Source organism: Ranitomeya imitator, chromosome 2 (assembly GCF_032444005.1).
Source record: "Ranitomeya imitator isolate aRanImi1 chromosome 2, aRanImi1.pri, whole genome shotgun sequence".
NCBI classification, from domain to species: Eukaryota; Metazoa; Chordata; class Amphibia; order Anura; family Dendrobatidae; genus Ranitomeya; species Ranitomeya imitator.
This window is the reverse complement of record NC_091283.1, coordinates 641538544-641795460: the sequence shown is the minus strand read 5'-3', so window position 1 is coordinate 641795460 and position 256917 is coordinate 641538544. Positions and strand designations below refer to the sequence as shown.

At 45.3% G+C, this 256917-nt stretch overlaps 2 protein-coding genes and 2 long non-coding RNA genes across 4 annotated transcripts; 3 read left to right on the top strand and 1 right to left on the bottom strand.

Moving 5' to 3' along the window:
- Nucleotides 1-13627: 13627 nt before the first annotated feature.
- Nucleotides 13628-177348, bottom strand: LOC138666770 (zinc finger protein 420-like). Its single transcript, XM_069754943.1, has 15 exons — nucleotides 177294-177348; nucleotides 166423-166574; nucleotides 165415-165576; nucleotides 129218-129323; nucleotides 127334-127425; nucleotides 119745-119856; nucleotides 90916-91548; nucleotides 85890-86608; nucleotides 64365-64425; nucleotides 56727-56866; nucleotides 51347-51526; nucleotides 45668-45782; nucleotides 44853-44974; nucleotides 44628-44736; nucleotides 13628-15925 (listed from the first exon to the last, which is right to left on the bottom strand). Exons 2-15 carry the CDS (start codon nucleotides 166525-166527, stop codon nucleotides 15066-15068), a joined length of 3516 nt encoding a protein of 1171 aa, XP_069611044.1. The 5' UTR covers nucleotides 166528-166574; nucleotides 177294-177348; the 3' UTR covers nucleotides 13628-15065.
- LOC138665377 (CCAAT/enhancer-binding protein beta-like) lies at nucleotides 22763-23758 on the top strand. The gene has a single exon (XM_069752806.1). The coding sequence runs from the start codon at nucleotides 22812-22814 to the stop codon at nucleotides 23472-23474; it is 663 nt and encodes a 220-aa protein (XP_069608907.1). The 5' UTR covers nucleotides 22763-22811; the 3' UTR covers nucleotides 23475-23758.
- On the top strand, nucleotides 30724-33648 carry LOC138665383 (uncharacterized). Its single transcript, XR_011318458.1, has 3 exons — nucleotides 30724-30777; nucleotides 30878-31030; nucleotides 33264-33648. It is a non-coding gene; the product is annotated as an uncharacterized lncRNA (long non-coding RNA).
- A 4173-nt stretch (nucleotides 177349-181521) lies between the features above and the next one.
- LOC138667659 (uncharacterized) lies at nucleotides 181522-183476 on the top strand. The gene is made up of 3 exons (XR_011318874.1): nucleotides 181522-182151; nucleotides 182234-182390; nucleotides 182511-183476. It is a non-coding gene; the product is annotated as an uncharacterized lncRNA (long non-coding RNA).
- Nucleotides 183477-256917: the final 73441 nt, after the last annotated feature.

Genomic DNA, 256917 nt, shown 5'->3' with positions numbered 1-256917 from the left:
ATTTCACAAGCCATTATGCTATTCCCATTTCATGTATCGCACATTTCCTTGCTCTAGCACAGATTAATTTTGAGTGCAGCCATTAATCTATTTGATATATGACTTTTTTTTGGTTATGCACCAGTTCAGATTAGATTGCTGTTCAGTCAGTTTTTCTATATTTACTATGTACTATGTCATCCACCACCTCGTCTTCCACATCCGCACCCTGCTCCTCCTCCTGACTTTCTGACAATTGTGTCTCATCATCGTTCACCTCTTGTGACACTTTCCCACCATCGCCTTCATGTGACTGGGGCTGGTCAAAGCTTTGGGCAGCTCTACATGCGATCTCATCTTTCTCCACTTTAAGTTGACAGGCAGAGATGTCTGAATCTTGAAATGGAAAACTGATCAGCTCTTCAGAGTGTCCAAGTGTGGGATCAGATGTCTCAGGGCACTCGGCATGGTGGGAGGAAGGAGGATCAGGGTGAGGAATATCCTGGCCACACTCACTGCTACTCAGACTTGACCGTCTGGAAGATAAGGTGATGGTGTCTAAGTGACTGGAAGCATTATCCGCTATCCAACCAACAACCGTTTCACACTGCTCTGGCTTCAATAGTGATGTGCTGCAGTCCCCTAGAAACTGGGACAGGAAGGTCGAGCGAGAAGATGTGGGTCTTTGTTGTTGCCCACTTTCACCTTGCCCATGGCCTCGTTCTCTGGATGCACCATCAGTACCACGTCCACTTCCCCGTCCCTTGCCTTAACCATTTTAAATGGACTACTGTACTATTTCAAAAGCTCAACACAAATGTCTTTATTAGTAGCGAAATAATATGTGATCAGTATGCCTGCAAATTTACGGTTTTTCAAACCCAAACACCAGGCAGGCCTCAGCCTGACCTAACGGACTGTATTCAATTTTTGTTTTTTTTTTATTTAAAGTTAATTTATGCTAAATAGTGCTGTATAGAATGTGAGTATTACACAGCCAAAAAGTAAGTACACCAGCCTCTAATGCCCAAACTTAGAGCACAGAGATATATGACAGCTGTAACGGAAATACCACACTGGCAAATCTGTGGCCTTTCAATTTTTTTATGCTAAGTAGCACTGTATAGAATTTGAGTATCACACAGCCAAAAAATAAGTACACCAGCCTCCAATGCCCAAAATTGAAGCAAAGAGATATATGACGGCTGTAACGGAAATACCACACTGGCAAATCTGTGGCCTTGTAATTTTTTCTGGATGCGAAATAGTGCTGTATAGAATTTGAGTATCACAGCCAAAAAATAAGTACACCGGCCTCCAATGCCCAAAATTGAAGCAAAGAGATATATGACGGCTGTAACGGAAATACCACACTGGCAAATCTGTGGCCTTGTAATTTTTTCTGGATGCGAAATAGTGCTGTATAGAATTTGAGTATCACAGCCAAAAAATAAGTACACCGGCCTCCAATGCCCAAACTTAGAGCACAGAGATATATGACGGCTGTAACGGAAATACCACACTGGCAAATCTGTGTCTTTTCAATTTTTTTTATGCTAAATAGCGCTGTACAGAGTTTGAGTATCAGACAGCCAAAATATAAGTACACCGGCCTCCAATGCCCAAACTTGGAGCACAGAGATATATGATGCCTTTTCGGTGAATTTAAAAGACCCCCCCCCAAAAAAAAATGGGGCACAAGGGTAGCACACACAACTATGCTACGTATGCCTGACAAACTATCACTTTTCAACACGCCTCAGTCTGACAGAACAGACTGTATTTTTTTGGAGGGGGGGGATTTGTGGAATAAAAAAATTGGTATATAGACAGTAAATAAGCTACAGCAGCAACAGCAGCAAGCAGTTATGGAGCTTTGGGGGGATGCAGTGGGACCAATGGACGCACATACAGTGCCTGCAAGCCTCGCACTGATGTGGATATGCTGTTCCCTGCCTACCTAGCGCTGCAATATCGGGATACACGAATTAGCCCTAAAAAAGACTGTTGGTTTATTTTGAGTTGTGGATGTAAGAGTTGCAGACCTACACCAACTCTAAAACCACGATTGTGACCCTCTCTCGGCAGCAGCTCTCCCTACTCTCGCTGAAACATGAACAGAATGCAGCGAGCAGGGCGGAGCCAGGTCTTATACTCGGGATAATGCTGTACGGCCCAGCCAATCACTGCACAACCACAACAAAGATGGCTGTGGCGTTTCATGGCCTGGCAATCCCTGCACCGTGATTGGGTCTCTAAAGTCCACCAAAAACGCGGGGTGGAGACTGCAGTTACCGCCGAATAATCCCTGAAATGCTAGCTGCTCGCCGAGTACCCCGAAACTCGGGCGAGAAACGAGTAGTGGCAAGCACGTTCGCTCATCACTATTCAGCACCACCTTTGGAACCTGCCGTGTCCATCTGTGACATAATTGCTCTCAGCTGCTGCATCTCACATCCCTCCCTCTATGCTTCCTCTGCTAGCTTTAGCATCTCATTCAGCTTTTATAATCTCTCCCCCCATACACTGCCCCTCCCTGGGTGATCACATTAACATGTTGTGCAGGCTGCCTATCAATAGCCCGATCGAAAGCTACGACTGTCTTACACAAAGCCGCTACCCGGCTACTAGCTTTCCCTAGTGACTTTTTCTCTTGTCTAGTTCCGTTTTCTTCTGTGAACCAATGCATACAATTTAACCATGTGGTTTCAACATTAACCCCCTCTAGATGGGGTGTGCTAGCATGCTTCTCTGCCTGATTCCGTAGACACTCCATACTAGTGGCCTACAAGGAAGAGTTTTCTGTGTAGCTGGTATCAACAAGTGCAATTCAAGCAAAAGTTAGATACTCACACCTGTCTGGAGGACCCACTGGCAGCTTGAGTCGACTAAAAGAGGTGTGGTTGCGTTTCCAGCCTCTCTAGCTACGCTTGCCAAGTGTCTCCCCTTACCTTTTAAAGCCTCTTGCATGAAACTTCTCACGTCCTTGTAGATAACTCACGTAGAGGTTTCTTCTTGGTTGAACATATATTTTATAGGCCTTTTTTGTAGTTATCAAAATCAGGCAGACTTGGAGCATTTCAAGAGCGGTTCTTTTTCAGGCTGGCTTACTTTGAGCGATTAATGCATTGCCACGCATTTTTTTTTAAATATATTTTTCACCCTTCGAGCCTCAAGCCCTCATCCACAAATCCTTCCAGTGGTTCTTCTGGAGCTAGTTCTCTGGAGCCACTCCTCCTGGCTCAGGCTTCGCCACTTGTAAGAAAGTCCTTACTGATAGCTGGAAGAGCCGGGAAAAATATGTAGACAATCCTCTTATTAAACTGAGACTGAAGTTTATTCTTAGATATGCAGAACAGTACATGGAAAAGTCAGTGAGACAAAGCATGCAGGCACGAACAGGAGTGGCAGACAAAGTAACGCTGGTATATCTGGTGATGGTGTAGCCTGGCAGCAAATTGACAATGCTGTGGCCCCGAACAACAGTAACGGGCTTTTTATACATGATACAGACAAAGAAAGCACATTGCAGCAAAAGGCGTTTACATGATAACCTCATACTATGGAGAAAAAGATATATTCAAGAACAAAGCATACAATGGTTAAATGTAATGACATTAAGGCTTTTTACCCTAAACTTCATTTGCATTTGTAAATCTCCATGTTCCTCTTAGCCACTGTTATTACTCACATCACACTTCTTAACCCTGTCCCGTAATTCCCACTATACTGACAACTATATATGTCTGTTTTCCAATATCACAACAAATATACTTATTACCATACGTATGTTACCATTTTTCTATTATCTCATTGTCCTGCAGTTGATCTATTTAACCTGTGTGTATGTCCACTATACCGGCTAATGGCTATGATCTCATCTGGTGTCTCCAATCTGTCTAGGGCTTCCATAAGTACATCTTATTAACATTTTAGAAGCAGAATCAGTTGGTTTCTAACTTTGCACAAGATGGCTGCTAGAGCCAACATGACTGCTCAGGATATGAGGACTTCTCATTCTCTTAGGGTACCGTCACACAGTGCCATTTTGATCGCTACGACGGTATGATTCGTGACGTTCCAGCGATATCCATACGATATCGCTGTGTCTGAAACGCAGCAGCGATCAGGGACCCCGCTGAGAATCGTACGTCGTAGCAGATCGTTTGGAACTTTCTTTCGTCGCTGGATCTCCCGCTGTCATCGCTGGATCGGTGTGTGTGACACCGATCCAGCGATGCGTTCGCTTGTAACCAGGGTAAACATCGGGTTACTAAGCGCAGGGCCGCGCTTAGTAACCCGATGTTTATCCTGGTTACCATCGTAAATGTAAAAAAAAAAAAAAACAGTACATACTCACATTCCGGTGTCCGTCAGGTCCCTTGCCATCTGCTTCCCGCACTGTGACTGCCGGCCGTAAAGTGAAAGCAGAGCACAGCGGTGACGTCACCGCTGTGCTGTGCTTTCACTTTACGGCCGGCAGTCAGTCAGTGCGGGAAGCAGACGGCAAGGGAGAGACACCGGAATGTAAGTATGTAGTGTTTGTTTTTTTTTACGCTGGTAACCAGGGTAAACATCGGGTTACTAAGCGCGGCCCTGAGCTTAGTAACCCGATGTTTACCCGGGGACCTCGGCATCTTTGGTCGCTGGAGAGCTGTCTGTGTGACAGCTCTCCAGCGACCACACAACGACTTACCAACGATCACGGCCAGGTCGTATCGCTGGTCGTGATCGTTGGTAAATCGTATAGTGTAACGGTACCCTTACACCTACCACCTCAGTACTGCACAACCAGGGCTCACCGCAATCATGCAGTGTTAAAATTGATATGCCTTGGAGATCAGTTATACAGCTGAAGAGTTGTGGACAGCTCTCCATGCAGAGTTTGAGCAATGTCTGTCTCTGCTGAACCTGCATCCAGGGAAAGCAGTGTCCAAAAATGGTGTGAACCTGGTGGTGGCCCTTCGGCGAGACAAGCTCACACACATGCCTTGCATGGCTCCGTCCTCAACCTCGTGGTACAGCGTTTTCTCTGCCACTATCCTGGCCTGGGTGAGCTGCTGCAGAAAGCACGGAAACTGTGCTCATTTCTGCTGTTCGCACCCTTCAGGACATCAACTTGCATGAATACAGAGGTCTTTGTCCATGCCAGTTAACAGGTTGGTATGCAATGTGCTAATATGGTGGAATTCCACTCTGCACATGTTGCAGCGACTGTAGCAACAGCAACGAGACCTGACAGTGTGTCATGCCATACAGCCTGGGACAACGCGTTATGGACCTGGCGCATATCACGTTTATGCAGTGGGCACAGATTAAGAATCTTTGCACCCTTCTGCACAGTTTCAAATAGGTACGAAGATGGTTAGTGCCGACAATGCCATCATCAGCATCACTATTCTGGTCTATATGCTGGAGCAGACTTTGAACAGCCTGCGGGAGGTGGTGGTCCTAGAGGCAGAGGAGGATGCAGAAGGAGTAACAAAGTTCAAGACTGTCGTCACACAGGCAGGTGACAAGGGAGTGTGGATTACTGCAATCGACGAGGGCTGGTGATAACAGACAAACTGTTAGTGAAGGTGCAAGATCCAACGAACAAATGGAGGAGGAAGAGGTGATGGGTGACCAACTGTCAGGAGATGAAGATAATCATCCCCTATTTTTCGTGGTTGGCTGGAGGGGACGGAAGCATCAGTATTACCCAGCCACCAACACAGCATGGGCTTGGACCCCAAGAAATAGCCCGACATATAAGTTCCTTCTTGCTGCACTATCTGCAACATGATTACCATATAGTTATGATTCGAAATAGTGCTGACTACTGGGTTGTCACTCTGTTAGATCCACGCTATAAGACCACATTTTTCCAGATGCTTCCCACCCTGGGAAAGGGACCAGCAAATGCTGGAGCATCAAAACACGCTTTTACAGAACCTTAAGGTGTTCCCCAAGACAGTAGTGTGGCACACAGTGGGCATCGCAGCTCTAGACTTCCAACCTCCGGCACTTCAATCTGTCAATGCCAAAACATTAGCAGTAGAAGCAGCTGCAGTAGTGTTAGTGGAAGAATCAATTTCTGTGAGTCCTTTTACACTTTTTTTAGACCAGTTTGTGCACCAGAACAGAGACTAAGTCTGACACGTGGTGAACGAAGAGAGGATGGTGCAGTAGTATCTCCAGGGTGGGCCATTTATATGGATACACCTAAATAAAATGGGAATGGTGGATTATATTATTTATTTATATAGCACCATTAATTCCATGGTGCTGTACATGAGAAAAGGGTTACATGCAGGGTTATAGATATCATTTACAGTACACATTTATGATGACAGACTGGTAGAGAGGGGAGAGGACCCTGTCCTTACGGACTTAAATTCTCCGGGATACTGGAGAAGAGACAGAAGATCGGGGATGCGGCAGCTCTGGTAGTGGTGAGGCGGAAGCCCAGCGGTTGGTGAGGTAGCAGCTCGGGCAGATGGTGAGGCGGCAGCTCGGGCAGATGGTGAGGCGGCAGAATGGTTATTGCAGGCTGTAGGCTTTCCTGAAGAGATGGGTTTTCAGGTTCCCTCTGAAGGATCCGAGGATGGTGGATAATCGGATGTGTTGAGGCGTGGAATTCCAGATGGGGGATATTCGAGAGAAATCTTGGAGGCGGTTGTGTGAGAAACAAATAAGTGCGGAAGAGAGTAGGAGGTCTTGGAAGGATCGAAGATTGCATGAGGGAGATCGTGGGAGATTAGTTCAGAGATATAGAGAGGGGACAAGTTGTGGATGGCTTTGTAGATCAGTGTTAGCAGTTTAAACTGGATTCGTTGGGGAATTGGGAGCTAGTGGAGGGATTTGCAGGGAGAAGCAAGGAGTAGCGAGGAGAGAGGTGGATTAGCCAGGCAGCAGAGTTGAGGACAGACTGGAGTGGTGCAATGGATTTAGCAAGGAGGCCACAGAGGAGGGTGTTGCAGTAATCGAGGCGGGAGACGATGAGGGCATGCACAAGTTTTAGTAGATTGTGGAGTCAAGAAGGGATGGATTCTGGCAATATTTTTGAGTTGGAGGCGACAGGAGGTGGCAAGAGTTTGGTTGCGCAGTTTGAAGGACAGGGCAGAGTCAAGAGTTACCCCGAGGCAGCGGATTTCAGGTGCAGGAGAGAGCGTGGTGCTGTTTACCATAATAGATAAGTTAGGGGGGGATACGCAAGATGGGGATAAGGATGTCGAGTTCGGTTTTGTCTACATTGAGTTTTAGGACGCGAGAGTTGAAGGAGGATATGGCTGATCGACACTCCGGGATTCTGGACAGCAGAGAGGTGGATCTGAGTGTTGTCCGCATACAGGTGGTACTGGAAGCCATGGGACTTTATGAGTTTTCCTAGGCCAAGGGTATAGATAGAAAAAAGTAAGGGCCCTATGACAGAGCTTTGAGGGACTCCAACAGAGAGAGGGCGGGATGAAGAGGTAGTGCGGGAGTGAGAAACGCTAAATGTGCGGTCGGAAAGGTATGGGGCGATCCAGATGATGTCCATTGATATCAACTTCCTGCTTGTGGCACATTAGTATACTGGAAGCCTGTGCTAGCATTTCTTCTGCGGTGCTATCAGTGTGTCAAGAGTGGGAGAAGGGGGTTGCATTGACAATCCAACACAATGGACAGCACTTTGAACAAAGTGGTCATAAACTAGTATGTGCCACAAACAGGAAGGTGATATCACCAACCATTCACATTTTATTTAGGTGTATTCACATAAATGGCCCACCCTGTAGAACTGAATAATAATACCATAAGTGAGGGTTTGGACCTTTTCACATTGTGGTCTTCAAAAATGGATAAGTGGCCCGAGCTCACCTCTCATGCCTTGGAGATTTAATCATGCCCGGCAGCCAGCATTCTCTCAGAACATGTCTTCAGCGCTGCTGGTGGTGTCCTGATGGATAAGCGCAGGCGGCTATCCCCTAAAAGTGTAGACCGCCTTTCTTCAAGCTGAACAAGTCATGGATCTCCAAGGACTTTTGCATCCTCAATCGCAGACTGTACAGACTAGGCGATAACGCTTTTTTTTTTTTTTTTAGTATGCTGCATTAATGTTGCGTAACTGCACTGTGGTATGTTTAGTGTGACTTCTGTGCTTGCTGTTGCTGCAGATGTTAACACAAATTTATGATAATGAACAGTAATGGTTGGTCTCTATCTGCTGGGTTGGCTGTAGTGGAAGATGTGTCGGTCCCTATTATACTATTTCTACTCTCGTGAAATTTATGTCACTTCGGTGGTGTCAGACCCTCATTTTTTAAATTTGAAGACTCCTGATTAGGTCTACATCTGGGGATAGGCTGTAGTGAAAGATATCGTTCTCCATTAGGCTAGGTTCACATTGCGTTAGTGGGTGTCCGCTGATGGAATCCGTTACATAGCGCCACTAACGCAATGTAACGGATCCGTTAGCACACCCATTGACTGCAATGTATGTAACGCATCCCTAACGCATGCCATTTTTGGCATGCGTTAGCGATGTTGTTATTTTCTGACAGACCTCAAACGCTGTCTGCAGCGTTTTTGGGTCCGTTCTCGCTAGCACAGATCGGGCATCTGCGCTAAACGCGATCCCTTTTTAGACACTGTGTTAACGCAGTCCGTTAGCGTATGCGCTAGACGGACTGCACAACGCAAATGTGAACCTAGCCTTATACTATTTCTAATCTGGTGAAACTGATGCCACCTCAGTGATGTCAGGCCCTAATTTTTAGAAATGTAAACACTCCTGGTAGGGTGTCCATGTCATGGGTTGGCTTTAGTGGAAGAGATGTCGATCCCTATTGTACTATTTCTACTCTTGTGAAATTGATACAATAGCAATGTGCTTAGTACTTGAATACACAGGCGGTGCACAGGCACTTTAGCCAGTCTTAAAGGGAACCTGTCACCTGAATTTGGCTGCATGCTGGCCGCAATATTGGATTGAAGTTCATTTTCTGTCCTCCGTAGTACACGCCTGCGCAAGGCAATCTTGCCTTGCGCAGGTGTGTACTACGGAGGACATAGAATGAACTTCAATCCAATATTGCGGCCAGCATGCAGCCATTGGGTAAGGAAAGGGTGAATCAAACACCTGAAAACTCCACCCATATGACCGAAAACCGGTCCCGCCAAATTCAGGTGACAGGTTCCCTTTAAAGACTTAGGAACGTTACATCATGCGCACTAGAAAGGAGAGCTGACTGCTGGGAAAGGAAGGCACATACAATAACGCTTACAAAAACACTGTAGCAAGGACAGGTGATTAACAATAAGATGCTTTCTAGTCTTCAACCTGATTGTCCAAGTGTGGCTTCCTCTATTTGGTTTGTTGACCCTATTCTGCAGGGGTCCCCAACTCCAGTCCTCAAGGCCCACCAACAGGTCATGTTTTGAGGATCTCCTTAGTCTTGCCCAGGTAATAATTGCATCACCTGTGCAATACAAAGGAAATTCTGAAAACATGATCTGTTGGTGGGCCTTGAGGACTGGAGTTGGGGAGCACTGCACTTTGCTTTTCTTCTCTCTCGCATCTAGCACCATCCCATTTTTTCACTACTCTCTTCTAACCACTTTTTCCATCCTTTGGTGGTAGAACAAAAATTACTTTTAGAGAGGTGAAAGGCTTAGCCTTCTGTACTTTATGTTTACTCTCTGTATGTGCTGTTGAACTGCTATGGAACCTGCTTACCTTTTTCGCACCAAGCTCATGTGAAAAGGCGGAGACCATTGGCGGATTTTGAAATAAAAAAAAATCCTTGTAGTCCTTAAGCATTTTTTAGCAAATTATTTTTAAGTAAGAAAAAGCTCTCTACAGCAAATATATTTTGGTTCTCCCATAATCCCTCATTTTATTTTTCTTCTCTGAAAAATGTTGGAGCGGAACTGGAAAAAAGTTATGTAGATGCTGTAAGGAATAGCATAAACCATAGCAAGGTACAGCAAAGTAAACCTGGACTTTCTGGAATAACACCAAAAGATAATGTATAGCAAGGTGCATATATCTGAACGGTTTGCCCGCTCAGACCACCATGTGTCTTCAGCTCCACCTGGAGCCACTCCTCTCCAAATCACAACACAGAAAGAAAAAGTGGCTGTACTTTTTAACATTCCAGCCACACCCTTGAGGTGGAAATATGGTGAGTAGGACTCCCGCCCCTGTGACCTACTCACATACAACCCCTTCCCTTAACATGGCTGACTAACTCCTTCAACACATAGCATGTTGTAGAGAAACTTATGGGTTTCTAAATCACAGAAGAAATCTCTGATGAACATCTCCCCTCACATACAGTGCCAATGATCATTACAAAACCACTACTCGCTGTTGGCACGAGGATGATGGGACTCGACCATCCACTTTTTCACTCCTCTATCACACCAAGGTCTAGCATTTTCTTAACCTCCTTTGATATCTCACGGCATACTTTGAGAATCCTATAGGGCTTGCGGTTCACCCTTACATGTGGCTCTATTAACATCATGCTCCACTACCGGTGTACGCTCTGGCAACTCTGAAAACAGGTCACTGTTCTGCTGCAATAGTTTTCAACACTGTTGCTTCTGAGCTGGTGTTAATGTCTGTGGAGTTGTGACCTCCTCCATTTTGGCTTTGGGACGGGCCCCCAGGCAAGGAGCTTCCAGCGATTCCCAATCTCGCCATGGTTTGATCAAGTTCACATGGTACACTTGGTGTGGCTTCCTTCGACCAGGCTGGTGTACCTTGTAATTCACCTCAACTAGTTTTTCCACCACCTCGTATGGGCATTGACTAGGAACTTGCTCTCCACCGTGGGGATAAGCACTAACATGCGTTCTCTGGGCTGGAACTGACTCAGCCTCGCTGATCAGTTATATAGCTTTCCCTGTGCCTGAAGATGTTCCTTCATGATAGGCATCGCATGCATCATCTGCTCCTGCAACTGGGTGACATGCTCAATGATGCTCCAGTGTGGCATGACCTCGGCTTCCCAGGTTTCCTTGGCAATGTCCAGGAGCCCTCACGGATGTTGACCGTACAGGAGCTCGAACAGCAAAAAGTCAGTGAAGGCTTGAGGGACTTCTCTGATGGAAAAGACCAAAAATCAAAGCAGACAGTCCCAGTCTTGACCGTCTTTCTCAATCACCTTCTTGAGCATAGCCTTCAAGGTCTTATGGAAGCGCTCCACCAGGCCATCGCTCTGCGGCTGGTAAACTGAGGTTCACAGCTGGGCAATCTGGAGAACTCTACACAGATCCCTCATCGCTTTGCTCATGAAGGGGATTCCCTGGTCCGTCAAAATCTCCTTTAGCAGGCCCGTCCTAGCAAAGATATAGGCAAGCTCCCGGGCAATACTATTAGCCAGAGTTTCTTAGTGGCACCGCTTCAGCATACTGGGTTCACATAGTCCATGACCACAAGGCTGTACTGATGGCCCCGTGCAGATTTAACTAGGGGACCTACTATGTCCATGGCAATCCTCTCAAAGGGACCTCTATAACAGGCAATGGAACTTCAGAAATGAGAAGTAGGAGCCGTTTTCTGACAGGTGGGGCAGAATACTACAATAATTTACGATCTCCAGGTAACATACTGGCCAATAGAGCCTCCACACTACTCTCTCCTGAGTTTTCTCTACCCCAGATGTCCCCCCAAAACATGTGAATGGGCCATGTCTAAAACCCTCCGCTGGTAGGGTCCTGGAACCTACAGCTGCTCCACTATCTTGCTTTCCCTTAGGTTGGTCACCTGATACAATCAATCGCATTGACTTCAAATTGTGGGAACCTGGTGTCAGCCCATAGCTCTTGAGCAACCCCATTACATAAAGTAACATTATCAAATGCCCCCTTTAGGGTAAGATCTCTAAGTTGAGCAGTTCCAAATTTCTCTTCGGGCACTTCTGACTCAGGGAAGATGGGCTCCCCTGTCACCGTTTCATCCCCCTCTCCAGCGAGGACGCATAGGGAAAACTCCTCCATCTTTGTTTTTGATGGAGTCTCTTCCAGAGATACCTGGCTTTTGTCCTGGACACTCTGTGCAGCCCCCTTTTGCCACAAGTTACAAGATAGTGAAAAATCCCACCCCAGTATGACAGGATGTATTAAGTCCTTTACTACCCCAACCTCATTGGACTTCGTACCAGTCTGTTCCCATAGTGACTCTGGCTACAGGGTAGTCCTTAATGTCTCCGTGTATGCAGCAGACACCCACAAACTTATTAGGGATCAACTGATGGGGCAGTGTAGCACCGATTAGGGTCACATGACTTCCAGAGTCCAAGCACCAGTACCCCATTGCCGGACACAGTACACAACTGTTGGCCCCTCACTGGGTTGACAGTTCACACTGCAGGCCGAACAGGCATAGAAGCAACGCCTGCCTAGGTTGCAGTCCATTGTTTAGGGGACATATGACACTGGGCAGCTATGTGACCAGGATTGTGACATCGCTAACAGACCATGTCCTTAACAGCCTTAGGGGACCCCTCAGTGGGATTGGGATGCCCCTCATTTGTGGGTCTAGCCACTCTTCATTATGAGCTTTCCCCCTTTGGGTATCCCAGTATGGGGATGTGGTGATATCTGGTTTCCCAAGGGATTTCTCAGCAACATGGTATTTCTCCACCACGCTAACTAGGACGTCCGCATTCCGAAGGTTGCCCGGGGCAAGCCAGGTCTGTTTTGGCCTGGGAAGGGGTGGATGAACCTGTCCATCACCACATGCTCTGCCATCTGGGCTGGAGTGGAAGTTTCTGGCTGCAAACACTTTTGGACCATGTGCAACAAATCAAACATTTGTGAGTGAGGGGGTCTGTTATCAGCATACTCCCAGCAGTTGACTCGCTGAGCGCTAACAAGACAGAATTACTCCCAGACGTGCCAAGATTTCAGTCTTTAATTTGATGTATTCTTTGGCATCCTGGAGAGCTAAGTCATAATGCGCCTTTTGAGGTTCTCCCGACAAATATGGTGCCAGCACCTTCCCTCACTGTTCTGGCGGAAGTTTCTTCTGTTCAGCCACCCTTTCAAAAAGTCAGAAAAGCTTCCACATCTTCCCCCGGGGTCATTTTTTGCATGGCTCGTCTTTCCGCTTTCCGGACGCAGGAGTAATCACCTGGATTGGGGAGGAGACAGATGGCCTCCCATGAACCACCTCTGTGAAGTTCCATATGCAGCGTTAGCGCCTCCTGTTGCGGTCGTTGCTGCTGGAGCTGTTGTGCCAACAGTTTATTCGTCTAATGTTGGGCCATTTGCTGCTGTTGACTGGCCAGCTGGACCAGGTGCTTCACAAGTTTTTCCATGCTGCCGGAAGTCTCGTGCTGGATGGCGGATTTTACCCAGGACATGCAGTTGTCCACAGCATTATGAGAGTTCCTAGAATGCTGCCCTTGGCTGCTTGCAGAGGTTAATACAATAACGCTTCTTGCGGTAAATCACCTGCTGGTTTATTATGGAACATAAACCATAGCAAGATTCAGCAAAGTAAACGTGACCTTTCTGGCATAAAGGCAAAACAAAAGATAACATATAGCAAGGTCCATATATCTGAGGGGATTGCCCGCTCAGACCATCATGTGTCTTTAGCTCCACCTGGAGCCATTTCTGAAGTCTCTCCTCTCCAAACCACAACACAGAGAAAAAACAAACAGTGGCTATATATTTTATTACTATTTATTTATATAGCACCATTGATTCCATGGTGCTGTACAAGAGAAGGGGTTACATACAAATTACAGATATCACTTACAGTAAGCAAACTAACAATTACAGACTGATACAGAGGGGTGACGACCCTGCCCTTGCGGGCTTACATTCTACAGGATGGTGGGAATGGAGACAATAGGTTGAGGGTTGTAGGAGCTCCGGTGTTGATGAAGCGGTAGCTTCGGTAGTGGTGAGGAGGCAGCAGGGTCAGTGCAGGGTGTAGGCTTTCCTGTAGAGGTGGGTTTTCAGGTTCCGTCTGAAGGATCTGAATGGGGTTGATAGTCAGATGTGTTGGGGCAAAGAATTCCGGAGGATGGGGGATATGCTGGAGAAGTCTTGGAGGCGGTTGGGTGAGGAGCGGATAAGTGTGGAGAGAAGGAGGTCTTGGGAGGACTGGAGATTACGTGAGGGAAGATATCGGGAGATTAGTTCAGAGATATATGGAGGTGACAGGTAATGGTTGGCTTTGTAGGTCAGTATTAGTAATTTGAACTGGATACGCTGAAGGAATGAGAGCCAGTGAAGAGATTTGCAGAGGGGGGAAGGAAGGTGAGAGATGAATTAGTCGGGCAGCGGAGTAAAAGGATGGACTGGAGAAGTGCAAGGGTGTTAGCAGAGAGGCCACAGAAAAGGATGTTGCAGTAGTCAAGGCGGGAGATGATGAGGGCATGCACAAGCATTTTAGTAAATTGACGGTTGAGGAAAGGACGGATTCTGGAGATATTTTTGAGCTGGAGGCTCCACCTTGAGGTGGAGATACGGTGAGTAGGAGCCCCACCAATCTCTGACCTATAAATCCGTTCCTTAATATGGCTGATTAACTCCTTCAGCATAAAGCATGCTGGAAAGAAACTTATGGGTTTCTAGATCATGGAAGAAAGCAATCTCCGTGATGCATGTCTCCCCTCATATACAGTGCCAGTGACCCTGTCACAATTGCCAAAAGATTAAAAAAGTGTTGCATGTAACAACCAGATTTTTTTAAATTTTAAAAAAATACCCCTGAAAAATAACAGCTGGAAGTCTGAAGATCTCCTAATGAAGATGTGGTTTTTGACTTTGCAGGACAAACTTTGTACGGATGGCATGCATTACAAGAATAAAGCTTTTACAGTACAAATGCATATTTATAACATATTGCAATTCAATCCAAAACATGCAGGAAATTTTTTTTACGTTACTCTATAGGAGAGGGAAATTATTTCCAGTGTAAAGTCTGTCATTTGTAAGATCTGATGGTGTGGTCACATTTGTCACAATTTGAACAACAGCTTTTTATTATGGGAGTATTCTGACATACAACAAGAGGTGACCTACAGAATATGGAAATGTTGTCCCTTCAGCAGGACTTAACCAATGAAAACCGGTTTCCATCAGTCCGAACTTGAAAATTACTTCTCTGTGTGAATTCTGTAATGGTCAACAAGTTCTGAGATCTGCATAAAACATTCCCCACATTCGGAGCATGAAAATGATGCCTCCCAAGTGTGAATTCTGTTGTGGTCAACAAGATCTGATACCTGTGGGAAACACGCCCCACATACTGAGCATCCAAATGGCTTCTTAAATTTATGAGTTCTCTGATGTCTTTCAAGGTAATCTTTTCGTGCAAAACATTTCCCACAATCCAAACAGGAGTATGGCTTCTGCCCTGTATGAGTAACCTGGTGTTTAACAAGGTCTGAATTCTGTGTAAAACATTTCCCACATTCTGAACATGAGAACGGCTTCTGCCCAGTATGACTTCTTTGATGTTTTACAAGAACTGACTTCTGAATAAAACATTTCCCACATTCTAGACATGAAAATGGCTTCTGCCCTGTGTGAATTCTCTGATGTTCAACAAGGGATGATTTCTGGGTAAAACATTTCCCACACTCTGAACATGAGAACGGCTTCTCCCCTGTGTGAATTCTCTGATGTTCCACAAGAACAGATTTCTTAGTAAAGCACTTCCCACATTCTGAACAGGAAAATGGCCGCTCATCATTGTGTATTCTCTTGTGCACAGAAAGACTCAAGTTCTTTTTAAAATGTTTCCCACATTCAGAACAAGAAAATATTTTACCAGTGCTTTCATTAACAATCTGTGATGTGACAGGCAAATGTTCTTCATCATCAGATGATTGTGCTCTGCTGTTACAGGCTGGGTATATTTCGCCATAGGCAAGGTGTTCACCTTTATTTGGTGTGCTATCTTCAGCTCCATTATCTGTATATACAGGGTGTTCTGTGTTCCTGATGCAGTCACCTGGGGAAAATACTTTATTATTTCCTCAAATACTAAACTTGTGTTTTTTTCATTTATACCACAAAACATCACATAAATGTAATTCTCGAGTAGAGATGAGCAGACCCTTGGATATTAGGGTTCAGCAGGTTCGATGAATACACAGTTAAAAGTTTGGTTCAGGTCCGAACTTAACACCGATCCCAATACAAGTCACTGGAGACCCAAACTTTGGTGCTGTAAAATGGTCATAGTAAGGGCTTGGGGGATGCAAAAGGCAGCTAAATTGGTGTAAGAGCAGGACAACAGCTCTGCAAACAAATGTGGATATAAATATGACTTAAATCCATTAAATTAGTCAGTAAACATTGAGCAAATAGTTTACCCAACAGGCTGGACTGGATAGAATAAATAAAATGGTGTGAGGCTAAACAACACACAGTCCAAAATCAATGTAAGTCAATGTAGACTATTTTTTATCAATATCATGTGTAAATATTCATCTATTGAAATCCTCCCACAGCTAAATCATTAGTAATAAAAGCAGACAGCTGTGCATATTAACGCTCACAGCGGAGTCGTTTTTATTGGTTATTAAAAAAATATATACATATATATGACGTAGGGTCCCCCTATTTTTAATAACCAACTGAGGGAAAGAACACAGCTGGGGGCTATTATTCTGGGAAGGGGCCAATATGAATAAAGATTCCCAGCCTATTAATAATTAGTTCACAGCTGTTTGCATAGGCTTTATTTTTTCACCCCGTGTATTCCATACTCCTTTCCCATACTCTCCACCTTCCGCCTCCCCTAGTCCTTCCCCCATATCGCTTCCTGCATATCCAGAACTTGCAGGTTATTAACCCCTTAGTGACAGAGCCAATTTGGTACTTAATGACCGAGCAAATTTTTGCAATTCTGACCACTGTCACTTTATGAGGTTATAACTCTGGAACGCTTCAACGGATCCCGCTGATTCTGACATTGTTTTTTCGTGACATTTTGTACTTCATATTAGTGGTAACATTTCTTCGATATTACTTGCGATTATTTATGAAAAAAAAGGAAATATGGCGAAAATTTTTAGAATTTTGCAATTTTCAAACGTTGTATTTTTATGCCCTTAAATCAGAGAGATATGTCACGAAAAATAGTTAATAAATAACATTTCCCACATGTCTACTTTACATCAGCACAATTTTGGAAACAAAATTTTTTTTTGTTAGGGAGTTATAAGGGTTAAAAGTTGACCAGCAATTTCTCATTTTTACAACACCATTTTTTTTTAGGGACCACATCACATTTGAAGTCATTTTGAGGGGTCTATATGATAGAAAATAATGAAGTGTGACACCATTCTAAAAACTACACCCCTCAAGGTTCTCAAAACCACATTCAAGAAGTTTATTAACCCTTTACGTGCTTCACAGGAACTGAAACAATGTGGAAGGAAAAAATGAACATTTAACTTTTTTTTGCAAACATCTTAATTCAGAACCATTTTTTTTATTTTCACAAGTGTAAAATCCGAAATGTAACCATAAATTTTGTTATGCAATTTCTCCTGAATACGCCAATACCCCATATGTGGGGGTAAACCACTTTTTGGGCGCATCGCAGAACTTGGAAGTGAAGGAGCGCCGTTTGACTTTTTCAATGCAGAATTGGCTGGAATTGAGATCGGACGCCATGTCGCGTTTGCAGAGCCCCTGATGTGCCTAAACAGTAGAAATCCCCCACAAGTGACCCCATTTTGGAAACTAGACCCCCCATGGAACTTATCTAGATGTGTGGTGAGCACTTTGAACCCCCAAAAGCTTCACAGAAGTTTATAACGTAGAGCCGTGAAAAAAAAAAAAAAAAAAAAAAAAAAAAAAATCGCATTTTTTCTACAAAAATGATCTTTTTGCCCACAAATTTTTATTTTCACAAGGGTAACAGGAGAAATTAGACCACTAAAGTTGTTGTGCAATTTCTCCTGAGTACGTCGATACCCAATATGTGGGGGTAAACCACTGTTTGGGCGCACCGCAGAGCTTGGAGGAGAAAGAGTGCCGTTTTACTTTTTCAATGTAGAATTGGCTGGAATTGAGATCGGACGCCATGTCGCATTTGCAGAGCCCCTGATGTGCCTAAACAGTAGAAATCCCCCACAAGTGACCCCATTTTGGAAACTAGACCCCCCATGGAACTTATCTAGATGTGTGGTGAGAACTTTGAATGCCCAAGTGCTTCACAGAAGTTTATAATGCAGAGTCGTGAAAATAAAAAATATTTTTTTTTTCCACAAAAAAGATTTTTTAGCCCCCAAGTTTTTATTTTCACAAGGGTAACAAGAGAAATTGGACCCCAAAAGTTGTTGTCCAATTTGTCCTGAGTATGCTGGTACCCCATATGTGGGGGTAAACCACTGTTTGGGCGCACGGCAGAGCTCGGAAGGAAGGAGCGCCGTTTTGGAATGCAGACTTTGATAGAATGGTCTGCGGGCATCATGTTGCGTTTGCAGAGCCCCTGATGTACCTAACCAGTAGAAACCCTCCACAAGTGACCCCATTTTGGAAACTAGACCCCCCATGGAACTTATCTAGATGTGTGGTGAGAACTTTGAATGCCCAAGTGCTTCACAGAAGTTTAGAATGCAGAGTCGTGAAAATAAAAATATTTTTTTTTTTCACAAAAAAGATATTGTAGCCCCCAAGTTTTTATTTTCACAAGGGTAACAGGAGAAATTGGACCACTAAAGTTGTTGTCCAATTTATCCTGAGTATGCTGATGCCCCATATGTGGGGGTAAACCACTGTTTGGGCGCACGGCAGAGCTCAGAAAGGAGGGAGCACCATTTGACTTTTTGAGCGCAAAATTGGCTGTCGTGTTTGGAGACCCCCTGATGTACCTAAACAGTGGAAACCCCCCAATTCTAGCTCCAACCCTAACCCCAACACACCCCTAACCCTAATCCCAACCTGATCCATAATCCTAATCACTAACCCTAACCATAATCACAACCCTTACCCCAAAACAACCCTAACGTCAACCCTAACCATAACCCTAATCAAAACCCTAAATCCAACACACCGCTAATCCTAATCTCAACCCTAACCTCAAACCTAACCCTAATCCCAATACACCCCTAATCACAACCCTAACCTTAACCTAACCCTAATCCCAAGCGTAACCCTAATGCCAACCCTAACCCTAATACCAACCCTAATCCAAACCCTAACCCTAATCCCAACTCTAACCCTAACTTTAGCCCCAACCCTAAGGCTACTTTCACACTTGCGTCGTTTGGCATCCGTCGCAATCCGTCGTTTTGGACAAGAAACGGATCCTGCAAATGTGCCCGCAGGATGCGTTTTTTGCCCATAGACTTGTATTACCGACGGATCGTGACGGATGGCCACACGTCGCGTCCGTCGTGCACTGGATCAGTTGTGTTTTGGCGGAGCGTCGGCACAAAAAAACGTTCAATGAAACGTTTTTTTGTACGTCGCATCCGCCATTTCTGACCGCACATGCGTGGCCGTAACTCCGCCCCCTCCTCCCCAGGACATAGATTGGGCAGCGGATGCGTTGAAAAACTACAGCCGCGGCCCACGTTGTGCACAATTTTCACAACGTGCGTCGGTATGTCGGGCCGACGCATTGCGACGGCCCCGTACCGACGTAAGTGTGAAAGAAGCCTAACCCTAAATTTAGCCCCAACCCTAACCCTAAATTTAGCCCCAACCCTAACCCTAAATTTAGCCCCAACCCTAGCCCTAACCCTACCCCTAATTTTAGCCCCAACTGCTGTTCTCCTGCCGGCCAGCAGATGGAGACAGATGGCGGGCGCACTGCGCATGCGCCCGCCATTTTCTTTTGCCGGCGGCCAGGAGGAGCAGCAGGAGGACCCAGGGACATAGGTGAGTATGATAGGGTCCCCGAATCCCCCTATTTCTCTGTCCTCTGATGTGCGATCACATCAGAGGACAGAGAATTACACTTTACTTTTTTTTTTTTTTTTGCGGTCGCCGGTAAACAGTTAATTACCAGCGATCGCAAAACAGGGGGTCGGTAAAACCGACCCTGATCATGCTCTTTGGGGTCTCTGCTACCCCCGGCAGCCGAGACCCCAAAGATTCTCGCGGGGCCGGCCGGCGGGCGCACTGTGCATGCGCCCGCCATTTTGAAGATGGCGGCGCCCACCGGGAGACACGAGGAGCAGCGGGGGAGCTAGGTGAGTATCGGGGGGCTATCTGGGACCCCCTTTCTCTGTCCTCCGATGTGCAATCACATCGGGGGACAGAGAAATTAAAAAGAGATCGCGTTTTTTTTTTTGGCGATCGCCGGTAAACGGTTAATTATCGGCGATCGCAAATGCGGGGTGGGTACAAAACCCCCCGAATCATGTTCTCTGGGGTCTCAGCTACCCCCGGCAGCCGAGACCCCAAAGAAAATCCGACTCTGGGGGGTGCTATACACTTTTTCCACAGCGCCGTTAATTACCCTTAGGCGTATCGGCGGTCGCTAAGGGGTTAATGACAAGTCATATAAACATCCCACCCACCCCTAACTCACAACACTGATCCATGACAGGGCTTCAAAATGTTTTAATCCCCTTATCCCCATACAGAGTAGACTGCGGCACGCTCTCCAGTTAACCTGCAACAGACACCGCTATGTTATGAGTGTCTCTGGTCCTCTTAGCAACGAATCATGTGGTGCGCGATGCGTCACTACTACAACCACTGGCAAAAATTATGGAATCACCGACCTTGGAGGATGTTCATTCAGTTGTTTAATTTTGTAGGAAAAAAGTAGATCACAGACATGGCACAAAACTAAAGTCATTTGAAATGGCAACTTTCTGGCTTTAAGAAACACTAAAAGAAATCAAATCGTTACTTTTTTTTAACCAAGCATAGGGGAAAAATTATGGAATCATTCAATTATGAGGAAAAAAATTATGGAATCTCCCTGTCAATTTTCATACCCAAAAATAACACCTGCATCAAATTAGATCTGCTCGATGGTCTGCATCTAAAAAAGGAGTGATCACACCTTGGAGAGCTGTTGCACCAAGTGGACTGACCTGAATCGTGGCTCGAACACGAGAGATTTCAATTGAAACAAAGGAGAGGATTATCAAACTCTTAAAAGGAGGGTAAATCATCACGCAAAGTTGCAAAAGATGTTGGTTGTTCAGTTAGCTGTGTCTAAAATCTGGACCAAATACAAACAACATGGGAAGGTTGTTAAAGGCAAACATACTGGCAGACTAAGGAAGACATCAAAAAGTCAAGACCGGAAACTTCAAGCAATATGTCTCCAAAACAGGAAATGCACAACAAAACAAATGAGGATCGAATGGGTGGAAACTGGAGTCAACGTCTGTGACCGAACTGTAAGAAACTGCCTAAGGGTACTTTCACACTTGCGTCGGTACAGGGTCGTCACCATGCGTTGGCCTGTCGTACCGACGACATTGTGAAAAGAAATGCACAATGGGGGCAGCGGATGTAGTTTTTCAACGCATCCGCTGCCCCATTGTAATGTCTGGGGAGGAGGGGGCGGAGTTTCGGCCGCGCATGCGTGGTCGAAAATGGCGGACGCGACGCACAAAAAAACGCTACATGGAACTTTTTTGTGCCGACGGTCCGCCAAAACACGACGCATCCGTCGCACGACGGATGCGACGTGTGGCCATACATCGCAATGCGTCGCTAATGCAAGTCTATGGAGAAAAAACGCATCCTGCGAGCAAATTTGCAGGATGCGTTTTTTCTCCAAAACGACGCAATGCGACGTACGTCACACGACGCAAGTGTGAAAGTAGCCTAAAGGTACCGTCACACTAAGCGACGCTGCAGCGATACCGACAACGATCCGGATCGCTGCAGCGTCGCTGTTTGGTCGCTGGAGAGCTGTCACCGCTCTGCTTTCCGGCTGCCCGGCGCTCACAGCCAGAGCAGAGAAGCACAGCGCCGGGGACAGACAGCGGTAGGTAAGTATGTAGTGTTTGTTTTTTTTACTTTAACGATGGTAACCAGGGTAAACATCGGGTTACTAAGCGCGGCCCTGCGCTTAGTAACCCGATGTTTACCCTGGTTACCAGCGAAGACATCGCTGAATCGGCGTCACACACGCCGATTCAGCGATGTCAGCGGGAGATCCAGCGACGAAACAAAGTTCTGGACTTTCTTCCCCTACCAGCGATATCACAGCAGGATTCTGATCGCTGCTGCCTGTCACACTGGACGATATCGCTAGCCAGGACGCTGCAACGTCACGGATCGCTAGCGATATCGTCTAGTGTGACGGTACCTTTAAGGAAATGGGATTTACATACACAAAAGCTAAACGAAAGCCATCATTAACACCTAAACAGAAAAAAACAAGGTTACAATGGGCTAAGGAAAAGCAATCGTGGACTGTGGATGACTGGATGAAAGTCATATTCAGTGATGAATCGCGAATCTGCATTGGGCAAGGTGATGAGGCTGGAACTTTTGTTTGGTGCCGTTCCAATGAGATTTATAAAGATGACTGCCTGAAGAGAACATGCAAATTTCCAGAGTCATTGATGATATGGTGGGGCTGCATGTCAGGTAAAGGCACTGGGGAGCTGGCTGTCATTACATCTTCAATAAATGCTCAAGTTTATGTTGATATTTTGGCCATTTTCTTATCCCATCAATTGAAAGGATGTTTGGGGATGATGAAATCATTTTTCAAGATGATAATGCATCCTGCCATAGAGCAAAAATTGTGAAAACATTGCTTGAAAAAAAGACACATAAGGTCTATGTCATGGCTTGCAAATAGTCTGGATCTCAATCCAATTGAAAATCTTTGGTGGCCAGATCTGCTCTGACAGCCAGCGCGCACAGTCCGGGGAGAAGCGAGCAGTCCCCGCCGCCTCATGCACCGCCTGCTGTCGCCCTGGGACCCGCCGGCATGTGGGGTTATTAGACCCATGGACGCGAGCAACTATTACTACGACGAGAGCCTGGGGGCCAAAGCGCAGCGCTGGGGGCCCCTGCCCGAGCACGAGAGAGCCATAGACTTTAGCCCGTACCTGGAGGCGGAGTGCGGGGAGCTGCTGTGTGAGCTGGGGGCCTCCCATTACCGGTACCCGGGAGAGCCCAAGGCGGAGCCGGTGCTGCACTCGCTGGACACGTACCGGGACGGGCCGGGCAAGGACGAGACGCCGGCCATGCGCTCCTTCCTCGCCTTCCATGCGGTGCCGTCCGGCAGCAGCGGCAACCTGAGCAGCGCGTCCTCCTGCAGCCCCCCAGGGACCCCCGACCCCGCGCCCCGCGGACAGGGCTCCGGGGCCAAACACAAGAAGTCTCTGGACAAGCACAGCTCCGAGTACAAGCAGCGCCGGGAGCGCAACAACATCGCCGTGCGCAAAAGCCGCGACAAGGCCAAAATCCGCAACATGGAGACGCGGCACAGGGTCCTGGAGCTGACGGCGGAGAACGAGCGGCTGCAGAAGCGGGTGGAGCAGCTGAGCCGGGAGCTGGGGACCCTGCGCAGCCTCTTCAAGCAGCTGCCGCCCGAGGCCACGGGGAGGTGCTAGCGGCCCCTCCACACGGGGCCCATGCACTTTCAGGACTTCCCGGATCGCATAGGACCTGCCAGAGACCGGACAGTGTGCGGCGGGCTGTCGGGGCCGCGGTTGTCGGGCGCTTGTTTACAGCCGCTGATGTTTGCACTCTGCACCTTCACCTACTGAACACTTACTAATGTTATTACGGACTGTGGAGCCGGGGAGGCAATAGTTAATCAGCCCCGTGACCGGGGGCGGATGATGCAACCGGCGGCAACCGGAGAGTTTTATACAGAGACTTTATTATATAGATTTTTTTTCGTGGAATTTCTATTTTGAGCATTAAATGTTGGAATAAAATGTTTTCTTAAAAAAAAAAAGAAAATCTTTGGTGGAAGTTGAAGAAAATGGTCCATGACAAGGCCAACTTGCAAAGCTGATCTGGCAACAGCAATCAGAGAAAGCTGGACCCAGATTGAAGAGGAGTACTGTTTGACACTCATTAAGTCCATGCCTCAGAGACTGCAAGCTGATATCAAAGCCAGAGGTGGTGCAACAAAATACTACTGATGTTTTGGAGTGTTTTTTTTGTTTGTTTTTCATGATTCCATAATTATTTCCTCAGAATTGAGCGATTCCATAATTTTTCCCCTATGCTTGGTTAAAAAAAAAGTAATCATTATGGACTACCACATTTTTTGTTCTTGATTTCTTTTAGTGTTTCTTAAAGCTAGAAAGTTGCAATTTGAAATTACTTTAGTTTTGTGCCATGTCTGCGATCTGCTTTTTTTTTTCTACAAGATTAAACAAATGAATGAACATCTTCCATGACCGATGACTGCATAACTTTTGCCAGGGGTTGTAGGGATGATCGGATAGCTTCAGGTAAGTGCTTATCCGAATAGCTATAGCACTTCCCGAATAGCTGCCTCGGTAATCTGGAGCGCTCCCAATAATCAGCTGTTCTCGACTGTGTGACAATCACAACACATGCATGGATAGCCTTTTTCTTAGGCTCTCCATGCATGTGTTGTGACTGTCAACACAGCAGCAACACATGCAGCTGCGGCGCCGAACAGCTGATTATCAGGAGGGCTCCAGGTATCCTGGTTACAGAGGCAGCTATTCAGGAAGCGCTATAGCTATTCAGATAAGCACTAATCCGAATCTATTCAATAATCCCTAGTCGGCACATGACTGCTGATAACTAAGCTCACATACACCAGGCACCGGGACGCACGCACTGCCTCGCATCGCCCGTGTCTCCATGACCATGTATTACGTTGGGCGTGATGCATGACCACGTGACTCCTCCCAATTCTCCTCACCTCACATCTATATCACACAGCGCCGCCCAGTCACCTACAACATAGGTCACACCTCTTGTACCTTACAGATCCCTCCACCCCCACAGTACGGCTACATACCCCAAGACATACTCACAGGAGGTGCAGGAGCACCCTTACAGCCATCTCTACTAAGGTAATTCCATCACCTAAGATGTATCTTTTTGTGCCTTACCCTTCTCTCAGACCACTCATGCCATTTTCCATCTTCCAGGAATCTGCCATTTACTTGTCCCTGGTGGGATCTCCATGTGTCATTTGGACTTCTAAACTTGCAACATAACTTCATCTCATTTTCCAAACAACCACTTTCTTTCCCCCCTTTCCCACCCCCCTTCCTTCTATCCTATCCTCCCTTGTCTTGTAGGGGTCTCAGCTTTAATGTCCACACATCTACTGACCATTACAGTTTAATCATGAGCAAATGCATAACGGTATGAAGTAATGTCAATGGATTACAATTTCATTAAGGTTCCTAAATATATTAAAGAAGATGTATATATTTTTTAATAACTGACTCACATGCAGAATGCGAGTTTATGAATGACTTGAGTCAAAACGACCTTTTCCTTTTGGGAATCTTTGTTGTAAATAATGTAAATTCCTGTATATAATCTATATGTTTGTGCACTGACATACTGTTTTTGTTCCTCCTTCCCAAAGAGCGACTTTGTGGCCAAGGCCTGGTAGCGGGTCATAACGTTTGTGTCGCTTTAGTTTACATGCCTTCACTTTGTTCGTCACCTGCACTTGTGTTTAACAGTAATTAAAGAAAATTTGCATGAAAACTTTCGAGCTCTACTAGCTGATATTAATAGTATGGGAACCTTTATGGATATTGGCCCCTTCCCTGAATAATAACACCTGCTCACAGCGATCTGTTTTTCCTATGCTGGTTATAAAAAAAAAAAAAATACAGGGACAGCAGGTCGATTAGTTTTTTTTTTTCAGTTATTTAAGGCTAAGTTCACATTAGCGTATCTGTGCACAGCGAATCATCTGCAAGTGCAAACGCATGCCAAAATGCATTCAAGCGCATTGTTACACTGCGTTTTTTTTTATCCGCATCAGCTTATGCATGACCCCAAAAAAACGCTGTGTGTGCATGCGTTTTTTCCTGCGTTTGCGTTGTTTATGCACATGGGTTCGAAATTTCCAGGAGGGTGTCTCTCAATCGGTTCCTGGAAATGCGCAGTCCGAGGTACGCAAGCGCATCGAACGCATGTCCGTGCGTAACAATGCGATGTTTATAGACACTCATCCACATACATATGCCTGTGCATATTTGACTCTTCAAAAAATGCAAGATGTTGCGTTTGTCGGACACCGCAAAACGACGTATGCGTACGCATCCGCATGCGAACTAATGCAAATGCATGTCCCTGCGTACACAATGTTAAATATATGCATGTAAGACGCATGCGGATCGGTACGCAGGTATACGTTGCACACATATGCTAATGTGAACCCGGCCTTGCACAATCATGTGTCGCGCCAGCCAATCTCAGACATGACATTTCTTGACATCGCTGTGATGGAGCCGGCAGTGCCCATAGCCTTAAAGCTCGACGATTCCACATCAGGTTCGCTGATCCCCATTCTTGAAGTTTATATTACCACATAAAGAAACATTCTATCATAACACGTTCATAAAAATAATCACATTATAAAAGCAGCTTGGTGCCAATATGTAGAGTTAACCTCTTAGTGACTGAGCCAATTTTGTACTTAATGACCAAGGCAATTTTCACAATTCTGACCACTGTCACTTTATGAAGTTATAGCTCTGGAACGCTTCAACAGATCACACTGATTCTGAGAATGTTTTTTTGTGACATATTGTACTTCATGTTAGTGGTAAAATTTCTTCGAAATTACTTACGCTTACTTATGAAAAACAAAACAAAACAGAAATTTGGCAAAAATTGTGAAAATTTTCAAACTTTTAATTTTTGTGCCCTTAAATCAAAGAGTCATATTGCACAAAATAGTTAATAAATAACATTTCCCAAATGTCTACTTTACATCAGAATAATTTTGGAGACAATATTTGTTAGGACGTTATAGGGGTTAAAAATTGACAAGCGATTTCTCGTTTTTGAACGAAATTTACAAAACCATTTTTTCTTTTTTAGGAAAATAGAAAAAAAATTAAGAGTCCGGCTCAACAGGACTGGATTTCCTTTTCTTTTTAAAAATAAAATATAGTGCATACAAAAGAAAAATTTACATGGTCGACATGACCAAGTCGACACGTTTTGACTGCACTAGGCAGTCTTAGGGTACCGTCACACAGTGGCATTTTGATCGCTACGACGGCACGATCTGTGACGTTCCAGCGATATATCCGTGACGTTCCAGCGATCTCGCCGTGTCTGACACGCTCCTGTGATCAGGGACCCCGCTGAGAATCGTACGTCGTAGCAGATAGTTTGAAACTTTCTTTCGTCGTCTAGTGTCCCGCTGTGGCGGCATGATCGCATGGTGTGACAAAGGTGTGCACGATATTGTATATGATGTGCACAAAGTAACCAACGGCTTCTACTTCGCACATACGTCATGAAATTATCGCTCCAGCGTCGTACATTGCAAAGTGTGACAGCAGTCTACGACGCTGGAGCGATATTGTTACGATGCTGGAGCGTCACGGATCGTGCCGTCGTAGCGATCAAAATGCCACTGTGTGACGGTACCCTTACTCATGACTAAGAGAGTAAGACTGCCTAGTGCAGTCGAAACACATCGACTGGGTCATGTCGACCATGTAAATTTTTTCTTTTCTATGCACTATATTTTCTTTTGAAAAAGAAAAGGAAATCCAGTCCTGTTGAGCCGGACTCCAATTTTTTTCTATTTTCCTTGATGTGAGGCCAGGGTGAGGCCGGGGTCTGAGCCCCAGGTGGATGAGCATAGAGCTACTGAGCTGGAATCAAGTTTCTATATTTTTTTTTTAGGGACCACCTCCCTTTTGAAGTGAGTTTGGGAGGTTAATATAACTGAAAAAAAAAACAAAAGTGACACCATTCTAAAAACTGCACCCCTCAAGGTGCGCAAAACAACATTCAAGAAGTTTATTAACCCTTCAGGTACTTCACGAGAAATAAAGCAATGCGGAAGGAAAAAAATAACATTTTACTTTTTTCACAAAAAATGTACTTTGAAACCAAACTTGTTTATTTTCACAAGGGATCAGGAGAAAATGGTCATGATTGGGGGAGCCTGGTCTCCGGAGGCGCGTTGAGATTCTTGCCCATATGGTTGTGCTGAGGTCTGTATCCTCCATGTTCAAAGTTTGTTAATAAAGAAAAAGCTTTTTTACGGACTCGGTGAAGCTGGACATTTCTTTCTTTTTCTGGATCAGGAGAAAATGGACAACAAAATTTGTTGTGCAATTTCTCCTGAGGATGCCGATACCCCATGGGGGAAAGCCACTGTTTGGGCGCATGGCAGAGCTCAGAAGGGAGGGAGCACTGTTTGACTTTTTGAAAGCAAAATTGGCTGGAATCAATCGCGGGCGCAATGTCGCGTTTGGAGACCCCCTAATGTACCTAAACAGTGGAAACCCCCCCAATTCTAACTCCAACCCCACAACCCTAACCCCAACACAACCCTAATCCTAGCCTCAACCCTAACCCCAATTCCTATGGAAAAATGGAAATATACGTTTATTTTAATATTTTTACCTAACTAAGGGGGTGACAAAGGGGGGGTTTGATTTAATATTTTTTTATTTTGATCACTGTGGGGGTCTATCACAGTGATCAAAATGAACCAAGAGGAGAAATCTATTGTTGATGGGTGCCGGCAGGCAGATCTCGGAAGGCGCAATGCACATGTGCCCACCATTTTCTTCCGTGAAGAAGACACCGAGGGCCAGGGAACATCCGGAGACCCCTCCTCCACCAATGCTCACTGCGGGAAGCAGCGAGCGGGCACAGTGCCGCCCGTGGACCTCAGGTCTTCAGCCCCAAGGCTGTCTTGGTCCGCGGGCCGGACTGAGACAGCCAGAGGGCTGGATGTCGCCCGTGGGCTGCACTTTGCCCAGGTCTGCTCTATAGCCAGAATTGGATTATGTGTCAAGTGATTTAACCACTTGGTTAGAACCACAATTGAATTACCTTTATGCTATGACATTTGAATATTGCTTATGCATTGGCACTTTGTGAGATTAATTGTATATATATATAGGAAGAACTACTCTGCCCTTCCCAGTTTTTTGTATGTGGATCACCAGACACAAATACCTTTGTAGTCTTTTCTGTAGACTCTCTATTTTCATGTATATTTGTACACCTGTTTCTTTTGTATAAAATAAACTTTTCAATATTATATATATATATATATATATATATATGCTATATAATTGTCTAAGGGTCACTTCCGTCTTTCTGTTTGTCTGTCACAGATATTCACTGGTCGCGGCCTCTGTGACAAGGAAATCCAAGTCGCTGATTGGTCCTGGCTGTTTTGCCGCGACCAATCAGCGACCGGCACAGTCCGGCGGAAAAATGGCCGCTCCTTACTCCCCGCAGTCAGTGCCCGCTCCATACTCCCCTCCAGTCAGCGCTCACACAGGGTTAAAGGCTGCGTTACACCGCGTTATGCCGTGGTGTAACGCACTCCATTAACGCTGCTATTAACCCTGTGTGACCAACTTTTTACTATTGATGATGCGTATGCAGCATCAATAGTAAAAAGATCTAATGTTACAAATAATAATAATTAAAAAAAAAAAAGGTTATTCTCACCCTCCGCCGTCGCGTCCCCTCCTCGGGAGTGCAAGCGGCAGGTTCCGGTGGCAAAGATGCTATGCGAGAAGGACCCTCCATGACGTCACGGTCATGTGACCGCGACGTCATCACAGGTCCTGCGCTTATACCAACCCTGGGACCGGAAGCTGCCGCGTGCATCGCACACAAGCGCCAGAACTACAACGGGCTCTTCGGAGGGTGAGTATATGATTATTTTTTATTTTAAGTCTTTTAACCTGTTACATACGTGGCTGGGCAATATACTACGTGACTGCCCAATATACTACGTGACTGGGCAGTATACTACGTGGCTCAGTGCTGTATACTACATCGCTGTGCAATATACTACGTGGCTGTGCAATATACTACGTGACTCTGTGCTGTATACTAAGTTGCTGTGCAATATACTACGTGGCTGGGCAATATACTACGTGGCTGGGCAATATACTACGTGGCTGGGCAATATACTACGTGGCTGGGCAATATACTACGTGGCTGGGCAATATACTACGTGGCTGGGCAATATACTACGTGGCTGGGCAATATACTACGTGGCTGGGCAATATACTACGTGGACATGCATATTCTAGAATACCCGATGCGTTAGAATTGGGCCGACAATCTAATATATATATATTATTATATATAATATATATATTGCCCAGTCACGTAGTATATTGCCCAGCCACGTAGTATATTGCCCAGCCACGTAGTATATTGCCCAGCCACGTAGTATATTGCCCAGCCACGTTGTATATTGCCCCACCATTGGTGAGCATTGTGCTGTTCCATTTTTTCTATATATAGTCAAATACTACCTCTTTAGCGGAGATTGAAAAAGAGATTGGTGCTCTACAGACTGCGTTATGTAGTACCCTCTCGGCAATGGCCGAAAAGAAATTAAATGACGAATTAGAGGGCGATTTTCAGAGGTGGGAAAAGGATATTGTAGCATTTAAAACTAAGAAATATCAAAGAGACGTCCTTGACTATAAGAACAATCATGTATATAAATGGAAGAAGAGACAGTCTGTACAATTTAAATCCTCCCAGCGTGGTTCATTTTCATCGGCATCCTCTATGGATGAAGAGCCAGCCTGTAGCAGCCAGCCCAATAATACCTTTAATGATAGACTGGGACTTGGAAAAATGGGAAACCGTAGAGGAAAGAACAAGCGACGCTTTACTCCTCCCCAGTCCCTCGAGAAAAAGGCCAAGCCTACCAACCGTTTGGAGGTAATGAACTTGTCTGATCGTGTATTGACCAAGGACCAGTTGGGTGTCCTAGGCCTAGGATTGACCTTTGTTCCTACTAATAGTTTTAATTATTTCACAGCCATGAAGGACACACAACTGTTCCTTAGGAAAGTCATCCTTCGCAAATTGCATTTTAAATCTCGGGATGATGTGGGTCTGGATACCACCTTGGAACAGGAGGCGTTGGCCGCTCTTGAGGAACTGGCGGAGGAGGCGGACGCACCACCTACAGGTACCTTCCCTATCTCTGTCGCACGTAGATGTACCACGTTCCCCCCCTTCTCACTCTGTCCCCAAATCGATATATTTAATAGATTAGTATTGGAGGACCTGAAAAAAATCTCGAGTGATAAGAGGGGTAACAACTTAACATCCGCACAGGGTAAAGCTATTAAAGAACTTAAAGCCATGCATGATGTAGTAATTAAACCCGCGGATAAGGGGGGGAACGTGGTCATCTGGCCGACGGTGAAATATGAGAAGGAAGCCTTCCGTCAGTTAAGGGATCGGGAAGCCTACACCCCGCTGGCGTGTAATCCACTATCAAAATACTCGAGTGAGTTACTGGAAATTCTGGACCGGGCCCTGACACGGGGAATCATTACCAAAAAGGTATTTGAAGGTTTGTTTGTGGAACATCCGATTATCCCTACCTTCTACCTGCTGCCGAAGGTTCATAAAAACGCAGTTACACCCCCGGGGCGTCCGATTGTCTCGGGCATAGGGGGGCTATGTGACCCTGTGTGTAAATTTATTGAACATTATCTGCAACCTTTAGTTGAGTCGCTCCCCTCCTATGTCCGAGACACGACGGACGTCCTGGGTAAGATTGCTTGCGTCGAGAAACACGTGATGGTGTCTCCGCAGCTTCTTTACTTGCATCTGGGTAAGATTGATGGCCTTGTCTTGGAACCTGATATGGTGTTTGCCACTGTCGACACTGAATCTCTCTATACGAGCATTCAACATATGGATGGCTTGGAAGCCGTAGAACTATTCCTGGGAATGAGTAACCTGGACTCCCTGCTGCAGGCCCTGATCCTGGAGCTTCTACAGTTTGTTTTAATGCATAACTTCTTTTTATTTAAAGACCGGTTTTTTTTACAGCAACGTGGCACTGCCATGGGCGCGGCGTGTGCGCCCTCGTACGCTAACCTCTTTCTCGGTCTTTGGGAGAGGGAGGTTTTCGGCGGGGGCGTGGACGCCGCGACCCATGTGCAGTGCTGGTATCGTTACATCGACGACGTGTTGATGATTTGGCGGGGTCCCGAGGTGGCACTCGTGGATTTCATCCAGGCTTTAAATCAGAACAATCGGAATATCAGACTGACCCACAGGATAGCAGAGAATGAGATTGACTTCCTGGATATTAAAATCATGAGAAGTAAAGATGGGGAGATACAGACCGATGTTTTCCGCAAGGAGACATCGGTCAATGCTCTCCTACATTCGACTTCAGCACACACGGGGTCCACGATTCGTGCTATACCTGTGGGTCAGTTTCTTAGAATGAGGAGAATTTGCTCTGGTGATGAGATCTTCGAGAGGCAGGCTCGGGACCTTACTGAGAGGTTCCAGGATCGGGGCTATAGTAACCGTGTTATCAAAAAGGGGTACTTTAGGGCCAGAGCATCGTCCAGGAATCAGTTGCTTCGGAGACCTCCCCGGCCTACCCAATCTAAAAAAGTGCAGCCGTTGCGTTTTATCTCCACCTATAATAATAGGTGGGAGGAGATGAGAGAGATTCTGCGGAGACACTGGTCGGTACTGAGAACGGAACCAATTCTTAATAAAATCCTGCCTGATCGTCCGCTTCTTACTGCTAGAAGGGGGAAGAGTTTAAAGGACCAGTTGGTGAGGAGTCACTATGTCCCTGCCACAACTGGTATCTTCGGATCGGGACCTCAAAGATGGGGGTGTTATCCGTGCGGATCCTGTAAGGCGTGTCAGAATGTCATCAGAGCTACTAACTTTTCGGCAGCGGGGGGAGGTAGGGAGTTTCGTATTATGAGTTATATTTCCTGTAGTACTACCCATGTAGTATATTACGCTACATGTGCATGTAATTTAATTTATATAGGCTTAACATCCCGGGAACTCAGTGTCAGGGTCCGGGAACATGTCAGGGGGATTATAGCGGCTAAAGATGTGCTTGATTTGGCGGAACTGCATACCATCCCGAGACATTTTAGGTCTCATCATGCATGTAATCCGTCATCATTTAAGGTACGAGGGATTGACAAGGTACAGGCGGGTAACAGAGGAGGGGACCTTAAGCGCATCCTAGCACAAATGGAGTGCCGTTGGATAGTCGCACTGGGCACTATGGCCCCTAATGGCCTTAATGAGCAGCTTTCATTTGTTCCTTTCCTGTAGGCTTTATGGGGTTCCACTCTGTTCTCTTTGTTTTTAGCTTACTGTTATTTTATTGGTTTTTAACTGTTTTTGTTTTGTGTCTTTTGCAGTATTTTTTATTTCTGCTTTTTTCATATTTGTCACACTCAATGAACCTGGAGCAAGTGATTGCTGTCTGAGCTATTTCATCGGCTGGTATGTTTGGGAGCATTGGAGAAATCTACATCTAACTGACAAGTTTTATATGGCATGATGTGGACGGGGTTAATACAATACTCTATTGGACTAACATGCTGCAATTTACTAAATTTCCCGACATGACAGCCTGAGACAAGTCTGCGGTCTGAACTATTATACTGGCCGGCATACTTGGATGAACTGGATTTATCTAATTTACATTCTCTAATATGGCACGGTGTGGATATGGCGATTCAACATGTTACCGGAGTACTATGCTGCAACTTACTATTACTTTCGGACATGATGGGATGTGGACGAAAAATTGGATTTTCTGTATGATGATCCAGAAGAAGGGATGCGGATCGCGCCCATGTTCTTAAGTGCGATGTACTATCTGTTGATATTTGCTATTTGTTTCTGTAAGTTGGATGTATTAGGTGCCGTGTCTTTTTCCAGTACATTTGCCCTTTCTTGTTATGGCTCCCGCAGTGGTGCGCATGCGTGCTGGAGAGGCGATGAAGCCGCGCCCATTAAGGCCTCCGTACAGCGGCGCCGAGCGGTACTGACGACATGAGGGATTTCCCTCTATGCTCGGCGTCGTTGGGATGCCGGAAATGACGCGGCACTCTCTGCCTTCTCTGCCCGCATGCGCCGAATATCGCTGTGATTGCTGACCTCCAGGTGCACACACAATATAAGAACGAGGGACTTTAGAGAGACCACACAGCCCCCCGAGGAAGCATTGAATACGCGAAACGCGCGTCGGGGCTTCCAACAGGACATTCTACATTTGGTAGTGATACGACATGGGTAAGCACTGGATGTCACTTGCTTTCTTTAGGCATTTTAGGTGTGTCGCCAGCTATTGTTAGACATATGGGTGCGGTAGGACACTATATAAGTATAGGCATCAGTATGATGGTGGACACTTAGGTTATGTATATTCTGATGTTTGGTACTTGCAGTTAGCCTATTACTATATAACTCCCTCTATTTTACTGATTACAGGCAGTGCCTTTATTTATACATGGGGTTGAGTTGGTATTTTTCTACTGTGAGTTCTACATATCTTTCAGTGTATGCACACAAATGCAGACTAATTACCCGGTGCACTATGCACATGTTATGACTCGTGGTACTCTGTTTTCGAGTCTATGTATCGGTATACACTCCAATGCGAGTGTCCTGTTTGTTTATCATTCACTGTATTCTCATTCTGTGTATATGTATGTTTTACATTGTTTATTAATAAAATTTGTATATTTTTCTGGTTACTTGTTGTGTTATATTTATCTATGGGGCATTTTGCTCTTTTTGTAGAGATATATATATATATATATATATATATATATATATATATATATATATATATATATATATATATATATATATTAGATTGTCGGCCCAATTCTAACGCATCGGGTATTCTAGAATATGCATGTCCACGTAGTATATTGCCCAGTCACGTAGTATATTGCCCAGCCACGTAGTATATTGCCCAGCCACGTAGTATATTGCCCCACCATTGGTGAGCAGTGTGCTGTTCCATTATATATATATATATATATATATATATATATATACATACATACAGTGGGGCAAAAAAGTAGCCAACCAGCTTGGAGTGAAGAAATCAACAGTGGGAGCAATAATTAGAAAATGGAAGACATACAAGACCACTGATAATCTCCCTCGATCTGGGGCTCCACGCAAAATCCCACCCCGTGGGGTCAGAATGATCACAAGAACGGTGAGCAAAAATCCCAGAACCACGCGGGGGGACCTAGTGAATGAACTGCAGAGAGCTGGGACCAATGTAACAAGGCCTACCATAAGTAACACACTACGCCACCATGGACTCAGATCCTGCAGTGCCAGACGTGTCCCACTGCTTAAGCCAGTACATGTCCGGGCCCGTCTGAAGTTTGCTAGAGAGCATTTGGATGATCCAGAGGAGTTTTGGGAGAATGTCCTATGGTCTGATGAAACCAAACTGGAACTGTTTGGTAGAAACACAACTTGTCGTGTTTGGAGGAAAAAGAATACTGAGTTGCATCCATCAAACACCATACCTACTGTAAAGCATGGTGGTGGAAACATCATGCTTTGGGGCTGTTTCTCTGCAAAGGGGCCAGGACGACTGATCCGGGTACATGAAAGAATTAATGGGGCCATGTATCGTGAGATTTTGAGTGCAAACCTCCTTCCATCAGCAAGGGCATTGAAGATGAAATGTGGCTGGGTCTTTCAACATGACAATGATCCAAAGCACACCGCCAGGGCAACGAAGGAGTGGCTTCGTAAGAAGCATTTCAAGGTCCTGGAGTGGCCTAGCCAGTCTCCAGATCTCAACCCTATAGAAAACCTTTGGAGGGAGTTGAAAGTCCGTGTTGCCAAGCGAAAAGCCAAAAACATCACTGCTCTAGAGGAGATCTGCATGGAGGAATGGGCCAACATACCAACAACAGTGTGTGGCAACCTTGTGAAGACTTAAAGAAAACGTTTGACCTCTGTCATTGCCAACAAAGGATATATTACAAAGTATTGAGATGAAATTTTGTTTCTGACCAAATACTTATTTTCCACCATAATATGCAAATAAAATGTTAAAAAAACAGACAATGTGATTTTCTGGATTTTTTTTTCTCAGTTTGTCTCCCATAGTTGAGGTCTACCTATGATGTAAATTACAGACGCCTCTCATCTTTTTAAGTGGTGGAACTTGCACTATTGCTGACTGACTAAATACTTTTTTGCCCCACTGTACAGCACAATGCTCACCAATGGTGGGTGCCTAGCCCTCTGGATAAAAATGGTCCAAACATTAATCCAACATGTATACCAAGCTTGAAAAAGGCTCAGGCATCATAATCTTCGAACATATTATAAACATGCAATGCGTGACATATGGTAATGTTTTGTAGTTGATTATTTGTGTTATGTGATATGTGTATGTAAATTAACTGTTTGTTTTGCACAATTGTAAGAATATTGATGAGAACCTGATACCAATGGCAGACCTCTCGGATTTTCAAAGAGGCCAAATTGTTGGTGCTCGTATGGCAGGCGCTAGTGTAACAGAAAGTGCCCGAATGCTTGGCGTGTCAAGAGGTACTGTCTCCAAAGTAATGACTGCGTTTGAAAGAGAAGGAAAAACGTCCGCAGCAAAGCACAGGTCCGGCCGAAAGTTGAAGTTGACTGAGAGAGACCGTCGGACTCTAAAGCGAATTGTGAGAGAGGATCGCAAGACCACTGCTCCGAAAATCACTGCTGAGCTCAATGAACACCTACAGAACCCAGTTTCCATGAAAACTGTTCGTCGGGAGCTGCACAAATCTGGATTCCACGGAAGAGCTGCAATTAGAAAAGCGCTGCTCTCAATGACAAATGTTTCCAAGCGTTTAGAGTGGTGTAGAAACCTCAAGAATTGGTCCCTCGAGCAGTGGAAACGTGATATTCTCAGACGAATCATCGTTTACCCTATTTCCGACCTCCGGCCGAGTGTATGTTTGGAGACAGCCGAAAGAAGCATTCCATCCAGACTGCCTCCTCCCAACCGTAAAACATGGCGGAGGTTCTGTGATGATCTGGGGTGCTATTTCGTGGAGATACGCCGGGCCAATGATATCCCTTCATGGAAGAATTAACAGCCGAGATTATTTAGGCATTTTGGGCGACCAAACGGATCCAATGGTTCAAGCACTGTTCCCGGAGGGGAACGCCATCTTTCAGGATGATAATGCACCAATTCATACAGCTAGAATCGTTAAAGAATGGCACGAGGAACATTCTAATGAAGTTGAGCATTTCATCTGTCCCCCACAATACCCAGACCTCAACATTATTGAGCATTTATGGTCGATTTTAGAGATTCAAGTTAGACGTCGATTTCCGCCGCCATCGTCGCTCAAAGAACTGGAGGGTGTTTTAACTGCACTAGATGGTGGCCTGATTCTAATGCATCGAGTATTATAGAATATGTATGTAGTTTATTTATGAAGATTTCAGAATAATGCAATGAATACACAGGATTCGGCCGGCCAGGCGCGACCAACTAGCGAAGCGTGGTTCAAATTCCACGGCAATTCGCGGCCGGACTGCGCCTGTCGCTGATTGTTCGCGGCCAGCTGCGTAGTATAGAGCACAGCCCGCGTAGTGTAGAGCACAGCCCGCGTAGTGTAGAGCACAGCCCGCGTAGTGTAGACCACAGCCCGCGTAGTGTAGACCACAGCCCGCGTAGTGTAGACCACAGCCCGCGTAGTGTAGACCACAGCCCGCGTAGTGTAGACCACAGCCCGCGTAGTGTAGACCACAGCCCGCGTAGTGTAGACCACAGCCCACGCAGTGTAGAGCACAGCCCACGCAGTACATAACGCAGCCCACGCAGTACATAACGCAGCCCACGCAGTACATAACGCAGCCCACGCAGTACATAACGCAGCCCACGCAGTACATAACGCAGCCCACGCAGTACATAACGCAGCCCACGCAGTACATAACGCAGCCCACGCAGCACATAACGCAGCCCACGCAGCACATAACGCAGCCCACGCAGCACATAACGCAGCCCACGCAGCACATAACGCAGCCCACGCAGCACATAACGCAGCCCACGCAGCATATAACACAGCCCACGCAGCATATAACACAGCCCACGCAGTATATAACACAGCCCACGCAGTCTATAACACAGCCCACGCAGTCTATAACACAGCCCACGCAGTCTATAACACAGCCCACGCAGTATATAACACAGCCCACGTAGTATATAACAGCCCACGCAGTCTATAACACAGCCCACACAGTCTATAACACAGCCCACGCAGTATATAACAGCCCACGCAGTGTATAGCAATGTGGGCACCATATCCCTGTTAAAAAAAGAATTCAAATAAAAATTAGTTATATACTCACCTTCCGGCGGCCCCCGTATCCAGCCCAAGCCTTTAGCGATGCTCGTCGGGTTCCCAGTAATAACACGAGATGATGTAGAGAGACCGCTACGTCATCACGGGTCTTTGCGGCAATGCATTCTTGGGACCGGAGCGTCGCGAGGAGCGGGAAAGGCTGGCGCGGAAGACGGAAGGTGAGAATATAATTTTTTTTTTAATTATTATTTTTAACATTACATGTTTTTACTATTGATGCTGCATAGGCAGCATCAATAGTAAAATGTTGGTCACACTAAGGGTAAGTTCACACAGGACTTTTTTGCTGTGTATTTTTGCTACTTTTTATGCTAATTTAGGTGTGTTTTTGGTGCTTTTTTTGGTGCGTTTTTTTTTCTCTTTTTCCAGACTAAGGTCCTTGGATTTTCAGCAGCAAAAACGCAGCAAATAATGATACCTGCGTTTTTGCTGCGTTTTTTTCAACATCCATTCAAGTCAATGGGTGAAAAAACGCAGCAAAAACGCTAGAAGTAACATGTCAAAAAACGCAGCAAAGCACAAAATACTGATCAAACAAAAAACCAATGTATGTGCATGAGATTTCTGAAATCTCATAGGCTTTGCTGGTACTGTAAAAAGCAGCTGAAAATTAGCATAAACAAACGCAGCAAAAATACGCAGCAAAAAAGTCCCGTGTGAACGTACCCTTACAGTGTTAATGGCACCGTTAATGGACTGCGCTACACCGCGTTATGCCGTTGTGTAACGCAGTCCGTTTAACGGACCTCTGAAACGCTATGTGGGCGCTGACTGGAGGAGAGTATAGAGGGAGCAGTGACTGGAGGGGAGTATGGAGGGGGTACTGACTGGAGGGGAGTATGGAGGGGGCACTGACTGGAGGGGAGTAGGGAGGAGCCAATTCGCGGCCGGACTGTGCCTGTCACTGATTGGTTGCGGCCGGCTGGGCATGACAAATCAGCGACGCGGGATTTCCGTTACAGACATACAGACAGAAGTGGACCTTAGACAACTCACACTCTCTCTATATATATATAGTACTATTGACTACATTGGGGAAAATTGGTATTTGATACGCTGCTGAATTTACAAGTTTTTACACCAACAAAGAATGGATAAGTTTGTAATTTTTATCGTAGGTACATTTCAACTGTGAGAGACAGAATCTGAAAATAAAAAAAACAGACAGACAATCACATGATTTATCAATCGTATGATTTTAAAATAATTAAATAGCAGGAGCAAGACGTGCTTCCCTGGGCTCCCTAAGCTGCAAGGGTAATCCGCCCGTTTTTCTGGACATTGGAGACCCATCCAAGAAATAAAAGGGCAGGAGTATATAGCCCCAGGGCCACGGGAGCAATATCTGTCCGCGGAGGTGAAAGGAGCGGTCCGGAATTACGGTGCCAGCTTGAGGCCTACTGTCGGGCCTGAGGCCTGCGGGATGCCGATGCAGCCCATCTCCAGCTGGGAGGCCCTTGGCGCCTCCCTACTCCAGTGGGACAGTCCGGACTGTACCTTGCAGGAGAGCCAACCCACCCCTGCCATCCCGAAGCTGAGGGGCCCCTGTTGCCGAGGGGCCCCTGTTGCCGAGGTCTGGACGCCGCCGAGGGAGGGCAGAGACCGCCGCGCGGTGAGTTGCGTCGGGCACCGTGAGCCCACGTCTCATCCGGCCTCCTCCTGCACCATAGAAGCGGCAGTGTGAACCCCGGCTCGCACTGCTGGAGAGATACACCGGCGGTGCTTACCTACACGCCGGCCGTTCCGGAGCAGCTACTGCGCTGTGCCGCCCGCTCGTCCCCGGGCCCCCTTCCGACGCCTGGGCCCTGCGGTGATAGCTGCGGCTGCTAGGAGGTGTGTGGCCTGCGCTGGCAGCCGTCTGCCTGAGAGACGTGCGGAGGACGCGCCGCCATTAATCACGGTCCCACAGACGCTGCGCACCTGACTCCTGGGGCTGCTGGCCTGGGCACCATTACTCTGCTACAGGGGATCCACAGCCCCCCCGGTGGACAGAAGACTTCCCGGCACCTAACAGCAGAGGTGAGAGACCGCCTTGTGCTATATCCCCCCCAGCTGAGCTAATTGTGAGGGGACTGGGCCTTGGACGCTGGGGGGTTGCCGTTCCCCCCCGGCTGGGTCCACGCAGTCCGTGAGGGGCTGTCGCCATTGCGGTTTCCCGGCTCCCGCAATAAACTCCCCACTCCGCCAGCCTTCAGACTTGTCACTCATAATCTCAATCTTCTTCTCCACTGGCACAATCATACTTTTGACTATTTTTAACACAACACCTGCCTAACTAGACTCAGTCTACAAAATACCCTAAAAACTGTTGCAATGCTCTAACCTATCCCTCGCACATCTGCTAGGGGATACTGTTATGATCTGGTGGTTTAGGAGCAACATGGGACGAGCTCTGACGGAGGTGGTACCTGTACTGACCGCAGTCCCTAAGCTCAACACAACACTAGAAGTAGCTGTGGGATGCTCCTGTCACTCCCTAGGCACCTCGTCACAGCCTGAGAACTAACTACCCCTAAAGATAGAAACAGGAAGACTATCTTGCCTCAGAGAAAATCCCCAAAGGATAGATAGCCCCCCACAAGTAATGACTGTGAGTGGAGAGGGAAAAGACATACGTAGAATGAAACCAGGATGTAGCACAGGAGGCCAGTCTAGCTAGATAGATAGGACAGGACGGAATACTGTGCGGTCAGTATTAAAAACTACAAAAAATCCACACAGAGTTTACAAAAATCTCCACATTTGACTAAAGGTGTGGAGGGTAAATCTGCTTCCCAGAGCTTCCAGCTAAACTGAATTAATCCATACTGACAAGCAGGACAAAACATAGAATGCACAGAACGAATAAGTCCACAACGTGTGGACAGAAAAGAGCAAAGAAAGGACTTATCTTTGCTGAATAGGTCAGGATCTCAGGGAAATCCAAGAGAGATGTGAATCCAACCAGGAACCATTGACAAGTGGCACTGGCTGAAGGGAAGAGCCAGGCATAAATAGCCGAGCAGAAAGACAATCAGTGGAAGCAGCTGCAGACTGCTAAATCCAAGGAGCAGCCATACCACTTAAAACCACCGGAGGGAGCCCAAGAGCAGAACTCACAAAAGTGCCACGTACAACCGCCGGAGGGAGCCCAAGAGCGGAATTCACAACAGGATACTGCGCAATATGCCCCGTCTTAGACCTTAGTTCTTTTAATATGGCATAAATATCACGGGGATCTACTTCTATCCATATTTTAATCGCCCTCATGCCTAAAGCGCGTAGAACCAATTCAAAACAATCCAGCAACAGGTTTGTCGCATTAACAGACCTGGATGCCGACATGTCTTCCGGTCCATTTTCTCAGTCGGAGTCCTCCAACTCTTCCATACCTGACGGAGCAGACTGAGATGATCCCAGCCTCTACAACCAAAACCCAAAACACCCCTACCCTGGACAAAACGGCTCTACTGTCGCAGTTCCAATCTATCTTACATTCTGAATTACTCAAGATGTCAGACAAATTGACTAAGGACTTAACCATAGAGATCAGAGAACTTGGTTCCTGTACCTCTGACCTTGAGGACAAAATGGACTCGACCCTTGCAAACCTAGCAACTCACGAAAAAGATATTGAGATGCTACAGGACGAGATCCACACCCTGAAGCAAGCTAGAGGACTGAGCCCGTAGGAGCAATATTAGGATCAGAGATATACCAGAAACGGTCACCGACCTTCAATCCACCGCAACAGCCCTGTTTCAAAAACTCCTACCGGGGATCTCCATTGAGCACCTAGAAATGGACCGCATCCATAGAGCTTTGAGCAGACGCAAGTCAGATGGCCCACCGAGAGATATCATCCTTAAAATGCACTTTTACAAAACAAAGGAACAGCTCCTGCAAGCGGCAAGAAAATCTGCACCGCTAACATTCCAAGGCCACTCATACAAGCTGTTCTCAGACCTGGCCCCCACTACTATCGCCAAACGACGAGCTATGAAGCCATACCTGGAGATTCTGCGATTCAATAACATCAAATATCGTTGGGGATTCCCCTTTAAACTGATATTTCCCCACCTTGATATGATCCACACAGTTCTCTCCCCCGAAGGAGCGAGCCGATGCTTAGCTAAATTACAGCTTATGGATTCCTCTTCATCTCCCCCGCTTGCTTCCTCTCAGCCTTGGCGCCGCCGATCTCGTCCGCAAGCTCCGCCTGACCCCCCGTGATGAGCTGTACAACTGCTGGCTCTATTCTGGGCCTCTGATACCCTACAGGCTATCCTGTCAGACACTCAGTTTTAGGATAATATGGTTATGTGTGTTTTCTCAGTTTATTTTCATAGATGTTCCTGAACTGCGCAACTCCAACATTCCCTTACTGGAAACTACTGCGCTTTTCGTTTCAACTGAAACACTGGACTGGATCGAACTTATCTCCTGACCTGATCTTCACTACAGACAAGTGAATATATTCAATACACAAGTTAATACAGTGTTGTTTCCTTTTTCTTTACCTATCGACTGTTATGTTCTAGCGACAGGTTACATATATTCTACTCTACCGCAATGTTTTAAATGTAATATAAAGTCGCATAACGGCCTCAGTTAGTTATATTATTAGGCATAGTTGTTATTTTTTGTAATCCGATCTATGCCTTCCATTTATTAGCTGCTACAATAGGTTGATAGGATAGATCATCATTGAATACCCCCAAGATAGCCGAATCAGACCCCCAGTTCGACTTTATCATCCAATTAATTATATTCCTGTATTCCGTTACAATCGCATACATTTTTTATTTTTGCGCTGCCCCTAGCAGACCTCTACGACCCCACAGTGTCCTCGCACACTGCTGCTCAGTATGTGCTTAGCCAACATTACAGTTTCCCCTTCCCCCTTAACAAGCTTTCTCACCCCACCCAAACCACAGACACCTTCCGATCTACCCCATCCCCCAACCCAACTACCTGCCCGGGCTTATACTACCTACTTAGTCCATTCTGCAAAACGTCCTCCACTCCTACTGATAAATCGCAATTAAGAATTACCACAAGCAAACCTCACAACCTCCTAAAATGCCACTCACAATCCTATCGCACAATGTGAGGGGACTCAACTCCCCACACAAACGCACCAAGGCTTTCTGCTACTATAGATCCCAGCAGGCAGATGTGGTATGTCTCCAAGAGACGCACTTTTCAACTAAATCCTGTCCTAGATTTTTGTCCGCTTCTTACCCGCTCTTCTACTCCGCAAACGCCCCAAACAAAACTAAAGGTGTAGCTATCTGTTTTAAGAAATCTGTCCCGTTTGTTTTTAAATCTTCAGTAGTTGATAAGGAAGGTCGCTATATTATGGTGACAGGCACAATACCTGACAAATTGGTGACCTTTGTCTCCTACTATGCCCCTAATACTCATCAAGCCGCCTTTTTTTCTCAACTGCGCTTAGTAACCCGATGTTTACCCTGGTTACCAGTGAAGACATCGCTGAATCGGCGTCACACACGCCGATTCAGCGATGTCAGCGGGTGATCCAGCGACGAAATAAAGTCCTGGACTTTCCCCAGCGACCAACGATCTCCCAGCAGGGGCCTGATCGTTGGTCGCTGTCACGCATAACAATTTCGGTAACGATATCATTGCTACGTCACAAAAAGCAACGATATCGTTAACGATATCGTTATGTGTGACGGTACCTTAAGAGGCATGTCCCCGCCAACTCTGCTACACGAACGTCTCCATTTGTGTCTACAGGGACAGACCTGACTGAGCGGGCAAGGACACACCTCTTGGATTTGTCACCTTGTCCCCAGCTACATTTAAATGGTTTTACTCTACTCTAAGGCTATGTTCACAGGTTGTATTTTTGCTGCTTTTTTATGCAAACCTTTTAGCTGTGTTTTACCGTACCAGCAAATGTTATGAGATTTCAGAAATCTCATGCACTCACCGTTTTTTTTCCTGATCAAATTGGAAAACTGTGTAATGAGTAAGTGCAAAAATGCAGCAAAAAAATGCAAGATTAAGGATTTGCTAAATTTTTGGTACAGCAACCCAAGGAAGTTGCATCATATTTTTAATGAGGGCAGTAAAGTTTATCAGCATGCACAAGAGACAATAAAAATGCAGCAAATACACAGCAAAAAAACAACTGAAAAACCTGGAATTTTTGTAAACTGCTTCTTTACTGCCAAGAGAGCAGGTTTTTCCCTGCAGAAAAAAAAACCGCAACGTGTGAACATAGCCTAACAGTCTCAGAGTACAACAAGTTTGTAATGTAGGAAACTATCTCCCATTCATGTTTCCCACAGTTCGGGCAGAATGAACAACGTGACTGTTCGATTTAAGACTCTTTGGAGTTTAGTGCTCATTACTCACCTGGCCTGATGGCTACAAGAATGTGCTCATCTTTACACTGCTGATCATCCCTCATATAGGCCTCTTCAATTTGTATAGCTTCAACCTTAGGTTCAGCTATATCTTCATCCTAGATTTAGAATTGGAAAAAAACAAAAACAAAATCAGAATACAATTCGCAATGAAAAAAGAAACAAAAAAGTAAAAAACAAACAGACAAAAAAAATTCTCAAACAGGAGACCCACATATCCAGTACTTGGTAAGAGGTCAGCGCCATCCTGTGAGGTACTGCTACTTTCCTCTTCACGACAATGGGAACGTACAGGACTTGAGCGGCTCTCTGGTGTACTGTTCTCACATGGTCCATCTGTAGGAATCACAAAAACGTTAAACCTGATGAATCAAGTCGGTTAATGTGATGAAAGAAGTTATTGAGTGACGCCCAAAATTGCTCCTAACAAATTTAAGGTGTGGATTTGTTTTTAATTGTTTTATTGAATAAACCACTTGAAGCATTTTTGATTTTCATGTAAACAACACAACAGAAAAGGAAAGACGATATTTTTATTAAGATGGTGGAACCAATACGAAGGTGGAGATTCTTAACCACTGCATCTTTGTACAGCTCTAATAATGAGATTATTGTTTCTCTGGAAAGTAAATCATCTTCCGAGTCACAGGGACTGGGGTAGGATTTGTAGCGAGGTGCACATAGAGATGTGTACCATTCGTCGGTGCTCCCGATTCATGACTCTGGAGTGTCTGACTCCAGCACACCACCTTATCAAGACCAGTGTGAAGGATGCAGTCATATCTAGGCTAGGCAATGCTCTGTAAGAGTGGCAACATCACCTCCACTGCAGCAAAGTATCATCGAGAACTGTGTGCTGCTCCTGGATTTAGAATCTGTATTCACTTCTAGGATGAGAGCAGTCAGTGTCAGCCAGTTAACTGAAGCTGACCCATGCAAACATGGGTTAAATATATTGAGGAGACAAGCCCTTTAAACCTGTTAAGTGTACAGGAGATGTAAAGAACAAACTTAGTTAGACTTACCTACCTGGACCGATGGCTATAGGAATTTCCTCCTCCTTACACTGCGGAGTACTGCTTGCAGAAGTCTCATCTTCTTCTTCTGATATTACTTCAACTTTGACACTTGTCAAATCTTCACCCTACATAATTATGGCAACAAATAAGGTTGCAGAGCAGAAGCCTTATAAAGAATGCTCGTATGCCTGGATGTTCAAATGTTCACTTTTTGGCATTATATAATCTAAAGTGGCCATAGGGCAGCACGGTGGCTCAGTGGTTAGCACTGCAGCGCTGGGGACCTAGGTTCAAATCCCACCAAGGACAACACCTGCATGGAGTTTGTATGTTCTCCCCGGGTTTGTGTGGGTTTTCTCCCACACTTTAAAGGCTATGTGCCCACGTTGCATTTTTTATGTGTTTCTGTCACCTTTTTTGCCACAACGGAAACGCATAAAAACCGCATTCCCACGCAATCCTATGGGATTCCGCAGTTGCTGTGCCCATGCTGCGGATTTTCCCGCTGCGGAATCACATAGTGGTAAAATCCGCAGCATGTTCATTATTTTTGCGGAATCGCGGCGATTCCGCAGCCATAAGATAGCATTGAAACGCTCACTTTACGCATGTGGCTATGTCCACCATGCGTAAAGTGAGCGCTTCATGTGCGGATGGTACCCGGGTCTGGAGGAGAGGAGACACTCCTCCAGGCCCTGGGATCCATATTTCTATAAAAAAAAAAAAAAAGAATTAAAATAAAAAATAGGGATATACTTACCTTCTGATGGCCCCGAAGTCCTCTGGCTCTCAGCAGTCCATGCGGCGGCTTCCGTTCCCAGGGATGCCTTTCCAAATCACCTGAGATGACGTCGCGGTCACGCAACCGTGACGTCACAAAGGTCCTTCGCGCAAAGCATCCCTGGGAACGGAACATACTATATATATATATATATATATATATATATATATATATATATATATATATATACAGTGGGGCAAAAAAGTATTTAGTCAGTCAGCAATAGTGCAAGTTCCACCACTTAAAAAGATGAGAGGCGTCTGTAATTTACATCATAGGTAGACCTCAACTGTGGGAGACAAACTGAGAAAAAAAAATCCAGAAAATCACATTGTCTGTTTTTTTAACATTTTATTTGCATATTATGGTGGAAAATAAGTATTTGGTCAGAAACAAAATTTCATCTCAATACTTTGTAACATATCCTTTGTTGGCAATGACAGAGGTCAAACGTTTTCTGTAAGTCTTCACAAGGTTGCCACACACTGTTGTTGGTATGTTGGCCCATTCCTCCATGCAGATCTCCTCTAGAGCAGTGATGTTTTTGGCTTTTCGCTTGGCAACACGGACTTTCAACTCCCTCCAAAGGTTTTCTATAGGGTTGAGATCTGGAGACTGGCTAGGCCACTCCAGGACCTTGAAATGCTTCTTACGAAGCCACTCCTTCGTTGCCCTGGCGGTGTGCTTTGGATCATTGTCATGTTGAAAGACCCAGCCACGTTTCATCTTCAATGCCCTTGCTGATGGAAGGAGGTTTGCACTCAAAATCTCACGATACATGGCCCCATTCATTCTTTCATGTACCCGGATCAGTCGTCCTGGCCCCTTTGCAGAGAAACAGCCCCAAAGCATGATGTTTCCACCACCATGCTTTACAGTAGGTATGGTGTTTGATGGATGCAACTCAGTATTCTTTTTCCTCCAAACATGACAAGTTGTGTTTCTACCAAACAGTTCCAGTTTGGTTTCATCAGACCATAAGACATTCTCCCAAAACTCCTCTGGATCATCCAAATGCTCTCTAGCAAACTTCAGACGGGCCCGGACATGTACTGGCTTAAGCAGTGGGACACGTCTGGCACTGCAGGATCTGAGTCCATGGTGGCGTAGTGTGTTACTTATGGTAGGCCTTGTTACATTGGTCCCAGCTCTCTGCAGTTCATTCACTAGGTCCCCCCGCGTGGTTCTGGGATTTTTGCTCACCGTTCTTGTGATCATTCTGACCCCACGGTGTGGGATTTTGCGTGGAGCCCCAGATCGAGGGAGATTATCAGTGGTCTTGTATGTCTTCCATTTTCTAATTATTGCTCCCACTGTTGATTTCTTCACTCCAAGCTGGTTGGCTATTGCAGATTCAGTCTTCCCAGCCTGGTGCAGGGCTACAATTTTGTTTCTGGTGTCCTTTGACAGCTCTTTGGTCTTCACCATAGTGGAGTTTGGAGTCAGACTGTTTGAGGGTGTGCACAGGTGTCTTTTTATACTGATAACAAGTTTAAACAGGTGCCATTACTACAGGTAATGAGTGGAGGAAAGAGGAGACTCTTAAAGAAGAAGTTACAGGTCTGTGAGAGCCAGAAATCTTGATTGTTTGTTTCTGACCAAATACTTATTTTCCACCATAATATGCAAATAAAATGTTAAAAAAACAGACAATGTGATTTTCTGGATTTTTTTTTCTCAGTTTGTCTCCCATAGTTGAGGTCTACCTATGATGTAAATTACAGACGCCTCTTATCTTTTTAAGTGGTGGAACTTGCACTATTGCTGACTGACTAAATACTTTTTTGCCCCACTGTATGTATGTATGTATGTATGTATGTATGTATGTATGTATGTATGTATGTATATATATATATAGATAGATATAGATAGATATAGATAGATATAGATAGATATAGATAGATATAGATAGATATAGATAGATATAGATAGATATAGATAGATATAGATAGATATAGATAGATATAGATAGATATAGATAGATATAGATAGATAGATATAGATAGATAGATATAGATAGATAGATATAGATAGATAGATATAGATAGATATATATAGATAGATATATATAGATAGATATATATAGATAGATATAGATATAGATAGATATAGATAGATATAGATAGATATAGATAGATATAGATAGATATAGATAGATATAGATAGATATAGATAGATATAGATAGATATAGATAGATATAGATAGATATAGATAGATATAGATAGATATAGATAGATATAGATAGATATAGATAGATATAGATAGATATAGATAGATATAGATAGATATAGATAGATATAGATAGATATAGATAGATATAGATAGATATATATATATATATATATATATATATATAATTTTTTATTATTATTATTTTTAACATTCTATCTTTTACTATTGATGCTGCATAGGCAGCATCAATAGTAAAACGTTGGTCACACTTTTCAAGCACTATGATTGACAAGTGTGACCAACCTGTCAATCACTTTTCCAAGCGATGCTTCAAATCGGTTGGAAAAGCGCAAGCATTTTGCAAGCTAAAAACGCTTGCAGAACGCTTGTGTTTTGCGGGAAAACGCACGCGAATTCCACAGAATTTCTGCAACGTGGGTACATAGCCAAAGACATACCGATAGGGAACTTAGATTGTGAGCCCCATCGGGGACAGCATGACATCAGTTGTCCCACACTGTCAACAGGAAAAGAAACTGCTGCTCTATTGATGTGGCATCAGCAGAAGTATGTGACCGCTCTGTGTCGGCGGAGTACAGCAGATAGGTAATAACTACCCACCTATTAATGCTTAGGCACTTTTTTTTTTTTTTGAAGTCCTGGATATCTCCTTTAAAATCCAACTGCCCGACCCTCTTGCTCCCCACATTTGTCAGGGAAGAATTGGGAGGCCGCCATACATATTAGATCGTCATCCAACCGTTCCAAAACTAATGGCTTTAGCCAGCTGCAACCAGATTTGTATAGGTGGGCAATTAAAGAGAATTGTTTTGTTTGTGTAAAGCTGACAAATACTGATGTAAAATACTGACCAAACACTGAATGTGGCCTTATACTTCACGCAAAAAGAAAACGATTTGACCCTCTGGTGACATCCAAAGAATATCTATGTAGTTGTATGGAGAGAGCACAAAAAGGCGCCATGAAAGGCAGTTAGTCGCCAGCTGCGTTCTACAGCTGACACCTGCTAGAAACTGGTGCAATTTAAGCTTAGCTGACTCTCACAATTCAGCTATCACAGACAGGCTGCATAGTCCTTGTGTCACACATTATGGAAAATAGTCTGAACCAAAATTTGCTGCTTTTGTTTTTTAAATACGCAACATAGGTGGCACAAAGACTTTACAGTGAACAGGTTATGCTTTTTATTTTTTACTCGCAGATACAGGCTAAACTGCAGGTAAATGTGTTAAAATCTTGTCTGGCCACCTTACTGGAGCAGCAGCTAGAGAGAACTTTAACTTATATCCTCCCTGTAGCCATTCCCTTCAAATCATTGGGGCGGTGCTGGGAGCTGTTCGTCACTACACAGCAAGCGCGCTGTAAATCACGCCCCAACACTTTGACCGTCCATTCTGCACACACATACACACAGCCGACTGTCAAAGTGCCTAAGAGTAATTACAGCTGTGCTCAGCGTGTGTGCCTGTCTGACAGTGTGCGTCTGTGCGAGTGCGGACTGTAACCCTTTTCTGCACTGCCCCTAGGACTGGAAGCGAGCAGCTGCAGGATGCATACACATTGATTTTTTTCCCTGCAGCCGCTGCCCCAGTAAGGCAGCCAGGCAGGATATTAATGCCATTTATCTGCAGTTTACCCCTACATCTGCAAATAAATGTTTTATACACGGGTGGTTCCCATTAACCCCTTCCAAATATGGCCAATTTCCATTTTTTGGTTTTTTTTTTCCCCTTCTTCCAAGGCCTATAACTTTTGTATTTTTTCGTTCACATAGATATATGAGGTCTTGTATTTCTGTGGATTGAGCTGTACTTTTCAATGACACTATTCATTTTACCATGTAAGTGCTTTTAAAATGGGGAAAAAACAACAAGTGAAGTGAAATTGCAAAAATATGCAATCTTGACCTTAACCTTAAATTACGATTATGGCTATACTAAATTTGACCTTTTTTTTTTTTTTCATTAATATTTTAGTACTGAATTTAAAAAATAAATAAAAATAGGAGTCGTGGGGGGAAAAATTCTGATTGTGTGGCCATTATTCAAAAGCCTATTTTTTGCGAGGTGAGCCAACTAAGTTTTTGCGGTGTGGCGGTGACTTCACAAAAAAGCGCAAGTTTGTCACTTTAAAAAAAAAAAAAATTGTATTCTATTGTTTATTCATTGGGTAATTTTCTATATTTTCCGATGGAACTGACTTTACTATCTTCATTTTTAAGAAGGGGGGGGTGGAAATGTAGGGATATGATTTGTTTGTACGTTTTAGTCTATTTATTAGACCCCTTAGGGTACTTGAACCTGTGATGGTCTGATCGCTTGTTTTATATACAGCTATACCACAGGCTGGGTCTCAATGTAGCTCCGTGTTGGCAGGCTCAGAGGTATTGAACATAAACCCAGCTGTCATAAACAACCCATTGTCGCTCCAGCTGGGTGCATATTGTGATGCGCTCTCGTGCCCATTTGTTGTTAATACCACTGTCAGAGAATGACAACCACATATAACAGGTTATCAGTCATGGGCAGAGCACTACGCCACCCACAGCTGTTAAGAGGCAGCTCCTTTCTGCGACAGCCATAACCTGCCGGCTCCATACACCCACTCCCAATTAGCGCCGTTCATCTATGGTGGATCTCGGAAAGGGGTTAATAAATACCCTTATGATCCCATGCATTACCATATAATGTCTCAGTATTCCCAGCAGCACTCACCTCTTCAGTAAGCAACTCAATGATCTTGTTGGTGAGGTCCAGGATCTTCTCATCGTGTATAAGTGAAAGAGGAGGAGGTTCCAAGTTGAGTCTTTGGGATCCGTTCCATCCTCTTGACATGTGAAGATGACTGCCTGGGGTAACATTGTTACCTGCTGTCTTCTTCACTACGGTGTAATCCTGGGTATGAAGAGTGAACGTCACTGTATTTATATTGCCATTATCTATTTAGACTTGTCAGTGCATTACACTCCTTACAGGCCGCAATTCACATACCTGGAAGCCTTGTTAGAAATAATATTAAATTTAAAAATAAATATATATATATATAATATACATACACACACACACACACATAGACACACAAAAAAGTTCATTTGTTTTCTCATTAATGTACACTCTGCACCCCATATTGACTGAGGAAAGCAAATGTAGAAAGTTTTGCAAATTTAATAAAAGACAGACACTCATATTTAAGTCAAATGCTGTCCATTTCCTTGTGATCCTCTTTGAGATGGTTCTACTCCTTCATTGGAGCCCAGCTGTGTTTAACTAAACTGATAGGACTTGATTTGGAAAGGCACACACCTGTCTATATAAGACCTCACAGATCACAGTGCATGTCAGACCAAATGAGAATCATGAGGTCAAAGAAACTGGCCAAGGAGGCTCAGAGGCAGAATTGTGGCAAGGCACAGATCTGGCCAAGGTTACAACAGAATTTCTGCAGTACTCAAGGTCCCTAAGAGCACAGTGGCCTCCATAATCCTTAAATGAAAGACATTTGAGACCACCAGAAGTCTTCCTAGTTCTGGGCGTCCAGCCAAACTGAGCAATCGTGGAAGAAGAGCCTTGGTGAGAGAGGTAAAGAAGAACCCCAAGATCACTGTGGCTGAGCTCCACAGATACAGTAGGGAGATGGGAGAAAGTTCCACAAAGTCAACTATCACTGCAGCCCTTCACCAGTCTTGCCTTTATGGCAGAGTGGCCCAACGGAAGCCTCTCCTCAGTGCAAGACATATGAAAGCCCGCATAGAATTTGCTAAAAAACACATGAAGGACTCCCAGACTATGAGAAATAAGATTCTCTGGTCTGATGAGACGAAGATAGACCTTTTGGTGATAATTCTAAGCAGTATGTGTGGAGAAAACCAGGCACTGCTCATCTCCTGCCTAACACAATCCCAACAGTGAAACATGGTGGTGGCAGCATCATGCTACGGGGGTGTTTTTCACCTGCAGGGAGAGGACGACTGGTGGTCATTGAAGGAAACATGAATGCGGCCAAGTACAGATATATCCTGGATGAAAACCTCTTCCAGAGTGCTCTGGACCTAAGACTTGGCCAATGGTTCACCTTCCAACAAGACGATGACCCCAAGTACACAGCTAAAATAACAAAGGAATGGTTTCAGAACAACTCTGAGCCCATTCTTGACTGACTCAGCCAGAGCCCTGACCTAAACCCAATTGAGCATCTCTGGAGAGACCCGAAAATGGCTGTTGACCACCGTTCACCATCCAACCTGACGGAACTGGAGAGGATCTGCAAGGAAGGATCCCCAAATCCAGGTGTGAAAAACTTGTTGCATCATTTCCAAGAAGACTCATGGCTGCATTAGCTCAAAAGGAGCTTCTACTCAATACTGTGCAAAGGGTCTGAATACTTATGACCATGTGATATTTCAGTTTTTCTTTTTTAATACATTTGCAAAAATTACTACATTTCAGTTTTTTTAGTCAAGATGGCATGCAGAGTGTACAGTAATGAGAAACAAAATGAATTTCTTTGAATTTATCAAATGGCTGTAATGAAACAAAGTGAAAAATTTAAAGGGGTCTGAATACGGTACTTTCCATACCCACTGTATACAATTATGTATATTGGAGAATAATGCATTATAAACATTATACAAACTCAGACTGCACTTGGATGATATCCGAGTACGGTCTGATGTTTGCCATGTGCCCATAGACTAAAATAGGTATCATGCTAACCCCATTACCCCAAGTATTGGCACTTTAATTGGAATCTGTCAGTATGATTTCTCCCCCAAACTATTTTTTTGGCACATGTAGCTTTCAAAGCAAACCTGAAAGAAAGGAACTGGAGTATAAGTTGGTATGCATGCAATATGTAGGAGAATGTTCACACTGGCCATTAAACAGACAAAACCTAAGATATGAAAATTGTATCTGCAGAGAGGAAGAGAAATTTCACTCTAGTGTTGCCTATTGGAAGCAGCAATACTATAAGTCATTATCAACCCTTTAACAAGTCTTGAGATATAACTTCAGATTCAGACAAATCAGAATCTCAATTTGCAGACACGGTGTTTCGGGGTATTGCCCCTTGTCAGTACAGTAAAGTATGAGATCTGATTTTGCTAGGTGAGAGGCTAAAGGTACCTTCACACATAACGATATTGTTAACGATATCGTTGCTTTTTGTGACGTAGCAACGATATCGTTAATGAAATCGTTATGTGTGACAGCGACCAACGATCAGGCCCCTGCTGGGAGATCGTTGGTCGCTGAATAAAGTCCAGAACTTTATTTCGTCGCTGGACTCCTCCTGACATCGCTGGATCGGCGTGTGTGACACCGATCCAGCGATGTCTTCACTGGTAACCAGGGTAAACATCGGGTAACTAAGCGCAGGGCCGCGCTTAGTAACCCGATGTTTACCCTGGTTACCATCCTAAAAGTAAAAAAAAAAAACAGTACATACTTACCTACAGCTGTCTGTCCTCCAGCGCTGTGCTCTGCTCTCCTCCTGTACTGGCTGTGAGCGTCGGTCAGCCGGAAAGCAGAGCGGTGACGTCACCGCTGTGCTTTCCGGCCGCTGTGCTCACAGCCAGTACAGGAGGAGAGCAGAGCACAGCGCTGGAGGACAGACAGCGGTAGGTAAGTATGTAGCGTTTGTTTTTTTTTACTTTTAGGATGGTAACCAGGGTAAACATCGGGTTACTAAGCGCAGCCCTGCGCTTAGTTACCCGATGTTTACCCTGGTTACCGGCATCGTTGGTCGCTGGAGAGCGGTCTGTGTGACAGCTCTCCAGCGACCAAACAGCGACGCTACAGCGATCCGGATCGTTGTCGGTATCGCTGCAGCGTCGCTTAATGTGAAGGGGCCTTAAGACTGGGATCTAATTAGTAAGATTTCTCCTTGTGGAAAGTGACATGCCAAGGCTGGAATGCCAGTATGATGAGACTGAAAACCTAACATAGAAACAAAAAGAACATATACCCTGCTGTAAGTAAAAAGCAATAGTGCATATAAATAACATTTGATACTTGGTAAACTGTTTTTGACAAAATACTATTAAAACCATCCCACGAGTGATAAGAGGTACCGAGTCTGGACAATCCTAACTAACTTCTAGCATTAAAACATTACCATGTGTCCAAAATGGCCTCAATGTGAATAAGGACTGGGTAGGACAGGAGCCCAACTATGGACATACAGTAATGGGAAGCTATAGAAACGTAGTTAAAAAAAAGTGAAGCCACTGAGTTCAAGAACCTAAAGCAAGACCAATAGAAATACATAGTAACATAGTAACATAGTTAGTAAGGCCGAAAAAAGACATTTGTCCATCCAGTTCAGCCTATATTCCATCATAATAAATACCCAGATCTACGTCCTTCTACAGAACCTAATAATTGTATGATACAATATTGTTCTGCTCCAGGAAGACATCCAGGCCTCTCTTGAACCCCTCGACTGAGTTCGCCATCACCACCTCCTCAGGCAAGCAATTCCAGATTCTCACTGCCCTAACAGTAAAGAATCCTCTTCTATGTTGGTGGAAAAACCTTCTCTCCTCCAGACGCAAAGAATGCCCCCTTGTGCCCGTCACCTTCCTTGGTATAAACAGATCCTCAGCGAGATATTTGTATTGTCCCCTTATATACTTATACATGGTTATTAGATCGCCCCTCAGTCGTCTTTTTTCTAGACTAAATAATCCTAATTTCGCTAATCTATCTGGGTATTGTAGTTCTCCCATCCCCTTTATTAATTTTGTTGCCCTCCTTTGTACTCTCTCTAGTTCCATTATATCCTTCCTGAGCACCGGTGCCCAAAACTGGACACAGTACTCCATGTGCGGTCTAACTAGGGATTTGTACAGAGGCAGTATAATGCTCTCATCATGTGTATCCAGACCTCTTTTAATGCACCCCATGATCCTGTTTGCCTTGGCAGCTGCTGCCTGGCACTGGCTGCTCCAGGTAAGTTTATCATTAACTAGGATCCCCAAGTCCTTCTCCCTGTCAGATTTACCCAGTGGTTTCCCGTTCAGTGTGTAATGGTGATATTGATTCCCTCTTCCCATGTGTATAACCTTACATTTATCATTGTTAAACCTCATCTGCCACCTTTCAGCCCAAGTTTCCAACTTATCCAGATCCATCTGTAGCAGAATACTATCTTCTTTTGTATTAACTGCTTTACATAGTTTTGTATCATCTGCAAATATCGATATTTTACTGTGTAAAACTTCTACCAGATCATTAATGAATATGTTGAAGAGAACAGGTCCCAATACTGACCCCTGCGGTACCCCACTGGTCACAGCGACCCAGTTAGAGACTATACCATTTATAACCACCCTCTGCTTTCTATCACTAAGCCAGTTACTAACCCATTTACACACATTTTCCCCCAGACCAAGCATTCTCATTTTGTGTACCAACCTCTTGTGCGGCACGGTATCAAACGCTTTGGAAAAATCGAGATATACCACGTCCAATGACTCACCGTGGTCCAGTCTATAGCTTACCTCTTCATAAAAACTGATTAGATTGGTTTGACAGGAGCGATTTCTCATAAACCCATGCTGATATGGAGTTAAACAGTTATTCTCATTGAGATAATCCAGAATAACATCCCTCAGAAACCCTTCAAATATTTTACCAACAATAGAGGTTAGACTTACTGGCCTATAATTGAACTGTAGTTTAAGGTGGTATACATGGAATGTGTATGAGGCCACATGGTAAGTAAGGTTTTAATGCTAGAGGTTAGGACTGTCTCAAATGGGTACACCTTGGATCTGGTGGGATGGCTTTTACACTCTTTTGATCAAAAACAGTGTTTACCAAGTACCCAATGTTACTCCCATGCACTACTGCTTTTTACCTTCTTATAGCAGGGTATATGTTCATCTTGTTTCTACCTTAAGAAAGCCAAAATTCATACACAGTAAAATGAAAATCCAAAATCCCACCCACAAATACACGCCATACATTCATATTTATCGATGGGTTGACATGATGCCACTGCTTTAACTATAGCACAGTCATTACAACTGACATAGGCCCAACTATTGTAGCCAGAAAATGACAGTCAAGGTCATGTTCAAGGATACCTCACCTCTCCAGTCAGCAGGTAGATGATTTCCAGGGTGAGGTTTAAGATCCTCTCAGCTATTTCTTTTCCGTCTATGTCCATTCTAGGTGAATCAGTCAGAAAAAGTACCATTGTATTGTGCAAAAGGACTGACCAGGGAGATCCTTTAATGAAATGGAAGAAGGTGGTATGAATTTTAGGATCACAAACAGAATGGGGGCTACTTTGTAACTACTGCCCTCTAGCCAATTATCATATATCGGACACATTAATAAATAGCAATATTTGCACATTTTCATGCAGTAGTAGCAGTATCATATCGCTATATTCCGTGCTTTGAGGATGTAAGTTCTTTGGCAAAGGGAGCAGTAAAAGGCATCCAACATGTCCTGTATATAGGGGGACACTTCAGATGTCCTGCATATAGAGGGGTGGTAATTGTTGCCTGCTTATAGAGCAGGGAAGACCTCCTGCATATAGGGAGACAGAAAAGACCAGGGCTGTGTAGTAGGAGTAATAGGCAAAAGAATTGGACTCCAGCTTTCATAACAAATACCATAAATTTTGGAGTATAAGTCACACCCCAGGTTTACATAGCAGAAAATAGGAAAAACATTTCCTAATAATTAACATTTACTACACAACACTACTGAATGTACTGTACATGCACACTCGGCACTACTGTATATATACACTGCTCAAAAAAATAAAGGGAAGACTTAAACAACAGAAGATAACTCCAAGTAAATCAAACTTCTGTGAAATCAAACTGTCCACTTAGGAAGCAACACTGTTTGACAATCAATTTCACATGCTGTTGTGGAAAGGAATAGACAACAGATGGAAATTATTGGCAATTATCAAGACACACTCAAAGGAGCGGTTCTGCAGGTGGGGATCACAGACCACATCACAGTACCAATGCTTTCTGGCTGATATTTTGGTCACTTTTGAATGTTGGTTGTGCTTTCACACTCGTGGTAGCATGAGATGGACTCTACAACCCACACAAGTGGCTCAGGAAGTACAGCTCATCCAGGATGGCACATCAATGCGAGCTGTGGCAAGAAGGTTTGCTGTGTCTGTCAGCATAGTGTCCAGAGGCTGGAGGCGATACCAGGAGACAGGCCAGTAAACCAGGAGACGTGGAGGGGGCCGTAGGAGGGCAACAACCCAGCAGGACTGCTATCTCAGCCTTTGTGCAAGGAGGAACAGAAGGAGCACTGCCAGAGCCCTGCAAAATGACCTCTAGCAGGCAACAACTGTGCATGTATCTGCACAAATGGTTAGAAACAGACTCCATGAGGATGGTGAGTGCCCGACGTCCACAGATGGGGGTTGTGCTCACAGCCCAACACTGTGCAGGACGCTTGGAATTTGACACAGAACACCAGGATTGGCAAATTCGCCACTGGTGCCCTGTACTCTTCACAGATGAAAGCAGGTTCACACTGAGAACATGTGACAGACGTGACACAGTCTGGAGATGCCATGGAGAGCCATCTGCTGTCTGCAACATCCTTCAGCATGACCGATTTGGCAGTGGGTCAGTAATGGTTTGGGGTGACATTTCTTTGGAGGGACGCACAGCCCTCCATGTGTGCGCCAGAGGTAGCCTGACTGCCATTAGGTACCGAGATGAGATCCTGAGACCCTTGTGAGACCATATGCTGGTGCGGTTGGCCCTGGGTTCCTCCTAATGTAGGACAGTGCCAGACCTCATGTGGCTGGAATGTGTCAGCAGGTTCTGCAAGATGAAGGCATTAAAGCTATGGACTGGCCCGCCCATTCCCCAGACCTGAATCTGATTGAACACATCTGGGAAATCATGTCTCGCACCATCCACCAATGTCACGTTGCACCACAGACTCTCCAGGAGTTGGTGGATGCTTTAGTCCAGGTCTGGGAGGAGATCCCTCAGGAGACCATCCGCAGCCTCATCAGGAGTATGCCCAGGCGAAGTAGGGAGATCATACAGGCACGTGGAAGCCACACAGAATACTGAGCATCATTTCCTTGTCTTGAGGCATTTCCACTGGTTAGATCAGCCTGTAACTTCATTTCCCACTTTGATTTTGAGCATCATTCCAACTCCAGACCTCCGTGGGATACTAGTTGTCATTAACATTGATCATTTTTAGGTTTTATTGTTCTCAACACATTCCACTATGTAATGAATAAAGATTTACAACTGGAATATTTCATTCAGTGATATCTAGGATGTGGGATTTTAGTGTTCCCTTTATTTTTTAGCAGTTTATATATACACATACAACTCTGCTACATACACACACAGCTCAGCTAAATCATGAAAGCACACAGTGTAGGAAATAAGTATTTCATCCCTTGCTGATTTTGTAGGTTTGCCCACTGACAAAGACATGAACAGTCTATAATTTTAAGAGTAGGTTAGGTTAATTTTAACATTGAGATATAGAATATCAAAAATAAAATCACATTGTATAAATTATATAAACTTATTGTTACTGCCAATATCAACAGTAACAGTAATGAGCCAGTAGCATATGTGGCACCACAGCCGGACAGGAAACACCGTTGATATTGGCAGTAACAGGAATGTATATGAACAACATATAAGAAATAGCAGGGAAACGCGCGTAGGGGAAGTGGCACAGTTGCTGTAGCACAGGTAAATCATGATTTAGGTCTCGCAGTATTACTTTATGTGTTATGTTCTTCTGACAGCACATGTTTACATGGAGAGTACAAGTACTATGCACTTTAGCTTTTGGTTAGTAATGCTCTCCAACTGTTGGGACTAGGATTCGTTCCCTGCTGTTATTTTTGTATGTTGTTCATATACATTCCTGTTACTGCCAATATCAACAGTGTTTCCTGTCCGGCTGTGGTGTCAAAATGTTACTGGCTTATCACTGAGCAAATAGGCCCACCTGCCTTTTTTTTTAATTGTTTTTATGCACTTTATTGTTAATTTTTGTAATATATGTGTTAATAAAATTCTGTATAATTAGTTTGTGATGCGCTACACATTACCTCATATACTTAAATATATTACACTTTTCATATATTTGATTTATCATTTATTGGGTCATGTTTACCATAGTATGGGATTTATTTTTGTGTGATACCGGGATATAGTGTACAGTTCTGCATATAGGGGATCGGAAGACTCATAGGGATATAGTGTATGGTCCTGCATATAGGGGAGCAAAAGATTCATACTGGGATACAGTCCTGCATAAAGGGGAGCAGAAGATGCATAGGGATAAAGTGCACAGTCCTGCATAAAGTTGAGCAGAAGATGCATAGGGATAAAGTGCACAGGCCTGCATAAAGAGGAGCAGAAGATGCATAGGGATAAAGTGCACAGGCCTGCATACAGGGGGGCAGAAGATGCAGAGGGGTATGGTGTACAGTCCTGCATACAGGGGGGGGGACAAAGATGCATAGGGATATAGTGTACAGTCCTGCATACAGGGGGGCAGAAGATGCATAGGGATATAGTGCACAGTCCTGCATACAGGGGGGCAGAAGATGCATAGGGATATGGTGTACAGTCCTGCATACGTGGGGGGGGGCAGAAGATGCATAGGGATATGGTGTACAGTCCTGCATACGTGGGGGGGGGCAGAAGATGCATAGGGATATAGTGTACAGTCCTGCATAAAGGGGAGCAGAAGATGCATAGGGATAAAGTGCACAGTCCTGCATACAGGGGGGCAGAAGATGCATAGGGATATGGTGTACAGTCCTGCATACGTGGGGGGGGGGGGGGGGGCAGAAGATGCATAGGGTTATAGTGTACAGTCCTGCATACAGGGGGGCAGTAGGTGCATAGGGATATAGTGCACAGCTATTCATACAAGGGGGGGGGGGCAGTAGATGCGTAGGGATATAGTGCACAGTCCTGTATACAAGGTGGCAGAAGATGCGTAGGGTTATAGTGTACAGTTCTGCATACGGGGGGGGGGGGCAGAAGATGCATAGGGTTATAGTGTACAGTCCTGCATACAGGGGGGCAGTAGGTGCATAGGGATATAGTGCACAGCTATTCATACAAGGGGGGGGGGGCAGTAGATGCGTAGGGATATAGTGCACAGTCCTGTATACAAGGTGGCAGAAGATGCGTAGGGTTATAGTGTACAGTTCTGCATACGGGGGGGGGGGGGGGGGGCAGAAGATGCATAGGGATATAGTGTACAGTCCTGCATAAGGGGGGGGGGGGGCGGAAGATGCATAGGGACATAGTGCACAGTCCTGCATAAGGGGGGGGGGCGGAAGATGCATAGGGACATAGTGCACAGTCCTGCATAAGGGGGGGGGGGGGGCGGAAGATGCATAGGGACATAGTGCACAGTCCTGCATAAGGGGGGGGGGGGCGGAAGATGCATAGGGACATAGTGCACAGTCCTGCATACGGGGGGGGGGGGGCAGAAGATGCATAGGGTTATAGTGTACAGTCCTGCATAAGGGGGGGGGGGGCGGAAGATGCATAGGGATATAGTGTACAGTCCCGCATAAGGGGGGGGGGCGGAAGATGCATAGGGATATAGTGTACAGTCCTGCATAAGGGGGGGGGGGGCGGAAGATGCATAGGGACATAGTGCACAGTCCTGCATAAGGGGGGGGGCGGAAGATGCATAGGGATATAGTGTACAGTCCCGCATAAGGGGGAGGGGGGGGGCGGAAGATGCATAGGGATATAGTGCACAGTCCTGCATAAGGGGGGGGGGGGGCGGAAGATGCATAGGGACATAGTGCACAGTCCTGCATAAGGGGGGGGGCGGAAGATGCATAGGGATATAGTGTACAGTCCCGCATAAGAGGGAGGGGGGGGGCGGAAGATGCATAGGGATATAGTGCACAGTCCTGCATAAGGGGGGGGGGGCGGAAGATGCATAGGGACATAGTGCACAGTCCTGCATAAGGGGGGGGGGGGCGGAAGATGCATAGGGACATAGTGCACAGTCCTGCATACGGGGGGGGGGGGGGCAGAAGATGCATAGGGTTATAGTGTACAGTCCTGCATACAGGGGGGGGGGGGCGGAAGATGCATAGGGACATAGTGCACAGTCCTGCATAAGGGGGGGGGCGGAAGATGCATAGGGATATAGTGTACAGTCCCGCATAAGGGGGAGGGGGGGGGCGGAAGATGCATAGGGATATAGTGCACAGTCCTGCATAAGGGGGGGGGGGCGGAAGATGCATAGGGACATAGTGCACAGTCCTGCATAAGGGGGGGGGGGGGGCGGAAGATGCATAGGGACATAGTGCACAGTCCTGCATACGGGGGGGGGGGGGCAGAAGATGCATAGGGTTATAGTGTACAGTCCTGCATACAGGGGGGAGGGGGCAGAAGATGTATAGGGATATAGTGCACAGTCCTGCATACAGGGGGGGGCAGAAGATGTAATAGGGAAACAGTCGTGTGTGTATATTAGACGGAGTGCAGGAAATACATGGGGATACAGTTTGCAGTCCTTTATATGGGGACCACAGCCCTGCACACGGGAGGGGGGCGCAGTCCTACATACAGCACTGTATACAGGGGAGCAGCAGACACATCCAGCATGCAGGGCAGAGACATAGGCGTCCTGTATAAGTGACCGTTCACACTGCCAGCACATGTGTGCTTCCATACCACACTCCTGCAGCGGCCGGGGAGAGGACGCTAGGACCCAGGATGTGAGGAAGGCTTCACCCGGCTCCGCGCACAAGCGCACAGCGGCCACCTACTCGCCAATATGACTTACTTCATGCCGAGCGCTCACCGCTGAGTGTTGGACATCACGTGACTCGCTGTATGTAAATCCTGGGCCCGTGCCACTTACTTTTACCAAAAGTAATATGGCGGCGGCGACGTCCTGCTTCCATATCAACGCGCATGCGCACAATAATACCCCTAGGAGGAAGACTTTACGAAAACTGTGCGATGTGCAGCGCCATTTTGTTGTGGTTTCAATCTATTGTCAAGGAAAGGGGGTTCCCGAAATACGCTCATCTCTTTAGAGCCCAATGTGCTCTGTTATTGTTTCCTTCATAAAAAATAAGCTGCATTTATTATTAAGGGGAAGTGACCAGCATATCTGTCACTCCATGCAGAGAAAGCTCCCCCAGTGGGTTATAGTCACCAGCGGGAAATTCGTAGGTCATGGAATCTTCACACCAGCAATTACTGGTCAAGACTCCTCGGTTAGGCTACTTTCACACTAGCGTCGTGTGACGGACGTCGCAATGCGTCGTTTTGGTGAAAAAACGCATCCTGCAAAGTTGCCTGCAGGATGCGTTTTTTCTCCATACACTTGTATTACCGATGCATTGCGACGTATGGCCACACGACGCATCCGTCATGCGACGGATGAGTCGTCTTTTGGCCCAAAAAAAGTTGCATGTAACTTTTCTTGTGCGTCGAGTCCACCATTTCCGTCCTCGCATGCGCAGCTGGAACTCCGCCCCCTCCTCCCCGGACATTACAATGGGGCAGCGGATGCGTTGTAAAACTGCATCCGCTGCCAACGTTGTGCTAATCAATCACACTGTCCGTCGGTACGTCAGGCCGACGGTTTGCGACAGCCCGTACCGACGGACTAGTGTGAAAGTAGCCTTATGATTTCTTTCTTTCATACCAAATGGAGACACACCAAGCACTTGGTAACCATACCTCCCAACTTTTTAAGAAGGGAAGAGCGACAAAGGTTGTGGCGAATTTGAGGCCACGTCCCTGAACACACCCATTTCATAACTAGTCACACCCCTATCCACGCCCCAACCACACATTTAGCACTGCTGATCACATTTTCATACACAATAATTATAAACAAAAAAAATAAATTTATTTGCAAGTAATGAATTAAAGCACATGTTACGCCCCCACTACTCTGTCTCTATTCTGTGCCCACTCACTTTTCTCCCCCCATACGGTCTCCTCACACTATTCCCCTCCCTCCTCATACTCTCTTCTCTCACATCCCTCCCTGTTCACCATACTGTCTCCTCATATATTTACCCCCTAACTTTCTATACTGCCTGCTCACACATACCAGACTACCAGCACTGTGTCTGCACACATCCCATTAGTCTCACTCCCCATACTCTGTCCACATACATTTTTCACATCTCTACTCACATACTGTGTCCACATATATTCCCCCGTTCGCTCCCCATACTGTCTGCACCCATCCCCCCATACTGTTTCCTCATACATGCCCCCAATTCCCCCGTACTGTTTTTTTGTACATGCCCCCCATTCCCCCTCAGTGATGCATGATAAAACTACTACTCCCTTAGTAGTTTTACTATTAGGGCTCATTTACACTTGCGAGGCATACGTCCGTCTCCCAAGTGCCGGCGCCAGAAGAGGGTTTTAACCTGCGAGACACAGACGTATGTCTCGCAAGTGGAAATGAGCCCTTACTGGGAACCTGCTCCTCACACTCAGCAAGTATCTGCACTGCCGACTATATACCAGAAGCATCACGTCACCGCTCTGTGCGCAGCATACACCCAGTACTTCAGTTATATACAGTCTGCTCCGTACTCCTCCTACACGCGGCTCCACTCTGTACACCTCGTACACACATGGCTCTGCTCCATACACACGCAACTCTGCTCCATACACCTCGTACACACAAGGCTCTGCTCCATACACATGTGGCTCCACTCCGTACACCCCGTACACACGTGGCTCCGCTCCGTACACCCCGTACACATACGGCTCTGCTACATCCACACTGTACTCTGCCTGAAAAGAGGAGACAATTGTGTCTTCTCGTCATGGTCCTGTATGCTCCATTCTGGCTGCTGTCTAAGTCCTCGTGTGTTCCTGCTTCTTCACTGCTGTGACTGACTGTCATGATATGCATGTACACTGTGACTCAGAGAGCACACAGGAACTGCTGATTCTGGAGGTCACTGTTCTTCTTGCTTTGCCTGCAGAAATTACCTCAGTCCAGAAGTAAGTAAGCTGGACGATGAGCTGAGCTCTCTCTGAACGACAAAAAGAGGGGGAGACAGAGAGGGCGTGTCCTGATAAAAGAGGGGGCGTGTCCGCTGCTTCTCACTAGTACAGTGCGGGAAAAGATCCCGGCCGGGACAGAGGGAAAAAGTCTCAAAATAAGGACTGTCCCGCTGGATCCGGGACCGTTGAGAGGTCTGGTAAAACTGATGAAAGCAGTGCCGAGCAGGCCTAAGCGTCCAGGGCAAACATAAGCGTCCGGTGCAGGTCTAAGCATGTGGGGCAGGCCTAAGCGTCCGGGGCAAACCTAAGCTTCTGGAGCAAGCCTAAGCATCCGGCGCAGGCCAAAGCATCCTGGGCAATCCTGGGCAAGCCTAAGCATCCAGGGTAGTAGGCGTCCAAGCTGAGCCCGAGCCAGGGTTGGTCGTGGAGACATCTCAGGCGGGGCTTATTCCTCCATATCTTTATAGGGCCCTCTCTCAATACACCCATTTTCTTTTGTGGGGTGGTGTGACTGTAAATTAGGGTGCCATCTCCTGCCATTCCAACTGTACGTAAAAACAAATTACACATTTTTACAAGCTTGACCTTGAAGTCCTTACAAATGCATGAAAGACAGTGTAAGAAGAATCAGTCACCGCAGGAGGCAGGGACTTGGAAAGTTCACTTTCACACTCGGAGCACGTAAAGGGGTTGTCCGGTCTAAAATGATAATTTTGCAGGAACTCCATGTAACTGCAGACTCGTGAATCCACACAGCGTACATACTGCTTGCTGTTTGGATTCCCCAGTGTCTGTGCCGGTAACGATGGTTACATGACTGCAAGTATGCAATGTGCATACTCCCAGCCAGAATCCGAATAGATTGTTTTGAGTCTTGCTCAAATACGCTTGCATTGAGCGTACCACAATTTCATTTGAGTTCAAACACAAAGCATAAGGAAATTAGTTTTTACTAGATTCTTAGGAATACAACAACAGAAGATACAGTTAGGGCCAGAAATATTTGGACAGTGACACAATTTTCGCGAGTTGGGCTCTGCATGCCACCACATTGGATTTGAAATGAAACCTCTACAACAGAATTCAAGTGCAGATTGTAACGTTTAATTTGAAGGGTTGAACAAAAATATCTGATAGAAAATGTAGGAATTGTACACATTTCTTTACAAACACTCCACATTTTAGGAGGTCGAAAGTAATTGGACAAATAAACATAACCCAAACAAAATATTTTTATTTTCAATATTTTGTTGCAAATCCTTTGGAGGCAATCACTGCCTTAAGTCTGGAACCCATGGACATCACCAAACGCTGGGTTTCCTCCTTCTTAATGCTTTGCCAGGCCTTTACAGCCGCAGCCTTCAGGTCTTGCTTGTTTGTGGGTCTTTCCGTCTTAAGTCTGGATTTGAGCAAGTGAAATGCATGCTCAATTGGGTTTAGATCTGGAGATTGACTTGGCCATTGCAGAATGTTCCACTTTTTGGCACTCATGAACTCCTGGGTAGCTTTGGATGTATGCTTGGGGTCATTGTCCATCTGTACTATGAAGCGCCATCCAATCAACTTTGCAGCATTTGGCTGAATCTGGGCTGAAAGTATATCCCGGTACCCTTCAGAATTCATCCGGCTACTCTTGTCTGCTCTTATGTCATCAATAAACACAAGTGACCCAGTGCCATTGAAAGCCATGCATGCCCATGCCATCACGTTGCCTCCACCATGTTTTACAGAGGATGTGGTGTGCCTTGGATCATGTTCCGTTCCCTTTCTTCTCCAAACTTTTTTCTTCCCATCATTCTGGTACAGGTTGATCTTTGTCTCATCTGTCCATAGAATACTTTTCCAGAACTGACCTGGCTTCTTGAGGTGTTTTTCTGCAAATTTAACTCTGGCCTGTCTATTTTTGGTATTGATGAATGGTTTGCATCTAGATGTGAACCCTTTGTATTTACTGTCATGGAGTCTTCTCTTTACTGTTGACTTAGAGACAGATACACCTACTTCACTGAGAGTGTTCTGGACTTCAGTTGATGTTGTGAACGGGTTCTTCTTCACCAAATTAAGTATGCGGCGATCATCCACCACTGTTGTCATCCGTGGACGCCTAGGCCTTTTTGAGTTCCCAAGCTCACCAGTCAATTCCTTTTTTCTCAGAATGTACCCAACTGTTGATTTTGCTACTCCAAGCATGTCTGCTATCTCTCTGATGGATTTTTTCTTTTTTTTCAGCCTCAGGATGTTCTGCTTCACCTCAATTGAGAGTTCCTTTGACCGCATGTTGTCTGCTCACAGCAACAGCTTCCAAATGCAAAACCACACACCTGGAATCCACCCCTGACCTTTTAACTACTTCATTGATTACAGGTTAACGAGGGAGACGCCTTCAGAGTTAATTGCAGCCCTTAGAGTCCATTGTCCAATTACTTTTGGTCCCTTGAAAAAGAGGACGCTATGCATTACAGAGCTATGATTCCTAAACCCTTTCTCCGATTTGGATGTGGAAACAATCATATTGCAGCTGGGAGTGTGCACTTTCAGCCCATATTATATATATAATTGTATTTCTGAACATGTTTTTGTAAACAGCTAAAATAACAAAACTTGTGTCACTGTCCAAATATTTCTGGCCCTAACTGTATAAAGGTGTTGATGAATTTACGTGTCAAAGCCCAGGATCTACTATATAATTGTCTAAGGGTCACTTCAGTCTGTCTGTCTGTCCTTCTGTCACGGTTATTCATTCGCTGATTGGTCTCGGCAGCTGCCTGTCATGGCTGCCGGGACCAATCAGCGACGGCCACAGTCCAATTAGTCCCTCCCCTACACTCACTGCCCGGCGCCCGCTCCATAATCCCCTCCACTCACCGCTCACACAGGGTTAAGGTAACGGCCCGCGGTGTAACGCACTCCGTTACCGCCGCTATTAACTCTGTGTGTCCTCAACTATTTACTATTGATGCTGCCTATGCAGCATCAATAGTAAAAATATGTCATGTTAAAAATAATAAAACAAAAAACCTGCTATACTCACCATCCGCCGCCTTTCCCGCTCCTCGGGATGCTCCCGGGACCGTTCCATTGCAAGCGGCAGCTTCCGGTCCCAGGGCTGGTGTGCGACAAGGACCTGCCGTGACGTCACGGTCATGTGACCGCGACGTCATCACAGGTCCTGCTCATACCAGCCCTGGGACCGGAAGCTGCCGCTTGCAATGGAGCAATCCCGGGAGCGTCCCGAGGAGCGGGAAAGGCGGCGGATGGTGAGTATAGCAGGACTTCAACGGGCCTTCGGAAGGTGAGTATATGTTTTTGTTCTTTTTTAAGTCTCTATACTACGTGACTCTGTGCTGTATACTCCGTCGCTGTGCAATATACTACATAGCTGGGCAATATACTACGTGACTGGGCAATATACTACGTGACTGGGCAATATACTACGTGGCTGGACAATATACTCCGTCGCTGTGCAATATACTACGTGACTGGGCAATATACTACGTGGGCTGTGCAATATACTACGTGGGCTGTGCAATATACTACGTGGCTGGGCAATATACTACGTGGGCTGGGCAATATACTACGTGGCTGGGCAATATACTACGTGGCTGGGCAATATACTACGTGGTTGGGCAATATACTACGTGGCTGGGCAATATACTACGTGGACATGCATATTCTAGAATACCCGATGCGTTAGAATCGGGCCACCATCTAGTGTCTATATATGCAGTTTGAGCGGGTTAATGTTACTGACAGATTCCCTTTAACCCCATAAAGACAAATGATTGACATAGCACGTCATAAGCAAATGTCAGTTCTTGCCTCAGGATGTGTTATACCTGTCATGGAGTAAAACTGCCACTGTGTGGAACAAGGAGCAAAAAACAAATAATAAAAAAATATATATATAGGGTCTTATCTGAGTATGAATGAAAAGATTGAAAAAGTTTATGCTAACCTGGTAGCGTTGTGTTCACACAACTACATCAAGGCATAGAAGTACAGCTGCTGTAGGTCCACGGGTCTTCTAAATTGTAAGTTAACAAAATGGAATTAAAATGTGGATTTTTGCATGCTGCTGGAGAGTAAGTGTAAATCCAGGATACACAAAGATATTATTCTGGTTTTAATTATTGGTTTTAGTCAATGCATTTTGAAGTTCTCCAAACTTCTTCCTCAGGATTTAACCACACGTACAGGTGGCAAAATGTAGATAAATTTAAATAAGTGAAATAAAAAAAATTGGAGCCGAGAAGACACATTACATGTTAAAGTTTAATAGTTGCCATTTTTGACCATTCTATTGAAGCAAAATGTTTATGAAAAGAAAGGATTTTATCTAATATATAATTGCCTAGAATACTACTTCCTGCAATTTGTGCCAACTTCCGTGGCTTTGTCCGGAGCTAATGTGCGGAGCTAATGTCTGGAGATTAATTGCCTAGAATACTACTTCCTGCAATTTGTGGAAACAGGAACACATGGGCTACTTGCACAGTGAACAAGTCTGTATGATCATGTTCACACACCACCAAGAAACCTGAAGACACAAAAGAGAATAGTAAAACCAAAAACACTCAGTCCTAACTAATGGATTTTTCCTCTCTGAACCCTGTTCACACAGGTTATATACAGATGATCAGGTTTTTAAATACATCAGATAGGGATTGCATACATTAGTTAGGACTGCTCTGATGGGGGTATACCGTGAAGATTGGTAGAGCAGCTTAGTATACATTTTTTGCAAAAAACGTATCAACCAAATACCCTGTTTTTTACATCTTTTACTAGCACTTGCGGATTACTGCAACATTTTTTCAAACTGAGTGTTTTTGGTTTTACTATTCTCTTTTGTGTCTTCAGGTTTCTTGGTGGTGTGTGAACATGATCATACAGACTTGTTCACTGTGCAAGTAGCCCATGTGTTCCTGTTTCCATAATTGTTCTCTTGTGTCTACAAGACTGGGGAGTTCCACCACTCCTCTTGGGCTATCTGCACAAAAGCTGTTCTACCCTGTATGCACACATGGATTTTTCCTCTCTGAACCCTGTTCACACAGGTTATATACAGATGATCAGGTTTTTAAATACATCAGATAGGGATTGCATACATTAGTTAGGACTGCTCTGATAAGGGTATACCGTGAAGATTGGTAGAGCAGCTTAGTATACATTTTTTGCAAAAAACATATCAACCAAATACCCTGTTTTTTACATCTTTTACTAGCACTTGCGGATTACTGCAACATTTTTTCAAACTGAGTGTTTTTGGTTTTACTATTCTCTTTTGTGTCTTCAGGTTCCTGCAATTTGTGCCAACTTCCGTGGCTTTGTCCGGAGCTAATGTCCGGAGCTAATGTCCGGAGCTAATGTGCGGAGATAATGTCCGGAGCTAATGTCCGGAGATAAGTGACGTCAACAGTGTCCAGTGTCTGATTGGTTGCCGCCTGCTGCGAGCGACCAATCAGAAACGTGCCGTACTGTGACACACTCCGTCCGCCATTTTGGTGTGATTTTTGAATTTTTACCTCACAGCAAGTTTCTACTGCGTGGAGGCGGGCCCAGTGACGTTGCTCTTCAAGCTCCTGCCGAATTTCGTCAAAAAAATGATAATACCATTTACCAAAACTATATATATTTAGTTGTGAAGTGGTTCAGTGACATTTTCACACCAATTTTGAACTTTTGTTTGGTGTTTTCTCCATATACTGCCTATTATTTTTGTTCTTTCTTACTATTATTTATTAATTGTATTATTCTTACATTTGAATAAATAAAGTATATATGGATTCTAGACTCCCGATTCTTTAGAATCGGGCTGCCATCTAGTATAAAATAAAAACTTACTATATGTTTAAAAGTGGTGCATTCATATATGTGAGAAATATATATATATATATATATATATATATATATATAAAAAATCTTACTTTTAAAATCAAGTCTGCTGTTAATAAAATATGCTGGATTCAAACTCATGTTATCTTCTTTAGAGATGGGAGAACCGAACAGTAAAGTTCGGCGTCTGTACCGAACACCTACTGTTTGGGCATGGACACCGAACACTGACTTCACCTGTTCGGGTTCGGCTCACGGTGCTAGCGGGGATGTCATCGCAGTTCAGCCAGGATGGGAACAGAGCCTCAATGACCGTAGGTACCCTCTATGACGTCACCTCCAGTCACTGAAGCTGTGCTCGCAACAGCTTATTCACCAGTGGTTCTCAGCCTGGACCGTACAGGTTGAAAACTGTTTTTCCCCTGGACATGGATTACGGCATGGGACAGAATGACGGACAGGTATGGTATATTGTTGTTTTATTATTTTTGGTTTATTACAGGAGATCGATGGCTTCGGTGGAATTTGGCGAGGTCCTAAGTATGGTTTAATAAAGATTATTAAAGGAGTCTGTGTCATTTTTTCAATTTAAGGACATTATTCTGGCTGTGTCTTTTTTTATAATACAACTATAGGATTAGTAATGGATTGGTGTCTTATAGACGCCTCTCCATTACTAAGCCATGGGCTTGATGTCACCTGACAATACAAAGGTATCAACCCCACAAATATTAACCCTACTTGCCATCGCTACAGGGCAAGTGGGAAGAGGCGGGTGAAGCGCCAGAATTGGCGCATCTAATAGATGTGCATTTTCTGGGAAGCTGCGGGCTGCTATTTTTAGGCTTGGGGGAACAATATCCATGGCCCCTTACCAGCCTGAGAATACCAGCCCCCAGCTGTCTGCTTTACCCAGGTTGGTTGTCAAAAATGGGGGGAACCCCACGCCATTTTTTTTTTTTTTTTATTCATTTAAATAATTAAAAAATACGGCGTGGGGACCCCTCTATTCTTGATAACCAACCTTGCTGAAGCTGACAGCTGAGGGTTGCAGTCCCCAGCTCTTGAGTTTTGACTGGCTGCTTAACAAAAATACAGGGGAACCTATGCCAGGTTTTTTTTTTTTTATTATTTACAGTGCAGGAGCGGCAGATGAATACTCCCATCTTTCCCCTCCTGCTCTCGCTGTTATTAGCGACAGCAGGTTTCAGATAATGAGAGTAGTCAGTTACACCAGTGACTGGAGGTAATCTTTATACCTCCGATCACAGCTGAGCGCTCACGCTGTCTTTTGACAGCGTAGGAACCTTGGCTCTCTGACCGGTGGGGATGATTTCACCACCGATCCGAAGTGAATGGGGGACTGGGTACGGTTTTGGTACCCAAACTTTTTTAAACTGTTCAGCCGGACCTGAATATCCAGGTGTCCGCCCATCTCTAGTCTTTTCTTAATGCCAAATTGCAGGATATTTTTTCAGTGAGCCACAGCTAATAGATGTGGTTTAAATAGCTAGTTGTGAATGACTGAAGGTGATTTAGTATCTGGTAAAGGATAAAAACTATTGTAATCTAATATTTAATAAAAGTAATTAATAGCTAAAAAAAATGGTGTGGTGATATGTAATAATAATAATAATAATAATCTTATATAGCGCCAACATATTCCGCAGCGCTTTACAGTTTAACAGTTTCAAACACAACAGTCATAAGTAACAATGTTGACAATACAATAATTAAAGCAAAATAAGACGACCCTGCTTGTGAGAGGTTACAATCTACAATGAGATGGGGAGATGCAAAGTACAGGTGTGTAATTACAATGATGTATTTACAGTGATGGTCCAGCCATCTTCAGGGGGTGGGGGATAGGTGGAAATAGTGAATGGGCTACACACACAAACATAAAATGACTTTGATTAGGGAACGTGATAGGCTGCTCTAAACAAATGTGTTTTGAGGGAGAGCTTAAAAACTATGCAAATTGTGGATGGTCCTAATATTTTGGGGTAGAGCATTCCAGAGGATTGGCGCAGCACGGGAGAAGTCTTGGAGACAGAGGTGAGATGTACGGATTAGTGCAGAGGTTAGTTGAAAGTCGTTTGCAGAGCGCAGAGGTCAGTTAGGCCGATAGACATAAATAAGGGAGGATATGTAAGGGGGTGCCGCACTGTGGAGAGCTTTGTGGGTGAAATGGGCAGCCAGTGTAACGACTGGCGAAGAGCGGACGCGTCCGAGTAACGATTAGCTAGATGGACAACATTGGCTGCTGCATTAAGGATAGACTGGACAGGGGAAAGTCGAGAAAGGAGGAGGCCAATTAATAAAGCATTGCAGTAGTCCAGGCGGGATTGGATCAAGGCGACAGTGAGGGTTTTTGTTGTTTCCATGGTGAGAAAAGGGCGGATTCTAGAGATGTTCTTTAGGTGTAAGTGGCACGAGTGGGCAAGAGATTGTATTTGGGAGGTGAAGGAGAGATCGGAGTCAAACATAACACCCAGACAGCGCACCTGCTGCCGGGGCGTTATTATAGTGCCACCCACGGAGAGGGAAATGTCAGCTTAAGGCTACGTTCACATTTGCGTTGTTGTGTGCTGCGTCGGCGACGCAATGCACAACGCACGCAAAAACGCATGCAAAACGCAGCAAAACGCTGTGTTTTGTGATGCATGTGTTCATTTTTATAGAGCAAAAAAAATGCAACAAGCAGCGTCCTCTGCGCCCTGACGCTTGAGCCCAAAAAATGCATGCGTCACAAACCGCAACAAATCGCATGTCCATGAGCCCCCCATGTTAAATATAGGGGCGCATGGCGCATGCGTCGCCGCGGTTGCGCCTGACGCACCGCAAATGTGAACGTAGCCTTAGCAAGGTTAGTAGATGGCGGGAGCAGAAGTAGTTCAGTTTTGGAAAGATTGAGATTCAGATAGAGGGCGGACATGATGTTGGAGACTGCAGACAGACAGTCAGTGGCATTCTGTAGTATAGCGAGGGTAAGGTCAGGAGATGACGTGTATAGTTGTGTGTCATCGCCATAAAGATGGTACTGAAAGCCAAATCTGCTGATTGTCTGTCCAATTGGGGCCGTGACGAGGGAGAAGAGAAGGGGGCCAAGGACTGAGCCCTGTGGTACTCCGACAGTGACAGGAAGAGATGAAGTGGAGCCAGAGAACAGAACACTGAATGAGCGGTCAGAAAGATAGGAGAACCAGGAGAGAGCAATGTCCTTAATGCCTAGTGACTGGAGCCTAGAGAGTAGGAGAGGGTGGTCGATAGTGTCAAAAGCTGCAGAAAGGTCAAGAAGAATGAGCAGAGTGGTCACCGTTCAATTTTGCTGTCAGAAGGTCATTGGTCACCTTGAGGAGTGCAGTTTCTGTCGAATATAGGGGGCGGACACTGGACTGTGAAGGGTCTTGGAGGAAATGAGTGGAGAGGTAACGGGTAAGGCGGGAGTAGATCAGGCACTCCAAGAGTTTAGAGATGAAGGGGAGATTGGAAACCGGTCTGTAGTTATTTGTGCAGGATGGGTCGAGGACGGGTTTCTTTAGCAATAGAATAATGACAGTGTTTGAAGGAGGAGGGGAAAATGCCAGAGGAGAGGGAGAGATTAAAGATCGTAGCTAAGGGAGTTGTGATGACTGGAGAGAGAGACTGGAGGAGATGTGAGGGAATGGGGTCGGTTAGTGCATGTAGTCAGACGAGAAGAAGAGAGGAGCTTGGAGATTTCTTCTGTGATGGGACCGAATGTCGAGAGTGAGCCAGGGGAGATGCAGGGAGGGATGGGAGTCACTGCACTTGGTGTCTGGGAGCGGATTTTCTGACGGATATTATCTATTTTCTCTATAAAGTGGGAGGCCAGGTCATCAGCACAAATGTCTGTGATGGGGCTTGTGCTTTTGGCCTGAGGAGGGAGTGAAAGGTGTCAAAAAGTTTCTTGTGGTTGTGGGATAGTGAGGAGATCAGAGTGGTGAAGTAGGTCTGTTTAGCAAGGTGCAGGGCAGAGTTATAGGTTTTTAACATAAATTTGAAGTGTATGAAGTCTTCTGTTGTGCGAGTTTTCCTCCATAAGCGTTCAGCACACCTAGAGCATCGCTGGAGAAATCGGATTTGTGATGTGAGCCAGGGCTGTTTTACTGTGTTTGGAGGTTCTGAGGGTGAGGGGAGCTACTTGGTCAAGGGTGCTTCGAAGAGTGTCACTGAAGTGATGTACAGCCAAATCAGGACAGGAAAGAGGAGATTTGGGACAATGAGGAGTATAGGAAGTCTGAAAGTGTGTGAGGGTTAATAGCATGTAGATTTCTGAATGTGTGGTAGGTAGGAGAGTGCTGGGGTGGGCAAGGAATTGTGAGTGTGAAGGAGAGAATGTTGTGGTCAGAGAGGGGAAGCAGTGAGTTACCTAGGCAGGAGATTGAACAGAGCCGGACAAAGACCAGGTCAAGGATGTTACCGTCTTTTTGTGTTTCAGAGGTTGAGAGCTGTGAGAGGCCTACAGAGGTGGTTAGTGACAGGGCCGTATTTAGAGTTTACGCTGCCCTAGGCACTTTTAGTGCTGCCTCCCCCTTTGGCACTATCGGCAGTGACTTTTTCAAAAATCGCTGATGTGAAAGTAGCCTTTTGCAGCAGATCCGGCAGTTTTTCTGCATCTGCCGCATAACAGATCACTTACGGCAACACTGCGTTCAGCCTCATTCATTCCCTATGGGAATTGCGGACATTTGCGGCACTTGCCGCAATCTGGCAAATGCGGTATCATACCACCCACCTTTTGAAGGGAAAGAAGGACAAAGTTTGCGGCACGCTTAAGGCGCCGCGGCAAGTTTTAGGCCATGACTGACCACACCCATTTCACAACTAGTCACACCCAAATCCACACCCATTTAGTACTGCTGATCATACTGTTTCATAAACAATAATTATAAACAAAAAAATATGGCCACACAGTGCTCCATACTGTATAACGACCACACATGATGCTCAATACTGTGTAATGGCCCCACATGATGCTGCATACAGTATAATGGCCACAGTACTCTATTCTGTATAATGGCCCCACATGATGCTCAATACTGTATAATGGCAACACAGTGCTCTATACTGAATGGCCACATGATGCTCCATACTGTATAACTGCCACACAGTGCTCTATACTGTATAATGGCCACACATGATGCTCCATACTGTATAATGGCTACACAGTGCTCTATACTGTATACTGGCCACATATGATACTCAATACTGTATAATGGCCACACAATGCTCCATACTGTATAATGGCCACACAGTGCACCATACTGTATAATAGCCCATGATGCTCAATACTGTATAATGGCCACAGTGCTCCATGCTGTATAATGGCCCCACATGATGCTCAATACTGTATAATGACCCCACATGATGCTCCATACTGTATATTGGCCACACATGATGCTCCACACTGTATAATGCCCTCCTCCCATCTCTTATGCATGGCTCATCTCCCCCCTCCCATCCTGTATGCATGGCTCATCTCCCCCCTCCCATCCTGTGTGCATGGCTGATCTCACCTCCCCTCCTCCCATCCTGTATGCATGGCTCATCTCACCCCCCTCGCCTCTCATCCTGTATGCGTGGCTCATCTCACCCCCCGTCCCATCCTGTATGCGTGGCTCATCTCACCCCCCCTCCCATTCTGTATGCGTGGCTCATCTCACCCCCCTCCCATCCTGTATGCGTGGCTCATCTCCCACCCTGTATGCATGGCTCATCTCCCCCCTCCCATCCTGTATACATGGCTCATCTCATCCCCTTTCATCCTGTATGCGTGGCTCATCTCACCCCCCTCCCATCCTGTATGCGTGGCTCATCTCCCCTCACTTCCTGTATGCATGGCTCATCTCCCCCCTCCCATCCTGTATGCATGGCTCATCTCATCCCCCCTTTCATCCTGTATGCATGGCTCATATCACCCCCCCCATCCCATCCTGTATGCATGGCTCATCTCACCCCCCCTCCCATCGTGTATGCATGGCTCATCTCACCCCCCCCTCCCATCGTGTATGCATGGCTCATCTCCCCTCCCCTCCTGTATGCATAACTCGGCTCCCCACTCCCATCTTGCATGTGAGGTCTTGTTTTTTTCGGGACGAGTTGACATTTTTATTGGTACCATTTTCGGGCACGTGAAATCTTTTGATCACTTTTTATTCCAATTTTTGTGAGGCAGAATGAACAAAAACCAGCAATTCGTGAATTTCTTTTGGGGGGGTGTTTATACCGTTCCACGTTTGATAAAATTGATAAAGCAATTTTATTCTTCGGGTCAGTACGAAACACAGCGATACCTCATTTATATATTTTTTTTACGTTTTGGCGCTTTTACATAAAATAGATTTGATATAAAAAAATTATTTTTGCATCGCTCTATTCTGAAGACTAACTTTTTTATTTTTTTGCTGATAATGCTGTATAGCGGCTCATTTTTTGCGGGACAAGATGACGTTTTCAGCGGTACCATGTTTTTTTTGTATCCCTCTTTTTGATCGCGTGTTATTCCACTTTATGTTCAGCGGTACGATAAAGCATTTTTTGCCTCTCTTTTACAATGATCACTGAAGGGGTTAACTAGTGGGACAATCTTATAGGTTGGGTGGTTACGGACGCGGCAATACTAAATATATGTACTTTTATAGTGTCAGATCGCGGTTGATCGCATATGACGTACTATCCCGTCGAGGGTCAGATAGGCCCAGGTCACCTTGACGGGATAGTATGTCTAAGGTCAAAAAGGGGTTAAAGACTAACCGTTATTTTAATTATTTCATAAATCAATAGAACACATGAAAATAAGCAACTTTGTAATATATCTTTTCAGATAAATTTGCTTCTTTCTCAGCCAGAATTGATCAATTAATCATATGAGAGGATCGGAGCACAGAGCACCGACACTCGGCTCACGCTCCCAGCAGTTTTTTCTGAGGATGCCAGACGTGTGACAAGTCCACTTTTTTGATAATCTATAGTACCTTGATGTATTCCTTAGTATGCACGTGCCTTCAAGATATATCTTCATTTAGGTGTAGTTTGTAAATCTGTACAAGTCTCAGGTGGAGTATATTGATCAGTTTTGAATCGGCTTTTAACGTCTTCCTAAGTCAAGCGCAGGTGTATGCTCCACCCACGACACCTGCCTCTAACATCAGCGACTGGAGCTGGCTCCAATCACTGCTGTTTAACCACTTAAACTTGACTTTGGCATTTAAAGAAAATCTGTCAGCAGCATTTTACAAAGTAAAGTACAGACAGGGCCATACTGGCATTGTCATGCCAATTAAAATGATACCGAAGATGAAAAAATCTGTGTTGATTTTCTCTATTCTTTGAAGTTTTTCTATTCATAATTTCACGCATCTGGGCGGATTTGTGGGTAGGGTCTTCTGCATTGTTCCCTCTTCTCCACTGTGTCTGGGTGTCTTTTGTTATTCTTTATTTAAATTTTGTGCCAGCGCCATCCTAGACGCGAGGGGTTCTTGCGTAGATTGAGCTCTTGGAAGTCTACAGGAAAATTGTGGCTGCACATGCGTAGATTGCTTAGTGGCACCAGTACCATTTTACTGATGCCACCTATTAAATCAATCTGCGCAAGTGCCACCCGCGGCTAGGAATAAATTATGGGTTTCAGTAAAATGGTGCCATTTTACGGTGGACTTCCAAGAGCTCAATCTGCGCAAGCGCCCGTGGCTAGGACAGCACAGGCACAATATCTATATATATATTAAAGGCATCGTGATTACTCGCTAATCCCGCCCCCTGCACAGTAGCTCCGCCCCACCCCATTACCACACATAATCCCGCCCCCCACCCCATTACCACACATAATCCCGCCCCCCACCCCATTACCACACATAATCCCGTCCACACACATAACCACACAAGGCTCCGTCCCCACACATTACCACACGATGCTCCGTCCCCACACATTACCACACGAGGCTCCGTCCTCACACATTACCACACGATGCTCCGTCCACACACATTACCACACGATGCTCCGTCCACACACATTACCACACGAGGCTCCGTCCTCACACATTACCACACGAGGCTCCGTCCACACACATTACCACACGAGGCTCCGTCCTCACACATTACCACACGAGGCTCCGTTCTCACACATTACCACACAAGGCTCCGTTCTCACACATTACCACACAAGGCTCCGCCTCCCCACATTACCACACGCAGCAATTCAACCACTTCAGCCAAGGTAAACGTACATTTAATTGCATAATCACCAGCAGCGTTAATTAGATATCAATGAGCATCCCGAGCGTTAGCTGGCTGGAAACCGCTAGTTTTAAATAAAGAATAAGAAAAGACACCCAGATACAGTGGAGAGAACGGAACAAAGCTGAAGACCCTACCCACAGTCCCGCCCACAGGTCTGCCCTAATCCACGAAGATAGGAATACAAGGAAACTACGAAGATGAAAGAAAATCTACAAAATGGATTTCTTCACCTGAGGTATCATTTTAATCAGTATGAAAGTGCCAATATGTCGGTGTCTGTACTTTACTTAATAAAATCATGCCAACAGGTTCTCTTTAAGTGGCACCTATTCGGGTGCCCAATCAGCACACCGAGACATGATCACGGGGTGATGGGTTGCCATAGCAGCTGGCAGCATGCTGCAGACTCGTCACTACCATCTTGGTATTCCCATGTACCGGAGGCTAGGGTCCATAGGAGATCATCATTTTCAATGCATACTGTCACCTAATACTAGCTTCATAGGAGACTTTCATATTCACAATATACTATGAGGACTGAAAAATGAAGTGACTTTTTATAAAACAAAAATTACAAATAAAACAAATTCGGATAACACTTTTCTCCTTTTAAAAACTAAGGATAAAAAAACAAAACATTTGGTATTGCCATGTTTTCAAAAGTCCCACTGATCAAAATATAAAATTCAAGAAGCATTTCCATCAAAGTTTTTATCCTCTTAATATATAGCAATCATATTATATAGCAGTGTGCACATACAATTGCTCATTTTGACTCTATACCCATTAAATTCTTGTTTTCTCGGCTCTATGTAGAAAAAGGAAGTAGCATTCCCCACTTCATATTCTGACCCAACTGCTCCCCCTTCCTCTTGCCATAGACTATTGCAGTAACTCATGACTTGTGCAGACAAAATTGACCTCCTGTTTCTACATAGAGATTAGGGTATGTGGCGACGATCCGGAACGGGCAGTGCTTTGGACACAGCACATGTTCGCTGCGTCCAAAGCACTGCCGGCTATGGAACGCAAGTGAATCCGCATAGGTTCATCTCCGCAAAAGAAATTGACATAATAATCTTTTTATTTATATAGCGCTAACATATTCCGCAGCGCTTTACACTTTTTGCATACATTATCATCACTGTCCCGATGGGGCTCACAATCTAAATTCCCGATTATTATGTCTTTGGAATGTGGGAGGAAACCGGAGTGCTCGGAGGAAACCCACGCAAAAACGGGGAGAACATACAAATTCCTTGCAGATGTTGTACTTGGTGGGATTTGAACCCAGGACTCCAGCGCTGCAAGGCTGCAGTGCTAACCACTGAGCCACTGTGCTGCCCTATAGTGCAGTCTGAAAAGATGCGCTGCATGTCAGTCTCCGCAGGTGAGCCGTGGGTATAAGATTTCTTGAAATCCCATTCACTATGCTGTAACAAGTTGGACGCTGCAGGTTGGATGCTGCACAAGTACGCAGAGCTCAACATGCAATGTTTACTGATTGTGTGCACATAAGGCTATGTGCGTACGTTGAGTATTTGCTTGCAGAAATTTCTGCAAAGTTTCTGCATCTCTTGGTAGGAAAAACACTGAGGCAAAAACAAGAGTTTTTGTATGTTTTGTGATGTAATTTCTTGCATCCACACTACCTTTTTTATACTGATGAAGTGGCATCAGGGTAATGGGATTAGGGTTTGGTGTCAGCAGCTGTCATTGACACTAGAACTAGGCTTAATAATGAAACGGTGACACCCTCATTATTAAGCTGATAAGTGAACACAAACACACACACACTGTCACCAGCCTATGTAGGCGCAATAACAGAACGAAAGTACATAGGCTGTGACCAAACAGCAACGGTTTATTTGAAAGAGAAAAAAAAACTGAAAAAAAAATTGCGTAGGCTCCCGTGTAATTTTAATAACTAGCAGAGGAAAAGCCAATGGCTGATGTTAATATTCTGGGAAGGAGCCAATAGCCATAAAGGTTTGAAATGACATACTGCTTTAATGAATCTTAATTACACCATACTCACCGAAAGCATAATCCACCAACGACAACATTTTGTGCAACAAAAATAAAATAAACCACAATATTCCTCACCTGTTCGCAGAGATGATTATCCATAATGTCCCACGACGATCCTGATCACATTGAGAGCAGTCACTGATGTGCAGTGATGTGATGTGCAGCGATACATTGCAGGAACAATTACCTCCTGTCAGTGTATCACCGACGGCCGGGTAGAGTGGTCACATCTCTCAGTGTGACTGTTTTACACGCAAAATCGCCGTGGACACTCTGGATTACCTGGACTACAGCAGACAGGTGAGTATATGGTGGTTATTATTTTTACATTTTTCTAGGAGACGAGGGCATCGGGGATTGGGTGTTAGGTGCGTATAATGTTTTTTTTTTATTTGAATATGTATGTAATTATTTTACTTTTTTTTTTAAACTGTGAGCACAGGCGCCAACTGATGATACTACGTCTCCCATCAGCAGCACCTCCTGTCACTTATCAGTGACAGCAGACGTAGTCCAATGGGAGCAAAAGTCCCATCAGCTCACGCCTGCTGACCTGCAGTAAGCTCTGACAGCATGACCCCGCAGCTCTCTCACTGATGTTCTTACTGGCGGTAGCGATACCGCCGATAAGAACCTACGCGCCGGTAAAATGGAAACACAACCTAAGCAAATCTGCAAACCTTTTTACACCTGAGTTTTTTCTGCAGATTTCAATAGAAGTTATTGAGTGAAAAACACACCTGCAGACCCCCGCAGACACACACACACACAGATACACACAGACACGCATATATTCCCTGCCCACACACTCTTCCTCCTCCCTATCTGCAGCGTTTCTCAAACGCAACTCCGCAGCAAAAGTGCAGATCTTTTTACCTGCGGTGTTGCTGCGGAATTGCCTGACTCAATGGTAGTCAATGGGTGCAGAAAATGCTGCAGATCCGCAAAAAGAATTGACATGCTGCGGAAAATAAAACGCTGCAAATCCACGCTTATTTTTCCGCAACATGTGCACACCAATTCTGTAATTCCCAATGACTAACATTGGTTGTGCACTACACTGCGGATTTGATGCGATTCTGCGCATCCAAAAACGCTGCGGAAACGCATCAAAATCCACAGCGTGTGCACATAACCTACAATGCCTACAAGTAGTATTGAACCCCCTGCAGATTTAGCAGGTTTAATAAGATGCAAATAAGTTAGAGCCTTCAAACTTCAAACAAGAGCAGGATTTATTAACAGATGCATAAATCTTACAAACCAAAAAGTTTTGTTGCTCAGTTAAATTTTTATAAATTTTAAACATAAAAGTGTGGGTCAATTATTATTCAACCCCTAGGTTTAATATTTTGTGGAATAACCTTTGTTTGCAATTACAGCTAATAATCGTCTTTTATAAGACCTGATCAGGCCGGCACAGGTCTCTGGAGTTATCTTGGCCCACTCCTCTATGCAGATCTTCTCCAAGTTATCTAGGTTCTTTGGGTGTCTCATGTGGACTTTAATCTTGAGCTCCTTCCACAAGTTTTCAATTGGGTTAAAGTCAGGAGACTGACTAGGCCACTGCAACACCTTGATTTTTTGCCTCTTGAACCAGGCCTTGGTTTTCTTGGCTGTGTGCTTTGGGTCGTTGTCTTGTTAGAAGATGAAATGACGACCCATCTTAAGATCCTTGATGGAGGAGCGGAGGTTCTTGGCCAAAATCTCCAGGTAGGCCGTGCTATCCATCTTCCCATGGATGCGGACCAGATGGCCAGGCCCCTTGGCTGAGAAACAGCCCCACAACATGATGCTGCCACCACCATGCTTGACTGTAGGGATGGTATTCTTGGGGTCGTATGCAGTGCCATCCAGTCTCCAAACGTCACGTGTGTGGTTGGCACCAAAGATCTTGATCTTGGTCTCATCAGACCAGAGAACCTTGAACCAGTCAGTCTCAGAGTCCTCCAAGTGATCATGTGCAAACTGTAGACGAGCCTTGACATGACGCTTTGAAAGTAAAGGTACCTTACGGGCTCGTCTGGAACGGAGACCATTGCGGTGGAGTACGTTACTTATGGTATTGACTGAAACCAATGTCCCCACTGCCATGAGATCTTCCCGGAGCTCCTTCCTTGTTGTCCTTGGGTTAGCCTTGACTCTTCGGACAAGCCTGGCCTCGGCACGGGAGGAAACTTTCAAAGGCTGTCAAGGCCGTGGAAGGCTAACAGTTGTTCCATAAGCCTTCCACTTCCGGATGATGCTCCCAACAGTGGAGACAGGTAGGCCCAACTCCTTGGAAAGGGTTTTGTACCCCTTGCCAGCCTTGTGACCCTCCACGATCTTGTCTCTGATGGCCTTGGAATGCTCCTTTGTCTTTCCCATGTTGACCATGTATGAGTGCTGTTCACAAGTTTGGGGAGGGTCTTAAATAGTCAGAAAAGGCTGGAAAAAGAGATAATTAATCCAAACATGTGAAGCTCATTGTTCTTTGTGCCTGAACTACTTCTTAATACTTTAGGGGAACCAAACAGAATTCTGGTGGGTTGAGGGGTTGAATAATAAATGACCCTCTGAAAAAACTTTTCACAATTAAAAAAAAAAACAAAAACAAAAGAAATAACATTCTTTTTTTCCTGCAGTGCATTTCACACTTCCAGGCTGATCTACAGTCCAAATGTCACAATGCCAAGTTAATTCCAAATGTGTAAACCTGCTAAATCTGCAGGGGGTTGAATACTACTTGTAGGCACTGTATCTGGGTATAAAGACAAAATGAGCAATTGTAAGTACACAAAGGTATATAATATCATGATTGCAAAATATTAAGAGGTTAAAAATGTTGATAGGAGTGCTTTTTTAACCAACAACATAAATCAAAAACTCCGAAAATACAATGTTTTTTTTTAAAAGTATGTTTCACAAAATAGTACAAATAAAAAATGACAGCTCACCACTTACAAAACACTTACCTCTTACTGACCTAAAGAAACATGTTGCCAGGTCATTTTTACTGCCCAACGCCATAAAGATAAAACCCCAAAAAACAATATTGGATTTGCATTTCTTTTCCCCACTTCACCACACTTGGAATTTTTTTTCTCATTTTCCACCATATTGTATGATAAATTGAATGGTGTTATTCAAGACTACAACTCATCCTGCAAGAAAACAACCCCCATAAAGCTAATTTATTGGAGAAATAAACAACAAAACCACAAATGAAAGTCCTGCCACTCTGTGAAACCATTAAAGGAAATTGTCAGTAGAATCAACCCTCCAAAACCGCCTACATGGTCATGTAGGTCATAGGAAGCTGAATAAAAGGTTGTTTTTTATGTAAATGAGCTGTTAAGAGCTATGTGCAGGACACTGATCTGCATGAGAATCTGCCTCCAGAGGTTATTATAACTGAAAGGAGGTGTTACCAGTGTGAAACATGTAACTCAGAGAACAGTAGAACTAAACTTTGTCTCATGACAAACCTGTTTTCAGCAGCAGCTCTCACAGGCTCTGTTGTATTTCAACACTGACTGCCTGTGAGCTGGAAGCTAAAGCACTGAGAAGAACCTGGAGAAGTGTCAGTTATCACACACAGCTCTGCAGTGAGATCAGCAGAGTAGACAGTTAGCCATTACACATCACACTGGTAACTCCCAGTTTCATTTAAAAATAGGCTCTGGAGGCAGATTCTCATGCAGATCTGTGTCCGGCCCATAGATCTTAACAGCTCAGATACATATAAGAAAAACAAGAATTTCTCAGGGCAAAGGCATCGGGCTCAGAGATAGCAAATTATCATTTATTAAGATTTCTATGACCTGTGTGCCCATATAGACAGCTTAGGAAGGTTGATTCTACTGACAGATTCCCTTGAAGGAGTGAGCACAGAGAAAGTGTAAATTCAAGTTCATGAAACAAAATAAATTCTTAACCCCTTCCCGATGTTGGGCGCAATAGTACGCCCATGTCGGACTCCCCGTTTGGTGCGGTTTCCAGCATTGAGCGCGCACCTTTACAGGCACATGACAGCTGATCTGTACAGTTAACATGTGCCCGAAACAGTTTCGGGTGTAATCGCGATCCACCCATAGCTGTTTGACTTGCTGAACCCGTCACATGATCGCAGGTCACTGATGGGTCGGCATGACAACCAGAGGTCTGAAGCAAACCTCTATGGCTGTCATTGCAGGATTGCTATGGTCAGCGCTCATATCAAGTGAGCGTTTCTGTTACACACAGGTGATCTGATCTTCGCCTGTATATAGCAGAGTCGATCGAAGTACAAAGAAGTTCAAATCATCCCCCATTAAACCCATTCAAAATAAAACAATAAAAAAATTAAATATACACACGTTTGGTATCGCTGCGTTCAGAATCACAGAATCTATCAAATATAAAAAAAAGAATTAACCCGATCTGTAAACAGTAACGAGAAAAAAAATATCAAAACGGCAGAATTAAGTTATTTTGGTAGCCACTATATTGCAATAAAATGCAATAACGAGCAATCAAACCATAATATTTACACCAAAATGGCTCGGCGCACAAAAAATAATTCTTCAACCAGACCCAGATCACAAAAAAATGGAGACGCTACAGGTCGTGGAAAAAGGTGCGCTTTTTTTCCCCCACCATTTAAATAAAAAAAAAAAAACCTATACATGTTTGGTGTCTATGAATTCTACGACCTGGAGAATCATAATAGCAGGTCATGTTTAGCATTTAGTGAACATGGTAAAAAAGAAATAACACAACTGTGGAATTGCAAATTTTATTTTTTTTTCACCACCCTTGGAATTTTTTTCCCATTTTCCGGTACACAATATGTTAAAATCAATGGTGTAGTTCAAAAGTACAACTTGTCCCACAAAAACAAGCCTCATATTGAACAAAAAATAGAAAAAAAAGTTATGGTTCTGGGAAGAAAGGGAGCAAAAAAACGAAATTAAAAAATTAAAATACCCCTGGTCATTAAGGGGTTAATATCGGATGCCAAAGAAATAGAATTATGTTTTTTTCGCAGATGCTCTTATAAGAATTCTACAGTTCCAACATTGAAAACGGAAAAATTGCTCAACATCTCTAAATTTACTGTTTATTCACATCTTAATTTGGGTAAATATTTTTCCACATTACAAACAAGAAAATGGTTTCTCTCCTTTGTGTATCCTCTGGTTAACAAAGTCTGATTTTTGAGTAAAACATTTTCCATAATCTGGATATGAAAATGGCTTCTCTCCTGCGTGAGTTCTCTCATGTCTAATAATATCCGATTTCTGGGTAAAACATTTTCCACATTCTGAACATGAAAACGGTTTGTGTCCTGTGTGACTTCTTTGATGTTTAACCAGAGAAGATTTCTGTGTAAAACATTTCCCACATTCCAGACATGTATATGGCTTCTCTCCTGTGTGAGTTCTCTGATGTTTAACAAGAGCTGATCTTTGGGCAAAGCATCTCCCGCATTCCATACATGAAAACGGCTTCTCCCCCGTGTGAATTCTTTCATGTTCAACAAGGACTGATTTTTGGGTAAAACATTTCCCACATTCAAAACATGAATATGGCCGCTCATCGTTGTGCGTTCGCTTGTGTATAGAAAGGCTGGAGTTGTGCTTAAAAAGTTTACCACAATCAGAGCATGGAAATAATTTACCTCTGCTGAGACCTACATTTTTATCAAAGGAGGGTTTGTTGCGATCACAATGATCAGATAACGGTTCTCTACTTTGAAGTAGTAAAGTTATATTTGGATCAATGGTCAGTTTTCTAGATTTATCATAGTCCATATTGTCTTCTACTCCATAATTAGGAGGTAAAAGGAGATGCCTCTTCATGTCTATGGTGAAGTCATCTGCTGGGGAGAAAACAGTTTTATTATTTTCTGTTTTTCGAAAACATCGTCAGTCTATGATAACATTCACACTGAAAAGCTTCCCACACAAGAAATTCAAGGATGTTGTGCTAATTAATATTACCATAATGTATTAATTAAACAAATTGAAATCATCATAATCTGTCTCCAAAATAAATTCTGTAAAATCCTCACTAATTTTGTAGTAATCACTGAAAACCTTGTACATGCAATAATAAAAAGATTCTCCCTTGTCATACCATTACATAACATTACCCTTATATTAGCATATCAGCAACGTAAATAAACTCTCCCCAAAGTGTCAATCAATGGTTTAGTTAAAGTTTTTAATAGCAATTCAAGAAGTTGTTTATGGGCTTGTTCACACGCGGAAATAAAGCGCAGCGATTTACAGTACCAGCAAATTGATGGGAGATTCCTGAAATCTCATGCACACACTGCTTATTTTTTTCTTTGTAGATTTGAACCATCAAAGCATTTTATCAAATCTGCAGCATATCAATTCTCTGTGTTCTTGATCCATTCAAATAAATGGGTAGAAAAAAAAAACGCAACTATTTTATGCTGGGCCTTTACCGCCAACAGACTTTTGTTGAAGGAAAATCCACTGCAAATATTCAGTGTGCGCACATACCCTAGTGATTATTTCTGCATTTCTCAGTCCTTGTTTCAGGTCAGTAGACCCATGACCGGTCATGAAATAGCTGTCCGTACACGGCCTGTGAAAGGCGGACACATGTAACTGTCCTTATACAGTAAAGCAATGTCTGGATTACATCAGCACATGATGGTGGCACCACTATCTTACTCAGGACATGTTGTTTGGGAGTACATCAAAGATGATGTACTGCTGGCATCCCGTGTTCACCATTGGAGCATGCATCCATCCAATGCCGAGCAGTTCTACTGCAACACAAGGAAGATTATGCTTTCTTCTTGATTTCATCACCATAGTGCAGCTAGATATCAGGCCAAAAACTCTAGTTAGGCTATAGTCGAATGCAAGTGCAGTGCAAGACATGCACATGTATTCTCATTTTTCAACATTCTCCTGGGCAGCAGCAATTTGTGGAATAATAAGTTATGTCTAATGTCACCAAGCATCTTCAAGTGCTCGCCTCGCTAAATTGCAAGTGGTGTAGCTATTTCAGATGGTTGGCTATGATCCCTAGTTAAAGAAGTTGTCCAGTACTATAACTTTTTTTTCCATAAATCTTGCTATAATGTGCCACTCAAAACATCCACTGTGTTTATTTTATCAATATTACCTTTTATCATGCTGTAGCAGCACATCCTCAGTGCTGGCTCCAGCTCTCATGTGGTTAATTGACAACTTGCTTTTTCCTGACTTATTGCGCGCTTATACTACAAGTTCCATGATGCATTGCACTGGCCTGTAAGCCAGAACCTAGCACACCCACTCCAAAACACGCCCAAACCCCTCCCTCCTCTATCTTCAATCTGAAGCATCTTAACTAGTGATGAGCGAGTATACTAGTTACTCGAGATTTTCCGAGCATGCTCGGGTGTCCTCCGAGTATTTGTAAGTTCTCGGAAATTTAGTTTTTCTCACTTCAGCTGAATGATTTACATCTGTTAGCCAGCTTGATTACATGTGGGGGTTCCCTAGCAACCAGGCAACCCCCACATGAACTTATGCTGGCTAACAGATGTAAATTATTCAGCTGCGGCGCTGAAAACTAAATCTCCGAGTACTTACAAATACTCGGCGGACACCCGACCGTGCTCGGAAAATCTCGAGTAACGAGTATATTCGCTCATCACTAATGTTAACACATTGCAAGCACCTAGGCTGATGAGGAGAGGTCACATCGGCAGAAGGTAAGTATAGGTTGGTTTATTATTTTATTTTTATTAAAGGAGACGAGGGCTTCAGGGAATTAGGTGATTGGTAAGTATGTAATCTATGTTATGTGTTTTATGTTATATGTATGTTCTGTATGTTTTTTTTTTCTTTTACATTCAACACATTAGCCGGATGATGGGACTACTACTATCCCATCATTGGCTAATGTGTCATTCACTGACAGTGTAGCAGGCATAGCCCGATGGGACTTGTAGTCCCATCGGACGATGCCTGCATATGCATACACACAGCCCGCAGACCCGGCCGCACAGCCCGCAGACCCCATGCACCGCCCATAGCCCAGGCACTCTTGATGAGTGACTGCTGTCTGTGGAGGCTGGGTGCTGATGATGTCACGTTAATTTCCAGAGTCAAGAAATTGAGGAGACGTTGGCAGATATTAGCGGCAGCTGCAACCTGGGGGTCACGTGACCCAGACTCAGCTGCCGGCATAGCGCCACTAACAGGCAGTACCAGCAAAAGAGGTTATCTACAAAATTCATTAGGGCCCCCGGGGGAGGGATACATTGGGGGGTTAATTGAAAGTAGTGGACAACCCCTTTAATGTGAGTCATTGCATGTTATTTAGAAATTGGGATATAAAGATGCTAGATCCACGGTCAGTCCAGCATGTCAGCCCAATAGAATCCCCCATGATAATTTTACCAATTGCTCCCATTTTTTGTTTCAAAGATATGAGAACATTATACAGGCCGGTTAATTAGCACATGTCCAATCAGAGAAACCATTCTGTTATTGACATGTACAGAAAGCAAGTACGGTAAATTATGTAGCTAAAATTCACATGGAACACAATGTTATAAAAATATATTTTCTCTCACACAATCTAAAAAGATCTTTATTTTAGAATATTAAATTGATTTATGCAAAAGCATCAACCATACTCAAAGAAGACTTTCAGCATTATTTGCATATATAATGCTTACCATTAATATGTTGTCTAATTTATTTAATCCCACCTCCGTTACCTCTATATCCCCTCTCCCTTCATTATGGGAAGTTGGGTCATGTGACAACAGGACGATAATCAGGACTGATGTATAAACAGTAAGTTCGTCTCTGATTATTGAGAACTACAAGATGAAAATCACTCATCCTGACAGCTCAGATTCTCCCCCTCCCTGTCCGTCTGTACGCCCTCCCATGCAGCTCAAAGTATGGGTGAAGACTTATGAAACGGTCTAAAAGAAGAACTGTCTTTGGTGCCCACAGTAACCAATCATAGAGCAGCTTTCATTTTACATGCTGCTCATGAAAAAAGAAAGCTGTGCGGTGATAGCTAAGGGCAGGAAAGACAACCAGAGCGGCTTTCACTTTGTATCCTGCCATGGGAAAATGAAAGCTAAGCTGTGATTGGTTGATATGAGCAACAACGTTTTTCTGTTAGTTGAATAAACATGGTGTATTCTTTCTGCTTTATATCATACACCAAGACTGCTGTATACATCAAAAAGGATACACAGAGGCGCTGCTGTATACATCACATAGCATCGATACATTGAGGCTCTGCTGTATATATCATATAGGATACACAGACTGCTGTATACATCTCATAAAATACACTTAGAGTCAGCTGCATACATCACATAGGATACACTAAGGCTCTGCTGTATACATCACATAGGATACAAAGAGTGCTGTATACATCTCATAAAAAACAGACTGCTGTATACATCACAAAGGATGCACAGGCTTATGCATACATGAACAGTTTTATGTCACTCATCTATTAATGGTTGCCATTAGACAGGAACAAGAACAATGTGAGGATACTTTGGCATCATATGAAATGCCGTCCATATTAGGGTAACCATATCCGACGTGTAGAAAGATTCAAGATGTCAGATACCCCAGATATGACATATCAAGTAACACAAGGCATACAGAAAAAAGATATCTGCATTATTATTATTTAATAAAATCCCAAGTTGCACACGTTACATGCATTTTTTTTGAGGGAATACATCTTTAATAAATAAATGCTTTATAAGGGAATACGTTTTGTAACTGACTTTATACATAAACATTTTCAGACACTATAAATATGAAAACGAATTCTACACTTTGTGGATTTGTTGGTGTTTATTAAAAGATGATTTGTGGGTAAAACCTGACCCACATTGCAAACATGAATATGGCTTCTCCCCAGTGTGGATTCTCCGATGCTCAATTAAAACAGATTTCCGTGAAAAATGTTTCCCACATTCTGAGCATGAAAACGGCTTCTCTTTTGTGTGAATTCTCTGATGGGTAACAAGAATTGATTTGTGGGCAAACTTTTTCCCACATTCCAAACATGAAAATGGTTTCCCCAGTATATGTATTCTATGATGTTCAACAAGAGTTGCTTTCCGAGTAAACCGCTTCCCACATTCCACGCATGAAAATGGTTTCTCACCTGTGTGAGTTCTCTGATGTTCAACAAGGACAGACTTCTGAGCAAATTTTTTTCCACATTCTGAACATGAAAATGGTCTAACCCCTGTGTGAATTTTCTCGTGTTCATTAAGAACGGATTTCTGTGCAAACCTTCTACCACATTCTAAACATGAAAATGGCTTTTCCCCTGTATGAATTATCTGATGTGTCTCAAGATGATGTTTTCGAGAAAAACATTTTCCACAATGTCCACATAAAAATGGTTTCTCCCCTGTGTGAATTAACTTATGTCTCTTTAGGTGATGCTTACGTGTAAAATATTTGTCACACTCGAAACATAAAAATAGCTTCTTGTCTGTCTGATGGTCAACATCAGATTTAGGGTTTAAGCAATTCCCACATTGTGAACGTAAATACAATGGCTCATCGCTAGAAGTTCCCTTGTCCAGAGAAAGATTCAAGTTTTTTGTAAAATCTCTGCTGCACTCAGAATAGGGGACTATTTCCAACGACTCTCTGCTGTGAAGAACAGGGGGTAATTTGAGGGCAGTATGGCGTTCTCTAGATTTATCTTGATTGATATAAGGATCTTCGCTTGTATAATTTGGAAATAAAATAAAATGTCCTTCTGGGTTTCTGGCGCAGTCATCTGCTGGAAAAAAAAATACTTTTAAAATGTTATTGAGGATCTTTTTATTAACATTCTTATTGAAAGTTTTCCACACAAGATACTTGTTCTTGTTGTTGCTCAATAAAATAGGAAATTATTTCATGTTATAATCATATAAAAATATATAATTAATAATTCTGCCAGACCTGATAACTAAAAACCTTAAGAGGGATTTTTAAAACTATAGATACTATCATTAGAATACATCACGAATATCAGATCGGTGAGGATATGACATCCAGCACCCCGACCGATCATCTGCTCTCAGCTCCAGCAGGATGTAAAGGGTGTATGTAACGGCACACTATCGCCCCGTCACACTATTTTGTAACTGCTACAGGGAGCAACCACTAAACAGTGTGCCAGAGCGGTGGTGCTCTTCAAGGAGCATCTTTTCTCATAATTGTGTTGTGCCTCTTACAGCTTCTGGATATTTATGAATTGAAAATAAAGTGTCTAATCTCTTATCAATGAAAAATACAACTTGGGAGATAAGATAGAGTATAGGAGGCTCAGTGTTTAGCACTGGAGCCCTGCAGCGCTGGGGTCCTGGGTTCAAATCCCACCAAAGACAACATCTGCAAGGAGTTTGTATGTTCTCCCCATGTTTGCAGGAGTTTCCTCCCACTCTCCAAAGACATACAGATAAGAAATTAGATTGTGAGGCCCAATGTGGACAGCGATAATCATGTGACGGCAGTTCCATGTCCAACTGTGAGTTTAACTATCTTATCAAGGGATTGGCCAATACTGTTTTTTATTGATGGCCTAGCCTAAAGGTACCGTCACACTAGACGATATCGCTAGCGATCCGTGACGTTGCAGCGTCCTCGCTAGCGATATCGTCCAGTGTGACAGGCAGCAGCGATCAGGCCCCTGCTGTGCTGTCGCTGGTCGGGGAAGAAAGTCCAGAACTTTATTTGGTCGCTGGACTCCCCGTAGACATCGCTGAATCGGCGTGTGACACCGATTCAGCGATGTCTTCGCTGGTAACCAGGGTAAACATCGGGTTACTAAGCGCAGGGCCGCGCTTAGTAACCCGATGTTTACCCTGGTTACCATCGTTAAAGTAAAAAAAACAACCGCTACATACTTACCTACCACTGTCTGTCCTCGGCGCTCTGCTTCTCTGGTCTGGCTGTGAGCACAGCGGCCGGAAAGCAGAGCGGTGACGTCACCGCTCTGCTTTCCGGCTGCCCGGCGCTCACAGCCAGACCAGAGAAGCAGAGCGCCGAGGACAGACAGCAGTAGGTAAGTATGTAGCGTTTGTTTTTTTACTTTTAGGATGGTAACCAGGGTAAACATCGGGTTACTAAGCGCGGCCCTGCGCTTAGTAACCCGATGTTTACCCTGGTTACCGGGGACCTCGGGATCGTTGGTCGCTGGAGAGCTGTCTGTGTGACAGCTCTCCAGCGACCAAACAGCGACGCTGCAGCGATCCGGATTGTTGACGGTATCGCTGCAGCGTCGTTTAGTGTGACGGTACCTTTAGCATAGGTCATCAATATCAAAATCGATGGGAGTATGACACAAAACACTCTCACTGATCAGCCAGCAGCAGGAAGTTCTTGGATGCTGCCAGAACATAGCAGCTCAGCCAACCTCTTTAACCAAAAGTTTAGATGTCCATCAGACGATCTGACATCTTCACACGCATGCAAAAAAACGTGACTGCATTATGCTCGTATCACCATTTACACACACTTATCTGTTTCTTTACAAAATTCATAAAGACACTGGACAGGTATTTTACATCGGGGGTATCCTGATATATAAAATATATATAAAAACCATATGCATAAAATGTGTGTGTAAATGTGTGTGTATGTATATATTTGGCTTTCAGGTGAAATTTATGGAAAACACAAAAAGTTCACGCTACAGTGATATTTTATCATGAAACTAGAGCATTTAAGTAGAAACATGCAATGATGATTTCTCAAACAATTTACTGAAACAAAAGCCAATGACAGTGGTGGGTATACCCCAACAAAAATGTCAATGTCTCAATAACTTATGTGATATGGGACAACAATTTGACAATGGCATCTCATGCTGTTCAGAAGTCGAGTTATTGTCTGCTGAGGCATGGCATCCCACTCTTCTTGAAGTGCGGCCCGCAGGTCATTGAGGTTCTAGGGTACAGAGTTATGAGCCTCTAGACGGCGACTCAGCTGATCCCATAGGTTTTTCTTATGGGATTTAGGTCTGGTGAAAGTGCAGGCCACTCCATTTGATGTACCCACGTGTCCCAACAGCCTAATGATGCAATCTCGATGAGCTGGAGCATGGTCATCTGTGAAGATTAAATTAGGTCTGTGTTGTTCATGCAGAGGCACAATAACTGTGTTAATGAGGTTATCCCATTAGTAGGAGCTTGTCTCTGTACCATACACAAAGTGTAGGGCAGTCCTGTATGAACTAGACACAGCTGCCCACATCAACACCACCAAAGGCTCGTTCGCTGACAACAGTGGCTGATGCATGGCGCTCTCCTTGACGTCGCAAATATTGTTGGCGGCCATCATTTTTGCTCAGCGTGAAACAATTTTCTTCAGTGAATAGCACGGAGACCCACTGGTCCCTTGTTCAGCGTAGATGCTCCCTGGCCCATGCAAAATGATGACGCCTGTGCCTGATGGTGCAGTCAGGTATCCTTGCTAGTCATCTAGCACGCAGACCATGCTGATGTAAATGGTTTCAAACGGTCTGATGTGATGCTGAGGTGACTCTCACCTCCCTTAAATGTGTCTGTTGTGTAGCACGGTGGCGCAGTGGTTAGCACAGCAGCCTTGCAGCGCTGGGGTCCTGGGTTCTAATCCCACCCAGGACAACATCTGCAAAGAGTTTGTATGTTCTCTCCGTGTTTGCGTGGGTTTCCTCCGGGTACTCCGGTTTCCTCCCACATTCCAAAGACATACTGATAGGGATCCTAGATTGTGAGCCCCATCGGGGACAGTGATGATAATGTGTGCAACTTGTAAAGCGCTGCGGAATATGTTAGCGCTATATAAAAATAAAGATTATTATTATTATTTATTAGCATTCATCATCCAGTTCCGCGGTCATCAGTGTGGGATGTGGCCAAAAGACATCCACTTCTCTACTTTCTGTGACTCTGCCAGACTCTCTGCATCTCTGTTGCAACCTGCTGATGACAGTCTAAGCTCAGTGTCCACTACCATCTGATAACTTCCTGCTTGAAGCCTCACAATAGTGAGGTACTGTTGATCAATTGGTTGGTATCGTCTTGGTCTCATGATGTCAAAATGTGAACAGCATGATGAGGAGGACTGTTTAAATACCAATTCTTTTTGAACCCCAGAATGTATTGGGCGATTCATGGATCAAACACCTGGTGAGAATTTTGCCATTAATCTCCTTATTAGGCTAAGTTCACATTTGCGTTCGGGGGCTTTGCGGAGGGCTGCGTACGTCCTCCGTTAAGCCCCGCCTACTTCTGCATGCGTCCTGCATACATATCTTTAACACTGGGTATGCAGGTCATGCGGATATATGCGGATGCATGTCAAAACGACACATCTGCATGTCCTGCGTACCCAATGTTAAATAAGTATGTGGGGCTTAACGGAGGACGTACACAGCCCTCCGCAAAGCCCCCAAAAGCAAATGTGAACCAGGCCTTAGAGAACAGCAAGTTGTGCAAAAAGTACTGAAACACTGAACAGTTGGACATGTGCATTCAAAAGTTCAACTGAAAAGGTTAGAGTGCAATTTAGGATGATCCTGAAACGTCACACGAAAGGAGTGGTCAGTAAATTTTATCGTAGGTAAACTTCACCTGTGAGACTTAAAAAAAAATCCAGAAAATCACATTGTATGATTTTTACATAATTAATTTGCATTTTATTGCACAATGGAATATAATGGAAAACAGAACTTAATATTCGGTACAGAAACTAAGTTTGCCCACACTGCAGCAGGGATTTTGTCCCACTCCTCCATACAGATCTTCTAGGTTTCAGGGCTGTGGCTGGGCAACATTGAGTTTCAGCTCCCTCCAAAAAGTTTCTATTGGTGTCAGAAATATCCAAACAAAAAAAGTTGTTAAACCGCACCCTTAAGTGTCCAAGTCTTTAAAGACCAAGAGGCGCAAGTCAACCAGGGAGTCCACCCCGGAACGTGTTCCATATCCAGATAAATCAAAAAACAGTGCCTCAAACTGTAGTGAAGATAAATCTTACATTTTATTCTGCCTCCTGTGGCGACATTTCGGTCCAGAGACCTTTTTCGAGAACTATTGGTGTCAGGTCTGTAGAATGGCTAGGCCACTCCATGACCTTGAAATGCTACTTACAGAGCCACTGCTTAATTGTCCTGGCTTTGTGTTTCGGGTCATTGTCTTGCTGGAAGACCCAGCCACGACCCATCTTCAATACTCTTACTGAGGGAAGGAGGTTGTTGAGGTTGCTGGCAAAAACCTTGCAATACATGACTCCATCCATCCTCCCTTCAATATAGTGCAGTTGTCCTGTGCCCTTTGCAAAAAAGCACCCCCAAAGTATGTTTCCCCCACCATCTTTCGTGGTCGGGTTGGTGGTCTTAGGGTTGTACTCATCAATCTACTTTCTCTCAACACGGCAATTGTAGTTTATACCAAAAAGTTCTATCTTGGTTTGATCTGACCACATGACCTTCTCCCATGCCTCCTCTGGATCTTCCAGATGGTCATTGGCGAACTGGAAACAGGCCTGGACATGGGATGGCGTGATTAGGGGGATCTTGCGTGCTCTGCAGGATTTTAATCCATAACGGAATAGTCTGTTATTAACTGTAATGTTTGAGACTGTGGTCCCAGCTCTTTCCAGGTCATTGACCAGGTCATACTGTGTAGTGCTCGGCTGATTTCTGAACTTTCTCAAAATCATCCTTGCTCCACAACGTGATCTCACCAAACTACTTGCCTATTGTCCTGTAGCTCATCCCAGCCTTGTGCATATCTACAATTTTGTCACTGGTGTCCGTAGACAGCTCTTTGTCCTTGGCCATGGTGAAGAGGGTGGAGTGTGATTGTGTGGACAGGTGTCTTTTATTCAGGTAATGAGTTAAAGCAGGTGCAATTAATACAGGTAAAGACTGCAGAAGAGGATGGCTTCTTAAGGAAAAACTAACAGGTCTGTGAGAGCCAGAATTCTTGCTGGTTGGTAGGTGATCAAATACTTATTTTATGCAATCAAATGCAATTTAATTACCGTATTTTCCGGCGTATAAGACAACTGGGCGTTTAAGACGACCCCCCAAGTTTTCCAGTTAAAATATAAAATCTTCTTAAAAGTCTGGGGTCTTCTTATATGCCATGTGTCGTCTTATCGGGCGGGTGACTAATATGCCTTTTTTTTGGGGGGGTAGTGGTCCCGATGACGAAGAGAGGGGGCGTTTCACAGGAAAGTGTGAGTGGAGTGTCCCCCTATTACCTCATTGTGGCAGCGTGGGGTCTCTGTGCTGGGGAGCGGCTCCTCTTTGTGCCGCCTGGGTGCTCTGTGCAGTGGGGCGGCGGATCTTCATGCAGCGTCGGGGCACTGTGCTGTGGGGCGGCGGATCTTCGTGCAGCGTCGGGGCTCCGCCGGCATTTCCTCAAAGCCCGGAGGAACCGGCAGCTCCATTGCTGCGATACGGTGGCCTCCGGGAAAATGGCCGCTGGGGGCGGCGCATGCTCAGATTCAGATCTAGTCTCCCCCTTCATGTAAAAGAAGCTCTAGAGACAGTTATCTTCCAGGCAACGTCCTCCGCATAGCCTGGAAGAGGTAATTTATATAAAAGTGATAGAGAATGATTTCTCACCAACAAGACTTCTGATATGAGAAATACAGGCAGGTCTTTTTTCAGCAGTCTATAATCTGTATGTCTGTATTAATAGTTTAGATAGGTCAAATGTGGTAACGGATTCCCTTTAAGGTTGACTCGGGCAGCTATGTGCTGCTTGAATTTTCAGGGGAAAAAAACAAAAACAAAACACCCAGTTACCACATGCTATTCCAGAATTTAGTCCCATTTGGATGTCTAATTATCTTCCCAGCAATTCCTCACTGCAATTCTACTACCAACTACTACAGCCATGATCAATCCAGTTAAAGCTGGTGCTACTGCACTCTCAGCTCTGCTGTATCAATGGCATGGTAACAAACCAGTCAAATAGCTCAAGGCACCAAATTTATCAACTATCAGCTACTCATGACTGTAACCAACAGCTAGTATCTAGCTCAGTCTAGTTTATTGTGGTACTGTCCGCTCTGTTGTGCCGTATTACAGGTTAACAAACATGTCACTGCTATAAAAGGGAACCTATCACCCCCAAAATCGAATTTTGTAATGCTGTAGGCAAGCCCCCGATGTATCCTGAAAGATGAGAAAAAAAAGGTTAGATTATACTCACCCAGGGGCGGTCCCACTGCGGTCCGGTCCGATGGGCGTCGCGGTCCGGGGCCTCCCATCTTCTTACGATGACATCCTCTTCTTGTCTTCATGCTGTGGCTTCGACGTACTTTGTCTGCCCTGTTGAGGGCAGAGCAAAGTACTGCAGTGCGCAGGCGCTGGGCCTCTCTGACCTTTCCCGGCACCTGCGCACTGAAGTACTTTGCTCTGACCTCAACAGGGTAGACAAAGTACGCCGGAGCCGCAGCATGAAGACAAGAAGAGGACGTCATCGTAAGAAGATGGGAGGCCCCGGACTGGAACGCGACCCCCATCGGACCAGAACAGAACCGGGACCGCCCCTGGGTGAGTATAATCTAACCTCTTTCTCATCTTTCATGATACATTGGGGGTTTACCTAGATAAACCCCTGATACCGGTGGGCTTAGCTCACCTTCGATTTTGGGGGTGACAGGTTCCCTTTAAGATACCGGATAATTTTTTCTGCTATCCTGATGCTGTTGCACACTACAACTCTGCTACTCCCATGTTTAACTGCACTTCTACTATCAAGATACCAGTTGCCCACACGTCTCTGCTCTTCTGTGCCCATCTGTGTTATGAACAGGTAATTCAGAACCACAATGGGTCTAGTGGTTAAGAGCACACAAGGTGACCTGACAGTTACCAATAACAAGGACGAGCTCTGAGACGTGGGAACTCTGCTGACCGCAATCCCTAATCCTATCATACCACACTAGAGGTAGCCGTGGATTGCGCCTAACGCTCCCTATGCAACTCGGCACAGCCTGAGAAACTAACTAGCCCTGAAGATAGAAAAATAAGCCTACCTTGCCTCAGAGAAATTCCCCAAAGGAAAAGGCAGCCCCCCACATATAATGACTGTGAGTTAAGATGAAAATACAAACACAGAGATGAAATGGATTTTAGCAAAGTGAGGCCCGACTGACTGAATAGACCGAAGATAGGAAAGATTACTTTGCGGCCAACACAAAACCCTACAAACAACCACGCAGAGGGGCAAAAAGACCCTCCGCACCGACTAACGGTACGGAGGTACCCCCTCTGCGTCCCAGAGCTTCCAGCAAGCAAGAAAAACCAATAGCGCAAGCTGGACAGAAAATATAGCAACAAAAGTAACACCAGCAAAACTTAGCTATGCAGGAAAGACAGGCCACAGGAACGATCCAGGAGAGAGCAAGATCCACACTAGAACATTGACTGGAGGCCAAGAGCAAAGCACTAGGTGGAGATAACCCCTTCCTGACCTTTGACGCATACGCTGCGTCATGAAAGTCGGTGCCATTCCGACCCATGACGCAGCATATGCGTCATGGAAAGATCGCGTCCCTGCAGGCCGGGTGAAAGGGTTAACTCCCATTTCACCCGATCTGCAGGGACAGGGGGAGTGGTAGTTTAGCCCAGGGGGGGTGGCTTCACCCCCTCGTGGCTACGATCGCTCTGATTGGCTGTTGAAAGTGAAACTGCCAATCAGAGCGATTTGTAATATTTCACCTAAAAAAATGGTGAAATATTACAATCCAGCCATGGCCGATGCTGCAATATCATCGGCCATGGCTGGACACACTAATGTGCACCCACCCCACTCCTCCGATCGCCCCCCCAGCTCCCCGATCTGTGGTCCGCTCCCCTCGGTCCTGTGCTCCGCTCCCCCGTCCTCCTGCCCGCTCCCCCCGTGCTCCAATCACACCCCCCGTGCTCCAATCAAACCCCCCGCACTCCGATCCCACCCCCCGCACAGCGATCCCCCGCACAGCGATCCCCCCCCCCCCGCACAGCGATTCCCCCCCCCGTGCTCCAATCCACCCGCCCGCACAGCGATCCCCCACTCCGTGCTCCAATCCACCCCCCCCCGTGTTCCGATCCACCCCCCCCGTGCTCCGACGCCACCCCCCCCCCCCCCCGTGCCCTGATCTCCCCCCCCTTATACTTACCTGGCCTCCCGGGTCCCGTCCGTCTTCTTTCCTGGGCGCCGCCATCTTCCAAAATGGCGGGCGCATATGCAGTGCGCCCGCCGAATCTGACAGCCGGCAGATTCGTTCCAGAATGAGTTTTGATCACTGAGATATAACCTCTCAGTGATCAAAATAAAAAAAAAAAGTAAATGACCCCCCCCCCCCCCCTTTGTCACCCCCATAGGTAGGGACAATAAAAAAATAATTTTATTTTTTTTTCCCACTAAGGTTGGGGTAAGAACTAGGGTTAGGGTTAGGGTTAGGGTTAGGGCTAGGGTTAGGGTTTCGGTATGTGCACACGTATTCTGGTCCTCTGCGGATTTTTCCGCTGCGGATTTATGGCGGATTTACCATGTTTTTTCTGCGCATTTCAATGCGGTTTTACAACAGCGATTTTCTATTTGAGCAGTTGTAAAACCGCTGTGGAATCCGCAGAAAGAAGTGACATGCTGCGGAATGTAAACCGCTGCGTTTCCGTGCAGTTTTTCTGCAGCATGTGTACAGCGATTTTTGTTTTCCATAGGTTTACATTGAACTGTAAACTCATGGGAAACTGCTGCGGATCCGCAGCGTTTTCCGCAGCGTGTGCACATACCTTTAGAATTAGGCTATGTGCACATGGTGCGGATTGGCCGCTGCGGATCCGCAGCAGAGTTCCATCAGGTTTACAGTACCATGTAAACATATGGAAAGCCAAATCCGCTGTGCCCATGGTGCGGAAAATACCGCGCGGGAACGCTGCGTTGTATTTTCCGCAGCATGTCAATTCTTTGTGCGGATTCCGCAGCGTTTTACACCTGTTCCTCAATAGGAATCCGCAGGTGAAATCCGGACAAAAAACACTGGAAATCCGCGGTAAATCCGCAGGTAAAACGCAGTGCCTTTTACCCGCGGATTTTTCAAAAATGGTGCTGAAAAATCTCATACGAATCCGCAACGTGGGCACATAGCCTTAGGGTTAGGGTTGGAATTAGGGTTGTGGTTAGGGTTAGGGGTGTGTTGGGGTTACGGGTGTGTTGGGGTTAGGGTTGTGATTAGGGTTACGGCTACAGTTGGGATAAGGGTTAGGGGTGTGTTGGAGTTAGAATTGAGGGGTTTCCACTGTTTAGGCACATCAGGGGGTCTCCAAACGCAACATGGCGCCACCATTGATTCCAGCCAATCTTGTATTCAAAAAGTCAAATGGTGCTCCCTCACTTCCGAGCCCCGACGTGTGCCCAAACAGTGGTTTACCCCCACATATGGGGTATCAGTGTACTCAGGAGAAACTGGACAACAACTTTTGGGGTCCAATTTCTCCTGTAACCCTTGGGAAAATAAAAAATTCTGGGCTAAATAATTATTTTTGAGGAAAGAAAACGTATTTATTATTTTCACGGCTCTGCATTATAAACTTCTATGAAGCACTTGGGGGTTCAAAGTGCTCACCACACATCTAGATAAGTTCCTTTCGGGGTCTAGTTTCCAAAATGGGGTCACTTGTGGGGGGTTTCTACTGTTAAGCCACATCAGGGGCTCTGCAAACGCAACGTGACGCCCACAGAGCATTCCATCAAAGTCTGCATTTCAAAATGTCACTACTTCACTTCCGAGCCCCGGCATGTGCCCAAACAGTGGTTTACCCCCACATATGGGGTATCAGCGTACTCAGGACAAACTGGACAACAATATTTGGGGTCCAATTTCTCCTATTATCCTTGGCAAAATAGGAAATTCCAGGCTAAAAAATCATTTTTGAGGAAAGAAAAATTATTTTTTATTTTCATGGCTCTGCGTTATAAACTTCTGTGAAGCACCTGGGGGTTTAAAGTGCTCAATATGCATCTAGATACGTTCCTTGGGGGGGGGGTCTAGTTTCCAAAATGGGGTCACTTGTGGGGGAGCTCCAATTTTTAGGCACACGGGGGCTCTCCAAACGTGACATGGTGTCCGCTAAAGAGTGGAGCCAATTTTTGATTCAAAAAGTCAAATGGCGCTCCTTCCCTTCCAAGCCCTGCCGTGCGCCCAAACAGTGGTTTACCCCCACATATGAGGTATCAGCGTACTCAGGACAAATTGGACAACAACTTTCGTGGTTCAGTTTCTCCTTTTACCATTGGGAAAATAAAAAAATTGTTGCTAAAAGATAATTTGTGTGACTAAAAAGTTAAATGTTCATTTTTTCCTTCCATGTTGCTTCTGCTGCTGTGAAGCACCTGAAGGGTTAATAAACTTCTTGAATGTGGTTTTGAGTACCTTGAGGGGTGCAGTTTTTAGAATGGTGTCACTTTTGGGTATTTTCAGCCATATAGACCCCTCAAACTGACTTCAAATGTGAGGTGGTCCCTAAAAAAAATGGTTTTGTAAATTTCGTTGTAAAAATGACAAATCGCTGGTCAAATTTTAACCCTTATAACTTCCTAGCAAAAAAAAATTTTGTTTCCAAAATTGTGCTGATGTAAAGTAAACATGTGGGAAATGTTATTTATTAACTATTTTGTGTCACATATCTCTCTGGTTTAACAGAATAAAAATTCAAAATGTGAAAATTGCGAAATTTTCAAAATTTTCGTTTTTATCACAAATAAACGCAGAATTTATTGACCTAAATTTACCACTAACATGAAGCCCAATATTAGAAAAACACGGCACTCAATAGGTATGGAGAATGGTGGTGCTCAAGTAGGGTGTCCACCCCGTAGAATATGGATAGATAAACTTGGCACTCAAAATGCGAAGAGTAATGCTTCTAATTTTATTGATGCATCCAGACACATGCACAATGCTAAACGTTTTCGGTCCACATCGGACCTTCGTCAGAGCGTGTATTTTTGGCAATGACTACAAATATAAACGGAAAAGTAATGTCACATGATACATAGATACATGTCAAGAAATGCATATAAAAGTACAAATAGAGAAACTACAGTGTCAGTGATGTACAAAGTAACAGGGGGAACAAGTGCAGCAATGGCTAAGATCTATCCAGACAACAGGTGCTCCGTGCGTGATGGAGATGTGGTCCGTGATGAGAGGCTAGAGACAGAACACAGGCCCTAATGATAGGATACAAAAGCTCAAAACGAGCCAATAGATAACAGTAGCCAAACATAACATGAGGGGATAATATAAGTATATAGCACAAGTATAGCAAAAAAATGGGATCCTAATCCAATCAGAGGTGAAGGACAACAGGCGGGTACGGTGACAATCTAGATTGATGCTAGAAGTGGATCTACCGTGGTGACCTAAAATGATAAAGAGCACGTGAACAAGGTACAATGTACAGGACAAAATAAGAAGGACAGTGTGTTTTCTCTTATTATACGCCGCTGCTCCGTAGGCCTCCTTGTTACCTCCCCCCTCCCCCCTGACGCTTTGGGTGTTGTTACAGCCTCCAGTACACCCGCCGCAGCGTTCTCTCTCCTGGTCGCTCCTTTGTGCCTCCGGTTGGCTTCTAGTTCCAGGTAGCCTTTTGGTGACACATGTCTATTTTATGTGCCGCTTCTTCATCTCTCACCTGTATTGTTCTGGCGCTATTTAGGCTGCTTTCCCCCTTTACCTTCTTCCTCTGCCCTCCATACTTTCTCCTCTTCAGTTTGTGGTGCCTCTCCCTTCATTATATCTGTCCTTCTTATTTTGTCCTGTACATTGTACCTTGTTCACGTGCTCTTTATCATTTTAGGTCACCACGGTAGATCCACTTCTAGCATCAATCTAGATTGTCACCGTACCCGCCTGTTGTCCTTCACCTCTGATTGGATTAGGATCCCATTTTTTTGCTATACTTGTGCTATATACTTATATTATCCCCTCATGTTATGTTTGGCTACTGTTATCTATTGGCTCGTTTTGAGCTTTTGTATCCTATCATTAGGGCCTGTGTTCTGTCTCTAGCCTCTCATCACGGACCACATCTCCATCACGCACGGAGCACCTGTTGTCTGGATAGATCTTAGCCATTGCTGCACTTGTTCCCCCTGTTACTTTGTACATCACTGACACTGTAGTTTCTCTATTTGTACTTTTATATGCATTTCTTGACATGTATCTATGTATCATGTGACATTACTTTTCCGTTTATATTTGTAGTCATTGCCAAAAATACACGCTCTGACGAAGGTCCGATGTGGACCGAAAACGTTTAGCATTGTGCATGTGTCTGGATGCATCAATAAAATTAGAAGCATTACTCTTCGCATTTTGAGTGCCAAGTTTATCTATCCATGAAGCCCAATATGTCACGAAAAAACAATCTCAGAACTGCCAGGATCCATTGAAGCGTTCCTGAGTTATTACCTCATAAAGGGACACTGGTCAGAATTGCAAAAAACGGCAAGGTCTTTAAGGTCAAAATAGGCTGGGTCATGAAGGGGTTAAATAGAGCAGCACCTAACGACTTCACCACATCACCTGAGGAAGGAAACTTAGAAGCCGCAGTACCACTCACATCCACCAACGGAAGCTCATAGACAGAATCAGCCGAAGTACCACTTGTGACCACAGGAGGGAGCTCGACCACAGAATTCACAACAGTACCCCCCCCCTTGAGGAGGGGTCACCGAACCCTCACCAGAGCCCCCAGGCCAACCAGGATGAGCCATATGAAAGGCACAAACAAGATCGGCAGCATGGACATCAGAGGCAAAGACCCAGGAATTATCTTCCTGACCATAACCCTTCCACTTAACCAGATACTGGAGTTTCCGTCTCGAAACACGAGAATCCAAAATCTTCTCCACTATATACTCCAACTCCCCCTCCACCAAAAGCGGGGCAGGAGGATCAACAGATGGAACCATGGGTGCCACGTATCTCCGCAACAATGACCTATGGAATACGTTATAGATGGAAAAAGAATCTGGAAGGGTCAAACGAAAAGACACAGGATTAAGAACCTCAGAAATCCTATACGGACCAATGAAACGAGGCTTAAACTTAGGAGAGGAAACCTTCATAGGAATATGACGAGATGACAACCAAACCAAATCCCCAACACGAAGTCGGGGACCCACACAGCGTCTGCGATTAGCGAAACGTTGAGCCTTCTCCTGGGACAAGGTCAAATTGTCCACTACATGAGTCCAAATCTGCTGCAACCTGTCCACAACAGTATCCACACCAGGACAGTCCGAAGACTCAACCTGTCCTGAAGAGAAACGAGGATGGAACCCAGAATTGCAGAAAAACGGCGAAACCAAGGTAGCCGAGCTGGCCCGATTATTAAGGGCGAACTCAGCCAACGGCAAAAAGGACACCCAATCATCCTGATCAGCAGAAACAAAGCATCTCAGATATGTTTCCAAGGTCTGATTGGTTTGTTCAGTCTGGCCATTTGTCTGAGGATGGAAAGCCGAGGAAAAAGACAAATCAATGCCCATCCTAGCAAAAAAGGCTCGCCAAAACCTCGAAACAAACTGGGAACCTCTGTCAGAAACGATGTTCTCTGGAATGCCATGTAAACGAACCACATGCTGGAAGAACAATGGTACCAAATCAGAGGAGGAAGGTAATTTAGACAAGGGTACCAAATGGATCATCTTAGAGAAGCGATCACAAACCACCCAAATGACCGACATTTTTTGAGAGACGGGGAGATCCGAAATAAAATCCATAGAGATGTGTGTCCATGGCCTCTTCGGGACCGGCAAGGGCAAAAGCAACCCACTGGCACGAGAACAGCAGGGCTTAGCCCGAGCACAAATCCCACAGGACTGCACAAAAGAACGCACATCCCGCGACAGAGACGGCCACCAAAAGGATCTAGCCACTAAATCTCTGGTACCAAAGATTCCAGGATGACCAGCCAACACCGAACAATGAACCTCAGAGATAACTTTATTCGTCCACCTATCAGGGACAAACAGTTTCTCCACTGGGCAACGATCAGGTTTATTAGCCTGAAATTTTTGCAGCACCCGCCGCAAATCAGGGGAGATGGCAGACAAAATTACAGAGAGTCGGGCACAAAACTCCTAGACAGGGCATCCACCTTCACATTTTTAGAGCCCGGAAGGTACGAAACCACAAAGTCAAAACGGGAGAAAAACAGCGACCAACGAGCCTGTCTAGGATTCAACCGTTTGGCAGACTCGAGATAAGTCAAGTTCTTGTGATCAGTCAAGACCACCACACGATGCTTAGCTCCTTCAAGCCAATGACGCCACTCCTCGAATGCCCACTTCATGGCCAGCAACTCTCGATTGCCAACATCATAATTTCGCTCAGCAGGCGAAAACTTCCTGGAAAAGAAGGCGCATGGCTTCATCACCGAGCAATCAGAACCTCTTTGCGACAAAACAGCCCACGCTCCAATTTCAGAAGCATCAACCTCGACCTGGAACGGAAGCGAAACATGTGGTTGACACAACACAGGGGCAGAAGAAAAACGACGCTTTAACTCTTGAAAAGCTTCCACAGCAGCAGAAGACCAATTGACCACATCAGCACCCTTCTTGGTCAAATCGGTCAATGGTTTAGCAATACTAGAAAAATTACAGATGAAGCGACGATAAAAATTAGCAAAGCCCAGGAACTTTTGCAGACTCTTCAGAGATGTCGGCTGAGTCCAATCATAGATGGCCTGGACCTTAACAGGGTCCATCTCGATAGTAGAAGGGGAAAAAATGAACCCCAAAAATGAAACCTTCTGAACACCAAAGAGACACTTTGATCCCTTCACAAACAAAGAATTAGCACGCAGGACCTGGAACACCATTCTGACCTGCTTCACATGAGACTCCCAATCATCCGAGAAGACCAAAATATCATCCAAGTATACAATCAGGAATTTATCCAGGTACTCTCGGAAGAGGTCATGCATAAAGGACTGAAACACTGATGGAGCATTGGCAAGTCCGAATGGCATAACCAGGTACTCAAAATGGCCCTCGGGCGTATTAAATGCAGTTTTCCATTCATCGCCCCGCTTAATACGCACAAGATTATACGCACCACGAAGATCTATCTTGGTGAACCAACTAGCCCCCTTAATCCGAGCAAACAAATCAGATAGCAGCGGCAAGGGGTACTGAAATTTGAACGTGATTTTATTTAGAAGGCGGTAATCAATACAAGGTCTCAGCAAACCATCCTTCTTGGCCACAAAAAAGAACCCTGCTCCCAATGGCGACGATGACGGGCGAATATGACCCTTCTCCAAGGATTCTTTTACGCAACTCCGCATAGCGGCGTGCTCAGGCACAGATAAATTAAACAGTCGACCTTTAGGAAACTTACTACCAGGAATCAAATCGATAGCACAATCACAATCCCTATGCGGAGGTAGGGCATTGGACTTGGGCTCATCAAATACTTCCCGGTAATCTGACAAGAACTCTGGGACCTCAGAAGGGGTGGATGACGAAATAGACAGAAATGGGACATCCTGACAACCCCCCCCATGTACCCCCTGACAACCCCAGCTGGACACAGACATTGATTTCCAATCTAATACTGGGTTAGGGACTTGTAGCCATGGCAACCCCAACACGACCACATCATGCAGATTATGCAACACCAGAAAGCGAATATCCTCCTGATGTGCAGGAGCCATGCACATGGTCAGCTGGGTCCAGTACTGAGGCTTATTCTTGGCCAAAGGCGTAGCATCAATTCCTCTCAATGGAATAGGACACTGCAAGGGCTCCAAGAAAAACCCACAACGCCTAGCATACTCCAAGTCCATCAAATTCAAGGCAGCGCCTGAATCCACAAATGCCATGACAGAATAAGATGACAAAGAGCAGATCAAAGTAACGGACAAAAGAAATTTTGACTGTACCGTACCAATGGTGGCAGACCTAGCGAACCGCTTAGTGCGCTTAGGACAATCGGAGATAGCATGAGTGGAATCACCACAGTAGAAACACAGCCCATTCTGACGTCTGTGTTCTTGCCGTCTGTGTTCTTGCCGTTCAGCTCTGGTCAAAGTCCTATCGCACTGCATAGGCTCAGGTTTATGCTTGGATAATACCGCCAAATGGTGCACAGATTTACGCTCACGCAAGCGTCGACCGATCTGAATGGCCAAAGACAGACTCATTCAAACCAGCAGGCATAGGAAATCCCACCATGACATCTTTAAGGGCTTCAGAGAGACCCTTTCTGAAAATCGCTGCCAGCGCACATTCATTCCACTGAGTGAGCACGGACCACTTCCTAAACCTCTGACAATATACCTCTACCTCATCCTGATCCTGACACAGAGCCAGCAAATTTTTCTCTGCCTGATCCACTGAATTAGGTTCTTCATACAGCAATCCGAGCGCCAGAAAAAACGCATCAATATTACATAATGCAGGATCTCCTGGCGCAAGGGAAAACGCTCAGTCTTGAGGGTCGCCACGTAATAAAGAAATGATGATCCTAACTTGTTGAACTGGGTCACCAGAGGAGCGAGGTTTCAAAGCCAGAAACAGTTTACAATTATTTTTGAAACTCAGAAATTTAGCTCTATCTCCAGAAAACAAATCAGGAATAGGAATTCTTGGTTCTAACATAGAATTCTGAGCCACAAAGTCTTGAATATTTTGTACTCTTGCAGTGAGATGATCCACACAAGAAGACAGACCTTTAATGTCCATCACTACACCTGTGTCCTGAACCACCCAAATGTCTAGGGGAAAAAAAAGGCAAAACACAGTGCAAAGAAAAAAAAATGGTCTCAGAACTTCTTTTTTCCCTCTATTGAGAATCATTAGTACTTTGGGCCTCCAGTACTGTTATGAACAGGTAATTCAGAACCACAATGGGTCTAGTGGTTAAGAGCACACAAGGTGACCTGACAGTTACCAATAACAAGGACGAGCTCTGAGACGTGGGAACTCTGCTGACCGCAATCCCTAATCCTATCATACCACACTAGAGGTAGCCGTGGATTGCGCCTAACGCTCCCTATGCAACTCGGCACAGCCTGAGAAACTAACTAGCCCTGAAGATAGAAAAATAAGCCTACCTTGCCTCAGAGAAATTCCCCAAAGGAAAAGGCAGCCCCCCACATATAATGACTGTGAGTTAAGATGAAAATACAAACACAGAGATGAAATGGATTTTAGCAAAGTGAGGCCCGACTGACTGAATAGACCGAAGATAGGAAAGATTACTTTGCGGTCAACACAAAACCCTACAAACAACCACGCAGAGGGGCAAAAAGACCCTCCGCACCGACTAACGGTACGGAGGTACCCCCTCTGCGTCCCAGAGCTTCCAGCAAGCAAGAAAAACCAATAGCGCAAGCTGGACAGAAAATATAGCAACAAAAGTAACACCAGCAAAACTTAGCTATGCAGGAAAGACAGGCCACAGGAACGATCCAGGAGAGAGCAAGATCCACACTAGAACATTGACTGGAGGCCAAGAGCAAAGCACTAGGTGGAGTTAAATAGAGCAGCACCTAACGACTTCACCACATCACCTGAGGAAGGAAACTTAGAAGCCGCAGTACCACTCACATCCACCAACGGAAGCTCATAGACAGAATCAGCCGAAGTACCACTTGTGACCACAGGAGGGAGCTCGACCACAGAATTCACAACACATCTGCTGTCCTGCATACCTTGCTGTAACACTCCTCATTGGTCCACATGCCATCTCACAAGTCCATCTCCACTGCATCCTTGACTCCTGTCCATAGATGTCACCCTGATCTACGGCTTAGAGGATCCATCTCACCTGGTGAGCCAATTGCAAGCATTCTTAGGACACTTCACCTTTTACCGACCCCAGTGTTGCGATAACCGTTATTCACGGAATAACAGCGACCGCAAAAAAAAAAGAAAAGGCAGATTTCCCATTTAATTTCTTTATACTGTGATGTCATCTAGCACAACAGAGGAGTGAGAAATTGGGTCCTCTGTGCCCCTCCCCTCCGGTACCTCTAGTGTCCCTGGACCCTCCTGCATCCCGTGACATCTTCTTCAGGAAAGAAAATAGCGGGCACATGTGCAGTGCGCTGCTGAGATCTGCCGGCCAGCACCCGACAACAATAGGACATCTTTCCTATTGGTTAATTTTAATCACTGTGATAGACCCTATCACAGTGATCAAAATTTAAAAAAAAAATAGTAAATCAACCCCCCTTTTATCACCCCCTTATTTAGGTGAAAAAAACATTAAAATAAAATTTATTTCCATTTGGGTTAGGGTTGGGCTAGGGTTAGGGTTGGGGCTAGATCTAGGGTTGGGGCTAGATCTAGGGTCAGGGCTAGGGTCGGGCTGGGGTTATGGCTTGAGTTAGAATTGGGAGGTTCCACTTTTTAGGTACATCAGGGGGTCTCCAAACACAACATGGCGCCCACCATTAATTCCAGTCAAATTTGCGTTCAAAAAGTCAAAAGGCGAGCTCTGCCGTGCGCTCAAACAGTGGTTTATGCCCACATATGGGGTTTCAGCATACTCCCTTTGAAATTGCACAACAAATTTTGTGATCCATTTTCTCCTCATACCCTTGTGAAAATAAAAAAAAATGGTTCCAAGGTAATTTTTTTGTGAAAAAAGTAAAATATTCATTTTTTCCTTCCACATTACTTTAGTTCTCGAGAAGCACCTGAAGGGTTAATAAACGTCTTGAATGAGGTTTTGCGCACCTTAAGGGGTGCAGTTGTTAGTAGGGTTTCACTTTTGGGTATTTTGACTAATGATTAATGGATTGAGGGAGCTTAGTCTCCAGAAATGCGTTGAGATTCACACCCACATGGTTTGTGCTGAGGTTTGTACCCTCTATGCTACAAGTTTGTGAATAAAGAAATTTTATCATCACGGATTTGGTGGAGCTAGACATTCTTTTTTTGGACTTTACACATTTGGACACAGCTGGTCCGTGCTCCCGAAGTTCAACTAATGCATCACGGGTAAGCTGGTTTATTTTTCTTTTCTTCAAATTTTCTTTTGACCCCTCAAACTCACTTCAAATACGAGGTGGTCCCTAAAAAAATGGTTTTGTAAATTTTGTTGGCAAAATGAGAAATTGCTGGTTAACTTTTAACCCTTATAACCTCCTAACAAAAAAAATGTTTCCAAAATTGTGGTGATGTAAAGTAGACACGTGGGAAATTTTGTATAAAAATAAATATCCCTGATGAAGGTAGACACCGAAACGCGCGTCGGGGTCGGGCACATCCTAGGGACTCTGCAGTGTGCTTTAAGGTATTTATTTGGAGCTTTCATTTGGAGTTTTTGGTTTGGGCAACATATATTTATCAGTGTATTATCACAAGTCATTGGATCATACAGCGATTGTGCTGGTTGTCCTCCTTTCTTAATCTTTATTAACCCCTTCCCGACCTGTGACACAGCGTATGCGTCATGAAAGTCGGTGCCAATCCGACCTCTGACGCATATGCTGTGTCACAGAATGATCGCGTCCCTGCAGATCCGGTGAAAGGGTTAACTCCCATTTCACCCGATCTGCAGGGACAGGGGGAGTGGTAGTTTAGCCCAGGGGGGGTGGCTTCAGGGGTAGGGTTAGGGGTAGGGTTTCGGTATGTGCACACGTATTCTGGTTCTCTGCGGACTTTTCCGCTGCGGATTTGATAAATCCGCAGTGCTAAACCACTGCGGATTTATGGCAGATTTACCGCGGTTTTTCTGCGCATTTCACTGCAGTTTTACAACTGCGATTTTCTATTGGAGCAGTTGTAAAACCGCTGTGGAATCCGCAGAAAGAAGCGACATGCTGCGGAATGTAAAACCCTGCGTTCACGTGCAGTTTTTCTGCAGCATGTGCACAGCGATTTTTGTTTTCCATAGGTTTACATTGAACTGTAAACTCATGGGAAACTGCTGCGGATCTGCAGCGTTTTCCGCAGCGTGTGCACATACCTTTAGAATTAGGCTATGTGCACACGGTGCGGATTTGGCTGCGGATCCGCAGCAGTGTTCCATCAGGTTTACAGTACCATGTAAACCTAAGGAAAACCAAATCCGCTGTGCCCATGGTGCGGAAAATACCACGCGGAAACGCTGCGTTGTATTTTCCGCAGCATGTCAATTCTTTGTGCGGATTCCGCGGCGTTTTACACCTGTTCCTCAATAGGAATCCGCAGGTGAAATCCGCACAAAAAACACTGGAAATCCATGGTAAATCCGCAGGTAAAACGCAGTGCCTTTTACCCGCGGATTTTTCAAAAATGATGCTTAAAAATCTCACACGAATCAGCAACGTGGGCACATAGCCTTAGGGTTAGGGTTGGAATTAGGGTTAGGGTTAGGGGTGTGTAGGGGTTAGGGTTGTGGTTAGGGGTGTGTTGGGGTTAGGGTTGCGATTAGGGTTATGACTACAGTTGGGATTAGGGTTAGGCGTGTGCGGGGGTTAGTGTTGGAGTTAGAATTGAGGGGTTTGCACTGTTTAGGCACATCAGGGGTCTCCAAACGCAACATGGCGCCACCATTGATTCCAGCCAATCTTGTATTCAAAAAGTCAAATGGTGCTCCCTCACTTCCGAGTCACGACGTGCGCCCAAACAGTGGTTTACCCCCACATATGGGGTACCAGCATACTCAGGACAAACTGCGTAACAATTACTGGGGTCCAATTTCTCCTGTTACCCTTGTGAAAATAAAAAATTGCTTGCTAAAACATCATTTTTGAGGAAAGAAAAATGATTTTTTATTTTCACGGCTCTGCGTTGTAAACGTCTGTGAAGCACTTGGGGGTTCAAAGTGCTCACCACATATCTAGATAAGTTCCGTGGGGGGTCTAGTTTCTAAAATGGGGTCACTTGTGGGGGGTTTCTACTGTTTAGGCACACCAGGGGCTCTGCAAACGCAACGTGACACCCGCAGACCATTCCATCAAAGTCTGCATTTCAAAAGTCACTACTTCACTTCTGAGCCCCGACGTGTGCCCAAACAGTGGTTTACCCCCACATATGGGGTATCAGTGTACTCAGCAGAAACTGGACAACAACTTTTGGGGTCCAATTTCTCCTGTAACCCTTGGGAAAATAAAAAATTCTGGGCTAAATAATTATTTTTTAGGAAAGAAAACGTATTTATTATTTTCACGGCTCTGCGTTATAAACTTCTGTGAAGCACTTGGGGGTTCAAAGTCCTCACCACACATCTAGATTAGTTCCTTTGGGGGTCTAGTTTCCAAAATGGGGTCATTTGTGGGGGATCTCCAATGTTTAGGCACACAAGGGCTCTCCAAACGTGACATGGTGTCCGCTAATAATTGGAGCTAATTTTCCATTTAAAAAGCCAAATGGCGTGCCTTCCCTTCCGAGCCCTGACGTGCGCCCAAACAGTGGTTTACCCCCACATATGGGGTATCAGCGTACTCAGGACAAACTGGACAACAACATTTGGGGTCCAATTTCTCCTAATACCCTTGGCAAAATAGGAAATTCCAGGCTAAAAAATCATTTTTGAGGAAAGAAAAATTATTTTTTATTTTCATGGCTCTGCGTTATAAACTTCTGTGAAGCAGCTGGGGGTTTAAAGTGCTCAATATGCATCTAGATAAGTTCCTTGGGGGGTCTAGTTTCCAAAATGGGGTCACTTGTGGGGGAGCTCCAATGTTTAGGCACACAGGGGCTCTCCAAACGCGACATGGTGTCCGCTAACAATTGGAGCTAATTTTCCATTCAAAAAGTCAATTGGCGCGCCTTCCCTTCCGAGCCCTGCCGTGTGCCCAAACAGTGGTTTACCCCCACATATGAGGTATCGGCGTACTCGGGAGAAATTGCCCCACAAATTTTAGGATCCATTTTATCCTATTGCCCATGTGAAAATGAAAAAATTGAGGCGAAAAGAAATTTGTGAAAAAAAGTACTTTTTCATTTTTACGGATCAATTTGTGAAGCACCTGGGGGTTCAATGTGCTCAATATGCATCTAGATAAGTTCCTTGGGGGGTCTAGTTTCCAAAATGGGGTCACTTGTGGGGGAGCTCCAATTTTTAGGCACACGGGGGCTCTCCAAACGTGACATGGTGTCCGCTAAAGAGTGGAGCCAATTTTTCATTCAAAAAGTCAAATGGCGCTCCTTCCCTTCCAAGCCCTGCCGTTCGCCCAAACAGTGGTTTACCCCTACATATGAGGTATCAGCGTATTCAGGACAAATTGGACAACAACTTTCGTGGTTCAGTTTCTCCTTTTACCATTGTGAAATCAAAAAAATTGTTGCTAAAAGATCATTTTTGTGACTAAAAAGTTAAATGTTCATTTTTTCCTTCCATGTTGCTTCTGCTGCTGTGAAGTACCTGAAGGGTTAATAAACTTCTTGAATGTGGTTTTGTGCACCTTGAGGGGTGCAGTTTTTAGAATGGTGTCACTTTTGGGTATTTTCAGCCATATAGACCCCGTAAACTGACTTCAAATGTGAGGTGGTCCCTAAAAAAATGGTTTTGTAAATTTCGTTGTAAAAATGAGAAATTGCTGGTCAAATTTTAACCCTTATAACTTCCTAGCAAAAAAAAATTTTGTTCCCAAAATTGTGCTGATGTAAAGTATACATGTGGGAATTGTTATTTATTAACTATTTTGTGTCACATAACTCTCTAGTTTAACAGAATAAAAATTCAAATTGTGAAAATTACGAAATTTTCAAAATTTTCGCCAAATTTCCATTTTTATCACAAATAAACGCATAATTTATTGACCTAAATTTACCACTAACATGAAGCCCAATATGTCACGAAAAAACAATCTCGGAACCGCTAGGATCTGTTGAAGCGTTCCTGAGTTATTACCTCATAAAGGGACACTGGTCAGAACTGCAAAAAACGGCAAGGTCTTTAAGGTCAAAATAGGCTGGGTCATGAAGGGGTTAAACACTAGATGGTGGCCCGATTCTAACGCATCGGATATTCTAGAATATGCATGTCCACATAGTATATTGCCCAGCGACGTAGTATATTGCCCAGCCACATAGTATATTGCCCAGCCACGTAGTATATTGCCCAGTCACGTATTGCCCAGCCACATAGTATATAGCAGAGCCACGTAGTACAGTATATTGGCCAGTCACGTAGTATATTGCCCAGCCACATAGTATATTGCCCAGTCACGTAGTATATTGCCCAGCCAGGTAGTATATTGCCCAGCGACGAAGTATTTTGTCCAGCCACATAGTATATTGCCCAGTCACGTAGTATATAGCAGAGCCACGTAGTATATTGCCCAGTCACGTAGTATGTTGCCCAGCACAGTGCCACGTAGTATAGAGACTTAAAAAATAAAAATAAACATATTCTTCCGAAGGGCCGTTGAAGTCCTGCTATACTCACCATCCGCCGCCTTTCCCGCTCCTCGACACGCTCCCGGGAACGCTCCATTGCAAGCGGCAGCTTCCGGTCCCAGGGCTGGTGTGAGCAGGACCTATGATGACGTCGCGGTCACATGACCGTGACGTCACGGCAGGTCCTTGTCGCACACCAGCCCTGGGATGGGACCGGAAGCTGCCGCTTGCAATGGAGCGGTCCTGGGAGCGTGGCGAGGAGCGGGAAAGGCGGCGGAGGGCGATTATAGCAGGGTTTTTTTTATTATTATTTTTAACATGACATTTTTACTATTGATGCTGCATAGGCAGCATCAATAGTAAATAGTTGGGGACACACAGGGTTAATAGCAGCGGTAACGGAGTGCGTTACACCGCGGGCCGTTACCGCTGCCATTAACCCTGTGTGAGCGGTGAGTGGAGGGGATTACGGAGCGGGCGCCGGGCAGTGAGTGCAGGGGAGTAGGGGAGGGACTAATCGGCCTGTGGCCGTCGCTGATTGGTCGCGGCTGCCATGACAGGCAGCTGCCGAGACCAAATCAGCGAATGAATAACTGTGACAGAAGGACAGACAGACAGACGGAAGTGACCCTTAGACAATTATGTATATAGATATGCACTTTTGTAGTATATATTTTTTTGCACTGTATACCTTGCACATATCACTTTTTGCATGAACTTTATTGTACCTCCCCTTGGAGTGGCATCATTGCCGATTAATTTTTTAGCACATGTTCACTGCCGTTTTTTATTTAGTATTTAATATCTTTTTTTTAATATCCTGCAGCTTGTCTGTCCCCCTCAAGTTCTGGTATTGTTCCCACCCCATTATTATTATTACTTTTTGTATTGATTTTTAAATAAAATTTTGTTTTTATTTTAATCACTGGACGTACTTCGGGTGTTCTTCTTTGTTGTTGATTGTATTTTCCAATTTGTCCTCTTTTGAATGATCCATGTATGCACACACGGAGGCGTGGATATTTTTTATCCTATTACCACATTCCACGTATTGCCACGGATGTTGTGTGCATTTTGCCTTGAGTTTTTCTTAATTTACTGATCTAGGAGGATTTTTGCTTTCTTGTAGCATGATTGTGAGCTAATTTACAGAACTACAGTACAGACCAAAAGTTTGGACACACCTCATTTAAAGATTTTTTTGTATTTTGATGACTATGAAAATCGTACATTCACACTGAAGGCATTAAAACTATGAATTAACACATGTGGAATTATATACTTAACAAAAAAGTATGAAACAACTGAAATTATGCCTTATATTCTAAGTTCTTCAAAGTAGCCACCTTTTGCTTTGATGACTGCTGTGCATACTCTTGGCATTCTCTTGATGAGCTTCAAGAGGTAGTCACCGGAAATGGTCTTCCAACAATCTTGAAGGAGTTCCCAGAGATGCTTAGCACTTGTTGGCTCTTTTGCCTTCACTCTGCGGTCCAGCTCACCCCAAACCATCTCGATTGGGTTCAGGTCTGGTGACTGTGGAGGCCAGGTCATCTGGCGTAGCACAGCCTGGAGGTGTGTTTGGGGTCATTGTCCTGTTGAAAAATAAATGATGGTCCAACTAAACGCAAACCAAATGGAATAGCAGCAAGATGCTGTGGTAGCCATGCTGGTTCAGTATGCCTTCAATTTTGAATCCCCAACAGTGTCACCAGCAAAGCACCCCCACACCATCACAGCTCCTCCTCCATGCTTCACGGTGGCAACCAGGCATGTAGAGTCCATCCGTTCGCCTTTTCTGCGTCGCACAAAGACACGGTGATTGAAACCAAAGATCTCAAATTTGAACTCAACAGACCAAAGCACAGATTTCCACTGGTCTAATGTCCATTCCCTGTGCTCTTTAGCCCAAACAAGTCTCTTCTGCTTGTTGCCTGTCTTTAGCAGTGGTTTCCTAGCAGATATTTTACCATGAAGACCTGCTGCACAAAGTCTCCTCTTAACAGGTGTTGTAGAGATGTGTCTGCTGCTAGAACTCTGTGTGGCATTGACCTGGTTTCTAATCTGAGCTGCTGTTAACCTGATATTTCAGAGGCTGGTGACTCGGATAAACTTATGCTCAGAAGCAGATGTGACTCTTGGTCTTCCTTTGCTGGGGCGGTCCTCATGTGAGCCAGTTTCTTTGTAGCGCTTGATGGTTTTTGCCACTGCACTTGGGGGCACTTTCAAAGTTTTCACAATTTTTCAGACTGACTTGACCTTCGTTTCTTAAAGTAATGATGGCCACTCGTTTTTCTTTACTTAGCTGCTTTTTTCTTGACATAATACACTCCAGCGTTTTGTTTTTTTCATTTCACTGCTGAAGTGGTGTCGATAATGTATCTATCTTGTAACTGCAGCTTCTGACTGACCAGATGTCAGAGGTAATGGTCACAAACTCTCAATGTAAGTCTATGGAGGGCCTCGTTCTGGCTCTCATTGATTTACATTGAGAAGCAATCTCTGGCTTGCTCAGTACACAATAAAGCGATCCAACAGGTTACAACTTGCAAAAGACCAACCAGAGTGGCACTGATAGCAGAAGAAAACAGCGGCTGGTAAATATAACACTGAGTATATAACTTAGATTAGTGACAAATTCTAGCTGTGAGATAAAAAAAAATGGTGGTGGTGCTGTAAAAATAAAAAAAATTATATGTTTTATGTAACCCTACTAACAAATAACATTCCTATGACTACGTTGGTGGGGAAAAAAAAGTTAAATTTATAGCCTTTATAAATTGGAAATTTATTTAAAAAAAAAACTAATCACAAAGTCCTCAAAGAGAACCTGACATCTGCTGCCCAAACCATGGGCAGTATGCATCAGCCACCGGCTTAACGATGACAGCCATGCATGTCTGACTCTGAATCACTGCTGAGTTTCAGAGAAAAACCATTTTAATAGAAGTCAGGGATCGGCTATTAAATGTGAGTGTATAGGCAGAGACCCATCAGTCTGTCAGCGGGTGTGGAGAAGCCGCTGGGGGTCCACCTGTTCTGACTAGTCTGCTACACGGCTCGGTCCCCGTCGGCTATTAAAAATATGTTTTTCTCTGAAAAGCTGCAGCATTTCAGAATCAAATACATTTGGCTGAGATTGGCATCCTATGCCTGATATATGTTGTCCAGGGATTGGGCAGCATGTATCATACGTCAGGTTCTCTTTAAAAAGACATGGACACCTTCGACATGAAATAAAAAAAAATGTTGATGTAGGTTCCCATCTACAGCAAACGTGGTCTGATAAAGGTGTTTAGGTGCTAACCAAGTCAATTTGGCATGCTCAAGTAATATGTTCGAGTCCCCACGCCTGCATGTCTCGTGGCTGTTAGACAACCGTAAAACATGCAGGGATTGCTTAACAATACTCTGAAAATGAAAGAGGTGGAGGACCATAAAGCAGGTGAAGGCTATAAAAAGAAAGTGTTTTCAAGTTGCCCTTTACGAAGTTCAAAATGTAACTAAGAAATGGCAGTTAACAGGAACAGTGGAGGTCAAGATAAGGGCTGGAAGACCAAGCAAAATTTCATTGAAAACTGCTCATAGGATAGCTAGAGAGGCAAATCAGAACCCTCACTTGAGTGCAAAAGACCTTCAGAAAGATTTAGCAGACTGTGGACTGTTCTACTGTTCAGAGACACCTCCAAAATACGGCCTTCATCGAAGAGTCATCAGAAATAAGTAGCAGAATCGAGATGTGGGGGTCATATATACCAGGATGGAGATGGAGGGTGGCAATATATACCAGGATGAGGGGGATGGGGCATGTATACCAGGATGGGGGGCCATGTATACCAGGATATGGGGGCATGTATACCAGGATAGGGGGGGCAAGTATACCAGGAGGGGGGCATGTATACCAGGATGGGGATAAGGGTATCATGTATACCAGGATTGGTTGAGCATTACCTCTTATAAGTGTCAGCAGCAGATTTCCCGCCCCATAACCACATTTTTTGCTTCAAATTTTTTTTCCTCCTCCAAAACCTAGGTGCGTCTTATGGTCTTGGTGCATTTTATAGTCCGAAAAATATGGCATGTTAAGCTGAATGGGCTTTTATAGCTCAGGGGCAGGTTTCACACATCCAACATTCATTGTCTGCGCATGAACCTCAATGTATGGACTTACTGGGGTCTCCTGTCCCAAACTCAACCGCCTTGCAGGAATATATTAGGTTGACGAGATTGGTTCTGGAGACTTTTGGCTGGTCTGGACATCACTGTCCTCACACAGACTATAAAGGTCACATGTGTAAAACTTGACTTGCCCTTATACTTTAATCATTACGTATTAGATATGCCTTTGGAAGTGAAGGGGATAAGATCGTATGTATGATGCTCTGGGTTTCATTGTAGCTGAGCTGCAGTAGCTACAAAGAATACGATAGACAACCAGTAAACCTTGTGCCACCGTGTTTATAAATGCTACACATATCGTTCCTTGTCATACATGATCCTCATAAACAAAGCATGTCCAAGAAGAAGTTTTATAGAAAACATAACTGAAGTACAATTTCTTATTTCCTACAGTCAGTCAAACGCTATTCAGAAGATGTGAGACAAGGTTGTGGAGCAGCCTGGACATAGAGAATATGCAGTCGCCACTCACCTGCACTGACATCTACAGGAACATCCTCCTCTTTACACAGACAACTGCCCATCACAAACGTCTCTTCATCACTTGCTGAAGTCTCCACTTTAATATCAAACAGCTCTTCAGCCTAATGTCATGTGAACAAATAGTACAAATTTCAGAAAGTTAAGTCGTACCTGGGCAATACAGCGTCACTTACTAAGACTAAAACAAGAACATTTGGAAACCGGTACCAAACAGGACTGCACAAGTTAAATTATAGAGGACAATTCTCTAATAACTAATTTAAAGGGAATGCGGAACTTTAAAAGGGAATTTTTATCTTATAACCCATTTATATTTTTTAATTGTAGTTTTTTTTGATGTTCTGCACATGATTATGGGGAGGTGAGCTGTGTCCATCACATTTTGGATTGCCGTGGTCCGGCTTTCTTTGTAAGCATGACAGATACAAATCTGGAACTCTTGCAGTTTTACCTCTGGCCAGAGTTTCATTATAGACTGGCTTGATTCAGCAGTCATCTTGTCATAATCAAAAGGTTGCTGAAAAGTGAACTCTATAGTCCTTTTTTTTATTAACAGGGTTGAGAGTTCTCTTCTCTAGCCCCTTACCTTGCACACACCCTGAAACTTTTAGATACGGTTTCTCCTCTACTGTAGATTAAAGTATCGCTGTGGATTTTTTCTTTTTAATTTCACCAACGGATAGGTAGCAGCAATTTATGTTCCGTGTGGAGTAATAAACATACACATCGCCGCCATCTGCCGTGTTCAGCGCGGCTCCGTTTCTCTTTTGCACCACGTGATCTGACTTGTGACTGACTGGCTCGCTCTAGTGTGTGCTGGGCAAACCGGAAATCACTTCTCAATGTAAGTAACTGAGACACAGAACAACGCTCTGATAGACTTACAGAGACGGTAACCATTAGCAGCAACTTCCTGTTACAAGATGGCGGAGAGGAACTGTTGCAGGAAACAGTAGAAGGCGGCCACAGGTAAGCATTTTACTAAACACAAGGAACATACATTACTGATAACTATTCGGTAGTGAAATAAACTTAAAATACAAAAGGTTTTTGTTTTTTATCAAAAGAAACACTGAAGGCCTTGTTTCAAGAGTCTATGAAACAGGAAAAAAATTTACATTTCCCTTAGAATTCCAGGATTTTTCCCCTACTACCAGGGCTGTGGAGTCGGAGTTGTGGAGTCCGAGTCATGGAAATTGAGGAGTCGGCGGTTTGGCTTACCGACTCCACAGCCCTGCCTACCACCACCACTGCAAAGCACTATACCGAACAATTTTGTAATACGCAAAGACAATTTTTTATTGCATGCCCTTGAATTGCCCAAAGCTCTGTATGCTTACAGAGCCATCAGAGATCCACCAATTCTTAAGCCGGCCATACACATTAGATGGTTGTCAGCTGAACGATGCTTCGGCCAACAGCTATCTCAGCTGACCCTTCCATACGCAGGTGCATTCGTGCAGTTCACCATGCTTGTATTCTTTATAAGAAAGCTGTCGACTGGCAAGTCGGCTGGTGGATTATCTACGGGAGATCAATGCGATTGACACTCTGAAATCAGACATGCCCGAGTGACAATTCACCTGACCATCAGTCAGCTGGCACCCAGATACACAGTAGACAGTCAGTAAAACCTGCTGATATCAGCGGGTACGCCCAACATTAGTATAATGTGTATGGGAGCATTTAGTTCTTGCTATGTACAGACAAAAAGGCATCTCTGCCAATACAGAGACCGTTGCACATTGCCCTAGTTTTCCACCTCCTCATAATTGTTTGAATTCATTTGGGTCGTACTGTATGCAAATAGAGAAAAGAAGAATTTCATCACGAATTGCTGGACTGTAACTACTACATAAATGTATATACATTTATATGGGTGGAACCACAAAGATGCTGCCTGTCTTGCCATATATCTTACTTTTTCAATTGTATGACACCCCAAGTAGAATATTCTTAGATTTTCATGTACATGGATAAAATATATGACTTTCATGCAAACCACAGATAAAGCAATTAAAGAGGATGTTGAAGTGGACACAAGATGGAATAGTGACTGCAAAGTGGAATAAACATTTTTCTTCCTAATTTCGCCTTTGATTGCGGAGATATTAGATATCAAAGTATTTGCCACCTAATGAGTTAACTTTAGTTAAAGTGGTTTTCCCATGAACAAAGTACACTTTAATCAATAGATCTAGGAATAAAAATAAGTTCCTGTGCTGAGATAATCTTATACATGTACCCTTGCTACGTACTATGTTATGGTGGTGTCTGATCATACAGGAACATGGTCTGATTATACCACATCTCCTGGGCAGGGGAGAAAGAAAAAAAGTATAAAAACAGGACAGCATAGGATCACAGCTGATTCTTTCTGTGAGGTAAAATATTTCCCAGCCTGCTTAAAAACTTGTTTTACCTCACAGAAAGAATCAGCTGTGATCCCATGCTGTCCTGTCTGTATACTCTTTTTTGCTTTCTCCCCTGCCCAGGAGCTGTGGTATGATCAGACCATGTTCCTGCACGGTCAGACACAGACATTACAATATCTCAGCAAAGGAACATTATTGTTTTAACAAATCCAATTGTGAAACTTATTATACAGATCTAATAATTAAAATGTACTTTGTCCTTAGGAAAACCCCTTTAAGTCTAAGTGGGTGTTATAAGATACTTATAGGGAGAAGTGCATGCCCCCAGTGACATGAATTGCTGTCTAATAACTTTTGTTAAGTTCAAGTTGATGTTACCCAATTTGGTATTTTAGCTGTGTGCTTAGGGCCATTGTCTTGTTGGAAGGTGAACCTTCGGCCAAGTCTGAGGTCCAGAGCACTGTGGAAGAGGTTTTCATCCAGGGTTTCTCTGTACTTGGCCGCATTCACGTTTCTTTCAATGGCAACCAGTCTTCCCGTCCCTGCAGCTGAAAAACACCCCCATAGCATGATGCTGCCACCACGTTTCACTGTTGTGATTGTATTGGGCAGGTGATGAGCAGTGCCTGGTTTTCTTCACACATATCGCTTAGAATTATCACCAAAAAGGTCCATCTTCGTCTCATCAGACCAAAGAATCTTATTTATTCGGTCGTCCATGACAGCACTACGGAGAGAGGGGATCCGCCCTTCAGGAACAGGAAACCTACAAATACATAAGGGCGGCACCTCTCCCACGCATCAGTTGGTTTCCTGTTCCTGGAGGACAGGATTCCCTTCAGATACGACGACTTCGTTCACCTATCAACACCCAGGCTGGCTGTCCGACCCAGGTAGCGAGGGGGTCTCCTACCTCGGGCAGTGCGGGTCCCTGGAAGCGCCACGGTGGGTCCGGGTAGGACTCCACGACAGTGAGCGGTGCAGGCTGGAGTGACGTCCGGAGGAGGTCCATCCCCAGTGGCAGCAAGGTGAGTATGTCCCCCCAGAGCGGTTCACCCTCCTGGGCCTCGGTCTTCCCCGCCTCTGGCCCCCGTCAGTGCAGTGCGGTGCAAGCTTTCCGGGAGCGCCCTGTGCGCTCCTTTCGGTTCAGGGGGGCGGGACCCGAGCCGGGGTCGGGCGCTGGCTTCTGCCGCAATTGCCGCTGTGCTGCGGCCGTGAGCGGCGGTAGTGTAGCGGCGGGCGGCTGGGGGGTCCGGCGGGGCCGTCTCCGGCTTCCGGGAGCGTCCCTGAGCTCTCTGCCCGAAACCGGAAGTGACGCACAGGGGGCGGGGCCTAAACCGGAAGTGAAACACCGGCCTTTTTTTTGCTTACAGCGCCGCTGTCCTGCATGCGGCGGGGGCGGGGCAATTGGGGGTGGGGGAGCGTCCTGCACGTGGGGGGGTTGATTCGGCCACACAGCTGCACATGTTCCGGATCCGGGGGAAGGGCTATTTATAGCCGAACAGAACGCTGCAGGGCTGCTTGTGTGCCCATCTGCAGCTATGGATGAGCCGGAAGCTGCCGTCGGTCTGCTGGAGCAGGAGCAGGACAGATCCTCGGAGAAGTCCCATGCAAACCCCCAGCCGAAGACCCGCGGACACAGTAATCAGCCCAGTCGCAGATCTAGACAGAAGGATCTGGACCGACCCCCCAGTGATCCGGTACCTACCGCTACTGCTTGGGTAAGAGATCTTCGTGAATGTACCCTGATGCAGTCTTTTCCTATGTTTATTTCCGTAGGGGGAAAAAAGCGCTGGTAAATCAAAAACAAGGAGTGCGCGCTATGCGCTTGCCCTTTGCCAGACGCCAGATTCTCGGACAATCGAGTCACCGTGGCATACATAAATCACCAAGGCGGGACTCGTTCCAGATCCCTGATGTGTGTAGCAGATCGTCTGTTTCATCTAGCAGAGCAACATCTTCTCTCGTTGACGGCTCTACACATAAAAGGGGCAGAAAACACTACGGAGGATTTCTTAAGTCGCAACACATTGAGGCAGGGAGAGTGGTCCCTGAACGGCACCATCTTCGACCTTATCGTGGAAAGGTGGGGACAACCAGAGGTAGACCTGTTTGCCACAAAAGAAAACAGGAAAGTGGCACAATTCTGCTCTCTGAACCCCAGAGAAAATCCCCTGTCAGTAGACGCCCTCCTCATAAACTGGGACTTCAGGCTAGCCTACGCCTTTCCTCCCCTGTCTCTACTTCCTCTGGTGGTGAGGAAAATCAGGAAGGTCAAAGCCACAGTAATATTAATTGCCCCCTTCTGGCCCAGAAGGACGTGGTTTCCATGCCTGAGGCCTATGTCGATGTCCGATCCATGGGTCTTGCCAGACATTCCGGATCTCCTATCCCAGGGCCCAGTCTACCATCCTCGGGCGGTTGGCCTTCATCTGATGGCGTGGATTTTGAGCGGGCGCTGTTAAAAGATAGGGGGTTCTCGCCGGCCCTCATTAACACGCTGCTGAAAAGCAGAAAAATGATAACCACAAAAATCTGTCAGAATCTGGAAGAGATTTCTTCAGAACTCGGGGGCAACAGCTGGACAGTCAATACCGATTGTCCAGATCTTGGAATTCTTACAAAGGGGGTTAGATATGGGATTATCCCCAAATACTCTTAAGGTGCAGGTATCAGCCTTGGGGGCCCTCTTTGGCTGCAACATTGCTGAGAATCACTGGGTCAGCAGATTCATCAGGGCAACAAAACGGTCTAGGCCAATTGTGAAGAATAGAGTCATGCCTTGGGACCTGAACCTAGTCCTCTCAGCCATGACAGAGGCCCCATTTGAACCAGTTTCCTCAGCCTCTATTAAACATCTATCCCTTAAAGTAGCCTTCCTGGTGGCCATAACATCGGCGCGTAGGATAGGTGACATACAAGCATTATCCAGGGTTCCCCCTTACATGGAGCTTAGAGATGATAGAGTGATACTATCCCCTGATCCAGCATATCTCCCTAAAGTAGTGTCCAGTTTCCACAGAACACAGGAAATAGTTCTTCCATCTTTCCTCCCCAATCCTACTAACGATAAGGAAAGGAAGTTACACACTTTAGATGTAAGAAGATGTATCCTGGAGTATCTAGCGGTAACTGATCCCTGGAAGTTAGATAATGCCCTATTCGTGTCCTATCAGGGTAGTAGGAAAGGGCATAGAGCATCGAAATCTACTCTAGCTAGATGGATCAGGGAGGCTCTCTCGCTGGCATACATCTCAAAGGACAAGCCGGCGCCTGAAGGTCTTAAAGCACATTCCACTAGAGCTATGGCGGCTTCGTGGGCGGAAAGGTTGGAGGTGTCGATCGACCAGATTTGTAAGGCTGCTACTTGGTCTTCTCCAAACACTTTCTATAACCATTATAGATTGAACCTGGGTGCCTCCTCTGACCTCTCTTTTGGTGTAAGGGTGCTGCAAGCTGTAGTCCCTCCCTAGTTAGTTACTCTCTGTAATTCTCTCCGTAGTGCTGTCATGGACGACCGAATAAAGTCTTAGTTACTCACCGGTTAACGGTGTTTTTCGGAGTACATGACAGCACCTGTACATACCCTCCCGTCTTCTTAAGTTCTGGGTGTACACCTCTTCTTTTATTTATATATATAATTCACGGGTAGTGAATAGTTAGTTATTGTATTATTGTTTATTATGAATGCTATTAACCTTGGTGGTCCTCTTGTGCTCTGTAAACCAACTGATGCGTGGGAGAGGTGCCGCCCTTATGTATCTGTAGGTTTCCTGTTCCTGAAGGGCGGATCCCCTCTCTCCGTAGTGCTGTCATGGACTCCGAAAAACACCGTTAACCGGTGAGTAACTAAGACTTTCTCATAGTCTGGGAGCCCTTCATGTGTTTTTTTTAGCAAACTTCATGCTGGCTTTCATATGTCTTGCACTGAGGAGAGGCTTCAATCGGGCCACCACTCTGCCATAAAGGCCCGACTGGTGGAGGGCTGCAGTGATAGTTGACTTTGTGGAACTCTCTCCCATCTCCCTACTGCATCTCTGGAGCTCAGCCACAGTGATCTTGAGGTTCTTTACCTTTCTCACCAAGGCTCTTTTCCCACGATTGCTCAGGTTGGCTGGACGGACAGGACTAGGAAGACTTCTGGTGGTCCCAAACTTCTTCCATTTAAGGATTATGGAGGCCACTGTGCTCTTAAGAACCTTGAGTATTGCAGAAATTGTGTTGCAACCTTGGCCAGATCTGTGCCTTGCCACAATTCTGTCTCTGAGCTCCTTGGCCAGTTCCTTTGACCTCATGATTCTCATTTGGTCTGACATGCACTGAGGTGGGAGGTCTTATATAGACAGGTTTGTACTTTTCCAAATCAAATCCTATCAGTTTCATTAAAGGGAACCTGTCACCCCCCACACCCCCAGGCGTTTTTAACTAAAAGAGCCACCTTGTAAAGCACTAATGCTGCATTCTGTCAAGGTGGCTCTTTTAGTTGGGGTCCCTGCCAACGCTGAACTATTCGTTTTTAGAATTTTCCTTTCCTACCTGTAGTTTGTCAGGGGGCATGTCTTTTCCCCCCTGACACAAACGCCTCCCAGCCATCACTCAGGGCCTCCGTTTGCCGGCTCCACTTCTTCATTAACGTCCCTGACGCCTGCGCTGTAAGCTTATTTTTCGGACATGCGCAGTTTCTCTCATTTCCTTGTAAAATTGATTTATGCTAAGTTTGTTGAAAGTACAGTTCACATTTAAATAAGGAAATCGACATATATTTCCTACAAATTACCTGTAAGGCTACTTTCACACTTCCGTCGGCCCGACGTACCGACGGACATTGTGCTAAATTTAGCACAGCGTGGGCAGCAGATGCAGTTTTACAACGCATCCGCTGCCCATTGTGATGAGTGGGGAGGAGGAGGCGGAGTTTCGGCCACACATGCGCGGTCGAAAATGGTGGACACGTCGCACAAAAAAAAGTTACATTGAACAGTTTTTTTTTGTGCCGACGGTCCGCCAAAACACGACGCATCCGTTGCACGTGTGGCCATACGTCGCAATGCGTCGCTAATTCAAGTCTATGGAGTAAAAACACATCCGGCGGGGCAACTTTGCAGGATGCATTTTTTCTCCAAAACGACGCATTGCGACGTAGCCCAAATGACGAAGTGTGAAAGTAGCCTAAGACGTTTGGTAAAACATTGCTTCCACCTACCTCATGATCCAGTGAAACATCATGATCCTGTCCTGTCCACTCCTGAGCATACATAGAACATCTCTCTTGGGGATCCCTGGAAGTAGGATCATCTGGTGGAGATAATCACATATATAGAATACTTAGTACATTGTTAACATGAGAGGCTAGGATTTTGCATACAAGACCCTGAAAAACTGCTGCTTTCTCTCTATACCCAGCATGTGAGGTGACTTTCTGCAGCTCTCATGTATCGCTCCTGTCAAACCTATACTGTCTTCATATCCAGTGATAACAGAAAGTTAGTTTGTCCTAGTGGTATTGCTTTTCAAAAGAAACCGTGACTGGGAAAAGCCTAGCTAATAATGGTACCTTCAAACCCAGTAACAATTTCAGCTTGTAATACTTGGACTCTACTCACACAAGTGATGTTTTCCTTAGAGTTTTTGATATTTTGGTAGAAAGAATAGCCCAATGTTTTTTCCTACACCACATAGGATATTGTATCTGTATTACTAATATATACATTCTTTTTTGCAGGGGGGAGTAAAGGATATGGGCAACAACAAAAAATCAAATTCCACCTTTTTAGCCTCTCTTTTTGACATAGTCTAGGACTTTGATGTAGGCATTAGATGCACCAAAAATTAGATGCTTTATAACAATGAGCAAACGTGTTCAGATAAGGTGTTATCCGAGCGTACTCTGGTTCCATCAGAGTGTGTTCATTGTGCTCGAATACTATGTTCGAGTCCCTTCAACTGCATGTCTCGTGGCTGTACCACAGTCGTCACAAATGCAGGGATTGCCTGTTTATTATGTGCATTATCTGCATGTGTTGACTGTCGAACAGACGTGAGACATGTAGGTACGGGAACTCAAACATAGTATTCGAGCATGCCAAAGACACTCCGCACCAGCGCTGGCTTGAATAACACCTTATCAAAGCACGTTTACTCATCACTAATGCTTTACTTACTAAAAATCTGAAAACAGGTTTAATTTCACAATTTGGAAAACTGAATTTTAAATAGATTTTTCTTTCCTGCTTAACTGTAAATGCTTATCACCCCGACATCGCGATGTGGGGATATGATTGGGGAAACAAGAGAGCCCCGCCATTGTGATGTGGGGATATGATTGGGGAAGAGAGAGCCCCGCCATCGCGATGTGGAGGTAAGATTGGGGAAAAGAGAGCCCCGCAATCTCGATGTGGGGATATGAATGGGGAAGAGAGCCCCGCCATCACGATGTGGGGATATGATTGGGGAAACAAGAGTGCCCCATCATCGCGATGTGGAGGTAAGATTGGGGAAAAGAGAGCCCCGCCATCGCGATGTGGGGATATGAACGGGAAAAAGAGAGCCCCGCAATCTCGATATGGGGATATGAATGGGGAAGAGAGCCCCGCCATCACGATGTGGGGATATGATTGGGGAAACAAGAGTGCCCCATCATCGCGATGTGGAGGTAAGATTGGGGAAAAGAGAGCCCCGCCATCGCGATGTGGGGATATGAACGGGAAAAAGAGAGCCCCGCAATCTCGATATGGGGATATGAATGGGGAAGAGAGCCCCGTCATCGCGATGTGGGGATGCGAATGGGGGAGAAAAAAAAAAAAAAAAGAGAGCGCCTTCTTACATCAGCCACTACTGACCATGGCATATTGGAGGCCAAGCACCTGGAATCATTTAGTTTTAATCCTTGCGGTTGCAGCGAGACGTCAGCTGTATATTATAACCAGTACCTGCTGCTGCTGATGGCGGCCACCACTGCAACGTAGCTGTACTCTGTGGTTCAGGGAGCAGAAAACCATCTTTCCTGTCTACATTTTTTCCCAATGCAACATGCTGTGATGAATATGATGAATGTGTGATATTTCAGTGTCCAGTAGGCATTTCTTACCTGGGCAAATATTCACAGGAACTTGCTCCTCTTTACACTGGTGATCAGTCTTCACATATGTCTCCTCTGGCACTATCTCAACTTTTACATTTGTTACATCTTCACTCTAAAATCGATACGTGAAAGCCTTTAACAAGTGAATATCACCATAAGTCGGGCCATAAAACGCAGAGTTGGGTGGAATGGTAAATAACAGGGCTGTAGAGTCGGAGTCCATTTTGGTGGAGTCGGAGTTGGAATAAAATGGACCGACTCCAACTTCTAAAATATATAATAAATTGGGTCCAGTGGTTCAATGCAGTTTGTGGGGAATATTTTTTTCATAAGAATTTGGGAAAGTTATGAAATGTCCTATAAATGTCTGTCCTATTCCTGATCTAAGGTCTAGACTTTTAGCGGAGATGAATCTGTGCTGTAGTTTATGTTCATAAGTAGTGAAGCTCCTCCTCTCTAGATAAGGGGAAAAAATAAATACACAGGGAAGGAAAGCCTACATTCATCGCAGAATCTCTGGAGTGGACAGGAAAGCAGGATTAAAGACGGTAAATACTTCCTAAAGTATATCTAAACTTTCAATAAACGGTGCATAAATCAATAGTCCTGTATATGTTGTCTCTGTATGCTTGATGTTTTAGTTTGTTTTTCCTCTTAGCTCATGTTTGGAGAAACTAGCTGCCCTGATGACTTATACACACTATACATAGAATATAAAAGAAAAAAATGTTTTCTAACATCTCAAACTCGGAAATACAGTAACAGGATTGATGAGGTCATATATATTTGTGTGTGTGTGTGTGTTCTGGAATGTGATTCAGCACAAACATGCTCCCTCCTCCTCTCTTCATAGACTGTGAAAAAATATGTGAAGCATTTAGTGAGCTATACACTGTTGAGACAAGCCTTGACATTGAAAGTTCAGAGTAAAGCTATTTAACACATTTTACAAACTTTATACATATCTATCCTATTGATTTATGCAAAGATTGCTTTATTTCTATCCCAAATTATACAGTGCATGATTCCCTATTCTTGTAAGAATTACAATATACTTTTGTTTTTACATGACAAAATTATTTTCAGAGTGAATTTACATAATTACAAAATGTCTAAGAAGCATCTTATGAAGTCAGCTGTATTTGAGCATTTCACGGTGACTCAAGATAATAAACATTTTGTGTGTCAGTGTATAAGTGACCCAGATGAAAACAAATGCTGTGATACCAAAATCAGTGCATACTCAGGCAGTGATAAAAATGCTCCTTCAAGAGGTTCCAATCTAAAAACACATTTACAACGCTGCCAACCAGAAGTTTACAAAGCTGCACTGAAAAAAGATCACGGCAGCACCAATAAACCAGAGACCAGTACTTCCCGACAGGCAAAGAAGGAGGAAAGAGCGTCTCAATCGTCAGTTACAAGATATTTTGTAAGTGACAAAGTTACTATAACAATGACAGCAGATGTGTTTAAAAGACAGCTCACCGAGCTTGTTGTGAAGGACTGTGTACCATTATTATTATTTGCACAACCAGCTTTTACAGCTCTTAATGGAGTAATGGCTTGCACATTTGGTGCTTCTCTGTAAAGAGAGAGTATTAGAAAATTAGTGATTGAAGAAGCCCTTAACCAAAAGGAAGATCTTAAAAACACTCGAGACGCTTTGTATTTCTTAAAATGGATGCCTGCACACGTCACAGAGTGAACTATTTTGCTATCAAAGTTCGATATGTTTGTGACAACAAAAAAACTGTTACTAAGGCTAGTTTCACATTTGTGATAGAATCCGCAGCGTTTAATCCGCAACCGCAAATGAAGGAAAAACCTCTTTGAAACACGTACAATCGCATTTTTTATACGCATGCATTTAAAAACACGGTGTTTTCACGCTTTTCCATGTGTTTTGCATGCGTTTACGCTTTTTGTACGTATGGTGAAAAATTTAACAGAAACAAAATCTAGGTAAACAGACACCGCCAATGGGACTACAATGGGCGTGTATTATGGGATATCTATATATAGACCCTTGGACTGCTGAAATCTTCACAGTTTGCTACTGTATCCTATGTCATGTTGGATCTTTGCATGGAGAGCTTTTATTTCAACCTGGATTTAAGCATCAAGCTGTTTCTTGCCTGTGCGTTTGCTTGGGAGCAACAAAGAAATAGAGAACGACAGAGAATGACACGGCGTAGGCGTTTTTGGAGACACCCCATTATTGAACTCCGGGAGAGCCGTGGAGCCTACCACATGCTATATGGTGAGCTTAATGCCAACCCGGACAAATTCCCAGAATATACCAAGATGTCGAAAGACTCTTTCTGGAAATTGCATGGTCGTGTCCAAGGAGCCATCCGGAGACAGGACAACCAGCTCCGTAGAGCGATTCCAGCAGAGGAACGTCTCCTGGTTACATTAAGGTACGAAATAAGTCTAAACAAATGCCAGTCATAATTATTGGTCTGCCATGTATTATTTGTATATTCCTTTAAGTCTTTAGTTAAACACCACCATAAATGGAATTGATTGTAAATTTATTTTTTTATTCTTATTTCAGATTTCTGGCAACCGGAGAGAGCTTATCATCCCTCCACTTTCGGTACCGGCTTGGAATTTCCACCCTGTCTGGAATAGTTGCGGACACCTGCCAAGCTTTGTGGAACGTTCTCCGCGATAATTTTATACCCCTACCCATGGAGGACATGTGGATTGAAATTGCTGAAAAATTCTGGAGTGTGTGTGATTTCCCCAACTGTTTGGGAGCGGTGGATGAAAAGCACATACGCATTATCAAACCCGCCAGAACTGGATCGGAGTACTTCAACTACAAAAAATATTTTTCAGTTGTGCTCATGGCAATAGCAGATGCAGACTGTCGCTTCATCGCCGTGGACATTGGAGCTTTTGGCCGTGGGAATGACTCACAGACTTTCAAGAACTCGGATATGGGCCGACGTGTGTATGGAAGAAATTTTAATTTTCCACTGCCATTTGTTATGGTTGGGAGATGAGGCCTTTCAGATGTGTGAAAACCTACTGAAGCCATATTCCAGTCGGGACTCGAACCACACTAAAAGGATTTATAACTACAGACTGACCTGGGCCCAAAGAACAGTGGAGTGCACCTTTGGGATTCTTGTCTCAAAATGGCGCATTCTTGCGACAGCCATTAATCTAAAAATGGAGACAGCCAATGAGGTGGTTAAGGCCTGTGTGGTTCTCCACAATTACATAATGGCTAAGGAGAGACCCAACATTAAACTGGATGAACCTGTTGCAAACCCATTGCCAGATTACCAGCATCACCCACTGGGGTCAACAGTTGAAGTTGGCCACATGCGGGACCAAGTTGCTGCCTATTTTGATTCTGATATTGGACGTGTGGCATGGCAAGACAATATTGTGTAAAATTTCCTGTTGGATTTTGGCCTGTACCAGTTACGTTTTAAATGTTAATATTTTTTGTTAATAAAATTCGTGTTTTGCTATCTTGACCGAGTCTCCTATGTATTTCCTCTAAAAACCACTTATGTTGATAGTGTAAATGGTAGTTGACGTCATTACGTCCAGATTCTGTTCTGCAGTATCTATAGGACGCAGACTGAAGAGAAGATGGAGGTATAATAAAAAGCAGATCTACACTCATCAAGTCAGGTGTCAGAAATAATGAATTCAAGAGGCAAAAATAACAGCCTCATGAATTCACTATTTCTGACACCTTTCCAGGTGAGTATAGATCTGCCTTGTATGACCTACATCGTCTTCGTTTGTGCGAAAGAGATTACATACACTGAAGAAAAAATGGAGGTTATACAAGGCAGTTCTCTACTCACCAGGTCAGGTGTCATATATAATGAGTTCATGACGCAGAGTTTTGTGCATCATGAACTCACTATTTATGACACATGACCTGTTGAGTATAGTTCTGCTTTGTATTACCGCCATTTTCTCTTCAGTCTGTGACACAGATTAATCAGACTGAAGAGATTACGGAGAAAATACAAGTAATTTGGGGTTTTTTTGGCCACCTCATAGCTCTATACCAAACACACAAAGGTGCAGTGTTCTACTTAATAACTACTGGAGTTATGAGTGGGCCAAAAAAATAAAGCGTGTGGCGCAGTGTTTTATTCGGCGCATGGTGTGTGTTGCCTGCGGTGAAATACAGAATTAACCAAACATTATTGGGGGCAAAAAACCTTATTATTTATTTTTAACAAACAAATTAATTTAACTACGCCTGCTTGAGGTAGAGTGACAGAAATGGGGTGTGTGTAGCTGTGAGGCCTGGCTTAATGTGGCTGACGCAGGGGTGGCAGGAGAAGGGGCAATTAATGTAGTGGGGTCTGGGAGTTCGGGGATGGGGCTTGATACACGAGAGGGCAGAGACACACTGGAAGGGTGAGACAAACCTGACATTACATACACATTGGGGTGAGGGGGGAGGAATTGAGATTGTCCTTTCCTTTTTATTTTGTTTCCCTTTTTGGGAACGGCGCTGCGGTTTGGGGAGCCTCGGTGGGCTCATTTGTTGCGCCCCGGTCGTCGTGGCCGGCCTGTCATGGGCCGTGTGCCGATGCATGGTTGTGGTGGTGGGGAAGGCCATGTCAGGGTCCGGGTGCTGCTGCTGCATTCTGGTGGTGGTGAAAGCCATTCCAGGGTCCGGGTGCTGCTGCATGCTGGAGGTGAAAAGCATGCTAGGATCGGGGTGCTGCTGCATGCTGGTGTTGAAAAGCATGCCAGGACCCGGGTGCTGCTGTTGCAGCTGGGACCTGGTGATGGTGGCCGACCTGTCATGATCTGGGTGCTGCTGCTGCATGATGGTGGCAGTGGAGGAGGTCCAGGCAGGAGCAGCAGTGGTCATGGTGGTGGCGGTAGGCTGTCCAACAGCACTCGGTATGGTGGTGGTGCTGTAGTGGTGTCGGGCAGTGCCTGGAATGGAGGGGGCCGTGCAGTGGTATGCAGCAGAGCTCGGCATTGATGTCAAGCGTGATAGTGTTGGCACAGGTGTATATGCTGCCACGGTCTGCTGAAAATAATGACTCTGCTGCATAGCCTGCACGTACGCAGCATTGCAGGCCTGCATGACACTAAGCTGGAGAAGGAGTAAGGTGTTCCAACATGCCCTGTTCAATTTGATAAAAAAAAATGATGTGCTGGCCTCTGGAGGTCAGCTTTCACTTGGTCAAGGCTTTTGGTGACCTCCTGGATACGTGTATTCATATGGCTAATGGTAGTATCCAGTCTGTCACCCATCGCCTTGAGTCCATCATGAAAGACTGAGCTCAAGTGCAAAAACTCGGGCATGAGTGACCTATCCGAGGCCCTCTGCCGCTGCCGGGAGAGGTTCCCACCCCAAAAAAAGGGGCAGAGGCAGAGAACTGGGAAAGGAGAACACCTGATGGACAAGCTTCCTGGTCTCCAGTTTGTGTGGCAGGCCCACTTGCTGCAGCGCTGCTGGATGGCTGCGACGGGTCCGTGGCTGTGTGATGAAGGACCGCTTCAGAACCAGGGTCAAGAGTGCTGCTCCATGTGCTGTGAAAAAAAAAAAAGAAAAAAAACACATTACTACCAAACATTTACAAAAGTTAAGCGCCAACTCCTGTGGATTAGAAACAAATAGATTAAGGCAATACAACACAACCTAATACACCAAAAAATACTTACGTTCTCTGGGCAAGAACCGGTCTCAAAAATGCCAGAATGCGGTGGTATTTATATTTTCTGATCCTTGCTCCAGAACAACTAGGAACCCGGCTCTCTTGACGAAGGTCCTTGTTGAAGCGATCCTTCATCGAACGCCAACGTGTTTTGACTTTGAGCACTGCTGAAAAAACCAAAAATAATGGTTAGACAATGGACTTTTGGCCGTGATCACACAACTGTGTGTGATGAGAGAAAACTCCTGAGAGTTTCTCTCATCACACACAGTTGTGTGATCACGGCCAAGGTCACTGCTGCATCACACTGCATTGCAATACTTACAAAATGCATTTCGGACCCGAGTCGGGGCGTTGTCCCAGCCATCCCACATCGCTTTGGCCACCACATTCCATAGCCGCCGGATCATCACGTTGTCCAGGTGCTGCGGAACCTGGGTGTCCCACAACGGGACTCGCTCATGGACCAGGGAGATGAGGAGGTCATTTTCAATGAGGTACTCATCCCGTTCTGGAACCTAAAAAATAAATAAAGACATTAATGTTGGATACATTAACATAAGAAAAAGAAATAAAACAGAGACAGAATACTGGCATGAATATTTAAAGTCAAGAAAAAATAAAGGAGTCAAGAAGAAAAAGGGAAAGAAGGAGGAAAGTAAAGAAATGAACATCCAAGAGTAAAGTGAGGATACAATAAACAGTCAGCCACGTATACGTACACACTGCCGCCTTGCCACCCGACTGTGACCCCGCTGCTCCTGCTCAGCCTCTGCCACAGTGGAAGAAGTGCTCTAAAAAAAAGGAAAAAAAATTGTCATATGTGTAGATGTGACAGTGAATACTTACCAATCTGAGGTGGTGAGAAGTCACTTCACTGATATGTTCGGCTTGTGCAGGCCCAGGACGTTGCTCCTCCTCAGAAGATGACGACATTCTGATGCATGCAGAAAAAAAATGCCAGAAATTAGGACATATAGAGACAGAAAATAGAAAAAGACATTGGCTAGGATATACTCACATTGTTCAGAGTGTAGATCCCTTCCTGTGTCTGGTCTGCTGCGTCTGCTCTTGATCCCAGTCTGCTGAGTAGTGATCTGCAAATGCCCACTCCCTCCTTTTATCAGTTTGTACGTGGTGGTGGCTAATCAGTGTCTAGAGATGTTTTCCTGTGTTGCAACGCATGCGTTCAGAAATGCACGCAAACACATGTGCTTGCAAACACATGCGTTCACATAGACCGTAATGCGTTTTTTGCCGCATCTCTTCCACTAACAACCGCATACGTTTCTAGGCGGCAAATTGACGCCTCTAAAATTACTACATGTAGCGTTTACCGTGCCAAAACGCAGATGATGAAATGACGCATGCGTCGTCTAACGTGGCAAAACGCAACCGATGCATCCCTAATGTTAAAGATAGGAATACACGACGCATGCGGATAATTGCGGCACAATCGTTGCGGACACAAACGCAAATGTGAAACCAGCCTAAGACACTGGCAGTAAAAGATACTAAAGCTCATCACAACAGCCAGTTTCTCCAAACCTTAGTGGAAAAAGTTCTGCAAGATTATGAACTCAAAAAAAGAACATGTTCTTGCTACTGTAACTGATAATGCTTCAAACATGATAAGTACAATTAAACTGATGAATGAGAATAACGAAGTTGAACAGCTGCTAGAAGAGCACTTCTCATTCAGTATGTTGGAGATAGAAGGCCACAGTCCTGTTCCCATAACGGAGGAACAAACAGATATTACTACAGAAGAACAGCAAAATGATTCTTTACAATTAAATGATCTTGTTGAAGCTGCTTCACACCTCTTTCCTATTCATCACATGTGGTGTGTTGTGAACACGCTGCAGCTGGCAATAGGAGATAGTGTGCGAGAGTCACATGTTGGAACTCAGATTAGCAAACTGAGAAAATTGGCTATTGCTGCCAGAACCCCTAAAATTGATTCCATCTTGAAGAGACGTGCTGGAAAAGGGGCAATTGTAGATCAAGCCACTCGGTGGGGCAACACCTATTTAATGATTGAACGATTGCTTGAGCTGAAACCCTTCCTTGTAGATATGGCCAACCCTCAGATAACACTACATGAAGGTCAATGGACACATGTGGCAGAATTGCAGGAATTGCTTCATCACCCATTTACAGTGACTAAAAAGTTACACGCTGAGGATTTAACTTATGGCATTTTTATAAAAGGAGTGGAAGAACTGGTTGTTTTCCCTGTCCCAAAGAGGAGGTTTAATCACAGATGGCATTGCTGCTTTAATGAAACGGAAAGAGACACTGCTATTAGAAAATAAAATTCTTCTGGCAGCTGTTTATGTGGACCAGAGTCATATATTGCTGGATGATCAACAGCTTACTAAAGGAAAAGAAACTTTGATTGAGGTAGCAGTTAGGATGAGTGGGCTACAGGACGGCCAAGAGCAAGAGTACTTGGGTCCTGCCAGTGCTGCTGGCGTAACCTTCATCCTCATCAAATGAGGAGTTTTATTTCGACAAGTATTTTGACAACATGCAACAGGCAAAGCGTTGCTGCAGGGAAAAAGATTCCACTTCCATAGAAAACAGATCTACCATATTTCAGCAAAATCTTTCACTTACTCTCAAAGAAGTAGAAGAGTTCAATCGTTCATCAAAACTGACTGTGCAATTCCTTCATACCCTGAAATTGTTAGAGATGTTGCCCATGTGGTTACTGCTTTGCCACCAGCCCAAGTTAGTGTAGAGAGGTTGTTCTCTAGCCTTAAAATAATTAGGTCAGATTTGAGGTAATCTATGAAGGAGGATCTGATGGAGGTGATACTATTTTTCAGAACAAATTCATGGCATGCACAAATGCTATTCAGTATGTTTTTGTTGAAAACTGTATTTCCACTTACTGCGGAGTGTATAATAAATTGTGAAAAAGCAAAGTTTTTTTTCGTTCCAAAGCTGTATTCCAATAAATATATTTTACTAGATGGAGGTCTGATGCTATCGCATCGGGAGGCAGGTAATGTCACGATGGGGGCAGGTTTTGCAGCGTTGAGAATCTCTCCCCCCCATGTGGTCACCCACCTATTCACTGTCTTTCTCCATGTACTGACTTCTCCCGTCTGTGCTCTCTTCTTTGACCGGTCTCCCCATGTGCTATCCCCCTTGTCTGCTGTGTTGTGCCTTTGCCGCTTTCCTTTCATGGTTATTGGCGTACTTTTTAGGAGGAGCCATGTTGGCATTGATATTTGCTTTTTTAAGGGGTTTTCTCACGAACTAAAGTGCATTTTAAAAATTGTCTGTGTCTGACCGTGAACTGAACATACCACATCTCCTGGTCAGGGAAGGAAGCAAAAGACAATACTGACATTACAACAGGAGATCCAAGAGGATACATTTTGTGAGGTAAAATATTGTTTAAAGTCAGTCAGTGAAATATTTTACCTGACAAAAGAAATCCTCTGTGTTTCCCTGCTTTCGTTTGTGGGAAAACCCCTTTGATGTGACCGGCTTCCTCTGCCTGTAGATACATTGTGCATCTGCCGCCGGGAGCAACCGAATGATTTACTGCACCTGTGTGGAATTCACGCAGGCGCAGTAGATTAGACCGCCGCCATCTTTGTGCAGACAGATAGCGACGGTCACATTAAAACTGCGCATGCACTCCTCCTGTACAAAGATGCGCGCGTGTGTGTGCATATGGTGCGACAATGTTTCACTGGTGGTACCACGCAAGAGGCTGGTACCACCAGCAGTTTCCATATTGAGACCCCCATCACTTGGGTGTCCCAATATGGAGGTCAGTGAACTTCCGCCGCTTGGAATTTTGGGATCCGGACAGAACAGGATGTGAAGATATTACAAAGCAAGTATATATTAAGATGCTCTATATAAAATGGCTTGATTATTGTATCATAATAAAGATTAAAAGCCTGATATTACCATTTTACTACAGTAAATTTATCACTTAAACATGAGCCATGTATGAGGGAGTCGGAGTTGTGGGAATTGAGGAGTTGGAGGTTTGGCTTACCGACTCCACAGCCCTGGTACCCTGGTAAATAAGGAACTTCCTCTATTAATTTTTGTTTTAGAAGTGTTCATTGACTAAAACGACCTGACAACATGATTCTTCAGGTCAGTATAATTTTGGCGATACCAAACACGTATGTTTTATATATTTACTTTATGTACATTAGAGGTTAAAAAAATAATGGTTTAAATTGCCATTTTCTGAGACCAATAACTTTATTTATCTGCTGATAGTTTTATGATGGCTTACTTTTTGCTGAGATCTGACATTTTTAGCACTACCGTGTTGGGATACTTTTTTTTTTTTTTTTTTAAATATTCTGAAAACTTTAATTTTTTTTTAACCCAAGAGCGTTTGATCTATTGTATTATACACTACGATACATCAGGTACTAAGATAGAGAAGAAGGGGGCAACCTTTCAACACCATTAGGCTACATATATGTGTGCTATCCTATGGATGCCTTAGTTATTAAAAAAAATATATATGTTCCCCAAAGATCCTTTCTGATCTCATCCTGAACTGTCAATGGCTCCGTAGATTCCTCAACTTTCATGGTGTTCCGGACTGCCTCTATTAGAGAGTGTCCGTGTCCTCGGAAGAATACAAGTATCTCTTACGATCCCCAGAAAAGAATATTGAGGAGGTCTCGCCTTCGCCTGAGTCAGCGTAGCCAGACACTTCTCCTTTCTTGGAGCTTTGATCCATGTTCCATCTGAGTCTTTTAGGGGAGAGAGATTGGGGTGGTTCTACGGTAGCGACACTAGCCTGAACCTCCTCTCTGATATGTTAGCCAATAAGGACGTCTGTTCCTGTTTGAGCAGTTTAGCGATGCATGTCTCACACAGCTTCTTGTCGTATGCCCCAGAAAGTCTGGTAGCGCATAACAGACACTTATTAGATTTCCTCTTGACTGCTGTCGTGGATCGCTTAGTCGTCTCCTTGTCCTAGGAGGCAATCTGGAAAGGAAGGTCCTGTAGCTACCGTGTTTCCCCGAAAGTAAGACCCTGTCTTACATTAATTTTACCCCAAAAAGTCCCACCCTGTCTTACTTTCGGGGGAGGTCTTACATTAGCCGAAAAAAAAATGACAATTTCTTTTTAACCAATAAATCAACATTTATTAACATGCTGAAGAGTCGGTCATCACCAAACAGTAGAATAAAACAAATGTAGCGTATCAAGAATATCTTGTTACTACCGTACACACTACGGTACGGTACTGTACGGTAATTGCCGTATACCCTCTGCCTGCATACCATAACAGTGCCGTATCCCACTGCACACAGCCCCATACCCCATAACAGTGCCGTATCCCACTGCACACAGCCCCATACCCTATACAGTACATGTTTCCCTACTTGGTTTTTAAATGCTGGACGTTTTCCTCTGCGGTGCGGCTGTGGGTGCGGAAGGCCTGTGCTGCAGGGAACGCTGTGCCAATCAGCAGGGAAACAGCGGTGACGTGGGGCTGGGGCGGCCAATTACAGCTCGAGCTGCTGGGCCAATCAGCACTCGAGCTGATTGGCCAATCAGCGCTCGAGCCGGGGGCCGGCGGTGACGTGGGGAGCAGGGGCGGCCAATGAGCTGTTGAGCTGGGCGGATTGCGGGGTTAACACGGCGAGTTAACCCCATGAGCACTGGACCCGCCCAGCTGCACCTGAGGACACCTCTGGAGCCTGGGGACCCAATGGGGGACAGCGGCGGCCCAAAGGTAAGGGCCTTACATTTCACAGCGGCCCCCCCAACCCTGCCTTACATTCGGGGGAGGCCTTACATTGGAGGACCCCCCCGAAACCCCCACCCTGTCTTACTTTCGGGGGGGTCCTACTTTCGGGGAAACAGGGTATCTGTATGTAGCCTAGCTAAGGATCCCTTATTATACCCCACTCACGTGATCTAGGGATGATTCTAAGGATTGGACGTCAGGACGGCTAGCACTCTCTATCTTTACTAAGTCAGTGTGTGCTGTCATCTGTCTCTCTTAAGTAGTCTGTCTTACCAGGCTTCAAGACATCCGATTCGTCCTCCTTCCGATCTCAGCTGCTGCCCATCTAATTGTTGCAGGTGTTCCTCCAGAGTGCGCATGCGCCCCATGGAACGCACGCTGACTAGTCTGGAAGTGTCCTGCTCGGCCTTTCTTGAAGCCACGCCCCAGGTGACGCGGCGCGCCCCTAAGCCAGGAGCACTGAGAGTCTTGCGGTGTCTCCGGCCCCACCCCCCGGAAATCATCACCAGCACGGCTTCCAGTGACGTGGCGCGCCAGAAGTGGAGGGAGACGCCGGACCAGTCCGAGAGGCTCAGCTCTCCACAACACACTCGTGGCATGCTGTACGGCCGGAAGCTCGAGACTCGCGGCCGCCCACACAGAGGGTGCTGTGCAGTAGCTGCAGCCCAGGGCCATTCGCTAAGGGATGTGGCTGACGTCGGGAGTGCACAGCTCAACCAACTGCTGAGGGATCTCTCTCGCAGTATAAGAGGAACTGTGGGGCTCACGCCAAGCCTCCACTACCTCATTGCACCCGATGGAGGAATGGAGCTTCGCCAGGAGCCTCTGCTCAACCGGCTAAGGTATCTGATCTTAGCATGTTCAGGCTCCTCTCCTGCGTCTATCCCTGATAGGGACAGGAAAAACACTGGAGGGTGATGGTGGGAGGGGCTAGTTAACCTCTGTGTTTCCGGTCCCTATCAAGGATATGAAGGACAACCTCCTGGTGGTGCTGTCAAGAAGGACGTCCTGGAAAAATATATTTTTGCATCGCTTCATTCTGAGAGCTATAACTTATTTTTACGCTGACGTAGCTGTATGGCAGCTGTTATCTGTGGGGCAAGATGACGTTTTCAGAGCTACCATTTTTATTTACAGTCTTTTTGATTGCGTTTTCACATTTTGTTTGGCAGTATGATGACAAAGCATAGTTTTTTACCACTGATTTTTTTTATTTTTTTTTTTTAACGGTGTTCACTGAAGGAGTTAACTAGAGGGACAGTTTTATAGGTCAGGTCGCTCTGGAGGCGGTGATACCAAATGTCTGTAGTTTAAATTTTTATGTAAATAAAAATATTTATTGGAATAATAACTTTCTTTTATTTTTAGTTCCTTACTAGCTGAAGAGCCCGGCGTTGCCTGGGCATAGTAAATATCTGTGGTTAGTTATAGCACCTCACTTCTCTTATTTTCCCAATCACATCTTTCATTTTCCCCCTCACATCTCTCATTTTCCCCCTCACTCACTCCTCTCATTCCCCCCTAACACTTGTCATTTCGACCTCACATCTGTCATTTTCCGATCACTCCACTATTTTCCCTCACTCCTCTCATTTTGCAATCACACCTTTTCATTTTCACCTCACACCTCATTTTCACCTCAGTATATACATGTTTGTCATCTCCCTTATATATAGTATACACCTGTATGTCATCTCCGGTATATAGTATATACCTGTATGTCATCTCCCCTGTACATAGTATATACCTGCTGTGTGTCATCTCCCCTGTATATAGTATATACCTGTATGTCATGTCCTCCTATATATAGTATATACCTGTATGTCATCTCCTTCTATATATAGTATATACCTGTATGTCATCTCCTCCTGTATATAGTATATACCTGTGTGTCATCTCCCCTGTATATAGTATATATCTGTGTGTCATCTCCTCCTGTATATAGTATATACCTGTATGTCATCTTCTATATATAGCATATACCAGAATGTTATCTCCTCCTCTATATAGTATATACCTGTATGTCATCTCCTCCTTTATATAGTACGTACCTGTATGTCATCTCCTCCTCTATATAGTATATACCTGTGTGTCATCTCCCCTGTATATAGTATATACCTGTGTGTCATCTCCTCCTGTATTAGACCTCATTCACACGTTATTTACTCAGTATTTTTACCTCAGTATTTGTAAGCTAAATTGGCAGCCTGATAAATCCCCAGCCAACAGGAAGCCCTCCCCCTGGCAGTATGTATTAGCTCACACATACACATAATAGACAGGTCATGTGACTGACAGCTGCCGTATTTCCTATATGGTACATTTGTTGCTCTTGTAGTTTGTCTGATTATTAATCAGATTTTTATTTTTGAAGGATAATACTAGACTTGTGTGTGTTTTAGGGCGAGTTTCCTTTGTCAAGTTGTGTGTGTTGAGTTGCGTGTGGCGACATGCATGTAGCGACTTTTGTGAGAGGAGTTTTGTGTGGCAACATGCGTGTAGCAACTTTTTGTGTGTCGAGTTGCATGTGACAGGTTAGTTGTAGCAAGTTGTGTGCAGCAAGTTTTGCACATGGCGAGTTTTGCGCGTGGTGAGTTTTGTGTGGTGCCTTTTGAGTATGTGCAAGTTTTGTGTGAGGCAACTTTTGCATGTGTTGCAACTTTTGTGCATGTCGCAATTTTTCCGCGTGTGCAAGTTTTGCATGTGGCGAGTTTTCCATGAGGTGAGTTTTGCACTTGTGGCGAGTTTTGCGTGAGCCTAGTTTTTGCATGTAGCGAGTTTTGAGCGACAACTTTTGTGTTTCGACTTTTATGTGGCGAGGTTGGTGTATGTGTGGTGAAATGTGTGCTGAGGGTAATATGTGTTCAAGCACGTGGTAGTGTGTGGCGCATTTTGGGTGTGTGTTCATATCCCCGTGTGTGATGAGTATCCCATGTCGGGGCCCCACCTTAGCAACTGTACGGTATATACTCTTTGGCGCCATCGCTCTCATTCTTTAAGTGCCCCTTGTTCACATCTGGCAGCTGTCAATTTGCCTCCAACACTTTTCCCCATTATGTAGATAGGGGCAAAATTGGTGAATTGGAAAGCGCGGGGTTAAAATTTCACCTCACAACATAGCCTATGATGCTCTCAGGGTCCAGACGTGTGACTGTGCAAAATTGTGTGGCTGTCGCTGCGACGGTGCAGATGCCAATCCCGGACATACATACATACACACACATTCAGCTTTATATATTAGATTTTGCGATTTTTGAAAAATATTTACAATTTTTAAATAACTTTTCATTTCACATTGCACCAGGATGAGAAATCGACTTTACACTGACTGATCACTGATCTACTATTCAATGCTTCTGCATTACATGGCATTAGAGCTGTGCATCGCAGGCAGGGAGGAGGCATGTCAGGTCCTGCAGGAGTTTACAGGCCACAGTCCCTGGGTGACTCTGTGGCCATCTTTCTGCCCAGTGTCACCATGAAGACCATCGGCACAACGTGACCGCAATCACACTGTGCCAGTGGGAACAGAGAAGGAGCTCCCTCCCTGTGCAATGCTCCTCAATATCAGTGTCACTATCGACAGCAGCATCAGAGGGGTTAAACGGCTGCGATCGGTGCCAGCACAGATAATGGACATTGCTGCAGAGTGTCAGCTCTCATATAGAGCTGACATCCGCATTTGATAGCAGCGGCGCTCAAAGTGAGCCCGTGCAATTATCATGCCGTATATATACGCCGCTTTGCGGCGCATGTCATGAAGGGGTTAAGCTAGAGGCACTTACTAACCAAACACCACCATGAAGACCAAGGAAATCTCCAAACAAGTCAGGGACAAAGATGTTGAGAAGTACAAGCTAAGGTTGGGTTATAAAAAAAATAATCCCAATCTCTGATAATTCCCCGAAGCACCTGCAGTGTTCCCACAGACTGGAGAATCTGTCCATACGACCACAATAAGCTGTACACTCCATAGAGGTGGCCTTTATGGAAGAGTGGAAATAAAAAAAAAGATTTTACTTACACACAAATATGGTAAGGCTCATTTTGAGTTTGCCAAAAGACTTGTGGGAGACTCCCCAAATGTATGGCGAAAGGTGCTGTGGTCAAAGGAGACCAAAACCGAACCTTTTGGCCACAAAAGTAAACACTATGTCTGGCAACAAACAAACCCAGCTCATCACCCCAAGAACACCATCCCCACAGTGAAAAATGGTGGTCGCAGCATCATGCTGTAGGGATGTTTTTCTGCAGCAGGGACAGGGGAAATGGTCTGAGTCAGAGGGAAGACGGATGGTGCGAAAACGGATATTCTTGAGAAAATCCTGTTTCACTCTGTTAGTGATTTGAGATTAGGACGGAGGTTCAGCTTCCAACAAGACAATGACCTAAAGCATGCTGGTAAAGCAACACTCGAGTGGTTTAAGAGGAAATGTGCAAATGTTTTGGAGTAGCCGCCCAGACCTTTAAGGGAATCTGTCACCATCTGAACGATTTTGAGATATTTCTATCATCTTCGGCACCTGCGCAGAAGATCAATGCAGACACTTCCCATAGGAGGGATCGCATAACCGTGCTCGTGCATAGCGCATGCGCCAGGTTACAGCACCGAACAGGTCAGGGTGAGGCTGAAGAGAGTGGGGGTACCATTATAATGAAGTCAGGAGGCAGTGATTTCTTCCAGGCACCGCAAGCCCCGGAGTCTGGAAGAAATCATTAGCATACAACATTATAAATGAATTTCTAAAGATCTACACTACAGCTACAGTCATGGCCAAAAGTATTGACACCCCTGCAATTCTGTCAGATAATGCTTAGTTTCTTCCTGAAAATGATTGCAAACACAAATTGTTTGGAATTATTATCTTCATTTAATTTGTCTTAACCCCTTAGTGACAGAGCCAATTTGGTACTTAATGACAAGGCCAATTTTTGCAATTCTGACCACTGTCACTTTATGAGGTTATAACTCTGGAACGCTTCAACGGATCCCGCTGATTCTGAGATTGTTTTTTCGTGACATATTGTACTTCATGTTAGTGGTAACATTTCTTCGATATTACTTGCGACTATTTATGAAAAAAACGGAAATATGGCGAAAATTTTTAAAATTTTGCAATTTTCAAACTTTGTATTTTTATGCCCTTAAATCAGAGAGATATGTCATGAAAAATAGTTAATAAATAACATTTCCCACATGTCTACTTTACATCAGCACAATTTTGGAAACATTTTTTTTTGTTAGGGAGTTATAAGGGTTAAAAGTTGACCAGCAATTTCTCATTTTTACAACACCATTTTTTTTTAGGGACCACATCACATTTGAAGTCATTTTGAGGTGTCTATATGATAGAAAATAATGAATTGTGACATCAATCTAAAAACTACACCCCTCAAGGTTCTCAAAACCACATTCAAGAAGTTTATTAACCCTTTACGTGCTTCACAGGAACTGAAACAATGTGGAAGGAAAAAATGAACATTTAACTTTTTTTTGCAAACATCTTAATTCAGAACCATTTTTTTTATTTTCACAAGTGTAAAAACAGAAATGTAACCATAAATTTTGTTATGCAATTTCTCCTGAATACGCCAATACCCCATATGTGGGGATAAACCACTGTTAGGGCGCACCGCAGAGCTTGGAAGAGAAGGAGTGCCGTTTTACTTTTTCAATGTAGAATTGGCTGGAATTGAGATTGGACGCCATGTCGCGTTTGGAGAGCCCCTGATGTGCCTAAACAGTGGAAACCCCCCACAAGTGACACCATTTTGGAAACTAGACCCCTTAAGGAACTTATCTAGATGTGTGGCGAGCACTTTGAACCCCCATGTGCTTCACAGAAGTTTATAACGTAGAGCCAAGTAAAAAGGGCAGCACACTGCAGCGCCAAAACATGCAAACTTGAAAACACGAAATTTGAACTGCATTACTGCACTAGAAATATGAAAAATGAGAGCTTTTAGCGCATAAAAATGGCCATATTTATGTGTACCTCGTAGCCACTTTACGGCATCTCTCTTATACGAGGTCCTACGCTTGACCCACCTCACCGAGAATAAATGTCTCCATCTGAATGGGTACATGTGAAACCTCTTCTTGGACTCAAATTCTCTCTTTCTGTGGAGGGGTATTGGACCTACTATAATTAAAACACCTGTGGCTAGGAGGCGGGGAGTGCACGATCAGAAGGCTAAAGAATACATTTCAAAAACCTGACCTGCACATCCAAACATAGACTGAGTGTGAACAGGTGCTGAACCCAGAGTCGCCAACTCGTATATAGTTAAGTAAAAAGGGCAGCACACTGCAGCGCCAAAACATGCAAACTTGAAAACACGAAATTTGAACTGCATTACTGCACTAGAAATATGAAAAATGAGAGCTTTTAGCGCATAAAACGAGTTGGCGACTCTGGGTTCAGCACCTGTTCACACTCAGTCTATGTTTGGATGTGCAGGTCAGGTTTTTGAAATATAACGTAGAGCCGTGAAAATAAAAAAAATCGCTATTGTTTACACAAAAATGATCTTTTCGCCCACAAATTCTTATTTTCACAAGGGTAACAGGAGAAATTAGACCACTAAAGTTGTTGTGCAATTTCTCCTGAGTACGTCGATACCCAATATGTGGGGGTAAACCACTGTTTTGGCGCACCGCAGAGCTTGGAAGAGAAAGAGTGCCGTTTTACTTTTTCAATGTAGAATTGGCTGGAATTGAGATCGGACGCCATGTCGCATTTCGAGAGCCCCTGATGTGCCTAAACAGTAGAAATCCCCCGCAAGTGACCCCATTTTGGAAACTAGACCCCCCCATGGAACTTATCTAGATGTGTGGTGAGAACCTTGAATGCCCAAGTGCTTCACAGAAGTTTATAATGCAGAGTCGTGAAAATAAAAAATATTTTTTTTTTCCACAAAAAAGATTTTTTAGCCCCCAAGTTTTTATTTTCACAAGGGTAACAAGAGAAATTGGACCCCAAAACTTGTTGTCCAATTTGTCCTGAGTATGCTGGTACCCCATATGTGGGGGTAAACCACTGTTTGGGCGCACGGCAGAGCTCGGAAGGAAGGAGCGCCGTTTTGGAATGCAGACTTTGATAGAATGGTCTGTGGGTATTATGTTGCGTTTGCAGAGCCCCTGATGTACCTAACCAGTAGAAACCCTCCACAAGTGACCCCATTTTGGAAACTAGACCCCCCAAGGAACTTATCTAGATGTGTGGTGAGAACTTTGAATGCCCAAGTGCTTCACAGAAGTTTAGAATGCAGAGTCGTGAAAATAAAAAATATTTTTTTTTTCCACAAAAAAGATATTGTAGCCCCCAAGTTTTTATTTTCACAAGGGTAACAGGAGAAATTGGACTGCAATAGTTGTTGTCCAATTTATCCCGAGTACGCTGATGCGCCATATGTGGGGGTAAACCACTGTTTGGGCGCACGGCAGAGCTCGGAAGGGAAGGAGCGCCTTTTTGGAATGCAGACTTTGATAGAATGGTCTGCGGGTATTATGTTGCGTTTGCAGAGCCCCTGATGTACCTAAACAGTAGAAACCCCCCACAAGTGACCCCATTTTGGAAACTAGACCCCCCCAAGGAACTTATATAGATGTGTGGTGAGAACTTTGAATGCCCAAGTGCTTCACAGAAGTTTATAATGCAGAGTCATAAAAAATATATATATTTTTCCACAAAAAAGATTTTGTAGCCCCCAAGTTTTTATTTTCACAAGGGTAACAAGAGAAATTGGACCCCAGAAGTTGTTGTCCAATTTATCCCGAGTACGCTGATGCCCCATATGTGGGGGTAACCCACTGTTTGGGCGCACGGCAGAGCTCAGAAGGGAGGGAGCACCATTTGACTTTTTGAGCGCAAAATTGGCTGTCGTGTTTGGAGACCCCCTGATGTACCTAAACAGTGGAAACCCCCCAATTCTAACTCCAACTCTAACCCCAACACACCCCTATCCCTAATCCCAACCTGATCCATAATCCTAACCATAATCACAACCCTTACCCCAAAACAACCCTGTCAACCCTAACCATAACCCTAATCAAAACCCTAAATCCAACACACCCCTAATCCTAATCTCAACCCTAACCTCAAACCTAACCCTAATCCCAATACACCCCTAATCACAACCCTAACCTTAACCCTAATCCCAAACCTAACCCTAATCCCAAGCATAACCCTAATGCCAACCCTAACCCTAATACAAACCCTAATCCAAACCCTAACCCTAATCCCAACTCTAACCCTAACTTTAGCCCCAACCCTAGCCCTAACTTTAGCCCCAACCCTAACCCTAGCCCTAAGGCTACTTTCACACTTGCGTCGTTTGGCATTCCGTCGCAATCCGTCGTTTTGGACAAGAAACGGATCCTGCAAATGTGCCCGCAGGATGCGTTTTTTGCCCATAGACTTGTATTGCCGACGGATCGTGACGGATGGCCACACGTCGCGTCCGTCGTGCACTGGATCAGTTGTGTTTTGGCAGACCGTCGGCACAAAAAAACGTTCAATGAAACGTTTTTTTGTACGTCGCATCCGCCATTTCTGACCGCGCATGCGTGGCCGTCACTCCGCCCCCTCCTCCCCAGGACATAGATTGGGCAGCGGATGCGTTGAAAAACTACAGCTGCTGCCCACGTTGTGCACAATTTTCACAACGTGCGTCGGTATGTCGGGCCAACGCATTGCGGCGGCCCCGTACCGACGTAAGTGTGAAAGAAGCCTAACCCTAAATTTAGCCCCAACCCTAACCCTAAATTTAGCCCCAACCCGAACCCTAAATTTAGCCCCAACCCTAGCCCTAACCCTACCCCTAACTCTAGCCCTAACCCTACCCCTAACCTTAACCCCTAACCCTACCCCTAACCCTAGCCCCAACTGCTGTTCTCCTGCCGGCCGGCAGATGGAGACAGATGGTGGGCGCACTGCGCATGCGCCCGCCATTTTCTTCTGCCGGCGGCCAGGAGGAGCAGCAAGAGGATCCAGGGACACAGGTGAGTATGATAGGGTCCCCGAATCCCCCTATTTCTCTGTCCTCTGATGTGCGATCACATCAGAGGACAGAGAATTACACTTTACTTTTTTTTTTGCGGTCGCTGGTAAACAGTTAATTACCGGCGATCGCAAAACAGGGGTCGGTAAAACCGACCCCGATCATGCTCTTTGGGGTCTCGGCTACCCCCGGCAGCCGAGACCCCAAAGATTCTCGCGGGGCCGGCCGGCGGGCGCACTGCGCATGCGCCCGCCATTTTGAAGATGGCGGCGCCCACCGGGAGACACGAGGAGCATCGGGGGAGATAGGTAAGTATTGGGGGGCTACCTGGGACCCCTTTTCTCTGTCCTCCGATGTGCGATCACATCGGAGGACAGAGAAATTAAAAAGAGATCGCGTTTTTTTTTTTGCGATCGCCGGTAAACGGTTAATTACCGGCGATCGCAAATGCGGGGTGGGTTAAAACCCCCCCCGAATCATGTTCTCTGGGGTCTCGGCTACCCCCGGCAGCCGAGACCCCGGAGAAAATCCGACTCTGGGGGGCGCTATTCACTTTTTCCACAGCGCCGTTAATTAACGGCGCTGTGGTTTAAGTACCCTTAGCGGCCGCCGTTAAAAGGCGTATCGGCGGTCGCTAAGGGGTTAAATTAAAAAACACAAAAAGAATTGTCCTAAAGCCAAATTGGATATAATTCCACACCTAAACATAAAAAAGGGGGTGGACAAAAGCATTGGTACTGTTCGAAAAATCATGTGATGCTTCTCTAATTTGTGTAATTAACAGCACCTGTAACTTACTTGTGGCACCTAACAGGTGTTGGCAATAACTAAATCACACTTGCAGCCAGTTGACATGGATTAAAGTTGACTCAACCTCTGTCCTGTGTCCTTGTGTGTACCACATTGAGCATGGAGAAAAGAAGACCAAAGAACTGTCTGAGGACTTGAGAAACCAAATTGTGAGGAAGCATGAGCAATCTCAAGGCTACAAGTCCATCTCCAAAGACCGGAATGTTCCTGTGTCTACCGTGCGCAGTGTCATCAAGAAGTTTAAAGCCCATGGCACTGTGGCTAACCTCCCTAGATGTGGACGGAAAAGAAAAATTGACAAGAGATTTCAACGCAAGATTGTGCGGATGTTGGATAAAGAACCTCGACTAACATCTAAACAAGTTCAAGCTGAATGAAAAGGGACTGTATGGTAGGAGACCCAGGAAGACCCCACTTCTTACCCCGAGACATAAAAAAGCCAGGCTGGAGCTTGCCAAAACTTACCTGAAAAAGCCTAAAACGTTTTGGCAGAATGTTCTCTGGTCAGATGAGACAAAAGTAGAGCTTTTTGGGCAAAGGCATCAACATAGAGCTTACAGGAGAAAAAAAGAGGCATTCAAAGAAAAGAACACGGTCTCTACAGTCAAACATGGCGGAGGTTCCATGATGTTTTGGGGTTGCTTTGCTGCCTCTGGCACTGGACTGCTTGACCGTGTGCATGGCATTATGAAGTCTGAAGACTACCAACAAATTTTGCAGCATAATTTAGGGCCCAGTATGAGAAAGCAGCGTCTCCCTCAGAGGTCATTGGTCTTCCAGCAGGACAATGACCCAAAACACACTTCAAAAAGCACTAGAAAATGGTTTGAGAGAAAGCACTGGAGACTTCTAAGGTGGCCAGCAATGAGTCCAGACCTGAATCCCATAGAACACCTGTGGAGAGATCTAAAAATGGCAGTTTGGAGAGGGCACCCTTCAAATATCAGGGACCTGGAGCAGTTTGCCAAAGAAGAATGGTCTAATATTCCAGCAGAGCATTGTAAGAAAGTCATTGATGGTTACCGGAAGCGGTTGGTCGCAGTTATTTTGGCTAAAGGTTGTGCAACCAAGTATTAGGCTGAGGGTGCCAATACTTTTGTCTGGCTCATTTTTGGAGTTTTGTGTGAAATGATCAATGTTTTGCTTTTTGCTTCATTCTCTTTTGTGTTTTTTCATTTAAGACAAATTAAATGAACATAATAATACCAAAGAATTTGTGTTTGCAATCATTTTCAGGAAGAAACTGAGTATTATCTGACAGAATTGCAGGGGTGTCAATACTTTTGACCATGACTGTATGAGGTATACATGTAAGACTGGTTTAACCACTCTATTACCTGTATACCAGAGTAATAGCTCAAAATTGTCCAGGGGTGACAGATTATATCTTTAATGCAATTGAGAAACAGTGGTCAGACTTGAGCTGGAGCAATTTTGCCTTGAGGAATGGGAAAAAATAGAATTAGACTTACCGGTAATTCGGTTTCTAGGAACCTTCCACGACAGCATACGGAGGTTGCCTCTTTGCCCTAATGGGGAACAGAAAATATGGAGAGGTTAAAAGGCCCTCCCACTCACCAGTGACTTATAACTGAAAACCATAGCACCGGTTTACCTTGAATCCCAGATTTAAATCCAGGAGTATAGGGAGGGAACTAGCGCCTTTGTGCAAGGTTCCTAGAAACCGAATTACCGGTAAGTCTAATTCTATTTTCTCTAGTCACCTTCCACGATGGCATATGGAGGAATACCAACTAATTTGGCGCTAGGGAGGGACAACGGTCTGGAGAACTTTCCGGCCGAAGACTAATTCCTTGTTGGGCATTATGTCCAATCTATAATGTTTGGAGAAGGTATGTAATGAAGACCATATAGCTGCCCTGCAGATTTGTTCTGCTGATGCACCTGCTCTTTCTGCCTAGGAGACTGAAGTTGATCTGGTTGAGTGGGCCTTAATCCCCACTGGGGGAGTCTTGTTTTGAGCAAGATATGTTTCCGCTATAGCTTTCTTAATCCAGTTAGCAATAGTACGCTTTGCTACCTTTTTCCCTTTATTTTGTCCTGAGGGATGGACAAATAGATTTTGATCAAGTCTATAAGAGCTGGTTTGCTCTAGGTAGAATAATACAATGCATCGGACATCCAGAGTATGAAATCTTTCTTCTTTTGGATTTGCTGGATTTTGGCAAAAGGAAGGTAGAATAATTTCCTGGGAGCGGTGAAATTCTGACACAACCTTTGGAAGAAAAGAAGGGTCAAGACGCAGTATTATAGAGTCATCTCTAATGAACAAATAGGGCTCTCTTATTGAGAGGGCCTGTAGTTCTCCTATTCTTCTTGCCGAGGTTATGGCCACCAGAAAGATTGTTATGTAAATAAGATTTATTGGAGAACAGGAGGATAACGGCTCAAAGGGTGGACCTGTGAGCCCCTGTAATACCAGATTAAGGTCCCATAGGGGCACCGCTATTTGTGTTTTAGGATTCATCCTAGAAGCTGATGTCATGAACCTCTTAATCCAGCGATGATTTGCCAGATCCTGGTCAAAGATAGAACTGAGGGCGGAGACTTGGGACTTTTAAGGTGCTAGGCCTGAGGCCTATTTCTAAGCCTTTTTTGTAGGAAATCTAGAATTTGTGATAAATTTGGATTGAAGGGATCTGGTAATTCAGGAAGACAAAAAGATGAAAATTTCTTCCAAACTTTATTGTATATAGCATTGGTTACTGGTTTCTTTGATTTTTGAAGTGTAGAAACCACTGAATCTGATAGTCCTTTAGCTCTCAGCACCTGGTCTTCAGTAACCATGCCGCCAGATTCCATTTGTGAGAATCTAGGAGATAAATTGGTCCCTGAGAAAGAAGGTCGTCTTCTACCGGAAACTGGACCGGGCCGTCTATCTCTAAGTCCACGATCAGGTTGTACCAGCTCCTTTTTAGCCACAACGGGGATACCAATATAGTTGGTGTTTGTTCTTCTTGTATTTTCCGTAAGACCTTTGCCAATATTGGGATTGGTGGAAACGCGTAGGCCAGGCGAAAGTTCCATCTCTGGACTAGAGCATCTACCCCTCTGGAGCCGTCCCTTGGGTTTAGGGAGAAGAAGGCATCGACTTTCGTGTTTTGGCGGGATGCGAAGAAGTCGATTTCCGGAAGACCCCACCTGTTTACAAGCATCATGAAGTTTCGATTGCTCAAACACCATTCTCCCGGCTGTATATCCTGGCGACCCAGATAGTCTGCCTGGGTGTTGGATGAGCCTTTCAGGTGAATTGCCGTCAGGAATAGTAGATGTCTTTCTTTTCCAAAGATTTTATTTGGATTTTAAAATTACAGGCAAGAAAAGGGAATAAGGGCGGGATAGGACGGTGAGGAGGGGAAGGGAAGGGGGGGGGGGGAGAAAAAAGGGGGCGTAATAAGGGGGGAGGGGAAAGAAGGGAGGGGCATAGGGAAAAAAAGCAATGCAACATTATAACAGTGATATACACTTATAGGGTACATAATGTCCAGGTCATAAGGTTTAAACGAAGCAACTGCGAACCAACGCATAGACAAATAAACAAACGAGAGATTGCAAGCCAATTAAGGCCAATCATATGTGTGCAAATATTTTAACAAGGATTGTACCGTTAGATAGTGCATGGAATATACAATTAAATGGTATTGCACCTAGAATTTGGTGGTGAGGGAAATTAAGTAATGGGGGACGGAAAGGCCTTGTCCCATTTGTTCCATTTTTTGTAAAATCTTGCAAACTGATTGCTAATCAAAGCAAATTTTAGTTCATGTGATCTGTGTTGCTGGACTAGGTGTAGGATAGCCTCTGGATTTGGGAGTATTTTGTTTTTCCAGTGGAAAGTGATGAGATTTTTTGCTACAAGACAAAGATGAATAAAAATGGGTTGGAGTGCCAAGTCTAGTTCGTCCAGGTTAAGGGAAAGAAGGGCCATTTGAGGTGTGAGGGTTAAAGTTTTGTTAGAGAGTTTATTGAGAGTGGTAGAGATCCAAGACCAGACTATTTTGACTCTAGGACATTCCCAAAGCATATGTAATAGGTCTCCCTTGAAGCCGCAGTCTCTCCAGCAAAGGGGTGAGGATGAGTTTGAAGGACTGAAGTGTGCTAATTTTGCCGGGGTAAGGTACCAATTACCGTATATACTCGAGTATAAGCCGACCCGAGTATAAGCCGACCCCCCTAATTTTGCCACAAAAAACTGGGAAAACTTATTGACTCGAGTATAAGCCTAGGGTAGAAAATGCAGCAGCTACCGGTGAATTTCAAAAATAAAAATAGATGCTCCATACCGTTCATTATTGCCCCATAGATGCTCCATATACAACTGTGCTATATAGAATGCTCTGCACCGTTCATTATTGCCCCATAGATGCTCCTTATAAAGCTGTGCCATATATAATGCTCTGCACCTTTGATTATGGCCCCATAGATGCTCCTTATAATGCTGTGCCATATATAATGCTCTGCACCTTTGATTATGGCCCCATAGATGCCCCTTATAATGCTGTGCCATATATAATGCTCTGCACCTTTGATTATGGCCCCATAGATGCCCCTTATAATGCTGTGCCATATATAATGCTCTGCACCTTTGATTATGGCCCCATAGATGCTCCTTATAATGCTGTGCCATATATGCTCTGCACCTTTGATTATGGCCCCATAGATGCTCCTTATAATGTTGTGCCATATATGCTCTGCACCTTTGATTATGGTCCCATAGATGCCCCTTATAATGCTGTGCCATATATGCTCTGCACCTTTGATTATGGCCCTATAGATGCCCCTTATAATGCTGTGCCATATATGCTCTGCACCTTTGATTATGGCCCCATAGATGCTCTTTATAATGCTGTGCCATATATAATGCTCTGCACCTTTGATTATGGCCCCATAGATGCCCCTTATAATGTTGTGCCATATATAATGCTCTGCACCTTTGATTATGGCCCCATAGATGCTCCTTAGAATGCTGTGCCATATATGCTCTGCACCTTTGATTATGGCCCCATAGATGCTCCTTATAATGCTGTGTCATATATGCTCTGCACCTTTGATTATGGCCCCATAGATGCTCCTTATAATGTTGTGCCATATATGCTCTGCACCTTTGATTATGGCCCCATAGATGCTCCTTATAATGCTGTGTCATATATGCTCTGCACCTTTGATTATGGCCCCATAGGTGCTCCTTATAATGCTGTGCCATATATGCTCTGCACCTTTGATTATGGCCCCATAGATGCTCCTTATAATGCTGTGCCATATATAATGCTCTGCACCTTTGATTATGGCCCCATAGATGCCCCTTATAATGCTGTGCCATATATAATGCTCTGCACCTTTGATTATGGCCCCATAGATGCTCCTTATAATGTTGTGCCATATATAATGCTCTGCACCTTTGATTATGGCCCCATAAATGCTCCTTATAATGCTGTGCCATATAGAATGCGGCTGCAATTAAAAAAAGAAAAAACACATACTCACCTTTCTTGCTCAGGATGGCAGCGCTTTCAATAATTACCTGCTCCTCTGCGGCTCTGTCTCCAGCACTGACGCTCAGCAGAGGGCGCGCACTGACTACGTCACAGCGCCCTCTAACCTGAGCGTCACTGCTAGAGGACGCTGCAGACGGAGCCGCACCGGAGCGAGGAGCAGGTAAATATAGCGCAGCGCTGCGCTCCCCTTACCTGCTCCCAGCGCGGTCCCTGCAGTCCCTGGCTTCTCCGGCGCTGCAGCTTCTTCCTGTAATTGAGCGGTCACATGGCACCGATCATTTACAGCAATGAATATGCGGCTCCTCCCCTATGGGGGTGGAGCCGCCTATTCATTTCTGTAATGAGCGGTGCCATGTGACCGCTCAGTACAGGAAGAAGCTGCAGCGCCGGAGAAGCCAGGGACTGCAGGGACCGCGCCGCAGCAGGTAAGTATGACTACACAGCCCCCGCTCCCCCTCCCCTGCCGACACCCGGGTATATGACTCGAGTATAAGCCGAGAGGGGGACTTTCAGCCCAAAAAAATGGGCTGAAAATGTCGGCTTATACTCGAGTATATACGGTACTAATAGTTTTAAAGTATGTTTCTTGAAGTGGGAATGATATTGTGGAGTTGTACGTTTTGGAGAGAGCTTCTTCCCATTGCTCAGGAGAAAAGGTGGATTTTAGGGTTTTTTCCCAGGTGATCATATAAGGGCTTTTTGACAAACTATCGTCATTGTTGAAAGAGTCATAGAGAAAACCATGACTCCAGAAGATTTTATGGTGAGGATTGAGTAAGACTTTTATTGAGGAGTGGGTAAAGTTCATTTTTGAATTAAGAAAAGCGAGGACATTATCTTTTAAGAGGATGAATTCTAAGAAAAAGGAGTGAGGAACGTTAAAGTTTTTCCTCAGGGATGAAAAGTCTAAGAAATTGGAGCCGTTGTGGATATCTCATAGTAACATAGTTAGTAAGGCCGAAAAAAGACATTTGTCCATCCAGTTCAGCCTATATTCCATCATAATAAATCCCCAGATCTACGTCCTTCTACAGAACCTAATAATTGTATGATACAATATTGTTCTGCTCCAGGAAGACATCCAGGCCTCTCTTGAACCCCTCGACTGAGTTCGCCATCACCACCTCCTCAGGCAAGCAATTCCAGATTCTCACTGCCCTAACAGTAAAGAATCCTCTTCTATGTTGGTGGAAAAACCTTCTCTCCTCCAGACGCAAAGAATGCCCCCTTGTGCCCGTCACCTTCCTTGGTATAAACAGATCCTCAGCGAGATATTTGTATTGTCCCCTTATATACTTATACATGGTTATTAGATCGCCCCTCAGTCGTCTTTTTTCTAGACTAAATAATCCTAATTTCGCTAATCTATCTGGGTATTGTAGTTCTCCCATCCCCTTTATTAATTTTGTTGCCCTCCTTTGTACTCTCTCTAGTTCCATTATATCCTTCCTGAGCACCGGTGCCCAAAACTGGACACAGTACTCCATGTGCGGTCTAACTAGGGATTTGTACAGAGGCAGTATAATGCTCTCATCATGTGTATCCAGACCTCTTTTAATGCACCCCATGATCCTGTTTGCCTTGGCAGCTGCTGCCTGGCACTGGCTGCTCCAGGTAAGTTTATCATTAACTAGGATCCCCAAGTCCTTCTCCCTGTCAGATTTACCCAGTGGTTTCCCATTCAGTGTGTAATGGTGACATTGATTCCTTCTTCCCATGTGTATAACCTTACATTTATCATTGTTAAACCTCATCTGCCACCTTTCAGCCCAAGTTTCCAACTTATCCAGATCCATCTGTAGCAGAATACTATCTTCTCTTGTATTAACTGCTTTACATAGTTTTGTATCATCTGCAAATATCGATATTTTACTGTGTAAACCTTCTACCAGATCATTAATGAATATGTTGAAGAGAACAGGTCCCAATACTGACCCCTGCGGTACCCCACTGGTCACAGCGACCCAGTTAGAGACTATACCATTTATAACCACCCTCTGCTTTCTATCACTAAGCCAGTTACTAACCCATTTACACACAATTTCCCCCAGACCAAGCATTCTCATTTTGTGTACCAACCTCTTGTGCGGCACGGTATCAAACGCTTTGGAAAAATCGAGATATACCACGTCCAATGACTCACCGTGGTCCAGCCTATAGCTTACCTCTTCATAAAAACTGATTAGATTGGTTTGACAGGAGCGATTTCTCATAAACCCATGCTGATATGGAGTTAAACAGTTATTCTCATTGAGATAATCCAGAATAAATCTCCCAATTTAATGATTTTAAATTCTGGCCAAATTGTAGGGAGGGTTATATTAGAGAGACTAAAGATAAGAGTAAGGGATATGTTTTTAAGAATGGAGAATTTGTGTGTCCGTCTGCTTGGTTTGGAGAATTTACACCAAGCTTGGGCAATGGCCTGGAATAGAGGGTGAGCGTTGAAGTTAGGAAGATGGTTTGAGATTGCTTGAGTGATGATATTACTTAACTGTTTGCCATTATTTAAAAATAATTCCAAGTCAAACCAGGCCGGAGGTTCACGTTGGGAAATCCAATGGACACTTTGTTTAATCAGAAGGGTTTGATAATGGCCAATAATGTTAGGAAGGCCCATCCCACCATTCCCTTTCTTCCTGTATAATGATGAGGAAGAAGTCCTAGCTTTTTTTCCTCCCCACAAGAAGGTTTTGAACAAGGTTTGGATATTTGTTAGGAGTATGACCGGGATAGGCAGAGGGAGGCATCGGAGAACATATAGAATTTTTGGAAGGATATGTGTTTTAAGGATATAATTTTTTCCCCACCAAGAGAGATTTTTTTCTTTAAAGATTAAGCAGTCTTTGCTTATTGAATCTGTCAAATTTCTCAGATTTATCTTCACCATAAGGTGGAGATTGTTACAGAGAGTAATACCTAGGTAAGGAATCTCTCTGTTGCACCAGTTAAGGGATGTTGTATCCTTTATTGCATCCGTTTGTTTAGTGTCAAGATTAAGGGGAAGGATGTTCGATTTTGACTGGTTGATTTTGTAGTTGGATAAATCTGAGAACTTGAGACGGGAGAAAATTACTCAACCTGTTGGCTAATATTTTGGAGAACAGTTTTATGTCTGTGTTGATGAGGGAAATAGGGCGATAATTGGTCAATAGTTCAGGGTCACCTTTAGGTTTCGGGATCAGGACAATCGAGGCCTCAAGCATTTCCTTTGGAAATAACCCCCGGTCGGCGGCGAAGTTGAATACTTCTGCAAGGTGAGGAGATAAAAGTTTACTGAAGGTTTTGTAATATGAATTATTGAAACCGTCGGGGCCTGGGGATTTGTGGAGGGGGAGTTTGTTAATAGTATCTTCTATTTCAATAGGGGAAAAAGGGGCAGACATAAAGGCCAAGTCGTCGGTTGATAAAGAGGGAAGATTAATTGAGTTGAGGTAATCATTGATAGCTGACGAGTTGGGTTGGGAAGAGGAAAAAGTTGATTTGAGGTTATATAATTTTTGGTAGAAGTGGGCGAATTCGTTAACTATATCTTGGGGGTGGGAAAAAATGCCGTTTTTGGAGGTGGCTACTATTCTGTTGATTCTATTGTAAATTCTTTTATTCTTTACCCTATTTGACATGAACGAAGTCGGTTTATTTAGTGAGGAGTAAAATTTATATTTTGAGGATTTTACTACAGCATCATAAGGAGTGGTGATGACTGACTTGAGATTTTGTCTCAAGGTCAAGAGTTCAGTTTGGAGAGAGGAAGATTGGGAATGATGGGCTAGTATTTCGGATTCTTTATTGTGGATTTGGGTTTGGACTTCCAAGATTTTCCTTTTATTTTCTTTTTTAATTTTTGACGAAATGTCAATGAAAGTACCTCTGAGTACAGCCTTGTGAGTACACCAATTGTTGAAAGGATTGGTTGAGGAGGAATTGTTCTCTAGGAAGAATTGGGAAATGGCCTTTTCTATTTTTTGCTTGTGGAAGGTGTCGTGAAGGATGCTGGAGTTACATCTCCACGTATTGGCTTAGTAGATGTCTTTCTGCCCAGGAACATATTCAGGTAGATATGTTCTTTAGGTAGTTGTTCTTTGAACTTCCCTGGTGTCTGATGTGAGCAACCGCAGTCATATTGTTCGAATATAAGTGATGTTTCCTGATAAGCTGACCCCCTACTAGAAGGGCTTCCTCTACAGCTTTTAGTTCCCTGTAGTTGGATGTAGTTGCCTGGTTCCAGAGACCTTGGAAAGGGGTATGATTTATCATGGACCCCCAGCCTCTCTTGCTGGCATCTGTTGTAATTGTAGCCAATGGGACTTGAGTCCAATTGACCCCTTTCTGTAGGTTTTTTTGGGTTTACCCACCATGCCAGGGAGGCTTTGACACGACCCGGCGTGTACAATCTTTTGTTAAATGAACTGGGATGACCGTTCCAATTCTGCAGAATGTGCCCCTGAAGAATTCTGGAGTGGGCCTGAGCCCAGGGCACCGATTGGATGCAGGCTGTCATGGATCCTAGAAGTGACATACCTTCCCTGATTGTAGGGGGATCTGATATCTCTGAAAGTCTTGACCTTTGATATCAAGGTTAGACGATGGTCCTCTGGAAGGAAGGACATTTGTTTTGCAGAGTCTAGTAGGACTCCCAGGAATTTTCTGGATTTGGAGGGTCGTAGCTGTGATTTTTACAGATTCGGGACCCACCCAAGAGACTTCAGGATATTGAGAGTCTTTGAAACATGAGACTCCAGGATCACTTTGGTGGAAGCTATTATCAGTAGGTCGTCTAGATCAGGGGTCCCCAACTCCAGTCCTCAAGGCCCACCAACAGGTCATGTTTTCAGGATTTCCTTTGCACAGGTGATACAATTATTACCTGGGCAAGACTAAGGAAATCCTGAAAACATGACATGTTGGTGGGCCTTGAGGACTGGAGTTGGGGACCCCTGGTCTAGTTAAGGCACTATACAGATGCCTTGCTTCCGGATAAAGAAGACTACTTCCGCCATTATCTTGGAAAATACCCTTGGTGCAGAGGAGATTCCAAATGTAAGGACACTGAACTGATAATGCTCTATCAGACGTTCTCTTTGTACTGCAAATTTGAGATACTTTCGATGTTTTGGGTGAATCGGAATATGAAAGTATGCATCTTTCAGATCGATAGTCACCATGAAGGAGTGAGGGCTTATCAAGGGGATGGCAGTTTTTACTGATTCCATTTTGAATTTTTGGTATTTCACATGTTGGTTGAGACCTTTTAGATTTATGATAATATGGGACTCGCCCGAAGGTTTGGGTACCAGAAAAAGATGGGAGTAATGTCCCAGATCTCTCTCTGATTCTGGAATCTGAGATATCACATTTGATTTTTTTATATCCCTGAGGCCCCTTCTCAATATTGTCCGGTCTCTTAAGGAGGGAAGGGAGGTGATCTTTAGACCCCGTGGAGGGGAGGAGATGAATTCTATTAGAAGGCCCTCTTTGATGACATTGAGGACCCAGGGGCAATTGGTGATATTTTGCCACTGAAAGAAGAAATGTGCAGGTCCCCCCCCCACTGGGTCGAAGTCACAGCTTCTCCTGCTGGAACTGATGTTGTTGTTGAGGGATAAGGATATTTTTCCCTCCGCCCTTCGGATAACTCCACCTTCCAGACTTGCCTTTTCCTCTTTGAGAGGTTAAGGGTTGAAAGGGACGAAAAAACTTTTTCTTAGGAGTTTTTTGTTCTGGAAGAGCTTTCTTCTTATCAGTTGCCTTTTCCAAGATGTCATCTAGGGAAGGCACATAAATAGTCACCCTTAAATGGTATGGCGCATAATTTGGCCTTGGAGGTGATATCGCCAGACCACATCTTGAGCCAAAGAGCTCTTCTAGCTGAATTAGTTTGCACTAATGATCTGGCGGCAACTCTGACGGTTTCCATAGAGGCATCCGCCAAGAACCCAGTAGCTCTAAGAAGACTAGGTAGAGAATCCAGCAACTCGCCCCTAGAAGTACCTGGGATATATGGGATTCCAGTTCCCCTAACCAGCGGAAAAGGGCTCTAGCCACACAAGTTGAAGCAATATTGGCTTTAAGGGCTACCGTAGAAGTCTCCCAAGATTTCTTCAATAGACTTTCGATTTTCCTGTCCATTAGATCTTTTAATTGCGAGGAGTTTTCAAATGGAAGAGCTGTTCTTTTAGCCACTCTTGCCACTTGTGAGTCGACCTTGGGGACCTCCCATTTGGTCGAATCTCCTTCTAAGGGGAATCTGTGTTTCATCTCAGAGGGAACACTGAGGTGTTTTTCTGGCAGTTCCCACTCTTGATTAATCACATCAGTTATATTAGAGTGAACTGGAAATCCTTCACGTTTCCCCTTAAGGTACCGTCACACATAACGATATCGTTACTTTTTGTGACGTAGCAATGATATCGTTAAGGAAATCGTTATGTGTGACAGCGACCAACGATCAGGCCCCTGCTGGGAGATCGTTGGTCGCTGAGGAAAGTCCAGAACTTAATTTCGTCGCTGGATCTCCCCGCTGACATCGCTGGATCGGCGTGTGTGACGCCGATCCAGCGATGTCTTCACTGGTAACCATGGTAAACATCGGGTTACTAAGTGCAGGGCCACGCTTAGTAACCCGATGTTTACCCTGGTTACCAGTGTAAACGTTAAAAAAAACAAACACTACATACTTACCTTCAGCTGTCTGTTCCCGGCGCTGTGCTTCTCTGCACTCCTCCTGCATCCTGTGTCAGCGCCGGCCAGCCGGAAAGCACAGCGGTGACGTCACCGCTCTGCTTTCCGGCTGACCGGCGCTGACAGTGCAGAGGAAAGCACAGCGCCGGAGGACAGACAGCGGAAGGTAAGTATGTAGTGTTTGTTTTTTTAATGTTTACGCTGGTAACCATGGTAAACATCGGGTTACTAAGCGCGGCCCTGCGCTTAGTAACCCGATGTTTACCCTGGTTACCGGAGACCTCGGGATCGTTGGTCGCTGGAGAGCTGTCTGTGTGACAGCTCTCCAGCGACGCTGCAGCGATCGGCATCGTTGTCGGTATCGCTGCAGCGTCGCTGAGTGTGAAGGTACCTTTAGTAATTCCACCAACCATTTGGTCCTGTATGGACTGTGGTTCTGACTCCTCCTCCAGCCCCATAGTACTGCGTACGGCAGATACTAAATCCTCAATCCAATCTGAAGAAAATAGATATTTTCTGGTTTCAGAGGTCATAGGGGACATAGGTTCCTCCCGTCTACCTGAGGATGAAGCATAGGAGAGGTCTGATTCAGACTCAGAATCCTCATCCTGAATTTTCCTTTTCTTTGCTGGAGAAAGTGGTGGTGGGGGTGGAGGGGTAAAGGCTGCTAGGGAAGATTGCACCTCTTGCTTGACTAGCGAGCGGATTTCTTCCAATAGGGAAGGTTGCTCTGCTCGGACTATTTTGTCAGTACAGGATCTGCAGAGTTTTTCTCCCATAATGGGGGCAATTTAATATTGCAGATGGCACATTTCTTTTTAATAGAAGTTTTAGGGGTAGACTTGTCTCCCTGCAACGAGAGGGAGAGAGAGTGTCAGAAAAAAATAAGATCCCCTTAGGTCATCTATCTAAGGACCCCTGTCCTTGTAACACTTACTGTGGCAGGGCAGGGGCAGCACTGGGCTCTGCAGGCGCAGGGCAGGTATTGCCTTCCATGTCAGGACAGTCTTACCTGCGGCGTTTTCAGGCAGGTTTTATGCTATACAGCAGGCCCCTGCCCCCAGCGAAAAACGATTCCCTCCTCCCCTCCATGGTCCTAGGTGGAGGAACTGCGTCCTGCACGAGGCGCCGCCGGCGGAAGTGCTGCACTGAGCGGCAGAAGAGACCGGAAGTGACGCACGCGATCACTTCTGGGTCACCGGCAGAGCGCGCAGAGGGAGAGGAGACCGGAGAGGAGACCGGAGAGTTCAGGGAGGACTCCGGTCGGGATCACTGGCCTGCTTTACCCTTTAGGGGGTGCGGGAAGGCCAGGAAACAGTCCTGAGGACACCACAGAGCGGCGCAACGGGAGCAGCACATAAGGGGAGGGGTGACACGACCCATGCTGCCCGGCTTAGTTCGGCAAAGCCTAGTCAGGTCCTGCGGTCTCCGGCCACCACAGCACACGGAATCTCTCTGTCCCATGGGGCACAGGAAAGACACTGGTGAGTGGGAGGTGGGAGGGCCTTTTAACCTCTCCGTATTTCCTGTTCCCCAATAGGGCAAAGAGGCAACCTCCGTATGCCGTCGTGGAAGGTGACTAGAGAAAAATCCCCTGAGGGAAGATATGGAAAGCTCATATCTAATCCAAAGCAACTTTCAGCTGTAATTGCCTCTAAAGGAGGGTCTACAAAGTACTGAATTCAGGGGGTTGAATAGTTATGCTCAATGAAGTTTTCAGTTATTTTGTCCTATTTGTTGTTTGCTTCACAATAAAAGAAAAGCAAATGTTCACAATTGTAGGCATGTTCTTTACATGAACAGAGCTGTGTTGTATGTATAACACTGCAGAGAGACTAACAATAGATTTATTGCCTCTCTATTATACCCTACTGAACATTAAAATTAGTGATAATGACCCCTCTATTATTTTCTGCTGTCTATACCTGGGGTGCATCTTATAGTCTGAAAAATATGGTCGATATATTCTTCACCTATCTATGCTACATCTTAACTCCTCTCAACAGGGCCTTTCTTAAAAGGTTATTCCAGCTTCATTCAACTCCATGAGGGTTGGTCGGGACACATGTGTAACTGGAAGTGAGTGGAGCCAGAAAAACGCTATAAACCCCAGAAAGCAGGGCTAAAACAAAACAGAAAAAAAAAGAAGGGCATATTCCAACAAGCCATCTTTGTGTCCCAGTAATTAAAAAACAAAAAAGCAGATCCCCAAGACACAAAGCTGCTGAGTTCTCCTGCTTTTATTTCCCTACCTGAAGCTGAGCAACACATTAGAAGACAACAGCTGATCCTAGATACACAACCCCTATTTCTTGTTCTACTGAGGACACATGATAGGTATAGCCGAGTGTGCATGCATATGGAGGAGTTGGCATCAGGGCTGTGGAGTCGGTAAGCTAAACCTCGGACTCCTACTCCTCAATTTCCCCGATTCTTGACCCCACAGCACTGGTCACTACTGAGCATAAAAAGCAGAACTCAACTAAAAGCCGAGATCCTTAGATTAGACATTTATAGGACATTTCATAACTTTCCCAAATTCTTATGCAAAAAATTACAGCACATCCTGCATTGTACTACTGTACTTAATGGTTTATATATTTTAGGAGTTGGTCCATTTTATACCAACTGCACCAAAATGGACGCCGACTCCGCAGCCCTGGTTGGGAGACATACTGTAGCTGCTGGACAGCTGACAGATACCCAACATCTATGGTCTTACAGACCTTCCTTAGTGTTACTGTGTAATATCTCAGTATTCCCAGCAGCCCTCACCTCTCCAGTCAGCAGCTCAATGATCTTGTTGGTGAGTTCCAGGATCTTCTGCTCATTGCTCCTCGTGTGTTTCAATGGGTGAGGTGGAGGATCCTTAATAGAGCTCTGAGTCCTGCTCCATCCTCCTGACATACCAGAGGTCTTCCTCACTACTGTGTAATCCTGTGGAGAGAAAGAAACTAAAACACTTAAGGTACCGTCACACATAGCGACGCTGCAGCGATACCGACAACGATCCGGATCGCTGCAGCGTCGCTGTTTGGTCGCTGGAGAGCTGTCACACAGACAGCTCTCCAGCGACCAACGATCCCGAGGTCCCCGGTAACCAGGGTAAACATCGGGTAACTAAGCGCAGGGCCGCGCTTAGTAACCCGATGTTTACCCTGGTTACCATCCTAAAAAGTAAAAAAACAAACGCTACATACTTACCTTCTGCTGTCTGTCCTCGGCGCTCTGCTTCTCTGGTCTGGCTGTGAGCGCCGGGCAGCCAGAAAGCAGAGCGGTGACGTCACCGCTCTGCATTCCGGCTGACCGACGCTCACAGCCAGAGCAGGAGGAGAGCAGAGCACAGCGCTGGAGGACAGACGGCTGTAGGTAAGTATGTAGTGTTTGTTTTTTTACTTTTAGGATGGTAACCAGGGTAAACATCGGGTTACTAAGCGCGGCCCTGCGCTTAGTTACCCGATGTTTACCCTGGTTACCAGCAAAGACATCGCTGAATCGGTGTCACACACGCCGATTCAGCGATGTCTACGGGGAGTCCAGCGACGAAATAAAGTTCTGGACTTTCTTCCCCGACCAGCGATCTCCCAGCAGGGGCCTGATCGCTGCTGCCTGTCACACTGGACGATATCGCTAGCGAGGACGCTGCAACGTCACGGATCGCTAGCGATATCGTCTAGTGTGACAGTACCTTTACTATACATCCCCCAATTAAGTTACCTCTGCAATCAACCCCCTTTGTCATTTATACAGATGTTTGCTATCATAATCCCCAGAATTCCTCACCTCGCCAGTCAGCAGGTAGATTATTTCCAGGGAAAGTTTTAATATCCTTTCAGCCATCTCTTTGTCTTTACCCATCCTAGTTAGACCAGTCAAGAAATGGACCATTGTATACAGGTGGCAACGTCAACACAATGGATTTCTAAGTGAAGGCGCTTAAAGAGAAGCACATGATACATGAATTACAGCATGCCAAACAGTTTTAGATCTATGGACCTTTTAAATTAACATTCATTGTTATGGTCTTTACCAAAAGCGTGTGGCTCACAGGCTGCTTTGTATCCTTACCTAGTGAGCCATGCCCCGTAAATAAAGACCATAACTTGCAATATATAAAAAGACCCATACCTCTGGAGATGTATGGCAGATTTAAATATTAGCAATAATAAAAAACGAGTAAAAATTGGCCAATGGCTCCTCTTCAAATTAAGTTTTTATATTAAACGAAACCTGTTACCCCCAAAATCGAAGATGAGCTAAGCCCACCGGCATCAGGGGCTTATCTACAGCATTCTGTAATACTGTAGAAAAGCCCCCGATGTAACCTGAAAGATGAGAAAAAGAGGTTAGATTATACTCACCCAGGGGCGGTCCCACTGCGGTCCGGTCCAATGGGCGTCGCAGGTCCGGTCCGGGGCCTCCCATCTTCTTACAATGTCCTCTTCTTGTCTTCTTGCCGCGGCGCAGGTGAGGGCAGAGCAAAGTACTGCAGTGCGCAGGCACAGGGAAAGGTCATAGAGGCCCGGCGCCTGCGCACTACAGTACTTTGCTCTGCCCTCAACAGGGCAAAGTACACCTGCGCCGGAGCCGCAGCGTGAAGACAACGTCATCCTATGAAGATGGGAGGCCCTGGACCGGACCGCGACGCCCATCGGACCGGACCGCCCGCCCAGGTGAGTACAATCTAACCTCTTTTTCTCATCTTTCAGGATACATCGGGGATTATATACAGCATTACAGAAGTGGAACAATCAGAGGAAAAGTATAATAGAAGCACATCACCACTTCTGTATTTATCACCCACTCCTGGTTTTTGCTACAGATACTGATGTACAATACTGAAGCGCAGAAGTATTTTAGAGGAAACATCCTTTGAAAATCTGACTTCATTTCTCAGCAGCTTCTTCACGACTTGCACTCCTAGGTATTTCCCTATACACACACACACACACACACACACACACAAACAAACCTTTCATTCAGTCGTGATTCGGACAGCATGAATCTCATAACAGACAGGTTCCCTTTAAACATTTTAAAATAAACTGATTTAATTTACTATGTCACCATACAAAACCAAAATATCCATAAAATCTACATTTCCCTCCGGCCTCTAAGGGTCCATTTACACTAAGAGTTTTTTTTGTGACCTAGCCTTCCTAGAAATGCTTGCTTCACGATAATCTTTCAGTGTAAACAGGTTGCTGATCTACTGATGAACGAGTAAAACGCTCAAGTCCATTAAAGCTATTAACCTGCAGATATAGGGTTAAGATGCAGGTCAATAGCATTATGACGGTGTCTGTCCGCAGTATTGGAAGTGCTTCACCTGGGAAAAAATGACATGTATTCACGCCCCGGCACCCTTGCTGGCAGCTGGCGCAGCAGCGTGGAACAAGCTTTCAAGGTGCCGAGGTGGGTTACAGCCGCCGCTCTCAGTGCTGTGAGTGATAACCAGCTGTCCACAATACATCTAGCGGCATCCGATACCAGAAAAGGCAGGATGGTGTCCCCAGTCGCTTCGCATTTTTTAATTGCTCATGGTGGCTCCTCGGCTCATATCTCATTCTTTGGTTTACAGAAAATCTTTCCTAACGCCAGAGGAGGAAACTTGAAGAAGCGGCTGTTGCAAACTGAGTCCCAGTGGATCTTCAATCTACGGAGTCTTTCCCCCACTGGACGCAACGAGGAATTGCTTTTCACAAGCTTCCTGGGATGATTTTACTGGACCCAGGCACCATGAATTGGACACTAATGGATGAGGACGAGGGACTATGAGTGGCTTTGGGACCTTCATAGGAATCTTGACCTTCAATATAAGAACACCGGTTCTCTCTCCCCCTCATGGACGCTGTATTCTTTGTGGACTCACGCTTTGCCCACCCGTTTTGGCTTTCCCCATATCTTATGCAACTATTTTCATGGGTTGTGTACCATGTTTGGCAACTCATACGTATATTACCTGTGCTATAAGAGGATTGGTTACCATATTTTGTCATGTTCTTTCATCATGTACCTGCTCATGTGGGGTGGGGGTCCCTTGTTCATAGAGACTTAGCTACTCCATTGGGGGCCTCGCTGTTGTTCCCTTTATATTTGTCTGTATATATAACTTTATTATTTCTCTATTAAAATATTGTTTAAGCACTTTAGTATCACATTTTTGTATATATAGTGCATACACATACTTATATTTCTCATATATTTTTGTATGAATGTATGTGCATTTCTATGCTCGTTATGTCCATGGAATTGGATATTTATGGGTAGCTGTCATTGTAATCATTTTTACCACATTGTGGTCTCTGAAACCTCCTTTCCTTGCCCCCTTCTATTTGGGGTACTGTGTTAATTTGCTCATCTCGCATATGTGGTTTCCAATCTTATAGCATATATGTCCCACTTGGACATTGCCCTGTCCGATCAGTCCTGCTTTTCTACCTACTGTGCTGGCGCTGGATTATGGCATTGTATGCCATAATCTCGGGGCTGGGGGACGGCGCTGTGAGCCTTACTCTACGCATGCGTCTCATGTTTCAGTTTGTCATGGGCTTATTTAGCCTCTCAGCCATTGCATTAGCTCTATTTCGAGCGGTATGTTGTGCGCAGGCGCCCCTTTGACGTTCAATATCCAGTCCTGTGCGCACTTTTACTTTCACTTTAAGTGACCGCTTCGCATTGACGCCGGCGCACCTCCCCCTTCTGTCTATTAAGGTATGTGCGTGGGTTTTTTTTTTTGCCCACCTGCCAGAAATCATCTTCATCTATTCACCGCTACTTAACCCCTCTGTGACCTTAGACGTACTATCCCGTCGAGGTGCCCTGGGCTTATCTGACCCTGGACGGGATAGTACGTCATAGCCGATCGGCCGCGCTCACGGGGGGAGCGCGGCCGATCGCGGCCGGGTGTCAGCTGCTTATCGCAGCTGACATCCGGCACTATGTGCCAGGAGCGGTCACGGACCGCCCCCGGCACATTAACCCCTGGCACACCGCGATCAAAGATGATCGCGATGTGCCGGCGGTGCAGGGAAGCACCGCGCAGGGAGGGGGCTCCCTGCGGGCTTCCCTGAGCCCCCCGCAGCAACGCGATGTGATCGCGTTGCTGCGAGGGTCTCCTCACCTCCCTCCCTGCTCGAGCCCCGGATCCAAGATGGCCGCGGATCCGGGTCCTGCAGGGAGGGAGGTGGCTTCACAGAGCCTGCTCAGAGCAGGCACTGTGAAGCAGCCTGCACTCCTATCAGATCAGTGATCTGACAGAGTGCTGTGCAAACTGTCAGATCACTGATCTGTGATGTCCCCCCCTGGGACAAAGTAAAAAAGTAAAAAAAAAATTTTCCAAATGTGTAAAAAAAATAAAAAAAAATATTCCAAAATAATGAAAAAAAAAAAAAATATTATTCCCATAAATACATTTCTTCATCTAAATAAAAAAAAAAAAAACCAATAAAAGTACACATATTTAGTATCGCCGCGTCCGTAACGGCCCGACCTATAAAACTGGCCCACTAGTTAACCCCTTCAGTAAACACCGTAAGAAAAAAAAAAAAAAAACGAGGCAAAAAACAACGCTTTATTATCATACCGCCGAACAAAAAGTGGAATAACACGCGATCAAAAGGACAGATATAAATAATCATGGTACCGCTGAAAGCGTCATATTGTCCCGCAAAAAAAGAGCCGCCATACAGCATCATCAGCAAAAAAATAAAAAAGTTATAGTCCTGAGAATAAAGCGATGCAAAAATAATTATTTTTTCTGTAAAATAGTTTTTATCGTATAAAAGCACCAAACCATAAAAAAATGATATAAATGAGGTATCGCTGTAATCGTACTGACCCGAAGAATAAAACTGATTTATCAATTTTACCAAACGCGGAACGGTATAAACGCCTCCCCCAATAGAAATTCATGAATAGCTGGCTTTTGGTCATTCTTCCTCACAAAAATCGGAATAAAAAGCGATAAAAAAATGTCACGTGCCCAAAAATGTTTTCAATAAAAACGTCAACTCGTCCCGCAAAAAACAAGACCTCACATGACTCTGTGGACCAAAATATGGAAAAATTATAGCTCTCAAAATGTGGTATTGCAAAAAATATTTTTTGCAATAAAAAGGGTCTTTCAGTGTGTGACGGCTGCCAATCATAAAAATCCGCTAAAAAACTCGCTATAAAAGTAAATCAAACCCCCCTTCATCACCCCCTTAGTTAGGGAAAAATAAAAAAAAATGTATTTATTTCCATTTTCCCATTAGGGCTAGGGTTAGGGCTAGGGTTAGGGCTAGGGCTAGGGTTAGGGTTAGGGTTAGGGCTAGGGCTAGGGTTAGGGCTAGGGTTAGGGCTAGGGTTAGGGCTAGGGTTAGGGCTAGGGTTAGGGCTAGGGTTAGGGCTAGGATTAGGGCTAGGGTTGGGGCTACAGTTAGGGTTGGGGCTAAAGTTAGGGTTAGGGTTTAGATTACATTTACAGTTGGGAATAGGGTTGGGATTAGGGTTAGGGGTGTGTCAGGGTTAGAGGTGTGGTTAGGGTTACCGTTGGAATTAGGGTTAGGGGTGTGTTTAGATTAGGGTTTCAGTTATAATTGGGGGGTTTCCACTGTTTCGGCACATCAGGGGCTCTCCAAACACGACATGGCGTCCGATCTCAATTCCAGCCAATTCTGCGTTGAAAAAGTAAAACAGTGCTCCTTCCCTTCCGAGCTCTCCTGTGTGCCCAAACAGGGGTTTACCCCAACATATGGGGTATCAGCGTACTCAGGACAAATTGGACAACAACTTTTGTGGACCAATTTCTCCTGTTACCCTTGGGAAAATACAAAACTGGGGGCTAAAAAATAATTTTTGTGGGAAAACAAAAAGATTTTTTATTTTCACGGCTCTGCGTTATAAACTGTAGTGAAACACTTGGGGGTTCAAAATTCTCACAACACATCTAGATAAGTTCATTGAGGGGTCTAGTTTCCAATATGGGGTCACTTGTGGGGGGTTTCTACTGTTTAGGTACATTAGGGGCTCTGCAAACGCAATGTGACGCCTGCAGACCAATCCATCTAAGTCTGCATTCCAAATGATGCTCCTTCCCTTCCGAGCCCTCCCATGCGCCCAAACGGTGGTTCCCCCCCACATATCGGGTATCAGCGTACTCAGGACAAATTGGACAACAACATTTAGGGTCCAATTTCTCCTGCTAACCTTGGAAAAATACAAAACTGGGGGCTAAAATATAATTTTTGTGGAAAAAAAAATATTTTTTATTTGCATGGCTCTGCGTTATAAACTGTAGTGAAATACTTGGGGGTTCAAAGCTCTCACAACACATCAAGATGAGTTCCTTAGGGGGTCTACTTTCCAAAATGGTGTCACTTGTGGGGGGTTTCTACTGTTTAGGTACATTAGGGGCTCTGCAAACGCAATGTGACGCCTGCAGACCATTCCATCTAAGTCTGCATTCCAAATGGCGCTCCTTCCCTTCCGAACCCTCCCATGCGCCCAAACGGTGGTTCCCCCCCACATATGGGGTATCAGCGTACTCAGGACAAATTGGACAACAACTTTTGTGGTCCAATTTCTCCTCTTACCCTAGGGAAAATACAAAACTGGGGGCTAAAAAATAATTTTTGTGGGAAAAAAATTTTGTTTTATTTTTATGGCTCTGCATTATAAACTTCTGTGAAGCCCTTGGTGGGTCAAAGTGCTCACCACACATCCAGATAAGTTCCTTAGGGGGTCTACTTTCCAAAATGGTGTCACTTGTGGGGGGTTTCAATGTTTAGGCACATCAGTGGCTCTCCAAACGCAACATGGCGTCCCATCTCAATTCCTGTCAATTTTGCATTGAAAAGTCAAACGGCGCTCCTTCCCTTCCGAGCTCTCCCATGCGCCCAAACAGTGGTTTACTGCCACATATGGGGTATCAGCGTACTCGGGACAAATTGGACAACAACTTTTGAGGTCCAATTTCTTCTCTTACCCTTGGAAAAATAAAAAATTGGGGGCAAAAATATAATTTTTGATAGAAAAATATGATTTTTTATTTTTACGGTTCTGCATTATAAACTTCTGTGAAGCACTTGGTGGGTCAAAGTGCTCACCACACCTCTAGATAAGTTCCTTAGGGGGTCTACTTTCCAAAATGGTGTCACTTGTGGGGGGTTTCAATGTTTAGGCACATCAGTGGCTCTCCAAACGCAACATGGTGTCCCATCTCAATTTCTGTCAATTTTGCATTGAAAAGTCAAACTGCGCTCCTTCCCTTCCGAGCTCTCCCATGCGCCCAAACAGTGGTTTACTGCCACATATGGGGTATCAGCGTACTCAGGACAAATTGGACAACAACTTTTGAGGTCCAATTTCTTCTCTTACCCTTGGAAAAATAAAAAATTGGGGGCAAAAATATAATTTTTGTGAAAAAATATGATTTTTTATTTTTACGGTTCTGCATTATAAACTTCTGTGAAGCACTTGGTGGGTCAAAGTGCTCACCACACCTCTAGATAAGTTCCTTAGGGGGTCTACTTTCCAAAATGGTGTCACTTGTGGGGGGTTTCAATGTTTAGGCACATCAGTGGCTCTCCAAACGCAACATGGCGTCCCATCTCAATTTCTGTCAATTTTGCATTGAAAAGTCAAACTGCGCTCCTTCCCTTCCGAGCTCTCCCATGCGCCCAAACAGTGGTTTACTGCCACATATGGGGTATCAGCGTACTCAGGACAAATTGGACAACAACTTTTGAGGTCCAATTTCTTCTCTTACCCTTGGAAAAATAAAAAATTGGGGGCAAAAATATAATTTTTGTGAAAAAATATGATTTTTTATTTTTACGGTTCTGCATTATAAACTTCTGTGAAGCACTTGGTGGGTCAAAGTGCTCACCACACATCCAGATAAGTTCCTTAGGGGGTCTACTTTCCAAAATGGTGTCACTTGTGGGGGGTTTCAATGTTTAGGCACATCAGTGGCTCTCCAAACGCAACATGGCGTCCCATCTCAATTCCTGTCAATTTTGCATTGAAAAGTCAAATAGCGCTCCTTCCCTTCCGAGCTCTCCCATGCGCCCAAACAGTGGTTTACTGCCACATATGGGGTATCAGCGTACTCAGGACAAATTGGACAACAACTTTTTGGGTCCAATTTCTCCTGTTACCCTTGGTAAAATAAAACAAATTGGAGCTGAAGTAAATTTTTTGTGTAAAAAAGTTAAATGTTCATTTTTATTTAAACATTCCAAAAATTCCTATTAAACACCTGAAGGGTTAATAAACTTCTTGAATGTGGTTTTGAGCACCTTGAGGGGTGCAGTTTTTAGAATGGTGTCACACTTGGGTATTTTCTATCATATAGACCCCTCAAAATGACTTCAAATGAGACGTGGTCCCTAAAAAAAAATGGTGTTGTAAAAATGAGAAATTGCTGGTCAACTTTTAACCCTTATAACTCCCTAACAAAAAAAAAAATTGGTTCCAAAATTATGCTGATGTAAAGGAGACATGTGGGAAATGTTACTTATTAAGTATTTTGTGTGACATATCTATGTGATTTAATTGCATAAAAATTCAAAGTTTGAAAATTGCGAAATTTTCAAAATTTTCGCCAAATTTCCGTTTTTTTCACAAATAAACGCAGGTACTATCAAAGAAATTTTACCACTATCATGAAGTACAATATGTTACGAGAAAACAATGTCAGAATCACCAGGATCCGTTGAAGCGTTTCGGAGTTATAACCTCATAAAGGGACAGTGGTCAGAATTGTAAAAATTGGCCTGGTCATTAACGTGCAAACCACCCTTGGGGGTAAAGGGGTTAAGACTTCCCTATTTGTCTCCCAGCACTTCCCCTGACGAAGCTGCGTATAGCAGCGATACGCGTGGGGCTCCCCCCACACTCTCTGCATCCCGGGTTCGCCCTTTTCCACCTTTGACTACTGACTGCCGACGACCTATGCCACATACTGGATGACCTACTCTGGGTATTTATCTTTAACCCCTGTATCTTTTTACATCATTGTGCCACATACTTCCATTTTTACTTCCCAATCTCTATACCTGATTGGGTTTATTTCCCCACCTGGCTGCTTTGCTTTTCGCATCTCTTTACTTAGCTAATATCTCATAATATTTTTTTGGGGGGGATTTTTTTTTATATTATTCTCTTATGGGCTTATTGGGGCCCCATTGATGGTATTAGTCTCTTTCTCTATATTAGGGCACTTTATTTATTGCAAGGTTGTCTGGGGACGCCCAGACTCTTTATGCTCATATAAGTTTATATTTGTATAGATATTGTTATATTGTGGCCACTTGAAATATTGAGTCATATTTTACCTATATAAGTATCAAGGGGTTCTTATTTTTCCATATTATAGGCCTTTCCCATATATTGTTTTGGGAAAGGTATGTATATATATTCATGCATATACTTCTATGGTATAACAATCCAATTGTGGCATGTCTTTATTGCTGTCGTTTAATATCATTTATATTTGGGCTGTTTATATATGATTATCTTGGGACCAGTAGTGTGGTTGTTGTATTTTATATGTTTTTATTTTTGTGCATTTGTTTCTTTCTTTAATAAACTATTTTTGTATTTTTTGCTATTCAGTTTGTATTTTTTTGGGCGTGCGCCCTATTTGCATAGCTTTCTTTCTCTTGTTTTTCCATGATGTTTTTGCTATGCATTGAGCTGCACCCCTTTATATGTTCATCATAATTATGGTAGTCGCCCAGTTGTGGTGCTCCCTAACTCTCTAAATATAACCAGCTGTGCCGGCACATCGATGTGACTGAAAACCGGCGGCTCCCAGGAGGAATAAAGTTAGGCTTTCTCCTTGGGTTTGCACTTTCCATACAGCAGCCTGGCACCATCATAATGCCATTAACCCTGTACCTGCAGATCATTACCCGACCTGACAGGTTACCTTTAACGAGTCATCCCATTATCATCCTGGGCAGGAATACAATGACAGGTAATAAGTGTAATATGGATACCTCAAGGTCCACCATTCACATAAGATGATGATCACAGCTGACCACCTCTCCCTCGTCACCACAGTGACTTTGGCACAGATCACACCTCTAAAAAACGACAATATATTGCTATGACCCATATGGCTGCTGTAAAGCATAGCTCTAAATGGTACCAAAAGGAATCCGTCAGCAGGATTTCACCCCCCCAACTATTTATCTGTGCATGTAGCCTTTTCAAAGACAAGTCCAGCAACACCTCTACTTGGCCAATCTGCTCTTCCATAAGGCCAGTTCACACATTCGGTGTTTGATCAGTATTTTACATCAGTATTAGGCTACGTTAACATTTGCGTTGTTGGGCGCAGCGTCGGCGACGCGACCAACAACGCATGTACACAACGCAGCGTTTTGCGACGCATGCGTTGTCATAAGATCCTACAGATCAGGAATTTCGGCACAGGGAAAACGCTACAGGTAGCGTCCTCTGCGCCCTGTCTTGTCCGTCTATATGACGCATGCGTTGTAAAACGAAGTACAACGCATACCGGCGCATGTCCATGCGCCCCCCATGTTAAAGATAGGGGCGCATGACGCATGCGTCGACGACGCTGTGCCCAACAATGCAAATGTGAACGTAGCCTTAGTAAGCCAAATACAAGAGTGGGGAAAATAAATGCAGAAGTGGTGACGTGTTTCAATTATACTTTTCAATTGTTCTATTCCTGACTTTTTTACCAATGTAAAATACTAACCAAATACTGAATAGTGCCTTACTGAGAAATCAGCGTTTGAATTGATATGCAAATGAGGCGGAAAAACTTCGGTAGATCTGAAGCCTATGTCAATCCAGCACCACCTTCTTCTGCTTGACTAATGGTTTCTTTGCATGAAGTCACACATCATAGAGACCGTCAGTCAAGCAGGAGAAGACAGCACTGGGCGGGGAATAGAACTGACAGAGGCTTCAGATGTACAAATAGTTTGTCAGTCTCATTTGCATATCAAATTCAAGCTCTGATTTCCCAGCAGCAGACTGGCCTATGTAGGTATTGATGGACTTGTCTTTGAATTTGCTACAAACGCATATAAATCATTTTGGGTGTGAACTCCTTCTGACAGATCCTCTTACAGCAGCTCAAGCATGATGGCATCTTCCATCTGCCAAACCATGGGCAGCATGAACCAGACCCTGCCATCCAAGGACCATGGGCAGAGCTGAGGCTAGTTCTGTGCCCCCGGTTGGCTTGTCCCCAGGTGACTGATGGGTCTCTCCCATGTGTAGACCTGTCAACCATCTGGAGCAGTGTTAGGAGGAGATAGGGGGCCAAAATAGTTTAGTCTCCTCCTATGGTTCCAGCCTGGAGCGTCTCTTATAGACATAAATAGGTCTACAGCCAAGCGATCAGGATCTGCTCCCTGCGACCAGTGGTTTGGGCAGCAGGAATCAGCCCACAAGAATAAACTACAACCAGCTGATGTGATGGATAAAGGGGCGTCTGGTGCCTGTGTGGGGTCTGCACACTGGCACCCGGGTAACAGCTCCTCGTACAGCAGCAGAGCCCAGCTCAGAGCTGCAGAGGCCGGGCGCCCGGCATACCCCGCAGCCATGGCGGCTCCACCAGGCGGAATGTTATGGCCGCGGCTGACTTCTATGGAGTCAATCCCAGCACAAGTCACAATACTCACTGACTGAGCCGCCTCCGGAAGTCATCCGTCTGTACACAGTATTACTTCCGGTTTGTAGCTCGCCTCCGGAAGTCATCCGTCTGTACACAGTATTACTTCCGGTTTCTAGCTCGCCTCCGGAAGTCATCCGTCTGTACACAGTATTACTTCCGGTTTGTAGCTCCCTGAGTGCCCGGCGCTCACAGCCCCACGAGTGATTGGTTCGCTCCGCACAGCGCACAGCAGAGAGTCATTGCCCAAAACTAATATGGCTGCTAAGACTGAGTGCACATTAATACGCATGAGCAAAATAGTCCATTTCCTGCATCGAACTCAGTCCTTGGTAGAGGGAACTAAACCCTGGGATGTGGGTATATACTGGAGTGTATGGGCTCTCAAGAGGTCTTACTGCAGGCTATACACCTAGCCAGTACAGTAGAGCACTCCCTACAGCAGACCTGGGAAAGATGCGGCCTGCGGGCCGCATCCGGCCCGCCTGATGATTTTAAGCGGCCTGCCAGCTAGCTGTCACTTCTGACAGCCGCCCTCGGCACCGCTCGGCCAGCCGCTTCTGAGGAGGAGCAGAGCCGGGTTGATTACCTATTTATCGGTGGCGGCAGCCATCTTCCCAAGGCCGCGCGTGCGCAGATGGAGTGCTCTGCTTCACGGGGCTTCAGGAAAATGGCCGCGGGAGACCACGCGTGCGGAGATGGAGATCGCGGCGGCCATTTTCCTGAAGCCAGTTTGCAGATTTAGATCTCGGCTTCAGGAAAATGGCCGCCGCGATCTCCATCTGCGCACGTGCGGCCTCAGCAAGATGGCCACTGCCACCGATATTCAACCCGGCTCTGCTGCTAACATTGCATTCCTGGCCGCTGCGTCACCTCACCGGTGGAAGGGACCCTGCGCACGCCATACCGCACCGCCGCACCACCACTGCTGCAAGAATCTTACCGTAAGATACTGTAAATTCGGACAATAAGACGGATCCCCATCTTATAAAAAATCTTTTTTTCTGCAATTTTCATCCCAAATTTGGGGTGCGCCTTATGGTCCGGTGCGTCTTATAGTCCGAAAAATACGGTAATTATATTAGTTCGGCCCTCTAAAACCATCCCACTTTCTCATGTGGCCCCATGGCAAAATTAATTGCCCACCCCTGCCCTACAGTGTATGGGCTCCCAGGATGTCCTTACTGCTGACTATACACCTAGCCAGTAGAGGAGTGCACTCCCTACAGTGTATGGGCTCCCAGGACGTCCTCTCTGCAGGCTATACATCTAGCCAGTACAGTAGTGCACTCCCTACAGTGTATGGGCTCCCAGGATGTCCTCACTGCAGACCATACACCTAGCCAGTACAGGAGTGCACTCCCTACAATGTATGGGCTCCCAGGATGTCCTCACTGCTGACTATACACCTAGCCAGTACAGGAGTGCACTCCCTACAGTGTATGGGCTCCCAGGATGTCCTCACTGCTGACTATACACCTAGCCAGTACAGGAGTGCACTCCCTACAGTGTATGGGCTCCCAGGATGTCCTCACTGCTGACTATACACCTAGCCAGTACAGTAGTGCACTCCCTACAGTGTATGGGCTCCCAGGATGTCCTCACTGCAGACTATACACCTAGCCAGTACAGGAGTGCACTCCCTACAATGTATGGGCTCCCAGGATGTCCTCACTGTTGACTATGCACCTAGCCAGTACAGGAGTGCACTCCCTACAGTGTATGGGCTCCCAGGATGTCCTCACTGCTGACTATACACCGAGCCAGTACAGGAGTGCACTCCCTACAGTGTATGGGCTCCCAGGATGTCCTCACTGCAGACTATACACCTAGCCAGTAGAGGAGTGCACTCCCTACAGTGTATGGGCTCCCAGGATGTCCTCACTGCTGATTATACACCTAGCCAGTACAGGAGTGCACTCCCTACAGTGTATGGGCTCCCAGGATGTCCTCACTGCTGATTATACACCTAGCCAGTACAGTAGTGCAGTTCCTACAGTATATGGGCTCCCAGGATGTCCTCACTGCAGACTATACACCTAGCCAGTAGAGGAGTGCACTCCCTACAATGTATGGGCTCCCAGGATGTCCTCGCTGCAGACTATTCACCTAACCAGTACAGGAGTGCACTCCCTACAGTGTATGGGCTCCCAGGATATCCTCACTGCTGACTATACACCTAGCCAGTACAGGAGTGCACTCCCTACAATGTATGGGCTCCCAGGATGTCCTCACTGCTGACTATACACCTAGCCAGTACAGGAGTGCACTCCCTACAGTGTATGGGCTCCCAGGATGTCCTCACTGCAGACTATACACCTAGCCAGTAGAGGAGTGCACTCCCTACAGTGTATGGGCTCCCAGGATGTCCTCACTGCTGACTATGCACCTAGCCAGTACAGGAGTGCACTCCCTACAGTGTATGGGCTCCCAGGATGTCCTCACTGCTGATTATACACCTAGCCAGTACAGGAGTGCACTCCCTACAGTGTATGGGCTCCCAGGACGTCCTCACTGCAGACTATACACCTAGCCAGTACAGTAGTGCACTCCCTACAGTGTATGGGCTCCCAGGACGTCCTCACTGCAGACTATACACCTAGCCAGTACAGTAGTGCACTCCCTACAGTGTATGGGCTCCCAGGATGTCCTCGCTGCAGACTATTCACCTAACCAGTACAGGAGTGCACTCCCTACAGTGTATGGGCTCCCAGGATGTCCTCGCTGCAGACTATTCACCTAACCAGTACAGGAGTGCACTCCCTACAGTGTATGGGCTCCCAGGATGTCCTCACTGCTGACTATACACCTAGCCAGTACAGTAGTGCAGTTCCTACAGTATATGGGCTCCCAAGATGTCCTCACTGATGGTTATACACCTAGCCAGTACAGTAGTGCTGTCCCTACAGTGTATGATCTCCCAGGAGGCTATCAACTATGCACTACTGTTCTGGCTAAGTGTATAACCATCAGTGAGGACCTCCTGGGTGCACATACATTCTAGGGACTGCAGTACTGTGCTGGCTAGGTGGTCCTCACTGCAGACCATACACCTAACCAGTAGGTGGCTGTATAGCATGCAGTGAGGACCTCCTAGGAGCCCATGTGTAAAGATTTAGGGTGCTTTCACACATCAGTTTTTTGCCGTCAGGCTCAATCCGGCGAATTTTGAAAAAAACTGATCCGGCTAATGATGATGACCTGTTTTTTCCCATAGACTTGTATTAGGGACGGATTGTGCCGGATAGTCTCACGTTTCATCCGTCGTTTCCCGGATCCGGTGAAAATTGTTTATCCAGCGGCAGGAAAAAACATACAAAGTTATGTTTTTTGTCTCCAACGAAAAACCGGACAGCGCCAGATCTGGCGCCGTCTGGCGTTTGCTAGAATGGAAACCTATGGGCGCCGGAAGGTGCCAGATCCGTCACATGACGAAATCCAGCACTGGATTCCGTTTTTTTAACTGCACATGCTCAGATACAATTGGCCAGCCCCCAATTAGGAAATGTGTATATAAAGCCTGCTAATAGAGTTTTTCTCATCCATTTACCAGACAGCCAGCAAGCAAGACACAGCCAGCCTGAGACGGAGCAGCCAGTCTGAGATGAAGCAGCCAGCCTGAGCAAAAACCTGCCTGCCAGAGCAAAAACTTGCCTGCCAGAGCCTACCAAGCCAGCCAGCCACAGCCTACCAGGCCAGCAGCCAGCCGCAGCCAGCCAGAGCCTGCCAAGCCAGCAGCCAGCCACAGCCTACCAGGCCAGCAGCCAACCACAGCCTACCAGGCCAGCAGCCAGCCACAGCATACCAGGCCAGCAGCCAGCCACAGCCTACCAGACCAGCAGCCATCCGCAGCCAACCACAGCCTACCAGGCCAGCAGCCAGCTACAGCCTACCAGGCTAACAGCCAACCACAGCCTACCAGGTCAGCAGCCAGCCACAGCCTACCAGGCCAGCAGTCAGCCGCAACCAGCCACAGCCTACCAGGCCAGCAGCCAGCTGCAGCCAGCCACAGGATACAGGCCAGCAACAAGCCACAGCATGTCTTCTTCTGGGAGCCCTCCCCGCATCGTCAGTGCTGTGAGGTAAATAAATGTTTTTGTTTTCTTTTTGGTGATTACAATTATTAGGTTCTGTAGAAGGACGTAGATCTGGGTATTTATTATGATGGAATATAGGCTGAACTGGATGGACAAATGTCTTTTTTCGGCCTTACTAACTATGTTACTATGTTACTATGTATGATTAGTAATATATAATTTTTGTCTAACAGGAAGCTGCAGCATCAGAGGTGCTTCCAGAACGAGACGGACGGGGTGAAGTAATACCCGGAGCGGGCTCGCAATTGGTAAGTTTCTTGCATGCATCACAGAACCACATCATCACATACATCACAGTACACACAACACATAAAAACATATCTTTACAGACATCACATAACACACAACACAGAAGCCTACATCCAAACACATAATGTATTTTTGTTTTCTTTTTTTTAGTCTTCCGATTCTGGGGCTCTATTAAGAGGTCCTCAAAGCACCTCCCAGGGTTGTCGGCGTGAGCGTCAATGCGGTCGCCATTGAGTAAATACTTTTTTTTTTTTTTCCACTTCATGTTAAGGATTGCAGTGTTTTTTTTTCTTTTTTTTCCTTTTTAACAGGCTTCACAGTGTGCTCCTGACTCGGACGGTGAGGAGGTTGGTCTAGACATTGACCTCCTCATCGATCTAATCCAAGAGCGGGAGCCGCTGTGGAACATGGGGGACCGCCGCCATGCAGATCTGCGTGTTACTCGTCGGCTCTGGGAGGAAGTTTGCCATGAAATTGTGGACCACTGGGAGGACCTTGATGTTCGGGCCCAGAATCAAGCGTGTAAGTATTATCAGTTATGTTGCTGGATGTAATGTGTTGTATACTAACCAATTTGTGCACTAACCAATTTTTCACTTTACAGAGAAAAGAGTTATCAAGCGGTGGGGGGCACTCAGGGATCGCTTCAAGAAGGAGTTCAACAAAGAGATGCAGGCCCCGAGTGGATCGGGAGGACTCAGGAGCAAGTATAAGTATGCAAGAGTCCTGTCGTTCCTCCGGTCAACAATGCTGAGCAGAAAGTAAATATTCCCCACCCCATTTACTAAGTAAAAATGTTTACATGTGTTACCTTTTTTTTGTGTCAGCCAGGGCCAAGCAATAACAATATGTTAATTAATTTTTTTTCCTTTGTTCCACAGCACTGTCTGCAGCACTCGGGAGCCTGCAGAAATGAACCCTTCTGAAGAGATCCCATAGGAGTCCACCACCACGGGCCACTTCAACAGACCCGACCTATCTACACCTTCCCAGCCTTCTCTCACATCTGGTCCTTCGATCCCATCCACCAGCACTGGAGCATCGTGGCAGACTTCGCTACATGAAGCTGCTGGTAAGGATATAGCTTTTCCTTTACCCCCACCCCTCTGACACTGCTGCCACCTCTAGAACACCTGTGGGTTCTGGGTGGCAGTGCCAGAGGGGTCAGGAAAAGAGCTATGCGCCCGAGTTCTTGCATCTGAATGCAGCCTTCCTGAGCTGTCTCAAATTGTTGTCTGAGCAAATGACTGCAGGATTTAACCTCCTGAACAACAGTATTCTTGAGTTGCACACACGGATGCATTCAGATACAAGTAAATTGCCAAATCACTCCTTTTTCCAGGCAGTTGTCGAGCGCTTAGACAAGCTATCTCCTGACCAGCAGATGAATGTAATGCAAGCCTGCCAGTTTGCCCTAGCACATGTTAGCTCCACCCGCCATGGTAGTTCCTCCCGCTCCTGCCCCCCTCCAGCCACTGTCCCTCCTCCCCTCCTATGCAATACCAGGTTCCTGCCCCGTACCAGCATCCTGCCCCGAATCACCATTCTGCCCCATACCAGTTCCCAACCACATCATCTGTGCCTCCACTCCCTGCCCAACCTGTACTTCCTGCCCACTACCAACAGTCTCCTTCCACACCAATCATGCCCCAAACACAACCCTCCTCTCCACCCACCACCTCTTCTGCCTCCCAATCTCTCCACTCCACCCCTCAAAGTTTACAAAATCCCATCCCTAATCCCAGTTTTTATTCCTCCCATTCTCCTTCTTTCTCCACCCCTTCACCTTCTGTCTTACCTTCTGATCCGTCACCACCACAATCCTCTCTCCACGCTCCCACTGTTGAAGTGGTCCGATCTGCCAGCCCCTCCAGTACTATCTCCACCCCACACTACACGAATTTTTAAATGTTTTATAAATTAAGAAAGTTTAATAAAAATTTTAAAAAATAAATTTATTTGTTGTTTAAAAAGCTTTGTCTTTCATTTATTTAATTATAAGGTACAATACTTTGGATAAACTTTGGGTAAAAACATGCCATGACTAAGACCTGATGGTCGAAGCGCGTCGGCGTTGACCACCTGGGACCCCCATCTCTTTTTTGCAAATGTTTGCATTTTAAAGTGTTTCCAATAAATTGACTTTTTAGAAGATCCATGCTGGAGATTATTTTTTCTTTTTCATTGCTGGCTCTGGATTACGCCCTTGACCAAGGCGGCTCCGTGCATGGACATCATTGCACTGTTGAGGGATTGGTGAGCTGACTTATTTTCTTCCCATTTTTTCCTTTTTCCCTATTTTTGTATTTTGGGTAAAAACAGGTACAATACTTTGGGTAAAACCCAACCAGGTACAATACTTTGGGTGAACTTTGGGTAAAACCCAACCAGGTACAATACTTTGGGTGAAAACAGGTACAATACTTTGGGTAAAACCCAACCAGGTACAATACCTTGGGTAAACTTTGGGTAAACCACCACCAGGTACAATACTTTGGGTAAAAACAGGTACAATACTTTGGGTAAAACCCAACCAGGTACAATACTTTGGGTAAAAACAGGTACAATACTTTGGGTAAAACCCAACCAGGTACAATACTTTGGGTAAAACAAGGACCAATACTTTGGGTAACACAAGGTCCAATACTTTGGGTAACACAAGGTCCAATACTTTGGGTAAAACAAGGTACAAAGTCCGAGACAAAGCTTTCAACCTATGTCATCCTGCCAGTGTACTCTTCCTTCAGGTGAAATAAAATAATCTTCAAATTTGTCCCTCATTCTGGAAACTGACACAGAACTTCTAAAAGTAATGTTATGATAATCATGCAAGGTGGTTTCTTCAGAGTGGTCATCAATGGAAATCTGTTCCTTGCATATAACACAATTGTGCAGGACCCCACAAACTTTCACAACCTCATCCACTGTGTCAGTCTTCAGGTTTATAGCGGTCAACAGAACTCGCTATTTGGATGTTAGAATCCCAAAAGCGCACTCCACCATTCTTCATGCTCGTGTTAGGCGGTAATTAAAAACTCTTCTAGTTCGCGTCAATCCACTACTTGAGTATGGCTTCAGCAGGTGTTCCGAGAGTTGGAATGCTTCATCTCTAACAGATTCAAATGGCATTGGTGGCCCAGAGATTTCAGGCAGCGGTCTTGGGGGTGGAAACTGGAAGGTGTTTCCATAGAGATGACGCCCTATTGCAGACACTTTAAAAACTTGATAATCATCGGAGCCTCAATAGGCCCCAATATCGACTGCAATAAATTTGTATTCTGTGTCTGCGATGGCCATGATCACAATGGAGAAATATTTCTTGTAGTTAAAATATTCTGAGCCAGATGCAGCAGGTTTGACGATGCCGATATGTTTCCAGTCCACTGCACCCAAGCAATTGGGAAATTGACAAATTTGATGGAATTTTTCTGCAATTTCCAGCCAACTCTCTGTTGTGGGATGTGGGATAAATTTGTCATGCAAACAGTCACACAATGCGTGGCAGGTGTGCTTAACAATCCCTGATATGGTGGAAATCCCAAGTTAAACTGAAAATATAGTGAGAAAAGTGATTCTTCAGTTGCAAGGAATCTGTGGAAAAAAAGGCAAGGCAATAATTACGGTAGTACAAAATACCAGCAACAACATTACAGTTATAAGTGTGCTTTAACAATAGGAGATACAATAAAAATGGCTTACCGAAGTGTCACTATCAGACACTCTGCCGGTGAAATGGAGAAGCGGCAATATGTGTCACTTCTTCGAATGAGGTGTCATATCCGTTCCACCAAAATGTTGAAGTTCTCCATTTGCACACGCGCGTAGCTGAAAAACGTCTTGGGGTTTCCTTTTAACTCCATGTATAATGTTGAATACACCCCATGTGTCATTCTCTGTGCTGTGATTGGGTGGATCCAAAAATGTCATCGGTGCAGACGCATGATGCACTGTCTTTCGTGCTCCTTCTCCATAACAATTGCTTTCAACCGATTTGCCTCAAAAGTGAAATCCACAGTAATCTTCAGAATGTTTGCCATCAAGCCTTCCATCTTCACCACTTGCTCTACAACCTGTCAAAGATGGGCTGTAGGAACATTGTATATACTATAGGTTTTCAGAAGCTAATCACGTTTTGGAGCTTCCCATGGGCGTTTTTAAAAAAGGGTCCGTCTTAATCCTTGGTAAAGCGGATAAAAAACGGATGAAAAACTGATGCGACGGATCAATTTTTTTGCCAGATTCGTTAGTCGGATCTGGTGGAAAAATGGATCCATCGCATCAGTTTTTCACAATTTTCAACGGATCCGTCGATCCATCGAACCGCCGGTTTCAGACTGACTTCAAAAAACTCATGAGTGAAAGCAGCCTTAGAGAAGTCTATCAAATGTGGACTGCTATTTTACAAAAAATGCTTCATATTTTTGTAATCAGGATTTATGCGCATACATATTTTTAACGAAAATTGTTTTCTTCTATTCGGAAGATTTCTGCTTATTCAGTAATGTTGTTGCAGCGCCCCAGAGTCCTGGTCGTTGCAGTAATGTCGCTCTTCCACTAAAGGGAGTGATGTTATGTCTGATTGCACTAAAGGAGTTCACCTGACCAGGTATCACAGTCACACATTACACTTCACACTCCGGCCACCAGGGGGAGCAAAAGGCACTATGTATTAGGCCACTCCTCACACTCTGGTAAAACTGGGGGTTGGACAGGAAGTTAGAGAGAACGCAGCCTGGGAGAGCTCCAGGGAGGACCTGTCAGAAGTGGGAACCTGGCAGGTACCTAGCAGAAAGGACAGATTGTTATGGAGCCGCGCCTGCACTACCTTGCGGCGGCATCCTAAGGAAGGACACGAAGCGAAGGATATTGTGGAGAAGTGAGAAGCGGGATCATAGTACGAAGGAGATAGAATCAAAAGGTGTCGTGTCCCTAAGACTGTGGCAGCATCCTTCTGAGGTGCGTAGCCGGTGGCCGGAGCACCGAGGAAGTAACAGACTCCACACATTACTTCAAACAGCGGCAGGACAGTTAATTACAGGTTGGCTGTCTGACTTAAATCACCTAGACGGACATAGGAGGCAATCGTGGGAGAGGGGCGTCTCTAGGGTCCCAGAATAACTCCAGGTCTACCTGTCATACGAGTGCGTCCTAGCCATATTATCTGGGGGAGAGAGAGAAAGAACAGATACGACAGTTGTGAGGACTATCCCGTGGTGCTCAGCAGGGAAGGACTACAACACACAGGCGCTAGTTGGTAGACACTGATTTCCACCTGCAAAGGGAACTCTGGATGTGCCTTCGGACCGGCCGGTCTCAGCCAGCCCTGTTAGCAGTGCTCTGGATTGCGGACCCCGAAGCTTTCAGTGAAAAGGTAAAGAGACTGCAACCCCGCGTCCTCGTTATTCCTTGCATCACGCACCATCACCTTTCATTGGACGCCCCTTAGCAGGGTCACGTACCGGGTCTAGCCACCGTGACAACCCTGGACCAAGTACCCGCGGCCCTGCGTCTGGGGGCGCTCCAACTTGGCGTCACGAACAGGATGTACTTAAGCCTGAAGAATCAGGTCATGTGTGCCTTGGAACTGTGATTGAACTGTGACTTATTGCAAAGACTGTGTATCGCTATTTGCCGCCAAAAATCCGCCATTGCTGTGCCAGGTGGAGAGTGAGGGGAGGAGCCATAGCTTTGTGGGTGGAGCCGGCTGGAAAAGAGCACGGAGCGGGAAGACGCGGTGAGGTGTCGATCCCGGAAGAAGAACCCCGACCCCGGCAGGTTAGCAGGGGGGAAGAACGGCCATGTCGCGGAGGAGCGGAGGCGGCGGTCACAGCTGCAGACTCGGGAGCACTTCCAAATTCCGTAGTAGACGCAGCCACGGGTCTGGTATCACCGCCTGATGCCGCGGGGCTTACCGCTCCCATCAACCAGCCAGATATTGCCGCAGCTACAACAGCCATAATGCCCTTCTCTATGCCGTACCTACCAGGAGCCGCCTGGCTCCCGCGATACTCTGGAGAATCCCATACATTAACTGACTTTAAAGTGGGGATTTGTAGCCTGCTTGAGTTTTATCCCTTGACATAGCCTCAGAAAGTTCATATGATAACCGGCCAACTCTTTGGAGCGGCATGGAGGGAAGTGAAGTCCTGGCCCGTTGCGGATAAGAAAACCGCAACAGGTATTTGCAAAGCTTAAAACCACTTTTGACACCCGCACCGCTACGGAAATTAAATTGATGTTCTATGGGTGCAAGCAGAGGCCGCAGGATAGCTTACGGGACTATGCCCTTAATCTTCAGGAGGCGCTGCGGGCCATCAAGCAAAGTGACCCAAACAGCATGCAAGATGAAGATAAACTCCTGAAGGAGCGGTTCATCGAGGGGCTCCTGTGCAGTAACCAAAGGGCCCAGCTACACTTCCTGGCCATGCAGAATCCAGACCTGACTTTTGCGCAATTCAAAGATAAAGCCATCCAGGCACTACCAGAGCGACAGCCCAGCCGTGCCACACTTCCCAGGCGTCAAGCCTTCACGTACCACCAGGAGGTGGCGCCAGACGCACCCGTTTCTGCCAAGGCCGATGCCCAGATCCTGGAAGACGACTCCCCTGCAGGACTGCGCCTCCAGATACAGGAGCTGACCAAGTGCGTTGCTGCCCTAGCCCGGACCGTCCAATCACTACAGGAGGCCCCCAAGGAGAAGATTCAGTTGGCTTCCAGACCGGAAGACGTACCCTAGCAGCGACCAAGGAGAGTTCCGTCGACCAGAGGCAGAGACGACGATCGCTTTCATCGGGATGGACGACCTATCTGCCGCTGCTGCCACCAGGTGGGCGATCTTGCAAGGTACTGTCAGTTAAACGAGCAACCCCTGGGGCAGAGAGCCAACCCCCAGGAGTAGAACAGTCAGGCCTGCAAAATTGGAGAGCCAAATACATCGGAGGGCAACCAGTTCTCCCCATCGTGATTGACAGTATCCCCCTGAACGCTTTGCTGGACACCGGTTCCCAAGTGACAACTATGCCCTACATTCTTTATAGACGTTATTGGGAGGACACCAACATTGCCCGTGGCCCGATGATGATTTTACCATAATAGCTAGTAACGGTCAGCCGCTGCCGCAAGTGGGGTATAAAGAGGTCACTATTAAGGTGGGGCGGGTAGAATTGGAGGCCCAGGGAATTGTCATTGTTGATATTGACCGATGTGAACGTAACCCCATGATGACCATCGGTACTAATGTCATAGAAAATTGTCTTGCAGAAGTTAATGTCTTGTTGCAGCAGGTAGCAGAGACACCTGGTTACAGTGAACAACGTGCCTTGCAGAAAGAAATCGGAGCCCTAATGCGGAGACAGCAGGTGGAGCTGACTGGTGGTGAAATTGACCAGGTCATAGTGAGTGATTCGAACCCCATTGCAATACCTCCCAGGAGTGAAATGTTAATATGGTGTCGGGCAGCCATAGGCCTCGGGGGTAAAGACTATCAGGCCCTGGTAGAACCTGTGTATTTGGATAATAGGCCCACCCTCCTGACAGCCAGAGGGGTGGTTGACGTCCGCAAGGGGAGGGTGCCAGTATGTGTCCTTAACTGTGGGGAGGAAGAAGTCCACCTAACCAAATATGTCACATTTGCCAAGCTGTTTACTGTTAAAAATAGCATGATACAGGCACCCGGGCCCTTGGTTCCGTCCAATCCGGTGGAGGAAAACGGCTCTGTAGGGCAATCGAAAGATTGGTGTCAAGAATTACATGTGGGCACTGATTTTACTCCATCTCACCAGATACAGGGGGCCTACAGGGTGGTTCACGAGTATGAGCGGGTATTCAGCAAGCACCCCCTTGATTTCGGGTGGGTAAAAGGGATTCAACATCACATCCCCACAGGAGATCACCCACCCGTAAAAGAAAGATACCGTCCTGTACCCCCAGCTCATTATCAGTGTGCCAAGGACATGTTGCGAGAGATGAAGGAGGCTGGGGTAGTGAGAGACAGCTGTAGCCCCTGGGCAGCTCCATTAGTCCTCGTTAGGAAGAAAGATGGCACCATGAGGATGTGTGTGGATTATAGGCAATTAAACCGCATTACACATAAGGATGCATATCCCCTGCCTAGGATAGAGGAGTCCTTGGCTGCTTTAAAGTCTGCTAACTACTTCTCTACCTTGGATCTCACCAGTGGGTACTGGCAGGTTCCCGTGGCAGAGGCGGACAAGGAAAAGACGGCCTTCACAACGCCGATGGGTCTCTGCGAGTTTAACTACATGCCCTTTGGATTGTGTAACGCCCCGGGGACGTTCCAGAGGATGATGGAGTGCTGTTTGGGACACAAGAACTTTGAGACCGTGCTGCTATATCTGGACGATGTCATTGTCTTCTCTAAGACCTATGAAGACCATTTGAAGCACCTGGCCGAGGTGTTTGAAGCGCTGTCCAACTTTGGCTTAAAGGTGAAACCGTCCAAATGCCATCTGCTAAAACCCAAAGTGCATTACCTGGGCCATGTGGTGAGTGCCGAAGGAGTGGCCCCAGTCCCCGACAAGGTCACGGTGATCAAAGACTGGCCGCAGCCCGGTAACCTCCATCAAGTCCGGCAGTTCCTCGGGTTGGTGGGCTACTACCGGAGGTTTATCAAAGACTTCACCAAGAAGGCCGCGCCATTACAAGACCTGTTGGTGGGCCAACCCAAGGGTAAGAATACCCCGTTTGATTGGAACAATGGACTGGAAGGATCATTCACCTGTTTAAAATCGGCACTGATGGGAGAAGAAGTACTAGCCTACCCTGAATATGACCAACCATTTGTATTGTATACGGATGCCAGCAACGTGGGGCTGGGAGCTGTGCTGTCCCAGGTCCAGAAGGGCAAGGAAAGAGTAATCGCTTACACCAGCAGGAAACTTCGCCCCACTGAAAGAAACCCAGACAACTACAGTTCCTTTAAGCTGGAGTTCCTCGCCGTCATTTGGGCCGTGACGGAGAGGTTCAAGCACTACCTGGCCTCAGCAAAATTCACCGTCTTCACGGATAATAATCCACTAACGCACTTGGACACAGCAAAACTCGGTGCCTTGGAGCAGCGGTGGATGGCCCGGTTGTCCAATTACGACTTCACCATCAAGTACTGGGCGGGGCACAAGAATGCGAATGCCGATGTATTGTCCCGAATGCCTCACTTGTCCGAAACGGGGGAAGATCCAGAAGCATTTGAAGAAGTAGAGCTGCCCGCTTTCCAACGCCCCAAGGCAACCCAGTGTTCCCATCAGGTGGAGAACAGGCGCAGAAATAAACAGGGCGCCCCGTTGAATCCCCTGCCCCATCATGGGTGGACAGAGAACCAGGATGGTGACCCTGCGGTTTGTCAGGTGAAAGAGCTCCTGACGCAGGCAGGTTTGCATCCCGGCCCAGATGATCCACCAGAGGCATTACAGTTGTGGAAGGAGAGGGGCAAACTGTTTATTCACGATGGCAAGGTGTGCCGAAGGAGCATCGACCCCCGCACTCATGAATTGGTATGGCAGATCATGGTCCCAAGACAAGATGTGCCAGTGGTCCTGGGAGCGTACCACGAAGTGGTAGGACACTTCGGATGGAGGAAGCTGGAGAGGCTACTCCGTGGGAGGTTCTACTGGATCGGCATGAAGAAAGCCATCGAGAAGTGGTGTCGAAAGTGTGGCCCCTGTAGCCTACGCCGGAAGGATCGTGACAGCCAACGGGCTCCCTTGCAGCCCATCATCACCAAATGGCCACTCGAGCTGGTCGCGCTGGATCACGTAAAGCTAACACCTAGCCGGTCAGGTTATATCTACGCTCTCACCATTGTGGACCACTACTCCAGATTCCTGGTAGTCGTGCCGGTCAAAGATCTAATGGCTAGGACGGCTGCCAAAACCTTCCAGAAGTACTTCTGTAGACCCCATGGGTACCCGGAGAAGGTGTTGACCGATCAGGGACCAGCATTTGAAGCGGAGGTGTTCCAGGAGTTCTGCAATTTGTTCGGGTGTAAGAAGATCAGAACCACGCCGTACCATCCACAAACCAACGGGATGTGTGAGAAGATGAACCAAGTGGTGATCGACTTACTGAAGACCTTACCTGTAGAGGAGCGGAACTTGTGGCCCACAAAGTTACCAGACTTGGTAGATATGTACAACCACATCCCGGTGAATTCCACCAACTGCACCCCAGCGTACCTGATGTGAGGAAGGTCTAGCAAGTTACCCGTCAATCTGGACATGGGGGTCCTGACCCCCGAAGATATATCGCCAGATGCGGATTGGGATACCGAGAAGCAGCAAAGGTACCGCAAAGTATAGGAATGTGTAGAAAGAAGTCTCGCCCAAGCCAGACAAAAACAAGAAAGGGACTACAACCAGTCGGCTCCCGCGGCTCCGTTGTCACCTGGTGAGCAGGTACTCAAACGAAAGAGGAGACTACACAAGCTTGATGACCAATGGGAAGCGGAACCGTATACCATTCTACCCTTCGATTTCGACAATACGAAGGTCTGTCTCATCAGCAAAGATGGAGGCGAAACCTTAACGGCAATATCCAGAGACCACCTTAAAATATGCCCTGATAAGCTGAGAGTTTGGGAAACAGATCCCGGGACTTCTCCGCTCGTGGAAGAGGAGAAGATGATACACACTGTTCTTGGCGATTTTCCCCAGTCTTGGACTCAAATAAATCAGGCCATTGTGGTACCTGTCTTAACGTTTCGTCAACTGACACCGCCAGAACTAAATGTGGTGCCAGGGCATCCGGACCCGCAAGTGCAGCCAACCCCACCAGAAGATGCGATGCCAACAGTCGAACCAGCAAGCCCTCCCTCTGATATCGGTGAATCTGCCATGCCCACCATTAGTAGTGGCAGCTCTGAGAACTCCAGCATGCCAATGCTGCCCAGACTCACTAGAAGTGTAGCTAGAAGACAGTGCACTACACCAGCGATAGCAAGCGTAGCGGGCCCTGTCAGGCCAATAGCAACCCCTGCGCTGCGGAGGTCTACGCGTAGCAACAAGAATCAGACTCCACTTCGCTATAAAACTTGGAGATATTAACGATAGTTGCTATTTGGTTCAAAATGTTTGTGTAAATATCTGTGTTACAGGTTTAAAAATGGACAATGGTGTGATGGACAGTGAATCACTCCAAAACTTTCACAGGGACCCCTTTGTTTACCCGGGGTCCCTGCTGTTCTATGGTTGCACCTACTGAACTGGGAGTCATGAACTGTGCATGACCAATCTTTTGCAATGTTCAAGCGTCCTCACCTTCCATAACGGAAAGCACTGTTATATTTACTTGTTCATAGTATTTAAAAATTTTGTGTGTTTTCTATTAACATGTATTGTTATTCTTCTTTTCCTAGTCCGGGAGTACTGGATCTAACCGGGGGGAGTGCAGCGCCCCAGAGTCCTGGTCGTTGCAATAATGTCACTCTGCCACTAAGGGGAGTGATGTTATGTCTGATTGCACTAAAGGAGTTCACCTGACCAGGTATCACAGTCACACATTACACTTCACACTCCGGCCACCAGGGGGAGCAAAAGGCACTATGTATTAGGCCACTCCTCACACTCTGGTAAAACTGGGGGTTGGACAGGAAGTTAGAGAGAACGCAGCCTGGGAGAGCTCCAGGGAGGACCTGTCAGAACTGGGAACCTGGCAGGTACCTAGCAGAAAGGACAGATTGTTATGGAGCCGCGCCTGCACTACCTTGCGGCGGCATCCTAAGGAAGGACACGAAGCGAAGGATATTGTGGAGAAGTGAGAAGCGGGATCATAGTACGAAGGAGATAGAACCAGAAGGAGTCGTGTCCCTAAGACTTTGGCAACATCCTTCTGAGGCGCGTAGCTGGTGGCCGGAGCACCGAGGAAGTAACAGACTCCACGCATTACTTCAAACAGCGGCAGGACAGTTAATTACAGGTTGGCTGTCTGACTTAAATCACCTAGATGGACATAGGAGGCAATCGTGGGAGAGGGGCGTCTCTAGGGTCCCAGAATAACTCCAGGCCTACCTGTCATATGGGTGCGTCCTAGCCATATTATCTGGGGGACGGAGAGAGAGAAAGAACAGATACTACAGTTGTGAGGACTATCCCGTGGTGCTCAGCAAGGAAAGACTACAACACACAGGCGCTAGTTGGTAGACAGTGATTTCCACCTGCAAAGGGAACTCTGGATGTGCCTTCGGACCGGCCGGTCTCAGCCAGCCCTGTTAGCAGTGCTCTGGATTGCGGACCCCGAAGCCTTCAGTAAAAAGGTAAAGAGACTGCAACCCCGCGTCCTCGTTATTCCTCGCACCTTGCACCACGCACCATCACCTTTCATTGGACGCCCCTTAGCAGGGTCACGGACCGGGTCTAGCCACCGTGACAACCCCGGACCGAGTACCCCGCGGCCCTGCGTCTGGGGGCGCTCCATAGTCACTATTTGCTCTCACGCTGTGGATGATTGTAAATGTATACAGTTTCCTATGTAATCATTGCAGGAGCACTTCTTGGTGTTGCAATTTCAATGTGGAGGATGGTAGCTCATGCCTTCAAGAAGATCGCCACTAGAGGCGACGATTGCACAGATTGAGATCTCGTCTGGGCCGAGATTCCAGTCTGCGTAGGTGCTGCTTCTGGTGGCCCATGGCTTCGGGAAAACATCCGCCAGAAACAGAGGTGCATCTGTGGGGGGCAACCGTGCATGTGCCCCGGGCGCAACCTGCAGGAGGGCACAGTCAGGCCACCTAATGCAGCGATCCGAAGTGTCTCCCCCGGCGGCTGCATTCTGCTGCCCCCAGACTGGGAGTCGGCAATTCTCTGAGCCGGCTGTCAAGCTGACAGTCAGCACAGATAAACTCCAGCATGCTGGCTCCCTGTATTCAATAGTACTCACGTCTAACAATTGAAGCTCTGACCGCCTGGTTAGAGCGACGTCAGCAGTGTGATCATGTCATGTGATCACGCTGCTGATGCCACTCGCTGGCGCTGTAGAGGTGCAGATGGGTGGTAAGTGCTCCAGTGGAGCTAAAGACACCAAAGATAGGGAGTGGTGTATTTAGTGTGTGTGGGGAGTATTTGCTGGGGGTAATTACTGTGTGTGTGTGTGTTTGTGTGGAGGGGGGTAATTACTGTGTGTGTGAAGGGGTTATTTATTGTGTGTGTGGAGGGGGTATTTACTGTGTGTAGGGATTTATTTACTGTGTGTGGGGTGGTATTTACTGTGTATGTGTCTGTGTGTGCGGTATTTACTGTGTGTGGGGGAGTATTTACTATGTGTGTGCAAGAAGTGTGTTGGGGTATTTACTGTGTAGGGGGATTTACTGTGATGGGTTTTTTAGTGTAATGGGGCTGAATAAGATTTCGTGTAATGGGGTATGATTTGAGGACACAAATTTGGGGAGCAAGGAAGTGGCAAGTGCAAACACAATATGGGAAGAAATTTGAAGACACAATGAGAAGGAAGGTATGAGACGTGGGCATGTATGGGGAAAGGTGCAGACACAGTATGGTGAGTGGTGGTATGGGTGTAGATACAGTATGAGGAGCAAGGTGAAAATGTATGAGAACACAGTATGGGGATTGAGGGTGATGGGATGGGTGCGGACACAGTATGGGGAATCGGAAGGATGTGTGAGGAGGCAGTATGGAAAGTGAGAGGGTAAGTGTATTAGGAGGGAGGGGAAAATGTGTGAGGAGACAGTATGGGGGAAAGTGTGAGTGGGCACAGAATAGAGACTGAGTAGTGTGGGCGTGTAGCATGGGGCAACAGTGTAAGTGCAGCCAGGAGGTGACAGTATACCAAGGGGGGAGTAATGAGGGGGCACAGTTTAGAAACTGGGCCTATAGAGAGGACTCAGTGTGAGAGAACAATATGAAGAGGGGGCCCAACATATAAAGTAGGGGACTGTGGAGAGTATGTACCATAAGAAGGACAGTGTGGGGTCATATTTTGTGCAGGGAATATAGTGAGGGGCAATTATTTATTCAGGGGCTCAGCGTAGGGCAAATATTTTTATTTGGGAGCATTATAATGACACTGTTATCTTTAAGGGCGTCGTGTGGGGATGTGCAGCACAAGACCGAAGAAGATGGAAGTCTGCAGAGATGGCTGTGGATGAGAAAACTCATGGAGTCTGGACAAGATGAGAAGAAAAGAAAGAGAACGACTCCAGAGACATTGTTATCTATAAGATACCTGGATGTAAATGTTTTTTGTGATGCTGACTAATTCTCATATTGTTATTTATGTTAAGAGCATTAAAGGGGTTGTCCATGTTTGTGCTTAGTCTGCAGTCATTCTTTGTGACTGCAGAGTTCTGAATTCTCGCAGTGCACACTGCACGCTGTCAGGATTCTATGGTGTTGGTGATATGTATACTTGTGGTCACGTGCTGACTAGACATGTGTGGCCTCACTCAATGAAAATGAATTGAGCTAGGCCAGGCACGTCTAGTCGTACTGTGGCCAGAAGTATCCAAATCACATACTTGTGCAAGGGAGAATCCTAAAAGTGTGCAGTGAATGTGCTGTGAGAATTCAGAAGCCTGCAGCCACCTATAGTGACTTCAGATTTTCATCTCAAACCTGGACGCACCCTTTAATTATAAATTGAAGCATTGCAGCGAATCCTAACAGCATGTAATATCCTCACTGTCAGGATTCAGCTGCTTGCTGGTTCCATCAGTCATCAAATGGCCGCTTCACTCATTTACATACTTACACTGTTATGGGACAACGAGCTTCACTTCCTGCTTCTCTCTGTTTTTCACTATGCACCGTGTTCCAAGTTATTAAGCAAATTGGATTTTAGTGTCATAAAGATTTAACTGTTTTGTTTTTCAAATAAACTCATGGATGGTATTGTGTCTCAGGGCTCAATGGATCACTGAAATCAATCTTAAACACATGTGATAATTAGTTTTCCAGGTGATTCTAATTAAAAGGAAACTACTTAAAAATGATGTTCCACGTTATTAAGCAGGCCACAGTTTTCAAGTAACATGGGAAAGAAAAAGGATCTCTCTGCTGCCAAAAAGCATCAAATAGTGCAATGCCTTGGTCAAGGGATGAAAACATTAGATATTTCCTGAAAATTTAAGCGTGATCATCGTACTATTAAGAGATTTGTGGCTGATTCTGAGCACAGACATGTTCGTGCTGATAAAGGCATAATAAGGCCATGTTCACACGTTCCTGATTTCCCTGCTGTTTTTTCTGCACTAAAAACCGCAGCTCTTGGCAGAAAACGCAGGTGCGTTTTTTGGTGCGTTTTTGGCGCGTTTTTTGATGCGGTTTTTAGTGCGGTTTTTTATGCAGTTTTCTCTACAGAGTCTGTGTGTTTTCTAGGAAGTTTTTTTAGGGTTAAAATGGCTGAAAATACCCTAACCCTACCCCTAACCCTAACCCTACCCCTAACCCTAGTTCTAACTGTAGTGGGGAAAAAAAAAATTCTTTATTTTATTATTGTTACTACCTATGGGGGTGATAAGGGGGGGGGGGCATTTACCTTTTTTATTTTGATCACTGTGAGGTTATCACAGTGATCAAAATGTGCCTGGAACGAATCTGCCGGCCGGCAGATTCGGCGGGCGCACTGCGCATGCGCCCGCCATTTTGGAAGAAGGCGGCGCCCAGGGAGAAGACGGACGGACGGACGGACACCGGGAGGCCCGGTAAGTATAAGGGGGGGAGATGAGGGCACGGGGGGGGGGGCGTCAGAGCACGGGGGGTGGTATCGGAGCATGGGGGGTGGGATTGGGGCACGGGGGGGACAGCCACACTCCGCCCACGCACTTCCTGCTGCAGCGGTTCTGCACCACAAACCGAAGAAAACCCGCAGATATTTTTTTCGTCTGCGGGTTTTACTGCGGGTTTGACCCTCACAATGGAGGTCATTGGAGTTCCGCACAAAGAAGTGACATGGTCCTTCTTTTTTACCGCAGCTATTCAGCGCGGCTTTTTTAGTGAATTTCCGCAATGTGGGCACAGCGGTTCCTGTTTTCCATAGGGTACATTGTACTGTACCCTGCATGGAAAACAGCTGCGGACCCGCAGCCGCAAAATCGCGGCGGTTCCGCAGTAAAAAACGCATTGTGTGAACATGGCCTAAGAAAGGTTTCTGCCAGACAAATTCATTGGATTAAGGGCTCATCTCCACTTGTGAGGAAAACGGACGAGTGCAATCCGATAAAAAATCGGATTGCACTCGGAGCAATGTTAATCAATATGTGACACTCCATTTGCGATTTTTTTCCCAGCCGAAATCGGACTGAGAAAAATCTGTGTCGGCTGAGAAAAAAATCGCAGCATGCTGCGTATTGCTGAGATTCTCGGACGAGACTCGCCAATGCAAGTCAATGGGTGCGAGAAAAAAAACGCACAGCACTCGCACCATGCGAGTGCTGTCCGATTTTTACGCACCCGTGTCCTTAGAAAAGCCGGCAATTCAGTGAAGAGTACAGTAAAATCACACTGACAGGTTAGATGAGAGTAGATATATACACATAGAATAGGTACAGTTAGGTCCATATATATTTGGACAGAGACAACATTTTTCTAATTTTGGTTATAGACATCACCACAATGAATTTTAAACAAAACAATTCAGATGCAGTTGAAGTTCAGACTTTCAGCTTTCATTTGAGGGTATCCACATTAAAATTGAATGAAGGGTTTAGGAGTTTCAGCTCCTTAACATGTGCCACCCTGTTTTTAAAGGGACCAAAAGTAATTGGACAGATTCAATAATTTTAAATAAAATGTTCATTTCTAGTACTTGGTTGAAAACCCTTTGTTGGCAATAACTGCCTGAAATCTTGAACACAAGGACATCACCAGATGCTGTGTTTCCTCATTTTTGACGCTCTGCCAGGCCTTCACTGCGGTGGTTTTCAGTTGCTGTTTGTTTGTGGGCCTTTCTGTCTGAAGTTTAGTCTTTAACAAGTGAAATGCATGCTCAATTGGGTGGAGATCAGGTGACTGACTTGGCCAATCAAGAATATTGCACTTCTTTGCTTTAATAAACTCCTGGGTTGCTTTGGCTTTATGTTGTGGGTCATTGTCCATCTGTAGTATGAAATGACGACCAATCAGTTTGGCTGCATGTGGCTGGATCTGAGCACACAGTATGTCTCTGAATACCTCAGAATTCATTCGGCTGCTTCTGTCCTGTGTCACATCATCAATAAACACTAGTGACCCAGTGCCACTGGCAGCCATGCATGCCCAAGCCATCACACTGCCTCCGCCGTGTTTTACAGATGATGTGGTATGCTTTGGATCATGAGCTGTACCACGCCTTCGCCATACTTTTCTCTTTCCATCATTCTGGTAGAGGTTGATCTTGGTTTCATCTGTCCAAAGAATGTTCTTCCAGAACTGTGCTGGCTTTTTTAGATGTTTTTTAGCAAAGTCCAGTCTAGCCTTTTTATTCTTGATGCTTATGAGTGGCTTGCACCGTGCAGTCAACCCTCTGTATTTACTTTCATGCAGTCTTCTCTTTATGGTAGATTTGGATATTGATACGCCGACCCCCTGGAGAGTGTTGTTCACTTGGTTGGCTGTTGTGAAGGGGTTTCTCTTCACCATGGAGATTATTCTGCGATCATCCACCACTGTTGCCTTCCGTGGGCGCCCAGGTCTTTTTGCATTGATGAGTTCCCCAGTGCTTTCTTTCTTTCTCAGTATGTATCAAACTGTAGATTTTGCCATTGCTAATATTGTAGCAAATTCTCGGATGGGTTTTTTCTGTTTTCGCAGCTTAAGGATGGCTTGTTTCACCTGCATGGAGAGCTCCTTTGACCTCATGTTTACTTCACAGCAAAACCTTCCAAATGCAAGCACCACACCTCAAATCAACTCCAAACCTTTTATCTGCTTAATTGAGAATGAAATAACGAAGGGATTGCCCACACGTGTCCATGAAATAGCCTTGGAGTCAATTGTCCAATTACTTTTGGTCCCTTTAAAAACAGGATGGCACGTGTTAAGGAGCTGATACTCCTAAACCCTTCATCCAATTTTAATGTGGATACCCTCAAATGAAAGCTGAACGTCTGAACTTCAACTGCATCTGAATTGTTTTGTTTAAAATTCATTGTGGTAATGTCTATAACCAAAATTAGAAAAATGTTGTCTCTGTCCAAATATATATGGACCTAACTGTATATATACATATATATATGTCAGGGAGACACCTATATATATATATTTATATTTAATGCAGCGCGAGATAGCTTTAAAGCTGGTAATTCAATTACCGGCTTTTGCTTTCTCCTTCACAAACCCGACATGATATGAGACCTGGTTTACATACAGTAAACCATCTCATATCACCATTTTTTTTTGCATATTCCACACTACTAATGTTAGTAGTGTGTATATGCAAAATTTGGCCGTTCTAGCTATTATATTTAAGGGTTAGATGGCGGAAAAAATTGGCGTGGGCTCCCGCACAATTTTCTCCGCCAGAGTAGTAAAGCCAGTGACTGAGGGCAGATATTAATAGCCTGGAGAGGGTCCATGGTTATTGGCCCCCCCCTGGCTAAAAACACCTGCCCCCAGCCACCCCAGAAAAGGCACATCTGGAAGATGCGCCTATTCTGGCACTTGGCCACTCTCTTCCCATTCCCGTGTAGCGGTGGGATATGGGGTAATGAAGGGTTAATGCCACCTTGCAATTGTAAGGTGACATTAAGCCTAATTAATAATGGAGAGGCGTCAATTATGACGCCTCTGCATTATTAATCCAATTGAAAGAAAGGGTTAAAAAGCTTTCTAGGAAAGTTCCCACGATCTATGAACAGCCAGCAGAGGGCGCCTCACCGCAAATGAAGCTAAATATAGCTCATTGATCTATATTTAGACTCATTCCCCGGGGCTTTGCAGCGAGGAGTAGCATTGCATTAGCAAAGCTCCTGGCTGCAAAATGTTTTAACCCCTTCAGAAGGATTTACATCGTTGGACTTTACAGATCTGTGGAAGGTAAGTATATTGTTGGTTTATTATTTTTTTTTTGTCACAGAACGAGGGTCTTCACTGAGTGGATTGGGCGTTAAATAAAAAATTACAACAACCTTTGTTTTTATTTCATTAAAATAATTTTTAATAATGTGTGTGTGTATTTTTTTAACCCTTTCTTTCAATTGGATTAATAATGGATAGGTGTCATAATTGACGCCTCTCCATTATTAATTAGGCTTAATGTCACCTTACAATTGCAAGGTGGCATTAACCCTTCATTACCCCATATCCCACCACTACACGGGAATGGGAAGAGAGTGGCCAAGTGCCAGAATAGGTGCATCTTCCAGATGTGCCTTTTCTGGGGTGGCTGGGGGCAGGTGTTTTTAGCCAGGGGGGGGGGGGGGGGCAATAACCGTGGACCCTCTCCAGGCTATTAATATCTGCCCTCAGTCACTGGCTTTACTACTCTGGCGGAGAAAATTGTGCGGGAGCCCACGCCAATTTTTTCCGCCATCTAACCCTTAAATATAATAGCTAGAACGGCCAAATTTTGCATATACACACTACTAACATTAGTAGTGTGGAATATGCAAAAAAAATGGTGATATGAGATGGTTTACTGTATGTAAACCAGGTCTCATATCATGTCGGGTTTGTGAAGGAGAAAGCAAAAGCCGGTAATTGAATTACCAGCTTTAAAGCTATCTAGCGCTGCATTAAATATAAATATATATATATAGGTGTCTCCCTGACATATATATATGTATATATACCTATTCTATGTGTATATATCTACTCTAATCTAACCTGTCACTGTGATTTTACTGTACTCTGCGCTGAATTACCGGCTTTTCAAAGGAGACCCGTGCGTAAAAATCGGACAGCAATACGGATGTCATACGGATGTTGCGATAAAAAAATCGCATGACACTCGCATGACACTCGCATGGCACTCGCAGACGTTACATCAGTTTTTTCGGTCCATAAATCGGACCGTTTTTTTCTCACACAAGTGGAGATGAGCCCTAAGAGAGCAGCAGCCAAAATACCATTACAAAGCAGCAAACAGTGATTTGAAGCTGCTGGTGCCTCTGGAGTCCCTCAAACCTTAAGGTGTAGGATCCTTCAAAGACTTGCTGTTGTGCATAAACCTACTATTCGGCCACCCTTAAACAGTGCTCACAAGCAGAAACGGTTTCAGTGTGCCCAGACATACATGAAGACTAATTTTCAAGCAGTCTTGTTTACTGATGAATGTCGAACAACCCTGGATGGTCCAGATGGATGGAGTAGTGGATGGTTGGTGGATGGCCACCATGTCCCAACAAGGCTGTGACATCAGCAAGGAGGTGGAGGTGTCATATTTTGGGCCAGGATCATTGGGAAACAGCTGGTAGGGCCCTTTAAGGTTCCTGAAGGTGTGAAAATGACGTCTGCAAAGTATATAGAGTTTCTGACTGACAACTTTCTTCCATGGTATAAAAATCAGAAACGTGCCTTCAGGAGCAAAATCATCATCATCTCATGCTGCAAAGAATACCTCTGAGTCATTGGCTGCTATGGGCATAAAAGGAGATAAACTCATGGGGTGGCCACCATCTTCCCCTGACCTCAACCGTACAGAGAACCTTTGGAGTATCATCAAGCAAAAGTCCTGTGAGGGTGGAAGGCAGTTCACATCAACACAGCAGCTCTGGGAGGCTATTCTGATTTCATGCAAAGAAATACAGCACGGTGGCCCAGTGGATAGCACAGCAGCCTTGCAGCGCTGGAGTCCTGGGTTCAAGCCCCACTAAGGACAACATCTGCAAAGAGTTTGTATGTTTTCTCCGTGTTTGTGTGGGTTTCTTCCGGGTACTCCGGTTTCCTCCCACATTCCAAAGACATACTGACAGGTAATTTAGATTGTGAGCCCCAACAGGGACAGCGATAACAATGTGTGCAAACTGTAAAGCGCTGCGGAATATGTTAGCGCTATATAAAAATAAAGATTATTATTATAAAAATAAAGATTATTATTAAATACAAGCAGAAACTCTCCAAAAACTCACAAGTTAAATGGATGCAAGAATTGTGAAGGTGATATCAAAGAAGGGTTCCTATGTTAACATGTAACTTGGCCTACTTGTTTTTTTATTCATTTTGGAGATTATACTGTTATCATTGGGAGGTTTCTTCAATAAAATTCGATGTACAGTTGTGGCCAAAAGTATTAACACCCCTGCAATTCTGTCAGGTAATACTCAGTTTCTTCCTGATTAATTCGTCTTAAATGAAAAAATACAAAAGAGAATGAAGCAAAAAGCAAAACATTGATCATTGCACACAAAACTCCAAAAATGGGCCAGACAAAAGTATTGGCACCCTCAGCCTAATACTTGGTTGCACAACCTTTAGCCAACATAACCGCTTCCGGTAACCATCAATGAGTTTCTTACAATGCTCTGCTGGAGGTTTAGACCATTCTTCTTTGGCAAACTGCTCCAGGTCCCTGATATTTGAAGGGTGCCTTCTCCAAACTGCCATTTTTAGATCTCTGCACAGGTGTTCTATGGGATTCAGGTCTGGACTCATTGCTGGCCACATTAGTAGTCTCCAGTGCTTTCTCTCAAACCATTTTCCAGTGCTTTTTGAAGTGTGTTTTGGGTCATTGTCCTGCTGAAAGACCCATGACCTCTGAGGGAGACCCAGCTTTCTCACACTGGGTCCTAAATTATGCTGCAAAATTTGTTAGTAGTCTTCAGACTTCATAATGCCATGCACACGGTCAAGCAGCTTTTTCAGGTAAGTTTTGGCAAACTCCAGCCTGGCTTTTTTATGTCTCGGGGTAAGAAGTGGGGTCTTCCTGGGTCTCCTACCATACAGTCCCTTTATATTCAGACGCCGACGGATAGTACGGGTTGACACTGTTGTACCCTGGGACTGCAGGGCAGCTTGAACTTGTTTAGATGTTAGTCGAGGTTCTTTATCCAACATCCGCACAATCTTGCGTTGAAATCTCGTCAATTTTTCTTTTCCGTCTACATCTAGGGAGGTTAGCCACAGTGCCATGGGCTTTAAACTCCTTGATGACACTGCGCACGGTAGACACAGGAACATTCAGGTCTTTGGAGATGGACTTGTAGCCTTGAGATTGCTCATGCTTCCTCACGATTTGGTTTCTCAAGTCCTCAGACCGTTCTTTCATCTTCTTTCTTTTCTCCATGCTCAATGTGGTACACACAAGGTGTGATAGAGGTTGAATCAACTTTAATCCATGTCAACTGGCTGCAAGTGTGATTTAGTTATTGCCAACACCTGTTAATTGCCACAGGTAAGTTACAGGTGCTGTTAATTACAAAAATTAGAGAAGCATCACATGATTTTTCGTATAGTGCCAATATTTTTGTACACCCCCTTTTTTATGTTTGGTGTGGAATTATATCCAATTTAGCTTTAGGACAATTCTTTTTGTGTTTTTTTCATTTAAAACAAATTAAATGAAGATAATAATACCAAAGAATTTGTGATTGCAATCATTTTCAGGAAGAAACTGAGTATTATCCGACAGAATTGCAGGGGTGTCAATACTTTTGGCCACAACTGTATACTCTAATGGGTGATGACTTTTATTAGACTGACTGTCATTTGCATTGTCCATTTAGGAAAATCCGAGAAAAATATAATTTGCATAATAATTTGGAACATGGTGTACATTGAATTAGGGAGAGCAGCTTGTTGGCTCTTGACTAAGTGTGCAAATCGCATATGTGTGTAAGCAGGGGCTGAAATGCAGTACGCAGGGATTGGAGATCAGTATGGTATAACAATACTATTAATTCTTTTAATAGTAAAAGTTAAAGTAATCTCCTTGCAGGGAGTTAATAGGCAGTAGCAAAGAGCTATTGGTACAACAAGGGTTAAATGAAATTAGCAAAACGAGTGCGACAGTCTAAGTTTCAAACAACACTTATCGTAGCTCCTGGTGGGGTCCTTAGTCCACAGTCCGATGGGGTAGTAGTACCGGCAACGGCCGGGGTAGGGTCCACAGATGGGGTCCCAATGTTAACAATCCACCTTCTGGCGGCAGTGGGTGGTCTCCGGTTTTACCCACTGAGACCCTAGTCCATAAGCCCGCCCAAAGCGGGAAAAGCTGCAGAAGTCTCTGTACCGACCGTGGGGTGATGCGTACTGGCCAGCAAAGGAAACCGCATGTGCTGTAAGTGGCCCACGCTTCTCTGCATGCACCCGATCTTATGTTTAGCCAGGCGCACAGCACTTCCCACACTCCCTGTCCCGCTGACGTTACCCGGAGGTCTCGGCTGCCATACGTCGCAGTGCTGGGGCTCGGGGTGCGGTGCGCGCTTCTCACTCTGCTGCACTCTCCCTGACGGCGAGAAACTGACCTCTTGCTTCGCGCGCTTCTTCTCTGTTTCCGGCTTAAACACGCCCCCTCTTTACGGGTCTTGTGACCTGTCCGGTCCCCTATTCCTTCCCCCGGGCAACATGGGACACAGCCTAGACAGTTCCAAACCCAGCTCAGCACAGGAACCCCCAGTCCGTTCTTCCTCTTCACATGTGCCTTGTGAAGGGGCGCCAACTGAATTCTTGCCCAGGTGCCAGAAAACCTAGATACACCTCTGGCCAGAAAGGCAAAAGACTCCGCTCTGCCTCACCGCAAGACTTACTCGGAGTAACGCTAAGGTGATTACTCCGTAAGACTTACCCAGCCACTGGTTCCTGAGGTAAAATGGCACTGTGCATTTAATTAATATTCTATACCACTACTTGTTATCTCTGTGTTTGATCGTAAGGCTACAGTTTGGTTTATGGATATAATCTATAGGGAATATACTGATTTAGATTTCTTTTATGTGCGTACCACAGCATTATAAGTTATTTTTCTGAGGCTATGTGCACACGTTGTGGTTTTTCCCGTGGATCCGCAGCTTTTTTTGACACTGCGGATCTGCAGCAGTTTTCCATGCGTTTTACAGTAGCATGTAAACCTATGGAAAACCATATCCGCTGTGCACATGCTGCGGAAAAAAATGCGCCGAAACGCAGCTGTGTTTTTTCCGCAGCATGTCATTTCTATGTGCGGATCTGCAGCGTTTCTGCACCCATTGACTTGCATTGAGTCAGGCACATCCGCAGCAAAACCGCAGATGTAAAAAGATCTGCGGTTTAGCTGCGGAAGAAACGCTGCAGATCGGGAGGAGGGAAGTGTGTGGGCGGAGCTATGTGCATGCATGTGTGTCCCGGTGGGGTCTGCGTGTCTGTGGGTAGGGACGGTAGGGCTGTCCATGCGGGGTCTGCAGGCTATCCGTGGTTATGCGTGTGTCTGCCGGGGCTGTCCGGGGTGTCCGTGGGTGTGCGGGGGTCTGCCGTGGCTGTCCGGGGGTCTGCCGTGCTGATTGTGTGTGCAGGCATCGTCCGATGGGACTACAAGTCCCATCCGGCTATGCCTGCTACAGTGACATTGATTGACACATTAGCCAATGATGGGACAGTAGTAGTCCCATTATCCGGCTAATGTGTTGAATGTAAGAAAAAAAACACATACACACATATACAGTGCATACATATAGACATACAGTACATACAACATACAGTGCATACAGTCCATGCAACATACAGTACATACAACATACAGTACATACAACATGCAACATACAGTACATACAACATACAGTACATACAACATACAGTACATACAGTAGATACAACATACAGTACATACAGTAGATACAACATACAGTACATACAACATACAGTACATACAGCATACAGTACATACAACATACAGTACACACAGTACATACAACATACAGTATATACAATATACAGTACATACAGTACATATACACAACATACAGTACATACAACATAGAGTGCATACTCGCCAATCACCTTGATCCCGAAGCCATTGATCACCTGTAAAAAATACTAAAATAATAAACCAGCAATATACTCCCTGATCCGCAGTAATTCAATTAGTACGAGTGTCCCACGACGATCTCCCATGGAGAGCTGCTATATCAGCTGATGCGACCGTTCTCCAGGGGCTCTGGCGATACAATGACGGAAGGTATCCTTCCGCACTGTATCCCTCCGCCGCTGTGAGTATAGTTCATACTCTCACTTGCAGCACTGCTGAGTGGGAAAATTCCCATACAGCTTTGCCATAAAGTGAAAGCCTGAACTAAGGTAACCTCTTCAGTGATGCACTGCATGAGCCATTGTCTCCTGTCAGTGTGTCACTGGGAGCCCTATAGAGCAGTGACATCACCCGATGTCACTGTTCTATAGGGGAAATCTGTTGTGAATTCCGCTCTTGGGCTCCCTCCGGTGGTTGTAACTGGCACTTTTGTGAGTTCTGCTCTTGGGCTCCCTCCGGTGGTTTTAAGTGGTATGGCTGCTCCTTGGATTTAGCAGTCTGCAGCTGCTTCCACTTATTGTCTTTCTGCTCGGCTATTTATGCCTGGCTCTTCCCTTTAGCCAGTGCCACTTGTCAATGGTTCCTGGTTGGATTCACATCTCTCTTGGATTTCCCTGATATCCTGACCAGTTCAGCAAAGTTAAGTCCTTGCTTGCTCTTTTCTGTCCACAGGTTGTGGACTTATTCGTTCTGTGCTTTCTATGTTTGGTCCAGCTTGTCAGTATGGATTAATTCAGTTAAGCTGGAAGCTCTGGGAAGCAGATTTACCCTCCACACCTTTAGTCAGGTGTGGAGATTTTTGTAAACTCTGTGTGGATTTTTGTAGTTTTTAATACTGACCGCACAGTATTCCGTCCTGTCCTATCTATCTAGCTAGACTGGCCTCCTGTGCTACATCCTTGTTTCATCCTACGTATGTCTTTTCCCTCTCCACTCACAGTCATTACTTGTGGGGGGCTATCTATCCTTTGGGGATTTTCTCTGAGGCAAGATAGTTTTCCTGTTTCTATCTTTAGGGGTAGTTAGTTCTCAGGCTGTGACGAGGTGCCTAGGGAGTGACAGGAGCATCCCACGGCTGCTTCTAGTGTTGAGCTTAGGGACTGCGGTCAGTACAGGTACCATCTCTTTCAGAGCTCGTCCCATGTTGCTCCTAAACCATCAGTTCATAACAGAAATCATCGTGAGGTATTAGTCATTAATTAGACTACGGCGGAAAGGGAGTATACGGTTGGTTTATTATTTGTAATTTTTTGCAGGCGATCGAGGGCATCGCAGGAATTAGGCGTGTTTGTGAGTATGGTGAAATTAAGAATATTACAATACTTTTTTCTGGCTGTCTTTTTTAACTCTTTCACTACTATAGGATTAGTAATGGAGAGGCGTCTTATTGACACCTCTCCATTACTTAACCGGGCTTAATGTCACCTTACAATACAAAGGTGACATTAACTCCTTATTTCCCCATATCCCACCGCTACATGGGAGTGGGAAGAGAGGGGCTAAGTACCAGAATTGACGCATCTTAGAGATGCGCCATTTCAGGAGTGGCTGGGGGCTGGTATATGTAGCCGGGGGGCAAATATCCATGGCCCCTCTCTAGGCTATGAATATCAGCCCATAGCCTTTCTGGCTATACAATAATGGGGGACCCCATGTCATTTTTTTGGGGGGACCCCCTATTTTAATATCCAGTAAAGGCTTCGCAGACAGCTGCGGGCTCATATTAATAGCCTGGGAAGATCCATGGGTATTACCCATGTTGGCCCTTTTGCCTTCACTTTGCGGTCCAACTCACCCCAAAGCATCTCGATTGGGTTCAGGTCTGGTGACTGTGGAGGCCAGGTCATCTAGCGTAGCACCCCATCACTCTCCTTCTTGGTCAAATAGCCCTTACACAGCCTGGAGGTGGGTTTGGGGTCATTGTCCTGTTGAAAAATAAATGATGGTCCAACTAAACGCAAACCGGATGGAATAGCATGCCGCTGCAAGATGCTGTGGTAGCCATGCTGATTCAGTATGCCTTCAATTTTGAATAACGCCCCAACAGTGTCACCAGCAAAGCAGCCCCACACCATCACACCTCCTCCTCCATGCTTCACGGTGGGAACCAGGCATGTAGAATCCATCCGTTCACCTATTCTGCGTTGCCCAAAGACAAGGTGGTTGGAACCAAATCAAATTTGGACTCATCAGACCAAAGCACAGATTTCCACTGGTCTAATTATTATTATTATTATTTATTGTTATAGCGCCATTTATTCCATGGCGCTTTACATGTAAGGAGGGGTATACTGTTGCGAATTCTGTGGCAGAGCTCCCTCCTGTGGTCACAAGTGGTACTTCGGCTGATTCTCTCTGGGATCTTCCGTTTGTGGAGGAAAGTGGTACTGCAGCTTCTGAGTTTCCTCCCTCAGGTGATCTGGTGAGCTCGTTAGCTTCTTCTCTACTTAACTCCACCTGATGCTTTGATCCATGCTTCCTGTCAATGTTCCAGTGTTGGACTGGTTTTTTCCCTGGATCATTCCTGTGGCCTGCTGCTCTGCAAAGCTAAGTTTTGCTTTTGTTATTTTGTTGCTATTTTTCAGTCCAGCTTGCTTTATTGGTGTTTTTCTCGCCTGCTGGAAGCTCTGAGACGCAGAGGGACGACCTCCGTACCGTTAGTCGGTGCGGAGGGTCTTTTTGTCCCCTCTGCGTGGTTATTTATAGGTTTTTGTGCTGACCGCAAAGTTATCTTCCCTATCCTCGTTCTATTCAGCTAGTCGGGCCTCACTTTGCTAAATCTGTTTCATCTCTATGTTTGTGTTTTCATCTTACTCACAGTCATTATATGTGGGGGGCTGCCTTTTCCTTTGGGGAATTTCTCTGAGGCAAGGTAGGCTTATTTTTCTATCTTCAGGCCTAGCTAGTTTCTCAGGCTGTGACGAGGCGCCTAGGTTCTGGTCAGGAGCGCTCCACGGCTACCTTTAGTGTGGTTGGATAGGATCAGGGATTGCGGTCTGCAGAGTTCCCACGTCTCAGAGCTCGTTCTATTATTTTGGGTGTTTGTCAGACCACTGTATGTGTTCTGACCGCTATGTCCATTGTGGTACTGAATTGCCTTCATATCAGTTTTCATAACAGTACAGGAAGCCAACAGTGCTAATGATTCTCAATAGAGGGAAAAAAGAAGTTCTGAGACCATTTTTTTTTCTTTGCACTGTGTTTTGTCTTTTTTTTCCCCTAGACATTTGGGTGCTTCAGGACACAAGTGTAGCAATGGACATTAAAGGTCTATCTTCATGTGTGGATCAGCTCTCGGCAAGAGTACAAAAGATTCAGTACACTATTGATCAGAAATCTATGTTAGAGCCGAGAATTCCTATTCCAGATTTGTTTTTTGGAGATAGAATTAAATTTCTGAGTTTCAAAAATAATTGTAAACTATTTCTGGCTTTGAAACCTCGTTCTTCTGGTGACCCAGTTAAACAGGTTAGGATCGTCATTTCTTTTTTTGCGCGGCGATCCTCAGGACTGGGCGTTTTCTCTTGCGTCAGGAGATCCTGCATTGAGTAATATTGATGCGTTTTTCCTGGCGCTTGGGTTGCTGTACGATGAGCCTAATTCAGTGGATCAGGCAGAAAAGAATTTGCTGGCTCTTTGTCAGGCTCAGGATGAGATAGAGGTATATTGTCAGAAATTTAGAAAGTGGTCAGTGCTCACTCAATGGAATGAATCTGCGCTGGCAGCTATATTCAGAAAGGGTCTCTCTGAAGCCCTTAAGGATGTTATGGTGGGATTTCCTATGCCTGCTGGTTTGAATGAGTCTATGTCTTTGGCCATTCAGATCGGTCGACGCTTGCGTGAGCGTAAATCTGTGCACCATTTGGCGGTATTACCTGAGCTTAAACCTGAGCCTATGCAATGTGATAGGACCTTGACTAGAGTTGAACGGCAAGAGCACAGACGTCTGAATGGTCTGTGTTTCTACTGTGGTGATTCCACTCATGCTATCTCTGATTGTCCTAAGCGCACTAAGCGGTTCGCTAGGTCTGCCACCATTGGTACAGTACAGTCAAAATTTCTTCTGTCCGTTACCTTGATCTGCTCTTTGTCATCGTATTCTGTCATGGCATTTGTGGATTCAGGCGCTGCCCTGAATTTGATGGACTTGGAATATGCTAAGCATTGTGGGTTTTTCTTGGAGCCCTTGCAGTGTCCTATTCCATTGAGAGGAATTGATGCTACGCCTTTGGCCAAGAATAAGCCTCAATACTGGACCCAGCTGACCATGTGCATGGCTCCTGCACATCAGGAGGTTATTCGCTTTCTGGTGTTGCATAATCTGCATGATGTGGTTGTGTTGGGGTTGCCATGGCTACAAGCCCATAATCCAGTATTGGATTGGAAATCCATGTCGGTGTCCAGCTGGGGTTGTCAGGGGGTACATGGTGATGTTCCATTTCTGTCAATTTCGTCATCCACCCCTTCTGAGGTCCCAGAGTTCTTGTCTGATTACCGGGATGTATTTGATGAGCCCAAGTCTGATACCCTACCTCCGCATAGGGATTGTGATTGTGCTATCAATTTGATTCCTGGTAGTAAATTCCCAAAAGGTCGATTGTTTAATTTATCCGTACCTGAGCACACCGCTATGCGCAGTTATGTGAAGGAATCCCTGGAGAAGGGGCATATTCGCCCGTCATCGTCGCCATTAGGAGCTGGGTTCTTTTTTGTAGCCAAGAAGGATGGTTCGCTGAGACCTTGTATTGATTACCGTCTTCTTAATAAGATCACGGTTAAATTTCAGTACCCCTTGCCATTGTTGTCTGATCTGTTTGCTCGGATTAAGGGGGCTAGTTGGTTCACAAAGATAGATCTTCGTGGTGCGTATAATCTGGTGCGAATTAAGCAAGGCGATGAATGGAAAACTGCATTTAATACGCCCGAGGGTCATTTTGAGTATCTTGTGATGCCGTTCGGACTTGCCAATGCTCCATCAGTGTTTCAGTCCTTTATGCATGACATCTTCCGAAAGTACCTGGTTAAATTCCTGATTGTGTACTTGGATGACATTTTGATCTTCTCGGATGATTGGGAGTCTCATGTGAAGCAGGTCAGAACGGTTTTTCAGGTCCTGCGTGCTAATTCTTTGTTTGTGAAGGGATCAAAATGTCTCTTTGGTGTGCAGAAGGTTTCATTTTTGGGGTTCATCTTTTCCCCTTCTACTATCGAGATGGATCCTGTTAAGGTCCAAGCCATCCATGATTGGACTCAGCCGACATCTCTGAAAAGTCTGCAAAAGTTCCTGGGCTTTGCTAATTTTTATCGTCGCTTCATCTGCAATTTTTCTAGTATTGCTAAACCATTGACCGATTTGACCAAGAAGGGTGCTGATGTGGTCAATTGGTCTTCTGCTGCTGTGGAAGCCTTTCAAGAGTCGAAGCGTCGTTTTTCTTCTGCCCCTGTGTTGTGTCAACCAGATGTTTCTCTTCCGTTCCAGGTCGAGGTTGATGCTTCTGAGATTGGAGCAGGGGCTGTTTTGTCGCAGAGAGGTTCTGATTGCTCAGTGATGAAACCATGCGCTTTCTTTTCCAGGAAGTTTTCGCCTGCTGAGCGAAATTATGATGTGGGCAACCGAGAGTTGCTGGCCATGAAGTGGGCATTCGAGGAGTGGCGTCATTGGCTTGAAGGAGCTAAGCAACGCGTGGTGGTATTGACTGATCATAAGAACTTGACTTATCTCGAGTCTGCCAAGCGGTTGAATCCTAGACAGGCTCGTTGGTCGCTGTTTTTTGCTTGGTTTGACTTTGTGATTTCGTACCTCCCGGGCTCTAAAAATGTGAAGGCGGATGCTCTGTCTAGGAGTTTTGTGCCCGACTCTCCGGGTTTGTCTGAGCCGGCGGGTATCCTCAAGGAAGGAGTAATTGTGTCTGCCATCTCCCCTGATTTGCGGCGAGTGCTGCAAAAATTTCAGGCTAATAAACCTGATCGTTGTCCAGCGGAGAGACTGTTTGTCCCTGATAGGTGGACGAATAAGGTTATCTCTGAGGTTCATTGTTCGGTGTTGGCTGGTCATCCTGGAATCTTTGGTACCAGAGAGTTAGTGGCTAGATCCTTTTGGTGGCCATCTCTGTCGCGGGATGTGCGTACTTTTGTGCAGTCCTGTGGGATTTGTGCTCGGGCTAAGCCCTGCTGTTCTCGTGCCAGTGGGTTGCTTTTGCCCTTGCCGGTCCCGAAGAGGCCTTGGACGCATATCTCTATGGATTTTATTTCAGATCTTCCCGTTTCTCAAAAGATGTCAGTCATTTGGGTGGTCTGTGATCGCTTTTCTAAGATGGTCCATCTGGTACCCTTGTCTAAGTTGCCTTCCTCCTCTGATTTGGTGCCATTGTTCTTCCAGCATGTGGTTCGTTTGCATGGCATTCCAGAGAATATCTTTTCTGACAGAGGTTCCCAGTTTGTTTCGAGGTTTTGGCGAGCCTTTTGTGGTAGGATGGGCATTGATTTGTCTTTTTCCTCGGCTTTCCATCCTCAGACTAATGGCCAGACCGAACGAACCAATCAGACCTTGGAAACATATCTGAGATGTTTTGTTTCTGCTGATCAGGATGACTGGGTGTCCTTTTTGCCTTTGGCTGAGTTCGCCCTTAATAACCGGGCCAGCTCGGCTACCTTGGTTTCGCCATTTTTCTGCAACTCTGGGTTCCATCCTCGTTTCTCTTCAGGACAGGTTGAGTCTTCGGACTGTCCTGGTGTGGATACTGTGGTGGACAGGTTGCAGCAGATTTGGACTCATGTAGTGGACAATTTGACCTTGTCCCAGGAGAGGGCTCAACGTTTTGCTAATCGCAGATGCTGTGCGGGTCCCCAACTTCGTGTTGGGGATCTGGTTTGGTTATCTTCTCGTCATATTCCTATGAAGGTTTCCTCTCCTAAGTTTAAACCTCGTTTTATTGGTCCGTATAGGATTTCTGAGGTTCTTAATCCTGTGTCTTTTCTTCTGACCCTTCCAGATTCTTTTTCCATACATAACGTATTCCATAGGTTGTTGTTGCGGAGATACGTGGCACCTATGGTTCCATCTGTTGACCCTCCTGCCCCGGTTTTGGTGGAGGGGGAGTTGGAGTATATTGTGGAGAAGATTTTGGATTCTCGTGTTTCAAGACGGAAACTCCAGTATTTGGTTAAATGGAAGGGTTATGCTCAGGAAGATAATTCCTGGGTTTTTGCCTCTGATGTCCATGCTCCCGATCTTGTTCGTGCCTTTCATGTGGCTCATCCTTATCGGCCTGGGGGCTCTGGTGAGGGTTCGGTGACCCCTCCTCAAGGGGGGGGTACTGTTGTGAATTCTGTGGCAGAGCTCCCTCCTGTGGTCACAAGTGGTACTTCGGCTGATTCTCTCTGGGATCTTCCGTTTGTGGAGGAAAGTGGTACTGCAGCTTCTGAGTTTCCTCCCTCAGGTGATCTGGTGAGCTCGTTAGCTTCTTCTCTACTTAACTCCACCTGATGCTTTGATCCATGCTTCCTGTCAATGTTCCAGTGTTGGACTGGTTTTTTCCCTGGATCATTCCTGTGGCCTGCTGCTCTGCAAAGCTAAGTTTTGCTTTTGTTATTTTGTTGCTATTTTTCAGTCCAGCTTGCTTTATTGGTGTTTTTCTCGCCTGCTGGAAGCTCTGAGACGCAGAGGGACGACCTCCGTACCGTTAGTCAGTGCGGAGGGTCTTTTTGTCCCCTCTGCGTGGTTATTTATAGGTTTTTGTGCTGACCGCAAAGTTATCTTCCCTATCCTCGTTCTATTCAGCTAGTCGGGCCTCACTTTGCTAAATCTGTTTCATCTCTATGTTTGTGTTTTCATCTTACTCACAGTCATTATATGTGGGGGGCTGCCTTTTCCTTTGGGGAATTTCTCTGAGGCAAGGTAGGCTTATTTTTCTATCTTCAGGCCTAGCTAGTTTCTCAGGCTGTGACGAGGCGCCTAGGTTCTGGTCAGGAGCGCTCCACGGCTACCTTTAGTGTGGTTGGATAGGATCAGGGATTGCGGTCTGCAGAGTTCCCACGTCTCAGAGCTCGTTCTATTATTTTGGGTGTTTGTCAGACCACTGTATGTGTTCTGACCGCTATGTCCATTGTGGTACTGAATTGCCTTCATATCAGTTTTCACAACAGTATACATAATAAAAACAAGTACAATAATCTTAAACAATACAAGGCATAACTGGTACAGGAGGAGAGAGGACCCTGCCTGCGAAGGCTCACAATCTACAAGGGATGGGTGAGAATACAGTAGGCGAGGCTAGAGCTGGTCATGCAGCGGTTTGGTAATGTCCATTCCTTGTGTTCTTTAGCCCAAACAAGTCTCCTGCTTGTTGCCTGTCCTTAGCAGTGGTTTCCTAGCAGCTATTTTACCATGAAGGCCGGCTGCACAATGTCTCCTGTTAACAGTTGTTGTAGAGATGTGTCTGCTGCTAGAACTCTGTGTGGCATTGACCTGGTCTCTAATCTGAGCTGCTGTTAACCTGATATTTCAGAGGCTGGTGACTCGGATAAACTTATCCTCAGAAGCAGAGGTGACTCTTGGTCTTCCTTTGCTGGGGTGGTCCTCTTGTGAGCCAGTTTCTTTGTAGCGCTTGATGGTTTTTGCAAATGCACTTGGGGACACTTTCAAAGTTTTCCCAATTTTTCGGACTGACTGACCTTCGCTTCTTAAAGTAATCATGGCCACTCGTTTTTCTTTACTTAGCTGCTTTTTTCTTGCCATAATACAAATTTTAACAGTCTATTCAGTAGGACTATCGGCTGTGTATCCACTAGACTTCTGCTCAACACAACTGATGGTTCCAACCCCATTTATAAGGCAAGAAATCCCACTTATTAAATCTGATGGGACACCTGTGAAGTGAAAACCATTCCCGGTGACTACCTCTTGAAGCTCATCAAGAGAATGCCAAGAGTGTGCAAAGCACAGTATATAATTCTACATGTGTTAATTCATAGTTTTGATGCCTTCAGTGTGAATGTACAATTTTCACAGTCATGAAAATACAGAAAAATCTTTAAATGAGGTGTGTCCAAACTTTTGGTCTGTGCTGTATAGATATAAATATACCTATTCTATGTATGTAATCTATCTTTTCTATTGTAACATGTCAGTGTGATTTTACATTAGCCGTATATGAATTGCCGGCTTTTCAAAGAACAACGGTGCGTAAAAATCGCACAGCACTTGTATGGTGCAAGTGCTGTGCGATTTTTTATCGCACCCATTGACTTCTACTGCGGTATGCAATCCGTTTTCTGATTACATTCGCAGCATGCTGCAATTTTTTTCCAGCACAATCATGATCCGATCCATGCTGGAAAAAAACGCAGATGAGCACACAACCATAGATTAACATTGGTTCGAATTCAATCCAATTTTGTACTGGATTAAATTCATCCGATTTCATCGCAAGTGGGCATGATCCCCAAATTGCAGCATGCTGCAATTTTTTTTTTCAGTCCGATTTCAGCTGAGAAAAAAATCGCAGATGAGATGTAACCCATTGAATAACATTGGTCAGAGTGCAATCCGATTTTTTTTCTCGGATTGCACTCGTCCATTTTTCTCGCAATTGAGTATGAGGCCTTAGGGAGAGAAGCTCATCGGCACGTGACTAAGTGTGCAAAACACATATATGCTTGGGGGCGCCAAACTGAATTCTTGCCTCGGGTGCTGGAAAACCTAGAAAGACCTATGTGGAACTGAAATATCATTAGACGTAAACTTCAAATACTGATTAAACAAGAACCACTGAGCGGGTTGATTCACCAAAGGTAGTCAGTATAACAGTGCCATTATGGACATGTCTTTGATTAATATTCCTAAATCCTGCAGACGGGTTCTCTTTGAGGATCTGTAAATTACATTAGAAATGAAATAAACATGGCATTGATCTCTGCTCCTATAAAAAGAGCTGGGTCTCACCAAGTGGATCGGTCTGCTTCATTCTGGCCACTATGCTTAAGTGCCATAGATTTAAGTGTCTCTTTCTTTTGTGTTCGCTTGTATTTATGTTTAGCTGCCATTTTCTGACCAGGGACCCTCTCTCCTTTGTCAACATAGTGTCTTCCAGCAGCTGGCTCAGAGACACCATATCAAGGTTGAGGACTGAGAAGACCCCTGATCCACATAGTGCAGAATGGACCAGAACCGTCAAGTGCAAGTGATCCCACAGCGCAAGCCTCCCATAGTAGCTAGGATCACAGGTGTGCGCCACAGCACCCAGCAGAGATGTGAGCATTACTAACCTATAGAAGAGTCAGTGTCTGATAAGTGCAGAGCTACAAAATAGTCATCATACCTGGTCACATGTCAGACCTAAATGTTTCAACATTTTTCAGGTTTCTTTCAGTCCTACTATTTTATTTCGAGTAAATTCCCAATAAATAAATAAATAAATAAATAATTAATAAAAAAAATGCTAAAATGCATGTGAAAGTGTGCCACCTACTGGCCAAGGTCGGTTCTGCAGCTATTTTCCTTTATCCCTAATTAGGTTTGATTGTACTGCATCATGCTCCCAGGAAACTTGATTTATAAATAACGGTGATATTAAGAGTTTACTAGTTTCATGACGTCAAGTCAGGCAGAGCTCAGGTATTGGCTGCAGTACTTTATGAAGGTGATATTGGTGGAGCCTGAAAGCCCATCTCTTCAGGAAAACCTACAGCCTGCAATAATCATTCTGCCGCCTCACCAACCACCCGAGCTGCCACCTCACCAACCGCCCGAGCTGCCGCTTCACCACCCGCCCAGGCTGCCTCCTCACCACCACCAGAGCTGCCGCATCCCCGACCTTCTGTCTCTTCCCCAGTATCCCATAGAATGTAAGTCCGCAAGGACAGGGTCCTCACCCCCCTGTACCAGTCTGTCATCATAAATTTGTGTACTGTAAACGATATCTATAACCCTGTACGTAACCCCTTTCTCATGTACAGCACCATGGAATTAAGGGTGCTATATAAATAAATAATAATAATATTGAGCTGAGATCTCGATCTGTGCATGAGCCATCGCCGCCGCTGCCGCCATTTTATTGAAAACCAGAAGCAGAATCAAACTGTGCATTCTCCATCAATGATGGAGGTGGCACAAAATTTCAAAAAGGAGGCAGTTCACTGAAGAATCAATGACCTGTCATAAAAACACAGGAATCAGGTGGAGAGGCTGGAAGAGAAGGAGAGGAGAAGACCCTAGCCCCCCAGTGTCACCCTTGGGCACTGAAATATCATTAGACAAAAACTTAAAATCCTGAATAAACAAGAACCACAGAGCGAGTTGATTCAACAAATCAGTAGAATTGCGCCGTAATGGACATGTCTTTATACTGCTTATTCCTGTGGATGGGTTCTCTTTAAGGATCTGGAAATTACGTTAGAAAGAAAATAAATATGTAATTGGCCTCTGCTTCTATGGAAGGAACTGTGTCTGACTGAGTGGCTCAGTCTGCTCCATTCTGGCCATGCTTAGGTGCCTCTTTCTTAAGTGTTGGTTCATTTTTATGTTTAGTTGCCATTTTCTGACCAGGGATCATCCCTCCTTTGTCAATATAGAATCTTCAAGCAGTTGGCTCAGAGTCACCATATTGGTGCTGAGGACAGAGAAGACCCCTGATCCACATAGCCCAGGATGGACCAGAACTGACAAGCTCCAGTGATCCCACAGCCCAAGCCTCCCATAGTAGCTAGGATTACAGGTGTGCACCACAGCACCCAGCAGAGATGTGAGCATTACTAACCTATAGAAGAGTCAGTGTCTGATAAGTGCAGAGCTACAAAATAGTCATCATACCTGGGTCATGTGTCAGAGCTATAAGCTTTTCTGGATATTTTATTTAAGATTCTTTTAGGTCTTAAATGTGACTATGAAAATGCCATTCAATCTGCAGACCCCATGTTATAGAGCCAGGGGAGTTCAGCAGATTGGTATATAGTTTGTGAGAGGCTGGAGTCACACTAGCGTATTGCATCCGATGCGAGAGCATTGGGTGCGATATGCTAATGACCCTCGTCTCCGACTCTGCTGCGAGCGGGAGCTGTGTGTCATGCGTCAATGCTCTGAGCCTCTTGCACAGAGCGGATCGGAGCACAGCTGCGGAGGAGGCGGAGAAACTAATTTCTCCATCTGCTCCATTGCCAGGGTATATTGCACCGCACTCGGATGATAGTGATGTGCGCTGTGTCACTCGCACCCATAGGCTTATATGGGTGCGAGTGAGCCGAAAGTCAGCCGAGTGTCAGTGACAATCTCAGCATGCTGCAATTTCACTCGCACATTTAAAAGGGCCGAGGAAAAAAATGCTGATGTGAGCTGCCCCATAGAGGAATACTGGTCCGAGTGCTATGTGATGTTTTATCGCACAGCACTCATTTGTATTATACGGTAGTGTGACTCCGGCCTAACTTGAGTTTTCATAATTGAAGCCTCGGCTCCTTCTGGGATTTTGGGTCCAGTGGGCAGTCTTATCAGTGACTGGCTGCACTATTTGTACAAGTGTTCTCATAGAGATAACTGATAGGACCGCCCACTGGACTGAAAACCTCAGAAAGAGCAGAGGTTATGTTAAAACGCAGGTTAGGCTGGAGTCACACTACTGTATAGTACGGACGAGTGCTATGCTATAAAAAAAAATCGCATAGCACTCGGACCAGTATTAATCTATGTGGAAACTCAGATCACCGTTTTTTTTTCTCAGGCGTATTCAGCATGCGAGTGAAATTGCAGCATGCTGCGATTGTACGTGTATATCGGCTGAGTCTCGCCAATGCAAGTTTATGGGTACGAGAAAAAAAATCGCACACCACATGGACCATCAGTGTGACTTGCGAGTAATACGCACACATTTTCCTCATTTCACCCCATTAAGCCATTAAATTTAATGAGGAAAAGCTGTGAGAAATGTAAAGCCATATGCATGTTCTATGGATGCCATATGGATGTCGTACGGATACTTAGATACGAGGAAATCGCATCCTCGCATTGCAAACAGATTACTTACAGATCACCATACGGAGAACATTTGTGCCATTCTCTGCAGACAAAACCAGACCAATTTTTTATAAGTTGTGTCTGACTCCGGCCTCATACTGACAAACGCTGCCGAATTTCCAAGCATTTCCGGATGAGTGCCGTGTTTTCCGTTAGAATCCCATGGGTGATAGCTAGTCATCATCATGAAGGGCAAAAACGTCCTGGTATCACTCTAGCACTGCTTTCACTTGTTGTACCTGTTGTGGTTAGAGTTCCGTTAGTTCAGCCCACATCTGCTCCAGGATTCGGCATCCTTCCTTAAGATGATTAGGGGGCAATTCAGGGGACACCGCCATGGTCACTGTCCAGGGATCCCCTTGTTTCACCTTCAATTGAACAGCTTCTGGTGGTTTCAACTCTTTCGGCATAGCCATTATCTGTTCTACTTCACTTTTGGGAGGGAGCGTAAGACTGTCCTCTCCTACATTAACACATCGCACCGGAACATTACCATCGTGAACTATGGATAGCCCTGAAGGTAGTTGTTCCACTAAAGCGGGCTCTATCTGAACTTCTACTCCTTCAAGAGGGGTGCAGGCTCGGATGGGTAGAGTGAGTACAGTCTGACCTGCTGGTAGAATGAGGTTGGCAGCAGCTGGAACGACAACCTTCCCCAATGTCCTTCCTTCACTCGACGTCTCTTGGACCTGGGCCTCCCATATCAACTGTTGAAACACGTTTCTCTGGGGGGTTTGATGGCTCTATTGATTCAGGAACACATCTGCCGACCTGTTGAGCAGGATGCTCTCGAGTTCTTTCAACACGTTTATTCCCAGTATCACAGTGAGACCATTGCCGGGGTCCCCAGCACGTAACACAACTCCCTTCCAGCCCATATCTTCGCCATACACAGTGTGGATTTGCATCCAAACCACCCCTGCGACCGGGATGGGTAGCTGATTGGCCCCGTCAATTTTATTACTGGGCCTCATTCAGGTCTCATCACTTCATAATTATCACATAGTAGTCACTTGAGAGCCGGTATCAATTAAGCAGCGGACGGCCCGTCCATCCATTTCGGCCCATACAAGAAGACTTAGAGACACTGAATTTGTGGGACTTCCTTTTCTCCTTCTTGACTGCTCAGGCTCTGGGCAGCAGCCCCCAGCCACAGAGCCCACTAGTTTAATGGACGGCAGGTGGGAGATCTCCCCTGGCGTGCACATCCACCGGTAAAATGTCCAATGTCTCCACAGGCAAAACAGGTCAGCGGACTTTCTATGCGAGGTTGTCTCCTTTGCCGGTGACAAAACAAACCCAAATTGAAGAATACACTTCCAAAATTCTCCACCATGCTCACAACCCCAGTGGGGGAGCTTACCGAGGAGAAATATCTTTCACAATTATAGATAGGACACTCCCACAATTGGTATCATAGAGAAAAGAACGGAGTTAATGTCCATAAAAATATAACAAGTTTTATTAGTTACAAAAATTGACAACCATAAAATATCAAACAATTATAATCCAATAACAATTTATTACAATCAGAAAGAAGGTGAAGGTAGCATAGGTAGAAAAACACAGCGTGGAGGATCTTAATGCCATTTATATCATTCTAAGGTGCATAGTGCAAAGGGTAAACAGGAATAGGACCATAATATATGAGGTCTATATAAATCATAGCGAGTCCATGAGGTGAAGGTCCCTGAGCCCTGCGCACAGGCTCTAAAGCTAAAACCAAGTAGGTAGTCAAAAAGGGATAAACCCACCCCAAGTCCTTACCCAGGTAATGGCGACCAAGAAGATCCACACCGTGGCCCCAATGCGCGTTTTGCGTCAGCTTCGTCAGGGAGACAGCCCCGACACTTCTCAACCCGGCATAAAACAGGTACCTAAGGCCTGGTTCTCCTTCTTACACGTGTTCATTGGCTTTCCTTGTTTTTATTGAAATGCCCATTGGAGCACCGAAAGGGCCGTGGGGTACCCGGGCAGTGACCCGGTCCGTGGCCCTGGGCGTCCAATAAAATGGGAATGGAGGGGAAAATAAAGTTTATAGGGGATTAGTTCGTGATGACACCCGTGGTGTTCGGCAGCAAGGAAATGGCCAACGCTGCTGTTCAGGTCCACTGGGGCAGTTGGTGATGCAGCAGAGATGTTACAGTTCTCCACGGGTACAGCTAGGACCGAGGGCAGTTAAAGGGTTAAAGTCAATGATGGTAAATAATTCTGAGGACACAGCAGGGTGCAGCTTTCACACTTTACTCACAGTTCTTAGGTACAGTCCCCAGCCGGGTGCTGTGTCCTCCGGGTCTGTGATCCAGCCAGCTCTCAGGTAATTTTGGGTTCACTTTCCTGAGACTCCCTTTCTTATGTTTCTTCCCTGGCCATCTCGATGTGCTGGCTTCATCCTCCTGCCCCGCGCCTCGCACAGAGTGTCCCAAGCCAGCAGCCTCAGATCCTGTCGGGTGATGTGCTCCTGGTCCCCTTGAACCTATGTGGCTGCCTTTTCGGCGAATGTGTGTGGATGTGGCTTTGGCACATACAGATACCACAGCCTTTGGCTTGCTACCTGAATCTTGTAGTTCCTCCACTAGTCGGTTCCCCCTCTGCGACCTGGTCCTTCCACCTGACTATGGTTGGCATGGATTTGGATGCCCAAGGTAGATTCCTCACTTCCCCGGCCCCTAGGACTCCTTCCTTCCTTCTCTTGGGAGCTTTTCTCTCCATGTCTGCTCTCCTCCACTCCTCCCCACCAACTCCTTACTAAATGACTGACTAACTCTGCCTCTAAGTCTCACTATCTCCACCCACTCTACCTAGTTCCCCCTCAAGCCTGAGATGGGGCCCTCCCTCCATAGGGTCTGCAAAGATCTCCTGGCCTGGAGTGATGTGGTGTTGGATGCTAGTATGGGTCTCGGGTAGTGCCCCCTCCTTACCCGAGACGGAGTACCACACCTCTGGCTGAGGTGCAGTACCTCTGTGGTGACTGGACCCTCAGGGGTGACACAGCACATTGTAGATCCAGATTGAAGGCAGCATTGAAATATCACATATGGAAATAAAGGGTAAAAAATCCTCAAAATAACTCCCTTTTAGGACGGGGTCACACTTGCGAGTGCAATGCGAGAAACTCACGCAAGTCTTTCACATCAATACCCGCTGCTGCCGCCGGCACTCGGGACCAGAGCATGCGGCTGCATAGAAATACATGCAGCCGAACGCTCCGGTTCCGAGTGCCGGTGGCAGTGCCAGGTATTGATGCGAGAGACTCAAAAGAGTTTCTTGAATTGCACTCGCAAGTGTGATAATGGTATTACACAACCTTGGAAAGTTCTCAAGGCTCTTCATCAGGTAGCCATCAGGAATGGCTTCTTATGAACAGTATGCCTGAACAAGAGTTCATTTGTCGAAACCTTCCAAAAATGTTTACGACCATGAGGTGTGTTTTAAGTGTTGGTATCCAGTTCAATATGAGTGCTGAGACCAAATCCATACCTGTTCTAGGCCAGAATATTGTAAGAATCACTCAATTAAAATGAAGTGACAATTCATTATTACTTTAAGACATAAAGATCAGTAAATCTGGAAAATAGCTAGAAGCTTGAAGGTATTCTCAAGTGCAGGACCCCCTGACAAATGCTTGTGCACCTTGGAACTGGTGCCATTCCAGCAAGAGGAGACAATTTTGACCAATTGATTAGCACATCAATATTTCATTTTCCTTCCATCCTGTGTAGTTGGTGAAAGCTATGTATTAGGGCTCCTTCTGACTTGCGAGAAATACGTTAAAGGTTTCTATGTGATGGTGCAATATATTGGCATTTAGAAGTCATTTCTAATTTTTCCTCAGAACCACAGTAAAACCTGCCCTTTAAGGGTATGTGCACACGTCAGGATTTTTTCCTGACAAAATCCTGAGAATTCTGCCAGAAATCCGCGTGCTTTTTTCGCGCGGATTTCTCGGATTTTTTGCTGATTTTTAGTTTTTTTTTTTTTTTCCGGAATGTCCTTTTTGATAGGAAATCCGCAGAAAATCAGGAAAAAGATAGAGCATGTCCGGATTTTTTGCGGTATGCGATTTTTTTGCGGAAAAAAAAACGCTAACATATGCACAAAAAATGCGGAATGCATTCTAAAAGATAGGATGCATAATGTTAGCGTTTTTTTTACCGGATTTATAGCGTTTTTATGGCGAAATTCCGCAAAAAAAACGCTAAAAATCCGGACGTGTGCACATACCCTAAATATGTATTAATATCAAATAGAAAAATGTTGCTGTCTGTCCTACTTCTCTTAAAGAAAACCTGACAGGTCCCTTATGCCCTTCAACCCACCAGCATCTGTGTATTTGTTGTTAAATACCCTGCCTAACCAGCCGTTTATAATGATTATCACCTAAAAACATGTTTAAAAAAATAGTTGATGAGGAGTTGTTTTCCACAGTCTACGGTCATCACAGAATATTATCATTCCCCTATGTGATTTCCAACAGCCTGCATCATCACCAGCACTTTGTAAATCTTGTGAATTTGCGTGGCTTTCTTCACCCACATCATTGCGCCTCTGAAGCCGAGTGTATGCTTCCCGGCTGCAGAGGTGCACTGCGCATGTTTGTAAGTGTAAGACGAAAGACATATTCTGGACGTACAGTGCTATGTACAAATATACCTCTATGTACCAATGTCATCTGCCTGTGGAGTCAGGGGTTGCAATGAAGCTTTACACATACAAAATTTCCCAGTGACACCTCTAGTGCCTATGGCTTTAGCTCTACACTGTTGGGTTGAATCCTAGGGAGCCTCACAAAAAAGAAGAAACTGCATGGTTTTAGTAAATTTATAGGAAAAAAAACATGACTTTTTCTTCACCTCTAGAATACAGGGATATAGAGATACACTGCTTTGTAGAGATGTATCTCTATGTATCTATATCATATGATTCTGGGTTCACTGCCTGAAAAGTATATCAAGTATATGAAATTGCAACATTCCTCAATGTAGGTTGTGGCTCATAGCTAGAGCTATTTCTTTCTAAAATAGACGTTGTGGGTTCGGTTCCGAGTAGAGATAAGAGAATTGTTTATTTAATTTATGTATGTGTATGGATGTGACGGGGACCCTCACGTGCCTCCTCCCTTTTGAATACCGAGTACATGTGTCATGTTTGGCTTCCTAATGTTTTATTAACGTAATGTGTGTTTGTATGATGTTCTCAAAAATGTTCTATTAATGCAAATGTATTTGTATCTATGTGCTTTAGCTCAGGGACAGAATGGGTTACAAAAGGATTAAACAGTCAGGAGGAGTTAAAGGGGGACAGTGAAAAGCCTCTGGGATATAGGGAAAGGTTTTCCCGCTTTGACGGCAGAGACCGGACAGGTTTGCCCAGGGCAAGACATGCACCACAGCGAGAGGAGAGGGTTCCCCGGTCGTGGTGATAAAAGGCTGCTCTGGACTGACGGGCAGTGAGAACTGGCGCCAGCTCGTCATGCTCACCCCAAGGAGAAACTTGGAGTCCGAGACCAGGAAGGGAGCTGGTGACATGCAACATACTGAGGCTGCAGGGAAAGGATAGAAACATTGCCTTGTTTGTACCGTGTCACCTGTGTGACTTCAGTAAATTTTACCATTGGAAGCGAACTGTAGTGAGTCGCCCGCCAGGGCCGTGGGGTACTTGGTACTGGGCCCTGTGGTTCACAGGGGGATGTCAAGATGGTGACCCGGTCTGTGGCCCTGGGAGCCCATGTAAAAGGGAAAGGTCTTTAAAGGGAATAAAGTATATGTTCGTGACACCACCTGTGGTATTTGGTCAGTTGCGACTGACGATGCTTTAAGGGGTGATGTTATGGCGGCTAAATGGTATAACTTTCCACATGTGAAGTGTATCCCCAGAGCTCCCGGTGTGTAGATGGAATATGGTGAATGTCGCAGTAAAGAATGATGACACAGGGTTGCAGTCTCTTTACCTTGTTTACTGTCGACTTCAGGCAGCCACAGTCCAGGGCACCAGATCACAGGGCAGGCAGGGTCTGGCCGGCTTGGAAGTGAGGTAGGAGTCCCCTTATCCAGGTGGAAATCAAAGCCTTCCTCTAGCGCCGTGGTGGTGTAGTCCCTTACTGCCTATGGCTTCACATAAGGTCCTCACAGTTGTTATCTCTCTCTCTGTCCCCCGGATAGGATAGGACATAACCCGTATGACTGGTGGCTTGAGCCAGTTTATAGGGACTCTAGCACGCCCCAGGCTCTGAGAGGTGCCACCGTGCCTCCTGGGTATTAGGTCGGAGAGGTAATTTGGAGTTCAGCTGTCCTGCCGGTCTCTGATGTAAGTCACAGAGGTCCTTACAACCTCGGTGTCCCGGCTACTGGTCTCTGCACCTCATAAGGAGGGCAGCCTGCTCAGGGCTGGTCTCCTCCTGTTATCCTCTCCTGTGCTTTGCTCTCCTGCACGTTCACTGCAATGTTTTTGGCTTTCTGAATGTCTCTTTCCAGGAACTGCTGCACTGCGGCTACACAGCTCCGTAAACCTTCCTCTGACTCAGACTGATCCAGTCTGTTTCCTCACTGAACGATGTTCTTTCCTTCTCAGTTTCCTCTTTCTGCCAGGAGCTGCAGACCCCCATGTCTGCTCAGCTATTTTCCTATCGTACCAGCTCCACCTCAGCTGCTGTTCCTTGACAAGCTCCCTTCTGGCAATTTCTCTCTCTAGCACATCTTTCTGCTTCCTTCCCCTCTGTCTCTCTGGCAGGAACTCACTGAAACTCTAACTAACTTTCCCTCCTAAACTACCATATATATGTGACAGGTGACAGAATCCTGGTGACAGATTCCCTTTATGGAGCTGTAATCTTCTTTTACTAATATTGGACAAAAAATAAATATGTAATTGACATCTGCAGCTATAAAAAGAAAGGGCAGAGTCTCACTGTGCTGCTCAGTCTGTTCCATTCTGACTATGCATAAGTGCTTTATTTTTCTATAGTGCTCTGAAATTCATAGGTTTGTCTTTTTTTTTTGGACCAAGGACACCCCACCCTCCACCTTAATGTCTCCAAGAAGCTGGCTCAGAGTCACCATATTGGTGCTGAGGACAGAGAAGACCCCTGATCCACATAGCCCAGGATGGACCAGAACTGACAAGCTCCAGTGATCCCACAGCCCAAGCCTCCCATAGTAGCTAGGATTACAGGTGTGCGCCACAGCACCCAGCAGAGATGTGAGCATTACTAACCTATAGAAGAGTCAGTGTCTGATAAGTGCAGAGCTACAAAATAGTCATCATATCTGGGTCATGTGTCAGAGCTATAAGCTTTTCTGTATATATAGTGTAAGTGTCTTTCAGTCCTAAAATGTCATTTTCCGCTAATGCTTACCAAATGATAAAATGCATGTCTGCCGTACCACCTACTGGTCATGGATGGTTCTGCAGTTTATTTTACTCTCTTCTAAAATTTGATTTCGCTGCAACATGTTTCCAGGAATACATTTTTTATTCAATAGTGTTGATGGTAATTAGTACACTGCAGGGCATTAAAGCTCTGTTTCAGGCCAGGCACATTTTTGGCTTATTTCATATTATCTGTTTCAAGATCAGGAATAAGGCTGCCATGCCCCGCAGAGTTGGGAAATCAACAAGATCAGGGCCAGATTTTCTGGTGCCTGATTACGTGATTGCCTTTATTCAGTGAATAATAAAGATCGCAAAAAAGTGTGCCAGCTGTTTCAATGATCCTATTACAGTGATCAAAATAAAAAATAGGAAATCAAATCCCCTTTGTCAGCCCCGTCAATAGATAAAAATGAAAAAATAATATAAAAAAAATGTTTTCCTTCTTTGCAGTTGGGCTTAGGTTTAGGGTTACGGTTAGGCCGGGGTCACACTTGCGAGTGTGATGCGAGAAACTTGCACGAGTCTCTCGCATCAGTATCCAGCGCTGCTGCCGGCACTTGGGACGGAGTTTGCGGCTGCATAGAAACAGTAGCAAGTGTAACCCCAGCCTTAGGTTAAGAAATAGGGTTGGAGTTAGGGCTGTGTTGGGGTTAGGATTATGTTAGGGTTGGGGTTTTTTCAAAAGAAAAAAAAATAACAATTTGATGGTGAGCGTTGAGCGCAAGTGGTCACTACTCAAGTGTGCTGGGGGATGCATGGAGTATCGAGGATCCCGCATGTTTTTTCTGGGTGTCTAACAGCCATGAAACATGTTGGGCATGGACTCGAGCATGTCACTTCAGCAATCGCGATATTTGGTACATACCCGAGCACCCGATGGAAACTGGCGTAGCGAACACTTGTACTTGTGACGCCCAGGAGACCCGGGTACCCAGCACCGGACCAATGGGGTCTGTCTCTTGAGGGGGATGTCACGGGTGGCTTGACCCGGTGCTGTGGCCTCAGGCAATGCACAGTGTAAAGGGTATCGTGAGGGAACAGGCACTTACTTGATCAGCAGCAGGTTCTCCCAGCGGTGATGATCCCGATCCTGGATAGATGGCTATTGTCCAAATGAAAGACTGAGGCACTGAAACGTTTAACCAGTTTACTTTAACAAAAAAGGATTTACAACCAGTCCTGTCAACGGAGTCTGTATGGGAACTCTGAGTTACTTTGACCCTGCCGGGGTCTTCGCCTCTTATTGTACGCAATATCTGTGTGGCCCTGCTGCTGTATGTGAACTGGCTGCCGGCCCAATCTGTCCCCTCCGGGTCCTGGTTCGACGGGCAACCCGAGTCCTTTTATCGGCTTACCCCCTCCGAGAGTACCGCTGAACTCTGTGTCTGTTACTGCGTCCGACCCTAGTGAAGCTGATATCACCTCACGTTTTTCCGGTTGCTGTATTATATGTAATGAATACAGCCACGGATCCGGTATCCGTCTTTGCGCCTGTTCTGGGTAGTGATTAATGCTACCCGGTTCTCACAATGTCCTTTTTCTCTATCCCTCTTCTCAGGCCGGTGATTTGGGCCTGGAAACCGTCATAGGGCTGTTAGAAATTCAGCTGTATGACCTCTCACTTTCAGCTCCTTAGCCCAACTGCCAGTTCTTCTCTCAGACCAGAATGGATCAAGGGGAGTCTCTGGAGCTCCCCCTTCTGGCCGGAGGAGGTAGTGCAGTCTTGCTATTTTAGTATTTGTATTCAGTGTCAGTAACTATATTTGTGGCAAATACCTCTAGGGGTGCCACATTCCCCCTTAGTTAAGAACAGTACTCCGGGACTGTGGGACGATAACATTTTGAAATAACAATTAATATGTACAGAGTCTTAAAAATGAAAAGTTACAAAAACCACTCAAGGAAACAAAAATAGAGTTCTGTAAAAAGTAACTTCAAATAGCGTCCATTAATACAGTTCTATCCTTGAAGGTACTAGGAAAGGCACTGCACTTTGTGTCCAAGAATTTAGTTCCATTTTTCCAACGGAGTTATCAATATAACGTCTAAAGAAAGTTCAAAAAGAGCAAAAAGCAAAGTTCAAAAAGCAGTCTTTCCGGAGCTTTGATTTAGTGCCTCCGGGCTGATAAAAAGTTCAAGAATATGCAAGAAGTTCATACAGACAAGTCTCTGCAGGTACTGGGCTTAAACGTTGCAGAATGATAACAATGACTATAGTTTTATAGCTGGTAATCCGCATACCTGGCCGGTAATTGACCCTGGGTACTACGCTGTGATCTACGTAATAGCGGTGTCTCTTCATGTGGTGTACTACTGTCTACTGCGGATGTAGTATCTGCCCGCTCTGCTAAAGATAATTCCACGACTATGGAGTTGGCAAGTCCACCGTGAATGGGATCACTCTGATCAGGAATCTGTTCTTCCTGGCCTGGAATCTCCTGTAGTACGGGGTCAGCCTCTTCCTGTCTTGGGACTTCTGGTATTGGGTTCGGTGTTGGGTAAAAGGCCACCATGGGAACCACTACTGCACCATGGTATGTTAGTAGGGTTTTGGGAAAGTCTCCTATACAGGTGTGATACATTTCCTATAATAATATAATAATAATAATAATAATTTTTATTTATATAGCGCCAACATATTCCGCAGCGCTTTACAAATTATAGAGGGGACTTGTACAGACAATAGACATTACAGCATAACAGAAATACAGTTCAAAACAGATACCAGGAGGAGTGAGGGCCCTGCTCACAAGCTTACAAACTATGGGGAAAAGGGGAGACACGAGAGGTGGATGGTAACAATTGCTTTAGTTATTCGGACCAGCTATAGTGTAAGGCTCAGGTGTTCATGTAAAGCTGCATGAACCAGTTAACTGCCTAAGTATGTAGCAGTACAGACACAGAGGGCTAATACTGCATAAAGTGTATGAGAACATGATGCGAGGAACCTTTTTTTTTTTTTTTTTAATTATAAATAGGCCACACAGGGATTGTTAGGGTAATGCATTGAGGCGGTAGGCCAGTCTGAACAAATGAGTTTTTAGGGCACGCTTTAAACTGTGGGGATTGGGGATTAATCGTATTAACCTAGGTAGTGCATTCCAAAGAATCGGCGCAGCACGTGTAAAGTCTTGGAGACGGGAGTGGGAGGTTCTGATTATTGAGGATGCTAACCTGAGGTCATTAGCGGAGCGGAGGGCACGGGTAGGGTGGTAGACTGATACCAGGGAGGAGATGTAGGGTGGTGCTGAGCCATGGAGTGCTTTGTGGATGAGGGTAGTAGTTTTGTACTGGATTCTGGAGTGGATGGGTAGCCAGTGTAATGACTGGCACAGGGTAGAGGCATCGGTGTAACGGTTGGTGAGGAATATGATCCTGGCTGCAGCATTCAGGACAGATTGGAGCGGGGAGAGTTTTGCAAGAGGGAGGCCGATTAGTAGAGAGTTACAATAGTCCAGACGAGAATGAATAAGTGAAACAGTCAGAGTTTTTGCAGAGTCGAAAGTAAGAAAAGGGCGAATTCTAGAAATGTTTTTGAGATGCAGGTAAGAAGAGCGAGCCAGTGATCGGATGTAGGGGGTGAATGAAAGGTCAGAATCAAGGATGACCCCAAGGCAACGGGCATGTTGCTTTGGAGTAATGGTGGAACCGCACACGGAGATGGCAATGTCAGGCAAAGGTAGGTTAGTAGAGGGAGAGAACACGAGGAGTTCAGTTTTTGACAGGTTTAGTTTCAGATAGAGGGAGGACATGATGTTAGAGACAGCGGTAAGACAATCACTGGTGTTTTCTAAAAAGGTCGGTGTGATATCAGGAGCAGAAGTGTATAATTGGGTGTCGTCAGCATAGAGATGGTACTGGAAACCAAATCTACTGATTGTTTGTCCAATAGGGGCAGTATACAACGAGAAGAGTAGGGGGCCTAGGACTGATCCTTGAGGAACCCCAACAGTAAGGGGAAGGTGAGAGGAGGAGGAACCAGCAAAACATACAGTGAAGGATCGGTCAGAGAGATAGGAGGAGAACCAGGAGAGAACGGTGTCCTTGAGGCCGATGGAGCGGAGCATAGTGAGGAGGAGCTGATGATCCACAGTGTCGAATGCTGCAGAGAGATCCAAGAGAATTAGCATGGAGTAGTGACCATTAGATTTAGCTGTTAGTAGGTCATTAGAGACTTTAATGAGGGCAGTTTCAGTAGAGTGTAAAGAGCGGAAGCCAGATTGAAGAGGGTCGAGAAGAGAGTTATCTGAGAGATAGCGGGTAAGACGGGAGTGGACCAGGCGTTCGAGGAGTTTTGAGATGAAGGGAAGATTAGAAACAGGTCTATAATTTCCTCTTCTTTTTCCTTTACTGGTTGGACCTGCATGGGTTGAATAACTTCTGGTTCTGGCTGGACAACTTCTGTCTCTTTCAATGCTTCCGGACATAATTTAAGATTGTCTCTTGACACTAGTACAGATGATAAGCCCCCGTTTTTGCTAATGAGACACATTTTAGGATTATCCATTCTTGTTGGTAAAACTGTGTAGGGTACGGCTTCCCACTGATTGTCTAGTTTATTGGTTCGACGATTTCTCTTGAGCACTTGGTCACCCGGTCTTAATGGGGTCGCTAGAGCATTCTGGTTGAAAGTTCGCTCTTGTCTTTCTCCAGTTTGCTGAAGGCTTCTTTCCACACTCTCTTGCACTTGGCGATACTGCTTTTGCCGTATGATATCCCAATTGGAGTCTTGGACTTCTGCGTCTGGTTTCAGAATTCCCATTTCTAGATCGATTGGTAATTGGCCGGGTCTTGCATGCATAAGGTAAGCTGGGGTGCAATTGGTGGAACTCACCGGGACATGATTATACAGATCCACCAAGTCAGGCAATTTCTCTGGCCATTGATTCCTTTCTGCCTCAGGTAAAGTCTTTAGTAGTTCTATTACAATATGGTTCATCTTCTCGCATAAGCCGTTTGTTTGTGGATGATAGGCCGCCGTCCGGATCTTTTTGCAACCATACATATTACAGAATTCTCTGAAGATCTCTGATTCAAAGGCTGTACCTTGGTCGGTGAGAACCTGTTCCGGATATCCATGGGGTCTACAAAAGTATGTTTGGAACGCTTTGGCTGCTGTTTTTGCTGTCAGATCTTTTACGGGTACTACTACCAAGAAGCGTGAATAATGGTCCACGATGGTCAAGGCATAGACATAGCCGGACCGGCTTGGTGTCAACTTCACGTGGTCCATGGCTACAAGTTCAAGTGGTTGTTTGGTGATTATGGGCTGCAGTGGTGCTCTTTGGTTCTTTTGATCGATTCTTCTGAGGTTGCACGGGCCACAATTTCTGCACCACTGTTCGATTGATTTTCTCATCCCGACCCAATAAAATCTTTCTCTTAGAAGTACTTCTAACTTTTTCCAACCGAAGTGACCAGCACCATTATGGTAAGCTTCGAGGACCATCTTGACATCTTGTTTAGGCACGATAATCTGCCAAACCAATTCATGTGTTTTCGGATTGGTGTACCTTCTACAGAGCTTCCCTTGATACAGGAACATTTTGCCTCTCTCTTTCCAGAGTTGATGCGTCTCTTCTGGGGCATCCTCATCGGGATATGCACTTTGCTCAGTTAACTGTTCCTTCACCAACTTCACAGCCGGATTGCTGTCTTGGGTGTCAGCCCATCTATGGTGTGCTAACGGATTAAAATTCACCTCTTGTTGTTTCTGATAGGTACTTGACTGATGATGTTTTGCCTTGGGATGATGGAAGGCTGGTAGTTCAATTTCTTCAAGCTCCCCCGTTTCTTCTTCTACATCTCTCAAGTGTGGCATCCGGGATAGGGCATCGGCATTTCCATTCTTGCGACCTGCTCGATACTTGATCTTGAAGTTGTAATTAGATAACCGGGCTATCCATCGCTGTTCTAACGCACCTAATTTGGCTGTGTCCAGGTGGGTCAACGGATTGTTGTCAGTGTAGACAATAAATTCTGCAGCAGCCAGATAGTGTTTGAAACGTTCAGTCACAGCCCAAACTACTGCCAGTAGTTCCAATTTGAAGGAGCTATAATTTTCTGGATTTCTTTCAGTAGGCCGGAGCTTTCTACTTGCAAAGGCGATGACTTTCTCCCGACCTTCTTGCTTTTGTGACAGCACCGCTCCTAGTCCCACATTACTGGCATCGGTGTAGAGGATGAAAGGTTGATGGTAATCTGGGTATGCCAGAACCTTTTCTCCGGTTAGTGCCTTCTTTAGTTGTTCAAAGGAGTCTTCCCTTTCATCGTTCCACTGAAAAGGAGGGTTTCGGTTTGAAGGTTTCTTCGTCTGCCCTACCAAGGCGTCTTGCAAGGGTGCTGCCAATTTGGTAAATCCTTTTATAAATCTGCGATAGTAACCCACCAATCCCAGGAATTGCCTCACTTCTTTTGCGTTGGTAGGTCTTGGCCAATCCCTTATGGCGCTTATTTTCTCGGGATCCGGTGCTACTCCCTCCGAACTCACGATGTGTCCCAGGTACTGTACCTTTGGCTTGAGAAGGTGACATTTGGATGGCTTGATTTTCATGCCATACCTGGATAAGGCTTCGAACACTTCTGCCAGGTCTATTAAGTGTTGTTCGTAAGTCTTTGAGTAGATGATCACATCATCTAGGTACAGGAGGACGGTCTCGAAGTTCTTGTGTCCAAGGCAGCATTCCATCAGCCGCTGGAAGGTACCGGATGCGTTGCAGAGTCCGAACGGCATGCGATTAAATTCACTTAGACCCATTGGTGTGGTGAATGCCGTCTTTTCCTTATCTCTCTCAGCCACAGGGACTTGCCAATACCCGCTTGTTAAGTCTAAGGTGGAAAAATAATTAGCAGATTTCAAAGCGGTCAAGGACTCTTCTATCCTAGGCAAGGGGTAGGCGTCTTTATGGGTGATGTTATTAATCTGCCGGTAGTCTACGCACATTCTCATAGTTCCGTCTTTTTTTTTGACAATCACTAGAGGGGCCGCCCAGGGGCTACAGCTGTCTCTTATTACCCCGGCCTGTTTCATCTCCCTCAGCATATCTTTTGCACATTGATAGTGAGCGGGCGGTATGGGTCTATATCTTTCTTTTATTGGGGGATGGTCACCGGTGGGGATTGTGTGTTCTACCCCTTCTATCCGTCCGAAGTCCAATGGGTGTTTACTGAAGACTTGTTCATATTCCGTCACTAGCCTGTACACCCCTTGCTTTTGATGGGTAGGTGTTGAATTTATGCCCACGTGTAGCTGTTGGCACCAATCCTCCAATTCTCCATCTGAGCCGTTGCCTTCCACCTGACAGGTTGGTTCTAAGGGCTCAATGGTTGTGATGGCATTGTTGTCAACAGTATATAGCTTTGCCACTGTAGCATACCTTGGCAAAGTGACCTCTTCCTCTCCACAGTTCAAAAGTCGTACCGGCACTCGTCCCCGGTGTACCTCGACTACCCCTCGTGCTGTGAGTATAGTGGGCCTGCTGTCGGTGTACACTGGTTCTATTAAGGCTTGATAATCTCGTCCCTTAGTACCAATGGCTGCTCTACACCATACCAGCATTTCTGTTTTTGGTGGGATTACAATAGACGTTGGATCACTTACCCTCACACTGCCGATTTCTCCACCTGCAACTTCTACCTGTTGCCTTAACATCAATACTTTTATTTCCCTTTGGAGAACTCTCTGCTGGCAGGATTGGGCAGTTTCAGCAATTTGCTGTAAGACAGAAATAACTTCGGAAAAGCAGTTCTCTAACACATTCATTCCTATCAATACAGTTGGTTCACAGTTCCGCCGGTCAACATCAACAACAATTATACCCTGTTTCTTCAATTCTACTTTACCAATCTTTATGGTCATCTCCCTGAATCCTAGTTTCGGTAGCAACTTACCATTACTGGCCCATATATCTAGTTCAACATCAGAGGGCCCTTTATCAATATCTGCATCAGCCCAGTACCTCTTATAAAGGATATACGGTATAGATGAAATCTGGGAACCTGTGTCCAGCAAAGCGTTGAGGGGAATTCCGTCCAGCACGATAGGGATAATGGGTCGTCCTCCGATGTACCTGTCGTGCCAGGGTGTTGGGCCTTGAAAGTTCATTCCTGCGAAGCGGCCCGCATTCACAGGGGATTCCCGTTTAAATCACAATCTCGTGTAAAGTGGCCTGGCTGCTGGCAACGGCGGCAAATGGGCTGTCCATCCGGTTGGTAGCGGTCGCGGGGTCGTCCTCTCCATGTCGGGTATCTCCGGGGTCTCATCCATGGAACATCCTCTCTACGGTTTGCGAACTCTATCTTGGGTCCTCTCATCTCCTGCATGGTTTTAGCCATTGAAGCAAAAACATCAGTTAAAGAGTCAAGCTTTTGTTGAAGAGCCTCATTAGTACTGGGCCCCAGGGGCTTAGCCATGGCCCCGGACATAGCTGATGTCACTGGCACTCCCTGTTGTTGAGGAGCCTCTGCCATGGGTTGCGCAGGCTCCTGATCCCGAGGTGCCTCTGCCAGCTGGAGACGTATAGCGCTCTCCTTTAATTGAGCAAATGTCAATTCAGGGTTCTTAAAAACAAGCATGCTCACATGCCCCCGGTGAGAAGGGGTGTAGAGTCCCTCCATAAATTGATCTCTTAGCAGTTTATCCGCTCCGGTGTTAAAAATGGGTTCAGCCAGTGTAAGTGATTTAAGGGCTTCCTGCAGGTTTAAGGCAAAGTCTCTCACGCCCTCATTAGCTTTTTGTTTGCAATTAAAGAATCGTACTTTAGCTTTGCTGCTGGCAGTGGTTTCAAATGTAGCTTTTAATCCAGCAAATATGCGTTCAACAGTGCCTTTTAGATCAGCTGCCCATGCTGTGACTTCTCGCTTAGCATGGCCACTTAACTGCATCATCAGGAGACTAACACGCTGAACTTCACCCACGGGGAACATGTCAAAATGGGCCAGCATCTTTCCTCTGAAATCGTCAAGGGTATTAGGCTCACCTTCATACATTGGAAGCCACGGGCCACCCGGGGTATATGGCATCAGCACCGGCATGATGGGCGCTACTCCTTGCACCGCTGCACTGCCGGACTCTCTATCGACACTCTGTCTTTCAGCTGCATTAGCGCCGCCGGGTGCTGCGGCATCTCCGTGCTGCGACATACTGTGCCCCCTTAGTTAATCCGGACCCTTCCGGTCCTCCGCTTCCGTCGGGATAGTGTAGATTCGTTCTGCTGTGCAGCAGGATTGGTTTTCCCCTTGCTCTGACGTCAGAGCGCTCAGCTTGGTGCCGCCCACAATGACACGCCCCCTGCTGCCCCCGCCCGCCGCGCGCTCTGTAATGGCGGATTCTGAAGTTTTTCAGTTAGACTGGGGCTCAGGTAATGGCGTAGCTCAATTAACAGTCTCGCGCCTAACGGTTATGAGGTGATTACCTCAGGGGATGGCGGCCATCTTTACTCCATTATAACCAATGGGGAAAAGTCACTTTCAATAGTTTTTAATGGGAAATGGAATTTTCTTTAATAAAGTCAATTTTCACGATTTTTCATCCACGTTTTCAAAGTTTTGGGCTCCAATCACGGCACACAATACCCGGTATATGGGCTGGCTCTGTTGTGAATTTGCTTTTTGGCTCCCTCTAGTGGTTACTAGTTTTTTGACTCTGGTTTTTCTGTCTTTCCTTTTATCCGCACCTGGGTCGTTAGTTAGGGGCGTTGCTTTATAAGCTCCCTGGACACTCAGTTCTATGCCTGGCAACGTAGTTATCAGAGCTAATCTGCTGTGCTCTTGTCTACTGATCCTGGTCCGGTTATTCAGCTAAGTCATTTACTTTGCTTTTTGCTATTTGTTTTTGGTTTTGTATTTTTGTCCAGCTTGTTCCTAATCTGTATCCTGACTTTTGCTGGAAGCTCTAGGGCGCTGGTGTTCTCCCCCCGGACCGTTAGACGGTTCGGGGGTTCTTGAATTTCCAGTGTGGATTTTTGATAGGGTTTTTTGTTGACCATATAAGTTACCTTTCTATATTCTGCTATTAGTTAGCGGGCCTCTCTGTGCTAAACCTGGTTCATTTCTGTGTTTGTCATTTCCTCTTACCTCACCGTTATTATTTGTGGGGGGCTTCTATCCTGCTTTGGGGTCCCTTTCTCTGGAGGCAAGAGAGGTCTTTGTTTTCCTCTACTAGGGGTATTTAGATTCTTCGCTGGCGCCAGGAGATCCGGCATTGGCTGATATTGATGCGTTTTTTCTGGCGCTCGGTTTACTTTATGAGGAACCCAATCTTGAGATTCAGGCAGAAAAGGCCCTGCTGGCTATGTCTCAGGGGCAGGACGAGGCTGAAGTGTATTGCCAAAAATTTCGGAAATGGTCCGTGCTGACACATTGGAACGAGTGTGCACTGGCCGCTAATTTTAGAAATGGTCTTTCTGATGCCATTAAAGATGTTATGGTGGGTTTTCCCATTCCCACAGGTCTGAATGATGCTATGGCACTGGCTATTCAAATTGATCGGCGATTGCGGGAGCGCAAGACCGCAAATTCCCTCATGGTGTTGTCTGAACAGACACCTGATTTAATGCAATGTGATAGAATCCTGACCAGAAATGAGCGGAAAATTCATAGACGCCGGAATGGCTTGTGCTACTACTGTGGTGATTCTACACATGTTATCTCAGCATGCTCTAAACGTATAGCTAAGGTTGTTGGTCCGGTCACCGCTGGAAATTTGCAACCTAAATTTATTCTGTCTGTAACTTTGATTTGCTCACTGTCGTCTTATCCTGTCATGGCGTTTGTAGATTCAGGTGCTGCCCTGAGTCTTATGGATCTGTCATTTGCTAAGCGCTGTGGTTTTACTCTTGAACCATTAGAAAATCCTATTCCTCTTAGGGGTATTGATGCTACGCCATTGGCAGCAAATAAACCGCAGTATTGGACACAGGTTACCATGTGCATGACTCCTGAACACCGCGAGGTGATACGTTTTCTTGTTTTACATAAAATGCATGATTTGGTTGTTTTAGGGCTGCCATGGTTACAGACCCATAATCCCGTCCTGGACTGGAAGGCTATGTCAGTTTCTAGTTGGGGCTGTCGTGGTACTCATAGGGACTGTGACTGTGCTATAGATTTGATTCCAGGCAGTAAATTTCCTAAGGGAAGACTCTTTAATCTGTCGGTACCTGAACATACCGCTATGCGTTCGTATATCAAGGAGTCTTTGGAGAAAGGACATATTCGTCCGTCTTCTTCCCCTCTTGGTGCAGGATTCTTTTTTGTGGCTAAAAAGGACGGATCTTTGAGGCCTTGTATTGATTATCGGCTTTTAAATAAGATCACTGTCAAATTTCAGTATCCTCTGCCGCTGTTGTCTGACTTGTTTGCCCGAATTAAAGGTGCCAAGTGGTTCACCAAGATAGACCTTCGTGGTGCGTATAACCTTGTGCGCATTAAGCAAGGTGATGAATGGAAAACCGCATTCAATACGCCCGAAGGTCATTTTGAGTACTTGGTGATGCCTTTTGGGCTCTCCAATGCGCCTTCAGTTTTTCAGTCCTTTATGCATGACATTTTCCGGAAGTATCTGGATAAATTTTTGATCGTTTATCTGGATGATATTTTGGTTTTTTCTGATGATTGGGACTCGCATGTGGAGCAGGTCAGGTTGGTCTTTAAAATTTTGCGTGAAAATTCTTTGTTTGTCAAAGGCTCAAAGTGTCTCTTTGGTGTACAGAAGGTTCCCTTTTTGGGGTTTATTTTTTCCCCTTCTGCTGTGGAGATGGACCCGGTCAAGGTCCGAGCTATTCTTGATTGGACTCAGCCCTCGTCAGTTAAGAGTCTTCAGAAGTTCTTGGGTTTCGCTAACTTCTACCGTCGTTTTATCGCTAATTTTTCTAGCGTTGTGAAACCTTTGACGGATATGACCAAGAAGGGCTCCGATGTAACTAACTGGGCTCCTGCTGCCGTGGAGGCTTTCCAGGAGTTGAAACGCCGGTTTACTTCGGCGCCTGTTTTGTGCCAGCCCGATGTCTCACTTCCCTTTCAGGTTGAGGTGGATGCTTCGGAGATTGGAGCAGGGGCCGTTTTGTCGCAGAGAGGCCCTGGTTGCTCTGTTATGAAACCTTGTGCCTTTTTCTCTAGGAAGTTTTCGCCTGCCGAGCGAAATTATGATGTGGGCAATCGGGAGTTGTTGGCCATGAAGTGGGCATTTGAGGAGTGGCGTCATTGGCTCGAGGGTGCTAAGCATCGTGTGGTGGTCTTGACTGATCACAAAAATCTGATGTATCTCGAGTCTGCTAAACGCCTTAATCCGAGACAGGCCCGCTGGTCATTGTTTTTCTCCCGCTTTGATTTTGTTGTCTCGTATTTACCAGGTTCAAAGAATGTGAAGGCCGATGCTCTTTCTAGGAGCTTTGTGCCTGATGCTCCTGGAGTCGCTGATCCTGTTGGTATTCTTAAGGATGGAGTTATCTTATCAGCTATTTCTCCGGATCTGCGACGTGTGTTGCAGAGATTTCAAGCTGATAGGCCTGAGTCTTGTCCACCTGACAGACTGTTTGTTCCGGATAAGTGGACCAGCAGAGTCATTTCCGAGGTTCATTCCTCGGTGTTGGCAGGTCACCCGGGAATTTTTGGCACCAGAGATCTGGTGGCCAGGTCCTTTTGGTGGCCTTCTTTGTCAAGGGATGTGCGGTCATTTGTGCAGTCCTGTGGGACTTGTGCTAGAGCTAAGCCTTGCTGTTCTCGTGCCAGCGGGTTGCTCTTGCCCTTGCCTGTCCCGAAGAGACCTTGGACACATATCTCCATGGATTTCATTTCTGATCTTCCGCTATCTCAGGGCATGTCTGTTATCTGGGTGATATGTGATCGCTTCTCCAAGATGGTCCATTTGGTTCCTTTGCCTAAGCTGCCTTCCTCTTCCGATCTGGTTCCTGTGTTTTTCCAGAACGTGGTTCGTTTGCACGGCATCCCTGAGAATATTGTGTCAGATAGAGGATCCCAGTTCGTTTCCAGGTTCTGGCGATCCTTTTGTAGTAGGATGGGCATTGATTTGTCGTTTTCCTCTGCTTTCCATCCTCAGACTAATGGACAGACGGAGCGAACCAATCAGACTTTGGAGGCTTATTTGAGGTGTTTTGTCTCTGCTGATCAGGACGATTGGGTGACATTCTTGCCGTTGGCTGAGTTTGCCCTTAATAATCGGGCTAGTTCCGCCACCTTGGTTTCGCCTTTTTTCTGCAACTCTGGTTTCCATCCTCGCTTTTCTTCAGGTCATGTGGAGTCTTCTGACTGTCCTGGGGTGGATTCTGTGGTGGATAGGTTGCAGCGGATCTGGAATCATGTGGTGGACAACTTGAAGTTGTCACAGGAGAGGGCTCAGCGCTTTGCCAACCGCCGCCGCGGTGTGGGTCCCCGACTACGCGTTGGGGATTTGGTATGGCTTTCTTCCCGCTTTGTTCCTATGAAGGTCTCCTCTCCCAAATTTAAACCTCGTTTTATTGGTCCTTACAAGATATTGGAAATCCTTAATCCTGTATCTTTTCGTCTGGATCTTCCTGTGTCGTTTGCTATTCACAATGTATTTCATAGGTCCTTGTTGCGGCGGTACGTTGTGCCTGTAGTTCCTTCTGCTGAGCCTCCTGCTCCGGTGTTGGTTGAGGGCGAGTTGGAGTACGTGGTGGAGAAGATCTTGGATTCTCGCCTCTCCAGGCGAAGACTTCAGTACCTGGTCAAGTGGAAGGGCTATGGTCAGGAGGATAATTCCTGGGTGGTCGCCTCTGATGTTCATGCGGCCGATTTAGTTCGTGCCTTTCATGCCGCTCATCCTGATCGCCCTGGTGGTCGTGGTGAGGGTTCGGTGACCCCTCACTAAGGGGGGGGTACTGTTGTGAATTTGCTTTTTGGCTCCCTCTAGTGGTTACTAGTTTTTTGACTCTGGTTTTTCTGTCTTTCCTTTTATCCGCACCTGGGTCGTTAGTTAGGGGCGTTGCTTTATAAGCTCCCTGGACACTCAGTTCTATGCCTGGCAACGTAGTTATCAGAGCTAATCTGCTGTGCTCTTGTCTACTGATCCTGGTCCGGTTATTCAGCTAAGTCATTTACTTTGCTTTTTGCTATTTGTTTTTGGTTTTGTATTTTTGTCCAGCTTGTTCCTAATCTGTATCCTGACTTTTGCTGGAAGCTCTAGGGCGCTGGTGTTCTCCCCCCGGACCGTTAGACGGTTCGGGGGTTCTTGAATTTCCAGTGTGGATTTTTGATAGGGTTTTTTGTTGACCATATAAGTTACCTTTCTATATTCTGCTATTAGTTAGCGGGCCTCTCTGTGCTAAACCTGGTTCATTTCTGTGTTTGTCATTTCCTCTTACCTCACCGTTATTATTTGTGGGGGGCTTCTATCCTGCTTTGGGGTCCCTTTCTCTGGAGGCAAGAGAGGTCTTTGTTTTCCTCTACTAGGGGTATTTAGATTCTCGGCTGGCGCGAGTCATCTAGGATCAACGTAGGTATGACCCCCGGCTACTTCTAGTGTTGGCGTTAGGAGTAGATATATGGTCAACCCAGTTACCACTGCCCTATGAGCTGGATTTTTGTATCTTGCAGACTTCCACGTTCCTCTGAGACCCTCGCCATTGGGGTCATAACATGGCTCTATCCTGTTCGTGACGCCAATTGTGACGCCCAGGAGACCCGGGTACCCAGCACCGGACCAATGGGGTCTGTCTCTTGAGGGGGATGTCACGGGTGGCTTGACCCAGTGCTGTGGCCTCAGGCAATGCACAGTGTAAAGGGTATCGTGAGGGAACAGGCACTTACTTGATCAGCAGCAGGTTCTCCCAGCGGTGATGATCCCAATCCTGGATAGATGGCTATTGTCCAAATGAAAGACTGAGGCACTGAAACGTTTAACCAGTTTACTTTAACAAAAAAGGATTTACAACCAGTCCTGTCAACGGAGTCTGTATGGGAACTCTGAGTTACTTTGACCCTGCCGGGGTCTTCGCCTCTTATTGTACACAATATCTGTGTGGCCCTGCTGCTGTATGTGAACTGGCTGCCGGCCCAATCTGTCCCCTCCGGGTCCTGGTTCGACGGGCAACCCGAGTCCTTTTATCGGCTTACCCCCTCCGGGAGTACCGCTGAACTCTGTGTCTGTTGCTGCGTCCGACCCTAGTGAAGCTGATATCACCTCACGTTTTTCCGGTTGCTGTATTATATGTAATGAATACAGCCACGGATCCGGTATCCGTCTTTGCGCCTGTTCTGGGTAGTGATTAATGCTACCCGGTTCTCACAATGTCCTTTTTCTCTATCCCTCTTCTCAGGTCGGTGATTTGGGCCTGGAAACCGTCATAGGGCTGTTAGAAATTCAGCTGTATGACCTCTCACTTTCAGCTCCTTAGCCCAACTGCCATTTCTTCTCTCAGACCAGAATGGATCAAGGGGAGTCTCTGGAGCTCCCCCTTCTGGCCGGAGGAGGTAGTGCAGTCTTGCTATTTTAGTATTTGTATTCAGTGTCAGTAACTATATTTGTGGCAAATACCTCTAGGGGTGCCACATTCCCCCTTAGTTAAGAACAGTACTCCGGGACTGTGGGACGATAACATTTTGAAATAACAATTAATATGTACAGAGTCTTAAAAATGAAAAGTTACAAAAACCACTCAAGGAAACAAAAATAGAGTTCTGTAAAAAGTAACTTCAAATAGCGTCCATTAATACAGTTCTATCCTTGAAGGTACTAGGAAAGGCACTGCACTTTGTGTCCAAGAATTTAGTTCCATTTTTCCAACGGAGTTATCAATATAACGTCTAAAGAAAGTTCAAAAAGAGCAAAAAGCAAAGTTCAAAAAGCAGTCTTTCCGGAGCTTTGATTTAGTGCCTCCGGGCTGATAAAAAGTTCAAGAATATGCAAGAAGTTCATACAGACAAGTCTCTGTAGGTACTGGGCTTAAACGTTGCAGAATGATAACAATGACTATAGTTTTATAGCTGGTAATCCGCATACCTGGCCGGTAATTGACCCTGGGTACTACGCTGTGATCTACGTAATAGCGGTGTCTCTTCATGTGGTGTACTACTGTCTACTGCGGATGTAGTATCTGCCCGCTCTGCTAAAGATAATTCCACGACTATGGAGTTGGCAAGTCCACCGTGAATGGGATCACTCTGATCAGGAATCTGTTCTTCCTGGCCTGGAATCTCCTGTAGTACGGGGTCAGCCTCTTCCTGTCTTGGGACTTCTGGTATTGGGTTCGGTGTTGGGTAAAAGGCCACCATGGGAACCACTACTGCACCATGGTATGTTAATAGGGTTTTGGGAAAGTCTCCTATACAGGTGTGATACATTTCCTCTTCTTTTTCCTTTACTGGTTGGACCTGCATGGGTTGAATAACTTCTGGTTCTGGCTGGACAACTTCTGTCTCTTTCAATGCTTCCGGACATAATTTAAGATTGTCTCTTGACACTAGTACAGATGATAAGCCCCCGTTTTTGCTAATGAGACACATTTTAGGATTATCCATTCTTGTTGGTAAAACTGTGTAGGGTACGGCTTCCCACTGATTGTCTAGTTTATTGGTTCGACGATTTCTCTTGAGCACTTGGTCACCCGGTCTTAATGGGGTCGCTAGAGCATTCTGGTTGAAAGTTCGCTCTTGTCTTTCTCTAGTTTGCTGAAGGCTTCTTTCCACACTCTCTTGCACTTGGCGATACTGCTTTTTCCGTATGATATCCCAATTGGAGTCTTGGACTTCTGCGTCTGGTTTCAGAATTCCCATTTCTAGATCGATTGGTAATTGGCCGGGTCTTGCACGCATAAGGTAAGCTGGGGTGCAATTGGTGGAACTCACCGGGACATGATTATACAGATCCACCAAGTCAGGCAATTTCTCTGGCCATTGATTCCTTTCTGCCTCAGGTAAAGTCTTTAGTAGTTCTATTACAATATGGTTCATCTTCTCGCATAAGCCGTTTGTTTGTGGATGATAGGCCGCCGTCCGGATCTTTTTGCAACCATACATATTACAGAATTCTCTGAAGATCTCTGATTCAAAGGCTGTACCTTGGTCGGTGAGAACCTGTTCCGGATATCCATGGGGTCTACAAAAGTATGTTTGGAACGCTTTGGCTGCTGTTTTTGCTGTCAGATCTTTTACGGGTACTACTACCAAGAAGCGTGAATAATGGTCCACGATGGTCAAGGCATAGACATAGCCGGACCGGCTTGGTGTCAACTTCACGTGGTCCATGGCTACAAGTTCAAGTGGTTGTTTGGTGATTATGGGCTGCAGTGGTGCTCTTTGGTTCTTTTGATCGATTCTTCTGAGGTTGCACGGGCCACAATTTCTGCACCACTGTTCGATTGATTTTCTCATCCCGACCCAATAAAATCTTTCTCTTAGAAGTACTTCTAACTTTTTCCAACCGAAGTGACCAGCACCATTATGGTAAGCTTCGAGGACCATCTTGACATCTTGTTTAGGCACAATAATCTGCCAAACCAATTCATGTGTTTTCGGATTGGTGTACCTTCTACAGAGCTTCCCTTGATACAGGAACATTTTGCCTCTCTCTTTCCAGAGTTGATGCGTCTCTTCTGGGGCATCCTCATCGGGATATGCACTTTGCTCAGTTAACAGTTCCTTCACCAACTTCACAGCCGGATTGCTGTCTTGGGTGTCAGCCCATCTATGGTGTGCTAACGGATTAAAATTCACCTCTTGTTGTTTCTGATAGGTACTTGACTGATGATGTTTTGCCTTGGGATGATGGAAGGCTGGTAGTTCAATTTCTTCAAGCTCCCCCGTTTCTTCTTCTACATCTCTCAAGTGTGGCATCCGGGATAGGGCATCGGCATTTCCATTCTTGCGACCTGCTCGATACTTGATCTTGAAGTTGTAATTAGATAACCGGGCTATCCATCGCTGTTCTAACGCACCTAATTTGGCTGTGTCCAGGTGGGTCAACGGATTGTTGTCAGTATAGACAATAAATTCTGCAGCAGCCAGATAGTGTTTGAAAGGTTCAGTCACAGCCCAAACTACTGCCAGTAGTTCCAATTTGAAGGAGCTATAATTTTCTGGATTTCTTTCAGTAGGCCGGAGCTTTCTACTTGCAAAGGCGATGACTTTCTCCCGACCTTCTTGCTTTTGTGACAGCACCGCTCCTAGTCCCACATTACTGGCATCGGTGTAGAGGATGAAAGGTTGATGGTAATCTGGGTATGCCAGAACCTCTTCTCCGGTTAGTGCCTTCTTTAGTTGTTCAAAGGAGTCTTCCCTTTCATCGTTCCACTGAAAAGGAGGGTTTCGGTTTGAAGGTTTCTTCGTCTGCCCTACCAAGGCGTCTTGCAAGGGTCCTGCCAATTTGGTAAATCCTTTTATAAATCTGCGATAGTAACCCACCAATCCCAGGAATTGCCTCACTTCTTTTGCGTTGGTAGGTCTTGGCCAATCCCTTATGGCGCTTATTTTCTCGGGATCCGGTGCTACTCCCTCCGAACTCACGATGTGTCCCAGGTACTGTACCTTTGGCTTGAGAAGGTGACATTTGGATGGCTTGATTTTCATGCCATACCTGGATAAGGCTTCGAACACTTCTGCCAGGTCTATTAAGTGTTGTTCGTAAGTCTTTGAGTAGATGATCACATCATCTAGGTACAGGAGGACGGTCTCGAAGTTCTTGTGTCCAAGGCAGCATTCCATCAGCCGCTGGAAGGTACCGGATGCGTTGCAGAGTCCGAACGGCATGCGATTAAATTCACTTAGACCCATTGGTGTGGTGAATGCCGTCTTTTCCTTATCTCTCTCAGCCACAGGGACTTGCCAATACCCGCTTGTTAAGTCTAAGGTGGAAAAATAATTAGCAGATTTCAAAGCGGTCAAGGACTCTTCTATCCTAGGCAAGGGGTAGGCGTCTTTATGGGTGATGTTATTAATCTGCCGGTAGTCTACGCACATTCTCATGGTTCCGTCTTTTTTTTTGACAATCACTAGAGGGGCCGCCCAGGGGCTACAGCTGTCTCTTATTACCCCGGCCTGTTTCATCTCCCTCAGCATATCTTTTGCACATTGATAGTGAGCAGGCGGTATGGGTCTATATCTTTCTTTCATTGGGGGATGGTCACCGGTGGGGATTGTGTGTTCTACCCCTTCTATCCGTCCGAAGTCCAATGGGTGTTTACTGAAGACTTGTTCATATTCCGTCACTAGCCTGTACACCCCTTGCTTTTGATGGGTAGGTGTTGAATTTATGCCCACGTGTAGCTGTTGGCACCAATCCTCCAATTCTCCATCTGAGCCGTTGCCTTCCACCTGACAGGTTGGTTCTAAGGGCTCAATGGTTGTGATGGCATTGTTGTCAACAGTATATAGCTTTGCCACTGTAGCATACCTTGGCAAAGTGACCTCTTCCTCTCCACAGTTCAAAAGTCGTACCGGCACTCGTCCCCGATGTACCTCGACTACCCCTCGTGCTGTGAGTATAGTGGGCCTGCTGTCGGTGTACACTGGTTCTATTAAGGCTTGATAATCTCGTCCCTTAGTACCAATGGCTGCTCTACACCATACCAGCATTTCTGTTTTTGGTGGGATTACAATAGATGTTGGATCACTTACCCTCACACTGCCGATTTCTCCACCTGCAACTTCTACCTGTTGCCTTAACATCAATACTTTTATTTCCCTTTGGAGAACTCTCTGCTGGCAGGATTGGGCAGTTTCAGCAATTTGCTGTAAGACAGAAATAACTTCGGAAAAGCAGTTCTCTAACACATTCATTCCTATCAATACAGTTGGTTCACAGTTCCGCCGGTCAACATCAACAACAATTATACCCTGTTTCTTCAATTCTACTTTACCAATCTTTATGGTCATCTCCCTGAATCCTAGTTTCGGTACCAACTTACTATTACTGGCCCATATATCTAGTTCAACATCAGATGGCCCTTTATCAATATCTGCATCAGCCCAGTACCTCTTATAAAGGATATACGGTATAGATGAAATCTGGGAACCTGTGTCCAGCAAAGCGTTGAGGGGAATTCCGTCCAGCACGATAGGGATAATGGGTCGTCCTCCGATGTACCTGTCGTGCCAGGGTGTTGGGCCTTGAAAGTTCATTCCTGCGAAGCGGCCTGCATTCACAGGGGATTCCCGTTTAACCCCTTTACCCCCAAGGGTGGTTTGCACGTTAATGACCGGGCCAATTTTTACAATTCTGACCACTGTCCCTTTATGAGGTTATAACTCTGGAACGCTTCAATGGATCCTGGTGATTCTGACATTGTTTTCTCGTGACATATTGTACTTCATGACAATGGTAAAAATTATTTGATAGTACCTGCGTTTATTTGTGAAAAAAACGGAAATTTGGCGAAAATTATGAAAATTTCGCAATTTTCCAACTTTGAATTTTTATGCAATTAAATCACAGAGATATGTCACACAAAATACTTAATAAGTAACATTTCCCACATGTCTACTTTACATCAGCACAATTTTGGAACCAAAATTTTTTTTTGTTAGGGAGTTATAAGGGTTAAAAGTTGACCAGCAATTTCTCATTTCTACAACACCATTTTATTTTAGGGACCACATCTCATTTGAAGTCATTTTGAGGGGTCTATATGATAGAAAATACCCAAGTGTGACACCATTCTAAAAACTACACCCCTCAAGGTGCTCAAAACCATATTCAAGAAGTTTATTAACCCTTCTGGTGCTTCACAGGAATTTTTTGAATGTTTAAATAAAAATGAACATTTAACTTTTTTTCACAAAAAATTTAATTCAGCTCCAATTTGTTTTATTTTACCAAGGGTAACAGGAGAAAATGGACCCCAAACATTGTTGTACAATTTGTCCTGAGTATGCCAATACCCCACATGTGGGGGTAAACCACTGTTTGGGCGCATGGCAGAGCTCGGAAGCGAAGGAGTGCCATTTGACTTTTCAATGCAAAATTGACTGGAATTGAGATGGGACGCCATGTTTCGTTTGGAGAGCCCCTGATGTGGCTAAACATTGAAACCCCCCACAAGTGACACCATTTTGGAAAGTAGACCCCCTAAGGAACTTATCTAGAGGTGTGGTGAGCACTTTGACCCACCAAGTGCTTCACAGAAGTTTATAATGTAGAACCGTAAAAATAAAAAATCATATTTTTTCACAAAAATTATCTTTTTGCCCCCAATTTTTTATTTTCCCAAGGGTAAGAGAAGAAATTGGACCCCAAAAGTTGTTGTACAATTTGTCCTGAGTACGCTGATACCCCATATGTGGGGGTAAACCACTGTTTGGGTGGATGGGAGAGCTCGGAAGGGAAGGAGCGCCGTTTGACTTTTCAAAGCAAAATTGACAGGAATTGAGATGGGACGCCATGTTGCGTTTGAAGAGCCACTGATGTGCCTAAACATTGAAACCCCCCACAAATGACACCATTTTGGAAAGTAGACCCCCTAAGGAACTTATCTAGAGGTGTGGTGAGCACTTTGACCCACCAAGTGCTTCACAGAAGTTTATAATGCAGAGCCGTAAAAATAAAACAAAATTTTTTTCCCACAAAAATTATTTTTTTAGCCCCCAGTTTTGTATTTTCCTGAGGGTAACAGGAGAAATTGGACCCCAAAATTTGTTGCCCAATTTGTCCTGAGTGCGATGATACACCATATGTGGGGGGGAACCACTGTTTGGGCACATGGGAGGGCTCAGAAGGGAAGGAGTGCCATTTGAATGCAGACTTAGATGGAATGGTCTGCAGGTGTCACATTGCGTTTGCAGAGCCCCTAATGTACCTAAACAGTAGAAACCCCCCACAAGTGACACCATTTTGGAAAGTAGGCCCTCTTAGGAACTTATCTAGATGTGTGCTGAGCGCTTTGACCCACCAAGGGCTTCACAGAAGTTTATAATGGAGTTCCGTAAAAATAAAACAAAAATTTTTTCCCACAAAAATTATTTTTTAACCCCCAGTTTTGTATTTTCCCGAGGGTAACAGGAGAAATTCGACCCCACAATTTGTTGTCCAATTTGTCCTGAGTGCGCTGATACCCCATATGTGGGGGGGAACCACTGTTTGGGCGCATGGGAGGGCTCGGAAGGGAAGGAGCTCCATTTGGAATGAGGACTTAGATGGAATGGTCTGCAGGTGTCACATTGCATTTGCAGAGCCCCTAATGTACCTAAACAGTAGAAACCCCCCACAAGTGACCCCATATTGGAAACTAGACCCCCCAGGGAACTAATCTAGATGTGTTGTGAGAACTTTGAACCCCCAAGTGTTTCACTACAGTTTATAACGCAGAGCCGTGAAAATAAAAAATCTTTTTTTTCCCACAAAAAATATGTTTTAGCCCCGAGTTTTGTATTTTCCCAAGGGTAGCAGGAGAAATTGGACCCCAAAAGTTGTTGTCCTATTTGTCCTGAGTACGCTGATTCCCCATATGTTGGGGTAAACCCCTGTTTGGGCACACGGGAGAGCTCGGAAGGGAAGAAGCACTGTTTTACTTTTTCAACGCAGAATTGGCTGGAATTGAGATCGGACGCCATGTCGCGTTTGGAGAGCCCCTGATGTGCCTAAACAGTGGAAACCCCCCAATTATAACTGAAACCCTAATCCAAACACATGCCTAACCCTAATCCCAACAGTAACCCTAACCACACCTCTAACCCTGACACACCCCTAACCCTAATCCCAACCCTATTCCCAACCGTAAATGTAATCTAAACCCTAACTGTAACTTTAGCCCCAACCCAAACTGTAGCCCTAGCCCTAACCCTAGCCCTAACCCTAATCCTAACCCTAGCCCTAACCCTAGCCCTAACCCTAGCCCTAACCCTAACCCTAGCCCTAGCCCTAACCCTAGCCCTAACCCTAGCCCTAACCCTAACCCTAGCCCTAGCCCTAGCCCTAACCCTAGCCCTAACCCTAGCCCTAACCCTAACCCTAGCCCTAACCCTAGCCCTAACCCTAGCCCTAACTCTAACCTTAGCCCTAATGGGAAAATGGAAATAAATACATTTTTTTAATTTTTCCCTAACTAAGGGGGTGATGAAGGGGGGTTTGATTTACTTTTATAGCGGGTTTTTTAGCGGATTTTTATGATTGGCAGCCGTCACACACTGAAAGACGCTTTTTATTGCAAAAAATATTTTTTGCGTTACCACATTTTGAGAGCTATAATTTTTCTATATTTTGGTCCACAGAGTCATGTGAGGTCTTGTTTTTTTGCGGGACGAGTTGATGTTTTTATTGGTAACATTTTCGGGCACGTGACATTTTTTGATCGCTTTTTATTCCGATTTTTGTGAGGCAGAATGACCAAAAACCAGCTATTCATGAATTTCTTTTGGGGGAGGCGTTTATACCGTTCCGCGTTTGGTAAAATTGATGAAGCAGTTTTATTCTTCGGGTCAGTACGATTACAGCGACACCTCATTTATATCATTTTTTTATGTTTTGGCGCTTTTATACGATAAAAACTATTTTATAGAAAAAATAATTATTTTTGCATCGCTTTATTCTCAGGACTATAACTTTTTTATTTTTTTGCTGATGATGCTGTATGGCGGCTCGTTTTTTGCGGGACAAGATGACGTTTTCAGTGGTACCATGGTTAGTTATATCTGTCTTTTTGATCGCGTGTTATTCCACTTTTTGTTCGGCGGTATGATAATAAAGCGTTGTTTTTTGCCTCGTTTTTTTTTTCTTTTTCTTACGGTGTTTACTGAAGGGGTTAACTAGTGGGCCAGTTTTATAGGTCGGGCCGTTACGGACGCGGCGATACTAAATATGTGTACTTTTATTGTTTTTTTTTTTTATTTAGATAAAGAAATGTATTTATGGGAATAATATTTTTATTTTTTTTTTCATTATTTTGGAATATTTTTTTTTATTTTTTTTTACACATTTGAAATTTTTTTTTTTTACTTTTTTACTTTGTCCCAGGGGGGGACATCACAGATCAGTGATCTGACAGTTTGCACAGCACTCTGTCAGATCACTGATCTGACATGCAGCGCTGCAGCCTTCACAGTGCCTGCTCTGAGCAGGCTCTGGGAAGCCACCTCCCTCCCTGCAGGACCCGGATCCGCGGCCATCTTGGATCCGGAGCTGGACTGAGCAGGGAGGGAGGTGAGACCCTCGCAGCAACGCGATCACATCGCGTTGCTCCGGGGGTCTCAGGGAAGCCCGCAGGGAGCCCCCTCCCTGCGCGGTGCTTCCCTGCACCGCCGGCACATCGCGATCATCTTTGATCGCGGTGTGCTGGGGGTTAATGTGCCGGGGGCGGTCCGTGACCGCTCCTGGCACATAGTGCCGGATGTCAGCTGCGATAAACAGCTGACACCCGGCCGCGATCGGCGGCGCTTCCCCCGTGAGCGCTGCCGATCGCATATGACGTACTATTGCGTCCTTGGGAAGTAAAGCCCACCCCACATGGACGCAATAGTACGTCTAATGGCAGAAAGGGGTTAAATCACAATCTCGTGCAAAGTGGCCTGGCTGCTGGCAACGGCGGCAAATGGGCTGTCCATCCGGTTGGTAGCGGTCGCGGGGTCGTCCTCTCCATGTCGGGTATCTCCGGGGTCTCATCCATGGAACATCCTCTCTACGGTTTGCGAACTCTATCTTGGGTCCTCTCATCTCCTGCATGGTTTTAGCCATTGAAGCAAAAACATCAGTTAAAGAGTCAAGCTTTTGTTGAAGAGCCTCATTAGTACTGGGCCCCAGGGGCTTAGCCATGGCCCCGGACATAGCTGATGTCACTGGCACTCCCTGTTGTTGAGGAGCCTCAGCCATGGGTTGCGCAGGCTCCTGATCCCGAGGTGCCTCTGCCAGCTGGAGACGTATAGCGCTCTCCTTTAATTGAGCAAATGTCAATTCAGGGTTCTTAAAAACAAGCATGCTCACATGCCCCCGGTGAGAAGGGGTGTAGAGTCCCTCCATAAATTGATCTCTTAGCAGTTTATCCGCTCCGGTGTTAAAAATGGGTTCAGCCAGTGTAAGTGATTTAAGGGCTTCCTGCAGGTTTAAGGCAAAGTCTCTCACGCCCTCATTAACTTTTTGTTTGCAATTAAAGAATCGCACTTTAGCTTTGCTGCTGGCAGTGGTTTCAAATGTAGCTTTTAATCCAGCAAATATGTGTTCAACAGTGCCTTTTAGATCAGCTGCCCATGCTGTGACTTCTCGCTTAGCATGGCCACTTAACTGCATCATCAGGAGACTAACACGCTGAACTTCACCCACGGGGAACATGTCAAAATGGGCCAGCATCTTTTCTCTGAAATCGTCAAGGGTATTAGGCTCACCTTCATACATTGGAAGCCACGGGCCACCCGGGGTATATGGCATCAGCACCGGCATGATGGGCGCCACTCCTTGCACCGCTGCGCTGCCAGACTCTCTATCGACACTCTGTCTTTCAGCTGCATTAGCGCCGCCGGGTGCTGCGGCGTCTCCGTGCTGCGACATACTGTGCCCCCTTAGTTAATCCGGACCCTTCCGGTCCTCCGCTTCCGTCGGGATAGTGTAGATTCATTCTGCTGTGCAGCAGGATTGGTTTTCCCCTTGCTCTGATGTCAGAGTGCTCAGCTTGGTGCCGCCCACAATGACACGCCCCCTGCTGCTCCCGCCCGCCGCGCGCTCTGTAATGGTGGATTCTGAAGTTTTTCAGTTAGACTGGGGCTCAGGTAATGGCGTAGCTCAATCGACAGTCTCGCGCCTAACGGTTATGAGGTGATTACCTCAGGGGACTGCGTCCGACCCTAGTGAAGCTGATATCACCTCACGTTTTTCCGGTTGCTGTATTATATGTAATGAATACAGCCACGGATCCGGTATCCGTCTTTGCGCCTGTTCTGGGTAGTGATTAATGCTACCCGGTTCTCACAATGTCCTTTTTCTCTATCCCTCTTCTCAGGCCGGTGATTTGGGCCTGGAAACCGTCATAGGGCTGTTAGAAATTCAGCTGTATGACCTCTCACTTTGAGCTCCTTAGCCCAACTGCCCAACTGCCAGTTCTTCTCTCAGACCAGAATGGATCAAGGGGAGTCTCTGGAGCTCTCCCTTCTGGCCGGAGGAGGTAGTGCAGTCTTGCTATTTTAGTATTTGTATTCAGTGTCAGTAACTATATTTGTGGCAAATACCTCTAGGGGTGCCACATTCTCAACACTAATGACGACATATTCAATATGACCAGTTACTGTTATCAAATTCTGTGTCTTACCTGTGGGTTCAAAATGCTCGCTATAATCCTGGATAAATGTTTTGAGGGGTTTGGTTTCCAAAATGGGATCACTCAGGGGGTTTCCACTGTTTAGGCACATCAGGTGTTCTCCAAACGTGACATGGTGTCCACTAATTGTTCAAGCAAATTTTGCATTCAAAAACTCAAATGGCAATCCTTCCCTTCTGAGCTCTGCCGTGCGCCCAAACAGTGGCTTTCCCCTACATATGGGGAATCAGCGTACTCAGGAGAAATTGCACAACAAATTTTCGGGTCGATATTTTCCTGTTATCCTTGTCAAAATAAAAAAAATTGGTCTAAATTAATTTTTTTGTGAAAAAAAGTTAATACTTATTTTTTCCACATTCCAAAAGTTCTTGTGAAGCACCTGAAGGGTTAATAAACTTATTGAATGTGGTTTTGAGCATCTATCATATAGACCCCTTAACCCCTTCATGACCTTGGGATTTTTCGTTTTTCCGTGTTCGTTTGTCACTCCCCTCCTTCCCAGAGCCATAACTTTTTTATTTTTCCGTCAATTTGGTCATGTGAAGGCTTATTTTTTGCAGGACGAGTCGTACTTTTGAATGACATCATTGGTTTTAGCATGTCGTATACTAGAAAATGGGAAAAAAATTCCAAGTGCGGTGAAATTGCAAAAAAAGTGCAATCCCACACTTGTTTTTTGTTTGGATTTTTTGCTAGGTTCACTAAATGCTAAAACTGACCTGACATTATGATTCTGCAGGTCAGTACGAGTTCATAGACACCTAACATGACTAGGTTATTTTTTACCTAAGTGGTTAAAAAAAATTCCAAACTTTGCTAAAAAAAAAAAAAAAAATTGCGCCATTTTCCGATACTCGTAGCGCTATTTTTCATGATCTGGGGTCAGTTGAGGGCTTATTTTTTGCGTGCCGAGATGACGTTTTTTTAATGATAGCATTTTGGTGCAGATAGGTCTTTTGATCGCCCGTTATTGCATTTTAATGCAATGTTGCGGCGACCAAAAAAACGTAATTCTGGCGTTTTGCATTTTTTTCTCGCTACGCCGTTTAGTAATCAGGTTAATGCATTTTTTAATTGATAGATCGGGCGATTCTGAACGCGGCGATACTAAATATGCGTAGATTTGATTTTTTTTTAATTCATTTATTTTGATTGGGGCGATTTAAACTTTTATATTTTTTTTATTTTTTCAAATTTTTTTTAACTTTTTTTTAACTTTTGCCATGCTTCAATAGCCTCCATGGGAGGTTAGAAGCAGGCATAGCACGATCGGCTCTGCTACATAGCAGTGATCTGCTGTTTGCTGCTATGTAGCAGAAAATCAGGTGTACTGTGAGCGCCGACCACAGGGTGGTGCTCACAGCTGCCGGGGATCAGTAACCATAGAGGTCTCAAGGACCTCTATGGTTACTATTCTGAAGCATCGCCGACCTCCGATCATGTGACGGGGGTCGGCGATGCGATCATTTCCGGCCGCCCGGCCGGAAGTGGTAGTTAAATGCCGCTGTCTGCGTTTGACGGCGACATTTAACTAGTTAATAGGCGCGGGCAGATCGCGATTCTGCCCGCGCCTATTACGGGCACATGCCAGCTGTTCAAAACAGCTGACATGTCCCGGCTTTCATGCGGGCTCACCGCGGAGCCCTGCATCAAAGCAGGGAATCTGACCTTGGACGTACTATCCCGTCCGAGGTCAGAAAGGGGTTAAAGTCAATTCAAATATGAGATGGTCCCTAAAAAAGTGGTTTTGTAAATTCTGTTGGAAAAATGAGAAATCGCTGATCAACTTGTAACCCTTTTAACTTCATAACAAAAACAGATGTGTTAAAGAAATTGTGCTGATGCAAAGTAGTCATATGGGAAATGTTATTTATGAATTATTTTATGTGACATACAGTGGGTACAGAAAGTATTCAGCCCCCTTTAAATTTTTCACTCTTTGTTTCATTGCATCCATTTGGTGAATTAAAAAAAGTTAATTTTGTTCTCGTCACTTTACACTCTGCACCCCATCTTGACTGAAAAAAACAGAAATGTAGATGCAGCGCTCCAGAGACCTGGTCGTTGCAGTAATGTCGCTCTGCCGCTAAGGAGGGTGATGTTATGTCTGATTGCACTAAAGGAGTTCACCTGACCAAGTATCACAAGCACACATTACACTTCACACTCCGGCCACTAGGGGGAGCAAAAGGCACTATGTATTAGGCCACTCCTCACACTGGTAAAACTAGGGGTCGGATAGGAAGTTAGAACAGAACGCAGCCTGGGGAGAGTCCAGGGAGGACCTGTCAGGGGTGGGTTCCTGACAGGGGCCTAGCAGAACGATTAGAAAGCAACGGAACCGCGCCTGCACTACCTTGCGGCGGTATCCTAAGAAAGGACAAGAAGAGAAGTGTTGTGAATTCTGTTATTGAACTCCCTCCTGTGGTCGTGAATGGTACTTCGGCGAGTTCTGTCCATGGACTCCCTCTGGTGGCTGTGAGTGAAGCTGCTGCTTCTGAGGTTCCTTACACAGGTGACGTGGTTTATCCTTTGGTTGGCTGCTCTATTTAACTCCACTCAGATCGTTACTCCATGCCAGCTGTCAATGTTCCTGTGCTGGTTCAGTTCGCTCTTGGATCTTTCTGGAGACCTGTCTCTTCCTGCAAGAAGCTAAGTCCCCGTTTGTTATTTTCTGTTCATGGTTTTCTAGTCCAGCTTGCTTTCATGATTTTGTCTTGCTAGCTGGAAGCTCTGGGATGCAGGGTGGCGCCTCCGCACCGTGAGTCGGTGCGGGGGTCTTTTTGCACACTCTGCGTGGTCTTTTGTAGTTTTTGTGTTGACCGCAAAGATACCTTTCCTATCCTCTGTCTATTTAGCTAGTCTGGCCTCCCTTTGCTAAATCTGTTTCATTTCTGTGTTTGTGACTTTCATCTTAACTCACAGTTAATATTTGTGGGGGGCTGCCTTTTCCTTTGGGGAAATTTCTCTGAGGCAAGGTAGGCTTTATTTTCCATCTCTAGGGCTAGCTAGTTCTTAGGCTGTGCCGAGGCGTCTAGGCCTGTTAGGTACGCTCCACGGCTATTTCTAGTGTGTGTGATAGGATTAGGGATTGCGGTCAGCAAAGTTTCCACTTCCCAGAGCTTGTCCTGTGAGTTTAACCATCAGGTCATTCCGGGTGCTCCTAACCACCAGGTCATAACAGTACAGCTGGCCCAAAGTATTAATGCATCTCAATAGAGGGATAAGAGAAGCTCTGAGACCATTTTTTTTTCTTTGCACTGTGTTTTGTCTTTCTTTTCCCCTAGACCTTTGGCTGGTTCAGGACACAGGTGTAGAGATGGACATTCAAGGTCTGTCCTCTTGTGTGGATCATCTCACTGCAAGGGTACAAAACATTCAAGATTTTGTGGTTCAGAATCCTATGTTAGAGCCTAGAATTCCTATTCCTGATTTATTTTCTGGGAATAGATCTAAGTTTCTGAATTTCAAAAATAATTGTAAACTGTTTCTAGCTTTGAAACCCCGCTCCTCTGGTGACCCCGTTCAACAGGTAAAAATCATTATTTCGTTGTTGCGTGGTGACCCTCAAGACTGGGCATTTTCCCTTGCGCCAGGAGATCCTGCATTGCGTGATGTATTGGATTGGAAATCAATGTCTGTGTCCAGCTGGGGTTGTCAAGGGGTACATGGTGATGTTCCATTGCTGTCAATTTCGTCTTTCACGCCTTCTGAAGTCCCTGAGTTATTGTCGGATTACCGGGATGTATTTGATGAGCCCAAATCCGGTGCCCTACCTCCTCATAGGGATTGTGATTGTGCTATTGATTTGATTCCTGGTAGTAA

Bases quoted from the DNA above. Each gene is read 5' to 3' on its own strand.
- LOC138665377 (XM_069752806.1), top strand. From the start codon at position 22,812: ATGCACCGCCTGCTGTCGCCCTGGGACCCGCCGGCATGTGGGGTTATT.
- LOC138666770 (XM_069754943.1), bottom strand. From the start codon at position 166,527: ATGGTCCATTTCTTGACTGGTCTAACTAGGATGGGTAAAGACAAAGAG. The intron at 165,577-166,422 runs GTGAGGAATTCT...TTCTCTCCACAG, and splicing joins TCTACCTGCTGACTGGCGAG to GATTACACAGTAGTGAGGAA. The intron at 127,426-129,217 runs GTAAGAAATGCC...TATCTCCACCAG, and splicing joins TCCTGTGAATATTTGCCCAG to ATGATCCTACTTCCAGGGAT.